The sequence below is a fragment of the Myotis daubentonii genome, chromosome 3 (genome assembly GCF_963259705.1).
Source record: "Myotis daubentonii chromosome 3, mMyoDau2.1, whole genome shotgun sequence".
Lineage (NCBI taxonomy): Eukaryota > Metazoa > Chordata > Mammalia > Chiroptera > Vespertilionidae > Myotis > Myotis daubentonii.
In genome coordinates this window covers 217,286,299-217,560,680 of record NC_081842.1, presented here as the reverse complement: position 1 = coordinate 217,560,680, position 274,382 = coordinate 217,286,299, and the positions used below count along the sequence as shown (strand labels likewise).

At 62.9% G+C, this 274,382-nt stretch overlaps 8 protein-coding genes across 20 annotated transcripts in view; 3 read left to right on the top strand and 5 right to left on the bottom strand.

The window, feature by feature from the left end:
• Nucleotides 1–45,654: 45,654 nt before the first annotated feature.
• Nucleotides 45,655–105,141, bottom strand: NPHP4 (nephrocystin 4). The gene is made up of 31 exons (XM_059691510.1): nt 104,925–105,141; nt 103,875–103,944; nt 99,203–99,384; nt 97,440–97,592; nt 91,803–91,975; nt 90,363–90,427; nt 89,034–89,189; nt 88,824–88,960; nt 86,685–86,866; nt 85,951–86,077; nt 82,789–82,971; nt 76,796–76,922; nt 67,129–67,190; nt 65,482–65,589; nt 64,020–64,168; nt 63,713–63,904; nt 63,280–63,467; nt 60,298–60,458; nt 59,101–59,281; nt 56,126–56,251; nt 55,446–55,654; nt 54,312–54,538; nt 53,954–54,125; nt 53,011–53,094; nt 49,727–49,883; nt 49,254–49,339; nt 48,714–48,799; nt 47,701–47,872; nt 47,160–47,339; nt 46,765–46,908; nt 45,655–46,202 (listed from the first exon to the last, which is right to left on the bottom strand). Exons 3-31 carry the CDS (start codon nt 99,380–99,382, stop codon nt 46,062–46,064), a joined length of 4,308 nt encoding a protein of 1,435 aa, XP_059547493.1. The 5' UTR covers nt 99,383–99,384; nt 103,875–103,944; nt 104,925–105,141; the 3' UTR covers nt 45,655–46,061.
• Nucleotides 105,142–105,285: 144 nt separating this feature from the next.
• On the top strand, nt 105,286–167,348 carry KCNAB2 (potassium voltage-gated channel subfamily A regulatory beta subunit 2). Of its 8 annotated transcripts, XM_059691493.1 has the most exons (17): nt 105,286–105,438; nt 129,158–129,282; nt 130,122–130,163; nt 148,699–148,742; nt 149,326–149,363; nt 151,223–151,302; nt 153,963–154,007; nt 155,941–155,985; nt 156,869–156,912; nt 157,677–157,763; nt 158,438–158,482; nt 161,371–161,456; nt 162,371–162,491; nt 162,856–162,950; nt 163,862–163,982; nt 165,152–165,240; nt 166,306–167,348. In XM_059691493.1, exons 2-17 carry the CDS (start codon nt 129,206–129,208, stop codon nt 166,393–166,395), a joined length of 1,149 nt encoding a protein of 382 aa, XP_059547476.1. In that variant the 5' UTR covers nt 105,286–105,438; nt 129,158–129,205; the 3' UTR covers nt 166,396–167,348. The 8 variants fall into 8 exon arrangements, with proteins under 8 accessions (XP_059547476.1, XP_059547481.1, XP_059547478.1 ...); XM_059691495.1 differs by lacking the exon at nt 130,122–130,163 and having other exon boundaries at nt 105,290–105,438; XM_059691496.1 differs by lacking the exon at nt 158,438–158,482 and having other exon boundaries at nt 105,293–105,438.
• A 5,180-nt stretch (nt 167,349–172,528) lies between these two features.
• On the bottom strand, nt 172,529–224,452 carry CHD5 (chromodomain helicase DNA binding protein 5). Its single transcript, XM_059691509.1, has 41 exons — nt 224,242–224,452; nt 214,504–214,631; nt 205,797–205,976; nt 203,950–204,068; nt 203,220–203,458; nt 201,739–201,863; nt 199,742–199,865; nt 199,002–199,168; nt 198,635–198,847; nt 197,416–197,622; nt 197,068–197,279; nt 196,306–196,437; nt 196,115–196,223; nt 194,955–195,146; nt 194,666–194,866; nt 192,966–193,103; nt 192,768–192,889; nt 191,672–191,845; nt 191,177–191,318; nt 190,084–190,215; nt 189,364–189,481; nt 188,188–188,312; nt 186,680–186,911; nt 186,433–186,543; nt 185,970–186,142; nt 185,244–185,418; nt 184,718–184,810; nt 184,431–184,519; nt 183,059–183,192; nt 182,599–182,743; nt 182,091–182,250; nt 180,292–180,371; nt 179,960–180,092; nt 178,650–178,733; nt 177,938–178,075; nt 177,560–177,683; nt 174,620–174,752; nt 174,070–174,265; nt 173,304–173,467; nt 173,084–173,198; nt 172,529–172,996 (listed from the first exon to the last, which is right to left on the bottom strand). The coding sequence occupies exons 1-41, from the start codon at nt 224,318–224,320 to the stop codon at nt 172,989–172,991; spliced, it is 5,865 nt and encodes a 1,954-aa protein (XP_059547492.1). The 5' UTR covers nt 224,321–224,452; the 3' UTR covers nt 172,529–172,988.
• A 5,670-nt stretch (nt 224,453–230,122) lies between these two features.
• Nucleotides 230,123–237,005, bottom strand: RPL22 (ribosomal protein L22). The gene is made up of 4 exons (XM_059691464.1): nt 236,907–237,005; nt 235,098–235,202; nt 232,354–232,478; nt 230,123–230,323 (listed from the first exon to the last, which is right to left on the bottom strand). Exons 1-4 carry the CDS (start codon nt 236,916–236,918, stop codon nt 230,179–230,181), a joined length of 387 nt encoding a protein of 128 aa, XP_059547447.1. The 5' UTR covers nt 236,919–237,005; the 3' UTR covers nt 230,123–230,178.
• A 3,546-nt stretch (nt 237,006–240,551) lies between these two features.
• On the top strand, nt 240,552–250,327 carry RNF207 (ring finger protein 207). 3 transcript variants are annotated; one of them, XM_059691461.1, is made up of 17 exons: nt 240,552–240,862; nt 241,485–241,617; nt 242,963–243,107; nt 243,199–243,280; nt 243,357–243,432; nt 243,512–243,637; nt 244,044–244,090; nt 244,333–244,405; nt 244,491–244,559; nt 246,059–246,127; nt 246,208–246,308; nt 246,837–247,020; nt 247,181–247,366; nt 247,634–247,685; nt 248,007–248,124; nt 248,647–248,727; nt 249,616–250,327. In XM_059691461.1, the coding sequence occupies exons 1-17, from the start codon at nt 240,690–240,692 to the stop codon at nt 249,782–249,784; spliced, it is 1,884 nt and encodes a 627-aa protein (XP_059547444.1). In that variant the 5' UTR covers nt 240,552–240,689; the 3' UTR covers nt 249,785–250,327. The 3 variants fall into 3 exon arrangements, 2 of the variants coding, with proteins under 2 accessions (XP_059547444.1, XP_059547443.1); XR_009452141.1 differs by lacking the exon at nt 249,616–250,327 and having other exon boundaries at nt 247,634–247,863; nt 248,647–248,658; XM_059691460.1 differs by lacking the exon at nt 249,616–250,327 and having other exon boundaries at nt 248,647–249,182.
• Nucleotides 250,328–252,810: 2,483 nt separating this feature from the next.
• On the bottom strand, nt 252,811–258,546 carry ICMT (isoprenylcysteine carboxyl methyltransferase). Of its 2 annotated transcripts, XM_059691462.1 has the most exons (5): nt 258,211–258,539; nt 257,422–257,510; nt 256,096–256,265; nt 254,894–255,111; nt 254,127–254,453 (listed from the first exon to the last, which is right to left on the bottom strand). In XM_059691462.1, exons 1-5 carry the CDS (start codon nt 258,403–258,405, stop codon nt 254,271–254,273), a joined length of 855 nt encoding a protein of 284 aa, XP_059547445.1. In that variant the 5' UTR covers nt 258,406–258,539; the 3' UTR covers nt 254,127–254,270. The 2 variants fall into 2 exon arrangements, with proteins under 2 accessions (XP_059547446.1, XP_059547445.1); XM_059691463.1 differs by lacking the exon at nt 254,894–255,111 and having other exon boundaries at nt 252,811–254,453; nt 258,211–258,546.
• Nucleotides 258,547–265,687: 7,141 nt separating this feature from the next.
• On the top strand, nt 265,688–267,278 carry HES3 (hes family bHLH transcription factor 3). Its single transcript, XM_059686141.1, has 3 exons — nt 265,688–265,812; nt 265,905–265,986; nt 266,300–267,278. The coding sequence occupies exons 1-3, from the start codon at nt 265,732–265,734 to the stop codon at nt 266,668–266,670; spliced, it is 534 nt and encodes a 177-aa protein (XP_059542124.1). The 5' UTR covers nt 265,688–265,731; the 3' UTR covers nt 266,671–267,278.
• A 2,628-nt stretch (nt 267,279–269,906) lies between these two features.
• GPR153 (G protein-coupled receptor 153) overlaps nt 269,907–274,382 on the bottom strand; it is an 8,865-nt gene continuing 4,389 nt past the window's right edge. For 2 of the 3 annotated variants that reach the window (XM_059691458.1, XM_059691456.1), the window contains 5 exons: nt 274,199–274,382; nt 273,676–274,105; nt 271,853–272,045; nt 271,083–271,264; nt 269,907–270,735 (listed from right to left, as the gene is read on the bottom strand). The exon at nt 274,199–274,382 is cut by the window's right edge and continues 284 nt beyond it. In XM_059691458.1, coding sequence (XP_059547441.1) covers nt 270,046–270,735; nt 271,083–271,264; nt 271,853–272,045; nt 273,676–274,105; nt 274,199–274,382 — 1,679 coding nt within the window. In that variant the 3' untranslated portion in view covers nt 269,907–270,045. The remainder of the gene's footprint in view (nt 270,736–271,082; nt 271,265–271,852; nt 272,046–273,675; nt 274,106–274,198) is intronic. The other variant, XM_059691459.1, reaches the window with a different exon arrangement.

The window sequence follows — 274,382 nt, the reverse complement described above, 5'->3', positions numbered from 1 at the left end:
ACTATTGGACTAAATAGCTACATTAAAGCCTAAGTGGCATTTAATTGTCTAGAAGAATCCGCGTTGGCGATGAGTGGTCAAGCCTCCAGGACCAAGCAGGTGAAGGGTTTTCTACGCTGAGCAGCCGCAGAGACGCTCGCCCCAAGGCTCCCGGGGTCGCCCCGCTCCCGGGCCGGGCTTGGTTAAATGCTGGCTGGTGATTGAATAGATTGAGGACTCCTGTGTGTGATTAAGCAATAAGCTGAGGAGGCTCTGGGAGCTGCCGGGTGCCTGCCCGTGGGGTGTTCAGAGCCTGTGCTTCTGCCCAGGGAGGAAGCTGGCAGCCTGGGCTCCTCACAGGCCCCCCATGGCCAGGCCACCCCCTGCCTCCAGGCTGCTGTGGCTGCCATGACACGGCACAGCGCCCACCCTGCCTTACCTGAGCTCCATCCCGGATGCCCGTGACGCCTTTGCCCCATTTTGCTTCCATTAAAAATGTCTGTGTATTTCCAACCCTCAGCCACCGGCCTGGGCGAGGTCACCCCAAGGAGACCAGGGGCCTGCGGCTGCGACAGAAGTGGCTGTGAGCACAGGGGCGGGGGTTGGGGCCACACGAAGGCTCCAGGGTCCTCACGGCCTGGCAGGCCACCCATGTACCCCGCTCAGAGGAGAGGGATATTGGCCTGGGCGGGGAGGGGCCCGGGTGCTGAGATGGCGCCGCTAGGATCGCCCTGGCTCAGCCTGACTGGCTCACACTGGCACCGGCCAAGCCCCCTGGGCCGCAGCATCAGCCACCAAACAGGAGCAGGAAGCCGGCCTCAGTGGGTCTCCCCGTGCTGTGCGCCTCCTCCTCAGCCAGAGGGAGCCCCTGAGGCCGAGGGGAGGGGTGGGCGGTGCGCGAGGCGGTCTCAGTAGGCGCCCCCCAAAGCCGGTGCTGGGTGTTCCGGTGGATGTTGGACGAGAGGTCCGGCTCGTTCTTCTAAGAACACACAGTCCAGTGGCTCTTCGCGTTCCCAACAACAGGAAGGCAACGGAAACGAACACTCCATTTCTCCCCCCACAGATGGGCACACCGTCCGCAGGCCAGAGGCACTGGGCTGGGCTGGGAGCAGGCGCTGCACCCGAGGTGGGTGTGGAAGCGGCAGCATCAGGAGGGATCTGTCTGGTCCCCACAGGTAGGGAGACACGGGGACCTGGCCCGCAGCCCCAGCTCGGTAACTCAGTCACACCGGCCACCTGCACAGAGACCTACATGTACCATGGCTCCCGGGGCAGAGCCTGCTGGGCAGAGGGTGGGAGGGCCTGGGTTATTGTGCCCGGGCTGCTGGGACACCAGGCAGCTCTGAGCGAGGGCGAGGGCGAGAGCGAGGGCGAGAGCAAGCTGCCTGCTGCTGTGAAGGTCTTCAGAGCATGAGGCCAAGTGAGAAGCAAAATACAGACCTGCAGGGGTGGGGGGAGGAATGGGTCAGCATGTGCTTCTATTTACATAAACAAACAATAAGTGATACAGCTGATGAGGGAACTGGGTGTGGCAGACATCTTTAAGATCATGCTGGGCTTTGAACTTCAAGCTATCACCCGGCCGGCTGGTGTGGCTCAGTGGATTGAGCACCGATCTGTGAACAAAGAGGTCCCGGGTTTGATTCCCACTCAGAGCACAGGCCTGGGTTGTGAGCTCGATCCCCAGCAGGGGGCGTGCAGGCGGCAGCCAATCAATGAGTCTCTCTCATCATTGCTGTTTCTATCTCCCTCTCCCTCTCCCTTCCTCTCTGAAATCATATATATATATAGCTATCATCCGGCTCATCAGAAAGTTAAAGCCTCGGTAACAGCTTGAGATTCAGGTCAGTGTTTCGCTCATCTGTCTCCCCTCCCCCTTCCCCATGGCACCCTCCCCCTCCCCTTCTCCATGGCACCCTCCTCCTCCCCTTCTCCATGGCACCCTCCCCTTCCCCTTCTCCATGGCACCCTCCCCCTCCCCTTCTCCATGGCACCCTCCCCCTCCCCTTCTCCATGGCACCCTCCCCCTCCCCCTTCTCCATGGCACCCTCCCCCTCCCCCTTCTCCATGGCACCCTCCCCCTCCCCTTCTGCATGGCACCCTCCCCCTCCCCTTCTCCATGGCACCCTCCCCCTCCCCCTTCTCCATGGCACCCCCCCTCCCCTTCTCCATGGCACCCTCCCCCTCCCCTTCTCCATGGCACCCTCCCCCTCCCCTTCTCCATGGCACCCTCCCCCTCCCCTTCTGCATGGCACCCTCCCCCTCCCCTTCTCCATGGCACCCTCCCCCTCCCCTTCTCCATGGCACCCTCCCCTTCCCCTTCTCCATGACACCCTCCCCCTCCCCTTCTCCATGGCACCCTCCCCCTCCCCCTTCTCCATGGCACCCTCCCCTTCCCCTTCTGCATGGCACCCTCCCCCTCCCCTTCTCCATGGCACCATCTCCCTCCCCTTCTCCATGGCACCCTCCCCCTCCCCTTCTCCATGGCACCCTCCCCCTCCCCTTCTCCATGGCACCCTCCCCCTCCCCTTCTCCATGGCACCCTCCCCTTCCCCCTTCTCCATGACACCCTCCCCCTTCTCTGTGGCACCCCCTCTCCCCCCTCCTTCGTGGCATCCTTTGAAGCCCCGTTCTGATGCCTGCTCCTCCCGACGCCCCACCAGCTGTCATCACTGTCTCCCTGCGTCCCCATAACGAACGTCTATACGTTTATTAAAGCATTTATTTCGCTCAGCCTTCCACAATAGTCATTAACCTGCCTGTCTCCCCCAAATGACAGATTCCCGAGGGACAGAGTTCATCACAGCGTGGCGGTGGGGCACTGGCTGAGGAGGGAGTAATTAGGGGACCCCTGAGAGTGCTCCGCCCACGAGGTGACTGGGGTTCTCTCGGGACTGAACTGGGAGCGGGACCTGTGGGAACAGGTGCCCGTCTCTGGGTTGACCCTGGGATGCCGTGTGCAGGCCAGGCCCCCTCTTCCTGCTTCAGGCTGTGGGGTGGCATAAGGCGGAGTGGGGCGGCTGGCTATCTGGTGGCCTGTGTTCCGGGTCCAGGTGAGGCCCAGGTGGTCACACAGCCGGGGAGGACACAGGCAGGGCTGCCCCTGACCAGCCCCCAAAGGGACCTGGGAACTCCGCCCCGCCCCCTCCCCCCGCCGGCCCCTCAGGGCATCTGTAACTCCCACTCGAAAGTGCTCCTGGGTTGGAAGAAGGAAGAGAAAACAACCTCAAATATTTTCAATTGAGAGGTTATTTTAAAGCAAATAGATGAACCTGGTAAAAGGGAGAAAGAGAGTGAGGAGAGAGTGTGGGAGAGAGAGGCTTTGTAATGACTTCCATGTGCGGACAGCCTGGGACCCCTTTCTCCAACCTCATCTCCTTCCATCCTTTCTTTCACTTTATGGTTGGAACACATCACAATTCCCCAACTTGTACACTATTTCAAGCCTCTGGGGTCTTACTTGGACTGCTCTGTGTCCATGTAGAGTTCTTTTTCCCTCCTTTTGGTATGGATTCCAAACCCTCTGCCTTCCTCCTTTCCTTCTTCTAGGGAAGAAGAAGAGAGGAGAGCCCTGAGTGCTTTGGCTCAGTGGACAGAGCGACGGCCTGTGGACTCAAGGGTCCCAGGTTCCACTCTGGTCAAGGGTATGTAATCTAGGAGAGTCTTTCTAATTCCCTTTTCCTGTCTGTGCCAGGTACTCTCCCCTGGGGCCCAGTGCTAGCCTGTGCTTCTCTCTGTCATGGTTCTAGTCATATTGGATGGAAATAATCACTCTGATCCTCTTTTCTGATTACAGTGCTTCTCAACCTTCCTAATGCCGCACCCTTGAATACGGTTCCTCATGTTGTGCTGAGCCCCAACCATAACATGATTTTCCTTGCTACTTCATAACTATATTTTTGCTACTGTTAGGAATCGTAATGTAAATATCTGATATGCAGAATGTATTTTCATTCTTTGCGACCCACAGCTTGAGAACCGCTGGTCAATAGAGGATCCAGAAATTGACCCAAGCTATTATACTCAATTAATATTTGACAAAGGAGGCAAAAGCATACAATGGAGTCAAAACAGCCTCTTTAATAAATGGTGCTTGGAAATTTGGTTAGATACATGCAAAAAAATGAAACTAGATCACCGACTTACACCATACACAAAAACAAACTCAAAATGGCTAAAGGACTTGAATGTAAGACGGGAAACCATAAAAACCCTACAAGACTCCATAGGAAGCAAAATTGCAGACATATGTCATAGCAATATCTTTACAGACACAGACCATAGGGCAAGAGAGAATAAGGAGAAAATGAACAAATGGGACTACATCAAAATAAAAAGCTTCTGCACAGCAAAAGAAACCATCAACAAAACAACAAGAAAGCCCACTGCATGGGAGAACAAATTTGCCAATGTTATCACCAATAAGGGTTTAATCTCCAACATTTACAGGGAACTCATGCAACTTAACAAAAGGAAGATAAACAACCCAATCAAAAAATGGGCAAAAGACCTAAATAGACCCTTTTCGAAAGAGGACTTCAGAAAGCCAAGAGACACATGAAAACATGTTCAAAGTCATTAATCATCCGAGAGATGCAAATCAAAACAACAATGAGGTACCACCTCACACTGTCAGAATGGCTGTCATCAACAAATCAACAAATGACAAGTGCTGGGGAGGATGCGGAGAAAAAGGAACCCTCATGCACTGCTGGTGGGAATGCAGACTGGTGCAGCCACTGTGGAAGACACTATGGTGTCTCCTCAAAACTTTAAAAATGGAACTCCCATTGGACCCTGTGATCCCACTTCTAGGAATAGATCCCAAAAAACCAGAAATACCAATCAGAAAGGATATATGCACCCCTATGTTCATAGCAGCACAATTTGCCATAGCGAAGATCTGGAAACAGCCTAAGTGCCCATCAGTAGATGAATGGATTAGAAAACTGTGGTACATCTACACAATGGAATACTATGCTGCTGTAAAAAAGAAGATATTCTTACCATTTGCAGCAGCATGGATGGAACTGGACAGCATTATGCTAAGTGAAATAAGCCAGGCAGTGAAAGAAAAATACTACATGATCTCACTCATCCTATCTAATAAAAGATAAAAAGGGTAATTAACCATACCTCCGCTACGCTTCCCATTGGCTAATCAGGGCAATATGCAAATTAACTGCCAAAAAAGATGGTGGTTAATCTGCATACGCGCGATGATGGGAGGCGAAAGGGGAAAGATGGAAGAACGGTGATCGGAAACTCAGGCAACAGGCAAGAGCTGGGGGGCGGGCAAAGGCTGCAGCCCCCTCTCCTGGTCCCCTAAGGGGCCCTCACGTTCCCTCTGTCCTCCGTGCAGATCCTACACGGTCCTTGGTCTTCCCGGGAGCAGAGCCCCACCTTCAACCGTCCCTCCTGGCCGTGGGGATGGGCGTGCAGAGGTCCAAAGAAGGAGGACGGGAGGGGGCGGGGCAGGGCTCAGGATCCTGGCTACGCAAAGGGCATGGCTGCCAATGTCCAATGCCCTGGAGATCCTGTCAGGGCCTCCCTCCTCCTGGGAACCCCAGGTGGGCAGGCCCATGGGGGTGTGGCTGTTTGGGGCGGGGCCTTTGGGGGCAGGGCCTCTGGTGGGCAAGGTAGTGTGTGTGGCGGGGCTGCTGGTGGGCATGGTCTGGAGTGGGCGTGGCCTTGGGTGGGTTAGGGTCGCTGGTGGGCGTGTCCATGGGCGAGGCCGCGGGTGGGCAGAGCAGCTGACCCTGTCCATTTGCACTCGCATTCACTCGGTGGCAGCAGCTTCGGGGAGTGACTCACAGGCAGCGCTAAGCCAGGCCTCACTCGCCTGAACCCTCGCGGCGTCTCACCCTGAGCTTGAAGTGGTTCCGCTCCCTTTAGCAGGAAAAGTATTTTAAAATAACAGAACTTCCGGGCGAGTGGACGGCGTTCCAAGTCCTTCTGCCAGGTCAGCTTCCAGCCGGCGTTCCCTCCGGCCCTTGGTTCCGCTGAGGATGCGTGTAATTGTCAGCTGCTGCTGCCGTGACAAACAGCCCCACGCCCCAGGGGCTCCCCACCCGCGGTGGTTTCTCCCGCCATCTCCCTGGGAATGCTCCCTCCCCCCACCCCCACCCCCCGCAGCCCTGCCCCCTCCCAGGCAGCCCTGCCCCCCTCAGCTTCCCTCAGAGCAGGCGGGGCTCAGCAGAGACCTGGGACCAAGCTCCCGGCCCAGCACTGGGGGTGAAGGGGGGAGGGGGAGAGGGGAGGGCACAGCGTCTTCTTGGAGCTCCCAGCAGAAAGGGCGCTGCCCTCCCTCCTGCCCTGGTGCTGCCGTGGGCCTGGCCGTGCCCTGGCCCCATGGACAGCGGAGGGTTTGGGTCAGGGTTCGAGCCTGGCATAGCCTCGGGCACAGCGCTCTGCCTCTCGGAGCCTCGGTTTCCTCCTCTGCCTGACCCTGAGGCACAGCTCCCAGGACAGGGGCCTCCAGGCCGGGGCTGGTGACACTGAGAGAGGCCGGGGGACAGGAGGAGCCTTCGCTGGGCAAGAGAACAGGTGCTGGGGGTGGGGCCAGCTGGTAGGATTGGAGAGGACAGTCCCCCCTCAGGCTCCCACGACTTAAATCCTGGCTGCACACAGGAGCTCCCAGCATCAGCACCTCGTCTCACCCCCTCTCCCCACAGCCCCGTGGGAGCCTGGATAACCCACTTCAGGCCAAACCCGTGGCTCTGCCCGCCCTGCCAGCCGCCCGCCCCGCTACACACACACCAGCCCCTCACGGCAGGCGGGCCGCGCCCCAGCCCTGGCCCAGTGATGCTGCTGGCTCTGCCCCCCCCCCCCCATCCACTCCCCGAGGGTCACGGGAGAAAAGTCAGGTGGAAGCCGCGGGAGGGACGTGTGCATTTTGAGGAAGCTGTGGCCGGCTTTTCCAAAGGGCATTTTCAGGGGGAGAGCCCGGAGGGAACGGAGACGTTTATGACACCCCTTAACCTCCCCCAAGTAGAAAGAAAAGCCCCCGGCGCGGTGCCTGCGGCACAGGGGACCCGGCCCCGTGTCGTCCTGGAGGGACGCCTGCACTCCCAGGGGGCGAGCCGCCGAGGCCTGGCCTCAGTGCACGTGGCTGTGTGTGGATCCGTGGCCGCCCCGCTCTGCGGCTTTAAACACATCCATCCTGAGTCCCTCCCAGACCATGGGCTGGGCCGGCGTGGGCACGAGGGACGTCGGGCGTGTCCTGTACGGACAGCTCCATGGGGGGCCCTGCTGCCCGGGTGGCCTCCCTCCGCTCCCCCCCCCCCACGGTCCCCGAGCAGGAAGAGGTTCGCGTCTGAGCAGCAGCTCCGCGAGCTGGCGGGAAAGAACGCGTCCTCTGACCCCGCAGGCCCGCCAGCGAGAGAGCACAGTCATTCCAGGCCGTGTGTTTCCTGTCACGGGCTCCCTCCTGCCTCTGGCCTTGGGCACCCCCAAACTGCAATCCGGTCTTGGGAAGCAGCTTCTCTGGACATGAAAAGCCCAGAGAGGCTGACGGGAGTTCAGGGCTCTCTAGGTACAGGAAAGCCCCCCCCCTACAGCCTCTTGGTTTTTGTGGGGGCACCGGGGACACCCCATTCTACAGCTGCCGAGAGGCGGGCAGAGTCCGGGGTTAGGACTCAGCAACAGGAAAACTCGGGCGACTGGTAAAGGTTGTTGGGGTCACTAGGGGGTGAATGGGGCAGGTGTAAAAGATGACACCAGCCCCCACACTCTGAGAAACCATCAGCTGGGGAGGGGGATACACGAGGGCTTGGCTGAGCAAGAACACTGGCCACGCACGGGGGAGGGAAGATGTGCCCTGTGCCTGCAAGCGAGCGGCCCCTTTGCTCCCACCAAGACGGAGGGTCAGACGTCAGAGGCCCCGACTGAGGAAAGTGAACAAATAGATGAGACAATGGTTCTCAGGACCTCGGCTCAGAGCGGGAAGGACAGCGGCCCCTGGATGATGCTAAACAAAGGGGTGAGCCCCTCCAGGGCCGCAGCTCACAGCCCGACAGGCCCGGCAGCACTGTGGACAGGGGCCTGGGCGGAGCCTGTGGCCTCTGAATTGAGCAGACTTGGCTGCCAGTCCAGAGGCCAGACAGCTCCTGGCCACCCGGGTCCCTTTCTTCTGCAGGGGACCCAGCCCCGGGCCGGCCTTGTCGAGTCTGTTCCGTCCTTGCATTTGCTCCAGCTTCTCCTGATTCCAGAGAGGGGGAGAGAGAGGGACAAGGGAGGGAAGGAGGGAGGGAGAGGGAGGGGAAGGGAGGGAGGGAGAGAGGGAGAGAGGAAGGGAGGGGGGAAGGAGGAGGGAGAGGGGGTGGCGGTAGACTTGCTGTGTCCTCCTTCCAGGATGGAGACAGCAGCAAATCTGGGGCAGAGCCCGCCTCCTTGGTGTCAGCGTTTCCAGGCCCGTCCACAGGCGGAAGGGGGCAGCGAGGCGCTGGAGGCGCCCAGGTGTCAATTAGTGCAAATTATAGCCGAGCCGCCTGCACCCAGGCCTGAGGCTCTGACACAATGTGTCCAGGGCTGGCTCCCTGCACCACAGGAGTCCACCGTTCCTGCTTCTTGGGAAGATGTATGGCTGTTTCCAATGCGGAGAGAAGTCTTCGAGTTCCTCTTCTGCTAAGAATGCTGAGGAGGCGCTGGGAAGAGGGAGAGGCCAGCCTGCCTCCGGGCCGCCTGGGAAGACGCTGCCCACAGCGTTCAGACGGCGCCGGCCGCACGGCCGGGGACAGGTGCACAGCCAGCAGCCTCGGCCCCTCCCACCCGGTGAATGACCTCACCTGGCGGCCTGTGCGGGCCTGGGCCGGTGGACACTGTCCCGCGTTAGGAGAACAGCTTCTGTTTCCCACCCGACAGTCCACCCCCACCCGCCCCTCCCAGGGCCACACAGGGCTGCCTCGTGCCCATTCCACAGATGACTGACTGAGGCTCAGAGAGACAGGAGGGAGCTGACCACGGACTCCAAGCCTGTGGCAGGACAGCCTGGGTGCATCCCACCGCCTCGCCACCTCTGGGCACAGGGCACCAGGACTCGGTCCTCCTGTTCCGCGAGTGGGTGACAGCGCACACCTGTGCTTGCAAGGCCGTCAGGAGACGGGGAGAGAGGACGGAGCCGCCCACGGCAGGTGCCAGGGCAGGTGGAAGAGAGACACTGTAACAGGAGCCCTCAGTCACAGCCCAGCGGTGTCCTGGTCAGCGGACCACTCCATTCCGCACAGCCGCTCAGGAGCCAGGCAGAGAGTCTTTCCCCAGCCCTTGCTGTGGGGTTACAGTGCTGGCCCCGCCCATCACGCTGATCCTGCCCACCGGGCTGGCCCCGCCCATCGTGCTAGCCCCACCCATCATGCTGATTCTGCCCACTGTGCTGGCCCCACCCACTGTGCTGGCCCCGCCCATCACGCTGATCCGGCCCCACCCATCATGCTGGCCCCGCCCACCGTGCAGACTGGTGGCTGCTGCCTGGGCTGCTGACAGAGGGGCACAGCCTTGCACACGGGTGTGTAAACGCCACTGTCCCAAGGCCCTGTGACTCCCTGCTGGCTCCCCATCTCTCCTCCAGGACCTGAGTCTCCCCCACACCCAGCAAATAAGGGAGGGTGACAGGCACACAGGGCCCAGCCCCCGGGGTGCCCCTGGCTGTCCCCCCTGAGTTGCTTGGCTCAGTGAGTCCTGCTGCCCTCACGGGCGAACACATGGTTTACCTTCCACTTTACGAAAGGGAAGCTGAGGCTCTGAGTGCTTGTGACACTCGCCAAGGCCATGGGCAATGGGGTGGGACAGGAGGGCAGCCCAGGCTCCCCTGAGCTGGCCATTCTCTGGTGTCCTCTCAGCAGCCGGACTGAAGCTGGGGGACAGCCCGGCTCGGGGAGCTGACGGGGACCTGGAGTCCCAGCCGAGCTCACCCCTGGCCCACTTCTCCTTCACCTTCAGGCACCTCTGGGTCTGTGATGGGCCCCAAGGAGGAAGATGGGGTGGGCTGAGGCGGCCATGGTGCTGGTGATGCTGCAGGGGTACCCATCTCTTGCCCACCTGCTCCGGGGGTCCCCCAAGTTCTGCCCATGCTGCTCTCTGCAAAGCCCCACCCCACGCAAGGGGGGCAGGCACAGGGGGCTTCCCCCAATGGGTGTGGGTGCAGGGGCCCTCAGGGGGTGGGGGGTGGGGGAGGGCAGGGGCCTTTAGGAACTGCCAGATGCCCAAGGCAGACAGACAGACGGACGCCCACTGCCTCCGCTGCCTCCCGCTTCCACAGCTGCTGCTTTTATGTTGTCTTTTTCGCATTTAAAAATATATATTTTTGCATTTCCCCTTCCCATCTGGTCCCTGCGCCCAGGGCCGAAGCCAGGCTCAGCTGTGGCTAATCGAAAATGCCATTAATATAAATTGGGGCTAATTACTCAGCCCCCTCGGCCATCCTGCCCCGGCTTCGGGAGGCGGGCCTGCTGGAACATTCTGAGAGCTTCCCGGGAAGGCTGAGCCCCCTGCGCATACTCCCTGGCTCCCAGCTTTCTTGGGAACAGGCAGCCTCGGGGGTCTCTCTCCCTCCGGCTGCGCGGGGCACATGCTCAGATCAGGAGCCCATGAAAGATGGATGTCCTGCTTCGCGTGCCAGGCGGGAGCCGCCCTCCGAACCGGCTTTCCTCCTCAGAGCTTCCTCTCGGCAAAGCTCTGTGATCACATATTCATCAGCTCAGGTTTGCAGTGAGCTGTCGGGTGGGGGTGGGTGCTCCGGACACAGCCGCTCTTTCCTGCTCCTTCAAGTGAACGTCCAAGCAGAGGCAGCACCCTCCGGGGTGCAGGAGCCCCGGGCTGATGTTGGGGGAGGGAGGGGAGAGCAGTGGTTCTCAACTGTGGCTGCACATTAGAATCACCTGGGAATCTTTCTAAAATCCTGATTTCTGGGCCTCATCCTCCAGAACTTCTGTTTCTTTGTGACTAATGTTGTGGCCCCACCCCATCACAAAGAAACAGAATTTCCGGAGGATGAGGCCCAGAAATCAGGATTTTAACAAGATTCCCAGGTGGTTCTAATGTGCAGCCAAGGTTGAGAACCGCTGGTGTAGAGGGTCAGGCCAGTGAAGACCCGCCTTGGGGAGCTTCTGCCCGAGACCAGCCTGGGAGCTCCGTGTGACAGCAGGTGGTCCAGAGCTGGGAGCTGAGACGCCTCAACATGGGGGAGAGATGGAGGGGCTGTGTCATTGCATTGCATTCTGGGAATATCCCTTTGTCATCTAAGGCAACGTGGGATGGAGTCTTTAAATATCTCCAATGCATGGCATCAATCCCCTGCCGCAGCCAGCGAAGAAAGCCGTAGCGTGTGGGCAGGGTGGGGTGGGGCGGCCTTCCATGCCTTCATCACACTCACAGGGGATCCACGGCCCCACAGGCACTCCTGTCACCTGGCCCGGGACCCAGGAGCCCCAAGCCCCACACCAGGGCCTGTTCACATCCACGCACCTGGCGGCTCTATCCACCGCGCTGTGAGGGTGCTGGCGTGCACAGTGCTGACTCGCGTTAAGGGTCTGAGAGTGCGGGGGCCAGACGCCTGTCAGCCCTCACCTGTCCCCTCCGAGCTCCGCGAGCCTGGACTCTGCCTCACGTCCGACCTTCCCGGCCAGCAGCGCTCGCCCTAGCGGCCGCAGGTGTGCGGTTCTGAGTGACGCCTCTTCGTTTTCTCTCCTCTCTGTCCGCGGTGACAGAGGTGTCACTTACCAGTTCTGTGCCGGGAGTTGTAATTTCGCGTTTGTCAAGATTAGCTCACTCGGGTGACGGGGGCAGTCACTTCGCTTTTCTGAAAATGAACTAAAAGCTTCCACGGTGGCCTGTCAGCACTGGAAAGCCTCGCAGGCCATCACCCCTGGGGACCCTGGCAATCCGATCGGCTCCAGCGAGCTCAGCGCTCAGACCATCGCCGCTGCGCTTTCTCAGCCTCCTCTTCTGCTGCGCGGACAGGGTCCGCAGCCCCGCCGGCCCGGCTCACGGGCTCACGGGCTCATGGGCTCATGACACCTGGACTCATGGGCACATGGACTCACGGGCTCATGGTACACAGGCTCACAGGCTCATGGGCTCACGGACACCTGGACTCATGGACACATGGGCTCACGGACACATGGGTTCACAGGCACATGGACTCACGGACACATGGGCTCACAGACACATGGGCTCACGGGCACATGGGCTCACACGCACATGGACTCATAGACACATGGGCTCACAGACACATGGGCTCACGGGCACATGGACTCACGGGCACATGGACTCACGGACACATGGGCTCACGGGCACATGGACTCACGGGCACATGGACTCACGGACACATGGACTCACGGGCATATGGACTCACGGACACATGGGCTCACGGGCACATGGGTTCACAGGCACATGGACTCACGGACACATGGGCTCACAGACACATGGGCTCACACGCACATGGACTCATAGACACATGGTCTCACGGACACCTGGACTCATAGACACATGGGCTCACAGACACATGGGCTCACGGGCACATGGACTCACGGGCACATGGGCTCACGGGCACATAGGCTCACGGGCTCACGGACACATGGGCTCACGGGCTCACGGGCACATGGGCTCACGGGCACATGGACTCATAGACACATGGGCTCACAGACACATGGGCTCACGGGCACATGGACTCGCGGGCACATGGGCTCACGGGCACACAGGCTCACGGGCTCACGGACACATGGGCTCACGGGCACACAGGCTCACGGGCTCACGGACACATGGGCTCACGGGCACATGGGCTCACGGACTCACAGGCACATGGACTCATAGGCACATGGGCTCACGGGCTCACGGGCTCACAGGCTCAATGGCTCATGGTACACGGGCTCACGGGCTCACAAGCTCACGGGCACATGGACTCACAGGCACATGGGCTCACGGGCACACAGGCTCACAGGCTCACGGGCTCATGGTATACAGGCTCACGGGCTTACGGGCACAGGGCTCACTCGGGCTTGTGCTCTGTGTGTTCGGGAGTGGGAGTCCATGCGCTGCGTACATTGTCCCCTTCTCCGTGCTGTGCTGGCTGGTTCCTTCTGTATCACTACCCTGTCCTTTCATCCTGCTTTTCAACCGTTGGTCCTTGGGAAGTTGGGAAGATTCCAGGGGAAGCACAGGTGTTTACACAGCGAACAGTAACATGCCCGTGTCTGAAAGTGCCACAGACCCAGTCCACGGACCCCGAGCAGAGGCACCGGGGAATTTCTGCTCCGGGAAGTGGCCCAGACTGTGGCCCAGCTCGGTGTTCACGAGCTGGGAGGTTAAAAGCGTGCTGCTGCTGCTGCTTCTGCAAGTGTGTGCAAACCACACTGTTTGCTGCTTCTTCCCCTGCAACAACAAGCACCTGTGGACTCAGCGTGGTCACCAGGGTCAGCTGGGGTCAGCTGGGGTCAGCCAGGGTCAGCTGGGGTCAGCCAATGTCAGCTGGGGTCAGCCAGTGTCGGCCGGAGTCAGCCAGGGTCGGCCGGGGTCGGCTGGGGTCAGCTAGGTTCAGCAGACCAGCATGGAGAAACGGGCGCCCATCTCCCCACTGCTGTGGGGGCGTTGGAGCCAGGGCCATGCGGAGGTCACCAGGAGCGCCCAGGTGACCCTCTGCAAGGGAACTGGAGAGTTGAGATCTGGATTCACGTCCTCGAACCCTGAGAGCGAGCCAGGGGGCAGCCCCTCTGGGCTTCCGCCTCCGGGTGAAATACAGGAATGAAACCTGCTTTAATCTTTTTATAGTAAGATTCAAAGGGTACCATTTTTTATTGATTTGAGAGAGAGGAAGAGAGAAACATTGATCAGTTGCCTCCCATATGCACGGGGTCTGGGGATGGAACCCGAAACCCGGATACGGGCCCGGACCGGATGGAGCCGGCCACCTTTCGGTGCACGGGGCCGACGCCTGCTTTAGATTTCCAAGGCGTCATGAGCTCGATCGCTGTACACATCTCCCCGCCCAGAGCAGGCACTCACTCCCGGCTGCTGTTACCACCGATTAGAAAACGATCAGTTGATGACAATATTAACCTCAGAACCTTGCTGAAAACTGGAAGCTCCCAGACTGAGAAGCGCTCATCATTCTTCTCTCATGAGCCCGCTGTTCCCTCCCCCTAAAACGCAGGCAGGGGAGTGAGGGTGGAGCAGGATCGCACCCACCGGAGGGACCAGCGGGCTCTCACCAACCCCCCCTCGGCCCCCGGGGAATCTGGGCGGAAGGGCAGTTTGCTGTGTGCATTCGTGACAGTTTACTTTTGGCTCAGAAGGTGCTTCTTCCTCGTTAAATATTTACAAGGTGTTTTTATTTATTATTTACGAGGCTCTGGGGAAAGTCTGATTTCGGCTTTGTGGATGGGATCGGCAGCATGGATTTTCTCTTTCACTCCAGGAGGTTGGCTCCCGGCCCAGCCAGGGAGGAGCGGGCCTGGGACCCGGGGCTGCGCCCTCCTGCCCCTCTCCTGCTGCTGCTGCCACCTCCCTCTCTCTGCATCCTGCTGTGGCTGCCACCTTCCCAGGGGGCGAAGGAGCTGGGCCTCCCTGTCCTCAGTGCCGCTCACTCTGACGCAGCTGACCCCCTTTATCTTCCCCAAGTCAAAGAGAGACGCCCGCCTCTCTCCCGGACGTGTCCATGATGTCACTTGGTCTCGGGAGGACTCAGCTCCCCATCCTTCACCCTCCATTCTAATTGATTTATTAACCTTTAAACATGTACCCAGAAAATAAATGGCTTAATAAAATAAATTATGTCGTCCTCGGTGACGCCTGAAATCCACTGAAACTTGAGAAGGGACTAATGAAGCGGCAAAGGAATGATTAATGAAGGAAACACACTTAATAAAGAATAATTTATTAGTGATTGCAGGCGCCTCACACTGCCCTGGGGGTTCCTGGGAGATGACGCTGCAATTTCTCGAACTCCTGGGACGGAGGAGGCAGACCCACGGGCACGTGGGCACTGTGGACCGGCAGGGAGAACAGGAGGCAGGAGACCCCTCAGCTGAGAGCGCGGCTGTGCCGGATGCTGTGCAGCACTGATCCTCATGCAAACCTTGGCCAGTGGAGCCATTCCCAGGCCTCAGGGCCCTGGGCTCCTTACCCATGTGTTTGCATCCCACTCATCATACCTCTCCCACACCCACAGCAGTCATCCATCCATCCATCCATCCTTCCATCCATCCATCCTTCCATCCATCCATCCTTCCATCCATCCATCCATCCATTCATCCATCCTTCCATCCATCCATCCATCCATCCATCCATCCATCCTTCCATCCATCCATCCATTCATCCATCCATCCATCCTTCTATCCATCCATCCATCCATCCATCCTTCCATCCATCCACCCTTCCTTCCATCCATCCATCCATCCATCCATTCTTCCATCCTTCCATTCTTCCATCTATCCATCCTTCCATCCATCCATCCATCCTTCCATCCATCCATCTATCCATCCACCCACCATTTATACATCCATTCATCCATCCACCCATCATTATCCATTCATCCACCCTTCCATCCATCCATCCATCCTTCCATCCATTCATCCACCCTACCATCCATCCATCCATCCATCCGTCTATCCATCCACCCACCCACCCATCCACCATTTATACATCCATTTATCCATCCATCCATTCATCCATCCATCCATTCACCCACCCATCCACCCTTCTATACATCCATCCTTTATCCATCCATCCATTCTTCTATACGTTTATTTGTCTATCTCTTCACCCGTTTGTTCTTTCATCCATCCATTCATTTATCCATCCATCCACTCTTCCACTCATCCATCCATCTATTCAGCCACCACCATTGCTCACTCACTGACCAATATTCACCGGTTATCTATCAACAGGACTCCCCCCCATCCTTGTCTCCCCAGCAAGTGATCCTCACCTCACATTACGTCACAAACAGTTTTGCTAAACCAGCACCATCATCAGTTTCCACTCAGGGGTCCATCACCCCAAGAGTGATGGTGCCAACCCTTGGGGAACCTCAAGCCTTTCCTGTGGTTCCTTTAACCTAGAGGTAGACCTGTCTGCACCGCCACCCAGACTCTAGCCCGTTCACTCACACTAGGCCTTTGCTGGGAGAGGTCAGCCCTGGCCGGTGGCTTGTGACTGAGGTGGAGAAAGGCCGCATGCCGGGGGACGGGCAGGGAATCCCTTGAGGCTCCGGGCGGCTCTGGAGCGTGCTGTCAGGTGGGAACTGGCTCACCCCCGTCCTGCAAACGCATGTCTCTATGAAAATGGAAGGAGCCCCGTTGAGCGTGTCTAGGCCTCATCCCTCTTGGCCAAGGGGCAGAGCCGTGTACGTGGAGAATTTAGCCTCACCAGCGAGAGGTCTGGTGCTTGCCTCGCCTCTGGGAGGCATCTCTGAGTGTCCTGTGTACCTGGGGGCCTGGGGCCACGCCAGACCCTCTAGCAATGTGACTCAGGGTGGGGCCCTCCGGACACGTGGTATCTGCTCCCCCTTGAGGGGCCTGGCGCCTGAGGTCAGCCATAGGAGTGGCCAGCCAGGTCCCACGGGACCCCCGGGCTGGGGAGCGTTTCCGGCGGGGGTACTCCTGGGCATCGTCACATGTCGTTTCTACAGGAGCTGGCGCTGTGCGTGGCTTCATGGGGGGGACAGCTGGAAGCTCCGCCGGGGACCCTTTCTTCCTGCGTCCCAGGCGTCTCGCTGGCGTATTTGAACCTGTCTTTTCACTTCCCAAAACCACAGCTGCGAGGGTCGCCGGTTCCAGGGAGTCCCCGGGCCCTCCTAGGGAGTCACTAAACCTGAGGGCCTGGGAGCTCCGTGTGACGACGCCCGTGGAGCGCCGTCCACCAGGAGAGACGGTGGGCTCTGCAGGTGGTCGGAAGCAAGGATGCTCGTGTGGACACTTCCTTACGCTACAGGCAGCTTCCCACCCGGTTCCTGCCAGGACTTGGTGATGGAGGTGCCGGGGCTGCGTCCACGGGCAGCTGGAGGCGGGCCAGCCTCTGCGTGGAGCTGCGATGATCCCCGGGGTGTGCGCAGGTGCCTCTCACGGCCTCGGTCCCCTGCAGTCCCCCTCCCTCCCCATTGTTACTGTCATGTTTTATAGGCAGAGCTCGGACGGAGTGAGTGGAAAGCACTTTCGCTTGAGTTTCATCAAAGGAAGTCATAAGAAATCCATAATCTTATAAATAGGTGATAAGACAAGTCTTTAAAATAAATGAGGTAACCACTTAATCACATGTAGGGCAGAGGCGTGGGGACAGCGCTGGCTCCAGCTGCTCTTCCCTTTAATGGGCCCTCGCCAAGAAAGAAAGTGGGGCGCCCTTTATCACCCCCAGCCTGGGAACCCGACGCACCCCCTGGCTCCGCCCTCACAGCCACCAGGGAGAGAGGTGGCCTTCCCCAGGAGCTCAAGGGGCACAGCTGGGTCCCCTGACCCCACGGCCACAGGCCTCCTCCATCGGCCATCAGCTCCCGAAGAACATGCCCGCGTCTGGGCACGACGTTCCAGGAGGTCCATGGAGAGGCCGTGGGGATGGAGGTCTGGCTATACCCCTGCCGGCCCCACAGCTCTGGGGTCCAGATGCCCCCGCTCCACCTCCTGAGATAGAACACCCCCCAGCACCTCACCCACTCCCCCCACAATCCCGGCTACCCCTCCTAACCCCACCCACCGTGTCTCCATCCCCACGGGGACAGGTCCAGGTCGGATGGTTTCCTCAGATGATCACAGCACTCCCCTTTTCCCTGCCCCACTACAGACTGAATATTTGTGTCCCCAAAATTCATATGTTGAACCCCAAACCCCCAGTGGGATGGCGTTTGGAGAAGGTGGCTTTGGGTAACCATAAGAAATACCACAGACCAGAGTCTTTTTTTTTTTTTACAAGATGTATTTTTTTCATTTTTAAATATATTTTTACTAGTGTCCCAGTGCACGACTTCGTGCACGGCTGAGGTCCCTCAGCCTGGCTGGTGATTGGGGCCCATCGGGGTCATTTTGCCCAGTCCTGATCGGGTTCAATCGGGATCGGCCAGCCAGGGGGAGGGACCGCGGGAGGTTGGCTGTGGGAGCACACTGACCACCAGAGGGCAGCTCCTGTGTTGAGAGTCTGCCCCCTGGTGGTCAGTACAAATCATAGCGACCAGTCAACCGGTCATTCAGTCATTCAGTTGTTTAGGCTTTCATATATATAGATTGTTGATAGTATTACAGATACGTCCCATTCCCCCCCCCTTTCCTCCCCTCCCCCCAGCCCCTACCCACCCCCTAGGTCTTCACCACCCTATGGCCCCTGTCCATGGGCTGTGCATGTAAGTATATAAGTTCTCTGGTTTATCGCTTCTCGTGTCCCCATCCCACATCGAGGCATGTCAGTCCGTTCCCTGCCTCCCAGATCAGAGTCTTAAACCAGGGAAATGTGCTCTCTCCCAGCCCTGGAGGCGGGAAGCCCCAGAGCCAGGGGTGGGCAGGCCAGTCCTCCCCAGGCCTCTTTCCTGGGCGTGCAGGCGGGCGCTGGCTCCCTGTGTCCTCACCTGGTCCCCTCTGTGTGTCTGTGTCCTGCTCTCCTCCTCTTAGAAGGACACAGTCCTGCTGGATTCGGCCAACCCGGTGACCTCATTTTACCTTCATCTCCTCTTTAAAGACCCCAACTCCACATACAGTCACATTCTGAGGTCCTGGGGGTTGGGACTTCATAAATGAACTTGGGGGACACAACTCAGCCCATAACACACCCTCACTGGGGGAATGAGCAAAAGACATAAATAGAAGAGTCACAGATTCAGAAAGACAAAAAAGGGCAGACACTTGTAAGCACATACGTGTCACCGTCAATGAAACACCAGGTTTCCCCTTGGGTTTCCACAGGCTGCTCACAGGGGTGGTGACCGTCTGCCCTGGGTGCCAGGTCCTGGGACCGCAAAGATGACCGGGACCAACTCCTTTTAATGCCAGGAGCCCGCCTTTGGAAGCACCTGCCAACCCATCCACGATGCCACGGGGAAATGGAGAGAGACATTCACTGGTGCCGCACCCGACGGACAGCTCAGAGGTGGCCCCGGTGGCCCTCCTCCTGGCCTTGCTCTCCTGTGGCCTCCCCTAGAGCATGGGCTGCTGGTGACTTGCTCCTGAGGAATAGACCGTGGCAACGCGATGACCAACACTCCCGGGATCGGCTCACCCTCTCATTCCGTCTGCTGGTTCTCCGTCTCTCGCCTTTGTGCTTTGCTCTGACGAACAAGCTGCCGGGCTGGGAGCTGCAGGGAGGCCGCAGTGCCCAGGCCCTGAGGGAGCCTCTGGCCGATAGTCAGAACGATACGCAGGCCGTCGGTCAACAGTCTGGAGCGCCTGACTGCTGCCGTCACCCACTGAGTGAGCCTCGACGTGAGCCCTTCCCCGGTCCAGCCTTCCGATCAGACCTCAGCCCTGGCCGCCTTCTGGAGCGCAGCCTGTAGGAGACCCTGAAGCAGAGGAGTCGCTGAACTCCTGGCCTCGCAAACTGTGCCATAATCCACGTGTGTTGAGTTCAGGGCTACTCGTTACGCAGCAATAGAGAACTGATACATGGCCCCGCGCACGCTCCCAGCAGCCTGGCTCCACAGCTGTGTCCACAGTCCCTTCACTCCCCGACACTGGGCTGCCTCCTCCTCACTCTCAGGAACCACCAGATCAGTCCACAAAAGTGGGTTCCTGAGAGAAAGGCCACGTGCCCGTGGCTGTGAGCTCAGAGAGAGCCCCGTCTGACTTCTTCCCCCAGCCCCGTGCCTGGCACCAGGTGAGTGCTCAGCAGATGGTCTGCGTGGGCAGCCGCGCTCATGGGGACCTCAGCCCTGAGAATTCACTCGTGTGGGGTGCAATGTGTTCAGGGGAACCCCGCCCTCACAAACGCCCGCTGCAGGTGGGCACTGCAGGGTGAGCTCCTTCCTTCATTTTAAAACCACCCCCTGGGCCTCCGGACCTGCGTGCTAGGGCTGCTGGCCGTGAATGACCTCAGACTTGTAGGGAAGGGACAGGAAACAGTCCTAGACTTGACCAGCAGGAGGTCAGGGGCTCACACAGCCCCTGCTCCCTCCAGGCCTGGGCACTACCGGCCCGCAGGAGGCGTCTCACTCTGGCCTCCCCCTTGAGGCTGGTTTCAGAACAGTGACCCCCACAGGGACACCCGGCGTATGCTCCCGCCGCCCCCTTCACTCAGCCCCCAGCCGCCTCGCCCCGAAACCGGCCTGGAGATTGGGGTGGGAAGATGCCAGCTCCCGGCCCATAACTCATGTTCAGTAACCAAATTATTTTTCTTTGGCGGCATGAAGGGCAGATCGGGCTTAATGAATCCAGCCCCCTGGATGGCGGCTGTTCCTTCCATTAGGCGTTTACAAGGTTCTTGCAAATTAAAAATGGGAAAAGGAATCCCTCCCCGCCCGCCTGCGCCTCCTCCGGGCAGGAACCGCCTGATGGCTGTGATTTCCGTGTCCCCGCCGCCCTGATCTCGCGGAAAAATCATTCCGTAATTTTTATGAGGCTCCCGGTAATCCAGGCGACGCTGAGCGATGGCCCTGGACCCTGTCCCCGCTCCTCCGCAGCTCCCAGGGGGTGTGGGGGGGAAATGCTCCCTTTAATTTACTGTTTGCAATAAGCAAGGCCTCATCCACACCCTCCGGCACATCATTCTCGCCGCCCGGCCTGCTGTGGCCAGGAGGGCGGCCAGGAGCCCCAGGTAGGGTGACAATGCCATCTTGTCGCCCTCCGCCCCAAGCCAGCTGGGACCCGCCAGGTGGCTGCGGGAGGGGCTGGGTCCCGGGCTGGGGGCCAGGGGAGTGAGGAAGGCCTAGGTCCTCCAGGGCCTGGACAGCGAGGGGAAGGGGCAGCCGACCGGAGCTTCGCCAAGGAGATGAGACGTCCGGTCAACCGGCCGCCTTCCTTCCGCTCCCCTGGACCCAGTGGGACGCCTGTGCCTGGCTCCGCGAACCAGGCTGCTCCGAGCCCCGGGGAGGTGATGGCTCTGGGTGACGCTCCCTCGTGGGCTGTACGTGACCGGAGGGGGAGCGGAGCCTGTCACCTTGGCCTGGGCCTGGTCTTGCTCTGCGGGGGGTGGGACCAGCAGGGATGGGGGCTTTGCGGTCTGTCCGTCGAGGCCGCCCCCGGCTCGGACCTTGGTCCTGGGAGCTGCATGTCACCCGGCGCCCGCAGCGAGCGTCCCGGTCAAACCTCCATCCTCAGGCAGCAGCGCGGCCAGAAGGGGCAGCTCGCACAGCTGACCTGCCCGTGTGGCCTTGAAAGAAAAAATGAAGACAATCCTGCTTCTGGGGAGTCTCAGGGGAAGAAAAAATCCTCCCGGAAGTGGGAGTCCGCAACCCAAGCCCGCAGATTCCAACACAAAACCAAGGAACAGGAACCCCTCTGAGCTTGGCCACAGGCAGGCGGGGGGGCGGGGGGGGCGGGGGGTGCGGGGGGGACCCTCCTTCAGGAAGTGCCTTCAAGGACGCCCCCCTCTCTCTCCTAAAACGTCCTCATGGCCGCAGAGGAGAGCCACGGGGTCACTGGCGCTGACGCATGGCACCTCCATGGAGCTCGGCACGGTCCCCGCTGCAGCACGAAGTGGGGCGCCCACCAGCGCTCGGGGAGCGGCTCTCATTAACCCGGGACGGCCCAGCGGCCTGAGCACCCGACACCCGGCCTCAACGGGGCCAGCCCTGGGTGCCCTGACCACGGAGGGACAGCGCTTCACAAAATTAAGTGACTGCTCCAGCCTGCGGCACAGCACGGGAACAGGGTTCATGGGTTGTCCGAAGCGGGTCTGAGCCCGCGGGTGTGGGGGAGGGAGGCCGCCTAGCCGTCCACGGCTGTCCACGGCCCGCGCGCTGTACTTAGCTCATCCATGACTGCACACGCCCATGCCGCTGCCCTGGTGCTCGTTAGTCACAACCACAGCCTTCACACCCCACAGGCGGCGAAACAAACGGGGTTTTGCCGAGAGCCTGGCTCCCGTGCGACAGTGGGCCCTCGCGCCACGTGTCCCGATCAGGGACACTTTCATCAGGTGACAGGGGCCGGGTCGCGTTGCCTGCGTGACTCTGTAACGTTCCCAGCCCCGTGGCATTCTGGAGGGGCATGAGCTGGGATAGCATGGCAAGGTGTCAGCAGCAGCCTCCCTCCTCGACAGAGGGAAGATCAGGGGTCCTCCCGGCCCCCGGCTTCCAGCCCCTGTGGCCCAGCCAGGCCCCCAGCCCTGGCGCTGGCTGATGCTAGAGGTTCCAGGGAGGGGCGAGGTCACCTGTTTCAGACACACGGTTTCTTTAAAGGTTCAGAAAGGACATTTTCAGCCTGTCTTAGTCAGTTCAGGCTGCGTAACAAAAATACCATAGACTGGGCCTGGCTGGCGTGGCTCAGTGGTTAGCGTGGACCTGTGAGCCAGGAGGTCACGGTTCAATTCCCAGTCAGGGCACACGCCTGGGTTGTGGGCTGGATCCCCAGTAGGGGGCATGCAGGACCCCAGGGGCAGGGCCACCAGGAAACGCAGCGCCCTCGGTAGTAAGCACCGAGAGTTCCATTCATTTCAGATGGAGATGCCCGTGTCCCGCGTCTCGTGTCCGTGTCCCCGGGGGTGGGAGGGCAGCCTGGCAGAGAAGAAAGATGTGGTCCAGGCGGGAGGGCAAAGGTCAGGACCCCTGTCCAGCCTCCGACCCAGAGCCCCTGCTTCCAGAATGTTCTCCACTGAACGCACTCCCTCACCCCACCAGCTCCCCAGGTCCTGCCGTTCCAGCCGCCTGCTGTGAGCTCATGATGGCATGGTGAGGAGGGAGCCTGGACCGGGGAGGTGCAGCTCGTGGCGCGGGCCGAGCTCGCTCCCTCCCCCCTCCCTCTAGGGGTGTCCCCTGAGCCTGGACCGGAGCTAAAGACCGCCACGCCGCCACGTAGGAATGGAGGCCGATTTCCTTTTTTTCTTTTTTTCTTTTTTTTTTTTAATATATTTTATTGATTTTTTACAGAGCGGAAGGGAGAGAGATAGAGAGTTAGAAACATCGATGAGAGAGAAACATCGATCAGCTGCCTCCTGCACATCTCCCACTGGGGATGTGCCCGCAACCCAGGTACATGCCCTTGACCAGAATCGAACCTGGGACCCTTCAGTCCGCAAGCCGACGCCCTATCCACTGAGCCAAACCGGTTTCGGCCCTTTTTTTCTTTTTTTTTAAAAATATATTTGTATCGATGTCAGAGCGGATGGGAGAGGGAGAGAGAGAAACATCAATGATGAGAGAGAATCACGGATCGGCTGCCTCCTGCACGCCCCACACTAGGGATCGAGCCCACAACCCAGGCAGGTGCCCCGACCGGGATCAAGCCATGGCCTCCTGGTTCCTAGGTCAACGCTCAACCACTGAGCCACGCCGGCGGGTCAAGGTTGATTTCCTAAGGAAACCTCGTTTCCAGACTCCATTTTTCTTCCTTTGTGGCTCCTTTGGGGAAAGAACACGGACGTCCTGTCCCGGGAGGAGAATAGACCCCTCGGAGGACAGGCTGCGTACGTGCGGCCCGACCGCGGTCCCATCCAGACCATTAACATTTTTAATCAAGGGTTTCGGTGACTGCGCTGCCCGGGGCTGGCTGTTGTCTGGCACCGAAATCCATCTCGGTCCAAACAAAACGAATTAGTGCGAGCTGCCAGAGGACGCGTGGTCCCGGGCGCTGATGTTCCACGCTGCGCATGGCGGCGCCAGGGGCTCCGGGGTGCGGCACAGTGACAGGTGGGGGACCCGGGCCAGGAGCTGGGAGGGAGCCAGGCTCTCAGAGGCCCGGCACCGCTGGCCTGGCCGGTGCCAGCCAAGCCCCTCTCCTCCCGCTTCCACAGGGTCCATGTGCAGGTGCCAGGGCGCCCGCCCCAGCGTGATGCTCCTGCTCCTCCGTCAGCTCCTGTGGGGGCCTTTCCCTCCGGCCCAGCCCGCTCTCCCGTCCTCGGGGCCACATTCTCCTGCCTCCTTCCCTCCTGCGGGCTCCCCAGGGCCCGCCTCAGCCTGAGGGAGCCCCCCTTGGGCCTTAAAGGGAGCCGCTGAGGCTCACGGAGCCACGTGACCTGTCCCAGGCGCGAGGAGAGTCAGCCATGTTTCCCCGGCACGCAGACCAGGCCTGAGGGGCCACCACGGACAGCAGCATCTGTCTCAGGTGGACAGGCATCCGTCTTCTCCACCGAGCAAAGCATGCAAGCCTCCCAGAGAGGGGGGGCCAGCGGGGAGGGGGGAGCGGGGTGCAGGGCCCTCCGGGCGCCCACTTGCTGGAGGCACAGCTTTCTGTGGCCCTGAGCAGCCCTGGGCGGGCAGGACCCTGACGGGCATTTCTCCTCCTGCCTCTGGCCCTGCCCTGGGTTCCACACTCCCCGCTGCTTGGAGATACTGCCTGAGGGGGAAAGTGGGCTGCAAGGAGGACCCCAACATTGCAGAGCAGCCCCCCAGCCCTCTGAAGCTGAAGGGTGGCCAAGGCGGGGCAGAGGGTGACCGGCATCCTGGGGCGCTGCTCACAGGCCCCGGTGGAACCTCCACCCCGTCTCCTGGCCCCCTCGGCCCCATAGAGGTACTGAGTGCAACCGGAAGCCAAGACGGAGTCCAGCCACTGCCCTCCGGGGGCTCAGCCGGGAGGGGGGACCCTCTGTGCAAGGACAGAGCAGTGAGCAGGGGCCTGAGCCCAGGAGTCACCCGGCCCTGGCTAGTGGCCTCCGGGGCAAGGGCACAGCTTGTCCTGGGCTCCACCCCCAACCCCCACCCCCACCCCCACCCCCACCGTGCCTCTCCCACGTGCTTCTCCCACGTGCCTCTCCCACGTGCCTCTCCCACGTTTCTCCCACATGCTTCTGGAGAACAGAGACCTGCTCCCTCGGCCAGGCCTGCTCCCACCCGGTGTCCTCAGCCCATGTCTGCAACCTGCAGGGCGAGGCCCTGCCTGGAAGGGCCCAGCAGCTGTGGAGACAGCAGTTCACAGGTGACATTAGCCCCCGAAGGAGGCCTGCAGCAGCCACAATCAGAGTGACAGCAGGGACCAGGCGGGGCCTCCAGAGAAGATGACTGCGCCCGGGGGGAAGGAGCCAGCCACGCAGCGCCACGCAGAGCCACGCAGGGCCACGGCATGGGAAAGGCCCCACACAGCTCCCAGGTCGGGCTCACTGGGCATGCAGGGGACCAGGGCTGCATTGCGGGGGCGGGACACCCCACGCCACGCCCACGCCCATGCCACACACTTCCCGGCCACACCCAGGGCCACGCCCGCATCCAGGCCAGCAGGGCGGTGACTGGCTTTGCTCATGTTCCCCGGCCACGCACATGGCAAGCGCTAGCTTGTCCCGTCTGCCTCAGTGTGGCCACTGGTGACTGAGCTTTTCCAGGCTCATTCGCTCTATGATCCCCTCCACCCACCTGGCAGCCCGGACATTCACGGCGCAGACAGGACGCAGCCCCGCCTTCTCCCGCCACTGCGGCCGCCCTCGAACGCTTCGCTCCAGTGGCGCCGGCGTCCTGTTGGTCTGCCCGGTGCTTTCTGAGGCTGTGCGCCAGGTTCACAGGAGGCATGAGGAGTCGCCGCTTCGCTGACTACGATCACATCCGCTCCTCCCAGCCCGGGCGGCTCCTGTCCTTCCGCTCCGTCTCCAACCTCAGAACGGGGAGCCAGACCGGCCACGGACTCTGGGAGGGCTGGGTGCCTCCTCACCTCGTGCCCTCCGATCGGGTCTAGAAGAGGAAAGCCCTGTGTTCCGACTCCTTGGGTTTATTTCCCGATCGCAGCCGGTTAGCCTGACTGCATAGCAGGGGCTTAGGCGTCTGTGCCTTCGAAGAGGCCCCTGATGCCCGAGACCCACCGGGCACCGCCCGCAGGGACCGCAGCGCTGCTGCCCGCGCTCCGCGTGCTGTGCCTCAGGCCGATGGCCAGTGAGCACGAGTGTCCACCGTCCTCGGAGGCCGGCCCCCTGCGGAGTCAGCGAGGCTCTGCCCCACCCCCTCCCTCCCTTCCCTGCCCCTGCCCCGTGGGCGGAAGGTGTGGGAGGGGCTCCTGGGGGGGAAGCGCAGGGCGGGCCCTGGGACCGAGTGCCCCACCTGGTGGCAGTTAGAGGACAGTGTCCCCCGAAGCTGTGTGGCTGAGCATGGGCCGCGCACAGAGGGTGGTCCAGGCAGGAGGAGACTTTTGTCTAAAATCTAAATCGACGCCCAGCGAGGCACCGGGTGCACCACTTGCCCTGAGGCTGGTCCGCGCGACAGACCTTTACAGCCATGAGCTCTGGGGTAGAAGGGATGGGGGGGGGGGGCAGCTCTCCCAGGGAGAGAAGGTTCTGGAAGGCTCCCCGGCCTTGTTGGTTCGACAGCAGAGGGGAGGAGGCAGAGCACCCACCAGCTCGGCGCTGAGTGAGGCCTGCACGTGAGAGCCGAGGGGCCCAGAGCCACCCCAGGTGCCCGGAACACACATTAATCACCCCCACCCTCCCTACCCCCTGTGGGGATGAGGGCGGGCGGGACTCCGTGCTGGAGAGTAACTCATTCCCGCCTGGGTGCCGGCCTCTTAAATGCTGTTATCCATCTGAATTAAACTGAGGGTTTTAATAACAGCCCGTCCAGGGGCGGCCCTCCCCGCTCTGTCGTCTCCTGGACCGGCTGCCAGAGGAGAGAAATGAAGCCGCGGGAGCACTGAGTAACCATCCTGCAGACACGCCTGGTCCTGGGGGTTACGTGGGAAAGAGCAGCGGCACCTGGCGAACCGCGGGGCCGGCAAGGAGTCGGGGTTCCCAGCAGGGGCCTAGGCTGCTGGCCGGAGCCCCACGCCCGCGGCCACTGGGTCACACCGGGAGCCTGGAGGACACGCCACTGCAGGGCCTGGGACTCTGCATTCTGCAGCCCGACTGGTCGCTCTGACGTCCTGCCTGCCCCCTGCAGGCCCCCCAGGCGCCCTCATGCAGGGGCCCTGGGACATGAGGCCGCTCCCTCACGCCTCACCCCCACCCCTCACCCTCACCCTCACCCTTCATCCTTACCCTCACCCCTCACCCTTCACCTCTCAGTGAAAGCCCGGCCCCAGGGGCTTCCCAAGGTGCCCCTCCCAGAGGCTGTGAGCTGTGATTTATACGAAACAGACACTTGGTCTTCGTCCCAGTTCCTGGCACTGAGCTCCTAACCCGAGATTTCCCAAGTGAGCAGAGCAACGAAGGCGTCTTTGTGAGGCAAACAGGTGACCTCGAAAGCACCTGAGCTGGGCTGGGTGCCAGGGTGTGAAAGGTGCGGTGGTGAGCAGGGGCAGGTGCTGGGGCTGTAGCTCCCTGAGAGCAGGGAGGTCTGCACCCACCCCAGGCCTTGTCCTGTCCCCACCCCACACCTCACCCCATGACCTCTCCCATCCAGCCGTTCCCCAGTCGTGTCCTTTAACAATAACCCGGTGACCTGCTGGTAACATGAGCTGCTCAACGGGGTCCTGGGCCTGCTTTGAGCTCCAGAGGGAGAATGAACGGGAGCACCCAGGGGTGCGGGCCGGTGCACACCCTGCGAATGACTATTTCCAAAAGCAATTGTTGGGCTTTTGTTAGGGGACGGCAAGGGTGGGGAAGGTCGGCCCGCGGGCCATATAACGCCCAAGAAATCATTTGGTCTGGCCCTGCCAAGGCATTAGGGGTGAGTTAATTAAATGTGGGACCAAATACAACCGGCTAAGTTGGTAATTTTGTGTGGCCCGAGAATGATGGTATAAGTGTCCAAACGGCCCCTGGCAGAGAACAGTGCCCCACCCTGCTCTGGTGGCTGACGATGGATGGGTGTTTAGTTAGGTCAGTGGTCGGCAAACTCATTAGTCAACAGAGCCAAATATCAACAGTACAACGATTGAAATTTCTTTTGAGAGCCAAATTGTTTAAACTGAAACTATCTAGGTAGGCACATTGTAATTAACTTAATTAGGGTGCTCCTAAGCTGGCCTTTGCTAAAAACGTCCTCCATCTGATGGAGGTACGTTCGCTGAGGTCCGCCCCTTCCAACTCTCCCATCCACACTCGTCTTGGATCCTTGTTTCGTCTGTCTCCTTTCGTTCATCCTCTCTCTATGTCCAAACCATCTCCACACACCTTTCTCCATCCTCGACACTACTTCTTCTTTCACTCCACAACGTTCCCTAAAATTAACTTGATAAACTTTAAAGTTTTAAGTCAACTTCGCACTGTACGTGCGCGCCCGCACGTGGTATTTTGTGGTAGAGCCACACGCAAGGGGCCAAAGAGCCGCATGTGGCTCGCGAGCCGCGGTTTGCCGGCCACTGGGTTAGGTCGACCAGATGTCCAGAGGAGGAGCTGAACCAAAACTCCTGCCAGTATCCAGGGTCCCCACCCGCAGGGAGAGGTCGCAGGCAGCTGAGTGTTTGCTCACAGCGTGGCCTTGGCTTCATTTCAAAAGATAAAGCCTTTGTGACCACATCTCCCAAGTTCCGGGTGCCAGTGCCTGGCCGCAGACGCGGACAGGGGCCGTGGACTGCCACCCGCCACCCGCCATGCCCGCTGAGGAAACCCCTCAGGTGCTGCCCGGAGCTTCCGGCTTTCGTGCCAGGAGTCCCCAGGCGCCTCCGGATGAAACAGCTCGGAAATGAGCTCCGACAATGGAATAAATCAATCTTCTTTATAGAGTTGTTGTTCATGTGAATGTAATTAGATTCTCGCACGCCTCGCTTCAATTTTTTAAAACCCAATAGGATCGAGGGGGAGGCCTTTTCCCTTGTTTTTTATTTCTTCGTTCTTGTGGGAGACGTGCAACGTGCTAATGGTTTTCTTCTGGTTTAATAAAGAAACAGTAACAAACATGTACCCCTTCGAGAGAACAAGGCGGCACACTTGAGTATTGTCGCCAGGGCAGCACGCAACTAACTCGTTCGGACGCCTTGCTGGGAAGACAAAGGTCACCTCTCAAGGCACAGGGACCCTGGAGCCCCCTCACCTCCTTGGGTCTTTGTTCAAGTCTCTCACACCCTCCCTCCCTCCCCGACCTGGAGTTTCCCAGGTGAACGTCCCTCCTCCACCCCAGCACCATGTAAGGCTCACGCAAGAATTAAATGAGTGCCCTGGCCAGTGTGGCTCAGTAGTTGGGGCATCGTCCCATGCACCAAGAGGTTGCCGGTTCGATTGCCAGCCGGGCACATGCCCAGATTGCAGGCTTGACCCCCAGTAGGGGGTGTGCAGGAGGCAGCCAATAGATGTTTCTATCTCTCTCTCCTCACTTCCCCTCTCTCTCTCTAAAATCAATAAAAAACCATTTTTTTTAAAAAAGAATTAAATGCGCCCAGCTGGTGTGGCTCAGTGGTTGAGCGTCGACCTCTGAACCAGGAGATCACGGTACACGCCCGGGTTGTGGGCTCAATTCCCAGTAGGGGGCGTGCAGGAGGCAGCTGATTCATCATTTTCTCTCATCATTGATGTTTCTATCTCTCCCTTCGTCTCTGAAATCAATAAAAAATATTTTTCTAAAGAATGAATTAAGTGAGTTAAAATACTTATCATGCTTCTAATTGTGCCTGGCTCATAGCAACTCGTTACTTATATTTCATTGGATTTAAGACCCGTCGATGGCGAAATGCTCCCATACTTTTTATCTACCACTAAGAAAGAAAAAACGCCGCCAATTAAACTGGCACGATGCTTTCTTATCTCTTCTGACTTGTTTTATACTTATCGAAGGAGCGCTCTGGACTTAATTGGACGGGGGTTTTACAGGCTATCACTTCTGCGTGCACATAAAAAGATACACGCCAAACAAATCAGTCCAGGGATTCGTGAAACTTTCGCGTGCGAAGTCCACATCCTCTGATTTGATTTTCTGCCACGAGCCATCGAGGCCCGAGCTTGTCCCCACATCAGCGTCCTGGGAGCCGTGGGGAACATGGGGTGCAGCTCTGGCCAGGAGACGTGCAGAAGACGGAGACGCCGTGGCCGCTGTTGGGCCCCGCTGGCCTGGGGGGTAGACCTGTGCCAAACAGCTCACTGGCCTGGTCCTCCACTTCCCTGGCCACACCTTCCGTGTCCTGGGGCCAACGTGCTGTCTCCGGAATTGTCTCCCAGGCCCACGCCCGTCCGCAAGCCTTGAGGCGGAGCAGGTGAATGAGTGGGTGGGTGGGTGGGCAGACGACCCTCCACCTGCACCAACACCGGGCCTGCGGGCCTGGTTCTGGCCCTGCAGGGCCCCCGCCCAGCTTCCCCGCCAGGATCTGACCTGGGGTGCGGCGAGGCGCCCGTGCTGGGGAAGAGTAAACGTGTCACGCAGACGCCTTTGCGAGAGTGTAAATCTCTTCCCAGCGAGGGATTGACTCTCCTCGTGCGACACGGTGTTTGCAAACTTCCCTGCCGTCCTGATCATCGCTGTTAGGTAGCAGTTGGCACAGCGTGGGCCGAGGAAGGGGATCTATTTTCCCAGCTAATAAGGTTTATTTTTACTCCGGCTGAATAATACATGATCAGTGTCAAAGGAAATTACAGTCCTTCCGTTACACGCGCGCTGCCCCGCGCCGCACCTGTGCCGCCGCCTCCCGCTCTCCCGCTCTTCCCTCCGGGAGGCGCCTCCCTCCCCACCCCCTCCTGCCAGTCACCCCTGGAGGCAGGAGAGAAGATGCATGGGCGCCTGGGGACCTGCGCTTCTGAGAGCGCGCTGCATTCGGAATGGTTCTGGAACGATATAAAATGGAACAGCTCCGATCCCAGCCCACGCCGGTGTGTGCATGCCTGCGGTAAATAAAAACAGTAAGCGATTTGTCTAAGTGCTTGATTTTTCCCCATCAGCGGTTTATTCTACTACATTTCTGTAAAGGCCCATTTTTCCAGCTTTGGGGGAAATATATATATAGCCGCTATCCGCTGAGCTGAGACGGAGGGAGAAGCCGTGTGTGGGGCGGACCTGCCCGCCTCCCTACCAATCCCTGAGCCTCGGTTCCCCGCTCCACCTCCCACAGCGGGGGAAACATTGCCATTTCCCGAAAGGCCACTTTCCAAGCCGAAAAGGAGGGAAGGGGCGCGAGCGAGGCCATGGCTGCCGGGCTTGACGACGCCTCTGGACCACAGCGGCAGGAGGCACACCAGCGCCGTCACCAGCCCAGGAGGCAAGCGCTGGGCCGTGAGGGCAGCAGAGCCCTTCTGGGTGTAAAGACCAGAGGGCGAGCCTGGCCTGGAAGCCCTGTGTCCCGCGCCCGAGGCCATCGAGGGTCTCCCGGGCCATGGAGCACCCCAGGGCCTGGCGGCTCCCGGCAGGTGCGGCTGGGCTGCCCTCGTGGGTCGTGTACCTCTCCAGGTGACCCTCGCCTGCTGGAATGACACACTGATAACAAAGGCAAGGAGTTAGGTGGCTCTACTTAAAAAAACAAAAAAAGCAAAACACGGCTTCATTTCTCTCCTCTGGCAGCCGGTCCGGGAGACGACAGAGCGGGAGGGCCGCCCCTGGACGGGCTGTTATTAAAACCCTCAGTTTAATTCAGATGGATAACAGCCCACACCTCCGCGGCGGCCGACCACGGGGCGGGGGACTCCGCCCAAGTACTGAAAGGGGGTTGGGAAGGCTGCAGAGCTGAGACGCGGCAAGTGAGGCCGCTGCAGGGACAGAACTGTGAGGCGGACAGATCGGAGCCCCTCCTGGCGCTCCACCTGCAGCCCTCCCTTTGGTTGATGTTGATGTTGTTGATCTGCACCTGAAGATATCTTTCCATTGATTTTTAGAGAGTGGAAGGGAGGGGGAGAGACAGAGAGAGACACATGGGTGTGAGAGAGACACATCGATTGGTTGCCTCCCACACACGCCCTGACCAGGGCCGGGGATGGAGCCTGCAACCCAGGTATATGCCCTTGACCAGAATTAAACCAGGGACCCTTGGGTCTGCGGGCCGATGTTCTATCCACTGAGCCACACCAGCTAGGACTGAAGCCCCCTTCAATCCCTCTCCGGGAGGCGGGGTCAGCATTCGCTCCATCGTTCCCGGAGCCGCCGGTTCCCACGCTGCAGAACCAGAGCTCGACTCCCTGCCTGGGACCCGGGAAAGGGAGAGGAGCCTGGGCTGTGTGCCCGACACGGGGCCAGGAGGTCGCCTGCCCCTCATTCATCCCCGCGACAGCCCTGGAGGTGCAGCCTGCCGCGCCCTTGGCTCGGAGAAACTCCACCACATGCTCAAGGTCGCCCGCTTGACAGATGGGCCGCCGAGCTTCGAGGCACACACTCTCTTCCCAGGGCCACGGGGGACGTGGCCTGGGCTCCTGGGCTCCCCGCAAAGCCAGAGACAATGTGGGAGCACGTACAGCCTCAAGCCCCCTGCCCCGCGCTTTTCCTCCCGGTGTCCTGGGGGCTCCGGAGCAGAGAAGCCACGACCCAGCGGCCGCATCTGGAGAGGCGCTCGGTTCCCGCCAGGGCCCCCGCTCACTAGCTCCCCTCCCTCCGCCTGAGGGTCTTTCCACCTCCGGATGCTCAGGCCCCGCTGTGGCTGTGACGGGGCCTCTGCAACCAGCAAGGTCAGGTCCTCCGCGCATCTCACAGCCACAGGCGCCTCCCGGGGCCACGGCCGCACTCGGGACGGGGAACGCGTGTCTCTTATGGCCGGGGAGACCGATAACTCACGGCTGCAGGCGGAGCGCGGGCCAGGGCAGGCCCCGGAGTGAGAGTAAAAGCACTCTCCGTCCAGCGGGGCCGCGCGGCTCGAGCCGGCCACAGGGGAGCACTTTGCTGCTGATGGAACAGCGGACGCTTGTCTGCGGGAGCCCAAACTGAGGAAAACGGGGCAGGCGCCACTCATCCCAGCCGGAGATTACCGCGTCCCGACCCGAGCCCCGGGGTGCCAGCGGACGACCCGCCCGGAATACAGAAGCGGGAATCGGCGTGCTGCTTCCTCCCCCCACAGCCGGCTGCCTGGTTTCTTCCTGCACAAACCAGAGCTGACAAACAAGTGACAATGTGGCCCCCAGCTGGTGGGCCGCCCTCTGGTCTCCGCGTGCAGGTGCTGTGAGGCCCCGTTAGTGCAAGTCCATACGGATTGGGGGGGGGGGGGGGGCTGAAGTGCCAGCACCGTCGGGAAAGGAGATTGGCTTTTGGGGGCCAATCCATAGTGTGGGCAGGCAGGGTTCAGGCATCTTGGAGACATTCTGGGTCCACATCCGCCTACTGGGTGCAGGAGACGCTGGGGCCGTGCCCCACCCTGTCTCCCCGGCCCACCTGGATTCAGCACCACGGAGGCGGACAGTTCCCCATTCACAGGCCTCCCTCTTCCTTGCATCTGAGCTTTCTGGGAAATGAAGGAGGCCAGCCCTTGCCTACACACAGCCCAGAGCTGCGGGGGAGACAGCCACCCCAGATGCAACCCTGAAAAAACAGGGGGTGGGAGGGATGGACGAATGGCCCAGCCTCACCTCCTCCCGAGGTGACACCTTCTTCGGGGCCCCGCAGGACGAAAGCTCGGTGGAACGGAGCGGCAACCATCTCCATGGCAAGTCCTGTCATTTCATCTCCTGTCGCCCGGCCCCCTCCCGCCTTCCCTGCTCCTCCTCCCTGAGACCACATCCCCGTGAAAGCGCCTGCCCCACGCCCATCTCGGCCCTGCTTCTGGGGTTTCCACACCACACGCAGAGAGCTGCCCCCCCGGGGGGATCCTGGACGGCGTGGCTCCCTTGCGAGGCCGCAGCAAGGACCCAGGACTGGGCGATGAGTAGAGCGATGATGATCCCTGGTGGACAGTAGCCTCACGACGATCAGGCCTCTCCGCCGCCGTGAGCTGGGGAGGCACGGGGGAGGGAAGCGTTGGCCCTTGGAGCGTGTGGGACCCGCGGGCGCTGTCAGGGTGGGAGGCTTTGCTGGCTTTGTTAACCGCCCTCGACTTGGTGCCAGAGAATGCCAAGTGCGGGTCAGCCAATTATCCGCTCGGGACACGCTGTCAACACCAGGAGGCCCCCACGGCGGCATTGAAAGTGGCTCCGCGTCTCCTGCGGCCTGAGGGGAGACGGTGGAGGAAGTGAGGGCTGTAATTACATGTAAGGCCGGGAAACTACAAAGGAGCCTGGGTGCGGCGCCCCGACAGGTCTCCCAGGCCGGTGTCAAGAACCGACAGGGAGCACGTGGGACCCTGATCAAGGGATGGGGCCCTGGGAGGACGCACCTAAGAGTCCTCCGAGCCCTCCGGCCGGACCGCGAATGGTCCTCCCCTTTCCCAGCGGAAACCGCCTCTAAACCGGTGACCATCAACAGACACGTCTTCGAGTAACGATGCCCATAGATGATGTTTTCCTCCTCGGGAGCCACGCTTTTCCTCCCAACCAGTAGCTAGTGCCAGCTGTCATCCCAGCCCACGCAGGCTGAGACTCCCAGCATGACGGACGGAGAAAAGAGATGATGGATTTTAGGACAAGACGCGACACTGAGCTGGCCGTTTCACAAATCCCTCGGGCTTGAGCCGCCCGGGAGAGAGTCCGGCCAGCCCCACCGTGAACATTCTGTGACCGAGTGGGCGTAGTGGGGGGCACACGCAGACCTGAAGGGTCAGGGGGCGGGGTGCCGCCGCCAACACGCCCTTGACTACCAGCTTTCAGCACTGCCTCGTGGACAGTTCCATGTGCCTACTCATCCCTCAGGCGCCCCAATATCCCTTGGCCAGGATGCGCTGGGTACCACTGTCACCCCGGACGAGGACCGCCCTAATGACCCATCTTAACTGGATTGACACCTGCAATGACCCCATTTCCAGATGAGGCTGTAGCCGCGGGGACTTGCAGACAGGACTTGAACGGACCATTTTGAAGGACATAATTCAACCCACAACAATGTCCACCTAAAGCTATTGAGTTCTGAGACATTGCCGAATAATGAGACAGGATGACATGCACGCGGGTGAAGACGCTAATGCTGCCCTCGCTGCCACGGTGGCCAGTGAGACAAAAGTCCTGGCCAGTTGTCAGTGTCCAGTACTTCCTGTGGACTCTCCGCCCACGCGGGGGGGAAGGCCAGACCGGGGGGCTGGGTGTCTTCCGCTCCAGCCTCGGGTGTCATCCATAGCAGCTAGCTCTTGCATTTGCCTGGCCACGCCACTGTGCCTTGCCAACAGAACGTGTGTGGGGGTGACCTGTACCCCTTGCTGGCAAACGCTGTCAAGAGTGGCCCTAGCCCAGCCAGTGTGGCTCAGTGGATTGAGCACCCACCCACGCACCAAGCAGTCACCTGCTCGATTCCTGGTTGGGGCACATGCCCAGGTTGCAGGCTCAATCCCCAACAGGGGATGTGCAGGAAGCAGCCAATCGATGTCAATGTTTCTCTCTCTTCCTCTCCCTTTCTCTCTCCCTAAAATCAATAAAAACATTTTTTTTTAAAAGAGAGTGGGCTTAATTTTCCACACTCGTCCCCCTTCTGCCGAAAGGTGCCGACAATGGAGAGGGCCTGGGGGGGTGCTTAACCCAGGCGTCAGACATTCAGGCGGGAAATGAACTCTAAGCTTACTTTACGTTCACCCTCCTCTAGCTGACACTCAGCACCTCCCTCAGTTACGGACACAGACATGCGCAGTACCCGTGGCTCCAAGACACACTGACATCCGGCACCTTCCTGTCAAATGCAGCGACTGCAGACACGGGAACCTCCTCGCTCCCACCGGCCGCTACCCGGCGATGCGTGAATGAAGCAGCCATTACCACACGGCAATCAACTACATTTCCACGTAAGCGATTTCCTTCCTAACGTTACACTTGTTACTTTGTTTTAAAAACGTATTTGAAGAGGCCGAGGGGCCTCACCAGCCCTCCTTCCTCAGGTGTCTGTGGGCGCAAGAAGCAGGAAGGCAGAAGGAACGGGCCCTGCGCCTGCCCCGCCGGCACCCCCGCTGGACCGTCACCTGCGGGAGATCGGAGCAAACCTGCGCTGTGTGGCGTCGCCGGTGACGTCGGGTCCACTTGTTACAGCAGCCAGCTCCTCGCCTAGTGGATATGCCACCAGACACGGGGCCCACGCTCAGCTCCCGTCCACGGCCACGGGGGAGGAGCCACCAGCACCCCTCAGGGGAAGCTCTGTGCACCAGCTCCGCACACGCCCCACCCCACCCCCAGCCCCCAGGGTCCCAGGACCCAGCCCAGGGGCTGCCCCAGAGGCCATGCCAGGCCTGGTCTCCCTAATATTTCTGGCTTCTGGGGCGCCCCTGGGTTGGGTCCTGGGACCCCGGGGGGGGGGGGTGGTCCCGTGAGCCTGAGATGAGACCAGCAGCCTGAAGTGACCACCGTGGCTGGTGGGGGACTACACTCGTGGAATAAGAGAGGCAGGAAGTGAGGGCAGGAGCTGGGACCCCTGTTTCCATTCCCAGGGATGAACCCCTGGAATCTCACCAAGGCCCAGGTCCTGCCCTCCCCCGCACCCCCCACCACAGGCCCCACGACCTGCCAGGGCTGTGACCACAGCCAGTGCCCCTCACCCCACCCCATCTGTGCAAGGGAATAGCGGTCCACTGTGTCCGTCAGATCAGCTAAAGGCGCGGGTATGCGTAACCACCTGTTCCCTTAGGGGAGAGTTTACAATTACAGTTAGAAATGCAAGGTGCCCTCTGTAGCTGAGGAGTTCCCACGATCCCCCTTGGAATTAGGGTGTCAATACCTTTCTCAGAGACTCAGCTAGCGCTCGAGTTGCTGTGGCCATTCCTCCTAAAGTGCCCATTCAATGAGGAGGGTTTTAATGTTTGACTGGGGGGGGGGGGGGCGGGGAGGGCAGTCACACACCAGCAAGGAGCCAGGCTTTCCCCCCAAGTCTGGGAGACCAGGTCCCACCTCACCCCCACACCCCACACCCCACCCGCCCCTGCCTGGCGTGGCTCCGGCTGGGACCAGGCCCCTGGGGGCAGGGATGGGCGTTGGGTGTAAGTAAGCAATGCGGCAGGGGAAGCAGGTCAGTGGGAGCCAGGGAGGTTCAGAGACACAGCCCAGCCCAGCACCCACCCACCCCGCACTCCACCTACGGTCTGTCCCCGCGGGCTCACGGGAAGTGCCCACCATGCATGCCGCCAGCCCCGGCTCCTGGTGAAGGACACGGAGCCCAGGACCAGCGGGCAGGTGAAGGGGGTGGTGCCTGGGAGGAGAGAGGGCCTGCCTGCGCCGCCAGCTCCCGGCGGGGGCCCCGGGGTGGGGAGCAGACGCTGGACCTTTGGGGGCCAGCCGCCGTCTCTGCGTGACCGCCCGGGGCCCATGGCGGCTCAGCGTGTGGAACGAAGACACACAAACAGGGCTGTGTCTTCCCGTGCGGCCGCCTAGCATCAGCCGTGCGTTATCCATCGCGCCAAGGAGGCACGGCGGGGCCTGGGAGGCCATGCGGGCCCTGCCACGCGGCTGAGCGCCGAGAGCCTGTCTTCTGAGCAGACTCACCATCGCAGCGCTGTGGGCGTTCCCATGGGTGGGGAGGGGGGTGTGACTTTTCTTCACCGAGCACCCCAAGTTTCATGAACCAGACAGGGGTCCCCCTGCGATGGCATCTCAAGCCAGGGGGCTCCCCGTTGATGTCGTTTCTCTCTGTGTGCCCCGCCTCTGTCTTTTCCACATGCCACTCAACCGCATCTACAGACAAGACCAGGTCCCAGCTCCATGAGAAATCGCGTCGGAAGACGCACAAAACGTCACAGGCTTCTCCATCCAGGTGGCCTCCCCTGCCTCCCGGGGGCCCAGGCCTCGGGATTCTCTCCTCCTTCATGAAAGAGGCCTCACTGGGGGAGGCCAGCGGGGAGGGGGGGAGCTCGGGGCTGAGGCCACCGCCTGATGACAGCACAGAGGGAGGGTGGCCGAGGAGCCAAGTCTTGGCCGCACACTGTCCATCACGCTGCGTGTCCTGGCTGGGTGGGCGGGCGTGGGGGGCAGCTCTCCATCCAGGCGGAAAGAGGAATGGCCGTTTGCAGCATTCCAGAGCTCACCCAGACAGCTCAGGAGGAGAGAGCCGGGAGGGAGGGCAGAGGAGACAGGGGGACTGAGGCCCTGGGGAAGGGGAGAGGGGGAGGGGAACAGTCATCTCCGGCCCCGCATCAGCCGAGGCCCCTGGATGGGGTTCAGGGTCGGGCCCCGCATCAGCCCCAGGTGCCAGGCACCTCCCTGCCTCCCAACCTCCTCCCATCTGGCTTCCTCCACCACCCCTCCCCCTGGGGGTGCCCCAGTCCCGGGAGGACGCAGGGGGAGGGTGTCCGTGCCGTGGAAACCTGGCCGTGCTCGCTGCAAAGCAGGCGGCCCCTGGACGCGTGGGAGCAGCTGCGGCTGGGCTGCCTGGGGTGAGGAGGAAGAGAAGACAATTTGCAATTTCAAACCCGAGCTCCTCTCCAGCCGCCCGGTGGTCTCGCTCCCAAGACAGCTGGCGAGGAAGCGGCCAGGAGCGCGTGACAGCTCTTCCCTGAGCGGCCAAGGCTGCCTCTCACCGCACCTGGAGGGCTCCTGGGGGGACAAGGGGTCAGGGGCTGGGGCAGGGGGGACCCCAAAGTCGGCGTGACCCAAAGCCAGGTGGGACATCTGGCCGCGCTCAGCACGGCCAGGGGTGAACCTGAGGCGGGGCGGGCGGTGAAGGATGAAGAAGACAGACGAGGATAAAGCTGGGTCTGGGTGGGACGCTGCTCTCGGACGGAGAGACAGGCCACGGCCTGCGAGCCGAGTCTTTATTTTATAGCAGATTCCACGGGGCAAAGTCAGGGCGGGTCAAGATGTTTACAACGTTCCCGCAGGTTTCGAATCCACTCAGTCACATGCACCTGATCAAGCTTTGTTTACTCACTGCACCTCCCGCAGCCCACATCACTCAGCCACGTGGGGCCACAGGTTCGGACCATCCGGTCAAGCTCACAGCCACAGCCTTTGGCTGTAATGGTGCTGGGAGGCTTTGCCACGAGAGGACCGTGTCCTCTCATCAGTCCAAGCCTTGAACCCGTCCAAACACTGCAGCCGCTCTCCACAGACATCAAAGCCAGGCGGGACCCCAAAGCCAGGCGGGACCAGAAGCCTAGGTGAGGGGCTCTGGAGAGTGGGGTGTCAGGGAAAGGAGTTTCCTGGGAGACGGAACTACCTGAGCGGAAACACAGCTGGGGGACAGCTCAGGGTTTGGTCAAAAAATTCCATGGGCCCTGGCTGGTGTGGCCCAGTGGATAGAGCGTTGGCCTACGGACGGAAGGGTCCCGGGTTCCATTCTGGTCAGGGCACATGCCTGGGTTGCGGGCTCGATCCCCAGTAGGGGGCGTGCCAATCAATAATTCTCTTTCATCACTGATGTTTCTCTCTCTCCCTCTCCCTTCCTCTCTGAAGTCAATAAAAAAAATTTTTTTTTTTAATTCCATGGCCGAGTTCTCAATGTAAATTGGAAATTTTTAAGGAGACACAAACAAAAATGATCAATGAGAGAGAAAAGTTAAAGTGCACACACACATGTAAGTGCAACAGTGGGGGTGAGCCGGCTGGGAGTGAAGGAGAGGACCGCTGGGCCCCGCACCTGTCTTGCCGAGAGCCGCCACCAGAGCGGCTGTCCCAGCAGAAACCTGTGAGCTAGAGCAGCGAATCCGGAAGGTTCCATGCATGCGACACTCCTCTGTGATATGGCCAGTGTGTTCAGTCGTCCTGAGCACCAAAGGGTCACAGGTTTGATTCCTGGTCAAGGGCATGTCCCTGGGTTGCAGGTTTGATCCCCAGCCTTGGTCAAGACGTGTGGGAGGCAACCAATTGACATGTCTCTCTCTCACATCAGTTTCTTTCTCTCTCTCTCTCTCTCTCTCTCTCTCTCTCTCTCTCTCCCCTCCCCCCCTTCCTCCCTTCCACTCTCTCTAAAAATCAAAAATCAATGGGAAAATATCCTCGGGTGAGACTAACCAAAAAAAAAAAAGACCAGCTCTTCAGAGGTAACAGAAAACAAAGCGGTGGCCCCTTGGTGAGCGGGTCTGGCATTTCATCCGAACTCCATGCTGAATAATTTACAGAAAGGCTTTATGGGAGCCCAGCGCCCACAATAAATGTTCCATGAGAACACAGGCAACTCTTCCAACATCGATTTCTCTCCGGCGGGTTCGGCTGGCAGCCGGGCCAGGTTGGAGTTGCCACGCTGCTTATGTGGAAACAATCGTAATCTCACTTTCATTTGCATTTTTGCAGGCCTCGCGGGCGTCGCAGCCACTCCTGCTGGAACTGGGAGAGGACAGAGGCCTGGGTTTGGGAACAGAAAGGAGGAGAGGGCACAGCTGTCGCACCTTTCCGCCTGCAGGCAGCGTTCCGGGGGCACAGAAGCAGGAGGGGCCGGAGTCCTGGGCCGCCCTGAGGGAGGAGGGGGCAGGGGGACAAGGATGCTTCACACCTGTGTCGTTAGGCAAGCACAGGTTAAAACAACAGCGAGACGGCATTACACACCCACCGGGGCGGCCACAGTCTGCACGCTGACCGGGGCGAGTGCTGGCGAGGACACGGCACAGCGGGGACCTCGCTCGGCGCCGGCGGGACCTGCAGCGGGTGCAGCCCCTTTGGAAGACAGTTGGGCAGATTCTTACAAAACGAACGATGCCCCCGCCACACGGCCCAGCAGCCCTGCTCCCTGGCATTTACCAAAAGGAGTTAAACACCCTGTCCAGGCAGGAGCCTGCACAGACGTTCATGCAGCTTCATTGAGAAGCGCCAGGACTCGGGAGCGACCGGCACGCCCTTCAGCCGGTGAGCGGATGCAGAAGCCGGGTCCATCCAGACAGCCGTTACTTAACACTAAAAAGAAAGAGGCGATCGCGCCAGGAAAAGCCAGAGAGGAAACGCCGAACGACCCACCCGAAAAGCCTGCATGTGGGTGGTCCCAGCCACCGACACCAGGGAGGGCAGCAGGGGGGACGGACAGCAGGAAGGCCGCGGCTGGGGGGCTACGGGGTGGGGGGGAGGCAAGTGCAGGGGACATCAGGGCAGTGAGACTGCTCTGCGGGTTGCTATAATGATGGACACACGTCATCACACACTGCACCACCCACAGGATGCGCGCCACCCGCGTGAGCCCTCCGGGCGCCCAGGGACTGGGGGTGACGGCGACGCGTCCCATCCTGGTGAGTGAAGCGACAATGCAGGAGGCTGTGCGGGGCCGGGGAACATAGAACTCTCCGACCTTCCTCTCGATGGTGCTGTGAGCCTTAACCCGTCCTAAAAAGAAAGTCTTTACAAAAAGAAGACAAAAGTGCCTGGTGGGCGTGGCTCAGTGGCTGAGGGCCGACCTATGAACCAGGAGGTCACGGTTCCATTCCCGGTCAGGGCACAGGCCAGGGTTGCGGGCTCCATCCCCAGAGGGGGGCGTGCGGGAGGCAGCCGATCCACGGTTCTCTCTCATCACGGGTGTTTCTCCCTCTCCCTCTCCCTCTCCCTTCGTCTCTGAAATCAATAAAAACATATTTTTTAAAAAGACGAGCGCTATCACCACTGTAGCCAGATTGCCGGTTGTGCCCGCGGGGGTGGGGGGCGCCAAGCAGAGGGGCCTGGAGAGCTGGCCTGCGACTGGCACGTGACCAACGCGCCCGGGTGGGCCCCGTGGCCCGCGGCCTCCGCACCTGCCGGGAAAGTGCAGACTGAGTTCCCAAACTGTCGGCCCTAACTTCTCTCGCCAAGAGAAACAAAACCACTGGCAGCAGCTGCCAGCCATTCTCTCCGCTGTCCCCGCAGCTCCTGGGTCCCCCACCGCGCTGGCTGCGACCGGAGAGCAGCCTGGGACGTGCAGACGGGCAGCGGGGGCCCTCGGGCTCCTCCTCACAGCTGCCCTGGGCGCAGCCTCCCACACTGGCCTCCCCGGAGGGCGACCCCACCCGGAGTCCGTCCTGCGCAGCAGCAGCAGCAAGTCTGTGATGACTCCCCGCTGCCTTAACCCTTCCAGCTCTGCCGGTGTCTTACGTAACCGTCGTCAGTCACCAGGGAGACCAGCTCCGTGGGCACGCTTCCCCGCGTGACCCGGCTGGTCTGGACCACAGGCCTTGCCCTTCGCCCAGCCAAGGGCTCCCAACCCCCCTCCCCACAGACTCTGCCCAGGCCGAGGGCTGCAAGGCCAGGCCCAGGGCTCCAGGGGCCGGGCCCCTGGCATTTCCAGACCCGCCTGCTGCCTATGGTCTCCGTGCCCTTTAAGAAGCTGGGTGTCCAGGGAGGCGCGGTCCCTCCCCGGGGACCCAGCCCAGCCTGGTGCCCCTTCGCATGATGGGCTCTAGACCCGGCCTGTCCCTCACTCCTCTAGCCAACCTTGCCCTTTGACCCACACTGCGTGATGTCCAGGGATTGGGCCCAAACCCTGCCTGTTGCCGGGGAGAAGGAGGGTCCAGGTGGGCCAGGTGCCCCCTCCCCGGGGAGCAGGGCCAGCCAGCGGTGGCCGTGGAGACCACTGCCGGGCCCTGGCTGCCACTCCCGGTCTCCTCCTGGCCCTGCTGTCGGGGACCCGGGCACAGACCCTGTGGGGTGTGGGCTCCCCAGCTGTCACCCACATGCAGCCTTGCTCAGCACCCCCCGGGGAACAGGGGCTGCTCCCCTAAGGAGACCACGTAGCGGTGAGAGAGGGACGTCAAGGCCAAGCCCCTGATGCTCCCAGGTCCCGGCTGTGTGACCTGGGCAGGGCACGTGGCTCCAGGCCTCGTGTAAAGGGGGCCCCAGAGAACCCGTCTGGGAGGGGGTGTGATCACCAGAAGAGATGATTCACAGAAGAGGCTTCGGTCAGAGGGGGTGTGGGGGGGACTGGGGTGTGATGGGCCTCGGGGCCTGGACCACAGACCTCAGCAGCCGCCCCGCCCTTCCCGAGAGTCGGGGCTCCTGGCGCTGAGCATCCTGGCAGCGAAGTTGGCAAAGCAATCGCCGAGAAAGCCCCACCGAGCACCTCGCCCGACAAGGTCCCGGGGGAAGGAGGGCTCTGCCCCTTGGGCGGCCGCGCCGGAACCGTCAGGACTCACTGACCTGGAAACACCTCCGGGCTCCAGGGAGTAAATGACACCAGGACCCACCTCTCACTGACAGGCAAGGCGGCCTCGGGGCTGGACGGACGAGTGGCCGGGTCCCTCTGGGTGCGGCCTCGCTGGGTCCCCGCGGTCCCGGGGAGGGACCAGGCTGAGCCCCGCAGCCTGGGGACCCGCTCCCGTGGTCATGGTGAGACAGCGGGAGCTGTTTTAAAGCCACCGTCCCACGGCGGCCCCTGGGCCATCGCGGCCTCGCTACGGAGCCGCGCAAATATTAAAGCCTCGTTACCGCCCGCCACTCCGCCGGAGGAGGGCATCCCACAGCCACGGGATCGAGAGCATTGAGTAAATTAATCAGTTAAAATCATCGTTCGCAGGAGTCCCCTCTCACCAAGACAAGGCGGGGCCTCTGCCTGCCCCCGAGGGAAAAGGCTCCGTGACCTTCGCTGGCACTCAGGTGCGTAGCAGGGACCTCAGTTCCCGGGATTCAGCAGAAATCGGGAGCAACAAGACCGCCCCACCAGCCGAGCGTCCCCTCCCCCGCGTGCGTGGGTGAATGTCCTCTGCCTCTGTCCCCTCTAGGACGTCCTGCGCCCCAGGTCAGGCTAGTCCGGTCATGTGGGGTGTGGGGGGGGGGGCGGCCATGCCTGTGACCTGAGGGAGGGGCTGACCTGCCACAAAGCCCAGCCCCCTGAGTCTGCGTGGGGCACCTCCCTCCCCTCTGCTCCGTCATCACGTGAACCCTGCGTGTCCCCTTCCATCTCCTGTACGGACTCTCTCTGAACTGAGGGACCACCCACCCAGTATGCAGTCATCTCGGTCTTTACCTTGATGCCACCAGCAAAGACTCTATTCCCAATTGAGGGCACATTCTGAGGTTCTGGGGGACACGTTCAGCCCGCAGCTGGTGTGGCCACAGTCCCTCAGTCCATTCTGCAACCTGCATTTGGCTGCCCGCTGCCCATGGCCTCGGGTGGGGGGGGGGGGCAGGAGCAGTGTGGAGAGACAGGCCGGCGCCCACGGGGGCCTCCCGGGCACGGCGAGGAGCCTCCCTCACTCTGCACGGTCTCCCACCCACCAGCTCAGACCCGGCTTTGCTTTGGGGTCAGAAGGGCCCACGTGGCATGGCCAGCAGATGCGCCCTAACTGGTGGGCTTTAGCTGTACGCTGAGCCCCGCCCGCCTTCACCAGCGGGAAGGGCTTCCGAATCCATTGCCCCTCTGGCCACCACCCTGGAGGGCAGCTACCCCACGTGCCGAGCCACACCAGACACTGACCGCCTGAACTCCCTCTCCAGGCAGGCCAATGCCCTCCTGGTCTCCTCTCCCCTCCCCTCCTCTCCCTCCTCCCCTCCCCTCCCTGCCTCCCCTCCCCTCCCCTCCCTGCCTCCTCTCTCCCCCCCTCCCCTCCCCCCTCCTCTCCCCTCCCCTCCCCGCCTCCTCTCCCCCCTCCTCTCTTCCCCCCTCCCCACCTCCTCTCCCCTCCCCTCTCTTCCCCCCCTCCCCACCTCCTCTCCCCTCCCCTCCTCTCCCCTCCCCGCCTCCCCCCTCCCCTCCTCTCTCTGCCCCCCTCCCCCCTCCCCTCCCCTCCCCTCCTCTCTCTTCCCCCCCTCCCCCCTCCTCTCCCCTCCCCTCCCCTCCCCTTCTTTCCCCTCCCCTCCCCGACTCCATTTCTCCAGGCAGGCCCTCAGCTTGCGTCCCTAGAGGTGAGAGTGAAAAGGCTGCGCCCACTTTGAGGGCCAGGGTTGCACACACCTGGACGCCCATCGGGAGGCGAAAGAGGCCGTGAAGCAAACGTAATGGCTGTTTTCCCAGCTTCTCGGAACTTGGGGCAACAGTTTTCAGAGGCGCCTTCGTTTACTTCTAAATAGAGTCAAACATAGCATTAAGTCATCAGCAGACGCGAAGCACCGCCCGTAATCTGCCTTTCATTTGACTCCATTTAGTGAAAAGGAGCTTTCAACAGGCGGGCGGGGGAGCAGGCGCACTGAAAGCGCCCTTGATGGAAACGACCAGGTTCCCGGAGACGGTGGGCGGTCTGTGCGCGAGGCCGGGCCGGCCCAGTCCTGCAAACCGCAGGCCACGCGGGTGCCAGCTGGACGCGGGCCGCGGAGCCAGGGGGAACGGAAAAGCGGGTCCGGGGCAGGCCGAGCGCACTGTTTTGAAGGGAGAAGGGACCCTGGCTGTGAACTGAAAATTCATCGTAACCAAGAGATGCCGTTCTCTGTGAGGAGGAGGAGGGAGGCCGCATAGGGGGCAGGCAGCTTTGAAAGGCGCCCGATTCTCACTCCCGGGAGGGCTCGGGCCTCACCTGTGACCTGTGGCCTGTGCCCTGTGCCCAGGAGCGGGCTCAGTGCGAGCTCGCAGACACGGGGAGGGGCTCCCGGACGGTGGGGGAGGGGCTCCCGGAGGGTGGGGGAGGGGCCGAGGGAGCACTTCTGTGGGGTCTGACTGCGCCTGGGGGGGTGGGGACAGCTCAGGCAGAGTCTGGGCCGCGTGACCGGGTTCCGGCCTTTGTCCATGTGACCTGAGCCAGAGGGGACCTTGCAGGTGGGATTAAGTTGAGGCCTGGGATGAGCGGTTACCCTGCTTTTCCGGGGGGACCAGAAGCAGAAGCAGGTCCAAGTCATGCCCCCTCCACCCACCAACTCTGAGCAGACGCCCAGGAGGCCACCGGCCACCGCCTGTCCCTCCACCACGCTGTCCCCAAGGGAAAACCAGGTTTACGCTGCAGAGAGAAAACCTGATGAGGCTGCAAACAGCAGAAAACACCCAAGAAAACTGTCCAAAGAGAAAAATGTGTAAAAGTTTACTATTTCCACACGTAACTTTAGAAAAGACATATCCCCATATAAAATACTGCATAGTAAATGACATGTTTGTACAAAACCCAGTAAGAAAACATCCTTTTATCATTTAAGATGATTCTGAAAAAACCGTCGCTGAAAACAAATGGAAACGTCCTAGCCGGTGGCTCTTGTGTGCCAGAGCCCTGGCCGTGCAGCCGCGGCCCACGCTCTCGCCCCACCCGAGAGCAGCAGCTCCACCGGAGCAGCCTTCTGAGCGCCAGGGCCTGCGACACCCACTCCTCGGCCCGCTGCCGCCCGCCGCTGGGAGGCCGCCACCCGTGGGGGTCCGTGGCAGCCATGGAGGCGGGGGAGGCTGAGAGGCCACGGGGGCCGTGGAGGCTCCTTCACTGGTAGACGACCTTCACACAGAACGTCTCCTCGTTCTTGTCCTCGTGGTCGTTGATGTGGATGAGCACCTCCCGCTCCCCGGGCCTCTGACTGGGCGCGAACCGCAGGCCGATGGTGTAGGTCTCTCCGCCCGCGACCTGGAAGAGGCGGCCGTCAGCGCCCAGCCCAGCGCCCTCTCCTCCAGCAACCTCCTCCACCACCTGTTCCCTCCAGCCCTGGCCTGCGTGACCCACAGAGCACCCTGGCCTGGCTCCTGCCTCGGCCGTGGGCTGGGGGTCCTCCAGGCACCAGCTCTGAGCTGCGGTGCCCCTGCTCCTGTGAGGCCCACATGACCGCCTTTCACGACCCGGCGACACTCCCAGCCACAGAGGCACCCCCACTGCTTCCTGCCACCTTCCCTCCAATGCTCAAGACAGACAAGGGTCAACGTGGGGCAGTTCTGGTAAAACTTTGGAGAAACCACAGGTTGGGTCGGTCATCAGGCCCGATCCCTGAAATGTGGCCTGGACGCGGGTCTCTCTGAGACGAAGCAGTGGCGCTCACAGAGGTGCCCTCCCCCCGCACCCTCCCCAGCACCGCACCAGAGCGCAGCCGCCCAGCTCGCTGCCCAGGGCTCGGTGGACACGCCACTACCCGATGGCCTGGCTCCTACCTCCGTCCCCAACCCAGGGCTCAGGCCCCAACCCGCACGGGGCCCACCTGGAAGGTGTCCTCCGTGAACTGCAGCAGATCGGGGTGGTCGCTGTGCAGGCGGTAGGCCCGGCGGAAGGGGTAGGGGTTGGTGTAGGTGATCTGCTTGTGGGCGCCCTTCCCCTCCCCCGCGGCCATGGTGATCTCGAAGGCCTGTGGGAGGGTGGCATGGGCTGGGCTCCTGCAGGGACTCCTGAGTCTGCTCTGCAGGGGCCCAGCAGCTGGGACGCAGGACAGACAGCCCCCCCTCAGGGCTCCCAGGGGAGGGGCCCCCAGCACAGGAGCAGCCCCCCGGCCCCCCAGGGGCAGAAGGGGAGGAAGCTCCTGCCTGGAGCCGGGCCTGGTGGAGGACCAGGTGACCACCGTGTGCCTACGCCTGTGCCCACGCACGCCCCCTCCCAGACCTTGGAGATGAGAGGCGGCCGGCAGGAGAGGCACACGAGCCAGGAGGCCACCAGCTGGTGGAAGTCCACGTCGACCACGTTCAGGTGCACGAAGCGGCTGCCCGCCCGGCGGGGCCTCACGCCCACGTGCAGGTCCTGCACCCCGTGGGGCGGCAGCGCGAAGACGCCTTTGGGGTCCATCTTCAGAAACAGAGTGGCGAGTGGGACGAGGGGTTCCGGCACCCGCCCCCCAGGGACCCGCTGCTGGGGACCACCTGCTCGGGGCCCACGTGGCCGGCGTGCGGCAGAAAGGGCGGATCTCCGTCAGGGCCAGGCCACCCCAGTCACAGCCTGTTCACCACCGTGTCCCGCCCCCCGATGGCCTGATAAAAGAATCAGACGGAGACTCCACAGACCGTCAGTCCAAGGGGCAGTGAGCCCATCCTCGGGACCACCCACTGAGTGCAGCCCACGCCCGCCGCCCACCGCCCGCCCAGTCGCCCCAGGTGGGCGAGAATGGCAGCGCAGAGAACCGAAGGGGTCGGGCAGCCCAGGGCCGCACCGTCAGCTCCCGGGGGTGCGAGGTGAAGGCCCGCACGTTCCTGAGCGCCGGCGTCCCCCGGAGGACCAGGGACAGGCGGGTCCGCTGGCCCACGACACAGGACACGTCCACGCGCTGCAGGGAGTGCAGGTGCACCTGCCAGATCTGGACGGGCGCCGCCAGCCAGCGGTCCCTGTGGGGACAGAGCCAGGAGGAAGCCGAGAAGGCTGCCCGGAGGAGGGGGCAGGAGGGCGCGCGGACAGCTGCTGTCACCCTCCTGCGTGGGCGGCTTGGGGACTGCAGCCCAGGCGTCACTTGGACTCAGGGGGGACGAGAGGGATGTCAGTGTGGGCTTCGCAGCCAGGCCCCCTGGGCAGCTGGAACCGCGAACCAGGCCCGAGGCAGGGCCGTGGCTGTGCTCCGTGGAAGGCCGCAGCCTGGTGGTCAGCAGGCCTGAGTTCAGGAACTCGGCGTCCGCTGCCGGGACTGTAGGACGCGGCTCTTTCCTGGAAAATGGGCTCAGCAACGCATCCCCTCAGCGTCTGGTGGGGACTCCACGCTGCGGGTCCCTCCGCCCGTGACAGGCGCTGCACACAGGCTGCTCACTGCCCTGTTCTCAGAGGTGCCGACACCTCACCCACGCCAGCTTTGACGTTCTCGGGGCTGGGAGACGCCACTTCCAGGGACGGGAGAGCCCAGGTCCCCAGCAGGGTCCCCGAACAGGGTCACTGCAGTGGGGGGAGCACAGGGCGGGCCGACATCTCCGTCGCCCGGAGGAAGCACTGGACGGGCAGCGGGTCCGGGACTGGATGTGCCGCACGGCTGCCTCCACTTCCTCTCCTTGGGCTCTGGACCCACCGTCCCTCAGGCCGCGGGAGCCGCCCTGAGCGGAGGGCGCCCTTCGCCAGGCCCCTGCCAGCCCATGACAAGCTGCGGAGCAGGCAGGCCTGGCCACGTTCAACGCCCAGCACCCGCTGCTTCCTCCCCACCCCTCCCCCCACCCCCTGCCGCCAACGCCAGGCTCGCATACTCACATGTAAATGACAACAAAGAAGTCTTTGACATCCGGGCTGGGGCCACTGGCCACCTTCAGGAACACGTCCCTCGGCTCCCCCGGACCCTGCGGACAGTGGGGCATCACAGGGACGCCGCCCCTGGACCTGACCCCGCCCCTGGCCCCCGCAAGGCCACAGCAGGTGAGAACCAGGCCCCGACGCCTCTAGTTTTCTGTGCTACTCAGAATCCACTAGTGTTTTCACAGGGAAGAGAAAACGCCTTGCTTGCACACTGAGCTCAGTAACTCTCCTGCAGGAGCTGTACCCAGCCTCTCGCACCACAGCCGCTCCCTGTACACAGTGGCGATTAACAGATGCCCTCACACACTCGCTCCTCACTCACTCCCCTCGGGTAGTCAAGGACCTGTGTGCTGGCAGGAAGGTGAGGACTCGCCCAGGAAGCTCTCACAGGCCCGGCAAACAGCCCCTCACCCGGGAAGAGGCCGCGCACAGGCGCGCGAGGAGCGGCAGGGGGTGCAGGGACGGTGGGCGTGCGGGGAGGACGGAGCGGCCACTCACCGTATTCTGGGTCTCACAGATGACGTGCGGGTCGCTGCAGCGGACCTGGACCGGGGGCGCCTCGCCAGGTTTCCCCACGGGAACACCTGGAGCGGAAAACACCAAGACAAAGGTGTCTCCCGACAGGCGCGGCCGGTGCCGAGGGGACGGGCCTCCACGCCGCCCCTGCGTGGACACTGGGTTCCTGCTCGGCCGCCCCTGCGTGGGGCCCGTCCGCAGGCAGAGGCCATAGCGGAAGCGCGAGTGCCCGCGCCAGCACCAGCGCGGCTCCCTCAGCGCCACAGGCACCAGCGCAGGGGGGGAGCGGGGGGCGCCGCGGGCGCCCTGTCTTCGGTTTGAAATGACACAGGCAGGAGGGAGAGCCGACCGCTGTGTCGGGTGAGAGCATCGCAGGGTAACGGCGATGCCACCGCCCCTTGGGGAGGACCGTCCCGGCTGCTGAGCCACAGCACACCCGGCCCGACGGGACCTGCCTGGGAGCATGTGCCAGGGGGGCAGGCGGACTGCCTTCTTCAGGAAGGTGAGCTCCGGGTGGTAGAAGCGGAAGACCTGGTCCACCGCGGGCGGCTGCGGCTGCACTGTCAGCAGGAGCACGGCCAGGGGCTTGCCGCCGCCTGCCCGGAACAGCACCTGCGAGCGGGGGGCGTCAGGGCGCACACGGCCGGTCTCCGCGGTCCTCACCGCCCCCCGGGGGACACGATCAGAGACAGGGCCGTCGGCACAGGCTGCCCACGCAGAGTGCGGCGCCCCGCACGGCGCCCGCCTGTGGATGTGTCCCCCCGTGTGCACCACGATGGCCGCCACTGCTCTTCCTCCTGAAGAGGGCACCGGATGCGCCTTCAACTACCACCGACCCCACCTCTTCCCGGCGCACACGCAAAGGACAGGCATGGAGGGAAGGTTCCAGTGGCAAACTAGAACAGACAGCCGCCCGCGATCCCACGTCCCGCTGGGAACGGCACACCCTCCACTGCAGAGCTCTGTGCCCAGCCCCGCCCGATCCGAGTCTGTGCCCCCTCCCGCCTGTGCCCAGCCCCACCCGACACCCTGAGTCTGTGCCCCCTCCCGCCTGTACCCAGCCCCGCCCGACCCGAGTCTGTGCCCCCTCCAGCCTGTGCCCAGCCCCGCCCGACACCCCGAGTCTGTGCCCGCGCCGCCCGTGGGCCCCTCTGCTCCTCCGGCAGCTCTGCGTCTGGCTTTGCCTTTTGAAGCTGCATCTGAAGGCGTCGCCCTGCAGGTCGGTCCCCGCACGCGGTGTGCTCCTGGGCCTGTGCCCTGGCTCGGAGAGAAGCCCCAGGCCCACGCTCATACCCGTCGGGGTGCCCTGACGCCCCACCAGCGTTCTATCGCCTCACTGAGGCAGCGACTGGAAGATGACTTCATCTCCTGTGCTGCTCGAGCAGAACGTGCACCTATAACTGAGCGCTCAGACCGAACCTTCACACTCTCCGCAGTGTTCGCGACACTAAGCAGCTGAGAGCACTGGCCGTTGGTGCAGGTCAGTGGACGCTCTGGAAAGGGCCCATCGGTGCAGGACGGGCCAGCCCTGCGGAGAGCGGGCAGCGGACCTGCCGTGTGCAGCACCTCGTGCCACGGCCAAGGGCTAGAGGGGCTCAGAGTCCACGGACAGGGAGTGGCGGACACGCGATGAGCACCCATCCCCACAGAGGCTTTGAGAGAGGGAACAGGAGGGCTCTGTGCACCCACTGCCAAGGTCTCAGGGCCACGTTCATGCGCTGCATGCACAACATGCGCACATATGTTCACATGCATGTACACACATGTGTGTACACATGTACGTGCCACAGGGAAAGGGGGGGAAAGGTAGCCAGGTCTTCCTACATGTATCTCAGTTTATAGCTTGATTTTGGACTCATGTAAATGCTTTCAACTTGAAAACTATGTTAATGTTTAAAGGACCTGTATGTGTGAGAAACAAGAGAAACAAACAGGTCACACACACTGAGGTGGGGACATGACTGCCTGGAGGAGTCCCTCAGAGAGCGTGAGCACAGGCCTGCGGGATCCCGTCGGGGCTGCACCACATGTTCAGTGCACACGCACAAGCGCACACACACACACACACACCACCAGCCACTGTGGCCAGCAGCACCGGGCCACGGGGACAGCACCGGGCCACGGGGGCAGCACCGGGCCACGGGGGCAGCACCGGGCCAAGGGGACAGCACCGGGCCACAGGGACAGCACTGAGCCACGGGGACAGCACCGGGCCACAGGGACAGCACCGGGCCACGGGGACAGCACCGGGCCAAGGGGACAGCACCGGCCCACGGGGACAGCACCGGCCCACGGGGACAGCACCGGGCCACAGGGGCAGCACCGGGCCACGGGGACAGCACCGGGCCACGGGGACAGCACCGGGCCAAGGGGACAGCACCGGGCCACGGGGACAGCACCGGGCCACGGGGACAGCACCGGGCCACGGGGACAGCACTGGCCCACGGGGGCAGCACTGGGCCAAGGGGACAGCACCGGGCCATGGGGACAGCCCCGGGCCAAGGGGACAGCCCCGGGCCACGGGGGCAGCCACGGGGGCAGCACTGGGCCACGGGGGCAGCACTGGGCCACGGGGGCAGCACCGGGCCACGGGGGCAGCACTGGGCCACGGGGGCAGCACCGGGCCACGGGGACAGCACCGGGCCACGGGGACAGCACCGGGCCAAGGGGACAGCACCGGCCCACGGGGACAGCACCGGCCCACGGGGGCAGCACTGGGCCACGGGGACAGCACCGGGCCACGGGGGCAGCACCGGGCCACGGGGACAGCACCGGGCCACGGGGGCAGCACCGGGCCACGGGGACAGCACCGGGCCAAGGGGACAGCACCGGCCCACGGGGACAGCACCGGGCCACGGGGACAGCACCGGGCCACGGGGGCAGCACTGGGCCACGGGGACAGCACCGGGCCAAGGGGACAGCACCGGGCCAAGGGGACAGCACCGGCCCACGGGGACAGCACCGGCCCACGGGGGCAGCACTGGGCCACGGGGACAGCACCGGTCCATGGGGGCAGCACGTCACAGGCTGGCTGTCCTCAAACTGAGCAGACAGGTAGATACATGGAGGATGATGAAGCCAGTTTCTCACGGCAGAAACGGGATCACAAACCCAGGGGAAGGGCTGCTGACAAGCCCGCGATACCCGTGACGCCTGCCAAACCACACCGTCCTGGGCGCTGGTGCGATCCCCCCTCCAGCCCCACAGTCAGCGGCTGTGTCTGACGGGCACCCGTGCCCAGCACCCAGGTTTAGTTTCTCAATACCCTTCTCCACCCAGGAGCTGGTACGGGGCCACTCAGGGAGGGAGCAGGCACACAGCCAGCACCAGAGGGAGGAGGGTGCGGGCATGTCCCACCACTACACCCGATGAGATGCTGGGCACGGGCACAGCCAGCCCCCGGGGCCTGCGCAAGCAGCCGCAGAGATGGAGCACGAGGACAGCGGGCACGGGGCAGCGGCTCACGCCAGCACCAAGGGCTGCACGTGGTGAGTGGCTGGGAGACGCCTCCACGTGAGACACCCAGCCAGCAGCCATGCCAGCACCTGGACGGGGAAGTCCCCCTCTGAGTGCCCTGCCCGCACCCCTTCCCTCCAGGAGGCCGGCCAGGGCGGAGGGGCCGAGCCCAGGCGGCCCGAGAGCCAGCAGAACCCATGACACTGCCCGGTCCCCGTGGAGGACACCGGCTCGCCCCCCACGGCCTCGTGCACCTCAGATCAGGCCTGTCCTGTGCCCGCACCTTGGCGTGTCTGGTGGGCATCACGCTGTCCTTCGCAGGGGATCCGGGGTCCATGCCCTTCTCAGGTCTCAGGTCCGCAGAGGCCTGTGGGAAAGCAACCGGCACCCGCGGGTCCCGGACGGATCCTGGGGGGCAGGCACTGCTGTCCACCTGCAGGACGGTCCACTGCGGAACAGCTGCCCTGGCCTCACGGCGACCCTCACGGCTACGTTCACAGAGACCTCACAGCGACCCTCACAGCGACCCTCACAGCGACGCTCAGCGGCTGCTATAACCGGCCTCACTGCCCAGAGGCTGGGAGGCCGCGTGGCTGTGGAGAAGGGGCCGCTAACACAGCTCTGCCTGGAGCCAGAGGCCTGACGACTCGCCTCCGCCCTTAACCTCTTGCCCACAGTGCGTGCAGAGCCCCCGAGAAGTCTGCGAGCCCTGGGATCCCTCAGGCCATTTAAGGGGTGACCATCATCCCAGAGCTGACCTCAAGGTCACTGTCCCAACAAGGAGACACGTGCCCAAACCCTCCCCTTCACGCACACGCACGCATGCACACACGCACATGCACACACACACATGCACACGTACGCATGCTCCTCACGGCTGTACAGGAAGCCTCGGGCCTGGCCTCTTCTGGGGAGCACACAGGGCGGTAACAAGGGCACAGCCCTCACTGCAGGGGCCGGGCTGGGAGGCAGCCCCCAGCTCTGACGTCTGGGGAAGCTCTTGACCAGTTTAGTAGAGACTCAGACGGCCTCGCCTTTCCTGCCACCCCCCCGGCCCACCCCCGGGCACGCAGGGAACACGAGGCGTCAGGCCACCGCGCACGGCGTGGGTGCCGGGGTGCGAGGCCGCGGAGGCGACGCCCGAAGGCTCAACCATGTGGCGGCTCAGGGCCCCTGGTCCCCATGTTGTGTGCCTGGCGACCAGCCCTCGGCTCTGGGAGGCCCACCTGCGCCACAGAGAAGGTCTGGTACTTGAAGGGGATGTGGGCGGTCTCCCGGGGGCGCAGGAAGAGCTGGGGGGCGAGGCCGCCGCGCAGGCGGAACATGTCCTCCTCCACAGGCGTGTGCAGGCCGGCCGCGGCCTTCAAGTGCCTCCACTCCTGGCTGTCCACGATGAGGCTGGGCGGGAGGCAGAGCTGAGCTAGAACGTTCCCCTGGGGCCCCACAGGGAGGGCCCAACCCCACCCCCCAGCTGCCCCTCCCAGCTGGCCCCACCCCTCTGAGCTGCCCCCCCCAAAACTGGCCCCCCCCAGCTGCCCCCTCCCCCCCACCCCGAGCTGGCCCCTCCCCTCCGAGCTGCCCCACCTGAGCTCAGGGTTGTCCACCTCGATGGTCACAGTGTGCGGCGTGTTGTGTGGGTTCCTGAGGGCGAACTCGAAGAACTCCGCGGTGCCCAGCGAGGCGTAGAGCGTGTGCTCCACGGTGATGGCCAGGCTCAGCGCGCTGGCGATGTTCTGGGCCTTGGTGCGCTCCCGGTAGGCGGCGATGACCTGCAGGTCCCGCGCATGCTGAGCCCGGACGTTCTGCTGAGCCTGCGAGACACCAGCCGAGCCAGGGCCACGTCCTGGGCCGCGCTCCTCGAAGCTGTTTCCCACCTCCCCACCCGCCCCCAAGTCCGGCTTCTCCTGGACTCCCCCTCCCCCCTCACGGGGGCTGCGGAGGACCGGCGGGCCCCAGCTCCAGGGACGGAGCAGGGCACGCCTGTCCCTCCAGGGACGCCTGCGGCACCCCTGGCTGCTCTCTACCCATGGGAGGTGGGGTCTGCCCTGCAAGCTCCGGACTGACTACGCCGCCACCACCACCACCCCACACCCAGGAGGCCGGCTCCGGGCACCGCGGGGAATGGGAGTCAGAGGTTTCCAAGAGAAAAGAACCCCCTCAACACTGCCAGGTGGCCGGCTCCCAGCCAGGTCCCCATGTGGCAGCAGGCGCCCTGTCTGCAGCGGAGTCCCTGGAGGGGAGTGTCCTGCCCGACAGCCTCCAGCGGGGTCCGGACCTCGGGCAGCTGCCTTGGGGCGGCACCGCGGGTCCCCGCCAACCCTCCCTCCTCGCCCGTGACTCCGCGGGCTTGGACGCTCAGGGGTGCTCCAAGGCTGGAGGTCGGCTGCTTTTCTGGAGAGCCTCCCACTAAAAAGTGGGGCCCAGGGCTGGTCTGCGAGACCGAGAGCAGCGGAGCCACCCCAGGCCGGGCCTCCAGACACAGGCGGCCAGACGCCGGGGAAAGACCACCGGACCGCCTCTGGGCTGGAACTCAAGGGCGGGGCCCGGTTCCATTTCTGACTTAAATGACTGCATCACCCACAACGCCGGCCCTCCCACGCCGGGGCGAAGCTGCGCCTTGCATTCTGCTGGGGTTTGAAAATGGGGGTGGCCCTGCTCCACGGGGGCCTCCCTGGGGGACCAGGCTGGTTCCACGCTGGACGAACAGGGAGTGCTCACCAGCACGCTCCTCCGGCAGCCCTGCTCGCCGCCGGCCTCCTGCGCACGCACAGCCCTCATCCGCTCCAGCTTGCGCCTGCGAACCTCGTCCCCCTCCCGCACGGCGCCCCGGGGCCCCTTGCTCCCCGGCGGCAGGGGCGTGAACAGCATGGCGGCCAGCTCGCTGTCCACATCTGCCAGCTTCTGTGCCTGGACCACGTTTTTCACCCCTAGAAGGTTCAGAGGAGCCAGAGGTCAAAGTTCACTTTTGGAGCAGATGCGGCCACGTGGCCGCTCCTTCCTGTGACTGCAGAGCTGTCCCCTCACGCCCTCCCGTTCACAAGTCGGAGGAGCTCTGACCTCAGTCCACGTTCCTCCTGACTCTCCTCCACTTCCTGTTCCCACAGAGGAGCAGCCGCCCACAAACAGGCCGCTCGTAGGGTTAAGCTTCTCTACGCGATACCAGGCCGCCAGCCGGGCCAGAGCGCTGGGCCTGCCCAGGGTGGTGAACCGAGTGGCCGCAGGCCCAGGAGGCGGGCACTCAGGGCACTGGCGGCCATCACTCTGCGCCCAGGTCCAGAGGGGCGTGCACACGACACGCTCACACACCTGCACGCGTGCAGCCTTCTCTGCCTCTGTGTGCTCCACCCCACCCCACCCCACGCCAATCACACCCACGCACCACCCACCCACCCACTCACGTCTCGGGGCCCCGCGCATGAGGAGGCTGCCTCCGTCGAAGCGGCCGGCTCCCTCATTCGAGATGACCCGCAGCCTGGAAGGTGGCAGCGCGCTGGCCTCTCTCCCTCTCTGCTCACACAGGTGACCTAGGCGGAAAGCGCCTCCGTGAGACATCTCCACAAGTAAGAGCCTGAGGGCACATGCCCACGAGGAAGCCCGCTGTCCACCAGCCACCCTCCCCTCCGGCCGAGCATGGAGGAGACAGCAGCCTGCTCCAGGGCCCCAGCGTCGGCACTGCCCTGGTCACCTCGCCCCTCCCTGCTGTCCAGAGCCACGTGACCCAGAGGGAGCTCAGCCCCAAGCCCAGCTCAGAGGTGGCCCAGGCTCCTGGCTCCACACCGTTTCTTCTGCACCAGGGGGTGTGGCTCCACAGGCCTTGGCAAGCTCTGTGCCCCGTCCCAAGAGCCCACTGCCCAACTGCCCAGCAGGTGGCACATGCCACCTGCACTCACTGCGGGCACAGTGGACTCAGCCACACGGAGGGAGGCGGGCTCTCCCGCAGCTTCCTCCACCCACTCCTGCGGCGAGGGGTCCCCTGCAGGCCGGCCGGCCAGGCCACCTCTGGTCCCCACACCGACTGCGATGAGCACGGCCTAGGCTAAGCCAGAGAGACACGCAGAGACCAAGGAAACTGCAGGTCAGGACCCGGGCCGACGGCGCAGGGACAGGTCCAGCGTCCTGGGGGCTCGGGCTCCGGCTGACTGCCCCTGCGGTCTGTGGGGCAGCAGGGCCACGCGTCCCCTCCTGGACAGACGAGGTCCCCAGCTTCCTGCGCTTGTACTTGGACGCTGGTTTGTTCACTATCAACTGGAAAAGCTGAGCCTACGTGTGCACAACGCGGAGGGCCGCAGGGCCAGGACCTGAACTCCCCAGGGCTGTTTTCCGTCGGAAACTGCTGCCGGTTTCCTTCCCCGCAACAGACAGGCGGCGTGTGTGACCGACAGCAGCCGCCGGAGCCGAACCCTCCCATACGCAGGCCCCCTCGCAGCCCTGAGCTCCCACAATGCGCGGACCCCAAACTCCGGTCACTTGTCACGGTGCACACCCCTACCCCTTGTCCTTTCACCGTGAGAACACGGGATGTGACCGCAGAGCCGGGCTCAGGGCAGCCCTTCCCCCAGGAGGCAGCCGGGACCAGCGGCCACCCCGCACCCAGGACACTGGGGTCCAGGAAAGGACGGGCTCCTGGACGCCGACATGACCAAGGATGTGGAAAGGCCGCTGCAGAGCAGGCTGCTGGGCGGCAAAGCCTGTCCGAATCAGGAAGCCACTGGCCGAGGACAAGGTCCCACGGAAGGATCCACGGAGACCGCGCGCCGCAGCGACGCTCCCTCCAGGCCCCGCAAGATCTGAGCGCAGGAGGCTTAGCGCTGCCCGGGCGAGGCTGAGCCGGGCAGGGGACCCTGCGGTCACCCGGGAGGCTCCCCGGCCATCACCCCGTCTGCGGGCCTGTGCCTGCTGCCTGGTGCAGAACAGCCATTTATACGGAAATAAAAGCTACAACAAATACACAGGAAACCGCCACGTAGCCACGCAGGTACGGCGTGCGGCACGCGCACTCGTCCTTTGTTAACCGCTCCGTGCACGTCTGCGTGGCGCCTCGCGAGCAGGTCTCTCCGACTCTCTCCCATGAGCTTATCTCTCCCTCGCAGGCAAAGCATGAAAATGACAATTGAAGATAACACGTAATGGAGCTAATCTTTCTTCTGGAGATAAGATTGTAGCACCCGGAGTCGTGCACATTGTGGGCTCGTGATTAAATGGAGAAATAACCCGCACAATCCTGGCAGCGGACTGCAGCTCCCCGGCCTGCGCGCTTCTGAGCCCGTCTGCTGCTCACATGTGGCTCGTTTACTTCTCCAGAACCTAATTGAGTTTTGCTGCTTCCACATTGTCTATTTCCCAGCTGCCCTGGATGCTGCATTTGTAAACAAGCGGCAGCAACCGGGCGCCTTAATGAGCGCGCACCTGCCGCTGCCCGGCTCGCGGCTGTGCTGACGCCGGTGCTGACACTGCGGATGGCCCCGCGCGGAGCCTCACGCTCAGGCCGGCTTCTGAGTGGAAAATTCCCGATGCAGCAACAGAGGCTTGAGTCCTCCGGGCAGACACCGCTCCACATCCTCTACCGGCTTGGTGTCGTCCAGCTTTCACTTCTGCCCAGAACCCCGGTCCTGCTACCGGCCCTCCCGGGCGGCCGAGTGGGCTGGCCACTGGCCCTCTGCCCAGGCCACCTCTTCCCCGGTCAGGGGCCTCAGTCACACCCAGAAGACCACCCCCAGGCCAGACTCCCTGCAGGTGGAGGGGGGATCGGGGCTCAGGCTCCCTGCCCAACCACTCTCGGGGCGCAGGGCACCACGGGGCGAAGGTCAAGGCTGGGCCCTAAAGGCGTGCTTCTCGGGCCCTGCCCCCAAGTTACACACGTCCAGGCACATTTCTCTCCCTCCTCTGAGACGGGAAAGCTCTCCTGGTCGCTGTAGTTGAGGACTGTCAGAGGCCCCGGGAAAGCACCACGAACAAATGAGGGCCAGGCCGGGGACTAACCACCCGAATCCTGATCAGAAATCAGGAGCACAAACAACTGGCCCAGGGCAGACCTGGTGGTCAAAGGCAGGCTCCATGGACAAGGGCAGGCCAGGGGACAAGGGCAGGCCAGGGGACAAGGGCAGGCCAGGGGACAAGGGCAGGGCAGGCCTGGGGTACAAGGGCAGGGCAGGCAGGCAAGGGCAGGCCCAGGGGACAAGGGCAGGCCCAGGGGACAAGGGCAGGGCAGGCAGGCAAGGGCAGGCTCAGTGGTCAAACTAATAACAGCTTTGCTAACTCCTACTATACGATGCCCACAATTTGTGCCACCACCTGCGGAGCTCATGCTCCAGCTGGGAAGGCGAGTGGCTGCCAGGAAAGGACGAGAGGCCACACGAAGCGTCGGGACTCTTACCCACGTTGGCCAAGGTCAGGTGCAGCAGGCCCTTCACCACCGTGTGGACACCGATCGGCCTGACGCTGCCAGATGCAGTCACGTCTCCACTCAGCACCATTGCGTCCTGTTCGTATTCGGTGGCCAGGACCTCGAGCTCGTGGGAGACCTGCACGGCCGGGCGGCCCTGGCGGAGGAGGTGCTGCCGGGGAGAAGGCACGTCACCGCCCAGCAGATCCGACCTGGAACCCGAGCCCAGTGCCGGCCGGGCTTCTCCACAAATTCACCCACCACGTCAACACCCGGGAGCCGCCCTCGGGAGCCCCCTCTGTGGGGAGAGAGGGGACGGAGCAGCGGGACAAGGCGGGACACTGAGCAAACCCCATCTCTACATCAAAGCTGCGAGGTCGGACCTTTCAGAACCAAGACGGGGCTACAGGCAGGACGGGCCAAGGGACACTCCAGGCCGGGTGCCAAGCACAGAGCCCCTAGGCCGGGGCCGCAGGACGGGACGCGGGGTTGGAGGAGGCCTGGCAGCTGGAGCCGATGGCAGGACCTCCAGAGGCCATGGTCCGAGCGGGCGAGGGAGGTCCACACGGTCAGGACCTTCCCGACTCGGCTCCTCTGCCTGAGCCGACGGCCAGTGAGGCCCCAGGGACGATGGGGTCACAGCTCACCTCTGGCCCAGCGGGCCTCTCCCTGTGAGGCCTCGGGAAGACCGCCTCACCTCTAGCTAGCGCGTCTCACACACAAATGGAAGCGTGGGGGTTCTGCGCCCCAGCCTTGGGACTCCTGCGCCTCCCTCCCCGCCCCCGGGAGGGATGAACACAGACTTAGGTCTCAGTGTATGGGGGATGGAGAGTCCCCAGAGAAAGGATTCCACTGTAAGTCCAGCTGAAACTCTAAAAGCAGGATCCTGAACCCGGCGCAGGCCCCTCCCTGCCCACTGAAGGCAGCCCCCGGGCCGGGCCCGGAACCAGGCCGCCTGGGCTGTCTGGGGACTGACGTCTCCCATCGAAGGAGCAGGTGACACCACCTGGCTGGTCAGCCCGTGGGAGGCACGAAGAACTGAGCCAGGGGACCCAGCCTCAGGGACCCGGCCCCGTGAAAACGTCTCCCGGGAAGGAGAGAGCTCGGGGGCGTGTTTAACTTGTGACCAAGGAACCGACGGCCTGTCAGGACCCGCCCCTCAACAGCGCCCGGCCCGGGGAGCCCTACCTTCAGGTGCACGGCGGCCGAGCCGATGAGCAGCAAGGAGTCTCCGTCCCAGACGTCCACCTGCAGGCTCTGCACGGCCAGGTAGCGGGTGAACCAGCGCCGCTCGCCCGGCCTCAGGAACCCGGGGTCCACCAGGTACCTCAGCTGGAAGCCCGGAGGCCCTGTTCCGAGAGGCCCCAAGTGAGTCCAAACGCAAGGGGTCATTTCTCATCCTCACACTGTGAAGAGGTTCCCGCTCTGGTCATGCTAGTTCCTGCTTCCATCACAGCTACAGTTTAATAAACACGTTAATCAAAGATGTCATCAAAGTCCAAATTAACACACGAAGGCTACACTGCTTTCCAACATGTTCAACAAACTCCTCCCAAACGAAGACTGATGCTTCCCTGAGTCCTGGGGATCGGGCCACGCGGGGCGACAGGGCCCCACGGCTGCAGGAGTCACGCTCAGGCTCAGGAATCAGGGAGGAGTCAGTCAGCATCTCCTGTCAAAGCTGCACGTCACTCACACACGCAGAGCTCAGCACACGCCAGCGGAGACCAGACCACCGCCACCAGCCCCACCCCAACTTCTCCCCCCCCCCCCCCCCCGCCGCACACCCCGGATCTAAGGCAGGGCCACGCTGGACTGTCAGGCTTCGTACTAAGAGGTGGGCGCCGCCTTCATGGCCCCACATGGCGTCGTCATTCATCCTAAATCGACAAAAATGCCACTGAAATCGCCATTAGTCGAGGTACTGGGAACAGCCATGCTGGGACCACATTCAAAACATTCCCCCTTCCCATCAATAATGTAACCATCTTTACAAAGCCCCCCGATGAGCAGAATATTAACTCCGGGAGGAGGGGGCGAATGTTTACCCAGCAACCCATGCGGCCTGGGCCAGGCTGTGGTCCTACCCCACCCCCAGCCACCTCAGCCCTGTGGGTGCCCCCCAGTAAAGTCCCCTCTGCTCCCCTCAAAACCAGGACAGTGCTCTCGGTGGGAGGACAAAATGGGTCCGGACAGGGACACAGCACTGGGGGGAGGACACAAAACAGAACCGGGGGGGGGGGGGGGGAGGAGGCGGTATTGGGCCCGAGGGAAATGGAGTGAGGACCAGAGGGGGACAGCTTATAGGGGCACTTCTCAGGGCGGTGACATTATTCCCTGTGGTACTGTCATAGTAGATATATGATGTTAAACATCTGTCAAAATGTAGAATGTACAACACCAAGAGCAAATCTTAGTGTAAACCAGCGGTTCTCAACCTGTGGGTCGAGACCCCTTTGGCGGTCGAACGACCCTTTCACAGGGGTCGCCTAAGACCACCCTGCAGATCAGATATTTACATGACGATTCATAACAGTAGCAACATGACAGTTATGAAGTAGCAACGAAAATAATTTTATGGTTGGGGGTCACCACAACATGAGGAACTGTATTTAAAGGGCCAGAAGGTTGAGAACCACTGCATTAAGGAATGGCCTGCCCATCGGGGGTGGGGAGGACGGGACGCCCCGCTGCAGGGACCCCAGGCAGGGGGACGCCCCGCTGCAGGGACCCCAGGCAGGGGGAGGCCCCGCTGCAGGGACACCCGGAAGGGGGAGGCCCAGCTGCAGGGACCCCAGGCAGGGGGAGGCCCGGCTGCAGGGACCCCAGGCAGGGGGAGGCCCCGCTGCAGGGACACCCGGAAGGGGGAGGCCCAGCTGCAGGGACACCCGGAAGGGGGAGGCCCGGCTGCAGGGACCCCAGGCAGGGGGAGGCCCGGCTGCAGGGACCCCAGACAGGGGGAGGCCCGGCTGCAGGGACACCCAGAAGGGGGACACTCAGGCAGGGACACTTTTGATGGAGACTCCGCTGTATAAGAAACTGCAAGAAACTTTTTTTAGACTCTAACTTGAGAATTTTGGACTTCGAGTTTTAATTCACATTGACAAGAAAACTTGATTTTGGAGTTTAATTTCTCTGGACTTCAACTTGCAAGGAAATTTAATTTCTGGACAAATTTCTCTCTGGGAATTCACAATGCAAAGGGGTTTATATTCAAAGTGGGAGCACCTCTGGGGTGCAAATCCCAAGTGCAGGCTGTGGGGAACTCCGGGAAAGCACGTGGCCACGTCAACAAAACCACCAAAACCGGTGGGACGGTGGCAGCAACTAGACAAAGGAGACGTGAGTCCCCGCTGCCACGCAAGGAGCTGATTTAAACACACTATTAAAAAACGGTATGAAATTGGGGAAAGTTTTACATTGGCTAGATGTTCGATGATATTAGTGATTAATTTTTAGGTGGGATAACATTGAGTTTGCTTTTTCAAAAAGACTCTAGTTGCCGAAACTGGTTTGGCTCAGTGGATAGAGCATCGGCCTGCGGACTGAAGGGTCCCGGGTTCGATTCCGGTCAAGGGCATGTACCTGGGTTGCGGGCATATCCCCAGTGGGAGATGTGCAGGAGGCAGCTGATCGATGTTTCTCTCTCATCGATGTTTCTAACTCTCTCTCTCTCTCTCCCTTTCTCTCTGTAAAAAATCAATAAAATATATTTAAAAAAAAAAAAAAGACTCTAGTTTTTCAGATATACATCAGGAAACCACGGGTGAAATGATACAAGGAAATGGTAACGCAGGTTGGAGATCTGGTGGGGATACAGCTGATACTGTTAGAGGTGACACATACTAGTTTCTCAGATTCTGCATGTGTTTGGAATTCTTCATTGTACAGCATTTTTTAATAATGAAACTTTCAGCCCTGGCCGGTTGCTCGGTGGTTAGAGTGTTGAGCTGGTCTTGGGTTCGATTTCCAGTCAAGGACACGTACCTGGGTTGCAGGTTCCCCAGCCCCACTGCACGCATTTGGAAGGCAGCCAATCGATGTGGCTCTCACATCGATGTTTCTCTCTCTCTCCCTCCCACCCACTCTCTCTCTACAAATAATGGAAAACATATCCTCAGGTGATAATTTTAAAAAAATAGAAAGACTCTGAGACAAAGTGTGGCTCACCAGCATCGGAGGAGCCGTGGTGACTGGTGGGAACAAGGATGTGTGACAGGGGGCCCGAGCGGCTCTTCCCCGCCCCCTCCAGCGGGAGCAGCTGCAGCCGCGGGGTCGTGGCAGGCGGGAAGCGGTAGAACTGGAAGGTGAAATACACGGTGCGCGGCCACGGCGTTCCCGGGTCGTCCTGGGGCACCCTGAGTCCGACAGAGCCGCGGATTAGTCAAGTGTCCTCGGTGGAGAGCGGGCTGCAGTCACCCCCTCGCAAGGTGGCTGACAGCACAGGAACGCTGTGCGAGGCCGTGCCCAACGGAACGTCAGGCGCACCCCGCCGTCTACTGAGACCTGAGCACAGGGCTGCCAGCTCGGACCACACAGGTTTCTACTCGGTGCACGAAGTGCACAAGCCAGGGCCAGAGCAGCAGACAGTCCGAGAGCGCACCTGCTGAAGGCGAGGAACTGCAGCACCACCTCGCTGCCCTGGAGACGGTCGGCTTCCTCCCTCTGCAGGCTGAACTTCACGGGGTCCGCAGGGCTGACGGCCTCCACCGGCTGCTGGCTGGCGTCCAGGATCTCGGGGAAGCCAGCGGCCTGCAGGAGCGCCATGCAGGCCCGCGAGAGCCTGCCTCCGGAGCTGGAACACACAGACACTCAGCGGCCTCGGGGAAGGGCGCCTGACGGCCTGGGTTCAGAGGGCCACGCGGTCTCCATGCACTTGTCTGCTGAGTCCCTCCCGAGCCACCCCTCACCTCCGGCCCTGGGCCCCCACGACGATGGGGGCGTGCACGGGGGCGAAGGGCAGCTCCTGCAACTGCTCGGCGACACAGGTCCCCGGGATCACGGGCGTGGGGCTCAGGTCAGCTTCCAGGTGCGCGATCCCGCCCTCCAGGGGGAGCTTCTGCCGACGGGACGAGGCCCAGGTAAGGCCCAGGGGGCTCCGTTTAGGGGCCCATCCCTGAGCGGCTGCCCCGCGGAGCATCAGCAGATAGAAACACAGGAGGCTCGGCGGCCTTTAACCTCGGGCGGACAATGAGGAATTGTAGTGCGTGTCCCGTGGAACATCCGGGACAGGCTTAGACCACAAAGCTATGTTTTCTGGAGTTCGAATTTATCGGGGCGCCCTGTATTCTGTGTGAGGGGAAAGGCAGCGAGGCAAGGATCGCTGATTTTATGAACTCAGTGTCCTGGGAGAGACGTGCTGCCCGAGAAGGCTCATTCACACCAAACGGCGTTTACGGGCAAGACACGCAACCTCCTTCAACACGTTCCTATCCCCACGCCACTCGCACCGCCGGCCACTTCCCTCCAGAGCACGACGCCTGTCCAAGGGAAAGGCCTGCGGGACCCAGGACGCCCCCCGCCAAGCCTGCTCCCAGGCGGTCAGTCGGTCTCAGTTCAGAGGGACACCATGTGCCCAGGGAGCCCAACAATACAAGAGGCGCGAGCTCTAAAATCAACAGACCTACCTCGGGTTTGGATTAAACAGCAATAAAAATAACAGAGAGGCAAGCTCCTCACGAACACAGGAGCCGGTGTGCACGGGGCGAGGCAGGGTTCACCTGTGAGTGCGGACGCTGTGGGACAACCGCGGCCCCGCCCCACCCCGCCCTGTGCTTAGAACAGGGCACCACGCCTTCAAACAGGTAATTACACAGACTGTTTTCCTCCAGACTTGCAGGCAAGACTGGGACACAGTTTGCAGGTGAACCGGCCACTTTGAGAGCCAACTCCGTGTGGGTCCCCAGGTGACACGGGGATGAAAGGACGGGGCTCTTCCAGGCCATGGCTGCCGCGGGTGGGTGGGCGGGCGGGCGGGGCCTCGCTGGCCCTCCCTCTGCTGCGCTGGGAGCCTCTCTCTTCATCCCTCTCCCTCCTGCGCCCAGAGACCCAGGCAGCTTCCCGCTGCTTCTCCACAGAGCAAGGCCTCAACCGAGCGCTGGCAGGTCCAGGCCCAACGCTCATGGTGCGAATCCTGAGGCACGGACGGCCCCATGCCGTGTCCCAGGGAACCCACCACGGCCCGGTCACCCCGTGTCCCAGGGAACCCACCACGGCCCAGTCACCCCGTGTACCAGGGAACACAATGGCCCGGTCACCCCGTGTCCCAGAGAACCCAGGATAGCCCGGTCACCCAGCCAGGGGCCCTGCGTGCTGGCAAATCGCCTTCCCCGCGTCAGGAGCCACCACCCGGGAGGGATGGGGCGCACTTACCGCCTGGGCCCCCGAGGGCTCGGAGCTGGCGGGCTGCTGGAAAGAGGGCTTGGCCGCGCGGCAACGAGTGGGGGACGGTGGGGAGGCTGCGAGCTGGGACAGGGACAGCTGGAGGGAAGAAAGCTGGTGAGATCAGCCACTCAGTGACCTCGTGGAGGCCCCCACCCACGTGGGCGCTGGGAAGGAGGCTCCAGGCGACCACGGAAGGCGGCGAGGCCCATGGCCTCCGCTCAGCAGCTGCTCTGGACCCCCAGCTGTTCCCATGTCCTTAGAATTATCGAGAGAGAGGGTTCTGTGACCTCCCCTGGCCCCTAGCCTCTGAATAAACGCAGCAACAAGGACAAGCAGGTGGAGGGGAGGAAGGGCCGGGGATGCCAGGTTCTCTCGCGTGGGCGGCAGGGTCCTCTCTGGGCTCCCCTCCGCCCCTGGGCTGACCGTCGCCAAGGCCCTTCCGGTTCTGACCCCCATGCTCCTCTGACGTGAACGGGCCGGCGGGCTCTGGAGACAGACCACTGGGGACAGGCGGACTCCCCTTCTGCCACTTCGTCACCGTGTGACCGTGGGCAGGTCACCTACTATCTCCCTCAGTCTCCTCATCTGTAAGATGGGGTGATCGTGGGACCTGCATCGCAGGACTGTCAGGGGCCTTACATGGAAGTCCGCGGAAAGGGCTCAGCACCCGGCACCTGGCACCCGGCACCCGGCCGCCTCCTGCCCTGGAACAGGGCGTTTCCCATCAGCAGGGACAGCTGGCCACGGGCGTGCTGGCGCAGGCGGACAAGGGCATGACGAGGTGCCCAGGCATGGGTGAGGGTGCATGTGGCTGGGGGGACCCGGCAGCATCTTCAGGGAACAGAGAGCAGCCCTGGGAGTGAGAAGGCTGCCCCGTGGTCCCGGAGTGGACGTGCTGGAGGGACAGTGCTGGGATGGCCACAGGGAAAACACAACATCACTCCCATCCAGGTTCCAAGCTGCATGCGACACAGCCAGCCCGCTCCCGGGGACGGCCTTTGATCCCAAATTATTCGACTTTTCTAGAAAGTCACTTCCAGGTGATGCTGCCAGAGGGAGCCACCGGGAGGACAAGCCAACTCTGACCTCGTTCACAATCACACGATGACCAAGCAAGCCAGAGCCCTGCTGCCACGCAGGCACCTGCCACGGACAGGCCCGCCCACAGCCAGGTCTGCCCTCCGACAGGCAGCCGCCGACATGCTAGGCTGTGCCCATCTCCCCAGCACTGTGCGCGGCAGGGCCCCCTGGGCAGCGGGCATGCGGGCCCTCTCCCGGCAGGGCGGGGGGCAGAGGAGGGGTGAAGACCACACCTCGGCGTCCCGGGGAGAAAGTAAAGGCTGTTCAGTCCTGACCATTCTCAACCCTCAGACACTGCCAGGCAGACACTTGTTTCAAAGGGAGAGAGTCCTTTGATGCCAACGGAGGGTCCCTGACAGGGCCCAGAAGCCACCCTGGCAGCCGCTGCACAGACGGGCAGGAGGGAGACGGGACCCGGCCACCCCACGCAGCAGGCGGCCCCTCCCCTCCGCGCCCAGCCCCTTCCCAGACCAGAAAGCACAGGGGCATCGACTGTCCCTAAAGACGCAGAGACGCTTCGGCACCCGAGGCTGTGGCGGCAGGTTCTGGACTTACCCCTGGTCCCACAGGCGAGTTCTGGGAGGCGGCGAGCCCCTGGGGCGGCGGCACTGGCGGGCCTGGGAGGAAGCACAGGACCGGAGGGAGCCGTCAGCCTCAGCGGGGCCCAGGGCACCCGGAGCCCCAACCCCTCAGGGCCTGAATGTCTCCGTCAGGGGTGCCCAGTGCCACTGGGGTTGGGCAGCAGTGACCAGGCCGTCCCCACGCTCAGCAGTTTAGAGACGTGGGCGTGCAGAGCGCACACAGGGGGCTCCTCCCATCACTGCCTCGGAGAACGAACCCTGAGCTCGGGCTGCTGCGGCCCTCAGCGCTGGCGCTGCAGGCCCCGCCTCCCGACTGCCCGCTAAGCACAGCCTGGCCGCAGAGCCCCACTCGCGGGTGGGTGGGCCTGTGAGCACCAGGAAGAGTCCAGGCCAGCCCTCACGCACTCCCCCTAGGAGGGGCTGAGAGTGTCCTTTGACCTTGAGGACCCCAGGCTGAGCGCCTGCGGAGCACTGTCCCGTGGGGGAATTGAGGCCGAGCAGCCCCGGGCCCTGGCCCTGCACGCTGGGCACCTGTTGCCTCTCAGTCATTTCACACGTGCTGCACGCCTTCGCCTGCCAGAGAGACGCGCGTGGATTCCCCGAGGGCCACGGCCCTTCTCCAGCCCTTAGGGCCACACCCTGCCTCGCTCACCACAGTTCCCTTCAGATACCAGGCTCTGTCCACTTCACGTGACCACCACCCGCACTGGACTCAGGACAGCCTGGACCCTGAAGTCACAGCCCACCCGTGGCGGCCTAGCCCTGCCTCCTGTGGCTCTGACCACTGCCCTGGCCTCGCCCTGCCTCTTCTGTGGCCTCTGCTGCCAAAGTCCCCACACAGCCACGCCTGAGCCGGGGAACAGGCAGCGCCATGAACGTGCGTGAGCCAATGGGCCCCCCTTCCCTGCAGCCCCGAGTCCCCAGGACCCACGGTGCAGGGCAGGCCTCGGGACCTGCTGACCAGCCAGCCTCACCGCCGGGCCGTGACGGGAGGTGCTGCGCACTCCACAGAGCATGCCCGCGCCTCCCTGGACGCTCTCAGTCGCCGAACAAAACCAACAGCGACGCAGCCTCTGTCCCCAAGGAGGAACTGAGCACACGAAGCGCCACCCAGACCGTCCTGCTGTGCACCCAGGCCGCCCGCCACAGCCCCTCCCAGCTGCTCCAGAACCCACCCAGAGAGGGCAGGCGGTGCACCCAGGCTGAGGGCCGGGCTGGGGGGGAGTGGGGGGCAGGGACAGCCAGGGGCGCAGAGAGAGCTCCCTCAGCGCCACTCTTTTTATGTTTATTGGTTTCAGAGAGAGGGAGGGAGAGGGAGGGGGAGCAAGAAACATCAGTGAGAGAGAATCATGGATCGGCTGCCTCCTGCACGCCTCACACTGGGGATCAAGCCCACAACCTGGGCATGTGCCCTGACCAGGAGTCGACCCGTGACCTCCCGGTTCCTAGGTCGACGCTCAGCCCCTGGGCCCCGCCGGCGGGCTGCCCACTCCCTCTAACAAGCCCCGTTCAGAGGCCCACGCCCCGACACACTGCAGCCAAGGAGCCTGAGGTTCCGAGATGCGCTCACTGGGGAGGGAGTCAGAGCGTCGCTGAGCGAGTCGAGTCGGCTTCCCAGGAAAATGCGCTTCAGCAGAAGCAAAACACAGATGGGGTTCGGCCTGGGCCACTGTCCTGGAAGCAGCGGCCTCTCCCTCCCAGACCATCTGGAGCTCTGCCGGCAGCCCCGCCCCACCTCGCCCCGCGCAGCAGAGGGAGCGGAGCAGCCAGCACACGGAGCCTTTGTTCTGCCCTAAATGGAGACAGTTCCGCAGGCGGGTCTCGTAATGAGGAAAACGGCAGGAGGCTCCATTCTCCCTGGTAAGAGGGCTCGGCCCCCAGGAGCCCGCCCTCCACAGAGTCCGCTCAGCCCTCGGAGTGAAGTCTGAGCCTGCGGGGCGTTGGGCATTAAAGCCTCCGGTTCTCCCAGCGGGGTACCCGCCCTGGGTTCTTTAAGGCAATTCTTTACCCAAAAACGTACGCAACCTCATCTTCCCAGCGAGTAAACAGCACCCAGAACAGCCTCTGCTGGCCTAGCCCACTGGTGACCCAAGGGCACGAAGCCCCAATCCGTGCCCAGGGAGGCGCGGGCGGAGGAAAACGCACCAAAACCACAACATCCCTCGCTCCACACCTGCTTTACGTCCCGTGTCGTGGGCAGTGAGGTCACTTCTCAAACCACACGGCCGCGCCCAGAGAACACGTGTCCCCCGAGAGCCCTCGCTTCAACCCCCCGCGCCCCCCACAGCCAGGATGACTGTCCGACTGGGAAGCCCCACTTCCGCCAGAGACGACGGGCAACACGTGCAGTGACAGCTGGGCGCACACAGGTCTGCGGCTGCACCACTGGACACAGGGTCCATCAGGCCGCACAAGCGCCCAGAAAGGGCAGCCCGGGAGTCAAGGTCGGGGGGGCGGGGAGGGCGTGCACATGCAAAGGGGAGACGGCACTGGGTCGGCAGGAGTGGCTGCCGAGCACGTCAGAGCCGAGAGAGCGAGCCCCACGCGCCCTGTGCAGTGTCCGTCTGTCCCGCGAGCCCTGAACACGCCCCTGGCTGCACCCACACTGCGCCCGGCTCACACCGAGGGAGGGGGCCCCAGGCCGCAGCGCTGCCTCCGGTGCCTCTGCCGCGCCACCGCGGGCTCCTCCTGCGCCACCGCAGGCCCGGCTTCAGGTGAACACAGAGCAGGGACTCGGAGATGGAGGCGACCCTCTGCCGGCGGCATGGCGGGCGGCTCAAGGGCCGAGGGCGGGGGAGCTGCGGTACCCAGACAGGAGGGACGAAACCAGGTCTCAGGCCATGCTGAGCTGTGGGGACGGAGCCACCGCGGCCTGAGACGAAGGAGAAGCTCCCTTCCAGCTCGGCGAGTGCAGCCACGTCTGAGGACTGCATTTCCCTGACGCTGTCACTCCATCACTCTCCCGCCTGAAACCGCTGTCCACAGAGCCGAGGCCTCCAGCCTGAGTGCGGCTGCTGGAGGCACGGCCTCCTCTCGGCAAAGGCGAGCAGGGGTGCTGCCAGCCCTGCTGTCCTGCCCGGCGCCCCGCCCCCACCCTGCGTCTGCCTGGAGGGCACTGCAGTCATGGGCGCATCCACCGGGCAAGAGCCAACACTCACCGGATGGCGCTTTGAAAGGTACAGAAACAGTGCAGGTGAGTGACATGGGGCAGGGCCTGCTCGGAGACCCCCTCCAGCTGCGGAGGGCAGAGGCGGCAGCACCCTCTCTGCAAACGCTGGGGGACCCCGCAGCGCGGCCCTTCCTGCGATGGCGGGCGGCTGGCGGGCGTGGGCTCTGTGCTCCAGGCAGGTGAAGCCCTTCATCCCGATGCCAGCTGTTCCTGCGACCCTGCTTGGTGCTTGGACACAGCTGTGCATTTGCAGGAGCGGGGGCAGCCGGGGGGGGGGGGGGGGGGGGGCAGGGCCTGCTGGGGGCGCTCGGGAGGGAGTGCTGCCCAGGGGCCAGATCCTGTCTGTGTGACTGAAGGCTCAGTTAATGGGGGGAGGGGGGGGCGGGAGGGGGTCACCGTGGCTTAGTTCTTGCAGCAGCTCAGACCAGTGGTTCTCAACCTTCTGGCCCTTTAAATACAGTTCCTCATGTTGTGGCCCAACCATAAAATTATTTTCGTTGCTACTTCATAATTGTCATGTTGCTACTGTTATGAACCGTCATGTAAATATCTGATATGCAGGATGGTCTTAGGTGACCCCTGTGAAAGGGTCATTCAACCGCCAAAGGGGTCGCGACCCACAGGTTGAGAACCGCTGAGCTCAGACCAAGGCAGGGTGGGGGCTCTGGCGATGTCACAGGGCAGAGGACAGCAGCTGCCCCCAAAGGCCGGGAAGGGAGGGGCATCACTGCTAGAGACAATCGCTACAACCCAAAGGAAGGTTGTGAAAACAGCTTCCCTCGGCAGGCCCTGGAAGTCGGGAGCTAATCAGCGGTTACCGTGCTCCGGACACTCAGCGTTCACCAGGCAAACCCATCCGAGAGGCCTCGTTCCTAATGGTTCGGGGTCAAAGTCACCCCCCCAGACTCTGAGCACAGGACGGGGTGAGCAACATCCGGGAAGAGACCAAGGGAGTGGGCTGGGGCCCCCACACTGGGGGAGCTCGGAGCGTGGGCGGGGCTGAGGATCTGGGGCGCCCCAGGCTGGGGTCACTTGCAGGGCCGTGCAGAATGCCATCCCCGGAGGCTCACTGCCACTGGCCAGCAAACGGCCCTCAGGCCCCTTTAAAGCTTCGCTGGCTCCCTCCCCCCTCCCACCGGCTCGCTTTCCTGGACGGAGAAGGACGCTGCCTGCTGGAGGGGCGTATTTTCAATGACCCCCTCCACATGGCTGTTCTACATCCACGAAGGGGACACAACGGAGTCCGACACCAGCAGAACATTCGAAAGCAAAATGTGGGTCAGGAAAGTTCCGAGCCAGGAAAAGTGGGGACGGAGCGCCCTCCAGTGGCTGCCTGCAGGCTCTCCCGGGGCTGATGAGAGGGCCCCTGCTCCCTTGTCATTTATGGATGAAATAAAAAGGATAATTCACAACAGGAAGCCCAAGCACCTCACTTACAGTGACAGCCGCACGTCATTAAGGCTTCCACGGGGCCCACAGACGCTGGTGAAATACTGGAGTCAGAAAAGTTTCCATCAGACGCAACCGCAATGGATGTTTAAGTCGGTTCCACTGGGTCTCGGGAGGCCGTGTCTTCAAACGCTCGGAGCCGGGTGAGGGCGGCGTGTGCAGCGGTGGGAAGGCAGCGATAAATCCTAATTAGATGAACCAGAGACCGGGTTCTCTCCACTCCGGTCTGCTGTCCCCAGTGGTCACTGGAAAGCAGGTGACGCTGCCACATGTCTGCCGAGTCCGACTCCCATCCTCCCAGCCCCCCGAGCCGGCTCTTGGTGCAGAACCACAGCATGGACCCCACAGCGTGGACCCCACAGCATGGGCCCGGCAGCTCTGCACCCAGAACGGCAGCCTGCAGCTCGGTGCACCCACACCCAGCAGAGCAACGCCTTGGCCAGGAGAAGTGTGGCGCTCCCGGGCCACCGCGTGGAGAAGCCCTTCCTGGGAGAAGCCAGCACTGGCAGCTCGAGGGCCAGGGGACAGGCTGTGGGAGGGACAGCCGGGGACGATCACACGGAATGCCCACGACGCAGCCATGCCTCACTTCAGCTCCACCTCCGGGTTTTTCTATCACACGAGCCCATAAAGTCCCTCCCTCGTTCGAGCTACTTTGAGCCGAGTCTGCATCCCTTGTACCCGATAAAGACGCTACCAAAAGGACACTGCCCATCAGGGATCTGCATGTTGTGACTGCGCTCAAGTCCAGCCACAACTTGTGCTTGTAACGCAAGGTGGCCTGGAACACAGGCACAGTCGCTTCCATGTCCCCGCGGCTCTCCTGACAGAGCGAAGATGAGTAGCCAAAGCAGGTCATCGGCCCACAAGCCCCACTGCCCCCTCCCTGGCCTGGCCTGGCCCGCTGACCTCGGCCCAGACGCACCCCTCCCCATGGATGGAGCTGGACACAGAGCTCCTGACACCGGCCAATCACATCAAGGTCCCCGCAAGTCAGACTCCCCTTTTTCACGAGACGGGTGTGTGGAGCCACGTCACGCTCGCAGCAGTACCGCAGGGAGGAGAGCGCACCCTGGTCGCCAGCCCCACACACACAGCGTCCCGCCTTCACCATCCGCCCGAGGAAACCTGATTCCTTCCGCTACCTACACCTGTGTAACTTGTTCATTCATTGTCACTCTAAAGCCTGGCCCGTCACAGACTCCCAGGAAGATCTGTGGGATGGATGGGGGAGGGGCAGGGGGGTTCCCTGAGAAAATGCCCTCAGGCTCCTCGGAATGGTGCGTGTAACAGGCAGAAGCCACACCCACACGGAGCTGTCGCAGGTGGAAGCCACTTCCCTGGGCAGCTCCGTGCCCAGGTGTGCACCGCGGGGGCTGGGGTCAGAAGCATCCCCACGGAGACACACTGTGCTCGCTGCTGCCCACTGGGCGCCTGGTCTCCAGGCCTGTGGGTGTGGGGTTCACGGACTGTGGTTGGAAGGGTCTGACCGTGGCCGCTGCCCACGGGTGCTGCCAGCCAGGGGATAACAGCAGCGGCAGGATGAGGAGGACAATGCCGGGCGGCCCTGAGCCGGGGCGGGTCTTTGCTCACTGAATCCTCTGCGACCTCGCGTCCTTGGCCCACTTTTCTCTTCGGTTGTTTGTCTCCCTCGTATTGATCGGCGGCAGCTCTTTGTATCCTCTTCCGGCTTCCTCATCGCCTCAGTCCGCCAACTCACGTCCGTGGCCGTGTCACCCTCAGTCCCAGGGCTGCGTGTTCACTGTGTGGATGCGTCTCCTCACGCAGAACGTTCACATTTAACAATCACAGCCCTCACACCACGCAAACACGCTCCGACCTGCCCTGCGGCTCCACAAGTTCTGATTCTCGTGTTTGGGTCCGTGACCCACCCCATGTGGCAGCGGAGGAACCCGAGGGGCAGGGACGCCGCCCGGCGAGCAGGCCCACGCCCTTCGGAGCCTGCTGCCTCTCAACACCCTGCCCTGCACGCTGTCCGCAGTGACGTCCAAGGTCACTCTCACGCTGACCGTTACTGCGTCCCGCTGACCAACAGGCCATCTCGCGGAGGGCCCCCGCGGGCAGGCAGCTCGTTTCCAGGACCTCTCTTCCTCCTCGCCTTCTAATTCTGGAGCTTCTAAAGGTTTGCTTGTTAACCCATCCAGAATGTATTGTGTCCACAACATGAAATTAGACTTCACATTTCCCACATGGCGGCCCTGTGCACTGTTCACAGACTGGTGCCCCCAAATCGTCCACATCCAGGGAACTGAGGTGCGAACCGCTGGCCGGGATGCGGGATGGGGAGACGCTGGGTGCCCTGGGCCGCCCACGGCGATCACACAGTCCCCGAAATGAGAGGGAGTCAGGAGGGCAGAGTCGGGAGAGATTTGGGAATGCACCTGCTGCCTTGGAGACGGAGGGAGGGGCCAAGGCATGCAGGCGGCCCCAGAGCTGGAGAAGGCAGGGGAGCCCCCTGTGCCACCACCCGGCACCACACCCAGGGCTGGGGAGGAGCCCCCTGACCAGTGCCCGGTGCCCACATGGGGCCAGAAACCAGCCAGACTGGTGACCCCACAGTTCAGGGCCACCGGGCAGAGCACACAAAGGGCCTCGTCACAGCGTGGCACTCACCAGCCTGCACTCAATGCCAGTCTAACCGTCTCAGGGAGGACCTGAGCGGGCCAAACGCTTCCATAGCCGGGCGTGTCTGCCACGTGCAGAGCTGCTCGCGCCAGGACAGGAAACTCCCATGTGGCCCCGTCAGCAACCCCCCGTGTCCATCAACCAGTCTCCGCTCCTAAAAGCCCACGCCCGGCGGGGACCCAGCACCGGGACCCACGGCCGATAGAGACGGGCTGCCCTGTCGCAGCACAGTCTTTGGAAAACGACTGCTGAGCTCCCCTCTCCTCGCGCCCATTCCCTTTCTAACTTTCCAACCACCGCAGTCTGAAACATTCTTGCAGCTGGCGAGACCTGTAGAAGCCGAGAGCCTCAGGTTCCATGCTCATCAGTGGAGAGCGGCTATAGCAGTGGTTCTCAACCTTGGCTGCACATTAGAATCACCTGGGAATCTTGTTAAAATCCTAATTTCCGGGCCTCATCCTCCAGAAATTCTGTCTCTTTGTTACTCATGTTGTGGCCCCACCCCATAACAAAGAAACAGAATTTCCGGAGGATGAGGCCCAGAAATCAGGATTTTAGAAAGATCCCCAGGTGGTTCTAATGTGCAGCCAAGGTTAAGAACCACTGGGCATAGCGTTTGGACAGGTTCAAGCCTCGGACTAATGAGAGGGCACTGTCCTCTCGTGGCAAAGTCACGTGCAAGTCCTAGTTTGGAAGGCAAAGCCTCCCAGCACCATGACAGCCAAAGGCTGTGGCTGTGAGCTTGACCGGATGGTCCGAACCTGTGGTGCCACGTGGCTGAGTGGTGTGGGCTGCGGGAGGCGCAGCAAGGAAACAAAGCTTGATCAGGTGCATGTAATTGAGTAGATCAGCGGTTCTCAACCTGTGGGTCGCGACCCCTTTGGGGGTCGAACAACCCTTTCACAGGGGTCGCCTAAGACCATCGGGAAACACATATATGATTACATATTGTTTTTGTGATTAATCACTATGCTTTATGTTCAATTTGTGACAATGAAAATACATCCTGCATATCAGATATTTACATGACGATTCCTAACAGTAGCAACATTACAGTTATGAAGTAGCAATGAAAATAATTCTATGGTTGGGGGTCACCACAACATGAGGAACTGTATTGAAGTGTCGCGGCGTTAGGAAGGTTGAGAACCACTGGAGTAGATTCAAAATCCACGAGAACGTTGTAAACATCCTGACCCGCCCTGGCTTTGCCTCCTGGAATGTGGCTATAAAATGGACTCGGCTCGCAGGCCGTGGCGCTGTCGCTCTGATCAGAGGGCAGTGTCCCAGCCAGCCCCAGCTTTGTTCTCTTGTCTGTCCTCTTCATCCTTCACCGCCCCCCTCAGGCTCACCCCTGGCTGTGCCGGCGCGGCACACTCATCCGCGTGCGCCTCCCCACACTCCCTCCTGACCTCCGCGCCTCTCGCCATAGGACGCCGGCTGGGTGTCCAGGGGCGCAGAGCAGGAGGCCTGCACCAGACACTGACACCACAGAAGGTGCCGAGCACAAAGCCGAGGCCACAGCTGCTCCTCAGACTCCTGCTCGCACGTGGACCCATCACCCCCCCACCCGCGGAGGGACAGGACGCCACTCTGGGTAACCTGCACTCCCTCCCTTAAAGCCACAGACAGGCCACAGCCTCCCTCTTGCACAGGCTCCAAGGAAGCAGAAAGCATTTTTAAAAACAACGAACTGACCTGGCTGGTGTGGCCCAGAGCTTGAGCATCGACCTATGAACCAGGAGGTCACAGTTTGATTCCCAGTCAGGGCACAGGCCTGGGTTGTGGGCTCCATCCCCGGTGGGGGTGTGCAGGAGGCAGCTGACCAATGATTCTCCCATCATTGATGCTTCTCTCTCCCTCTCCTGTCCTCTCTGAAATCAGTAAAAATGTATCTAAAAACAACAACAAACTCACAGGTGTGTTAACAACGCAGGACAGGGCTGGTGGTCCGTGGCTTTGGCCCAGCTCTGGTTCTCATGCCCGTGTTCGCAGGGCAGCCATAGGAGGCAGCCGGGAGCTGTCACCAACGGGACCTTCCCCGGGCCTTTAGCTGGGAGCTGTGAGTAGCTGAGCTCACTGGCAGCTGACGTGTAGGGATAACAGCTGGCCACACTGCCACATTCCACAAGATAGCACCCCATAATGCAGCACCCCGCCATGCCACATCCCCCCATGCAGCACCCACAATGCAGCACCCCATAATGCAGCCCCCTGCAATGCCGCACCCTGCAATGCCGCACTTGCTGTAACAGTCAACCACGATTGAGACCACAGCCCCCCGCGAACCTCCCAATACCCGCCCTGCGCTGCCAGGCGCTTTCCCGGAGCAGCGGGAGGGCTGTGGGCCTGAAGTCAGCTTCCCGCCAACACTTACTTGCGGGGCACGTGGGCGTCCTCCTCGAGGGCCGCCGCTCCGGCCGGGGATGCCCTGGGGTGTCCGGGGGTCCGTCGGGGCTCAGCGAGAACTGGAACTGGATGGTCCCCGACTCCACCTGCCTCACCTGCAGGAGAGCAGAGAGCAGAGATGGCCAGGCCGCCGGCGTCCTTTGTCACCCGCCCCACACGCCCAGGAGGCCGCGGGTCCCTAGCCTATAGCTACGTCAGCGTCTCAGAAGACCACGTGGTCGCAGAGCAGCCCTCACACCAGCAGTCCTCGCAGCCCGTCTCCGTCTCAGCCCTGAACACGCATGTAAACTGAGCGTGTAAACCTGAGGGCCCGGGGCCCAGCACAGCAGGCACAGAGCAGCCCGCCACCCACCTCCCTCCTGCTGCCCCCTCGTGGCCAGTTTTCAAGAACATCATGTGACTGGAATTGATGGTGCCCGACCTCTAAGACCGGCTTCCTCCACTCACCACACCCAGGTGCTAGGGCAGTGATGGCGAACCTATGACACGCGAACTCATTTTTTTGGTTGATTTTTCTTTGTTAAATGGCATTTAAATATATAAAATAAATATCAAAAATATAAGTCTTTGTTTTACTATGGTTGCAAATAACAAATTTCTACATGTGACACGGCACCGGAGTTAAGGTTTTTCAAAATGCTGACACGCCGAGCTCAAAAGGTTCGCCATCACTGTGCTAGGGTCTCGCCACCTCCGCTCCTTTGCACACCAAGGGGCACGCCACACGTGATGTACCAGCCACCCGCTCACGGACACCGGCTGTCGCAGCGTGGGGGACGGAGAGAGCTGCTGCGAACACTGGGGAGCACACTCCTGTGCGAGCACTCCTCACCTCCTAAGCCGAGCACTGCCAAGGCGGCTGCATGTCTGGTTCTGCAGGAGACGCCCGCTGCGACTGCTCCGCGCTGTCCGTCTCGCTGACTGCACGCCATCCCTCCCAGCACCACTCACCCTGCCGTCGCCTCCCGACTCTCCTCACTGCGGCGGAAGCCCCCCTCCCCCCCCCCCCCCCCCCCACTGCACTGCTCTTTCCACCACTGGCTTCCCTCTTCTAGCCCCTCCGCCTCCCGTACGCATTTCAGAACCTGCTCTCTGCACCACGAGAAACCTGCTGGGACCGACTGTAGTTCTCTGGGCGTTTAGAACTCATCGCTGCCCGCTGATCAGCTTGGAGAGAGCGTCCATCTTCCCTATGCTGAGGCCTCCAACCCCCAGAGATGGCCCTTCTCTCCGCTGACCGGTCCCCTGACCCCACAGAGTAACCGCGGTGACACAGGACGGCGGCGACGGGGGTTCAGTGTTCCATGCCCTGAGCCGTATGCGTCTGTTAGGTTTCACTGAGGGAGGCCCGTATAAATAAGCATTTTTAAATGCTGCCTCCCTCCTTTCACTGCCGGCATAGACACGTGGGGGGGGGGTTTCAGGCGACCTCTTGCTTATCCTGCGACCTCCACAGCTGACTCATTCACGTCAGGGGGTGCTGTGGCCCCTGGGGGTCACCCCCGTAGACGAGCGTGTGGCTGCAAACCAGAGCGGCGCTGGCCCTTCCTGCCCAGCCTGCGCGCCTTTACTTCCGTCTCCTCGCTGGCTGCACCAGAGCTCCCAGGGCAGGGCTGCTGCACCCGTCCCCACCTGGGGGCGCTGGCCATCCTGCCGTGACGTGTCGCCCACTAGAGGGCTCTGCGGACGGCGGGGGCAGGTGGCAGGTTCCCCCGCGCCTGGTGTGCTCAGTGTCCACATAAATGGGGGTGAATCTCGCCCAGGCTTTTCTGCACCCGTCGCTGTGGCACCCTCGCTCTCCGCCTTCAGGCTGTTATCACTGTGGCCCCTCGCTCTCCGCCTTCAGGCTGTTATCACTGTGGCCCCTCGCTCTCCGCCTTCAGGCTGTTATCACTGTGGCCCCTCGCTCTCCGCCTTCAGGCTGTTATCACTGTGGCCCCTCGCTCTCCGCCTTCAGGCTGTTATCACTGTGGCCCCTCGCTCTCCGCCTTCAGGCTGTTATCACTGTGGCCCCTCGCTCTCCGCCTTCAGGCTGTTATCACTGTGGCCCCTCGCTCTCCGCCTTCAGGCTGTTCCTGGTGAGTCGGTCGCAGCTCGTGGTTTCCAGGAAGAAACAGCCCTGCGTTCCCGGGACCGCCCCACTTGCTTGTGGTGTCGTTCTTCCTGTTGCCGGTCCCAGTTTGCTGACATCTTGTTCAGCGTTTGCATCTGTGCTCCTGAGGGATAAGGGCCCAGAGTTTCCTGTTGTTTCTGATCTTGGTGGAACGCGAGCCCCGTTACATGACTTGGGACGTGCTCCCATCCCTGCTATGGTCTGGGAGAGGACCCGGAATTGGTGTGGGCAGCTCCCTGAATGGTTAGGCTTCCCAGTGAATAGGCCTGGATATTTGTTTTTCCATTTTGTTAACGAGGAATTCAATTTCTATACGAGTCACGGGTCTTCTCGGGTTGCCTGCGCCAGCTTGGGGCGCTCAGTCTGGTTTAGATGAACTGGCCCGTTTCATCGAAGTTGTCAAAGTTGTGGCCACGGAGCTGTTCAGCCTGTGTTCCCCTAACATCCTCCTGACACTGTGGTCCTGAGACAGCCCTCCTTTCGTTCCTGATGTTAGTCACCGGTGTCGCCCTGCTTTCCTTATTCAGCCTTGCTAGAGGCTTATCATGTTATTGGTCTTTTCATGTGATCAATTTCTACTCTCATCGATTTTCTCCATTCTATTATTTTTCTGTTTTCCATTTCATTGGTTTCTGCTCTTCTCTTTATTACTGATTTCTGCTTGCTCTCGGTTGAGTTTGTTCTTCTCCTAGCTCCTAAAGGTGGAAGACTGGATTGTTGACTTGAGCCCTTTTCCTCTCAGCACCAGCACATGATGCTATCCATTCCCACGTAGGCGCCCTTTAGCTGCATCCTACACATGTCGCTGTGTTGCATTTTCATTTTTGTTCAGTTTCAGTTCAGAATGTCATCTACTTCTTTCTTGAAGTTTCCTCTTGGACTATGATTATTTAGAAATGTGTTGTTTTAATTTCCAAGTGTTTGTGACTTTTTCATCTGTTACTGATTTCTAACTGGTCTCGTTGTGATCACAGCACGCACCTCGTACCATTTCCTTCCTTCCCGTTTCTGCAGGTGGCTGTGTGCCCCAGGGCAGGTCTGGTTTGGTGAAGAGAATGTGCCCCCGCTGCGGGGGGGGGGGGGGGGCCTGGAAAACGCCCTCAGGTCCACGCGGCTGCGGGCTCTGCTCGCTCCCAGGCCCGGGACTTCCCATCTGCGTGTCTGGGGGTCACTCAGAGGGCGGAGGCTCAGTGTCCCTGTGAGCGCCGTCCGCCTGTCAGTCCCGCGCGCTTCACTTTGTGAATTCTGAAGCTCGGCCTTAGACACACACTCTCGGGGCCCATGTCTTCTTGGTGAATTGGCTCTTTTATCCCATGTAATGTCTAATTCCTGGGAATTTCCTTTGTTCCTACATGATTGATTGATTGATCTACTGAAAGCATTGGTCTATTTCTGTCTCCACTCCAGCTGTCTCTGGGCTGCGGTCGGCCTGCAGTCTTTCAACACCGACACCATCACATCTGAAGTGAGCCCTGGGAGACGGCGTGGTTTGGGCTCGCTGTTTTCATACAACCTGACGACTGGCCGGCTGGATTGGTGTGTAGACTCCTGCATCGTATGGAACGGCTGGGATGTGTGGGTTCAGGACGGCATTTCACTGGCAGTTCCTTCTGTGTGCGCTGCTGCCTTCCCTCTCCTGACTTTTGAATTCTCCCATTTCTCTGTCTGTTGGTTCCACTCGCTCTGTGTGGTGCCTCCAGTGACTGCCCTGCAGTTACAATGCAAACACCTAACTTCTCACAGACCTCTCAGCACCGATGTTTATTCCCTCACGTGGGGTGCAGCCGCCCTACACTGCACCGGTCCCTGACCTCCCCTTCACTTATAGTCCCACCGAGTGTCTCCATGTTCCTGCCAAAGCCTGTCACTGCTGTCACCTCTGCTTCAGCCTCACATTCAGAAACTCGGGGGAGGAGACCTGTGCCATCGTTTCGGCTGCTCTCTCCTCACTCCTGATGCGCCGAGTGGCCGTCTGGTAGGTTTCTCTCCTGTAGTAACTCTTTTAGCGCGTGTCCACCACACCAAGTCTCGCGCTTCATTCATCTGAGAGCGTGGCTATTGCACCTCATTCCCACAGGACTTTTGCTGGAAACAGAGCCCTGAGTTCTGGAGCCTTTCTGCTCCGCCTCGTCCTGGCCCATGTCCGTGCTCAGGAGGCCAGTCACACGTGCTGCTATCTATAAGGGGTGCACCAACTCCCCCACACACACACCCCCCATGCTCTGCAAGGCCCTGTCTTTACTTCTCAGCAGCCTGATGTGCTGTGTCTGGGTGTGAGTTACTTTGGTTGATCGCTGGGGTGCACGGAACTTCTTCGATCTGTAGGCTTATGTCTTCCACCAAAGTTGGGAAGTTCAGCCATTATTTCTTCAAGCCTTTCTGTGCACTGCACTGTCTCCTCTACTGGAGACGCAAGGCCTAGCCCGGGCCCAGCCACGTTTCTCTCTGGGGTTCGGGTTAGAAACGACATTGACTTATCTTCAAGGGCACTGACTCTTCTGTCGGCTCTACTGAGCCCAGCTGGTGGCTTTTGCTTTGGCGATGTCTGTAGGCACTCAGACAGTCACAGCCGGGTGAGGGGGAGGGGGTGCTGCTGGCGTCAGTGAGTCAGGCCAGGCTGCCGCTGTCCCCCAATGGGCAGGGTAATCTGGCCCAAATGTCACGGAGCTGGTGTGGAGAAACCCGTTGGAAGTGACATTCCTGGTCACACATGGCAGCATCTGACCTACCTGTGCCCTAAGACAGTCAAACTCCCAAAGGGGACGTCCCAATAAAATTTACAGACCAAGAAGTGAAGGAAACGTGGTGGCAGGAGAAGGCTAACACTACATACAATAAATATTCACACACACACACACACACACACACACAGGCTGAGGGAGGGGCCGGCCCTGGCGAGGGGCATGCCAGGTGGCAATGTTATAACAAGGCCTCAACCAGACCACGTGGGCCTGCAGCAAGCTGTGTCCGTGATGAGCGGCATCCCTCACAGAGCAAACTGCACGCTCAGCGGTTCCCTGCTCAGCCCCAAAGCCGCACCCGAGTCATAAATAACAGCACTGACGTCGTGTTTGCCGCTGGATCAGCACACAGGTGACACTGAACTAGCAGGACAGTCCCTGCACCTGGGAAAGATGAGACGCCGAGTCGTGCCGAGACCGGCAGGCGTATTTCAGGAGCATCTATTGCCCAGCAGCATGTGCCCGCACGAGAGCCAGGGCGGCGGATGCCGCACGACTGTGTCTCCCTGGTGGCTGCTACCCCCCTGCAAGGCCACTGCTGGGCCAGGGGGTGAGGCCCCCCACCCTTCACCTGGCCCGGCCCCACTTTTCTGTGCTTTCTACACCGGGGTTCAGAGAAACCTTCATTTCAAAGGTGGGTTTTCCAGCCTCTTGCTGTGGCCCCAGCTTGTACGTGGCTGGAGAGAGCCAGAGGCCAGCGAGTGAGTGACAGGTCACAGGGCAAGCGGGCTGGACGCCGACCGCCTGGCGCCCTCCCCAGCACCCGCGCCACAGAGGCCATCCCCCTGGCACCACCCGTGACGAAGTCCTTTTCTAGGAGACACACAGTAGAGTGGACCTCAGTGCCAAGTGTGTGCGAACACGAGTCGCAGCCCCGCAGGTCGCCCCGGAGACTGACCCGCGAGCCGCGACGTAAGGACCCACGGGAACTGGCCTCCGCGCTCACAGCGGATACGACGCAGCAACCACACACTCTTACGGGCACATCCATGACACGGACCACCTCTGCTCATGAAGCATCAGCAAACATAACTGTCAACTTCTGAAAACATACGAACTGGCCGGAAGCTCGCGGGACAGGTCATGCTTACGAAGCCTCACAGTTACCTCCTCGGAGCTCATGCTGGCGGGGGGCACCTTATAGACCAGACAGTGCGAGGGGTTGGGCCGGATCCCGCCCTGGAGAGGCAGCGTCGCGCTCCCGGAGCCGGCGTCGGGCGGCGGCTTCCAGACGGCCCAGCGCACCGTGTGCATGCGCGCCAGGCTGGCCGAGGCGGAGGCAGGAGCCGCCTGGAACGGAAACAGAGCACAGGCCGTGAGCTGTCCCCCGGCCCACATGGGGACCAAGGGGCTCTCACCGTGGAGGTAACTGGAGAGCAGGTGGCGAGGCCTGGGGGGGGGGGGGGGGGTAGGGAGTGGTCCCTGTCATTCAGGGCGGGAAAGCCCACATCCCGGAAGAACAAGCAAAGAATCAGCAAAGTGAGAACCCTCAGGGACTCAACCCTCAGCATTGGGCTCTGCGCCCGCCTTGAGTGTCAGAGACAAGAGCTGAGTCCGATCTGTGTGACCCCGGCCCAACCCTGACCCTCAGAATCAGCCTTCCCCCCCCTCAGTGGCCGGCGACAGAGTAAATGGTCCTGATCGGCCACTGGACACCAGGGAGCGGCCACAGTACACGAATGAAGAGCGATGGACACTAGTGACGAGATGATTATAAATCCATTGCCTTTTTTGTTGCTGTTAATCCTCACCCAAGGTTATTTTTCCATTGATTTTGAGAGAGAGTCGGATGCCGGGAGCCGGTCTATCCTTGCTGTTTCAAGGGACCTGGCATATATGGCATACTGTTCTTAATATGTTTGCTCACCTTCTTGGCACTATGTGTTTTAACCAAGGTCACCTCTCTGAGAAAGGTTGTTTCCCCAGGTAGGGATTTTCCCCTGAAGTTAGGGAGGGAATGAAACCCCTCAACTAAGTGCCAGGCGGGTAATTAATCACTTTAACTACGAACAATCATGCTTAAGCTACATAATCTTTACTCCCTGGAATGGAGATAAGAAACGCCCTAACCTTTGGAATAGAGATTGATAGGATTGAATCAACTGGTATAAATACAGATGTAACAAGACAACAGGACACAGAACTTAGAAGACAGAAACCTAGACACAGAACCTAGACACAGAACCTAGACACAGAACCTAGAGACAGAACCTACACAGAACCTAGAGACAGAACCTGGCAAAAGATCCTGGACAGAAACTGGCCACAGAACCTGGAGACAGAACCTAGCGAGAGAACCTGGCTGAAGAACCTAGAGACAGAACCTGGCTACAGAACCTGGATAGAACATGGCAAGAGAACCTGACTAGAACCTGGTGACTGAACCTGACTGGAGAACCTAGCGAGGGAACATGGCTACAGAACCTGGCTGGAGAACCTGAAGAACCTGGCTGGAGAACCTAGTGAAAGAACCGGCACAGAACTTCGCTGGAGATCTAGACCAGAACTTGGCTGGAGATCCTGGCTAGAGATCCTGGCTAGGCTGCTGATCAACTGAACGCTGTCTCCGTGTTATTCCTTCTTCGCCGACTCCGTCCACACCTTTGGGGACCCCTGGACCTGCTGGGGTTGGACCCCAGCAGTTGGAGAGGGAGAGAAACATCAGTGTGAGAGACACATCCATTGGTTGCCTCCCGCACACACCGGTTTGGGCTGGTGATCAAACCTGCAACCCGGGTACATGCCCTTGACTGGGAATCAAACCCACGACCCATCCGTGGTGTTCTAACCACTGGCCCACACCAGCCAGGGCCTAAATCCATTGCCTTCAAAAAATGAAAGTATTATAACTGTATTCAGAAAACTGGCCACTGAAACACTGCAAGGGTTCAATCACATCTAGGTGACTTTTGTAAACAGTCACCTATAAACCCAGTGTATTACAGAATCAAAAATAAAACCCAAGCTTCCAGGCTCCTTGTGTAACCCTCCTGGTCTAAGGTTTCACACCGGGGGATCCTGATGCCCAGTTTTCCAGCGCCGCAGTCCTTGGTGCTTTAGTTGCGATCAATACAGCTCTCTCCTGGGTGAAATCTCGCTCAGTTACACGTGTATCCATTTTCCCTCTTTTGTTTCTAGCCTCTAACGAGAGAGGATGCTTAGTGAGCTATCGATCACTGCTTCACAAAGACTTCGGCCAGACAATTAGGCCCGTGGCAGTTCAATGGCCCTTTATCAGCCTGCATGCTTTCCAAGCAGGCCAGGTGGCACCTGCAGGGACCCTCCCTCTCCAGCCCCTCCCCCACACTGAGAGGGTCAGGTGCCTGCCCACCAGGGGACTCCAGAGGCGGAGGTCAGATCTGTTACTCTACAGCATCTTATCCTGCCAAACTCGCAAACTGAAAAGGAAAACCGTGCACGGACTGTTCCCTTTAGGCTTTAATCGTAATAGCAAACAATACCGAACGGCCAAGGAACAGCCTGGACTGTGAGCAGGTGTGTCGTGGAACAGGCGTGTCACAGCATTCACCGGCAAAGCGCACAGAAAACCGACCCCTGACCCCGGGGACTGCCCCACCGGGCTCCCCGGAGTGCGCGGAGCCGTGGCCCAGCAGACGCGTCCACACCCTGACCCCTGGACTCAGCGGCTGGGCCTGACTTGGAAAAGGGGTCCGTGCAGATGGAATGGATGAAGTACTGCGAGATGAGGCCCCCAGGCCAATGCCAAGTGTCCATGGAAGAGCAGGATAGAGAGGCAGGGACACACAGGGGCAGAGGAGGGAGCCATGGAGGGCCCCCAGCCAGTGTGCTCAGTGGTTAGAGCATCATCCTGCGGCCCAAAGGGTCTCGGTTCAATTCCCAGACAAGGGCACGTTTCTTGGTTGTGGGTTCGATCCCCAGCCCCAGGTGGGCATGTGTGGGAGGCACCCAACCATGTGTGTGTCTCATACCAGCAGCTGTTTCTCTCTCCTCACTCCTTCCCTCCCTCCCACCCTCTCTACGATCAATGGAAAAAATATCCTCAGGTGAGGGATACAAAAAAATGCAGGAAGTGGCCTCATTCTTCAGAATCACTACGGCTGGATAACGCGCGTTACTGCGATCCTGACCGAGCCGTGAACATGTGCTCCCCCAGCAGGTGCGTCAGCACAGAGCGGATACGTTACCGTTACCGCCAAGAAGGAGTTTCCGAGCCACACCCACTGCTCCCCGCTGCTAACGTCACCCACTGCTCTGACGGGAAAAGTCAGGGAACCGACGGGGCCTTACATTGCCGTCCACTCCCGAGGGGCTGCTTAGCACGTACTCCAGCTGGAAGACGACGGCGAAGGCGGGGTGATGGACCATCTCGGGGAGTCGGAGGTGGCTCCTCAGGACCAGAGCCTGGTTTCCAGAGCTGGTCAAGGGCACAGGGCGGGGGCGCGTCAGGCATGGCTCCTGCAGCACGCCCCCCTCCCCGCCCCCTGGGCACTGCACTGAGCTCCTCTGTGTTGGCTCCCAGGGTGACTCCCTAAACCAGGGCCTTTTACTGGGGCCACAGCGAGCAGGTTTTAAACTGCCAGAGGTGTGGGAGGGCGGAGGGATGTGGCCAGGCTCTGGGAGGCTCCACCTCCAGGGCCGGCCCTGCCCACCTGGGGGGCAGCCCTTAGAGACGCCTGGTCCTGGGCTGGGAGGCACAGCTGGAGCCCAGCAGCAGGATGACTGCCTCCTATTCTCCTCGTCCGAGACACTGAGCTCAGGGCGCACAGGGGAGCAGCAGCGTCTGCACAGACCGCAGGCGGCCATCGTGGGGAGCGGCCCCCCTACTAACTCCAAAACTCACAGCACAAAACAGGACTTACCCAACCTCCCAACACCGAGGGCGGCCCCAAACGGATGGGGCTTAGCGAGAGGAAACCAGGCCCCAGGGAAGGCCCGGTGGGTGAGGGCACACCTCACCGAGGGAACTTCACGTGGGTGCCCACTTCCTCCTCCCCGGGCGGGACTCGGGACCGGGAGGGTACCTGGACTTGGAGGAGGAGCCGACTTTCCTGCTGAAACTGGCCGAGCGCGTCAAGGCCACGTCCATCTCGGGCACCAGCACCATGACCTGCGGCCTCTGCACGAAGCCCAGACCATTGTGCGCGCCGACACACAGACGCCGCTCGGCGATCTCCAGGGCGCTGCTGTCCAGCGGGCTGTCCCCCTGGGAAGAGCACAGGTCAGGCAGCAAGAGCCTGGGCGGGAGGGGAGAGGGGCGGAGGGGAGAGGGGGCTCATGGGAAGGCTCCTGGGGGAGGCATGAACAGAGAGGAGAGCCGGGACAACTTCAGGACTTTGCAGGTCACCCGGTGCTTAGTGGCAGAGCCCCAGCAGAGGGCAGACACGTCAGCCAGTGGGAACTGGCTGGCCGAGGGCACTTCCTAGGCAGCGTGGAGTTCTCTCACAGTGTGACCTTCTCAAGCAATGCACCCCCATGCCCCGTCACCAAACTCTTGCCGTTCCCAAGGCTGAGCCGCCATTCTCAAGATGCACCAAACTGGCAGCCGGGACTCGGCGCCCCTCACAGGACCGGGTGCTCTGAGGCAGGGGAGCCCCACCTCCCACCCCCGAGGAGGAGGCGGCGGCGCCTGGAGGCAGGCCGAGGTGTCCCAGCCTCCGCCTGGGCAGGACGTGGCACAGGAGACGGGCAGCAGGAAGAGGGAGCCTACTCGGCAGTGAGTCATAAACCAATAACAACGGAATCGGAATCTGCCCCGGGGCGAGGGCTGGATATTGAAGTGTTTCATCTTAACAAAACCGTGCAGCCGCCGGAGCAAACAAGCAGGACAGCCCCGGGCTATTCCTGGCATTAAACTGGTGACCGCTGCCAGCGATCCCCGAATTTCACTGTCCCTTTCCCAAGCGGAACAGCCCTAAACGCAGCCGTTAATCCTCGAGTAATGAAAACATACGGCAGGACCAGGACAGCGAGTGTGTGCGGGAGCCGGAGTGGCGGCGAGGACGGGAAAGCACTCAGTGAGGTGGTTTGGGGGAGGCCCTGCGAGCTCTCCGCCTCGCACAGGCCCCCTGAGCGCCAGGCAGTGGCGGAGCCGCACCCGGGACCCGACTCCACCTCTGGCGCCGGTGGCATTTCTCTCTCAGGTGGGACCCCGTTCTCTGGAGCTACGTTTTCAGGGACGGCCACCTGTTTCACGTGCGTGTGTGTGAGCATGTGTACACACGTGTGCAATTAGTAACTGCTGATGGCTGAGACAACAGCACAGCATGGGCACCAGCGGACGAGGCACTCTCGCTCTCAACAATAAATATTAACCCTTTTCGGTCCAACCTCGAGGCTGACTCGACAGGCCAGGCGCTAGGAGCAGGTCCAACGTTGAGCAGTAAGAACATTAAAAAGTTCAACCTTCAATCCCGTCAATTAACTTGGACCAGACTGTTTGAATTCCAAAAAGAACATTGGGCCGCAAAGGGTTAAGGCCTACTGTGTGCAGACACGGCCACTCCCATCAGGTGCAGTGCTGAACCACGGCGCCAGCCCTCCTGGGCAAGCACTGCAAGGGGACCCCAGCCAACCAGTGAACAGGCTGAAGTGGGGCTCTCAGAGGAGCCGCGGAGGGGAGGCGGGGCAGGCAGCTCTGCACTGAGATCCAAAGCCTGAGGGCTCCACAGGGATCTGGACGAGGCACGTCCCCGACAGGGAGCTGCGTGTCAGAGGCCCTGCTGGGCACGAGGCGTCGCCCATGACCACGGGGCGGGAGTCGCCCACAACTACATGGTGCGGGGGGAGGCACCGTCACGTCCAGGCTGCCCCACACAGGCTCCAGGTGGAGTGGGCGGGAGGGGCTCACGGGCAGGAGAACCAGCAGGCATGGGAAGGAGGAAGACGCTGGGAGGAGCCGAGCACCTCATGTCCGTGCTGAGCGCACGGTTATCTCCGGAGCGTCCCCTGCTCGTCTGGGGACTAACTCACTTATCAGCCGGGGGCTGGTTCCAGAGGCCTCGGAATGAACGTTCATTAGCGTCACCATCAAAGTTACCACAACAGGCTTCGTCGCCCTCCAGCCACAAAGAGGGAAAGGACAGGCGCGGGCCCGTGGCAGGGTGCCCACCCCCGGGCGTTGTCAGGGGCCCTGCCCACCCCAGCGCGGCCGGAGACAGTACCTCCCGGAAGTGGTCGCTGATCAGGAGTTCCAGAAGCTCCTCCTCGAATTTCTCCAGGGAGGGGTACAGCGTGAAGAACACCTCGTCCAGGTACCAGGTGACCGGCTTCTGCAGGCGCGGCCTCCGGAGGGCGTCACCTGGAACAACCAGACCCCGTTCCTGGCGGCCAGACCAACCCGCAGGGCAGGCGGAGGGACAGCGCGCCCTTACCCGCGTCCCGGGGCGCCGGGAGGAGGCCGGGCGGCGGCTGCAGGCCGGACACCAGGAGGTTCTCGGGCAGCAGGTGGAAGGCGGGCTCCAGGGCCGGGTGCGGCTGCAGCGTGTACTGCAGGCTGCAGCTCTCGATGGCCGTCAGGTGCTTGCTCTCTGGGAAGAAAACACCCGTGAGAGCTGAAACCACAGGCTTCCCGTCAAGTCAGCCGATGCGCTGAGCGCCTCACACATCAGCTCCACCAACGGGAAGCGCCGTTTCCCAGGGAGACAGGAAGCACTGTTAGGGACGCTAGTTTCTAATGCGATGTAACAAACGCTCTCTGGCTCACACCGTCCCCAGAGCGGGCAGCCGGGCCACCCCTCAGTCTCAGCACCGTCCCCAGAGTGGGCAGCCGGGCCACCCCTCAGTCTCAGCACCGTCCCCAGAGCGGGCAGCCGGGCATGGCTCAGCCGGGCCACCCCTCAGTCTCAGCACCGTCCCCAGAGCGGGCAGCCGGGCATGGCTCAGCCGGGCCACCCCTCAGTCTCAGCACCGTCCCCAGAGCGGGCAGCCGGGCATGGCTCAGCCGGGCCACCCCTCAGTCTCAGCACCGTCCCCAGAGCGGGCAGCCGGGCATGGCTCAGCCGGGCCACCCCTCAGTCTCAGCACCGTCCCCAGAGTGGGCAGCCGGGCCACCCCTCAGTCTCAGCACCGCGCCCATGGAGCCCACGGAGCAGCCGGGCAGGCACTGAGGCAGGGCCTCCAAGACAGAGCCTGCCCTCAAAACCAGGCCGTCCTGAACTGAGGCTGAGACCCAGCCACCGATCTCCACAGAACCCCGAGAACGGGACCCAACCCCAGAGTTCAGGTGAGGCCGGGAGAGGGGAGGGACGGCCTGCAGGCGGCGAGTGAAGAGCACAGACCAGCGGGAGCGGAGGACAGTCCCACCAGCAGGGCAGGTGCGGGAGGCCCGCCAGCCTCACAGGCCCCGGCCAGGAGGGAGCGCAGACATCCCACCCAACATGGGCCTCGCTCGGGCCTGTCACCCGCGGACAGGCCCCCGCCCTCCTGGGACGCGCCATGTGACGCGTAAGAGCTACAGGGACTGCTGCTCCCCTCAGAGGAGGGATGAGATGGCAATGCCAGTGTGCACATGTGTGAGGCCGCGTGGAGGCTGTTTAAGAGGTCCTCGTCCTACGGGTACTCCGGGAGACAAAACGCAGCTGGGGGGGGGGGGGGGGGAGAGAAGGTGCAAGGTGCAGGGAAGCTCACAGGAGGGAACTGGGGCGGGACGGGGGGGGGGGGGGGTGCGGAGGAGCTGCCAGCACACCGGCAAAGGATCTTACGTTCGATGGGGTCCTGCAGCTGGGGGTGCAGCAGGGCTCTGGGGGTGCCGTGATACAGTCTCAACCTGCAAATCAAGAGCCCAAAACACATCTACATGGGCCTGCAGCTCTAGCCCCCAAACATCAGCTACTCTTTGAAAGGAGAGTGTGTGGGCCCAACACCGTCCACCTCCTGGGCCTTCCGAGTGCCATGCGCCCGCGCCCCTGGGGGAACAGACCCTGGAGAGCACTGCTCCCTGCACCCAGCTCCCAGCCCGTGGGCCCAGCTCCCAGCCCGTGGGCCCAGCTCCCAGCCCGTGTGCCCAGCTCCCAGCCCCCAGCCCGTGGGCCCAGCTCCCAGCCCATGTGCCCAGCTCCCAGCCCATGTGCCCAGCTCCCAGCCCGTGGGCCCAGCTCCCAGCCCCCAGCCCGTGGGCCCAGCTCCCAGCCCCCAGCCCGTGGGCCCAGCTCCCAGCCCGTGTGCCCAGCTCCCAGCCCGTGGGCCCAGCTCCCAGCCCCCAGCCCGTGGGCCCAGCTCCCAGCCCCCAGCCCGTGGGTCCAGCTCCCAGCTTGTGGGCCCAGCCCCCAGCTCCCAGCCCGTGGGCCCAGCTCCCAGCCCCCAGCCCGTGGGCCCAGCTCCCAGCCCCCAGCCCGTGGGCCCAACTCCCAGCTCCCAGCCCGTGGGTCCAGCTCCCAGCTCCCAGCCCCCAGCCCGTGGGCCCAGCTCCCAGCCCCCAGCCCGTGGGTCCAGCTCCCAGCTCGTGGGCCCAGCTCCCAGCCCCCAGCCCGTGGGCCCAGCTCCCAGCTCCCAGCCCGTGGGCCCAGCTCCCAGCCCGTGGGCCCAGCTCCCAGCCCCCAGCTCCCAGCCCGTGGGCCCAGCTCCCAGCTCCCAGCTCCCAGCCCGTGGGCCCAGCTCCCAGCCCCCAGCTCCCAGCCCGTGGGCCCAGCACCTGCAGTGCAGCCGGAGCCCCTGGGCCCAGGAAGCCACTCAGGGAAACCCATAGTGACTGAAACACCCCCGGAAAGACAGCAGCTGAGCCCCTCCCATGGTTGTCCATGTAGCATGGCAGCTCTCAGCCAGGAACGATTCTGTCCCCCAAGGCACAGTCGGGAATGCCTGCAGACATTTTTGTCATTACCACAGGGGAGGTGCTCCTGGCACCCGGTGGGTGGAGGCCGGGGACGTGCTGGGCATCCTACACTCACAGGACAACCCACGGCAAAGGCCTCTCTGGCCCAAAAGGTCAGCGGCCGCGGCTGAGCGAGGGACCCAGGGGGCAATGCAGCTTCGGCTGGGCTGGAATGGTTACAAGCAGAACCACCGGTGCCCATGTGCACACACACAGCCAACACACGTAGCCCATCTGTGTGGCCAAGCGGGCGGCGGTTTCACCAGCACGGGGACGAGGAAAAGCCAAGGACAGGGACCCAAGGACCGGACACGAGGACGCGAGGAGGTACCGTCTGTCCTGGGAGGCCGTGCGGGGAGACTCCGTTTTGCTGCTGAAGATACGAAGAATCCCAAACCCACACGACAGGCTCTGGAGGGTCCCGTCCCGTCTCCTGCCGTGGGCGACCACTTCCACCACGGCCACGATGCTCGGGTGGCTCAAGGACGTGTGGAAGTACACGGGCTGCAAACAGAAGTCAGAAGCCGGGTGAGGGCCGGACGCCGCCACCTGCAAAGCAGAACCCAGAGGGCGCAGCTGGGCTCCCTGCCACCTTGGCAGCGCCACGTAAACCCACACACGGCCCTGCAGCGCCGTGTCCCTTCCCAGGCGCCCGAGACAATCGGCACAGTCACACGGCCCCTGCGAGTCCCGGCTCCTCGCCCCCAGCGCCCACCACCAGGACACCCGCCCTTTGTTTTTGCTCCAGGAATTTTCCATCCAAAAAAATGCCAACAGACACCAGGCCCTGCAGGGAAGAAAGGGGCTGGGGGCCACACACCCCCCGGGGCAGGACCCTAGGGGCACTAAAGACAGGACAGGCCCTGCAGGGAAGAAAGGGGCTGGGGGCCACGCACCCCCCGGGGCAGGACCCCAGGGGCACTAAGGACAAGACAGGCCCTGCCGCACGTACGCACCATGGCATGTAACTCGCTGCACAGACTCCAGTCAGCCTGCCCGTGTGCCGAGCCCCACCGTGAGGGAAGGACGCTGAAGCTGCCCTGAGCCAATTCTGTCACTAGCACGTTTCGAGGTGCTGGTGGCTATCCCAGCACAGGGCCCACTAACACCTTTTATCACAAAATATCGCGTGGAGAGCATTTTCTTACACGATCGTTTGGGGCCTGAGCCAAGCAGACGATACTCAAATGGCTCTTGGGAGGTTTCCACACGTAACTTCCCTCCTTCCAGCTCTGACCTCCGGGGTCAGCCCCGTCTCTCCCTCGGGGAATGAGAGCGCTCTCACTGCTGCTGCTCCTTCTGTCTCGTGAAGCCAATGCAGTTGCTTTTATTTAAAACTAACCGAGTCACAGGCACAGAAGTCGGAGGCGGAGGGGTGTGACCAACAGGGACATGCATCTCAGGGCCGGGCTGTGGCTCTGGCCTCCGTGTCCCTGAAGCCCAGCGTCCGTGCTGGGGTCCCGGCCGAGCACAGAGGTCAGGCCAGGCCAGGCGGGCAGGGCCCGGCAGGGGATTTAAACCCGGACTAATCCTGTAACGAGCCGTCACCGCGTGTCACCCAGGAAGCATTTACTGCAACCATAGACTGTCAGCCGGGATAACAGAGAGACACATTAACCATCAGCCAGAGGTATAAATCGTTATTCTATTTTCTTTTACTGCACAATGATGAAATAATAGCCACTTACCACGGACAGGTGGCTGGACCGGGGAGAGCTATGTTTCTGTTTCCAAGATGCGGGATCTGGTCTAAAGCCCCAGCGCCAGCCGTGCTGGTCACCGCCCCGCCTGTGACGTGTGCCCTGTGCGCACGGCGTCACGGACACCACCGCCCACTCTCCTGTCAGCAGCGCGACCCCCGCGCCGGAGGTCACCGTGGCCTGCCCACCACAGCGCTGTGCCCGCCTCCCGGGCCCTCCCCAAGCACAGGCTCAGGGCTGCGGCCTCTCCCTGTCACTTACACCGAACCATGATTCTGAGACAAAACCAGCAGAGCAGCCACACCGGCCCTCGAACCCAGGGACTCCGCTCTGAGCGGGAGGTGGCGCTGGAGCGCGGCACGTGGGACAACACGAGGTCCTGGGTTGACCCCGCTGCCCATCGGTCAGGACAGACGCGCTTTCCAAACACCATTCACCAACCCTGTGGGCTGGGCAACGCGCCGTGCGCAAGGCTTCGTAAGGGCCCGGGAAAGCCGGTGCCGCCTGGAGAGGCCCAAGGTCTCAGGGCGAGGCCAGGCGGGGCAAGCTGCTCAGGACTGACCCGGGGCTAGAGGGGTAAAAGCCGCCTGGGATGCACACGGCGCGGCTCCGCAGCTGCCCTCCCGTCGCCCGCCAAGGGTCCAGAGCAGGGGTGGGCAAACTTTCTGACTCGAGGGCCACAATGGGTTCTTAAACTGGACCGGAGGCCGGAACAAAAGCATGGACGGAGTGTTTGTGTGAACTAATACATGTTAACACTGCTGCTGGTGAAGGAGCGGAGGGGAGAGCAAGAGAGCCCTCTACTCTTTCGGCTCCGCGGGCCGATAGAACAGCCGAACGGGCCGGATCCGGCCGGCGGCCGTAGTCTGCCCACGGCTGGTCCAGAGGCTCACGCGGTGCTTAGGCCCGGGCCGCCTGGGACGGTGCACGAACGCCACGCGCGCACCGAGAGGCAAATCTGCCCGTCGACGGACATGACAGGAAGGAGGCTCGCGTCAAGCCCATCGGACCTCCTGCCAGAGGAGGCCGCAGTGCGGGTGCCCACGCCCCACCTCGCACCGCCCTCTTCCACAGGCGACAGGTCCTGCCCAATAAGCAGAATAAACCACAGACGTGCTCCTATCGCTGCCTCACCTTCAGACACACTGACCCACGTGCCTCAGGCCACCATCCACGTCTCACCCCGTGGCAGTGACGGGGCCTCTGAGAACGAGCTTCCGGAGAGGCCACCAGCAGAGGCGCGGCGGCGGCAAGGCCAGGGCGAGGAGCGGTGCCGGCCGGAGCCAGAGCATCACCAGGAAGGCAGGTCGCTCACGGCGCTTCCTGCCCTCACCTGCCGCTCGGCCTCCCACTGGGCTCGGACCCTGGACCTCCAGGCACAGGCGCTGCTCAGTCCTCTCCTCCAGGGAACGCACTCGCCGATGACAAAGCCGAGGCGTCCCCCACCTGGTGGGCTCACCCTGACCCCAGCGAGCAGCACGGCCGGGAGACGGCCCCTCCCAAGGAGCCGCCAGGCCCTGCGTGTCGCCGTCCAGGGTGACAGTGCCTGCAGCCAGGCAAAGTGACCCCGCGCCACCTCGTCCACCTTGTCCAACCAGCTCCTGTCCTCACAGCAACCCCTGCAGAGCAGTCAGGACAGCCCGCTCCGGCCAAAGGACACCTCCCGGCGGACACAGGAAAGTAAGCAACCCCCCAGGACACGGTGAACACGCCCCAGCTCACAGGCTGGCCTCTGCACTGCCCCCCACGCCAGGCAGCTGGACCACCACACAACGAAGTCCCAACAGTGTCCCCCTTCCTGGCTCAGGGCCCCGGCCTGGAGGAGAGCAGCTGACCCGAGGGACATGACAGCCAGTCACACGGCCGCTCTCCTGGACACACGCTGGCTCCCCGCCGCCTCCATGCTGCACGGGGGGGGGGGGGGGGGGCGGGGGGGCACGGTGCAGGGTCCACAACAGGCGGCGAGGCCGCGGGGAGAAGGCAGCCCTGGAGTTTCACGGGGTCCCCGGCCTCCCTACAGCCGCTGCTAACGCGGACATGGCCGGCTCTCACTGGCGAGGAACACAGCGTCGGCGTCCCCTGGGGCGTGGGAAGTGGAAGCAGCCCATCACTGTGACCGGAGAGAGCAGGTGATGTCCTGTGACCTCAGCACCCAGGGCTGAGGTGGGCTGGGGTGGGAGGACCCCCGGCAGGGTCTCCCGTGTGTGGAGATCCCCTAGCTTCCTGCCCAGTCGCCCCCAGAAGCTGAAGCAGGAAAACCAGCCTGTCCCCGAGGATAGGCGTGGTCGTCAGAGAAGGATTTAAGGGGAACCGAGTCTATCGGAGAGAAAATGGAGGGGCTGTGCGGTACTCTGACCCCCCGTTATTTTTTTAATATGTTTTTATTGATTTCAGAGAGGAAGAGAGGGGAAGAGAGAGACAGAAACATTAATGATGAGCGAGAACCATGGATCGGCTGCCTCCTCCCCACTGGGGATCGAGCCCGCAACCCGGGCATGTGCCCTTGGCTAGAATCAAACCTGTACCCTTCAGTCCGCAGGCCGACGGTCTATCCACTGAGCCACACCAGCCAGGGCAGCCCTCGGCAATTTTTTAAAGACACCTGCTGAGAGGCGGCTGAGTGACGGGCGTCTCTCAGGAGTGAAGGGCAGTGCTCCTCAAAGGCGTCTCAGAGCAGAGCCCACAGCCGCTCGGAGCTGGGGGCCGGGCGCCAGGCGTCATCACTCACAGACTAGCTCCCGGCTCAGGGTCAAGGCCGAGGAATGAGCAGCGGCCTCTCCAGAGCCGCCTCTCACACGGACACCTCAGCAAAGCCGAGCACACGAGGACGACGCCCACACCCACGTCCGGGGCCAGCGAAGCCCAGCTGGACGGGCCGCGGGCAGCCGCACCCTCACACCAGACCCCCAGCCGCCGGGTAAGCAGACACACAGGCAGCCAGTGGAGTCAGAGCGCGCCACCCGATTCCCGAACCCCTGAAAGGGCAGCTTGGACTCATCTGTGTCCACGGGGGGCAGGCAGGGCACCCCCAGAGTGAGCAGCGCCTGCCCCCCTGCATGCCAGCGCCCTCAGGGACAGCTCACTGTGCAGATGTCACATGCACACGGGTGCACACGGGGAGGGGCCTTCTCTGGAGCTAAAGAACTTGAACAAAACCCCGTTTTCTGTATTCTGACCGTCAAGGCAACAAAAGCAAGCGCTGGACGTGAAGACTTCCCTGGGCACCAGCGGCCTCTGCTGCTCGCCGAGGGCACAGCACTGGAGAGCCGCCTCCCCGGGGCCATCGCCGTCCCGTGGCTGGGCACCGCCTCCGGCCCACGCTTCCCCGGCGCGTTCTCCTCCTCGGCAACTCCGAGGCCACGGAGCGATTCCCCAGAGGCGCCAGGACTAAGTCCGCGCCAGCCCCTGCCCGTCCCCACACCCAGCTCAGTAAACAGGCTGCAAACGGCGCCAGCGGGGCTGGAGCCCACGCTGCTCCCGGACTCGGAACTGGTGCCGGATCTCAGTTTTCCTACCTGGGACTGGAGCCACGAGCTGATGCAGTGACATCTGAAGCGTCACTCAACGGGAGTGACAACAGAAGCCACCCCCCGCTCCCCCCGCACGATGCTGAGCCCTGGGCAGCGCGGAGGGCGGGGCGTCACTCAGAAGGCTCCTCCTGCCTGCGCCCTGATGCTGCAGGGTCCCCGCAGCGCCTCAGGGTGGGCGGCCTGGCAGCCGAGTGCCACCCACGGGGACAGTCCCAGCCTCTCCAAGCGGAGGACAGCAGAGGGACTCATCCCTGTGCTCGCCCCAGAGCAGGGTCCCACCCCCTGGCAACCTCCTCCACGTGGACGCACGGGGTAGAGACCACAGGACAGCCACCGCGGTCAGCGCGGCCGCACAGCCAGCTCACCAGGTCCACCTGCTCGCACACAGGCAGGCACGCGGGCACACACAAACGCGGGCACGCACAAACGCGGGCACGCATGACCTCGTGGCCTGCTGGGTTACTCTTTGGGGGAACAAAATACCCCGCATGCTGGGGGACGAGACCCCACGCGCCTGCCCCCCCACTGCTCTAGCTAGCACAGCGCTCTCACCCGTTTAGGGCGCTTGGCCTCCACACAAGACTTTGTTTGGAAACGGTGCCACCCTCAGACCAGTGCTGCGAGCCGGAGCTGTGGCCCATAGGCCCTCCCGGGCCGGAGAGGCGCTGTTCGTGTCCCGGGTCGGGGGTCCCCTGCCCGCCCCAGGGCCCCAACACCTGCTGCCCGCGTCACGCCCACCTCATTCAGGACGATCCTGGACGGCTGCCTGGGGAGCGGCTCCACCGGCCTCGCTGCGCTCCTCCACGTCCTCCCGAAGAAGTGGCGGTAGGCGACATCGAAGAGAGACACGCGGAGATGGCACCCCAGCTCCGACAGCACCTCCAGCGCGCCCTGTGAGACGGGTAAGCCGGCCGTCAGCGTCCTCCGGGGTTTAGGCACCGATTTCCCTCCCAGGAACCACCTCTCAGAACACGAAGCCCCGGGCCCAGCCCCGCCTGGAGACCCAGGAGCCCAGGAGACGCAGGCGGGGGCTGCGGGGACCGGTGCCTCTGGCACCAGGTGGAGCCGAAGGAGCCCCGGGACATCACGGAGCCTGGTCGGCTGCTGGGGTCCAACCCCAGCATGTCCAGGGGTCCCCAAAGGCGTGGACGGAGTCGGCGAAGAAGGAAGGACACGGAGACAGCGTTCAGTTGATCAGCAGCCTAGCCAGGTTCTCTAGCTAGGCTCTCCTGCCAATCTCCGCAGTCAGGTTCAGTCCAGGATCCCTGCCATGCTCTCTCGCCAGGCTCCGCCTCCAGGCTCCGAGGCCAGTCCCTGTCCAGGATCCTCTGGCATGCTCTCGCCAGCGAAGTTCTTCTGTCTCTAGAGAACGTTCTGTGTAGGTTCTGTGCCTAGGCTCTGTCTCTCTTGGTCCTGTCTTCCAAGCCCTGTGTCCTTAGTTCTGTGTTCTGAGTTCTGAGTCATGCGTTCTGTGTTCTAAGTTCTGTCTCTTTCTGTCTTGTTACAACTGTATTTATACCAGTTGATTCAATCCTATCAATCTCTATTACAAAGGTTAGGGCGTTTCTTATCTCCATTCCAGGGAGAAAAGATTATGTAGTTTAAGCATGATTGTTCGTAGTTAAAGGGATTAATTACCCGCCTGGCACTTAGTTGAGGGGTTTTATTCCCTCCCTAACTTCAGGGGAAAATCCCTACCTGGGGATTCAACCTTTCTCAGAGAGGTGACTTTGGTTAAAACACAGCGCCAAGAAGGTGAGCAAACATATTAAGAACCGTATGCCATATATGCCAGGTCCCTTGAAACAGCAAGGATGGACCGGCTCCCGGCAGTCGGCCACGCCTGGAGCTTGGAGTAACCAAGGGTCTGCCTGCTGTGTGAGGGTGGTCGCCCCCAGCTTAGGCTATTGCGGTGGGTTTTATCGTGCACAGCCCAGTGAACCCTTCCTGATGTAAGCACAGGGTGGTGTCAGCAAAGGAGAGGCAAATCCGTGAGGACTGCGACGTCATAGCCAGAGACTGTAAACACAGGCCTTTTGCAGCGGGGCTCAGTGGTGAGCACTGACCTATGAACCAGGAGGTCAGGGTTCCATTCCTGGTCAGGGCACAGGCCTGGGTTTCGGGCTCGATCCCCAGCAGGGGGCGTGCAGGAGGCAGCCGATCCACGATTCTCTCTCATCACTGATGTTTCTCTCCCCCTCTCCCTTCCTCTCTGAAGTCAATAAGAAGATATTTTAAAAAGGAAGGAAGAGCCCAGGGAGCCAGATCGCCCGTTTTAACGCCGCTGCACTGCGGGCAGAAGCGGGCTTTCCCAGGGTCCAAAGTGCTGACCGAGCCGCTGAGTCGTGGATTCTCTTTGCTGATGGGCCACTTTGCCTCCCAATATTGCCAAGGCCCAAGGTAATGGGCACAGTGGTGAGACACAGATAAATAAGTGGAAATCAATAGCCTCCCAGCTGAGCAGGAACCTGTGTTTGACAATAAATAGCAAATTTCTTTACCTGCTTAATTAGCGGCCCATCGAGCCACTTCAGGACGCACTGAAACGCCGTCGAGTCCTTTAAGGGCTGGCGTGCTCTGTGTGGGTGGGGAGGCACCAGCACGTTCTGGTCAAAAATCTGGTGCCAGTCACGCATCCTGCCGGTCTGCGGGTCGCTGGCCTCGGGGGTCACCTGCACCATCCCTGTTCAAAGAAATAAAGGAGTTGTAAGGACCACAGTGCTCAGAGCAGTTCTAAAAGTTCCCTACCTCCCACTGTATCCGAGGACCCAGCATCCCCTAACCCCCCTCTGCAGCCCCACCCTCCACACCCAGGGTGAGGCTGGCACCCGCGCTGCCTTCCCCTGGCAAGCATGCCTGTCTCGCTCCAAAGAACCGCTCTGCCACTCCACTCGGGAGCCCATCAGAGCAGGACTCTCCGGGCCTCGGAGACTGGCCCAGGGACGGACACGCAGGGCCGCTCCATGCAGCTGCAGAGGCTGAGCGCGCACAGGGCCCAGGCCTCGGGACCAGGCTGTCTCCGCCGGGACTGGGGAGCGTGGCCCACTCAGGGCCCCAAGATGCAAATCTCAGAGCGTCTGCCGGGTCTGCTGAGTGAGACCTTCCTGCAGCCCCTGGAGCGGAGGCGCTCCCCAGAAGCTGCTGGGCCAGTGCCGGAGCCCCACCTTCACACACACAAGAAGCAGGCAGAGCAGAAACCAGGCAAGGCCAGTGGGTCCGAGCACCAGCGGGACCCAGCCCCCCAAGGCGGCCCCGCACGGGCGTAGTCTCTCGCTGCTGAAGCCAGCTGGGGGCAGTTTGAGCGTCGCCTGGCTCACCAAGGGTGTCTGTGCCTCCCAGCCGGACGGGTCCACCCTTCCTGAGGGTCTTTTCAGCCGACAGAGGCCGGACTCTGTACACTGAATGGTGGGGAGAAGAGGCAGCAGGCTGGTCCCCAAGCCAGCAGCTCTGTACATGTGGTCCCCAAACCCTGGGGTTCCCCAGGCCAGTCAAGGGCTCCGCGAGGTCAAAGCCATTCTCACATATCCAGGTGAGGCCTGCCTTTTTCACTGTATGGACATTTTCGCGGACGGAGCGAGGCCATGGCGGGCGCTGCGGGGCTCAGCCCGCCCCGCGGCCAGGGGAGCAAGCCCTCCCCACTCACAGCAAGGTGATGGCTTCACTTACGGACGTCCTTGGTGACACTGTGAAAAGGACACATTTTCTCTCACCTCGGCCTGGAGGACATGCATTTCTAGCATTCTGTGATGGAAGGGGAAATATAAACTGGGCCGCACTCAGCACGCCAGGGGTGAGCCTGAGGGGTGCGGTGAAGGACGGAGCAGACAGACGAGGATAAAGCTGGGGCTGGGTGGGACGCTGCTCTCGGATGGAGAGACAGCGCCACGGCCTGCAAGCCGAGTCTTTATTTTATAGCAGATTCCACGAGGCAAAGTCAGGGCGGGTCAAGATGTTTACAATGTTCTCACGGGTTTCGAATTTACTCAGTTACCTACACCTGAACTCTATCAAGCTTTGTTTTGGCAGCACTGGCTGCACCTCCCGCAGCCCACATCACTCAGCCACGTGGGGCCACAGGTGCAGACCATAAGGTCAAGCTCACAGCCACAGCCTTTGGCCATAATTGTGCTGGGAGGGCTGGGACTTGCACGTGGCTTTGCCACGAGAGGACCATGTCCTCTCATTAGTCCGAGGCTTGAACCTGTCCAAACGCTGTGGCCGCTCTCCACAATCAACCAAAACTGCCAAAATGAAGGCAGAGGTCACCCGGCCGGTGAGCCCTGCTCTGATGATTCGGGCTGCGAGCCGAACCGGCGCTTTGTTCCCAGGGCAACACTTACACTGAAAAGAACTGCTGAGAAACGAAACACGCTTATTCAGACTTGTACTTGGCAGGTACCTCTCCAACGTGAACAAAATGAGCCTGTCACTGCAAGGAAGACTCGTAATCGAAATCAAGTTCCAGGCAAAGAGCAGAACTGGGAAGGTCAGTTTCCTCTCCGTGAGCCTGGCAGCTCATGCCCTCAGACTTCTCGGAGGTGCGTAGTGCCGCAGCGAAAGCCATCTTTTGAAATTGCATGATTAGATGTGTCAGTATTTGGAAGAACCGCTTAACTCAGAGCCTGTTCTTTCCGGGGAACATGCAGAACGACAGAAACTCCTGCAGGAGGAGCAGGGCCACCCAACCTGTGGGACGGACCGAGGGACTTCAGTGTAGCAGGATGAGCAGCTCACTGGCAGCTGCAGACTAGACGCTGCATCTCTCCGTCACTTGCAGATGTGACGCCTGTTAAGGACCTGGGCGGGGAGGTCATCCTGGGTTAACCAGGTGGGCCCCTCATGGTCAGAAGGGTCCTAACAAGAGAGGCCAGAGGGCTCCAAGCAAAGGCCGGGGGACAAGGACGCAGGGAGAGATGAGGAGGGGCCTCTAGCAGCTGGAAAAGGCGAGGAAACGGATTCCCCCGGAGCCTCCAGGAGGAACCAGCCCGGCCACCCCGGCTGTAGCCCAGGAGACAGGCCTTGGACTCCTGGCCTCCAGAACTGGGAGAGAATGAATCTGTGGCTTGAAGCCACCATCCGTGGTAACGTTACAGAAGCCACGGGACCCAGGCGTCCACACCCTGTGAGCAGAAGGGGCCTGACCAGTAGCTGGTGGGAGAGCCAGCTGCCCAGGAGGCCTCCTGGCGGCCCCAGGGTCCAGCCCTGAGCCCACGTGGTCCCTGTGCTTCCCTGGGTCACGGTACTTGCCACTTGCCCTCGTCTCACCAGCTCACTGGCCAGCTGCTTACAGAGGGGGCCTGCATTCCTGTGTCCTTGAGACCCGGCCACCATCAGAACTCAAACATTCCCAAGAGCAAATGGAAGTTTCCATAAAGTTGACTCCAAGCATTTTTTTTTTTTTCAGAGAAATGTTGTTTCCCGTTGACTTTTCTTATGAAATCGGGAGGCTTATTCATGCGAAGCGAGTGCCCTAACGCACCGATGGGGCCTTGGACAGAGGCATGGCCCCCGCTGTACCAGCAGGACACACACTGGGAAGGAGGCGCCTGTCTGAAAGGATCGGCCACCCAAACTCCAGCCCTGCGTTGGCAGGTGGAGGCGGGCAGCAAGGTCTGCGCGGGCGATGGAGGGAGAGGTGACCCGAGACCCAGGCTCCTGGGGGTGGAGCCCAGGCAGCTGCAGGGGCTGTGACACCCAGACTCTTCCCTTCCTTCCGGCCCCACAGAACATCTGCCACCTGGCCCTCTCTCTCCGCCTCCACTCGGCCCTTCCCCTCGGACATCACGCCCTCTCACCCTCTCGACACGCACGCGCACACACACCTGGGTAATCCGCCTTGTCCTCCCGGAGTCAGACCAAATGCCACCTCCCCAGGATGAGCACCCGTCCCCCCAGGGCTCCCCGCATGGCATCCCCACTGGAGTCACCACACTGCGCAGTCCCCATCGTCCTGCCAGACTGAGCTCCGTGAGGTCAGGACTAGGGACTCGGTGGGAATCCTGTTGATGATGAAGTAAACCCTCACATGCCGGAGGAGTGGGGGTGCTGCAGAGGGAGGGCAGCGGGTCTTGGGGGCTAGATGAAGAATGATGAGAAAAAGGAGGGTCCCATGCTTTCCCAAGAAAGGGGCCCAATGGGCTGGGGAGACACAGAAAAAATACAGCAGCTTTTGTGAGCCCTGCCATGAGCCAGCGCTCACACTCCACATTTACGATTCCAACAGGGCTGAGATGAGCGCCACCATTCCCCCCCGCCCCCCCCCCCCCCCCCCGCAGTGAGGCTGCATGGCCATTCCGTCAGACAGCGGCCGGGACTGACTGCAAAGCCCCTTAACCATGCCTGCCCCGCGGTCCCGCCGAGGCCAGGAGAGGCAGAGGGACAGGAGGCCCCAGGGGTGGAGGTCAAGAGCACCGGCCAGGGGGCCAGGCTGGTCCTCTCCCTCTCAGACTCCTTGGAAGTCCTTTGCCCACCCTGCGTCTGCCTCCCACCTCCACGGTGAGGGGCGGTGAAACTGCCCTGGTCTTACACCTGTCTGACCCGGCACACACGCGTGAAGACCAACGCCCTGACTCCAAGAATCTAAAGATCCAGAGAGGCCCGGCCGGCGGGGCTCAGTGGCTGAGTGTCGACCTGTGAACCAGGAGGTCACGGTTCCATTCCCGGTCATGGCACAGGCCCGGGTTTCGGGCTCGATCCCCAGTAGGGGCGTGCAGGAGGCAGCCAATCAATGATTCTCTCTCATCACTGATGTTTCTCTCCCTCTCCCTTCCACTCTGAAATCAATAAAAAAAAAAAATTTTAAAAAATAAAGAATAAAGATCCAGAGAAAATGACAAGGGTTGAGGGAGCAGCACAGATGACAGCTAATCCAGCCTCCTTTCGGGGGGGTGGGGGGGCTGAAAGCAGGGCAGGGGTAAGAGGAGGGGGCCCAGGAGCTGGAGTTCAGCTGGGCCAAAGTCTAGGGAACGGTACGGGAGGGTGGGAGCCCTGAGCAGCTGTCCAGGCCCAGGGAAGCTGCCTTCCCAGAAAAGAACAAGATCTTGAATAACAGACCCAAAAGCTTTGGAGGACTTTGGGGGAGGGGGGGGGGTGGGGGAGGGGGGGAGTAAGTAGAGATCTAATTACGCACTGCCTGGAATTCCCTGGTTCAAAATAGATCCTTTGAGTACCTACCACCTGCCAGGCCCTGGAGAAACAGCGCTGACCACAGCAGACAGGCTCCCGACCCTCATGGCATGTGTACCTGGAGGGAGGAAGACAAGGACACAAGTTAACGGGACCAGAGACACGGATGGGACCTATGGAGACGACAGGAAGGGGTGGAGGGTGCCGTGAGCTGTGACAGACACCTGTAGCTACGACCACCTCCTTTCTAACTAGGCAAGCGGAGCCTGGACTTCCTGCACATACTTCAACCAAGACGACACACTGCAACACAGGAGGGAGTGGGTCTGGGAACCCCGCGTCTATGGAGACAGGCGCTAAAGGGATGTGCCTGGGTGGGGCCTCGGAGTCTGAAGGAGGAGCGAGCAGCAGGGCAAGCATGCCGGCCACCGAAAGAGGCCAGGTGGTGAGCTCGGAGCCGGCCAGGAGGTCAGCTGGCTGGACAGCAGAGGGTGAAGGCAAGTGCCATGCCAGGGGCGCTGGACACAGGCAGCGCGGTGGCCTTCTGCGAGGACTAGGGAGTCTGTAGATCTCCCTGGCAGATGGTACCCACAGGGGACGGGCACCCACTGGGAATGGGCACCCACAGGAGACGGGCACCCCGCCCAGGGGAACGCACCCAGGAGTAGTCCCCCACGGACCTCCGGTACCGGAAGGCCGCTGGGGACGCCAAATCCGGGAAAACCAACGCCCACCAAGATCTCAGCAAAAGACCAGACCGCGCTCCCCTAAAGCTGGGGACTGCAGAGGGACTCGGGGTCAAGGGGCAGAGGGCGGAGGGTGAGCCCCCAGGAGCCTAGGATACCCAGGCAACCAGCAGCCCGGGCCGAACCAAGTGTCACGGCGGAGGGGTGACATGCAACTGACGCGGGCACAGCCCTGCGCCCCGCCCGGCCGCCGCGCCCCGCAGGCACCGGGCCCCCGCGGAGAGACATGCCGAGCATCCCCAAGCCCAAGCCCTAGACCCCCGGCCCGCTCAGCGGCCCAGCGGGTCGAGACCGTGTCCAGCCTCCCCCGCAGCGCCAACCAACATGGTTCCGACTGTCGCTGCCGCGTTACCTAGGAGACCGGTCCGCCGCGCCCACGCCCACCCTGGAGTGACGAGGCCCAGGCTCTCGAGGAAGAGATCCACTACGGACGCAGAGGCCCCGCCGCCAGCCGGTGCCGGCGGATCCGCGGGCCTCGCGGGCCAAGAACCGGCCGAAGGACGCCCGGGCCGCTGCCACCGCGGGAGGAGCCTCGCTCCCTGGCCGAGAACCCGCCCCGTGTCACCGTCATTGGCCAATCAGAGCGCAAGTCGAGAGGCTCCGCTCCGCCAGCCCCAGCCAATCGGTGCAGTGGCGGGTCCGTCCTGATTTGCATGCTTGGCTCTCCCTCAGCCAATGGGAATGTGACTGGCGTGAATTCCAGCCAATGATGAGCTGTCAGAGGCGTGGCCCCGGGTGTCCCACGAGGTGAAGATGCTGCGGGCGGAACCTGGCCGGGAGAGCGGGATTCGGGGGCGCTAAAGTCGCCGGGCGGGGCGGGAAGGAAGATCCGGAGCGGGCACAGGATCCGGAGTTGGAGCCCCCAGGTGAGTGCAGGGGGCGACCCCGGCGGGACGCGCTGTCCACGGCCGCGCACCGGGAGAGCAGCGGCGGCCCCCGCGAGGCCTGCGGTGATTCTCCATCTCCTCTTCCCTCGCGCGTCCCCGCGCCCGCCTCCACCCTCACCTCCTCTCCAGCCGGCTGGCTCTCTCTCTCCATCTTCCCTCTGCCCCATCATCTCCCTTCCCCCATCCAGTCCTCCCTGGCCCGCCCTGTCTGCCGTCCCGCCCGACCTTTCAGCTCCCGTGCCGACCCCGGCCCCAAACTTCATCCTCTCCCTGATCCTGGCGCCCCTCTGCCCTATCTCGGTCCCCTTCACTCTTCACAGCCTCACCCCCACCCAGCCCCCCTTCCCATCCCCTCCCCAGGCCTCTGCGCGGCCCCGTCGGAGCGCCCCCGGTGCCAGTCCCCCCATCCCTCCAACCCTTCTGCTCCTGAAGGCTCACCCTGCCGCTCCCTCCTGGTCCCATATCCCCATCCTCCCACCCGTTCTGCTCCCAGGCTCTCCCGCGGGCGCTCTCTCCTCCTTGCCCCACTCCCCAGGACCTTGGCACTTTCCTCCTGCACCCCCCACCCCCTCCCTGTGCCCCTGGGGCATCTTCAGGTTCGTTTCTCTTCCCACCTCCCTACCTGCTGCCGCTCCGGAAGGACGCGCGGACCCAGGGACTGCACCGCTGCTGCGTACTGCGGTAGCGGCCGTGTGCCTGCCCACCTCTCCGCCTCCCACCCAGGCGCACCCAGCGCCGCTCCTGACTTTTGTACTCCGGGCTGCTGTGGGGGCTCCACTTTGCCTCGAGCATCCTGGGAGGGGGGCTCTAGTCCCTTAGCACCCTTTCCTGCCGTCCTCCCTGGCCACCCTCTCCCTCCCCACCCCCACTTTGCTGCTCAGCCTCACTTTGTGATTCAGCATTTTCGGGTTGGTAACTTTCTTTGCTTCCTGGCATGATGGGGACCGGGCTGTGGGGCTGAGGGCAGGGGGTCTGGTCCTGCGGGGTCGTGGGGCCACCTTAGGGAACAGACCTGCGCTGCCGGGTGCAGAGCAGGGACCGGCTCCTGGGGCTGGCTCTTCCGCCCCGTTCATCTGTTGCCCTGTGTTGAACCACATCCTGGGGGAGATGACATAAGTAATAGTTCTTGGGGGAAACGGGCTATTCGGCTTTATGGAAATTAATACATCACATCCCAGGATCAGGAACACCGAGTTCTGGCCACAGCTGTCCCGCTATCTGTCATGTCAGGACTTCTTTCCCTGCAACTTCTCCTCCCCCTCACAAACCGCCAACCCCCTTCCAATGCCAGGAGCCAGCGCCCCCTCTGCTAGGGAAGTCGGGCTGAGGCCCCATGTTGCAGGGTTTGGGGACCTGGGTGGGGAGAGTCCCATCTGCCTTCCTGATTGTCCCCCGGAAAATGCATCCACCTGCAGAGCCCAGGCTGGTGGCAGTTCCTGGGCTCCTGCCCCTGTGCCCTCGAAGTGGGGGGCCCAGAGGGCATTGGCTCCCCAGGTCATGTCCATAGAGACTACGGATGCTCTCCAGGTCCACCCCCGCCCCCCGCCTCGATGGCACTGAGGGTGTCTGGGCTAGAGCACATTCCCGCCTCAGCAGCAGCTGCTGGGGGCTTCCTATAGGACACCCAGGTCCAGGCCTGTGTCTCTCTCTGCTCTGCCAGTCCACAGACCTGTGGGCACTGCCCGGCACCTGGGGACTGAGCCAGGCCTGGAGGGGTTGGGCATGAAAAGTGTGGAACCTGGTCTCACGCTCAACGCCCTTCTGAGTTGGGGTGTGGAGCTGGGTGGGGAGAAGCTGGCACGCATGGGATTGAACACTGGAGGGGACACGGTGGGACACAGGTCTTGCCTGGTGAGGGTCAGAGGGCAGTGAGCTCTGGGCAGGGCAGCCGGAGAGGCCTCAGACCCTGCGGCTTTCTGTCTCTCCTTTCAAGGACCTTCTAGCCCCAAACGACTGAGGAGGAAGTGAGAGGCACGAGTCTTGATTTGCAGTTTCCGGGAGGGGCCGGGAGGGGGGCCTCCTCTAGCTGGAGCAGGAAGGCCTCCCCTGCTGTCAGAGCCCAGGCAACGGGCTCGTGTGCGGGACTGACAGCAGGCAGCGTGTCCTTATCCTGGACTAAATTCGCAGTGACCTTCACGGAGCCAGAGCAGTTTTCTGGGGTCCCTGAATAATGGGTCAGAGCGGGGTCAACTTCAGGTACATTCGGGGAGGACCGTCTCTGAGGGTGTCCAGGGCCCGGGACCCCACACCGCTCTCCACCCCCCTTCCTGCCCAGCAGCTGGGGCTAGTCACAGAGCTGCCAGCTTCCCAGCCACCTGCCCCCTCAGAGGAGTCGGCAGAAGCCCAGAGGCAGTGACTCCCTCCAGTTCAGCGGTGGCCTGAACTGGGTGTTCCCCATCCTCCTCAGATGTGATGTGTTAATTTGCATAAATGCTAATGGCCATTCCCCCCAAGAGCTATCCTTATGTCATCTCCCCCCCCCTTCATTCAGCGGCAGGGGCGGGGCCAGGTTAGGCCCCTCCCCTCCTGCCAGTTGGAGCCAGGTCACTTCTTTGGCTCTGCCCCTTGGAGGTGCAGACCTCAGCCACCCTCTGGGAAGGCCACTTTGGAGGTGTTGACGGCAGGTGTGGAGGAAGCCAGCGCCCTGGGGTGTGTCCGAGTCGCTGGGGGGGCTGCTGGGAGCAGAGAATCCTTGTGACGCCATCCTGCTGGCCTGGCAGGTCCCCAGAATGAGGACACTGTGGTGCTCAGATGTCAGAGAGATGGCAGGGCCCGGCCACTGGGCGGGATGACGGGGAGGAGAGATTGCGCTTGCCACTGACTCCACAGCGGGTCTTGTAAATAACCCTGCGGGGTAGGCTGGTTAGCCAGGAGGGGGAAACTGAGGCACGGGGCGGTGGTGAGACTGAGCCGGCCTCCTGGCTCCGGAGGAAGCCTAGGTTCTGTTCCTGCCGCGCCCCTCCTCATCAATCCTTAGCCCCCCCCCCGGACGTCAGGGTTCGATCCCAGCTCCCGGGGATGTGGAAACTGCCTTTCTCACCAGTGGGAACCCCAGCGCGCTCAGCCCCCACTCACTGTGTGCCCCCCTTTCTTGGGGTGACTCTGAGGAGGCGTGGTCCTTGGCTCAGCCAGTTCAGGGGAGAAGAATGGAGCAGGGGCTCCCTGAGAGCACACCTGGGCCAGGGGGGATGTCACCCACGTTCATCCATTCACCGCGTCACTGTGAGGGTAGCCCGCAGCTCTCCATGAGGCCCGGCCTTGGCAGGTGCCATCTCCCCGCCAGGTGGGCACGCGCAGGGCTGCGTCTTCTCAGCCCTTTGCCACATCCGATGGGGCTCAGCGGGCCTGCCTCCTCTCCGCGTGCCCTGGGAGGCTCTGGCCCCGCACCCCAGCCTGAGAGTGCCCTGCACCGCACACCCCACTTCCCAACTCATAGCCCTGAGGGACGGGGTCTCCGGAGGCCACGCCCTGCTCTGCCCAATGGCCATGTGGTTAACCCCAGAGACATCAGAGCTAACGCCTTGTGCCATGCCAGCGCAGCCAGGTTCGGCGAGCCTGAGGGCGGGCGGTGAAGGATAAAGCTGGGGCTGGGTGGGACGCTGCCCTCTCTGATGGAGAGACAGCGCCACGGCCTGCGAGCCGAGTCTTCATTTTATAGCAGATTCCACGAGGCACAGCAAGGGCGTGGTCACAACGTTCTCACGGGTTTCGAATCCACTCAGTTGCATGCACCTGATCAAGCTTTGTTTCCTTGCTGCACCTCCCGCAGCCCACACCACTCAGCCACGTGGGGCCACAGGTTCGGACCATAACCTGTCCAAACACTGTAGCCGCTCTCTACAACCCCTCCCCGTACCTGGCACCTGCCTCCCTCATACCTGGCACCGGCCTCGTGAGCTCCCTCCTTGCAGGCAGCCCATCTTCTCTCTGGCTCCTGCGCTCAGCACTCGCAGAACTGAGCCCCAGTGCCGTGTGGGACGCAGATGAAACAGGGCTGGAGAAAGGGAAAGGCAGGCGCAGGGGGCCCTCGCTCGGCCTCCTGTCTGCGCTGCAGATGCGGTAGGCGCTCTCCCCACCGCGATCTGGAGCCCTGGCTGCTGCACATTGAGATCCGTCACCCGACGCGAGGCAGAAGCCAGGCGCACGTCTCTCAGAACCCGCCCCAGCTTCCAGGACGAAGCAGCAAACCGTTCACGCCCAGGTCTGTTTCCCCAGTAAGCACGCGACATCCCCACATCCCGGGTCCCACCGAAGCGGGATCCTGCTCACAGGGCCCTCTGTCACCGTCTTGACCCCTGGTCCCCGGGGGGAACCTGAGGGCCTGGCCCTCTCCCTCTCAACCACTTGGCCCCCGTCTGCGTCTCCCCTTTTCCCGGCTCAGCGAAATGGGATGCGTTGGGTGGAAGCATCGGGACAGTCCCTGGCACAGACACTCAGTAACGTCACTTCTGGTCACAGGCTGAGCCCAACCACTGCCCTCCCTGGTGGCTCCTGGGACAGCTGGACAGAGGGTCGCTGTGCGCGCACAGGTTGGTGGGAAGAAAAGTCGCTTTTCGGGTTAACCGGTCCCTTCGGGCATCCGCTCGTCTGTCCTGTCGGCAGTTTCCACGGTGCGTGATTCTGTTTCCTGCCCTAAGAGGCCTTTCTGGGGACACTGTGACGTGTGGGGTCAGGGCTCAGCCTTCCAGCATCTAGTGTGACGGCAGAGAACGGGGCACACGTCGGGGCCACAGGGAGTGGGGCCCGAAACAGTCCCCAGGGTCCTGGCGCAGCTCCGCCAGCTCCTCCCTTCACCAGCCACTGGGCGAGGGGTGCCGAGGCCGCACTTTGAGAAACACTTCCCAGCTCTGTTTATGGGTGAGCTTTCCCGCTCCCTCCTTAACATAGTGCAGGAGGAAACGCTGATGGTGACAGCCCTGGCGAGGGCTTCGCCGGCATCTTCGGTTCTCTGACCCGGAAGCCTGCGTGTGTCCTGGGGAATGACCCCTGCGCTATTGTCAGCTTGAATCTCAAGTCACACTGTCTCCGGTGTGCGGTGCGGGGTGTGCATGGTGAGGTGCTCTTGTTAGCAGCGTCTCTTCTCTTGGAATGAGGTTTGGTTGGGGTGCCGGCTGTCCCAGCCTGTCCCCTGTGGTGTGGAGGAAGCAGAGCTGGGCCTGTGGCATCTCCCCTTCCCCCGAAGCCTCTCCCTGCTCAGCGGCCTCCCCCACCTCCCGGGATTGCCTGTCCCTGTCAGTGAGGAGGAGGTATTTTTAGTCGCTCAGGCCAGGAGGTGTTCAGGTGTCAGGGACAGGAGGCCTGGAGCCATCTCCATCCGTTTGCTCCTCAAAGGACACAGATGCCCAAAATAGGAACTGCGGGGCCTAAGGAGCAATTGCCACCTCCCGCGGGGAGAGCAGTCACCCCGCGCACGCTCCTGGAGAAGGAGGGCCGTCACCCCGCGCACACACTCCTGGAGAAGGAGGGCCGTCACCCCGCGCACACGCTCCTGGGGAAGGAGGGCGGTCACCCCGCGCACGCTCCTGGAGAAGGAGGGCCGTCACCCCGCGCACACGCTCCTGGAGAAGGAGGGCAGTCACCCCGCGCACGCTCCTGGAGAAGGAGGGCCGTCACCCCGCGCACACGCTCCTGGAGAAGGAGGGCCGTCACCCCGCGCACACACTCCTGGAGAAGGAGGGCGGTCACCCCGCGCACACGCTCCTGGGGAAGGAGGGCGGTCACCCCGCGCACACGCTCCTGGGGAAGGAGGGCGGTCACCCCATGCACACGCTCCTGGAGAAGGAGGGCCTCACCCCGCGCACACGCTCCTGGAGAAGGAGGGCCTCACCCCGCGCACACGCTCCTGGGGAAGGAGGGCGGTCACCCCGCGCACACGCTCCTGGGGAAGGAGGGCGGTCACCCCATGCACACGCTCCTGGAGAAGGAGGGCCTCACCCCGCACACACGCTCCTGGGGAAGGAGGGCGGTCACCCCGCACACACGCGCCTGGAGAAGGAGGGCGGTCACCCCGCACACACGCGCCTGGAGAAGGAGGGCGGTCACCCCGCACACACGCTCCTGGAGAAGGAGGGCGGTCACCCCGCACACACGCTCCTGGAGAAGGAGGGCGGTCACCCCGCACACACGCGCCTGGAGAAGGAGGGCGGTCACCCCGCACACACGCTCCTGGAGAAGGAGGGCGGTCACCCCGCACACACGCGCCTGGAGAAGGAGGGCGGCGGGGTCAGGGCTGGCCGGGCCGCCGAGGCACCGGCACCGGAGCTGCCTCCGGGACTTTCCCTTCATCCTGAAACACAGGTTTGGGAAAGGCGGCCCGGGCAGCTCCCATGGCATGTGGACCCACTGTCCTAACGAAAGGACCCGTTTAGGGGGACTGTCAGCCATCCTGGGCCCGATGTCGCCCGGAGGAGCCACATGCTCCCCACCCTGCTTTGCGCAGGCGTGGATTCGCTCCTCCCCTCGCTGCCCGCAGGGCCCCCAGTCGGCGGGAGGAGACGCGGGGTCCAGTGCACGGGGTGCGGGGGGACTGCGTCACGTCACGGGCAGGAAGGACAGGGTGGCCTCCTGGGTGGGGAGGGCTGCGTGCAAAGGTGCAGACACAGCGGAGGGTGCTGGGGGAGAGACATCGGGCTGCGTGAGGATCTGGGCGCTGTGCATCCTTAGGAGACCCCTCCTGCTCCACAGGGAGCTGAGCTGGTCCTCCGTGCGCCTGGGAGGAGGGTCACTAGCCAGGGCCCTACAGCGAGCCGTGATTCCCTCAGGGTCCCCTGAGCTGCTCCAGCTGCCGTGGTCACCACCACCCTACACACACACACACACAACACACAGAGACACACACACACTGACACACAGAGACACACACACACTGACACACAGAGACACACACACTCACACACAGATAGACACAGATAGACACACACAGAGAGACACACAGATAGATACACACACACACATACTCACACACAGACACACACAGAGAGACACACACACACAGACACACAACGGCCTGTGTGCCCACTGGCCCTCGCTCCTGCCTCACCCAGGGCTGGAAGGTTCTAGCAAAGCCCACTGGGGTGTCGCTGGGAGGGATGCAGAAGAGAGGGTCATTCCCCACTGCCGTGCAGCATGGCAACCATGGTAACTATGGACAACTGCTGAAGGTGCCCAGTCACCTGCTGGGCTGTATGGGTGCTATGGGCCTGGCTGGGCCCCAGGTCTTCCCAGAGGGTCCCTGGGCAGCAGCCTGTGTGGGCAACAGGTGCAGCCCCGAGCACCCTCCCGGCCTGGGGACCTTCCCCCAGGCCCTCCAGGGAGAGAGGCCCCTGTCCCAGGCTCAGGCGGAATCCCCACCCCTAAAGCAGCGGGGAGCGGGCGTTGAGCCCATTGGCTAACCCCACCCTCATGGGCTGGATTCCATCCGGCATTTCGGGGCAGGGGTCCCGGCTCCTCCAGGCCTGAGGCCTCAGGGAAGTCTCCTCACCCTTTGAGGCCATGTAGGGCCTGAGTCCAGCCTCCTTGTTTTAGGGAGAGGGAACTGAGGCTGCGGAGGAACCGTACTTGCTGGCAGAGTGGGGTCACCGTGTGGGGCCCCACCAGTGTCCCATAGGTCATCTGGGCACGGTCCGTGTGGTTATTGTAGCTGATGTCCAGTCCCTCCTTGACCGTGTGGCCCGTGAGCAGGGGGCGTGTCTGTCCCAGCACTTCTGCACCCCGGCTCAGCCCTCAGCAGGCACACAGCAGGAGTGGGCTCCCCCAGAAGGTGGAGCCACGTGGAACTGGCACAGGGAGAGTGGCCCACCCGGCAGGAGCCGCCCTCTGCAGAGCTAGGGAGGGGTGTGGTACCCCAACCCCGGACCGGGCGGCTGCCGCCTAACTCGGACCATCAGATAGCAGAACCCCCGGCAGAAAGCAAACCTGTACTCAACGCTCCCTAGGGCCCTGCCCCATGCATCAGACCCTCCTATGGAGGGTCCACCACACATCGGGGGCTCCAGTGCCCCCCAACCCAGGCCCCTTCCTAAGCCAGGTAGTCCTTCGGGGACCTGCTCATTTCCTGGTACATGTTGGAAAACTTCGTGGGTGTCAGGGGCAGGACCCCCATGAAATGTGGAAAACACCCCCCCCTCTGGGCTGGAGGTGCAGGCGCCCGACCCAGGCTGCCCACAGCCTCCACAGTGCCCACGGTCCTCCGAGCCCCCCCCCCTGCAAGCCTGGACGGCTGGTCACCCCAGCTCCCTCCCAGTGCTGCTGTCCAGGGCTCAGGGCTGTGGAGGAGGAAAAGGCCACAGTCCTGACTCTGAGGTGTGATCTGGGGAATGAGGTCCTACCAGTGGCCCTGGCGCCGCCCTCGGCCAGGACTGCTCCCCAGCCTCCCTTCTGTCCGCTCACCGGGCCCAGGCGCTGACCTGAAGTGCACCCGCCACCTCGCGAGCTGTGGGTCCTGAGGAAGGCGAGGGACCAGCCAGGGACTCCTGGGGATGGGCAGCAGCCGTCCCCATCACGGGCTCCCTGATGTCATCTTCCGCAGGCGGGGCACTCCAGTAGCGCTTTCCCCCAGGGCACGCTCCTGCCACACCCTGCGCAACAGGCAATGCCCCAGGGAGGGCAGAGCAGCCACGGCCTCTGGGGCCTGGCACCCAGCCAGGCATAGCAGCAGGCGGGACACTCCCCGAGGCTGGGACCGCGCCAGGTGCTGAGGCAGCTGTGGTCCTGAGGCTGGCATCCTGGGCGGAGGGCCAGGGGCGCCCAGCCGCCTGGCATCTGGATGCATGCGCTCTGCCTGCTGCCCCGAAGAGACCGCACACTCAGGGTTTTACAAGGAGCCACTTAATTATGCAGACAGTTCCTCCTAACTGCAGACTGTCCCAGGGCGCCGGGATTGAGTGGTCCCAGGGGCAGCCAGAGAAGGGCGGGGTTTCATGAGCAAGTCTCCAGGGGAGAGGGCCTCCCAGGGGAAGACTCTACAGACTCTACAGCTCAGAGCCTTCACCCCTACAGGAAGGAGCAGGCACTTCATCTGAAGCTGGAAGACGGTGGTGGTGGTGGTGGCGGTGATGGTGGTGACAATGGTGGTGATGGTGATGATGACAGGTGTGGTGGTGATGATGACGGTAGTGGTGATAGTAATGGTGGTGGGGATGGTGGTGTTGATGATGAGGATCAGGTGGAGGTGCTGATGGAGATGGTGGTGATGGTGATAGTAATGGGGATGGTGGTGGTGATGATGGTGGGGATGGTAGTAATGGTGATGGGGATGATAGGGATGGGGATGATGGTGGTAATGATGGGGATGGGGATATGGGTATGGTGGTGGTGATGATAGTAATGGAGATGGAGGTGGTGATGATGGTGATAGTAATGAGGATGGGGATGGTGGTGATGATGGGGATGATAGTAATGGTGATGGAGATGGTGATGATGGTGGTAATGATGGGGATGGGGATATGGGTGTGGTGGTGGTGATGATAGTAATGGGGATGGAGGTGGTGATGATAGTGATAGTAATGGGGATGGAGGTGATGATGGTAATGGTGGTGGTGATAGTTATAGTGGTGATGATAGTAATGGGGATGATGGTGATGATGATGGTGGAGGTGATGATGGTGATAGTAATGGGGATGGGGATGGTTGTAGTGGTGATGATAGTAATGGGGATGGTGGTGGTGATGGTTATAGTGGTGATGATAGTAATGGGGATGGTTATGGTGGTGGTGGTGATAGTAATGGGGATGGTGGTGATGATGGTGGTGGTAATGGTTATAGTGGTGATGATGGGGATGTGGGTGATGGTGGTGGTGATGATGGGGATGGGGATGTGGGTGATGGTGGTGGGGATATGGGTGATGGTGGTGGTGATGATGGGGATGGTAATGAGGATGGGGATGTGGGTGATGGAGATGGTGATGATGGGGATGGGGATGTGGGTGATGGTGGTGGTGATGATGGGGATGAGGATGGGGATGTGGGTGATGGAGATGGTGATGATGGGGATGAGGATGGGGATGTGGGTGATGGTGGTGGTGATGATGGGGATGAGGATGGGGATGTGGGTGATGGCGATTGTAGTGATGACAACAGCAACAACTGTCATTTGTATCAGTAGCTGCCACTTGTCCCAGATCTGCTCTTTGTCGGGCCTCTGCTTAAGCCTTGCAAGCATTTACTCTTTTTTTAACATTTTTAAATATTTTTTAAAATTTTTTAGAGAGAGTGGAAGGGAGAGGGATAGAGAGATAGAAACATCATCAATCTGCTGCCTCCGGCACACGCCCACCCACCCCCACCTCCCACAGGGGATTGAGCCTGCAACCCGGGCCTGTGCCCTGGCCAGGATTTGATCCGGCCGCCTCTTGGTCCCTGGGTTGATGCCCACCGCTAAGCCGCCCGGCCAGGCCAAGCATTTACTCTTCATCCCCAGCCGCACAGAAGCAGGCCTGTGATGAGCTGTGCTCGTGGGAGAAGCAGCTGCTGTGCCTCCCCTCGGGTCACACAGCCACCAGAGGACAGCCTCCCGGCCGATGCCTCGCCCACCTCAGCAGCAGGGCGGATGCTGGCCCTTGGCCTCCGTCCTGGGCTAGGGCCCCGGATGCCAGTAAGGGGGACCCCCGCTGGCCCCCAGCTCCAGCTCCAAGCTGCAGAGCCTCCCAGGGGATCCCCCTGCTACCAGGGGTCTTCCTTTCCCTGCCCACGCACACAGCCCCCCCTGAGTCTGAGGCAGGAATCGTGGGGTTCAGGGGAGGGCCCCCTCTCCACTCGCCTCACGCCTTCCCTCCTGCCGGCAGAGACACGGGTGCTGTCCGCCGCCTCCGTCCGACGGGCGGCAGAAGCGCTTTCCTAAGAGGGAGACGCGCACCATGACCTGCGCGTGACAGCCTCTTGCTTTCCCTTAAGTCGCTACACGGTGTCTCCTTGGGGTCACGTTGCCTCACGTACAGGGCCTGACCTCACCTCTGCTTCTAAGACCCCCGGCAGTGGATTGGGGCCCACCCTGGCCCAGGAGGGCGTGTCTGGGAAGCCCCACCATGCTGGCCACCCCCCTCCCGCTCTGGGTGTAAGCGGTTAACACTCCCTCCTGCCCCAGAAACGAAGGGAGCAGCTTGGAGCCTGTGCATCTGTCCATCCGTCCATCCTGGAGCCGGGCCACCGCTGCTCCCTCTGTGTCAGCTGCTCCCAACTGCTGAGTCAGGCTCCAAAAGCGGTCATGTCGGCATCACGGGCATCATGGGCATCATCACGGGCATCATGGGCATCACGGGCATCTCGGGCAAGGCTGTTTGCTCTCTCCCTCCCTGAGCCCCGTTCTTTCTACCTTGGCTCCGTGAAAAGGCTTTCCGTCTGGCTATGGGGCGACACAGCACTTCCTCTCCCCTCCTGTGGAGACCTCCACAGGAGCGGGGTACGCCGCCCTCCCCACAGACACGCATCGCTGTCGCTCCTGTCCTCGCAGGAAGGGGGGTTGGCATGAACCTGGACTCCTCTTTCCTCTGTCCCTGGCGGGTTATCCCACTCAGAGGTGGATCAGAGGTTCCATATCTGCTGCTCTGGCAGGTATTCGGGTCATTGCAGCCGCAGCCTCGGCCTGGGAGGTGCCAGGAATGTAGCAGCCGTGGTGGCAGTGGTGGTGGATGTGGAGTTGGTGGTGGCAGCGGTGGAGGTGGAGGTGGCCGTGGAGGTGGTGGCGGTGGAGGTGGTGGAGGTGGAGGTGGAGGTGGAGGTGGAGGTGGTGGAGGTGGAGGTGGAGGTGGAGGTGGAGGTGATGGAGGTGGAGGTGGCGGTGGAGGTGGCGGTGGAGGTGGAGGCAGTGGTGGCTGCAGGTGCCCTGGGCTCACTGTGGCTCCAGGGTGGTGGATGCGTTGCCACAGCCCCGAGGTATGAAATGGCTCCTGTGACTCACAGAAGCCTGGAGGGAGAGCTCAGACAACATCACAGGGAAAGGGAGCCCCAGGAGGGAGGCCCCTCTCAGCCCTGCCCCGGGGCCCTTCCCCCCCTCAGCTGTCTGGGAGCAGAGCTGGGAGGGGCCAGCAGGTGGGCCTGGGGGTCAGTGGGAGGCCCCTCCCGCCTGAGGCTGCCGTGTCCGCAGGTGGCGGCCGTCCCAGGGCTTGTCTCCTATTTAGGGCGGCTGCTGGTGACTCAGCCGTCCCTGTCCTAACACCGTCCCTGGAGAACGGAAACCTAACGATTGTGGCTTTTTAACAACATCTCCAGAGCCCCAAATCAGCACCAGCCATGAAAACACCACAAACAAGAGACCCGCCCGTAGCTGTCTGTGGGTGGACGGGGTCCCGCCCGGGGGCCTGAGCACGTGAGGAAACAGGGCAGGGGCAGCAGAGGCCATCTCCAGGCCTCACGGGCCAGTGGTCCCTGTCACAACTCATCAACTCCGCTGCGCGAAAGCAGCAGAAACAATATGTGAAGGAAAGGGTGTGGCTGTGTATCAATAAAACTTTATTTATAAAAACAGGTGGGGGGCCGGATTTGGCCATTAGGCAGACCTCTGATCTATGACGTGGAAAAAAAGGGACGGAAATGAAATGAAGACAAGTGATGCCCACAGCACTGCCCTTGAGGGGTCATTATGTGTCAGGAAGGGGACCCCTCAGGTCCAAGGTGACCCCATGCTGCCTGCTGGCCAAGCCCCTGGCCTCACTGCCCCGTGGGGGTGCCGGGAGGAGGGGGGAAGGCGCAGAGGCCCTGTGTGCTCCGATCCCCGTTAACGCGCTTTCCTTTGCCCGTCAATCTGAGTTACCATCGCCCGCAAAGGGGCGGCCTGATTCACCTGTTCCCGTAAGCCCTGAGCCCTCCTCCTGCCACTCTCTCCGCGGTGCCTCCCCGGGACAGCCGGCCGCGACGAGGCCGCTACCTCGGGTGCAGGACATTCTGGGTGTCTGTTGTGTGATTGGCGTTGCTCACACAGACTGTATGTTCTCATCCTCACGCCTGCGATGCAATAAGCGTAGCATTTTAAAAGCCTGCGTGTGCCGCCTCATGAGTGGGGCAGACGAGCGCCTGCCCTCGGCCTCTGCTGGGAACACGGCTCAGAGACGCTGCGCCCGCGCCCCCTGCACCCAGTGACCGTCCCGTCCCGCGGAAAAGGCGGGTTTGGTGGTTGGAGGCCCGGGGACATGGAGAGTCCTCCTGGTGCCGCGGGCAGAGGAGGTGCCAGGGGCCCACCTGAGCAGCAGCCGGGGGCCGTCACTGGGCAGGCTGAGCGCGTCCCTCGTGAGGCACTGGGATGAGGGTTTCGGGCGCTCATTCACAAAGTCCTCGCCCAGCCCCGGGGGTGGCACTGCCTGTCGGCAGCCACTGCAGACAGCGGAGGAGCTGGAGGCCCAGAGTGGTTCAGTGGCTGCCAGCAACATGAAATCAAGACAGAAGTGATGGTCCTGGGAGTCCCGTCTCTGAGCCACAGCAGAGAGGGAGCCACAGAGCCACCCCGCCCCAAGGGTGAGCTCATCGCCGCTTTCCTAGATCGGGGGGGGGTGGGGGGGGGGTAAAGGCAGGAGCCGGAGCTGGGGTGTCTCGGCAGGAGCCCACTTGAGGGTCCAGGTGGGATCCTTTCAGGGCCCACAGAGCCAAGCCCTGGGATAGATGAGGTGTCTCTCCGTGGCCTTTCTTCAAGTTTGGGAAATTTGCATAATGTGTCCCTGGGGAAGTGTCTCCCAGGAAAAAACAGAGTTTCAACCTCGAAGGCTTGCATTTGCGCGAAGGCTCTGGGAGGCCTCCCACACGTGACGCGATGCCACTCAGGTGCGGATCGTCGGTGGGGCAGTGCTGAGCGCGCACCAGTAAATCCCGTGGACCGGGCCGTGGCCCTGCCTCCTTCATCGCGCCCCCTCCGCAGTGAGGTGTGGACGGGGATGGGCAAAAGGCAGCAGATCCCGCAGCCACCCAGACGTCTGCCTTCTGGTGTCAGTGATTAGGGGGGATGAGCGTGTCCAATCCCGGAGAGCAAGCTCTGATCCCCTGAGATGAAAACGCAGACCCCAGGGCTGGCTGGGAAGCCGTTAAACCACCCCACATCCTCCCAGCGGAAGACAAACTAAATCCCAGGGACCGGGGGTGCCGTGGAGCTGCGCGGGGCGCTTTGCGGGGACACGAGAGGTAAAGTCCCCGGGCGCGCCCAGGAGCCGGGGGGGGGGGGCAGCGGGGGCAGGGAGGCGCGTGGCCCAGAAGGCGGTGTGCGAGCGGATGGGGCCGTGGGCGCCCGGGAATCTGCCTCGGCAGGAGTGAGGGGGCCTCCTACTGGGCACAGGGACGATGGAGGGGGGTCGTCCCGGGCAGGGCTCGGCCAGCCTCTCCCACGGAGGACCAGAGCGAACATGTGTGGGCTTGGGGCACAGCAGTGTGGCCGGCCGCTCCGCCTGCCGTGTCGCAGGAACGCGGGGTGGACTGAACGCGGGATCCTGGGACTGAACATGTGTGTCCCAGGATCCCGACGGGACAGCATTAGGAAGTGTGGCCTCTGGTGGTGCTTAGCTTTAGGGGCGTCCTGAGCGGGGGGTGGGGGGTCCCACGGGGGGTGGTAGCTTATAAGACAGGGAGAAACCAGGAAACCAGGGCTCACCGCCCGCCTGTGAGGACAGCAAGGCTGTGGCCGTGTGCAGGCCAGGAAGCGCGTCCCCAGAACCCGAGTCCGCCGGCACCTTGATCTTGGACTCCGGCCTCCAGGACTGGGAGGGACACGTCTGCTGCTGGCACCCCCACACCGGGCATTTCTTAATGGCAGCGCGAGCTGACCAGGTGACAGTGAGCGTGGCTGTGTGCTCCAGCGACGACTGAGATATTTATGGACACTGAGATCTGAAGTCTCGTTTTCTCCGTGTGCCGTGCAACATCATTGTTTTCTCTTTCCTCTGGCCACTGAACATGCAAGCACAGGTGTGGAGAGCGGCCACAGCGTTTGGATGGGTTCAAGCCTCGGACTAATGAGAGGGCAGGTCCTCTCGTGGCAAAGCCACGTGCAAGTCCCAGCTTGGAGGGCAAAGCCTCCCAGCACCATGACAGCCAACGGCTGTGGCTGTGAGCTTGACCGGATGGTCCGAACCTGTGGGCCCACGTGGCTGAGTGGTGTGGGCTGCGGGAGGCGCAGCAAGGAAACAAAGCTCGACCAGGTGCATGTGATTGAGTGGATTCGAAACCCGAGAGAACATTGTAAACATCTTGACCCGCCCTGGCTTTGCCCCGTGGAATCTGCTATAAAATAAAGACTCGGCTCGCAGGCCGTGGCCTGTCTCTCCGTCCGAGAGCAGCGTCCCACCCAGCCCCAGCTTTATCCTCTTGTCTATCTTCTCCATCCTTCACCGCCGCTGCCCCCCTCAGGTTCACCCCTGGCCGTGCTGCGCGCGGCACACACAGGGCCCACGGCCGCAGCAGAGCCCGGCTCGTCCCAGGGCACCAGGGAGGCCGCCCGCCGACCACAGTGGAGGAACTGCTCTTGGTCTGGGCGCCTCCCTTGTTCTCCGAACAATTTCAGCAAACCGAGGCCCCTGTGGAGGCGGCCGGGGTGTGGCCCCGGACAGGCCATGCCGAGGGTGGCTGCTGAACGCGCCCAGCGCCGGAGTCGGGCCCTCGAGCCTCAAACTCCCCCGACACGTACTAGCTGGCTGGCCTCGGCCTCAGCGTCCGCGTCTGCAGGATGGACACGGTCATGGCCGCCTGCGGGGTTTTGTAAGGATCCGTGTGACAGCCACGTGAAGCGTGACGCATGACATGGGCCCAGATGCTATCGCTAATTCAGTCAGAACGCTTGTGAGGAAGCTTCGAAAGAAGCGATGTTATTTACTCCCCATGGGGTGGGCGAGCCCTGCGCAGCTCAGAGCGCAGCTTTGGGGTCAGCCAGGCCCGGTCCGGACCCCAGCCTGACCTCTCTGAGCCTCATGTCGCCCTCTGTCGGGTGGGGAGCAGCAGTGCCCCCTCCAGGCTGTGGGGCCCCAGGGATCAGGAGCTTTAATCACCAGGTCTGTCCCAGCTCCCGGGAGCAGGGGCCCCAGCCTGCCGGGGGCGGCCGGCCTCCTGCCCCTCCAGGCTGCTGTGCTGCGGAAGGCTGGCTGTGGGCCACACCCCGCTCCCTGGGGCCCGGGCATGCCAGGCGTCCTCAGCTCTGTGGCACCTCCTGCCACCCACTTCCTGGTTGACCCCGTGGCCGCCGCCTTCCACCGAAATGGGCTTGTGTCTGGCCGTTCTGACCCAGGAGCTGGCACCGGGGGTGTTTTGGGGCCCTGTTTCCCAAGATGGGTTTGGGTTCGTGCTGGGGGGGGGGCTTGCGTGCTCCCCGCCCCCATCCAGGCCAACAGCCCTGTAGACTCCACCCCTCCTCCCCCCTCCGGCCCCCCACAGGCCGGGCTGCAGCCGGGCGGCAGCTGCCCCTGTGACTGCCCTGTAGGACAGACAGAGCCTGCGTGGCCCTGTCAGCAGAGCCGCTGCAGCTCTCCCACCAGTGACTGCTGGCAGAGGGTGGGGTGCAGCCCAGCAGCCAGCCGGGGTGTCCGCCTGGGACATAGTCCTGCCCCCGGAGCCGCTGGCTTCTGCTTTCATCCCTGGGCAGCGAGGTGCCTGGAGATCAAGAGCGCTGCAGGGTCACCTCTGTCGCCACCACGGGGCGTGAGGCGGTGCCAGCTGCCCGCAGCCCCTGCCAGCTCCCAGAGGCTCCTGCGCGGCTGCTGTCGCCTGGGAACCCCTGGCCTGGGATTCGGAGGCCAGGAAGTGAGGGTCCCTCCTTAAAAACAAGACAAATGGGTCTCCCCTCTTCTGCAAGGGACAGGGCAGCTAGGGGACCCCAGCCTTCCCCACCCTGCAGTTCTGTGTAGAAGCCTGGCCACAGCACAGCCACCCCATCATCCCCATTCGGGGGAGGAGGGCAGTGCTGGGCAGGCAGCTCCCTGGTGCCCAAGGGGCTTCCTCCTGCTCAGAGAAGCCGGGTGCTTCTGGCGAGGGCCCCTCCCTCCCCCACCCGCTCTCCCCCCACCCCCACCCCCAGCCCGGCAGGATGTGGGAGCAGGGTGTGGCCGAGGTGGAGGTGGAGGTGGAGGCCGGGAGCTGTGACTGCCTCCTGAATGAGTGGCTGCAGTGGGGCCTGGGCCTGGGCACTGGGATGGGTCATGGGGATGCAGGCTGTTTCCCGAGTCTTCCCCTGCCTCGCTGCCGCTCACACGGTCTGTAAAACAGAGGTTCCCTCTGCTGGCACCAGATGGGGCCCCGTGCGGCACCCTTCCGCCTGGGGCCGCCCCATCAGGAGGCACGGCTGCCGATGAGGCCCCACCCGTGGTCAGAGCCTCTGTTCCCTCCCAGGGCCTCAGCGGTGCTGACCGGCAGCCCAGCCATTGCCGTGCAGGGTCCTGGTGCAGCCAGAGCCCAGCCAGGCTTCTGTCCAGAGGCGGCAGGTGCCTGATTTGGTGGTGATGGGGGGCTGTGCAAGGGGATTTCCCGTCGATTTGGGACAGTTGGGATTTCTTGGCCGTGACCTTTACCGTAACTCTGACATTGGTTAGATGTGAACGGGGCCTCTCTTCGCACCCGCCTGGACGGGGCTCTGTGCTGGGTCGACGTGTGTGATCAGGGACAGGCCTTTGAATGTCGCTCTGAGAAGAGTGACATGTTTCGCCTGTGACCTTTGTTAAGAAACTCCTAATGGGTCTCCGTGGTCCGGACGCTCCTGCTCTTGTCTGGCCACGTGAGGTCCACGCTGTTCAGTGGCAGGTGGGTGGGTCAGTGCGCCACTCGGCTCCCCCGGCTCAGGCCCGGGGACTTGGAGGAGAAACAGGCCCCCCGTGGCAAAGAGCAGGCACCGGGCTGTGACCCTGCCCCAGGACATGTGCCCCGCTGGCCCCCACCACCCGAATCTCAGCAGACCTCATGGTGCTACTTAGGAACGGGGTTGTTGGTCTCCACACCCCTCCCTGCACCTGCTCACACTTGCTCCCTGATGGCCCCACAGGCCGGCCCAGGGCCCTGTGCACCTTGGCCAGACTCTCAGTCCTTGCCCCAGACTTGCTGAGAGCAGAGGGGAGGGCCCCAGAGGCGGGTGTCTGGCTCCTGGGTGGGAGGTGGGCGGGGGGGCGGCTAGGGGTGTTATGCAAGCGCCCTTCCGGATCTGTGCGGTTTCGAGCAGTTACACCTCTTCCTGTCTCTCCGAGGCCCACAGTCACCGCGGTGGCTGCTGCTGGCTGTGGCCGGCAAGGCGGCGGCCTTGTGCTGGGAACAGCCCCAGCCAAGCTTCAGGGCTGTGGCAGGAAGGCTCTCTAGGGCTCGAGAAGCAGGAGCTGGAGTCCCAGCCCAGAGGCTGCCAGGAAGATCAGCGATGTCCATCTGTCTGTCTGTCACACCTGGCCAGCAGGAGCCTTGCTCTCCGCCCCCCCTCGGTCACATCCACTGAGCCTCTGCCGTGTGGCGGGCGCCCTGGGGCCCTGGGATTCATCTGTGAGCAAGAGAGACAAAGCCCTGGCCCAGGAGGAGCCGACACCCAGTGATTGCGGGCCTGTGGGGAGGGAGGGACTGTGGGGGGCGCCCCTCATGGTGTCACGGCGGCACCCTCCAAGGTAGCCGGGTCCTCACACCCTCCCTCATCAGAGGAGGGTTGGTCTTTGCAACCAGAGGACAAACTTCTCCATGAAAGACCCACAGCTTCTCGCTTCTTTACTCTGGGGAGGTTCCAGGCACCTGGTGTGAGAGGCCCAGGCCTCGGGCCTCGCTGCCCACAGCCACGCGAGCAAGACGTGTAAGAAGAGGAGCCCCTGGCCCCAGGCCCCAGGCCAGCCTTCGGATCAGACTGCAGCCCCAGCCGCCAGCAGCCTGACTCAAACTCGGGATAGATCCCAAGCCAGAACCGCCAGCCCCGTCCATCCCGATTCCTGACCCTCCAAAACCGGTGAGAAAGGCTTGTTTTAAGCTGCTAACCCTCGTCCAGTGCAACAGATAACTCCCACGTTATCACTCTTCCGACCTCAGCTATCGAGGGACCAGCCTTCTGGAACCTGTGAGGATCCTGCCTTTGAGTGCGGCCACAGAGGCCCTAAGAAGCCCAGACTTCCTGCATGACATCAAGTCCTCCCTGTGTGTGCCGGTCACATCCATGGGACTAGCCTTCTTCTGGAAAAGACAAGTAGCCTTCCGCCAGCAGAGGCAGAGAAGGAAATGCAGGTGGCGTCGCAAGTCTGAGGACCTGGACAGTGGTTTCCTAAAGGGACGCCAGCTGCCCCGGAGCAGGGACACGTCTATGTGTGAGCGGCTTCATGACGCCAATACCCAGGAGGAAGCCGTGAGCGGCGACTGGGCAAGAAGCACTCCCAGGCCGTGGCCCTCACCTTCCCTGCACCGCGGCCGGGCACAGGCCGGACCCAGCACCCTGGCCCTCCTTACGCCCCACACGCCCATGCACCTGCAGCACGTGCGATCCTCAAACCCCGTTATCACTTCTCAGAGGAAGAAACTGACACCTGGGAAGCCTGGGAGGATTGCCCAAGGCCACCCCAACAACGTCCGTCAGAACGCGGACCCGGGACCCGATCTGAGCCCCGACCGGGCCTCACACCCTCCCGACAGCTGAACAGGTCTCCTTGCATCACCCAGAGGATGGAGCTGGGGTGAGCTCGGGCACTCGGTGTGCTAACTCCCTTTCCCATCAGGTCCGGCCCAGGGAGGCCCCGGCCACCCCGGTTTCTCGTGCCCAGGATCTACGGTGCAGAGAACGTGGCCTGCTTTCCCGTCGTTGGAAGTAGCTCCTGCCACTCTCCGGAGCTGATGATCCTGGGTGTTAAGCCCCAGATGCACTCCGGGGAGTGCTCAGGCTAAAGCTCCGCCCACCTGCAGGAGAGTGGCGGGCGGCCACAGCGAGCATCCCTTTCTCATGGTCCACGGGTCCAGTGGCTCCACATCCCAGTCTAGACTGAGTGGCACACACAGTCTTTGGACCAATGGGTTTGTCGCGGTGATGGCAGAGGCTCCAGGGCGAACATCCAATGGCTGAGGCTGGAGCTGGTGCAGTGTGAGTGTGAGTGACTGTGTGAGTGTGTGTGTGTGTGTGTGTGTGTGTGAGTGAGTGTGTGTGAGTGAGTGTATGTGTGTGAGAGTGTGTGAGTGTGTGTGTGAGTGTGTGTGTGTGTGTGAGTGAATGTGTGTGTGTGAGTGTGTGTGAGTGAATGTGTGTGTGTGTGAGTGAGTGTAAGAAGTGTGTGTGTGAATGTGGGTGTGTAAGAAGTGTGTGTGTGGGCGTGTGTGTGTAAGAAGTGTGTGTGTGAGGGTGAGCGGTGTGTGAGTGTGTATGTGTGAATGTGAGCATGTGTGAGTGTATGTGTATGAGTGTGAAGTATGTGTGTGAGTGAGAGTGTGTGTATGTGTGTGTTGGGGGGCAGCTAGCAAAGTCACACAGCAAAGGACATGGCTACCAGGAGAAGTGAGGCACGTGGTGGCCAATCAACCTCCTGTACCTCCCTCCTCCATCCTGAGCCAATCCGATGGCAGCTTGGCCAACCAGAACATCTGGGTGACCCAGGCGTCCCAGCCAGGCCCCTCAGAAAGTGTCTCCTGTCATTTTGTGTCCATCCTGGACTCGCAGGCTCGGGGCTGACCTTGCTTTGCAGTTTCTTGGTTTAAGCTGCGTGTTCCTTTTCTTCTGTCTCCTGGACGCGCTAAATTCTTTCCATCTTGTGCAAGTGTCTCTGGGAGAGGGAGGAAAGGGAGGGAGGGAGGGAGGGAGGGAGGAAAGGGAGAGGGACGAAATACAAGCAAATGAGGCGCAATGGTGAATAGGATGAAGAATATAGGGGTTTGTTGCTGTTGTGATTTTTTTACAACTTTTTTGATTGTGAACATTTTGCGAATGGTCAGAAGGACGGAGCCTCCTGACCTCTTGGCCCCTGTCGTCGCCGTCAGCTCACCCTGAGGTTTACTCGGCGGCTCTTCTCTTGGGCTCGGTGTTTCACGTCTGGCTTCTCTTTGCCCGTGAGGGAGGGTGGGCGGCCTGGTGAGCGCCCCTGCTTCAGTGTCTCCCTGTACAAGTCGGGTGTTTGCTCAAGGTCCACACAGGCCAGGGCCTAGGGCAGGAGACAGGGACCAGACTTTGGACCCCGAGCCAGCTGTCCCTCCTGGGCCTGGTGTGCTCTCAAATGGCTTATAGCTTCCCCTCTCCCCGCCACTGGGAGGTGGGGAAGGGGGTCCCCCCTCCTCTCTGCCTGCCTCCCTCCAAGGTGCCTGCCTTTGGCAGTATCCCTCTAGGACGTCCGCTCCTCCAGGATTGGCTGCTGGGAGGATGCAGTTGCTCCTGATTGGATGGTGGCAGCTGCAGGGCCAGGAGGTGGGCTCTGGGCCGCAGCTGCCCCTGGCTCAGGAAGTCCAGGCTGGGTAGGGGGAGGAGTGGGAGAGCTGGCCTCCCCAGGATGCCCTCCTAGTTGCCACAGGTGGTGCTGGTTGTCCCTGCACCTGTAGCTGCCTGAGCACCACCACCGCCCCCCCCATAGGGTGAGCATTGCACCCTCCAGAGAACACTGCCCTTGTTCATCGAACGGACAGCAACCCAGGTCCTCCACCACCGAGGGCAGCACCCCCATCCTCCACCACCGAGGGCGTTCAAGGTTAACACACCGCCCATCCAGCCACCCCCCTGGGCTTTCCCTGGGGGAGCCTTCAGCAGGCTGAGCTGTCGAGTCATTTAGTCATTCAGTAGTTCATTCATTCAACAGATATTTGAGTGTCTACTTGTGCCAGGCACAGCTGTGGACACAAGATAAAGCTGGCAACTTCGTGGGAGGGAGACAGGTCATAAATGAGATGGTGGGTGCCGTACGAGACGTGCTGGGTGGGGTGATGCCGGGAAGGGACTCGGGGTGTGAGGGAGACGGGTTTGCTGTTCAAGGTAAGGTGTTCAGGAAAGACTCCATGAGAAGGCGGCCTTTGTAAAAGAGGCAGAGGTTGGGGGGCGGGGGGCCTTCAGAGGGATCTTGCGGGTCAGAGGGCTCAGGTGGAGGATGACCAGGTGCAAAAGCCCTGAGGCTGGAGTGTCTGCGCGTTTGTGGGTCCTCAGGAGCCAGTGTGCGGGGGTGAGGTGAGCGCGGGAACACGGGGGGGAGGGGCAGATGGGGGTCCCAGGCTGGTGCTGAGATTTGGGCTTTCATTCTAAATAAAGTGAGGAGCCACTGGAAGGTTTTGGGCTAAGTAATGGCATCCTCTGATTGATGTCTAGGAGGCTCTTCCGGCTCCTGTGAAGTAGACCATGGCGGGAAGGTGGGAGCCAGGAGCCCCTTAGAAAGCTGTTGTGGGGACGAGAGAGAAGGTGGTGGCCGGGACCGGGGAGAGCTGGTGGGGATCCCTGCGAGAGGCGAGGGGTCCTGGATGCTCCTGGGGGGGGGGGGCGGTGATGAGTCCTTGCTGAGCCGGGGTGACGGTGGAAGGGCAGGGCTGGGCGCCATTGGGAGCTCAGCATGATCTGTTGCTGCCCCAGACGTTACCACAGTCTTTACTCTCGGTGTCCGTGGGCCAGGAGGTGGGGCGTGGTCTCCCTGGGTCCCCCGCTTCAGCGCCTCCCAGGCTGCATCAAGGTGTTGGTGGGGCTGGGCTCATATTCACAGGCTCGACTGGGGAGGGGCCCCCCCAACTCGCACGGTGGTTTGAAGGGTTCCGTCTTGTGGGCGGCTGGCCAGAGGTCCCCTCAGTTCCTCGCCATGTGGGCCCCTCCAACATGGCAACTTGCTTCATCAGAGCCAGCAAGTCAGAAAAGAGATGCCACCAGCAAGACAGAAGGCACCATCTACGTGCCTCATCGCAGAAGTGACGCCCCATCACTCGTGCCACCTTCTGTGGTTAGAAGCAAGTTATTAGGTCCAGCGCTCACCCAGGGGAGGCGGGGGGTTACACAGGGCATGAGCGCAGGGGCTGGGGGAGGCATTGGACAAACTGCTTCCTTTTTAAAAAAATATATTTTCGCCCGGGCCGAGAATCAATGATTCTCTCTCATCATTGATGTTTCTGTCTCCTTCTCCCTTCCTCTCTGAAATCAATAAAGAAATATATTTTTTAAAAAAAAATATTTGTTTTTCATTGACTTCAGAGAGGAAGGGAGAGAGAGGGAGGGGAGAGAGAAACATCAATGATGAGAGAATCATAGATCGACTGCCTCCTGCACGCCGCCCACTGGGGATCGAGCCTGCAACCTGGGCATGTGCCCTGACCAGGAATCAAACCGTGACCTCCTGGTTCATAAGTTGATGCTCAACCACTGAGCCACACTGGCCAGGCACAAGCTGCTTCCTTCACACTGAGCGGCCCCACCTGTGGCCTGCAGTGGGCAGGAGTCGGGGTCAGGGGAGGGGAGGCAGCAAGGATGGCCCTGGGATGGGGAAGACAGAGTTCTGAGTCCAGAGAGGCCCCGGGGGCCACTGTTTCTGCAGTTTGGGCAACAGAAATGCGCTCCCAGGGCCTCAGCAAAGCCGCCAGGGCGGGCGAAGGACCCCCCAGGAGCGCTTGTGGGGAAAGTGGGGAGATGGGGCGGAAATCCTTCCCGTCCTTGGGCCCGGTCATCAGCCTTGTCCGAGCCCCCGAGGGTCTGTCTGTCTGTCTGCCTGTCTGCCTGTCTGTCTGTCTGTCTGTCTGTCTGCCTGCCTGTCTGTCTGTCTGTCTGATGAAGGACGGGCGATGACCTTCACCCTCGCAGAGCCTCCAGGCCAAACCCAGCTGGCCTTTCTGAACCTGCTCCCCCTCTGCTTCCCCCCAGAGCCTTCCGGCGTGAAGAGCCCCCGGCGGGACCAGTGAGGCCGGCTCCATGTACCCAGAATCTACCACAGGCTCCCCAGCTCGGCTCTCCCTGCGGCAGACGGGCTCCCCCGGCATGATCTACAGGTGACTCCTGCCCCCGCCCCCCCCCCCGTCAATCCTGCCTCCAGGAGGAGCCCCCGAGGCCACTGTCTTCCTCTTGACCTTGACCGGGGAAGGACCAAGTGAGGCCCATGGGCTGTGAGGTGCAGGGGCAGGCGTGGTCCCTCCAGCTCCCCCATGCCCTGGGCGAGGCTCAGATGCCGGGAGGGTGGGGTGGGGTCCGCCTCTTCCAAGCACAGCTCGGGTCCCTCTGGGTAAATCCCAGGCTGATGACAGGGAGGGGGCAGGAGGCATTGGGCCAAGCTCGGAACCCAGGCGGCATCACTGCACGAAACCGGGGCCCAGGTGGGGTCCTGGGGCCCCTCAGTCCTGGAGCGCTGGGACCTGCCTAAATGGTTATCAGCCTGAGCCCCAGCGAGTGTCCCGGGAAGCCACAGGGGAAAGGACTGTCCCTCCATCAAGACCCTGAGAACCCACGGTCGCATGCAGACTGGCCAGCGCGTGGGGTGACAGCCGGTCTCGGTTGGAGGCCTTTCCACCCAGACAGACCTTCCCCGGGTGGTGGGGGGGATGGGGCGGTGGGGTACCTCCTCTCTTGTTTCCTCTTCTCTCTGTGTGAGTGAGGCAGGCTCAGGACCCGGGTCCCAACAGAACGGGCCTCTGACCCTACGCGCCACTGGGTGGCGCTGCCGCCGAGCGCTTGGGCCCAGCGCGCACCCTCCCGACATCGCGGAGCCAGCGGCGCAGGGTGGGGCCGGGGCTGCGCGCGTTGCGACGGCTCCGGGCTGGCAGCTCCCTGTGGTTAATGCCGATTGTAGACTCTCTCTTCTCTCCCTCCTTCTCTCCCCCATTGCTGCCCGCAGTACTCGGTATGGGAGCCCCAAAAGACAGCTCCAGTTTTACAGGTAACGCGCGCCGCTTCCCTAAGCCGGCGCCCAGGGCAGGGGTGCGGGTGGGAGGGCCGAGCGCTCCGGTGGGTCGGTCGGTGCGCAGGGTGCGCTGGTGGTTTCTCGGAGATAGAATTCCCCGACTAGGTCCGGCCTGTCCCCGCGCCCTCTCTCCTGTCCTGGCCGAGACCGTGAGGTCGGGGTCGCGGGCTGATCTGGAATCGGCTTTATTTTGGCAAAGGGGCTGGTGACACCTGCTCAGCTCGCGGGCGCCCCCTAAAGCCTCCTTCGGGTGCGGAGGAGGCGCTTTCCTTGCCGTCTTGGGTCATGGTTTCGGGGTTCCCAGAGTAAAAGACGCTGTGGCCAGCCCATCCGTCCGCTGTCCTTGGATGTGAGCTGATGGCAGCCTCCGGTGATCACAGGCCAGCTCCCGCTCAGGTGTGCGGCTCTGGCTCCGGGTCCGAGTGGCCTGGATGGGGGAGGCGGACTCGCTGGCGACGTTCTGATGCGTTTCCTTGTCCCTTGTCGGTGAATCAGCGCCCCGTGTCGCAGGGCGAGAGGCTCTGTCCCCAGGGATGTGATGCCGAGGGCACAGGCAGGTCGGTCAGCAGGGCCGGCTCGGGCTGTCCCGCCGCCTTCTGGGCAGCCGCTGCCCAACCCGCACAGCAGGGAGGCGCCCCAGGAGGGCGGTGCCCCAGGAGGGAGGCGCCCCAGGAGGGCGGTGCCCCAGCAGGGAGGCGCCCCAGGAGGGCGGTGCTTCCCCAAAGCCTGTAACTCTAGGTACTGACTCTGCCACTTTTCTCCTTTCGGGAAAATGTCAGGATGGGGGTCCGCGGGGCACCCGGCCGCCCTGGGACGGTGTGGGGACTCCGTGCGGCTCTCGGGGGCAGGGCCTGGTGTCTGGCATTCGGGCCTGGGAAGCCGCTGGGTCCAGAACCACCTCCCCAGCGTCAAGCACATCCACCTGTGACAGGACGTGGGGTTCCTGCGACGCACCAGGCATCTCGGGCAGTGGGTGCAGGGCCACGCTGGGCCCCCGCATGGCTCTTTCCCTCCCAAAGCCCTGGCAGCCCTGATTGTGACCCTGGCCTGGGTCCTTGGGCTAATTTTGCCGCTGCTTCAGGGCCTCCCATGAGCCCCCCCCCTTACAGAGCGCGCTAAGGAGATGCGCCCGCCTTGGTTGCACCCACAGTTTTGCTAGGCATGATTTTGCCTGGACCAGTTGAGTGTGAACCTGGGCTTGCACATGCGCTTGGGTGAAATGTGCATCGTGGTGTCTGTATGCAACGGCCCAGCCTGTCAGAGCGAACGGGGGTGCGGGGGGGGGGGGGGAGACCCGTCCCAGCAGGACCTGACCAGTGAATCCCAAGGTGCGTGGGCCTTGCACCCTCCAACACCCGGCCTCCTCACTCCCGGGAGGAAAGGAGCACGAGACAGGCAGGCGGGAAAGGCCCCGTGGGTGTCCTCGTCACCCGGGCACTGACGTGGCTCCCGGTGGCTTTAAGTCAGTCAGCCGTGCATGCAGTGGAGCCTCCCCGGGAACAGGGCAAAGGTGTTCAAGGCATGCCCTGCCCTCATCCCTGTATCCATCAGCTGTCAACAGAATGCTGCATAACAAACAGCCCCCAAACTCATTGTTGTACGAGAGCTGTTCATTTCTGCTTGTGTGTTGTGGGTTGAATAGAGCTGGTCCATCCAGGCTGGACTCGGCACTGAGCTGTAGGTTGGGTCCAAGTGCTCATCCTCCCGTCCTTGCTAGCCAGGGCCTGTCCCAGGCCCGTTCTTCTCATGGCAGAAGCGTCGGGGGGAGAGCAGAAACCTGTAAGGCAGTGGTTCTCAACCTTCCTAGTGCTGAGACCATTTAATACAGTTCCTCATGTTGTGGTGACCCCCAATTTCATGGTTACAAATTGAACATAATTAAAGCATAGTGATTCATCACAAAAGCAATATGTAATTATATATGTGTTTTCCAATGGTCTTTAGGCGACCCCTATGAAAGGGTCGTTCGACCCCCCCAAAGGGGTCGCGACCCACAGGTTGAGAACCACTGCATCTGAAGGCCAAGGTTAGAACCCACGCACTGTCACTTCTGCACATTCTTTTGGCCAAAGTGAGTCCCATGACCCAGCCCGATGTCAGAGGGCAGGAAAGATACTCCCCACCATCACCCCCGTGGGAGGAACCAGTGACACAGAGAGGGACCGAGGGTCGGCAACAGAAACGCCACCTGCCCAGGGCCCAAATGCCCCAAGTGTCCAAGGTGGACCGCGTCTGGGAGAAGGCTCGGGCGCTGCCGGGGACCCGAGGAGGACGGGGCCACAGCCCCCCAAGCGTCAGGGAGGCTCCTCGGAAAAGGCCGCACGGGGCTCTGAGCTGGACCTTGAGGTCTAGATAGGATTCAGCACAGAACCAGGAAGAACGTTCCAGTCGAGGCGACAGCCTGAGCGACTCGGAGCGGTGCACAGAGAACAGGAAATGGTGGCTTCACAGACGGCCTTCAGGCCTGGGACATGTGACCGGACTGTAGAGGTGGGCGGGGCCTGAGGAGGGAGGAGCTTGGGCTGCATCATGGGGCCCTGGGGAGCCATGGGCGGTGTTTGAGCAGGGCAGGGCCTGGCTGGATGTGGGCGACCAGGAGAGAGGGAGAAGGCGGGAAGAGGGGGGGGGGGGCCCAGGAACCGGGTGTCTGGAGCTGGTCCATGGGCTTGTCCGCCAGGACGGAGCAGCCGTGGCCCGGGGGAAGGAGACAGCCCTCGTTCGAAGCATGTCAGGCCGATGACCGCCAATCAGTGAGGCCCAGGACCACCTTCTGCCCAGGGGGACACGTGAGGGATGTAGTGGACTCGGGCCTTTGAGAAAAACCATCTCACTTCCGTAACAGGCCTTTCCAGAGGATAACACCGCCAGTCACACCCGTGGCCTCTAGGGCCATGCAGGCACATTCCACTGCTTTCTCCTTGGGCCTGGGGCTGTGACTCCCTCCCACCGCCCCCCGCCCCCCCACCCCCCCACCTGGAGGCTGGTGGTCGCCATGCTGTCTGCAGGTTTGTCACGGGTGAGCAGCTCAGCCTCTGTCTGGAATCCCACATGCACTGGCCGCCCTGTTCGCTGCAAAGTGATGTCACGCTGAGACTTTTTGGCATCCTGGGGTCATGACCCTGGAACAGGGGCTCCGCAGAGCTTCCCCCCAGAGCTCAGCCTCGAAGCATTTCCCAAACCCCAGGGCAGGACGCGTGCTGTGGGGAAGGGTCCCCGTGCCCCTACCTGCGGGCGCGGCCGGGTGGTGTCCAATAGCAGGCTTCCCGAACCTTCCGGCCATTTATGGGCACTGGGTACCCATCTGGGCACATCCCAGTGGAAGGGGGGAGGGGCGTCCGTCCCCGTGTGCTGGGGGGAGGTCTCCCCAGACCTCAGCCCCTTGCATACGGGTGGTGGTCACATGCCACGGGGACCCCGGCGCCCCTACTGCGGACACAGCTAGGGCTGTGATGGGGACGGGGCTGTACACCTGGGTCCTCCCCACCGGGGTTCTGTGGGGGGCAGTGGAGGCAGGGGTGGCCCGAGGCAATGGCAGGACCCCCAGCTGGTGCCCCCGCCAGCCCCAGCGCCGAGGCAGCCTGGCCGGCAGCACCGCTGAGCAGCACTTCCTGGGCGGGCGGGCGGGCGTTCAGGGGCTGCGGCCTCCTGAATAATTCAGCCTGTTTCCCGAGACAAGACGCCCTAATAGGACTAATGGACTTGCTGCCTCCCAGCCGACCCCTGGGGGCCGCGCCTGTTCACCAGCTGCCTCAGGCGCTCCGCAGCGACACTCCCTAACGAGCAGCTGCGCAGACCCTGAGAGCGGCCGCTCATCAGCGGGGTGTCCTTTCCAACCAGCAGGCGCCAGAGCAGGTGAGCGGCCCTTCCCTCGGGGTCAGGGCAGCGCCTGCTTCGGGGTGCTGCCTGCGGACAGACGAGCATCCGGGGACAGAATAACGGAGGGTGGTGTTCAGGGTGCATTGGGCTTTTTGGAAATTAGACCCGCTATGTTTTTCCAAAGCCTAAAACCTCCCTAAAGCCAGCCTTGGGTGACCATGGGGGGTAGCTGGGGGGAGTTGGGGGCTCAGTGCTGGCGCCTGCTTGCTCCCAGACCTGCCCTCCAGGGAGGCCGGGTGTCGGCTCTCACCGGGGAGGGTCAGCATTTTCCGTTTCCCGGGAAGGGCAGAGGACGGCTGGTGGCTGTTGGGGCCCGCGCCTGAGCAGGCCGCTGCCTGGCTGTGCCTTGGCTTGCTGACGGGTTCGCGAGCAAAAGGGGTTTTGTTTCTGCTCCCACGCCTCGCTGACACCGCCGCGCATTACAGAGCCCGCTCCCCGACGCCGCTCCCTCGCACCCCGCTTTCAGGAACTGTGGCTGGTTCCTCCGATGGGGAGAGGAGTGTCACGTTCAAAGAGACCTTCGGGCTCCTTCCAGACCCCCTGCTTTGGTGGCTTTCGGTAAACAGACCGGAGTTCAGAAACCCCGTGGGATGGCCTGTGGAGGCCGAGGCCGCATGATCCCGCCGGCTTAGCGAGGCCAATGTCGCCCTCTCCCTCTTCCCATGTCCCGGGCTCCCTGACAGGTTTCTCAGGGCCCTGGCCCTCCACAAGGAAGAGCCTGTGGAGGGCTATTAGCAATGGCTATTGAGGGGGGACTGATTTTCCCTGGGATGGGGTGCAGGAGGGGATGGGGGGAGGAAGTCAGTGCTTTTGAGTTCTGAGAAGCGAGAGGGCTGGCCGGAGCCCCAGTGATTCTTCCTGGGCCCCCTTTACCCGAGGACCCAACCTGCTCGGAAGCCCTACGTGAGGAGGGCAGGAGCCACCCTGTCCGCCCAAACCAGCGGCAGCGGGGCCAGAAGAGCCTTCACGGGCCACACCTCCCTCCAGGGCCTTCAAAACGGGGGCGTCTCTCAGCTCCCCCCACGTTCTCCGCTGTGCTTGGCCCTCTGGCCACAGACCCCCTCCTGGGTGCCAGCTCCTCACCCCTGCACCTTTGCCCGGGGGCTGCCATGCTCACCCGCACTCACCGCTCCCAGCACCCCCGGCCCTTGCTGGCCACACCCGCCCTGCACGCATCTCACGAGGAAGGGGTGCTCCCTGCCAGGTGGGTGATAGTTGGCGTCCACGTTTGGTCCTGGTCACGTTTGGTACCTGCACGGCGCCCTCGGATCACTCAAGCCCGTGTTCAGGTGTGCCTTCTAGCGAGGCCTGCCCTGCCTGCCAGCCCCGCGCCCTCCACCCTTTGTGTGTATTTTTGTCCCCATGCCACTTAGAACTGGTGTCATATCCCAGGTACAAGGCGGGTTCCCACGGCAACACCAGCCGCTGCCCAGCTGTCCGGGCAGGCCCTGTGCAGCCCGGGGCAGCCTGTGCAAGAGGCCCTGATGGTCCCACTTCACAGATGTGGAGACTGTGGCCTGGAGCGGTCAGGTGCGGCCTGGATCGCACGGAGCGGGTGACAGGGCTGCCCCGTCCAGAACCTGGGCACATAGCCATCTGCCAGCCCAGCTTCGGCATCTTGGCGAGATTTCTGGAGCCACACCAGCTCGGGGTGCTGTTTGTGGGAAATGTCTTGAAAGCTAATGGCTATTGATCTCGGCCTGGCCGGGCCTGTTTTGGGGAAGTGCCCCGGCAGCTGCAGCCTGCCCACTGGGGACACGGACCCCAGGGAAGCCAGGACTGGCCTGCTCTTGCCCCACACGGGGCTGGTTGTGGGCCACACGGCCGCCTCTGAGGCAGCTGCCTGACACGGTCCTGAGTGCACTCAGAGGCCGGCAGGAAGGAGTGGGAGCTGGTGCTGCTGCCTTTCCTGAGACGAGCCCGACCCGGAACCCCAGGCCCCTCTCCTGCCCAGGGTGATTCTCCTGGAAGGTGGGCCTTTCGCTCCAGGGGCATCGTTGCCTTAGCATCCAGCAGTGACCTCAGTCCAAGCCCTGCAGGTATCAGAGGCCATGGGCCCTGCAGGCCCCCCTCTCCATGGATCTGAGCCACGGTGAATGCAAGACCTGCCCCGCCCCTCCCCCCGGCCTGGGTCTGCGTCAGGAAGCCGCCCAGCGCTGCCCGGTGCTGTGGGCACTGCCAGGGAAACGCCCAGGCCCTGCCGGGGCACCGAGCAGGCAGCGGTGAACGCGGACAGGAGAGTCCCGCCTTCCTGACCTTCAGGTCAGCAGATGCAGCAAGCAAGCTGCTCGGAGAAGCCTCGCATGTCGGAGGGCGGCGCGTGCTGCGGAGAAAATCCCGGCGGGAAGGGTGGGCTCACCCCAGGACCCGGCTGGCTCCGATGGCACCTCCGCCCGAGCAGCAGCCTGCGCAGCCCTCCCCAGGGATGACAGGGGTGGGGCAGTGCCAGCACCTCCAACTCCCAGGGCTGCGCTCCAGGGTCTCACTCTGCAGCCGACCCATCTCTCGTTGGTGATGGTGACGCTGCGGGGCCGCTGGGCTGGCAGAGGGCCGGGCAGAGGGCTGGGCAGGTGCAGGGGGCACTCCGATTGCAGATCACCCCTGCCCCTGTGACCGTGTCCTCGTTCCCGGTCAGAGATGCTGCTGGGGGGGAGGGGCAGAGCGGTGAGGGGCCCTGGGCTGCCTCCCTCACTGCGTCCGTGAATCTCCCTGGAGGTCGCACTCGGCACACGTCCTCGTTGCCATTGCCCGCGCTCTCCAGCGTCACTGTCCATCGTGCGGGACGCCTCGCCCTCGAAGGCCCACGAGTTCCCATGTGATGTGGGGACTCACTCCCACTTCCCTGCTGGTGGACACTCATGTTGTTTTCCTTTCCGAGGGAGCATCATCATCATCATTTAGGGTTTTTAACACTTAAGCTTTGAAATGTCCCTAATAAACCTCCCCCGTCACCCTCCCTCTGACGCACCCGCTCAGTCTCTCTATTGCAAGAATTCGCGGATGGTGACATCCTAGTGACCACAGAGCGTGGAGCCCAGAGGGCGCTGCTGGTGCGTGCAGGGCGTGTGCGCGGACGGCTCTCCCTTCCCCCGCGCGTGATGGGCAGGCGCGCCCGGCATGGTCACACAGGCGTTTGCCGCCGCGACAGGTGCGCTGATGCTGCTGCCCAGGCACGGCCCTTCCCCTGGCCTTCCCCGGCAGGGCCTGCAGGGGGCGCTGTGCCGTCGTGTCTGGCTCTGGGGCTCTGCTAGCTGCATGCTGTGCCCCATTTCCCTTGGAGCACCTGAGTGCGAGTGCGCCCCCTGGAATGCAGCTTCCCTGGGCTTGGCTCACAGTGCGGGGGCGGGTGATGCTTAGCCAGAGTCCTCCGCCACGCAGCCTTGAGGACAGAGACGCACCCCAAGGGGTGTTCACCGCGGGGCCAGGCCCGTCCCCACACCCTGGTGGCCGTTCTCGTTGGAGGACGTGTCTCTGCCGCCGCCCTGCCCCGGCGCCAGCGTCCGGCCAGGGCAGTGGGGACAGCGGCCCTCGCTGACCCGTCGCCGCTCGGCCTTTCCCGTCCGGACAGTGGCGGCCCCCAGGCGGGACCATGCTGTCCATGACGTACAGCGAGAGCCTGCGGAGCGTGAGCAGCAGGTGTCACTCAGACTGGGCCCTGCACCCCGTGCGCCAGACCGACACCCTGGAGCTGCAGCGGCTGCGGGAGGTGCGGGCGGCCGCCCAGGCCCGGAACATGGAGAGCTTCCTCCGCATGCACGGCCTCTCGCTGGACGGCTGCACCGCCCGGCGCACCGGCATGAAGTACCGGTAAGGGCCGGCGCGGCGGGAGGCACCGGGACACGGCAGGGGGCAGCGACGGCCGCGGCCCAGGCAACCCGGGTAACGGCTTTATTGTGCGTTGCAGTAAATATCTTGTGTTTAAAAATTCCAACCATGCCCTGGCCAGTTTGCTCTGTGGTTAGAGCATCGACCCCCGGACCAAAGGGTTGCGGGTTCGATACCTGATCAAGGGCACATACCTCGGTTGCAGGTTCGATCCCCAGCCCAGGGGCGTGAGCAGAAGGCAACCTGTCGATGTGTCTCTCTCACATCAATGTTTCTCTCCCCCTCCCCCTCCTCCCTCCCTTCCACTCTCTCTAAAAATCAGTGGAGAAAATATCCTCAGTGAGGATTTTTTTTAAAACTTCCAACCACGTGGAAACATGCCAGAGGAAAGTGGAGGACTGTGCAGCCCTGTCCTCCAGAGACAAGCACTAAGTTTGGGACATTGTGGGTGAAAAGAGGATGTGGTTTCTACAGCGGTTCTCAACCTGTGGGTCGCGGCCCCTTTGGTGGTCGAACGACCCTTTCACAGGGGTCGCCTAAGACCATCCTGCCTATCAGATATTTACATGACGATTCATCACAGTGGCAACATGACAGTTATGAAGTAGCAACGAAAATAATGTTATGGTTGGGGTCACAACATGAGGAACTGTATTTAAAGGGCCAGAAGGTTGAGAACCGCTGGGTTTCTAGAAAAAAGAGGTAGACGCGCTCGCTCTTCCATTTGTCTGCAGCGTCGCTGGGCAGAGAGTCACCGGGGGTGACAGCACAGGTCAGTGGAAAGGCTTAATCGTCCTCTCCAGCGACAAACCATCCCGGCGCCGAAACCCAGGGGGTCCCGGGGGCAAGGCTGCGCCCCTCCTTTGCGTCCTCGTGGGCAGCGGTCCCCCGCAGGCGGCCTCTGGGTGGGTGGCTGCAGCTACACCTGTAACTCTCGTAGCAAAGGCTGGGGCTTCGCGGTCCCTGTGGTCTCCGGGTGACGGGCGTGTAGGGCTCTCGGGACCTCGGGAGGACGTCCTGGTTAGCTGGCCGCTCTTTGAAATCAGCACCTTGGACAGCACTCGGGCCGGCCCACTGTGTCCTCCGGCCTCAGCCAGGGGCCAGACCGGCGCTTATGTGTTCATTTCTAAATTGCATCCGTGCGGCTTTATTCCCGTGCTTCCCGGGGATAAGCCCTCGCCAGAGCCAGTCGGCCAGAAGGGACCCCCCGCCCCCCCGCCGCCCAGTCTAGGTACCGTTGCCAGATTTAGCAAATTAAAGGGCAAGATGCCCATTTACACTTGAATTTCAAAATTTCAAATAAAACAAATCAATTGGGGGGGGGGTGCAGGGAGTACGTCCCACGAGTTATTTGGGACACACTTATTCTAAAAAGAGAGTCGTTGCTTGTGGGCGCTCGGATTCCACCGGGTGTCCTGTATTTGACCTCTGCTCCCGCCTCACTCGGGCCCCGGGGTTACCCGGCTGGTCTCCCGAGGACAGCCCTGGCGCGTTAGCGTTTTCTCCTGCGGCCGAGGGGTTTGGGCCTCCGGCTCTTTGTTTGAACATGTGCTTGTGGTTTAAAGAAACAGCACTCCATCAGATGGCAGCCTGTGGGACCCGATACCTGGCCAGAGCACAGGAAAACAGCACCTCTCCCAGCTCTTGGTGAAAATGCAGCTTCCCAGGCCCAGCCCCGGAACCACCGATTCAGTAGGCCTGGGGGGCGCCCAGGGGTCTGCATGTGGGACAAGCTCCCCTGGTGTCTGCTCAGGTGCTGAGCAGCCCTGCCAGAGCCGAGGAGCACCCCGAAGCTGGGGCAGGGCCTTTGCCATCTGCAGCTCTCCAGGCCTGTGGGCTCCCGGCAAACAGGGCGTGTGGTCCTGCGTGCAGAGTCCAGCCCGTGGAGGGCTGAGCTGGTGAAGGGTCAGCACCGCAGGCTGCCATCCACCTCCCCCCCACCCCTGGGGCCACGTGGACAGGTGGGTCCTGGGGTGCCCCTCCCTGGCCTCGGTAGGTGGCATCTGAGACCTGCCAGGGCCTTCTTGGCGAAGACACCAGCTCTACCCTCCCAGCCCCTCTGTCCCCCAGGTGGGTCGGGGTCCCACCCTCAGGGAGCGGCTCCTGCTGCCACGTCAGGCCCATGTCCAGGGGGAGGATAAAGGGGTACACTCACCCGTGGGGAGTGATGGGAGAATCTCCCATCTGGGCCTACACTGACTCCCAGAAAGCCCCTCTATGCTGGAGGCACACGGGGGTGCCAGGCCCCGTGTGAGCGCTTTACAGGCGCGATCTGACCACACCTTTGTGATCCACGCTGGCCCCGAGACCACTGAGGCTGGGAGGGAAGTCACCGCCCCAAGCCGCCCAGCTCACACGCAGGGAGCCCAGGACCCAACACAGCCTTAGTCTTCACTCCTGTGTCAAAAGGCAGGGCCGGGGCTGGGAGCAAGCTCAGCCACTGTCGTGCAGACACCCCTGGTGGGTCTTCTCTGGGCCCTGTCAGAGCCGAGGGTGCAGCCGGCAGGGGCAGAGGTGTCTGGGGGCCGAGCTGGGAGGGACACAGGGCTCCTCGGCCACGCCCCTCACTTTGTCATTGGAAGTCAAGCCCCAGAGAGGGCAGGACGCCCACCTGGGGTCCCCGGAGAGTTAGCAGCGGAGCCTGGGCTGCCCCTGCCCGCCTGCCTCCTGTCGGTGCCCTTTCTCAGCCCCTCCCAAGGGCAGAAAGCACACAGACATCGGCTTTGGCAAGGCCCATCCTGCCGGGGCAGCGTCATGCAGGGGGTCAGAGGGCAAAGCCTTCCCGCCAACAGGGACAGCCCCCTGGGTTTCAGGACCCCGTGAGGGTGAGTGTGGGAAGGAGGGTGGCATGGGTGTGTGTGGGCACCTGCTGAGACCTGAGGCCATGGCAGTGCTGGCACTTCTCGGGTCTCCGTCCCTGAGCCCATGGCATCATCACCAGGCAGAGCGGCTTTCTCCTTCACGTCTGGGGATCTGGCTTCTCCTTGCGCCAAGCCCGGGGGAGGTCCCACTGGCCTGGGCAAGGTCCGTGAGCAGATGGTGCCGCCGGAGCCACACGAGCTCGGCCGCCCACTGGCTGTGCTGCCTGCCTCTCCCCATCCTGGCCGGGCGGCCGTCAGCCTGGAGCAGCCGGTGCTGCTGCTGCCTCCGCCGGGATGGCCAGAGCAGAGGCTTATGCAGTCGCCTCGTTAATAATGAATCGCCGGGTGCCTCCTGAGCCCCCTGCCGGTCACCTGATGGACCTGGTGGGCGTCCAACCCCTCGGTGTGCAGCCCGGGAGCTGAGCGCCAGGCGCCCTCCCGGAGACTCGGGGAAGCCTGCATGGCAGCTGCTCCTGGAGCCCCAGGCCTCCGCCCGCTACCCACGAGGGGCCCTCCCTCCTCCCGTCAGAGGCTACAATGTCGCTCATTGGTCAGGAGTAACTGGCAGCCCAGCCCCGCTGGACACTGGGGGGGCCGGCCAGCCAGAGCCAGAGGGAGAGGGCGGAGGAGGGACCCGGGGAAGAGGTGAGAGGTCTCCCCAGCCCCGCTGGGAATCCGATCCCCTGGCCGGAAGGTGCACGGGCGTCCGTTCTCTCCATCCTTGTCTTGGGAAACCCTCGCTCCTGAAGGAAGGCCTCGCCGCTCCTCCGCCTTCGGGGATAAAGTCTTATCGTCGAGGGAGAAGGGGCAGATGACTTCAGAGCCCGGAAGGAGGGGGGAGGCGCCCCAGAGCTGAGGGCCAGCACCCCTCAGCATGCAGGTGTCCTTCGTGTGCTCCGAGCATGGCCTCAAGGGCCGGGGCCCCGAGGAGCGGCTGGGCCGGCCGGCCGCCAGCAGCCCCAGCCTGGGGACCCGCGGCCGCTTCCGCGCTGTGGCCATGGTGGCCCGGAGCCTGGGACAGCTGTCGGTGCAGAGCCACCCGAGCGTCAGTGACTCCGCTGGCGGGAAGCAGCCGGGGATGAAGTGCAGGTAGGAGGCGGAGATGGCTTTGCGGGCGGGGTGCCCACCCCCACCCCCACCCCACTGGGAGCGCCGGTAAATCTGCAGATCCCGTCGGACTGGGCCGGTTTGCGAGCTCAGAGGCCAGGAGGGGCTCTGGTAGCCGTGGCGGGCGGGTGAGAAGTAGCATGGAGGCTCGGTCAGCCCCACGTTTCTTCACGGCGCAGGGAGAGGGGGTGCATGGCGGCCGGTCTGTTTCTGTTTGGGGTGGGGGTTTGCCATAGCCAAGCCCTCAATGTCAGACTCTGTGATTCTGTGATGCTTCCTCTTCCCGGGAACCCTGGGCCCCGGCCACAGGCCCCTGCCCTCTCCCTGGGCACAGGGCCCACGGGTGGTCCGAGGTCTTTGCAGCCGGGCCACGGTGACAAGCGTTCGTGTGATGGTCCGGGACCACCCGGTGACCCTGGGATGGAATTAATGTTCCCTCCCCGGCCTGAGCCAGGCCCCCGGCAGGACTGTCGCTCCGGTGCTCAGAGCCGCCGCTGGGGTCTCCTGCGGATGCTCAGCCCCACGGTGAGGACACCGGCTGTCACGTGTCCCTCTGCTGGGGCGCCGGCCCCCAGGGCTGCGGCTCGCACTGTGTCCTGTTCCTGGAGACAGTTGGGGGGCAGGGACCCTCCTGCCGCCCCTTGCATCGCACCCCACTGCTCCACCCAGGCTCTTGCCCAGACGCTCGGTGGGCTCGCCCCGGTGGGAAGGGGGGCCCAGCTTTGTGCAAAGGGCCCCAGGGAGGGTCGTGGGCACCCTGCTGCCGGCCTGGCCTTCCTAACTCCCCGTGCGCCTCTCTGCTGGAGCCCCTATTAGTCGAGAACAGCATTCTGGGAGAGGGGAGCCCACACAACCCACCTGCAGTTCCGGGAAGGCTGGCAGGTCGCTGGCTCCGGTTCCGCGGGGAAGTGCTGCCAGCCCTCTCTGATCAGACGCTCCCGCGGCCCAGAAAGACCAGAGGCTCCTGCTGCGTTTCGGGGGCGTCTGGGCTGCTGGCTGGTGCTGGTGGCAGCTCAAAAGTGAGGGGTCGGTCCTGACAACCGAGGTGTAGAATTAACCCTCCCCACAACCAGGGCCCCCAAGCGGGACCTGGTGTGAAGGCACCAGGTCCTGCGCCCCCTGGAGGTGAGTGCTGGAATCACCGAGTCCTTCTGCTTCTGAGCCCGTGTCCCTCCTTGGCCCCCCCCACCCCCCCCACCCCCCCCACCCCGGGGTCCTGGGGGAGGCCTGACGCTCTGTGATGAGCCTCCAGGAAGCAGGCGTTGGCTCCACCCTCTGAGCTCAGGGAGGACCACCCAGGATGGAATCTCCATTCTGGAAGCTCTGGGGGCTCCGATCTCCGGCTAAGTGGGGATCAAAAGCTAAGAGTAAACAGGAGACACCTTTCACTTTGATGCCTGTTACCCCTGCGATCTTTGAGTCCATCTGGTATCCTCGAAGGGCCAGCTCTAAAAATACAAAGCGCTGTGTAAGTGGAAGGAGTGGCCATCAACGGGACTTCCCTCCTGAGAGCCTCAATCACTGAGGACCAGATCTCAGAGCCTAAGTCAGTGATGGCGAACCTATGACACACGTGTCAGAGGTGACACGCGAACTCATTTTTTTGGTTGATTTTTCTTTGTTCAATAGCATTTAAATATATAAAATAAATATCAAAAATATAAGTCTTTGTTTTACTATGGTTGCAAATATCAAAAAAATTCTATATGTGACACGGCACCAGAGTTAAGTTAGGGTTTTTCAAAATGCTGACACGCTGAGCTCAAAAGATTTGCCATCACTGGCCTAAGTGCTCAAGATGACTGTGTGCACCTGTGTGCTCCTGTGTGTGCACCTTTGTGCTCCTGTGTGTGCACGTGTGCTCCTGTGTATGCATGTGTATTCCTGTGTGTGCACCTGTATGCTATGTCCTCCCTTGTGTGCACTTGTGTGTGTACCTTTGTGCTCCTGTGTGTGCACGTGTGTGCTCCTTTGTATGCATGTGCGTTCCTGTGTGTGTACCTGTGTGCGCACCTATGTGCTCCTGTCTGTGCACCTTTGGGCTCCTGTGTGTGCACGTGTGCACCTGGGTGCACCTGTGTGTGCATCCATGGGCACGTGTGCATGTGCAACACCTGCGGGGACAAGACGGCGAGGCAGTGAAGGGGGAGAGATGCTCGTTGGGCTGGGCCGTTGCAGTCTGAGGACCTGGGCTCAGATCCCAGCTCCACTACTTCCTAACCCAGGACCCCATCTGTCCTTATGTGTGGCCGGCGGGAGAGCTGCCCTTGGGGTGCAGGAGGGGGAGGTGGGTTCCTCCTCTGTGGGGTGTTTCATCGCCGCTGAAATGGAAGTCAGAGCTCAAACCACTGGCGCCCTTGCTGAGCGTAGGGTTCCTGCCTCACGACCACCTGCCCCCTGGGGTTGCTCCATAATGACTGTCCGAGGGCCACAGCCAGGGGATGGGGCTGCAGGATGCTGGATCCCACTCTGCCCCCACCCTGACCATCCTCAGGAAGCTGGCCCTCGCCAGGGGCGTGATCCAGGGCCAGGCCTCCAGCCACCCCTGTCGCTGTGAGGGAACGAAAGGGTGGCCAGCATAAGGGCCAGGGGCCAGGGGCCTGCCAGAAGGCCCAGCGCTCAGTACAAAGCAGCAGTCAAGCCTGGGCATAAGGGGAGCAGCCACTAGGTCCTGAGTCTGCCAGGGCCTTCGATCTCGCCCCGAGTTACGCGCTGGGGGCCCCGCCCCTGCCAGGCCCACCTTAGGGAGCCGGGAGTCTGCGAGCAGGCAGTCACCCGCACTGACCGGAAAACGTCCTGGTCCCTTCTCCATCAAACCAGCTCATCAAAGCCATGCTGCTTCCACGGACCACGCGTTGGTCCTCCGCCCAGGTGGCCAAAGGGAAGGGCCTGGACTATTTTTAAAGTGTCTGTAATTGCCCAGAACCTGGGCACAGCATTCAGTGGTTCCCGGCATCTGATGGCCACGTGACCTCGGCGCTGGCCTTTCTTGGCGAAGGTTAAATCCGAGAGCCCTCAGCAGCGTTTTTCCCAGACCACAAGAGGGAAGGAGCCAAATTAACGGAGACGGACGTAATTTGGGCTTAGAGATTTAGCCAACTATTTAAAACATGTTTTTATTGATTTCAAAAAGAGAGGAAGGGAGGAGATAGAAACATCGATGAGAGAAACATCAACATCGATTGGCTGTCTCCTGCACACCCCCTGCTGGGAATCAAATCCGCAACCGGAGCACATGCCCTGCCCGGGAATCCAGTCCTGACCTCCTGGTTCACAGGTCGATGCGCAACCACTGAGCTGCACCGGCCGGGCTTAGCCAAGTATTTTATCGTTGGGTCAAGTTACCAGGGGGGGAAAGTCTGTAGGAAATGGCTTTTGCGTCTTGAAAGTTCCAAGTGGCACCGTGTCACCAGCCGTGGCCCAGGTTTGTGGAGAGCCCCACCCCCATGGGGCAGCGGATTTAAGCAGCTTTTAGCCCGGAGACGCCCTGTCCCTTCTCGCTTCTTCTCCGAGGCCTGGCGGCGGATGGCAGAGCTAATACCGTCATTTGAACTGGGAAACGCCGTGAGCGGGGTAACCGTGGCATCACGTGGCGTCCTACTTTTGCTAAATTATTCCTGTGGGCGGGGGGCGGAGAGCAGCCGGAGAGCCGTGCGCCCGGGACGCTGCCCTGGCGCGGGAGGAAACCCAGCCCGTCTGGTGGGCGAGAGGCCGAGCCGTCGCAGCCACAGACACAGGTGGGCGCGGCCCGTGTTCTGCGTCCTCCCCTGAAGACGGAGCACGGTCTGGGTCCCCCTCCAGCACCTGGACTTACCTAGAGCAGGTGCCGGGCTCTGTGAACACCTGGGCATTGCAGACGGGGTTCTGAGGTGCCCATGTACGTGCCCGTGTCCGGGAAGGGCTTTCTCAAAGGATCTGTGCCCCCAAAACTGGTAAGAACCGCTGATCGGAGCCTTCGGTTCTTTTCGTTTCGTTACCAGACGGCGTCTGAGCCAGGGTCTAACTTCTCGCCACGCGTGCTTTCCAGCTCGCGCGGGGAACGTGACCGCAGCTCGGAGCACACCTGGCCGGGCCGAGTGCCGGGGGGAGGGCGAGCCTCTGTGCAGCAGCCACAGGGCAGGTTGCTCTGGGTTGGCACTTACGCGCGGTGCTGAGGCCCCGTTGGGTTACGTCACGATTCACAGGAGACAACAAGGGTGGCTTCCATCCCCTTTGAACACCCGCAATGAGAAGCCCATTTGATTTGTCCGTGTGAGGAAAAGGCCGCCTGCGCGCTCCGTGCTGTCTGTCGTGAAACAGCGCGTGCAGAGTCAGCGTCCTGTGCCAGCTCGGGGCCTCCTCTTGGCCGCCCCATGGGAGGCGCGTGGCGAGCCCAGCCTGTGTCCTGTGTGCAGTGCCCGGGCATATGTGCCAGCTCAGGGCTCCTGGCCGCCCCGTGGGAGGCGCGTGGCGAGCCCAGCCTGTGTCCTGTGCGCTGTGCCCGGCACATGTGCCAGCTCAGGGCCTCCTGGCCACCCCATAGGAGGCGCATGGCGAGCCCAGCCTGTGTCCTGTGCGCTGTGCCCGGCACATGTGCCAGCTCGGGGCCTCCTGGCCGCCCCGTGGGAGGCACGTGGCGAGCCCAGCCTGCAGGTGCGCAGGCAGAGGCGTCGGGCCCAGGCCGCTCGGCTATGAAGGTGGATCCAGGATTTGAGCTCCGGCTGCGGAGCCTCTGCCCGACGTGCCCGCCTCCCCACAGGGAAGCCAGCGCCAGTGCGTTCTCACGCAGGGCACATCCCAGCTCCGTGGGAGCAGCCGCGGCAGCAGAGCTGGCTTAGTGGGGAACCTGACAAGAAAGCTGGCGATTTCGGGGTGCCTTACGTTTGGTGGCACCTTAGACTGTTTGCAAACTGCTTACGAGTTATGGGATCCACACCTCACCACTGACTGCCTGCGAAGGGCGTGGGGCCCAGGCCTTGTAACCAGGGAAACCGAGGCTGCGGAGGGTCGGTGGACCCTGTCAGAGATGGGCAGGGCAGGCTCAGGCCTGGAGAGAGGAACTGAGGACACAGCACCCACTGAAGTTAGAGGTGGGGTAGCCCTCGGGGAAGGAGGCTGGGGCTCGCAGCCGGCGCCTCTGGCATTTCTCCGACTTCCTGCCGCCTGGGGGGGGGTCGCACCAGGGCTGGTTCCAGGACCAGGCTCCTGGCATCGGGATCCCACCAGGAAGTGGAGTCCACACCGGAGGGTCAGGGCCCAGCGGTGGGGTCACCACCCTGCCGCTTCTCAACTCACCATCTGGGCAGCTCACATCCCGTGTCCCCAGTAAGTGTGGGGGCGTATCGAGCCGGCTGCCTAGGGGGTCACACAGAGGCTGGGGCTCAGCCCAGCAGTAACCGGCACCCACCGTGGAGCCCCCACTCCTGCTGCTCAGGGACGTGGCCCAGGACGCGGGCGTGACACTAACGAAGGGGAAGGAGGGCGTTCCGGGGAGGGCCCGCGGCCGGTACCGCAGGCCGAGTCCATCTCGTTTCAGCCGGGAAACGGGTCACGACGGTTCCATTTTCCCTCTGAGGCGGCATGCCTGGTCACCAGCATGGCCTGTCCCAGCCCCGTGCTGAGCCCAGTGGGCACGTGGGGCAGCGACAGTGGCCCGTTACCCCGGGGCAGCCAGCAGCTGGCCTCTCTCTGAAGGTCCCCCTTGGCTTCAGAGCCTCCAACAGCGTTGGCTGGGGGGGAGGGGGGGGAGTCAGGGAGCCGGCTCTTGGAAAAGCAGGAGCTGGGGGAGCTGCAGTGGGAACGGTGGGGGCTGGGGGAGCTGCAGTGGGAACAGTGGGGGCTGGGGGAGCTGCCCTGGGTTAAAGAAGACAGACGAGGATACAGCTGGGGCTGGGTGGGACGCTGCTCTCGGACGGAGGGACAGGCCACGGCCTGCGAGCCGAGTCTTTATTTTATAGCAGATTCCACGGGGCAAAGTCAGGGTGGGTCAAGATGTTTACAATGTTCTCGCGGGTTTCGAATCCACTCAATTACCTGCACCTGAACTCTATCAAGCTTTGTTTTGGCAGCACTGGCTGCGCCTCCCGCAGCCCACATCACTCAGCCACGTGGGCCCACAGGTTCGGACCATCCGGTCAAGCTCACAGCCACAGCCGTTGGCTATCATGGTGCTGGGAGGCTTTGCCCTCCAAGCTGGGACTTGCACGTGGCTTTGCCACGAGAGGACCTGCCCCTCATTAGTCCGAGGCTTGAACCTGTCCAAACGCTGTAGCTGCTCTCCACAGAAAGGTGGGGGTGGGGGAGCTGCAGTGGGAACTGTGGGAACTGGGGGGGCTGGGGGAGCTGCAGTGGGAAAGGTGGGGGCTGGGGAGCTGCAGTGGGAGCAGTGGGGGCTGGGGAGCTGCAGTGGGAAAGGTGGGGGCTGCGGGAGCTGCAGTGGGAGCAGTGGGGGCTGGGGAGCTGCAGTGGGAAAGGTGGGGGCTGGGGAGCTGCAGTGGGAGCAGTGGGGGCTGGGGAGCTGCAGTGGGAAAGGTGGGGGCTGCGGGAGCCCCTGGGAAAGGTGGGTGCTGGGGAGCTGCAGTGGAAACAGTGGGGGCTGGGGAGCTGCAGTGGGAAAGGTGGGTGCTGGGGAGCTGCAGTGGGAACAGTGGGGGCTGGGGAGCTGCAGTGGGAACGGTGGGGGCTGGGGGAGCTGCTCTCCACAGAAAGGTGGGGGCTGGGGCAGCTGCAGTGGGAACGGTGGGGGGTGGGGGAGCTGCAGTGGGAAAGGTGGGGGCTGGGGGAGCCCCTGGGAATGGTGGAGCCAGGCCTGGCTGGCGGGTCCTGCCGGATCTGCTGAGAACTGACAAGCGTTTGTTTTTCAGGAACCTGGGCAAGTCGGGCCTGCGGGTCTCCTGCCTGGGGCTGGGTGAGTGCGGGCCCCTCGGCCCAGAGCCACCAGGGAAGCAGGGGCTGTGGGAGGGCTGAAGGGGACCACCCCCAGGGGTGGGAGCTGCCCCCAGAGCCAGGATCGGTGTGTGCCTGTTACCATGGTAACAGGGGTGCCTAGGAGAGGACAGGGGATGGAGAGAGAGCCTCTTCCTTTCCCAAGCTGTGAGCTCTGTTCCCAGGCCACGCTGTCCCTCCACCTCCATGGTGCACACACTGTGCGCCCCAACACACACACACACACACACACACTCTCCAGGCAGAAGGAGTGAGGACCTGCTCCCTGGCCTGCCCCCGGCACCCCGTCCCTGGAACAGCAGCCACTTCAGCTTGAGCCCAGGAGCGTGTCAGAGCCCCACAGCCGCTGTCTGCTCCGGCACTTACCGTCCTCTCCGTTGAAGCTGAGGTGTCCACACACACCAAGGACACGCTCACCACAGGGCAGGGTGGCCCGGCAGCCTGTGGCCGCCCCCTGGGCCCCGCAGCCTGAGGCCCCAGCACCCGGGAGGGAGAACCGACTTCCCCGGAGGCTCTCTGACCCGACCCTGTGTGTCTCCTTCCAGGAACATGGGTGACCTTCGGAGGCCAGATCACCGACGAGGTGAGACGGGCCCCTCGTCCCGCCAGGCCCCAGCAAGGGCAGCCCCCGAGGCAGGCGGTGACACCTGCTAAACGCCCAGTGAGGCCGCACCCCCAGCAGCCGCCACAGCTTCCCTCGGTTTCTCCTGAGCCCGGCAGGAAGGTGAACCGCAGCCGTGGCACCACACAGCAGCCGGGTGCCCGGGGGCTCAGCCAGTCCCGTAGCGTCCCCGAAATCCCGCGTCCTCCCTGCAGCGCCCTCCCTGCAGCGTCCTCCCTGCAGCGCACCAGGAAAACCAGGGGCAGGCTTTCCCAGCTCGGGCCAGTGCAGCTCCCAGCTGCCCCTGCAGAGCCCGGGAGAGTGCGAAACCTCAGCACAGCCTGCTGAGGCCACTGACCGCAGGTCCCCATAGCTCTGCTGCAAGATGAGGGCTGAGCAGTGTCTCCGGGTCCATGCGGAGGGGACAGTGCGTCCCCAGGCCACCATGCACCCCGCCCCCCCCAACCCAGGCAGTGAGGGGGTGTCTGGGAAGTGAGGACAGTGGCCTTTGCTCGGAGCTCCGGCCGCTGCAGGAGAGTCACTTCCCATTTGCCTTACCCACCGTGGGAAAGGTCGCATTTAAAAATGACTAGTGACTTCGCCTGCGACCTTGTTGCTGTGATCGCGGCTTCGTCTTCACAGGAAAGGCTTTGCTTCCGTCAAAATCCTGATGCGTGTACTTCGTGTGTGATTTTTAAATGTATTTTTATTGATTTAGAGAGGGAGGGAGAGAGAGAGAGAAGCATCAGTGATGAGAGAGAATCCTGGATCGGCTGCCTCCTGCACGCCCCTTGCGGGGGATCGAGCCAGCAGCCCGGCCTGTGCCCTGACCGGGAATCGAACCGTGACCTCCTGGTTCTATGATTGACGCTCAGCCACTGAGCCACGCCGGCCGGGCTCCATTGGTGGTTTTGTTCCTTTTTCTTGTTGCGACAGCAGCAGGTTTGATCATTCTTTGCACTTGCTTATAGGGTCTGGGCGGTCGCGGGGGGTAGGGGGTGGGGGTGAAGGTGGGAGTGTTTAAGGCACAAGGAACTCTTTTCTCCGGCCACCAACCTGGCCTGAGCGCTTAGACTAGAAGCGGGAGCCCCGAGCCCACGTGGTTCACGGGAACAGGTCGCGCCTGCCTCGCCTCTTTCCCTGTCGCTGTGGCACGAAACTCGCAGGCGGGGCGACTTCATTCCCACGGCACTGGCTGCGCTGCCCGCGCTGTCCCCGTGGGACAGAGAGAGACCTGGGGGTGGTGACCAGCCAATAGGTCTCCATTAATGTCCCGGTGGCAGCCCGCTGCCCCGCCACATCTTCATTGGGGACATAGTGACGTTCAACGACACGGGGGGTCGTTTCCAGGTGACGGGAAGCTGGGAGGACAGCGGACACAACAGGTGACAGATTCAGGGCCCCAGGAGGTCCCGGCAGACGACACGACTGCGCGCAGGAGCGAGCAGCGCTTCTAAATCTTCCCGTTTGTGTCCAAAAACCAACATGTCGAGTCCAACGGCCCCCCCTCCCTGCGTTCCGATGAAGATGCCGGGGATTTAGTCTCCAGCCGGCCGTCTGCTGGGTCTGAGCCGGCGGGGCTGGTGCCACCAGGAAGCAGGGACCCGCCTGGGCTGTGGAGGGAGGTGGGCACTGCCGGGGCGGCCAGGCCACTGGGCGTTCCTGCTGAGCGGCCCGCCTGCAACTCCGTGTTCCTTGCTAAGCCCGTGTCTGAAGGCAGGCACGTGCCCAGGGGTGCAGAGTCCTGTCGTTAGGGTTACCCAGTGTGGGGACCTGGGCCTCGGGGCACCCCCGGCTGGCAGGACAGAGCGCCTGCCAGCAGCCCCCGCTTCTCATTTCAGATGGCGGAGCAGCTCATGACCTTGGCCTACGACAACGGCATCAACCTCTTTGACACGGCGGAGGTCTACGCGGCGGGCAAGTACGTGTCTCTCCTCGTGGCAAAGAGGGGTGTGGCCACGGGTCCCCCGGGAGCGCCTTTTCCCGTGACCCCCGTCCCTAGGGGCCCTGCGTGCGCCTCCCCCTCTGCCCGCTTTCTAAGCTCTAAATGGCTCAAGGGCGAGTTGTTCTCCTGGGCCTTGGACACTGGTCCCTTGCTAAACTCCCCATGTGCTCACACACCACGGCCACTCAGCCCTCTGGCGCCAAAGCCGCGATGCCCGGCGAGGGCCGAGATGAAGCTGTCACCGGCTCCCCCGCCGTGCCCGCGGCCCCTCACCCTCTTGACATCTTCACCTCCTAATGGCGCAGCGAGGGCCGCGGAAGCCGGTCTGGGGCTGGCGCAGGAGCTGGCCAGCCCCGCGCTGCAGGAGGCACTCCCGTCCTGGCAATGGACTCGCTACTCAATTATGTAAAAGCGCTGCTCGGCCTGGCCGCTGGCCTGGGCTTAGGACCGGCTGTAATCAAACCATCCGCTCTCCTGCCTCGGGCTCCAAAGGCAGCTTTGCTTGTGAAGTCATCTGCTGGCTCTTTCCCCTCCCTCCGCCCCTCCCGCCTGCACGAGCCGCATGCCCTCAGCCGGGGCCGGGGGCACCTCCGGGCCTGCACCTGCCGCGGGGCTTGGGGTGTCTCCACAGCCTGTCCCAGCGCCAAAGCCGCGGGGCCTCGACTCAAGTCCTGGCCCAGGGTCTGGATCTCACAGCCCTGGAGGCCTCCACTGGGACCCCCCAACCTCCCCCAACCCCCGTCAGCAGCTCACTGCCCCTCCAAACGGGCAGCCGCTGCCCATCACAGTGAAACGCTTTCCAGACCGATGAGCTCCCTGAAGGTCAGAGGCGGGGAGGCCCAATGCGGAAGCCGCCCCACAGCCCCCCCCCCCCCCAGGCTCTGAGCGCCCCGGCCTGCACCCGGCCCTGCACGAGGGCTCCTGGGGGCAGCTCTGTGCCGCCCCCTGCAGACGGCCCAGCCCCGGTGCACACAGTTCACGGCAGCCACACTGCGTCAGTCTCACTTCCCCGGTTAGGGGACACCCAGGCTGGGCAGCTCCGGACGAGCACACTGGGTCCCAGCAGCTCCGGACGAGCACACTGGGTCCCAGCAGCTGCGGGGCCTCCTAGAAGCCCATGTAGAAGCCAAGGACTCGGGGAGCGCTTCCGGGGCTTGTCGCTGCCCCCGGAGCCACCGCCCTGCCCTCCACTCCCCCCGCCTCTGAACCTGCCCACTCCCCCCCATCAGGGCCTCGGTGCCCACAGCCACCCACACGGGGACGGGGCGCTGCGCCAAAGGACAGGCAGGGAGGAGCTGCCCGGGGCCCGGGGCTGCCAGGCGGCTCCAGCGGGCAGGGGCCCGGCGCTGTCCCTCTCGCTAACCAAGTGCCAGTCGCGTAGCTTGCTGAGTCCCCCCCTCTCATGCCGTTGCTAATTTGGGCGCTTCCCAGAGCTGCAGGGCTTCTGGGATGGCGCCAACCTTACCAAGTTCATGGCCACGGGCTACAGGCTTTGGCTAACTGTCTACAGTGCCTGTGAGCCAGGCCCACGGCTGCTTTTCTCTCTCCGTCCTTTCCTGACCTTCGTCCCACCAGTGAGGGACCCGGGCTGAGGAGGAGGCCGGGCTGAGCGCCCTTCTGAGCATCCTGACCGCGAGCGGAGAGCTCTCAGACTCTGCCAAGCAGCTTGCCGGCGAGAGCCATTCCTCCTGAGTGCGTGACTCAGCCTTCTATTGAAGGGAGCGCTGCGCACGGCTCAGCCTCCCCTGGCGGCTTTCACTCAGGAACACTTTGCTGCAAGCAAAACGTCCTTAAAAGTCAAAAACTAAAGTCAGGAGTCCATCACTGCAGCGCCACGCGGGCCGGAACAGTGCCCATGAGGCCGCCGCCTGAGTTTGGTGCAGGGCCCGGGGGGGCGTCCAACAGCGGACAGGGGCCAGCAAGGCCACTGTCTCATCCAAACTCAGGAGACCAGAGGAGCACATGCACACACATGCACACGCACACACGCCTGCAAGCGCTCTGTCAGAACCCCGCCCTGGCCCTGAGTCCCAGTCGGTTGTCTCTGAAAACAAGATGAATAATTTAACTTTTAGAAACATGCTTGTCTGGCCCTGGCCGCTGTGTCTCAGTGGTTAGAGTGTCCACCCACACCCCGAAGGGTCTTGGGTTCGATTCCCAGGCCAGGGCACGTACCTGGGTTGCAGGTCCATCCCCGGCCTGGTTGGGGCAGCTAGTGGGTGTGCCTCTCTTCCTCTCTCCCCTTTCTCTCCCTCCTTCCACTCTCAAAATCAACGGGAAAAATGCCCTCGAATGAGGATTAACAAACACACAAAAACCTTCCTGTCTGGAAGCTCCGCCCACGTCACGTGGCGGGTGTCTTCCCGGTGAATTTCCCGTGGCCCGGCCACCGGGTGCCGCCGGCCTTGCCTATGGGCCAGAGCGCTGCGGCCCGGACCAGGCGTAGGGACACGTGCCACGCCCCTTTGTGGGGGCACAGCAGCCACGCCTGTCCCTGGATGAGCTGCCCGAGCCTCGGGGGCCGGCTGGCTCCTGGCCCCATGACCTTTCCCTCGGGGACCAGGTGGCCAGCTGTCCGTGGGCGGGTGGGCGCTTCTGTGGCTTAATGACATCTCCGTGTCTGACCTTTCTTGCAGGGCGGAGGTGGTTCTCGGGAACATCATTAAGAAGAAGGGATGGAGGTAGTGCCTGCCCTCTCTGTGGTCTGTGTCCAGGGCCAACATGGGGGGCGGGGGGAGAGCCTGGGGGAGCAGGGGCGGGGAGGGGGCTCCGTGAGAGGCAGGCGCGCTCTGGGCTGGGATTGGGTGGGCAGGCCTCCCCGGGCGAGCGTGGCCTGGTCCCCGCGGTCCCGTCCTGTCACCAGGGGCGTGCCCGGGGTGGTCTCCTCGCCATCTTTCTAAGACCTGCAAGCCCCAGAATCTCTCTCATGGGGAAGGGAAGGCTGTCCCGGAATGAGGCAGCCCAGAGCTTTCTCCAGGGAGCCAGGTTCACTGGGGGTGGCCGCCCCCAAGGAGCCAGGGGCTGTGGTGAGGGGGGGTGCAAATTCCGTTCTCCCAGGTGGCGTCTCTGCTGGAGAGGGAGCCAGCGGGGGCCCGCACCCCCATCTGCCCCTCCCCCTGACGCGCGGTTCAGAGGGCCAGGGTCCCGGGGACAAGGCTGACTGGGTGAGGCCAAGCAGAGCTGCCGTGGGAACTTGCAGCCCTGGGTGCCGCAGGGGTGGTGCCGAGAGGAGAGGGGCCAGTCCCCTGGACAGGGACCGCTGTCCCACCTCCTGGTCGGGCTGTCCCGAGGCTCAGACACCACCCAGCCCGGGGCCAGGCCTTCACAGCCCACTCCCCCGGGAAGTGGTGGCTCCTAAGACCGCCTTCACCTCAGGACCCGCACCCCCTCTGAGCCGGGCCCCGGGGGGCAGGTCAGGACCCGCACCCCCTCTGAGCTGGGCCCCGGGGGCAGGGCAGGACCCCCGCCGCAGCCCCTCTGAGCCGGGCCCCGGGGGGCAGGTCAGGACCCGCACCCCCTCTGAGCCGGGCCCGGGGGCAGGGCAGGACCCCCGCCGCAGCCCCAGCCTCACCGGGGCGGACACAGCCGGTGGCCCGAGCGGCTGTTTCCAGGAATCCCAGAAGCTGCGGTAAAGCCAGGCCTCCCTCCTGCCCGACACACACGGCTGACGCCCCTCCCCCCCCCAAAGTGTGTCCTTGTGGCTCTAATTGATCCCCAAGTCCCTTCTGGGTCCCTAGTGAAAGGAGGTCGCTCGCGGTCGCAAGTCCCCGATGATGTCTCGGTGGAGACAGGAGCACCGGGTCACCCCCGCCCGCCGGGGAAGCTGTGCCCGCGCTTGTGGCTTCGAGGACCTGTGTCCCGAGGGCCGTGGGGGAGGGCACAGCCTCAGGTCACTCACCCTCACCTGCCCCTCAGGACAGGCACGGGGCCCCGTTTGGTTCACATAGGCTTAAAGCAGGAAAACAGCGTCCTTCCCACGTCCCACCCCTGGGCTCTCAGCACCCCAGCCGGCATCCCCGAGTCCCCCTCACACCCCAGCCTCCCCTCCCTCAATGCCCCCCCCCCGCCACCGTCCCCACAGCTCTTCTGACAGTGTCAGCGGGAAGCTTGCCCCCCGTCCTTCATCCTCGGCTCCTGCCGCCCTTGGCCCCTGAGCCTCCCGTGGCCCCGGCCCCACACTGGGCCTTGAGACTCCGTCCCCACCCCTCCCTCAACCTGCTCCCATCCCCTGAGCTGTGTCCCCCTGCATTCTCCCGAGACCCCTCTACCAGACGTCCCCCCCCTCTGGGCCGTCTCCCTTGGGCCCCATAGCCGCCCTGTGGGTCCATGTTGGTTAGTTGCACCCATGTGGTTAGTTAGTTACACCCACGGGTTGGGGAGCTGCACCCACGTGGTTAGTTAGTTACACCCACGGGTTGGGGAGCTGCACCCACGTGGTTAATTAGTTGCACCCATGGGTTGTCTCCTGACGCCTCACGGAGCCCAGGGTCCAGGCTCGACGCAGCGATGACTGAATGACGGGCACCCTATTTCACCCAGCGCTCCCCGGTGAGAAGGGTGGGAGGACCCCACGGGACCACGTGCAGTAACACCCTCCTCCTGCTCTGTCCACAGACGGTCCAGCCTGGTCGTCACCACCAAGATCTTCTGGGGAGGAAAGTAGGTGACGCTCGCGCGGCAGGTCCGGGGCCGCAGCCCGAGCCCAGCCCACTCCCCTGGCTGAGGAGGCTCCTGGGGGGCGGGGGGAGGGAAGGGGGGGACACGCAGAAGCCAGGCCCTTGCCGCTCCCTGTCCCCTGGTGCTGACGCGGGGGCCTGGCTTTGGTGCCGCCGTCTGCCCTGGCGCCCTTCCCTACGAAGGGAGGTCAAGTTCCTGAAAAGCGGCTTCGGCCGGGTCTGTCTTTATCCAAACCTTGTTTAGTTCTTATGTTCACACTCGTGGATTGTTCTTTTTTTCTGATCACCAAGGTAGCGTTCTAAAACTCCTGGGAAACAGACAATTGGTGAACTGTCCAAACCCCGACATTCCCTGGGCCTCAGCACCCCTCCCAGCCTCCGGGAGTCTCCCATGTTCTCTCTCGGGGGCTGGGAATTACAAACGTGGTTCATTCTTTAAAATACACGTTTATTGATTTCAGAGAGGAAGGGAGAGGGAGAGAGAGAGAGAAACATCAGTGATGGGAGAGAATCATGGATCGGCTGCCTCCTGCACGCTCCCCGCTGGGGATCGAGCCTGTAACCCGGACATGTGCCCTGACCGGGATATGGTTCATTCTTAATCTTTAAAAAAATCCACGCCAAGCAGAAGAACAGATTGAAAAACAGGAACCCCCCCCCCCGCAAGGCCGCCCCCTCCCCAGGATGGCCAGGAGCAGCCTGGGTCCCCCTCCCCCCACACCCCCGCCACGCCTGGGGGAGCGCCCCGCTGGCCTCCTGGTTTCCACCCTGAAGTGACGCCTGCTGACCTCCCTTTTTGCCCAACGTTTGCATCATCCACACCCCACACCGCCGTCACCCTCACACGCTGTGGGCCTGTTTTTCAGAGCGGAGACCGAGAGGGGCCTCTCCCGGAAGCACATCATAGAAGGTGAGCGGCCCTGAGCCCCGGGGTCCTCCCTGGGTGCACAACGGAGGGTGCACACCCACCCCTCCCGATAAGCACAGCCCCGGGCCTGGGGACACCCGCTCCTCCGTGTCCCCAGGGAGGGCAGGGGTGTGGGCAGGGTGGGGCCTGTGTCGCCCTGGGAGGGACGGTGTGGCCTCCGGGCAGGGCACAGACAGGCCTGGCTTTCCATTCAGTGCTGATCGGGAGTCACTTCCCCAGGCCTCTGAGGCGGCTCAGGGAGAGCACCGCCCCTGGGGGCCCCCCCGGGAATGGGGAGCACCCAGGCGAGGGTGGATGTCAGACCCGCCCGAGGGGCTCAGCGCCCGGAGCACAGGGACGGGTCAGCCAGCGCCACCCTCTTCCACTGTATTTTCCGTGTCTCCTGCCTTTTCTGTCCTCCTCATGTTCATCCACTAACAGATGACTGGGGTGCCTGGCCACCGCTGCCCCAGCCCAGCACCCACTCCAGCTCTGCTCTGACCCCGCCGGGTGCAGGGTCACGACTGGTGCGTCTCAGACGCCCTCGGCCTTGGGTGTGGTGGGCGCCACACGTGCTGCCCCTCCCTCCCTGTCACCCCACGGGCCACAGGAGACCCGGGACGGTCCCCCCACATCCCAGCGCAGGACATTGGCCTCTCCCCTGGCCTCCACGGCCCCCAACTGCCCGCCTCTCCCTCCCACCTCTGGCTCGGGCGGCGGCCCCGGCAATCTGTGACGACAGTGACCCTCCCTCTCACTCCTCCCAGGTCTGAAGGCCTCCCTGGAGCGGCTGCAGCTCGAGTACGTGGACGTGGTGTTTGCCAACCGCCCGGACCCCAACACGCCCATGGAAGGTGGGTTCTCCGTCGGCTGACCCGGAGGTCCTACCCTGAGGCTTGAGGGCCTCGGCACAGGCCCCGCTGGGCACCCAGGCCAGCGGGGAGGGGACGCCAGGCCTTTGGGGTGGAGAGAGCGGGCAGGGAGGCCTGAGCTCGGCCCCAGACGCCCCCCACCCCCCAGCCGGGGGCACCGGGCGCACCTGGGTCCCCGTCCGGGGTTCGGGGCTGTGGCATGCTCTCCCCTCCCGGCTGTTAAGAGTTTGCAGCTCAGTGGGGTCACAAGATGATGGCTCTTTGCAACTGCTCCTCCTTTCCATCACCTTCCCCGAGGCCTCCCTCTTGCGCTCGGCTCCTTCGAGGAGAAAAGACACGCAGGCTGCGCAGAGCGGCTTTAGTTTCTTAGGCGCTTAATTATTCTTTCGCCTCCCGCGGTCTCCCCTCCCATCTCCCTCAGCCTCCTGCTTCGGGGACTTGGAACGTTAGGTCGTGTTCAGTTATTCTTCCCTCATTTGTTGACATATGTGTGTATATATGTACACCGTGTGTGCACGTGTGTACATATATATGTGCGTGGGGTTTTAACGCGAATTCTGCGGAAGTGATTTGTGCCTCCCTCCCGCGCCCCCCCCCCCCCCCCCGTGTTCCCACAGCTGTCGACTCTGGTCTCTAAATCTTTCTTTTATCACCAGGGGACCCATTTAGTTCCTCCAAGTCCAGGACATTCATCATAGAAGGTACCTAGTACCCTCGCCGGCCATTGACCTGTGTCTGAGCTGCATTTTATGAGGCAGTGGTTTTATTTACACGACTCTCTCCCCCAAGACAAACTCCTCCATAAAATGCAGAAGGGAAACTCAGTGCCCGACACCCACCGGCCGCTGTCCTTCATTCTCCCGCCCTCTGTGCATGCCCGCCCCCCGCCTGGCGCTGCGGAGGTCCTGGGGCGGCCGCGGGCCCGCCTGAGCGGGGGATGCTGCGATCAGGGCCTAAACCTTGGCGCTGGGTGGGCCGGGGCAGGCTGGGGGAGGCCAGGGTCCCACCGGAGCAAACACATCGGGGATCCCGGAGTGTGTGGCCTCCACAAGTCTTCTCTTCTCCGTAATTCATGTTTGCTAAGCTCCTGCCCCAACCAGAAGCCATGAACCCCATGCAAGCTGCGCCCACAGCGCCTGGCTCCTCCGTGAGCGTCCTGGCGGGCATGGTGCTCGTATCCCTGGGAGGGCTGGCCACCTGCCACTCACCCCTTCCTGTGTGGCCTGACTCCGCACTGGAATGGAACATTGTCCCCCTGGAAGGACCCCCTCATGAGCCGGGAAACTCGAGACCCGGGCAGCCTCTGGCCCCAGGACCCCACACCACGGCAGGCCACAGCCTCCCGGGGGCCTGGGCTGAGTTCCACGGTGGCAGGGCTCCTGCCTGCCAACTGGCACTGCCACCTGACCCCTCCCATGTATTATTTGTGACACGGCAAGAGATGCCAGGGGTCTTGGCAGCAGCTGCAAGGATTTGTTCGGCAGCATTAAATATTGAGGCGCAGGACAGGCCCCTCGCTGTCCCTGTGTCTGGGGCACTGACATCACACTTGGGCAGAGGGCAGAGCGCCATGGTCCGTGTGAGGGCACCATGGTCCCGGGTGTGGGCTCCATGCCCGCCTGCCACCACCTGGGACCCTCCGGGAACCCAGCAGCCTGGGCCCAGGGCACCCGCCGTCAGGGCCGCCCCGGGCTCTGGGGCTACCGCGTGGCCGTGACCGCAGGCTCAGCGGCCTGCCCTCTGCATGGAAGGGCCCTGCATCGCGCGGCCCCTCGTCAGGGGGGAGCGGCCGGGAGCCAGGCTGGGGACGGGGCGCCTGGGCTTCCTCTGCAGCATGTGGGCCTGCGCCGTGGCTGAGAGGAAGGGGCGCTCGTGCTGCATGGCTGCAGGTCCCCCGAGAGTGTTTCTAAAGAGCCCGACGGGGCGCCCGGCCGGCCGGCACGGGGCTCAGGGCGCGGGTGGGGACCCTCAAGCCCCTCCAACCGACACTGTTGTCTTCCACGTCGACCGGTGTCAGCAAAAGGGTGGCCCAGGGGAGTCTGGGGCGTCCGGGGGTCCGGGCTCCCTGCCAGCCAGCTCCTCTCCCTGGGACGGGAGGGAGGATGGGGCTCGGCCTGCAGGTGTGGACGCCCAGGTGTGAGTTTTGAGGGGGTCTCCGCGCCCACAGAGACGGCCACCCCAGGAGCCCAGCCACCGCCGCCTTCTCCTGAAAGGGGCCCTCGGCCAGGGGCCCGCGTCTCGCTCAGTTTTAGAAACACTGTTTGTCGGCTCCACTTCCCACGCCGCCCGGACTTGCAAGCACTGTATGGGGCCTGGGAGGCATCTGGGGAGCGGCCTCCCCCCGCGACACTGAGACGTTAGAACTGAGAAATGTGAGGCCGGGTTCTGTTTCAAAAACGACAACATCCCCACGAGCTGAGGCAGCCCCGGAAGGAGAGCGGCAGGTTTCACCTCCCAGAACCTCTCCTGAGGAGCCGGGGCGGGGGCGGGGGGGGGGTCTCCCCGTTTAAAAGCAAGGCCGGTCTCCGCGGCTGAGGTCCTAGGACACGGGATTCTCGCTGCCGGGTCTTTGGTGGAGACCTTGACGTCCCGCTGCAGCCTCGGGCCTCCCCAGGAGGGTCCCCCCAGGCCCCCATGGCACCAGGAGCAGAAGCCACCCTGTGCCAGGGACACACTCCAGCCTGGAGGGGGCTGGTGTGCAAAGCAGGGGCCTGGCCCAGACAGGCTGGGCTGCCCCTGTCTCCTCTAGCTCTTCTGGGCCACCCAGGGCCCTGCGCCCTCTGTCCCTGCAGATGCCACCGTCCCTTCACCCTCCAATTCTGCAGCTCCCAGGGGGACTGGGGAGAGCCCGGAGCAGCCGCCCAGAAACAGGCCAACACTGCGTTTACCTCTGCTGCCTCCTGCCAATCTGGCTGTGACCTTAATCCCTACCTGGCTCTGCCTGGGGGGTCAGTCCCTGGTCCCTCCTGGAACTAGAGAGCCTCTCTAGACTGGCATCACACCCTTCGATCTCCCCCCACAACCCTTCTAACCTGACACAGAAGCACCCAGGCCACCCACCACCCGTCTCTCAAAGACCCCATAAGGCCTGTACCTACCGGGGGAAGTCATTTTCAAGACCAATTGCTTGGCCCTGGCCGGTGTGGCTCAGTGGATAGAGTGTCCACCTATGGACAGAAGGGTCCCGGGTTGGATTCTGGTCAAGGGCACGTACCTCGGTGGCAGGCTCCTCCCCGGCCCAGGCCCTGGTCAGGGCGCGTGCAGGAGGCAACCCATCGATGTGTTTCTCTCACATCAATGTTCCTCTGTCTTTCCCTCTCTTCCACTCTCTCTAAAAATCAATGGAAAAATATCCTCGGGTGAGGATTTAAAAAAAAAAAAAAAGACCAATTGCTTGGAGCAGGTCCACTTTTTTCTGTCGCCCCGGATCCCCGCACCCCGACCTGGGAGCCAGGAAGTACAGAGCTTGCAAGACGTCTCTGCGGCACCCTGCCCTGCTCCCGGCGCGCCTGTGTTTGCAGAATGCCCCCCGCTGGGCCCCGGGCCCCCGCCACCCCCCAACCTGCCGCTTCCCCTTCTCTCCTGACAGAGACCGTGCGCGCCATGACCCACGTCATCAACCAGGGGATGGCCATGTACTGGGGCACGTCGCGCTGGAGCTCCATGGAGATCATGGTACGGCGGCCTCCGGGGTGCGTGCACGCGTGGGCTCCTGCCCACTCTGCGGAGGGAGGTCCCAGTCCTGGGCTCCGGCGGGTTCCGGGCTGTGGGTCCAATGGCACAGGTGCTATGACGTGCGGGGGGTCTTGGTCTCAGCTCGGGGTGGGGGTGGGGCTGACCTGGGTTAAGATGGGCTCACTCCCCTGTGGTGAGGAGGACCTCCGGGAGGCTGTTCTGGGGGGGACCCGAGAGCAGGTGCGAAGCTCTTGGCAGAGGCCCGCAGCCCCGCGGACAGCCGCCTCGGGCCCGGGCACCCAGCTCTCGGCACCAAGGAGCCACCAGCATCCTCTGGAGCCACCAGCGCCTTCTCCCCATTTCCCAGACAGGAGAACTGAGTCTCCCAGGCTGGCACGCAGGGCTTCCCCGAGGTCTGTCTGCGGACATCAGCCCTGGCTCACCACAGTCTGGTCTGCGGGGTTGAGGCCTTAAGCTCCAAGTTCCAGAAATGGGCAGATGCGGCCACTCACCCTCCATTTTCTGCCCGAGCCACCCCCCCGGGTCCAGGGCCCTGGAGTGACGACCAAAGCAGTAGCCCCGACAGGCAGCCCTGATGTGCCCCTGGGCCAGGCGCGGTCTGAGGGCGGCCAACACCGCTGCTCATTTGACCCTCAGGACAGATGGGGAAACTGAGGCCCAGGGGGTGAGCCCGGCCCCAGGCCACGTGGCCAGGAATGCCAGAAGCCAAGCCCCTCAGTCCCTTCAGCCACCCCTTTCCCACTGCAGGGCCGGACCTAACAGGGGCCCAGGATCGCTGCGAGGGGGAGGGGCAGGTGGCGGTCCTTCCCTGGGAGGCCCGTGCGTCCTCCCTGCTGCCCGGCGGCCCCGCACCCGCTGCCGGGCGGGGCCCAACGTGCCTTCTGCGCCCTCAGGAAGCCTACTCGGTGGCCCGGCAGTTCAACCTGATCCCGCCCATCTGCGAGCAGGCGGAGTACCACATGTTCCAGCGCGAGAAGGTGGAGGTGCAGCTGCCCGAGCTCTTCCACAAGATCGGTGGGCGCCCCGCCTGCACCCCTCCCCAGTCCCCGCCCTGCACCCCCTCCCCCAGTCCCCGCCCTGCACCCACTCCCCGCCCCTGCCCCGCCCTCCCCCAGTCCCCGCCCTGCACCCCTCCCCAGTCCCCACCCTGCACCCCCTCCCCAGTCCCCACCCTGCACCCCCTCCCCAGTCCCCGCCCTGCACCCCCTCCCCCAGTCCCCACCCTGCACCGCCCTCCCCAGTGCCCGCCCCTGCACCCCCTCCCCCAGTCCCTGCCCCTGCACCGCCCTGCACTTCACACACACACACACTCGCCCCCCGCCGCCCTCACCCCACCTGGGGGCCCAGGGCATGACCTCGCCTGGCTTTCCTCCTGCAGGAGTGGGTGCCATGACCTGGTCCCCTCTGGCCTGCGGCATCGTTTCTGGAAAGTATGACAGCGGCATCCCGCCCTACTCCAGAGCCTCCTTGAAGGTCAGGAGGGGGAGGGGAGGGGAGGGAAGGGCCAGGGATGGGCATTTAGTAAAGGTGAGGCCTGGGACCGACAGCCTCGGTGCTGGGCACCCTTCCCTGGGCCCCTGCCCGCAGGTGGTTCGGGCCGTGGGAACCTGGGGCCCTGGCTGGCCAGAGCCGGGGCCAGAAGAGCTGCCCACCCCATGGGCATGCCCTGGTGAAGAGGTGCCTTCACTCCCCTGCACCCCCTCAACACCCTCCTTGGCTCCACATTCACAACCTGGGCTGGGTCCACAGGTGCCTTTGGGATGCTACCCCCCCATGCACACGCATGCACACGCATGCTCGTACATGCTCACGCGTGCACACGCATGCTCACACATGCACACGCATGCTCACACCTGGTCTGGGCTGGGCTCAGAGCCCGGCTGCACAGCTTCTTCAGTTGTCACTCAGAGGTGAGTCCCGCACGCACACCTCCAGACAGGGGACTCCAGGAGGGTGTCCAGAGTGCAGAGAAAGGCCTGCCCGGGCCAGGGCAGGTCCAGTCCCGGAGCCCCAAGCCCCAGGTTCAAAGGCAGAGGGCCTGCCCTACTCACTCCTCCCCAACCCACTGCAAGGCCAGGGGGCCCTGCAAGGCACTGCGCCCCGGGGAGTGGGGGCAGGGAGACCGCACCCCTCAGTGCCGGACCAAAGACCGCAGCACCTCCCGGATGCCGGCCTCCTGGGAGAAGGGAGGTCAGCGGGCCCCCCCCTGGTCCTGGGTCACGGGCCCCCCTCAGCCCCCCAGAGACAACGGGCTTCCGAGGGCAGTGGTCCCACGCTTCCAAAGGCCAGGAGGGGCCCTGCCCTGGCTTCAGTCCTCAGCCCTCTGCACACACGTCCAGGTGACCTGCCCTCACCTGTGGTCTGTCCTTCCCCTCCCCCACCAGGGCTACCAGTGGCTGAAGGACAAGATCCTGAGTGAGGAGGGCCGGCGCCAGCAGGCCAAGCTGAAGGAGCTCCAGGCCATCGCGGAGCGCCTGGGCTGCACCCTCCCGCAGCTGGCTATCGGTAAGGGGGGGGGGGAGGCGTGGCCATAGGTAACGGGGGGCGTGGCCATAGGTAACAGCGGGGGAGGCGTGGCCATAGGTAAGGGGGGGGGAGGCCAGAGGGGGGGCGTGGCCATAGGTAACAGGGGGGGGAGGTGTGGCCATAGGTAACGGGGGGGGGGAGGCCAGAGGGGGGGGCGTGGCCATAGGTAACGGGGGGCGTGGCCATAGGTAACAGCGGGGGAGGCGTGGCCATAGGTAAGGGGGGGGGAAGGCCAGAGGGGGGGCGTGGCCATAGGTAACAGGGGGGGGAGGTGTGGCCATAGGTAACGGGGGGGGGGGGGAGGCCAGAGGGGGGGGCGTGGCCATAGGTAACGGGGGGCGTGGCCATAGGTAACAGCGGGGGAGGCGTGGCCATAGGTAAGGGGGGGGGAAGGCCAGAGGGGGGGCGTGGCCATAGGTAACAGGGGGGGGAGGTGTGGCCATAGGTAACGGGGGGGGGGGAGGTGTGGCCATAGGTAACGGGGGGGGGGAGGCCAGGGGGGGAGGTGTGGCCATAGGTAACGGGGGGGGGAGGTGTGGCCATAGGTAACAGCGGGGGAGGCGTGGCCATAGGTAAGGGGGGGAGGCGTGGCCATAGGTAACAGCGGGGGGGGGGGGGGAGGCGTGGCCATAGGTAAGGGGGGGAGGCGTGGCCATAGGTAACAGCGGGGGGGGGGAGGCGTGGCCATAGGTAAGGGGGGGAGGCGTGGCCATAGGTAAGGGGGGGGGAGGCCAGGGGGGGAGGTGTGGCCATAGGTAAGGGGGGAAGGAGGCGTGGCCATAGGTGGGGGGGGGAGGCGGGGGGGGGGGAGGTGTGGCCATAGGTAATAGGCTGGGGCTTGGGGGCCAATTGGAAGGTGTCAGGAGTCCCTCACGACTGGGCCAGCCGTTTATGAGCCAGCCATGGATAGTGGGGGCCACACATTCGTGGGGAGAAGGTGGGTCCCTGAGCACTTGGGCCACCTCTCCGCCTGGGGCAGTCTGTGCCAGGTCAGCCCCCACCTGCACTGCTGAGCACTGGACTTGCTAGGTCCCTCCCGGCCCGCAGACTCAGGGGCTGGTGTCTCCTGCCAGGGGAGGGGAGGGGAGGGCAGACCGGAAAGGGCACCCGCAGTGGGTGCCTCCTCACCTCTGTCTCGCCGCCCCCAGCCTGGTGCCTGAGGAATGAGGGTGTCAGCTCTGTGCTCCTGGGCGCGTCCAGTGCAGACCAGCTGATGGAGAACATTGGAGCAATACAGGTGAGCGGGGCCCATCGGTCATCTGCCCAGCAGGTATTCGCGGAGCCTCTACTACGTGCCAGGCACTGTGCTAGACACATGGGCTCCGTCAGCGAACCCCCGAAGAGCCTGCTCTGGAAGAGCCGGTGTTCTAGCTGGAGAGACAGCAGGCACTGAAGTGGAGAAGTAGGGGGTGAGAGTGGGTGTCAGATGAGCGCTGTGAGGGGGAATAAGCCGGTGTGAGGGCGGGTGTCTGGGCGAGGCAGAGCCATGGGCCCAGGGTGAAGGGGCTGTCAGCGTGGGCTCGGGGAGACAGTGGCCTGTGAGCAGAGGCCCGCAGGTGAGGCGTGGCCGTGCACATCCCCAGGAAAGAAGGGGCCAGGCAGCAGGACAGCTGCTGGTGGCCAGGGCTGGCGAGGGGGCCCAGGAGCAGGGCGGGAGTGAGGGGCGGAGGCAGGAGTGGGGGGCGGAGGCAGCAGTGAGGGGGGCAGGAGTGAGGGGCGGAGGCAGCAGTGAGGGGTGATTAAGCTGCCGTGGGAGCCCTGTGGTCCCAGGAGAGTAGGGGCACGGTCTGACTTTGGTCTTAAAAGTGACCCCTCTCTCTCTCTCTGGCTGCTGAGTGCAGGGAAGACTGGGGAGCAAGGAGATGTGCTGGGGGGTGACAACGGGGGTCGGGTGATAATGGTGGAGGAGATGGGGGAGCCGGGTGCACCTGGATGTTTGGAAGGTGGGCCGGCAGAACTGGCCCACAAACTGGATGTGAGGGGGAGCGAGTCAGAGACGCCCCTGGGTTTGGCACAGGGAAGGGTGAGGTGGGGAAGGCTGGGAAGGCGGCTTGGGGTGTGGCGATCAGGGGTCTGGCCCCAGAGGCCGCACTGTATGCCTCCCAGAAGGTTCTGGAGTACGCTGGCCTTTGAGGGGCAATGTATGCCCCAGGGCGGACTTCCTCTCTGCCCCGAACCTTCTGGAACAGACAGCAGTGTGGCCCATCTGCCTCCGCTGGAGCTGGACGCCCTGAGGGCCCCGCGGCCGCCTCCCCCACAGGCGCCTGGCGGGACCCCGACCTGCTCTTGTCCTGGCCCACAGGTCCTCCCCAAGCTGTCGTCCTCCATCGTCCACGAGATCGACAGCATCTTGGGCAACAAGCCCTACAGCAAGAAGGACTACCGGTCCTAGGGCCCGCCGGCCGGACTCTCCCTCCCCGCCCAGTCTGTTCGCTGCCCCTCGCTTCCGCTTTTCTGAAGCCAAGTCACGAATGTGGTTCGCATCACAAAGAAAGCCCTCCAAGGTGTCCCAGGGAACAAAGAAGCCGCTGCGACACACCACCCACTGCTCCGGGGACCCTCGTCCTGCCGGGACGGCCGGTCAGGTGCCCCCCACAGGCTGGGCCTCCCCGGAGCCTCCGCAAGCCCAGGCCAGGCTGGACCGGGGCCGAGAACCTCTGGTGTTGGCGGCGGGGAGGACCCCTGGCCTGGTCCTCCTGGGGCCCCTCCGCAGGGCCCTGGGCGCTGGCCTGGGCCTCCCCAGGGGCTCTCCCTCTGACCAAGGGCCCGACCTCAGCTGCTTCCCCACCCCTGCGCCAGGGCGTCTCTGAGGCGCCTTCTGTGCTGTCCCTTGACCCCACCTCCTCCCTGGCTGGTAGGGGTCGGGACTCAGGGGGGTTGGCTCTGCAGTTTGGGGCCCACAAGAAGTTTGGGGTCTGATTTCAAGTTCATTGCCCTTGGCAGGGGCCCCACCTGCACTCCCTGCCAGGTACCCAGGTCGCTGCCCTCTGTCCTTGCCCCGGAAGGCAGGCCCCGGGGCCGTGTGTGCCAAGCTGGACTGTGGCTGCTGAACCACGTGTGGGAGAGGACGCCCTGCTCTGCTGGGGGTCGGCCTCGGCGTCTGCAGAGAGGACAGGCTTGAGCCCTTCCCGGGGGCCCCGGGCCTTCTGTCTGCGCCCAGGGCGGGGGTCTTGTACCCCGAGCAGCAGCCCCCACCGTGGTGGAACGACCCCCGGAGGCTCTCCCTGAAGAGGTGCCCCGCGAGGCCTCGGATCAGGCGGGGTTGAGGTGCTCCGTCCTGGGGAGCTAAGTGTCTGTGCTCAGAGCTTGCGACCTGGGCAGCAGTGTCACCCCTGCGCCCCCACAGGCTGTGACAAGTGAGGGTGTCACTTCACACCACTCCCCAGCCTGGAGCAGGTTGGGGACAGGGACGAAGGGCCGGACACACAGGCTGTCAGCCCCTTGCAACCCCAGCCTGGGGCCGGAGGGGACGGGGGAGTAGAGGGGGGGGCCTGCAGCCAGGAGCCCCAGCCCCATGGTCCTGAGAAGTGCCCCAGCCTTTGCCGGCTAGGTGGGGGGCAGGAGCCGGGCTCTACAGATGTGCCAGCCGCGCTATGGGGGCCCTGTGTGCCAGCCCCCCAGGCACCCCACACCCTCCCATCACCAGGAGGCCTGCACAGCGGTCCTGTGTGCAGAGCTGCCCCCCCCCAAGGCCTCCTCCCGCCTCCCCCCTGCCATTCTCAGGGGCCTGCACCGTCCTGGCTGAGCTGAGGCTGGGAAAGGGCTATGAGAAAAGCCACAAAGGCAAGGGGGGGTGGGGACAGCTCTCTCCACTCCTGACCTCTGTGCTGAGCCTGGAGTCTAGAACCTTCCCCTCCTCGTAGGACTGGCCCTTGGGGTCTTTTCCAGCTCGTCCCCTACAAGCTTCATGTGTGGGTGTGGGGAGTGGGCAGCGCCGGTCCTGCTGAATGCCCAGCCTGTGCCACTCCCCATCCTACAGGGGGGTGTCCTGCTCTGAGGGCGGGCCTGTGGGGGCATTCTGTCCAGGCCCACCCCTCCCCGGGCGAGGGGCTGGGCCTCCACACGCTGCCCCAGACCATCTGCTGACCACCCACCAACAGGGAGCTGCCCCAGACCACCTGCTGACCACCCACCAACAGGGAGCTGCCCCAGACCACCTGCTGACCACCCACCAACAGGGACCAGACTTGCCGGGGGCCAGAGGCCAGGCTGCTGCCCCACAAGCCACACCTGGGAGGCCGGCCCATTGGCCACGTGTTGGGCAGCGGCGGGCGGGGCCCGGGCTGAGCTCCGCAGAGGCTGGAATGGCCAGCGCAGGACCCAGCAGCCTCAGCCCAGCCTGGTTCTCAGTGGCCTCTGCTTCCTGGGGGACAGGCCCCCGACTCAGGAGGGAGCTGGAGTGGGGAGAGGAGGTCAGAGCCGGGAAAGGGATGAGCTGGGCAAGGTGGCCCCAGAGGGTGGCTCAGCCCCTGCACAGGGAGTGCCCTACATGGGACTGGGCCAGGACAGGCTGGGGTCGGTTTTGCTTGTTGATGCCACACAGAGTCCTGCCTCCTCTTCACCCGCGTCTGGTCAGAGCCGAGGGGCGGGCTCACTGGTCTTGCTTGTCTTGTAAATAACGCGCTTTTTCTCCGGTTTTTTTAATGACTGTGGTTCCCCCGCTAATGCGCTCCCTCCGTAGGCGAGACCACCATCCGCCTCGCTTCCCAATGACACGTATTTATGGAATGACCAATAAAACCCAAGCCCGTGGGTCCGCGGTCCCGCCTGCTGCTCCCCTCATTTCCGGGCCTGGGGGCTCAGGGCTGGGCAGTGGGAGGGGGCAGGCTGCCACCATTCAGCAGACGGGGGCCCCGAAGCCTGCGGCCAAGGGCGGGTTGGGAGAAATGGGCCCTGGAGAAGAGGCAGAGATGGGGGACCAAGACCCCCATCTCTCCCGAGTGATTCAGGAATGGGGGTGCCCCCACCGCCCCCATCACATGCTCTCTGGTTGCTGGGGGGCTCTGTGCCCTCTGGGGACACAGGTTGGGTCCAGGGGCATCTATTTGATGCAGTGGGGGCTGTGTTTAGGGGTGCAGGTGGGAGGGCTAGGCACCACCCATGCACACCCTTCTTGGGGTGCCTGGCTCTCCCAGGGAGCCCCTCAGCCCTGTGGGGCAGGGTCTTCTCAGGCAACACCCCCATCCCCTCACACCCTCTGCTCCCCAGCCCCACCCCCTCCTAGATCATGAGAATCGAGGGAAAACACTGATTCGGTCCTTTGCCAAAGGATTTATTAAAACGCAGAAACCAAGACACACACAGAGTACAAAGTGAAGGGGGCAGGCAGCAACGGTCTCTGTCCAGGGTCCCTCACATCCTCCAAGGGCGGGACAGGTCACCACTTACAGGGGCTCCGCTCCCAAAGACCCAGCCCCCACCGAGCTGGGACCCCCTGCTGGAACCCAGGGCTGGCGGGCAGGGGCCTGGCCCCTCCGCTGGGCCGGGGGCCGCCGGGTGGGAGTGCCCCTCATCTCCGGGCTGGGCTCAGGCTCCCGCCTCGATGCCGGGGGTTCAGGACACACACACACACCTGACGGGCCCTCTCTGGGTTATTGTACTTAAAAAAATACTTTGTTTAAAAAAAATCTGGAAACTAAGAAAAAAATGTAAAACAACGCCAATGACTTTGGGCTGATATACCACAACCTGTAAACTTGCGGGGACTGAACGTGGGGCTGGAGCCGGCTCCCTCGATGGAGACGGTGGTGGGCACAGGACAGCCACAGGGGCAGTGGCCAGGCCAAAACACGCTCCACGGTCCCCAAACCCTCCCTCTACACGAGCCCCCAGACCCTCCAGAGCCCTGGTACCCGGGCCCTGGGAACAAGGGTACAGATGTCACCAGTCTCTGCTCCCAGCCTGGGCAGGGGACCCCTGGTGGGGGTGGCACCCAGGCCAGCTGTGGGCGTCAGCAAGACCTTGGTCACAATTGGCAGAAAACAAAGGAGCTTCTGAAGGCGCTGGCAGGGCGGGGCTCCTGACGGGGCCCCCCAACACAGTCCAACCCTAACCCCCCGCGTCGGCTGGAGCCCGGCGGGAGATGCTTTCGGGGACTGTGGCCCAACAGAAGCCTACTCGGCACGGGTTCAAATAATAACAAAACCGCAGCCTGGCACCTGGGGTTCCGCTGGCCCACGACGACCCCTGTTCTGCCAGCAGCAAAACCAAAGCCGCCCGAAGATGCCAAAGCAGGGGGCCTCCGCCCCACCGCCCTGGCGGGAGATAACTGATAAACCAATAAGAAAACATTCTTACGATCCCTTTTCTCTCCCAAAGCAGTTAGCAGGAAGTGCCCACTGCCCTCGTCCTGGGCCTCCGGGCGCCGGGCGTGGGAGCCACAGCCAGCAGTGCCAGGGGCCGGGCCGATTGTGGGTCCCTGGTGAGAAGGACCCAGGGGGCACTGGCAAGGCCTGGGAAGGGCATGGAGACAGAGGGGGCAGAGGGAGGCTCCCCGGGGAGGAAGGGCGGAAGGGAGGGGCCACAGGCCTGGGGACGATGGATGCAGACCCTCTCCCGTTGCCAGGTGCCTCCTGGCCGGACGCTCAGACTGTCCACGTGGCCGGGGAAGGCTGGCACTGTGCCCCTCGAGGCCGCCCACAGGAAGGGGCACCTCAGGGCCTGGGTGGCAGTCACTTGCCTGTGGCTGAGCCAGGGCCCCTGCAGGGAGCACTGGCCGGGGACACACGTGCAGGTGAGCCGAAGTGAACTGGGATGCCCCCCCCGCCCCCACCCCAGAGCGGGTCGGCTGCAGCTGTGCGCATGTGCTGGAAACCTGCCGGCGCCTCCAGACCCTCCCACCACCCACCCCCATGCCAGGCTGGCCTGCCCTGGAGGGTTTGATGAGGATGGAGAGTGGGGCTGCCAGGATGGAAGGGGCGTGGGGCCCAGCCCTCCAGGCCTCAGAGCCAGCCATTTGCAGGGGAGGACGCCTGGGGCTCTGTGTGGCCGGCCAGTCACCCAGCTGTCCCCAAGGTGAGCCTCCAGATCCTGGCCCCAGTCCTGGTCCCAGGAGTGCAGCCCAAGCCCCTCAGGGCACCCCACCCCAGGCCCAGCCTTCCTGCCACTCAAACGGATTCTTACCCAGAGCGTCTCCCCAGGAAGCCCAAGGCTGGGAAACCCCTCCGGCCGAGCGTCCGACAGACGGGCCTGGGCTTGGCCCACCCCCTGCCCCACACCTGGGCCGTCACAGGCACCACCAGCTGGCGGAGGGGCCAGGACCCTGTTCCTGGCAGGAATGAGGTGGGCCGCCTGGGAAGCTCCGACGGGAGGGGGGGGGGTGCTGGAGAGCATCAGGTTGGGTCCCCCGCCTCCCGCTTCCCAAGCCTCTGGGAGCACATCTCGGGCACGTAGGGCCCTGCCCGGTGACAAGTGCCTGGATCGAGGCCTCTCCATAGACACAACCAGGGCAGGGCCAAGGGCTCCCGGCCACCTTCAGAGCTGCTGTGACCTCCTGTAAATGCCAGCACACCTGTCCACAGCCACACCTGGCAGGTGGCTGAGATGCAGGCTCACAGCCGCATGGCCTCCCCCCGCCCAGGAGCACGCACTGGGCCTGCCCCGCCGGGCAGCGGCCATGGGCTCGGAGGGTGCTCACAGCCCCACCCGCTGGGAGGCGCCCCTCCCTGCTGGTCCCCAGCCCTGCAGGAGGGGAGAATAAAGGCCGGCCCTAACCCGGGCAGCAGCCTGGCACTGGGGGCCGCCCGTGAGGGGGGCAGAGCGGAAGGCAGTGCAGATGAGACGGTGGGTGGGGCACACGAGCACTCCGGCAGACGCTGCAGGGCCGGGGCAGCGGCAGGGTTCCGGGAGCTTCCGTCCGTCCGTCCGTCCGTCCATCTGGAGCCCGTTGACTGACAGACAGACAGACGTATGTGGGTTAGTCTCCTCCCGACGCCACTCAACTTTTATCAAGACAAACCTGTTCAAGTCTTCAATAGGAAAGTGCAAACGATGTACAAATAAATGAAGTCTGCGCTAAGACGTCGCCGGCAGGCGGCTGGGCACGGCCGAGTGGGGGGGGCGCTGTGTGGAACACGCGGGGTGATGAGGTGGCATTCTGGGCCCCGCCCCCACGTGATGGCATCACTCGGGTTCCCTTCTGGCCCCGGCGGCGCCGACAAAGGCAGGAGCTGTCCTCTCCTGTGGGGGTCGGGAGGCGGCCGGCCGGCCCGGCTGCAAGAGGCAGGTCACGGGTTACAAGGTGGGGGGTCGGGTCGGCATTGGGTGCAGCACCCCACACGCTGTCACTGCCCCACCCACTGCCCATCACAAGCAGCTGTAATCAGAGGGGCGTCCCCAGCCAAGACCTCCCCAAGTGCCAGAGAGCGCCCCAGCAATCAGCAGCCCCCGAGGCAGCCAGGCTGGAAACACCCCCCACCCCCACCCCCACCCTAAAGCCAAGTTCTCACAGGACCGACGGGCTTGGGGGGCAGGGTGCACTGGATAAGCTCCCTCTCCAGCCGCACGCCCCCTCCCGCCACCCTCCTAGCCCCTGGCAGGGAGCAGAGCGAGATGAGAGGTGAGTCTGGGGCGCCCACTGCTCAACCGGGCAGTGGGGAGAGGAGGCGGCGGGGTCCGGGCCAGCGGCGGTCCCTGACTCGCGCAGGGACACACATGTGCACATAGGAGCACGCCCCTTTGCGCCCTGCCTTCCCAGCCTCCCGGGAAGTGTCCGGAAGGAAGCCTGGGCAGACGCACTGGCCCCGAGATGGACCCCAGGGCAGAGGGGGCTGGGGCAGGGGGCTCCAGGCACGTGGGCGAGACCCCAGGAGCCCAGAGGCCGTGAGGCCCGCATGGCTCAGGGCTGAGAATCAGCAGGTGGACAGGGCTGATTCTGGCCAGGCCTGAGCTGCCGGCTGAGCTGGGGACAGAGGGGACCCTGGAGCCAGGAGCAGCCTTACCTCAGCTGGGAACGAGCGTTGCGAGAGAGGGAAGCCGCGGGGCCGGCTAGATATCTGTGGGAAGAGAAAACCTCAGCTCGCCCAGGGCGGTCGGCCCCGCGGGCACCCTGCGCATGCTGCCCGGGGCAGACGGGCACCTACCGGTCACATAGGGCCCCAGGGGCATCTGGTTGTAGTTGACGATCCCTCCCGGTCCGGGGCCCCGGAAGTTGGGCCCGAAGCTGCTGTTGTACATCTGGGAGGAGCCGAAAGCGCCCTGGAGGCAAGGACTCGGGTTTAGAGCTCACGGTCCTGCCCGGCAGACCCACACCCACGCCAGGCGCGCTGGGGGCGTGTGTGAGGGGCTCGCCCGGACCCTGACCTGCGGGGTGGTGGGGTCGCCGGCTCGGTTGGTCAGGCGGCTCAGGATGCTGCGCTCCGACATCTGCAGGCGGGCGGCCACCGGGGGGATGCGGGACAGCATGGAGGGCAGGCGGGTCACGTCCGCCTTCATGTCACTCAGCAGCTCCTCCAGCTGGTTCAGGACTGGGAGGAAGGGAGGCGCGGGCTGGGGGCCGCCGGGCGGTGCGCGCTCACAGGCTGTCACTGCGCTCCCAGAGCAGCTCCTGGCCCAGCCCTTCCAGGCCCGCAAAGCAGGGCCGCGCCACCAGGGAGAAGACAGGGGCTCCCCAAAGAGCGTCTCCCAGGGGCCCCCGCTGCAGAGAGGGAGCCAACACGGGTTTCCCCCGAGGCCTGCCTCCTGCTCCCACCACGCTGGGGACAGGGTGGAGGCCACAGGCAGAGGCGCCCCTCCGCCAACCAGTCTGGAGCCTCCGGAAGATTTGGAGAAGGAGGGTCCAAGGTCTGAACGCGGGAACTCGGGCCATGACCTGAGTGTCTGTGTCCCCATCTTTAAGATGGGGTGACAACCCTCACCACCTAGGATGTTACGAGGATCACAGAACGTATTTCAGGCTCATCGTCAGGGCCTGAGGGACTGGGCGATGGACTGTCCCGTCCTGGCCAAGAGGCTCCGCCCTCGGCTGACGTCTGTCCCGGGCCCAGGTCCCCATCAGCGCCCGCATCTCTGGCCAGCAAGGCACCGGGCAGGGCGGCGGCGGGCTCAGCCCACGGGGCGCGGGCCTCACCCTTGTGCAGGACGGCGTTGGCAGGCTTGTTCCCGGCGAGGGACTCCTTGGACAGGTGCTGGTGGCTCTCGGCAAGGCACTCCACCTCGGCCAAGCGGGCGTTGAGGGCCATGGCTGGGTGGTTGGGGTCCTGGGTCATGTTGAGGTACGCGGCTCTCCGGAGCTGCTCCTCGATGACCAGCGCCTGCTCCAGCAGCTGGGGGGGGGGGGGGGGCAATGAGCGTGGGCCTGGCCCCTTCTCCACCAGCACCACCCCTGTCCGGGACCCTGAGCAGAAAGGAGGGAGGAAGGACACCCTCCCACTCAGCAGTCCGTCCTCATCTTATCACGGTCGCCGCGGAGCCCTCACAAGCTGCACCGTCACCCAGGGCGGGGCCACGCGCCCAGCGGGGCCTGGCCCAGGGCAGGGGCCCAGCACCCGTGAGCCGATGACGAAATGACTCTCCTCTGTGGACAGCCTGGGCCGCGTCGGACATATGGGGAAGGGGGTTGCTGCTTGCTAACCCCTTAGCCCGCCCCTCTTGCAGCCCCGCCCCCCATGACCTCTGACCTTGAACCTGCGGGCCAGGAACTTGTTCTTCATCTCCAGGTAGTTGCCCTTGTGGATCTCAGACTTGAAGGGCTCGTTGAGGATCATGTATCTCGGGTCGTTCTGGATGTCCTGCCAGCGGGCGTAGCCGTGCCTGGGTGGCACCGTTAAGGACAAACCTGGCCATGGGGCCGGGGTGGGGCGGGGCGGGGGCGGGGCAGGGTCAGAGTCCTGGCTGCATTCTCGGACAAGTCATGACCTCGGCTGCAGGATGAGCGTGTTGATGACATGACAGTCAGCGGACACTGACAGGGACCCACTGGGCACAGACACGGCGCTGAGGCTCTGCAGGGCGGCACCTCGACAACCCGAGCAGGGCAGGGCAGGGGCGGGGGCAGGGGGCAGGGGGCAGGGGCTGGGGGGGTGTGGGAGCAGGGGCGACACGTTCAAGTTCTAACCCAGCACCTGGGACTGCCCTCATTTGGAAACAGGGTCTTAAGTTAAGGGGTTCATACTGCCTGCCTGGCGGGGCTCAGTGGTTGAATGTCAATCTATGACCCAGGAGGTCGCGGTTTGATTCCGGAACATGTCCGGGTTGCAATTTCGATCCCCAGTAGGGGGCCTGCAGGAGGAAGCCGATCAATGCTTCTCTCTCATCATTGATGTTTCTATCTCTCTCTCCCTCTCCCTTCCTCTCTGAAATCCATGAAAATATTTAAAAAGGAAAAGGTCATACTGAGTTAGGGTGAGCACGTATCCTTATAAAAGGAGATTTGAACACAGACACACAGACACCAGGGAAGATTGGGGGGATGTAGTTTCAAACCAGGGGGTGGGCAGGGATGGGGGCTGCCCCAGAGCTGGGGAGAAGCGAGGAGGCGCCGCCCCCGAGGTGTCCTGCGGGAACCGGGGACAGTTTCATGCCCAAGGTCCAGCTGTGAGGGGCAGAGTCAGGATCTGAACTCAGTCAGCCTGGCTCCGACACCTTAGCCTCCATGGCAGGGATCCGTAGGCCATGGCCTACAGCCTCGTTTTATAAATAAAGTTTTGTCGGAACATGGCCACACTCACTGGTTACGTGATGTCTGTGGCCAGTGTTCACTCTCCACCCCTTGCAGGACCCGTCTGCTGGCTCCTGTCCACAGCACTTGCCTCTCGTCATGGCAACCAGCCCCGCACGAGGCTGTCACAAAGGCCAGCTTTGCTGGGGGCTCCTCTTGCCTCCGGGAGGTCTGTGCTCAAATGTCACCTTCTCTAATCACCCAATGGAAACGCGGCCCCACCCAAAGCCCGCTGTGCCCCCCCTGCCCACGCTGCCAGCTCATGTGTTCACATCTCCCCTCAGTAGGATGCCAGTTCCAGGTGGGCGGGGACTGGGGCGGCATCCTCCATGCCTGGCACATGGTCAGTGAGCGATAGAGATGGGACTAAGAGTGAAGCAACCTTCAGGGGTCATTACTGGGAGGAGGTGACGTCTGTGTACATAGGAATTAGGACCATTTGCTATGGAGTCGGATGGGTGGGCTGTGACTTCTTAGCTGTGTGTCTCTGGGGAAGTCACGTGGCCTCTCTGAGCATCCGTTTCCTCCTCTGTATAAGGGGGACCATGTAGTGCCCTCATGGAAAGCTGCTGTGAGGATGGAGTGAGCATTGAGGGTAAAGGGATGAGCTGCTGCTATTAGGGTCACCATCATCACCATCACCATCATCACCATCATCACCATCACCACCATCATCACCATCACCATCATCACCATCATTACCATCACCATCATCACCATCACCATCATCACCATCACCATCACCATCACCACCATCATCACCATCACCATCACCATCATCACCACCATCACCATCACCACCATCATCACCATCACCATCACTACCATCATCACCATCACCATCACCATCACCATCACCATCACCATCACCAACATCATCACCATCATCATCACCACCATCACCATCACCATCACCACCATCATCACCATCACCATCACTACCATCATCACCATCACCATCACCATCACCACCATCATCATCACCATTATCACCACATCACCACCACCATCATCATCATCACCATCACCATCACCACCATCATCACCATCACCATCACCACCATCACCATCACCACCATCATCACCATCACCATCACCATCATCACCATCACCACCATCATCATCACCATCATCACCATCACTATCACCATCATCACCATCACCATCACCATCACCAACATCATCACCATCACCATCACCATCACCATCACCATCATCACCATCATCACCATCACCACCATCATCATCACCATCATCACCATCACTATCACCATCATCACCATCACCATCACCAACATCATCACCATCACCATCACCATCACCACCATCACCATCACCACCATCATCACCATCACCATCATCACCATCATCATCACCATCACCACCATCATCACCATCACCATCATCACCATCATCACCACCATCACCACCATCATCACCATCACCATCATCACCATCACCAGCATCATCATCACCATCATCACCATCACTATCACCATCATCACCATCACCATCACCACCATCATCACCATCACCATCACCATCACCATCATCATCACCATCACCATCACTACCATCATCACCATCATCATCACCATCACCATCACCATCACCAACATCATCACCATCACCATCACCATCACCACCATCATCACCATCATCATCACCACCATCACCATCACCATCATCACCAACATCATCACCATCACCATCACCACCATCATCAATATCACCATCATCACCACATCACCACCACCACCATCATCATCATCATCATCATCATCATCATCAGGAAAGGGGCCCTTGCTCCTGACTCCTCACCCCACACACCTCGTGTCCCTCCCCGAGGTCCACAGCAGAGCAGGCCCGAGTCCTGCACAGCCTGGCGTGGCAAGGATACGTCACGATGCCTGCCAGCAGCCAGTAGTCATGGCGTCGGTGCCAGATGTCATAGACGTTCCCCGAGGACACAGCGGCCGAGGACACGGCGGCGCGCTCTTCGTTCTGCCACAGTGTGTGGAGCTCTAGGACGCCAGTGAAGGGGGACAGAATGAGGCACCCCCGTCCCTCACAGAGGTGGCCCAGGAAAGCCTCTCCTCACTGCCTACCATCTTCCCACCCCGAGAGGCTCAGTGTCACTAGGAAAGGTTATACAATGCACTCTCATCAGCCATTCACACTTTAGTATAAAATACCCATCTGCCAGATTCCCAGGACCCATGCGTCAGGAAGGCGGGACATCGACCACCCCAGCTCAGCCCACCACCCCACCTAATACCTGTGAAGCCCCCATCTGCAATGTTGAACATGAATTTGAACTTCCCGTTCTTGTCTTCCTTCTTCCCCTCTTCATCCTCCTCTTTGTCACCATTTTGCTGGGTTTCCATGGGCTCTTTCTCCTCAACTTTGGTGTCATCTATGGGAGGACAGACTACGTTCCTTTATCCCCAAAGGCACTGCCCAGGGGCCTCTCTGCCAGGTTCTGGGGACCCAAAGGCTAGCGGGGACACACCTCCCATCCTCCAGGGGCTCAGAGAGGGGTTTTAAACACACAAGCACGCAGGGCTAGCTCCCGCCCAGGCGCCCCTCCCCACCGAGTCAGGACCACCTGGGAACGGGGTAGGGCACCGTGAGAAGTGCAGCTATGTTCAAGGAAGGCAGCGCGGCCTTAGGGGTCTGAGCAGGGAACACCTGTTCTAGAACATCCCAGCACCCAGAGGTACACAGGCCACTGGCTGAGCCCCAAATGCTCCAGGCCAAGCTCATGGCCAGCTCTCCTTCCTCCTGATGGCGGCTGGGGACACAGGAGGGGTCAGGAGAGCGGGGGACCTGTCCCGTGGGGCAGCAGGTCAGTTCCCACCCATCAACTCCCACCAGGGCCTAGCGCCAAGGGGACGGTGCCCAGGAGGCTGCGAAGTCCCCACAGGGTCAGACGGCGCCCTCAAGGGACCACGGGACACGGGGCAGCACGCGTGTGCAGGAGGCCGCACCTGGCCTCAAGTCGCTGCCGTCCCTGCTGTGAGCCAGGCTCAGCTCCAGCTTGTCCAGAACTTTCTCTTTCTCGGGGAGCACGTCTGCAAGACAAAGGGTGCTCATGGGTGGGGGGCCGGGAGGGCAGCTCTGCGTCAGCCGCGCACACAGCCCTGTTCCTCAAGGGAAACTCCTCCAGGGAGGTGGGCGGGGCATGGACACCCCCATCAGCAACTCGCACCCCAGCAGCACCCCCCCAAACTCCTAAAGACACAGCCTGGAAATCCGCCTACCACCACCGTAACCACAGCGCCCAAAGCTCTGATCAAAGCAAACCGACGATGAGTACGGACAGGAACGCGCTGAACAACATGACAGGCCTTAGAGCAGCGGTTCTCAACCTGTGGGTCGCGACCCCTTTGGCGGTCGAACGACCCTTTCACAGGGGTCGCCTAAGACCACCCTGCATATCAGATATTTACATGACGATTCATCACAGTAGCAACATGACAGTTATGAAGTAGCAACGAAAATAATGTTATGGTTGGGGGTCACCACAACATGAGGAACTGTATTAAAGGGCCAGAAGGTTGAGAACCACTGCCTTAGAGCCTCACACCCCGCAATCACACGTCTGTAGGACAGATGTTCCTTCCAAGCACACGTGAGCGCTGACCAAATCTGACCGCATTAGAGCAGAAAGCAGGTTTCGACAATATCACACAGAAGCAACGCCACGCCCACCCGTTTTCACGCCGCAATGCAAACTGAGTTTGAAATCGCTCCTGAAAAGCAAGCCCACGAACCCCCAACTCTGAGGAGGGCAAGCCCAGAGGGGAGACTGAGTCCCGGCTCCCCCTGGGGTCTAGGTGCTGGGACACAGCAAGCACAGCCCACCTCGTGGCCAGGGGGAGGGGGAGGGGGAGGGGAGCCAGCAGCCGCCTCTCTAACCTGGGTGGGTGAGGCAGGAGACGGCGCTGGGAGGGTGCCTGGCTGGGTGGGTGCCTGGCTGGGTGGGTGCCTGGCTGGGAGGGTGCCTGGCTGGGTGGGTGCCTGGCTGGCTGGGTGCCTGGCTGGGTGGGTGCCTGGCTGGGTGGGTGCCTGGCTGGGAGGGTGCCTGGCTGGCTGGGTGCCTGGCTGGGTGGGTGCCTGGCTGGGAGGGTACCTGGCTGGCTGGGTGCCTGGCTGGGTGGGTGCCTGGCTGGGAGGGTACCTGGCTGGCTGGGTGCCTGGCTGGCTGGGTGCCTGGCTGGGAGGGTGCCTGGCTGGCTGGGTGCCTGGCTGGCTGGGTGCCTGGCTGGGTGGGTGCCTGGGGAAGCCCACACCTCACCTTTTGACAGCTGCTCCGGGGAGGGCTGGGCCTTCTCCGCCTCCTCCGGCCGCTCCTCCCGGGCCCTCTCCTTGCCGTCTGAGCTCTCCTGCCTGTCCTCACCGTCCGCCCTGTCCTGGGCCGTCGGCAGGGCCTAGGGAGGCAGGTGAGGCCTCGGCAGGAGGGCAAGGCCAGGAACGGTCTCTGGGCTGGGACCCACGCTCTTGGCTCCCAACCTGCTCCTCCAAACCCAGAGGCCCGAACGGGAGCCCCGAGGAGTTCTGGGCCAGGCCTGAGAGGCCCCTGGACCCCGCCCGCCCCTGCCCGAGCCCAGACACCCACGTCGCCCACACCTGGACTTCCGGAGGCTTCTTCAGCTTCTGCACCCCCAGCTCCTTCTCATCCAGGAAGCCCAGTGGGGCTTCCATTTTGTCTGCAAGGTGAAGGGGAAGGGTGAGGCAGGCGGGCTCGAGCGGGGGGCAGGGAGGCCGAGTCAGTTCCCAACACACTGCCGAGTGGAGGGACTCGTGGCAAGTGGCATGTCCACAGCCCAGGTGAGTAAGTGACTTCCTAAGGTCACCCAGGCCCGGAAGCACACCCAGGAGTGGCCACCTCCAGGGACACACTGTGCCCAGAAGCAGGGTGTCCTCCGAGGCACCCACCCTCTCAGGGCCTCACCTGCCACCTGGGGAGGTAGCTGAGGGCTGCCCAGGCCTGAGGGGTCCACGTGAGAGAAGGCGTTTTGCCCAAATAAATCCCCGATCACCAAAAAGACACGCAGAGAGAAAAGAACCCACGGAGATGGGCAGTGCGCCTGAAAAGACCTTTTCTAAAGAGGCTGCACCAAGCCCACGGCACCAAGATGCTGTCCTCAGGGGAAGGCAGGTCCACCCACTGCCCACCACCAGCTCGGCCTTTGGCAGCAAACACTGCTGAGCCGGTGGAGTGGCGCGGCCACCGCGAGAAGTGGGGCAGTTCCTCCAAAATTACCGCCCAGGACCCCCGCTCCCAGGCCCAGCTGCACCCGCGAGAAATGAAAACCCACCCACATCGCAACTGGAGCACAGAGGCTCATGGTGGCATAGCCACAGCAGCCAGAGAAGCAACAGCCCAGTCCACCCGCGGGCCAAGGGACACACAGCATGGGCAGCCACGCGGGGATGTGATTCGGCCATAAGAAGGGATGAAGGACTGCCCGGCCGGCGGGGCTCAGGGGTTGAGCATCCATCTCTGAACCAGGAGGTCAAGGTTCCATTCCCGGCCAGGGCACACGCCCAGGTTGTGGGCTCGATCCCAAGTAGGGGGCGTGCAGGAGGCAGCCAATCCATGATTCTCTCTCATCACTGATGTTTCTATCTCTCTCTCCCTCTCCCTTCCTCTCTGAAATCAATAAAAAAATATTTTTTTTAAAAAGAGGAATGAAGTACTGCCACGCCCCCACATGGATGGTCCTGGGAAAAATGACAGAAGCCAGGCATGAAGGCCACAGATGCATGATTCACATACAAGCAGCGTCCAGAACAGACAAGCCCATTGGCACAGTAAGTAGATTGGTGGCTGCAGGGGCTGGGGCATTGGGGAGGAATGGGGGTGACTGCTCATGGTACGTGTGTGTTCTGGGGTGAAAAATGTTCAAGAATCGGAGAGAGCCAGCACCGGTTTGGCTCAGTGGATAGAGCGTCGGCCTGCGGACTGAAAGGTCCCAGGTTCGATTCCGGTCAAGGGCATGTAACTGGGTTGTGGGCACATCCCCAGTAGGACATGTGCAGGAGGCAGCTGATCGATGTTTCTAACTCTCTATCCCTCTCCCTTCCTCTCTGTAAAAAATCAATAAAATATATTTAAAAAAATAAAAATAAAAAAAGTAAATTAAAAAAAAAAAAAAAAGAATCGGAGAGAGGTGATGGCAGCACATCCCTGTGAACATACCAGAAACTACCGAATAGCACCCTTTGAAAGGATCAATGTTGTGATGTGAGTCACACCTCCACGCTGTCATTAACAAGAAAACACCGGGGGAGCAATCCTTCCGCAGACAGAAGCTTCAGGGGAGGGAAGCGCCCTTTGTGGGGTGAGCAGAGGACTCGGGGTCTCCTGGGACCTTGCCCCTCCCAGGACCCAGGTGCCCTCCCCCACTCGTCCGGGCTCAGACCTGGCAGGCCCAGCGGGGCGGGCAGGAGGTGAGCGGGGCTGGCGGGCACGGGCGTGTTGGGATCCGAGGAGACGGCCTCGCCCAGCTTCTTGCTCTCGGAGCCCTCGGGGACCAGGTCCGGGGTGCTGTACCTCCCGTTGACGAGCTCGAACTCCTGGACCTGGGCCGGGGAGGGCGGAGGCGGGTGGTGGTCACAGCTCAGACGTCAGGGTCGCAGAGCTGCCAGTGTGACTGGGGGTGCCCCAGGCTCAGGGAAGATGCCACCTCTACCCCAGGTTGGCCAAGCCCCACGCCAACCCCAATCTCCCTGGTCCTCTGCCCTTTGACCTGCCACCCTGGCCTCCAGCACCCCCAAACCACGCCCCAGAGAGGCATTCTGGGCCTGGCTCAGACCCTGGGCAGCTGTGTGAGCCAGGCACCTGCCTCTGCCCACTGACCACCCCCCCCCCCCCGGAGCATGCCAGGGCCCCGGGCAGCCCCGGCAGGGCCCTGAGGCTGACTCACCCACCTTCTTCCTCACCAGCGACATGACGCCGATGCGCGTGAGCACGTGCTGCCTCGACAGGCCCTCGCGGGGCACGCCGTCCGCGAAGGTCTCGGCGCCGTCAGCCCCCGGCTCACACAGGTGCCGCATGAAGAGGGACACATAGGCTCTGGGGTGGGGGGGACTGGGGCTCAGGGAGTGGGGGGCCAGCAAGGACCCTCTGCGAGGGCTGGCGGGACCCCGGGGAGCTCGCCTGGCTGGAATCATCGTCCCTCCCCCACCTCCCAACCCGGCCCCCGTCAGGGCCCGGGAAGGGCGGGGGGCTCCCCTGCAGGGGACCCTCTAGGACAGCCCGGCCCCGCCCAGGCCTGGAGCCAGCCCCCCACAGACCAGAGGGCAGTGAATTCCCCAGGCCCGAGCCCGGCGGGAGCAGAACCCGCCGGTGTGCGGCCGCCCGCTGGAGCCTGGCCCTCAGCCCCTTTACCTGAACTCCTTCTCGCTCTTGCCCCGCAGGTCCCGCACCAGCCAGTGGGAGTTGAAGGCGTCCTGGGGCGGCATCCCCCAGCGCATGATGGCGTTCAGAAAGGCCTTCCGCTGGCGGGCGTTGAAGCCCAGCACCTGAGGGCGGGAGCCGAGAATCGGGAGGGGGGCGGGAGGGGCGGGGGGGGGGCAGGGAGGGGGCAGGGGGAGAAGGAGGGCACCGAGAGGGGAGGCCTAGACCCAGGGTCCATCCCAGCCCCACCTCCACTTGCTGGGACCCTGCACAGACCCCCAGACCCCCCACTTCCTGCCTGGCCTCCACCCCCCGGGGGGCGGGCAGCAGGGGTGAGCTTTTTGTTCCAAGAGGTGACAAGATAAATCGGGCGAAAGAGAGCTGGGCATGGGGGGGAGCTGGACATGGGGCGGAGGACTGGACATGGGGGGAGCTGGACATGGGGCGGAGGACTGGACATGGGGGGGGAGCTGGGCATGGGCGGAGGACTGGACATGGGGGAGCTGGGCATGGGGCGGAGGACTGGACATGGGGGGGAGCTGGGCATGGGCGGAGGACTGGACATGGGGGAGCTGGGCATGGGGCGGAGGACTGGACATGGGGGAGCTGGGCATGGGGCGGAGGACTGGACATGGGGGGAGCTGGACATGGGGCGGAGGACTGGACATGGGGGGAGCTGGACATGGGGCGGAGGACTGGACATGGGGGGAGCTGGACATGGGGCGGAGGACTGGACATGGGGGGGAGCTGGGCATGGGCGGAGGACTGGACATGGGGGAGCTGGGCATGGGGCGGAGCACTGGACATGGGGGGAGCTGGACATGGGGCGGAGGACTGGACATGGGGGGAGCTGGACATGGGGCGGAGGACTGGACATGGGGGGGAGCTGGGCATGGGCGGAGGACTGGACATGGGGGAGCTGGGCATGGGGCGGAGGACTGGACATGGGGGGAGCTGGGCATGGGGCGGAGGACTGGACATGGGGGGAGCTGGACATGGGGCGGAGGACTGGACATGGGGGGAGCTGGACATGGGGCGGAGGACTGGACATGGGGGGGAGCTGGGCATGGGCGGAGGACTGGACATGGGGGAGCTGGGCATGGGGCAGAGGACTGGACATGGGGGAGCTGGGCATGGGGCGGAGGACTGGACATGGGGGGGAGCTGGGCATGGGCGGAGGACTGGACATGGGGGAGCTGGGCATGGGGCGGAGGACTGGACATGGGGGGAGCTGGGCATGGGGCGGAGGACTGGACATGGGGGAGCTGGGCATGGGGCGGAGGACTGGACATGGGGGAGCTGGGCATGGGGCGGAGGACTGGACATAGGGCGGAGGACTGGACATGGGGGAGCGGGGCCCCACCTCAATGTTGCCTCCTACGCGGGCGAGAAGAGGCGGGAGGGGCTTGTCCCGGTCACTCTTCAGCTGCCTCCGGGACTGTCGCCGGCCACCTGGGGAGCAGGCCCCCCCACCTGTCAGCGGGCCCAGAGCCATCGGACACCACCCTCTCCGCCAACTCGCCCAGAACGGGGATCCCTCGGGGTGACCCCGAAGCTGCTCTCGAGCCTGTCCCCACGCCCCAAAGCCCCCAGGCTGGCCGCCAGCTCCCCGCGCAGCCTCGCCCCAGCCCCGGCCGCAGCGAGACTCACTCTGCCCTTCCGGCCTTTCCTCAAAGTCCTCGTCCTCGTCCTCGGAGCCGATGGAGTACTCGGACTGGTTGTCCGAGAGCTCGTCCTGCCACTCTGGGGGCGGCAGGGGGCACAGGATGAGGTGCCAGCAGCCCCCCGGCCCCCACCCTCTGGGCCACGCCGAGGCCCTAAGCCCCAGCCCAGTAAGTGGCCATGAAAACCGCCTCGCGGCCTAATATCAACAGCAACGCTGCTTCCCAAGGGCTAGACCATTCTCCACCCATTTTACAGATGGGGAAGCTGAGGCCTGCCCCGGTCACACCGCTGGCAGAGAAGTCACTGGGTCACCACACATCTTGTCCCCCAAACACCCAGCAGCCCACACTGGCCCCCAATTCCCCACAGCCTCCCACTCAGGCCGGTCCCACACAGCTCCTGCTCCCCGGCCCCAGGGGCTCCTGCCACGGGGTCCCTCTCTGACCTGCCAGAACCCTGCCCGAGGCCCTCTGCCCCGAGGCACTGCGCACCCTCCGAGCCGGACACGCACCCTGGTCCTCCTGGGACGTGTCGTTGTAGTTGACCTGCTTGCGGATGCGCTTGCCCTTGCCCAGGTTGCGGGCCAGGTCCTCCTGCTGCTGCTCGTAGTGGTGCCGGAGCAGCTTCTCCCAGTAGTCCGGGTCCACGTTCTCCTCCTGCTTGATGATCTCCCGCTCCACCTCCTCCTGAGACACAGGCGGGGGGGGGGGGGGGGGGTGAGGCGGGGCCAGCAGACACAGCCACAGGGGGAGGAGGAGCCCAGGGAGGGGCCCTCTCATTTAGGGGTCAAGGATGAATTGAAAAGCCTGCCTCCTCCAGGAAGCCTTCCCTGATCAGCCCAGCTTCCTGCCCCGTCAGTCACCACCATCCCTCCGTTCATCCCTCCATTCACTCCCCAAGGATTCCCTGGCCGAGTGCAGAGTGGAATGAGCCCGCCTGCCCTCAGGGGCTCCCAGGCTCTAAGGGAAACTGGCTGTGGGGGACAAGCACACCACAGGCTGCATGGCGGGTGCCGAGCTGAGGAGGGGAGACCCAGGAGCTGGCCTTTGGGGGTAACAGGGGTTTGCGGAGAGGACAGGTGTGGCCGGCGTGCCCTGAAGGAGTGGTCCAGGGGGACCTGGTGCTGGCCCCGAGGGGGAGAGGGCGGAGGGAGGGGCAGGGGCGGGGCAGTGGGCAGGGCTGGGAAGGCCTTGGACCCCAGGCCCCGGGGCTGGAGGGTGGCCGGGCCGGGACCTACCACGCCGTCCTCCTCGCGCACCACGTACTGCGCCACCTTGAAGGAGCTCAGGTACTCATTCATGTTCTGCAGCTCCGTGTCGTCCGTGGCGTCCTGGTTGCGGTCCAGCAGCTTGGAGATGGCCGCGTCGTCGTAGTGGATCACACTGCTGTCCTCCACGTCCTTGTTGTCACCTGGGAGAGGCAGGGTGCAGAGTCGGAGGACAGATGGGGTGCCCAGGAGCCGCGGGGCCCCCCTCGAGTCCCGACCGTGGTTCTTCCCAGTCCCCGCAGGGGCTGCGGCGGAAAATGGGGACCAGAGAGCGAACCCCCACTGCCACGGCCCCACTGCCCGCCCCTGGCAGTCACGGGCATGCAAGGGGGAGGGGGAGCAGGGGACACGGCAAACTCCACGGGTAGCCTGGTGCCGGGAAGGCCTTCTGCAGGCGCAGGAGGGGCTGGGACGGGGGGGGGGGGGCGGGTACCTGGCGGGGTGCTGCCATGCTTCTTCTTGGCGCTGGCGGCCAGGGCGCCCCCCTTGGAGGACTGGACATCGGGGATGGGTGTGATGGGCCTCTGGCCCTGAGACATCATGCCTGTGGGCAGAGGCGGAGGAGCTGCAGGCCGGGGACAGTGCCCAGAGACCCGCCCTGGCCCTGCCGCTGGCCAGGAGACAGGAGGGGAGGGGAGAGGGGAGAGGCTGGGGCTGGGCACCCCCAGGCCGACACCCACCCTCCACGTCGTCCTTGAAGAGCTCCTCGGTGCCGAACTTGAGGATGTCGTCCAGCTCCTGCTTGGTCATGGAGCCCGACTTGGAGCCCAGGCCGGGCCGCACCACCAGGTGGGTGAGCATCATCTTGCGCTTGGCCACCTGCGTGATGCGCTCCTCCACCGAGGCCCGCGTCACGAAGCGGTAGATCATCACCTTCTTGTTCTGCCCGATGCGGTGGGCGCGGCTGAAGGCCTGGGGGCGACCCGCGGCTCAGCGCCCGGGGCTCGGCTGTGGGTCACGGCCGGCACCACGAGGGGGGCATGCAGGTGTGCTCGTGAGCGTGCCCTGCGTGGGACGGGCGTGGGGCTTTGCGTGGAGACGTGCATGCGCCAGGGTCACTGTGGGCACTGCCCGCATGCAGCCTCGCAGGGGCCTGGGGCCTGGGCAGGTGAACTGGCGCGGGTGTGGGGGTGCGGGGGGGTGCGAGGGGCAGCGTGGCCAGTGTGCTGGCTGCAAAGAAGCCACAAGGGGCTCTGATGGGGCTCAGGGGTGGTGGGGGCTGTGCCTCCCCGGGAGGGAGCCAATGGGGACTGCCGGGGACGCACGGCCACCCCGTGAGGGCAGCGAGGCCGGAAGCTGCCCAGCACGATCGGAGCCAAGGCTCTGTGCACCCGCCCGGCGTCAGGTGGCCCAGAGTGATTGCATCTTCGTGGTGACTGCATAGGTGCACACGCCTGTGTGTGAGACACAAGCCTGTGTGTGCCCCTAGAGCAGTGATGGCGAACCTATGACACGCGTGTCAGAGGTGACATGCAAACTCATTTTTTTGGTTGATTTTTCTTTGTTAAATGGCATTTAAATATATAAAATAAATATCAAAAATATAAATCTTTGCTTTACTATGGTTGCAAATATCAAAAAATTTCTCTATGTGACACGGCACCAGAGTTAAGTTAGGGTTTTTCAAAATGCTGACACGCCGAGCTCAAAAGGTTCGCCATCACTGCCCTAGAGCATAGTGTCCAGTGCGTGTGTGTGCGTGTGCATGTGTGTGTGTGTGTGTCCCTGCCCCACAGGGCGTGGCCAGGGCTCCTCCCTCCAGCCTCCCCATTCTTTCCCACCTGCTTCACTGCCCTTCTCCCTCTTCATCCCCCCGCCTCCAGCAGGCCTTGTCCCCACTCTGTGCTCCTGTCCCATCCCAACCTGGCCCCTTTGGGTCTCAGGACTGACTCCCCATCCTGCCTCCTCGATGGCCTTGGTCCTGGGGTGATGACAGACTGCTGTGTGTCCTTGGACACGTCCCCTGCCCTCTCTGGGCCTGTTTCCTCCTTTGTACAGTGAGGAGCTGGAGGGGTGGCCAGAGCCTCCACTCGCCTCTCCAGGCCCCTCTTGGGGCTGAGATCCCCAGGGCCGGCCCGGGGGGAAGCAGGGGCCTGAGACACTGGGGGCGGGGGAAGGGGGGGAGTGCCACAAAACTAGGGGTGAGGGGGCCCACAGGCTGCGGCGGTTGGGCGTCAGGGCCACAGACCTGGATGTCATTGTGCGGGTTCCAGTCCGAGTCGTAGATGATGACCGTGTCCGCTGTGGCCAGGTTGATGCCCAGGCCGCCCGCCCGGGTGGAGAGGAGAAAGCAGAACTGCTGGGCCCCCGGGGCTGAGGAGAGGTGGGTGCCGGGCAGCTGAGTGCGGGTGGGGACAGGGTGGGGACAGAGCAGCCCACCTGAGCCACCCGAGCTGAGCCCTGACCCGACAGGAGGAGCCAGAAAGAGGAGGGAGTCGGCTTTCTGAGCCCAGACGAGCAAAGCTAAGCTGCAGGCAGCCAGCAAGTGCAGGCAGAGCCCCTGACGAGGCCGGGAGAGCTCGGCTCCTGTGCCCTCAGGGCTCCCCGGCCCATGATGCTGTGAGGGCCCCAGAGCCGCTCAGGGCCACAGCCCGGGGCCTGGGCTGCCCCACAGCAACCCCCAGGCTCTCAGGCCCCCCGGGGCCCTTTGTTAAGTGACCCAGGACTGACCAGAGCACCCACAGAGCTGCAAACAGGTCCCCGACTGCCCGATGCCTCAGCCACCCCCACCACGCGTGGCCACGTCTAGATGTTCTGTGTTCGCCCCCCGTCTGACATGAGTGGGCACAGGCGTGGCTGCTTGGGGTGTTCGGACAGCGGGGCCCCAGCCTGTTCTGAGCGTAGATGCCGGGAAACGGCCACGGGCCCGGGGAAACGGAGTCCACGGCGACCTGCTGCAGACCGGCCACTGGACGCCCTGGTTCAGCTGGCACCTCCCACTCCACGGCCCTTCACTCCCAGCTCACTCCCGCCTCCCGCCCGCACCTCTCCTCCCCAGGCCAGGAGCAGGGCAGGCGGGTGTGGGCACGTGGCCGGGCCCGTCCACGGTCCCCTGGGCAGCAGCCCAGAGCCAGCGCGCTCGGCCTGCCCTGCACGGCTTGTCGCTGGCGGGCGACCTAGTGCGAGGTTAGGGCCCGCAGGCCGGCCAGCCCCTGGGCACCAGCTCCACTCGTCACAAAGGTGCTACTTCCCACCCCTCTGCCTTCCTCCTGTTACCTACCGGGCACCCCAACACCTGGCAGGCCCCCCGGAGGGCCCATGGGATAAATTCCTTTTAGCATAAAACTAAGGGGCAGCTGTGAGGACTCGGGTTAAGGAATGGTCTGCTTCCGGTCCCCATCAGGAGCCCGGGTGGGGTGGGTACCGTTGAATCTGTCGATCGCCTCCTGCCGGAGGCCCCCGGTGATGCCGCCGTCGATCCGCTCGTACTTGTAGCCCTCGTACTCCAGGAAGTCCTCCAGGAGGTCCAGCATCTTGGTCATCTGCGGGGAACAGGTTTGGGGCAGACCTCTACCGCTGACTCCCACAAGGACCCTGACTGTCTGAGGACAGGGACCCCCCCCCCCCCCATGCCTAGCACAGAGCCGGAGGTATGACAGGTGCCAGGAGGGACGAAGGAGCCCTGGGTGCAGAGACGCACAAGCCCGAGGCTGGGCAGCCCTGCCTCACCACCCACAGCGCCTCCACCGGTGTAACTTCAGGATGGAGCTGGAGGGAGGGCCTGGGGCGGCGCCGCCCGAACCCCCCACCCCCCAGGGCCCCGTGTTCCTGAGAGGCCAGGCTGCAGGGATGAGGGGCGGGGCTGTGGCACCAGCCCGGAGAGGAAGGCAGGCCCGCCTGCTTCAGGAGCTCGCCAGGGGGGGCAGGCGGTCCTGACCGCCAGGGTGCCCGGCGCCTTGAGCTGGGCCCCAGCCGGCTCTCCCTGGCCGCGGCATGCAGGGCACAGAGGAGCCACCGGGCACGCAGCCGCACGGGAGCAGCAGCAGCCCTGACCCCGACGGGCTGCCAGCAGGTCGTGCCCTCGGTGTGGGGGTGGGGGGGACGCCAGGGGGCGCGGGGGCCAGGCAGACACCTGGGCGCTCACCTGGGAGAAGATGAGCACGCGGTGCCCTTCGTCCCGCAGCTTCCGGAGCATCTTCTGCAGCAGCATGAGCTTCCCCGAGGACTTGACCAGGGAGCTGCCGTCGTAGGAGCCGTTGGGCAGGACGGGGGCCTCCTGCGGACGCAGCGGAAGGTGGGCCTGGGGCGCCCCCTCCCCTCTGGCTCGGCACCCCGGCCCAGGCAGGGCTCCGACCTGCCGGCCCGCCCTCCGACTCCCTGCTGTTAACACCCCTCCAGGACCTGCAGGAGTGGCCTGGGTACCGGGGTCTGTAGGGCGGATGCCAGCAAGGCCAGCCCTGAGCCCCGGCGGGCGGAACGTCAGTCAGAAGGCCTCTGCCAGGCCGGAGTGGTGAGAGCAGCCTGGGGTCGCCCGCCGCACGGCCTGCCACCCCAGCTCTGCGCTGGCCTCTTCCTCGGGGGCGGGGGAACCAGCAAGGGTTTAAAGTCGAACCGGAACAGCAGCACCAGGCGTGACAAAGGCTAGTGCTCTGAGAACGGACGCGCCAGGCTCTCCGTGAGGGCACTTTATGGCACCGTCTCGTCTGGTTCTCGCCTTCAGGGAGATGCTGCTATTGTCCCATTTTACAGCGGAAAAGCTGAGGCTCCTGAGGACCAGTCAATGCGGAGACCCCAGGGCTGGAGCCAGGGCCCCGTCTGCCCCGCAGGGTTGCACATCAGAGTCAGCGGGGGCCCCTCCCCGGCCTTCCCGACGCCCTTGGTGCCTGAGTGCAGCCAGGTCAGCCCTCAGAACCATGGCCTGGGGAACCTCGGGGGGACCCAATGCTCCCCACGGCTTGATGGGTCACAGGAGGGGCCCAGGGAAGGAGAGGGCCTGCCCGAGCAGCAGACGGAGGCAGGTTTTCAGAAACTTCTGGCACAATGAGGACCCGCATCACCTCCAGGTCCTCAAGGTCAAGAAGCACCACAGCAGCCATGGACACGTACCACAGCAGCCACGGGCTCCTCCCACAGCAGCCATGGGCACCTACCATGCGGCCATGGGCACCTACCACGGCAGCCACTGGCACCTACCACAGCAGCCACGGGCACCTACCACAGCAGCCACGGGCACCTACCACAGCAGCCACAGGGAAGAGGTAGGGATGGTTGCAACACTTCTTCAGGTCCATCATGATGTTGAGCAGCGACACCTGGTTCCCGCCCCCCTTGGAGTTCAGCGCCTCGAAGTTCCGCGTGAGGATGAACTTGTAGTACTTCCTGCAGCAGAGCACGGCATGGAGGAGAGGCGGCTGACACCGGCCACGCCAGCCTCCCAGAGGGCTTTCTGCGGGGGGCTGGGGACTGGGGGCCCAGCACCCACTTACAGAGGCAAGGGGAGCCCCGAGAGGTGAAGCCACAGGCCTAGAGTCCCCCAGCAAGCTCCTGGGGGACACAGAACTCAGGCCGCCCCAGACCCTGGTCGCTGAAATCGGAGAAGCAGCCTCAGATGGAAGAGTGTGGGAGGTGAGTCCAGGCCAGCCATCCGGGAAAGAAGGCCAGTGGGGCCCAGGAAACGGGGGGGGGGGGGGGGGCTCCAGGGCAGGCCCCCCGCAGGCCGAGCCCCCACTCACTTCTGCATCTGACTCAGCTCCACGCGGACGATCAGCTCGGTCTTGGCCGGCATGTTCTTGAACACGTCAGCCTTGAGCCGCCTCAGCATGTGCGGCCCCAGCAGGTCGTGCAGCTTCTTGATCTGGTCTTCTTTGGAGATGTCTGCAAACTCCTCCAGGAAGCCCTCCAGGTTGCTGCAACAAAGAGCTGGGATGAGAGCCAGAAGCAGGACCAGAGCAGGCCAAAGCCCCTCTGCAGAGGGAGTCAGGATTGGGGGAGGGAGTGGGCCAGCCAGGCCCGGCCACCTGCCAGAGGGTCACAGGGAGGCCGGCTGGCTGGTGGGCCAGGGGGGCCGGGCAGCCCTGGCCCTGCCCAAGGGTCCTTTCAGCGTCCGCCTATGCCTGTGTCACCCACACATCACAGCTCTCACCCCACAGGATACCCTCCTCCACCCTGAGCCCCCAGTCTGGGCAAGAAAATGGGGGCCAGGTGAACACAAGGAGGCGGGGAAGGAGGTTCCACTGACCGGCACTCAGCCTTCCTCCTCCTCTCCATCACCACCCCGGCCTCCTCCCTCCCCTCTCTGTCACCCGTGTGGTCACTTCCGGTCTTTGTGGAGGGAAAGCAACGAGCCTGGGGTGTGGGGGCAGGGACAGGACCCCTAGAGGACTTGGGGGCCATCTGGGGAAGATTCGAGGAAAAACAGGATTTTTCCCAAGTGCTCGGCCGGTGGCCCCTCCACGCAAGTCATGAGGTGGGCACGGCTAACGCTCCCATTTAGTGATGAGAGACCCCAGCCCAGTGAGTGGCCTGGAGCAGGACAGGGACACTTCTTCCCGCTGCCCCGCCCCCGCCCCGCCCCCGCCCCGCCCGCTGCCCCGCCCGCCCTGCCCTGCCCTGCTGCCCCGCCCAGCCGCCCACCCGCTGCCCCGCCCACCCTGCCCCGCCCACCCTGCCCCGCCCCACACACACCTGCTGCCCCGCCCACCCACTGCCCCCCGCCCCCACCCCCTCCCCCCGCCCCCTTTCCCCCCCACACACACCCGCTGCCCCGCCCACCCGCTGCCCCGCCCACCCGCTGCCCCGCCCACCCGCTGCCCCGCCCACCCCGCTCACTTGAACCGCTCTGGAGTCAGGAAGTTGAGCAGGTGGAACAGCTCCTCCAGGTTGTTCTGCAGGGGGGTCCCCGTCAGCAGCAGCTTGTAGTCAATCTTGTAGCTGTTCAGGACCCTGAAGAACTGAGGGGCGAGGGGGTCAGGGGCGCGGCGGCCTGGCTAGCGCGGCGGGCGGCGGGGCGGGGGTCGGCGCCGCTACCTTGGACTGGTTGTTCTTGAGCCGGTGGGCCTCGTCCACCACGAGGCAGGCCCACTCGATGGAGCCCAGGATGGCCTGGTCGATGGTGATGAGCTCGTAGGAGGTGAGCAGGACGTGGAACTTGATCTGCACTTCTTTCTGGAGGGAAGAGCAGCATTTGGGCGCAAACGAGACAAGGTCTCCAGAGACAGAGGTGAGGAGGGGGAGCCGGAGCCCCCAGCGGGGCCCGGGACCGAGCGGAAGACCCGGCCACCAGGCCGAGGCCCAGAGCACCACCCGCACCGAGACCTGGTGCTGAGAAAGGAACCAGCTCAGTCACCCTTCAGAACCAGCCACGTGGGGGGCCCGGTCCTCACTGGCCTCCTCTCGCCCCCACACACCATTCAGCCGCGTTGTCACCGTCCCATTTGCAGCTCTGGGGTCCCAGGATGGACAGTGTTCCCCGTGGCCAACAAAAGGCAGAGCCAGGACAGTGAAGGGGACCCAGCACGTGGGGCTCAATGCAGTGCAGCTGCCGATTTAAAAATCTTAATAACTTTATTGCTGAATTTGTTTCCTATGACAAGGCCAGTGGGACGATGGAGCCCAAGCTCACGCGAGGTCCTAGAGCCCCAGACAGGTCTCAGCCCCCTGCTCCCTTCCCTGCCCAGCCCCCTCCCCCCCACCCCCCCCACCCTCCCCACCCCCAGCACTGCAGCTCGTGTGAGCACGAAGGACACGGGACCTGCCGCGCACCAGGCGCTGTCCGGGGCGCTTCTCAAAGTGTGGTCCGGGGACCACGGCGTCTGCATCACCCGGGACCCAGTCAGAAATGCAGCTCAGGCCCCGCCCCAGAGCTGCTGGCCCAGACCTGGTGACCCCTGCCCAGTGCTTGCTCACTCGCCCGCCCTCCACCGCTCTCTACTGTCACCTCCAGTTCACGAGACGACGCCCAGGCAAGGTGACTTGCCAGAGGTCACACGGGTGAGTCATGTCACCGCAAAATTCACTCAGAACCTCAGAATGGGGCCCTTTTTTTGGAGCTAGGGCCTTTGCAGGTGTAATTAGTTAAGGTGAGGTCAAGCCCACAACCCGGCCAGTGTTGGTCAGTGACTGGGCGTCGACCTATGAACCAGGAGGTCACAGTTCAGTTCCCACTCAAGGTACATGCCCGGGTTGCGGGCTCCATCCCCAGTAGGGGGTGTGCAGGAGGCAGCCAATCGACAATGTTTCCCATCAGTTTTTCTACCTCTCTATTCCTCTCCCTTCCTCTCTTTAAAAAGCAATAAAAACATTTTTAAAAAAGAATTAGTCGCCACCTTAAAAAAGTAAAAAAGAGGAGTAGGTTGGGCCCTAAATCCAATGAATGTGCCTTTATGAGACCCAAGACGCAAAGGGGACAGCGTGTGAGAGTCAGGGCGGCGACTGCAGTGAGGTGTCTGCGGGCCAGAGACCGCCTGCAGCCCCGAAGCTGGATGAGGCAGGGAGGGTCCGCTCGAGAGGGTCTCCCAGCGGGGAGGGCGCGTCCAGCCGACACACTGGGGAGACCGAGTTCCTGCTCTGTGACCCGCCCCCCTCCGCCCCCCCAGGACACGGTACAGGGGTAACTCTGCCTGGAGAGAAGCCTCCATGTGCGGAGACCCTGAGTGGAGGGACCCCGATGGACCGCAGAGCCCTGTGGCCTCAAGGCAGACAGGGCCTCCCAGGGACGCGGGGCTCACCTTCATGCGGAACACCTTCTTCCCACTCCGAATAGCGTTGTCCTCAAAGGAGAACTCGTTCTCCCGGATGACGGAGCGGCTCTCCTTGTCCCCCGTGTAGGTGACCACATAGAAGTCAGGGGCCCACATCTCGAATTCGCGTTCCCAGTTGATGATGGTGGACAGGGGCGCACTGACCAGGTACGGGCCCTTGGAGTGGCCCTGCAGAGACAGCGCGGTGAGGCTGCCGGCCCTCAGCGGGCGCCACCTTCCCCCACCCCACCCCCACCCACAGCCCCCGCGGCCCCACCTCCTTGTACAGGGAGTAGAGGAAGACGATGGTCTGCACCGTCTTGCCCAGACCCATCTCATCGGCCAGGATGGTGTCGGTGCCCTGGGCCCAGGAGAAGCGCAGCCAGTTGAGGCCCTCCAGCTGGTATGGGTGCAGCGTGCCCCCCGTGGAGTCAATGTACCACGGCTGCTTGTCGAACTTGACCGTGGGCTGTGGGGAGGCAGAGGGTCAGACACCCTGCATCCTGGGCCACCAGAGCGCCCCCTCCCATTGGCACACATTCCCACTCCTCTCACTGCTGCTAACTCCGTCCTCCCTCAGATCTTAGCCAAAACGCCTCCTCCTCCAGGAGCCCTCTCTCACTCCCACCTGTGTCCCACCGTGGCCGCCCCTACCTCCCCTCGGTTCAGTTTCCCCACTGTTAGGTTATCTGACCCTGAGCACCGGTGTGGCCACTACATTGTCCTGCTCAGTACTGCGTCCGCCCAGCCCCATACGGTGCCTGGGACACGGTGGGTGTTCAGTCCTGCTTGATGCACGCCCAGACTCTTCAGGATCCAGACCCCACCCTCCCGGCTTCCTTTACCCTGCAGTTCAAGGCCTCCAAGGGGTCCTCCTCATGTGCCAGACCCCGTCACCTTCCCTGGCACCCCAGTCCCAGGTGTACACACCAGTAGCCCGTGGGGGGTGGGCAGTTCTTGAAACAGGTCAGGTCCCTGTCCCCCCAGGGCCAGGTGCTGGCAGACACCCCAGAGAGGTTTGCCAAATGAACACAAGACCGCCACCCCCTTCCTGGTGAGCACAATCCCCCAGGGAAGGGGGGTTCTCCCTGTGAACAGGTGAGACTGGTGTGTAATTGGCTGTGACGCCCCTGAAGTTAGACGCGCTTTTTTATTTAAATGCTTGCAATTAGCCCATCTAAAGTAATGGAAGCCCATGAGCTAAGTGGAGCCGCTGGCCCCCAGTTTGTGCACAGAGAACCCACACTGCAACTTGCACAGGAAGCCAAGGCCCCAGTCCCCCACAGCTGCCCCTCTGCGTGAGGTGGGGCCCTAGGACACAGGGTGTGAGCTCTCCCCGGGGGATGCCTGGCATGAGTGGTCTGAACCGCAGGCCGTGGCAATCCCCTACTGCGTGGGCGAGGCCCTGGCGACCCCCCTGCTGCCGTCCCCGCTCACATCCACGATGGGCGTGTCCGGCGGCCTCTCCTGCTTGTCGTCCTTCAGCTTCTTGCCCTTTTTGACCAGCCTCTTGGGCAGCCGGGCGTCCTCCCCCAGCATCAGCTCCCTGGGAAGAGGGCGGGGTGCCGGTGAGCGAAGCTCAGGCTGCAGGAGCGGGAGCCCGGGGCGGGGCCCGGCGGGCGGCCCACCTGTGGCCCCAGTAGGCTTGCTTCAAGCTGTCGTAGCAGGGGATGTCGATGTCATCGATCTCCCAGGTGCACTGGTCGTAGGACAGGTCCTTCCACTTGATCAGGTAGTGCACGTCCCCCTTCTTGTCGAAGCTGCAACACAGTGGACAGACGGTGGAGGGTGGGGCACTGCAGCGGCCGTGGCCCAGGACGCCCCCTTCCCCAGCCACCAGGCCAGTGAGAGGGAGGGAGGGAGGGAGGGAGGGGCAGAGAGGCCGCCATAGCAGCGTCCTCTCCATCGGCTGGTGCAGCGAGAATCGCAGCAGTCACGGGTCTGGACACAGAAACCTGAGGCTCTGAGTGCGACCGTTCTCCCCACTGACCAGAGGCGTTTCTTTTATAACTTAAAGTGAAAGAGCGGTGCCCACAAGGACGGGATTCCTGCAGGTGCAGCGCCCTCTTCTGGAGACCCCGGGGCACAGGAGCCCGCTGGGTGCCCGTGTCACAGGCTGCTCCTTCCGGGTCACGTTGCCCCTTTGTATGTCTGACTTGGGAACTGTTCTCCCACCGCAAGTGTGACGTGTGCCCGTGTGCATGTGACAACCCCTCCGCTGGCCAGATCCCCGACGGCGGGGCCGCAGCCTCTTCCTCCCGCCCCCCCCCCACACACACACACACACACACACATCCGGGCCCTGTGCTCAGTCTTCAGAGCCGAGGGGCGGCATGGCCCGCCGGGGCGCCCACCTCCGCGAGGCTCGGCCGCACCCCGCCCGCACGCACCTGTGGTTCAGGATGCGGTGGATCATCATCCACTCGGGCTTGATGCCGTAGCGGTAGAAGCGCTCCTCCATCTTGGCGTGGAGCGGGTCCTTGCTCTTCCTCTTCTCGCTCTTGCCGTCCTCGTCGCCAGAGCCGTAGTCGAAGGGCGGGGGCTCATCCATGTCGTTCTTTCTTTGGTAGTTGCGGTACATCACCGTGTGGTACAGCTCCAGCTGCTCCCCGAGGGGCAGAGGTTACCAGGGAGACGGGCTGTGGCCCCCTTGTCCCCCTGACCCAGCGCCCCAGCCCTCTGCCTCGCCCTCCCCAGCACAGGAAGCTGAGCCTCACCCACCTGCCCAGGTGGCTCACCTGCAGCTCCTTCACCCAGGAGCAGTGCCAGTAGGAGAGCCCGGCCCACTTGACAAAGAACTCCCTCTCCGGGAGGCCCTCCAGAGGCTTGGGTGGGGGGACGCTGGGCTCCATGTCGGGCCCTGACAGCCCCCCCATGAAGGGGGTGGGGGGCTCCGTCCACCTCCAGTGTAGGATCCTCTGAACTTTGCCCTTCAGTGGCGGACACTGTGGAGAGAGGAAGGTCACCCAGGTCAGGGCTTAGCTGCAGGGCCCCGCCCGGAGGCTCCTGTGACAGCAGGCAGGGGAGCTGCACTGCTCCCCGAGTCAGGAAGTACCCCCGTGACCCCACAGCACAGACCTGTCCTCAGGGGCCCACGTGTGCTGTGCACAGATGGGCCATGTGGGTCTGCATGCATCCCACACATAGACAAACAGGAGCCCAGGTGCACGGAATGTGGGGGCTGCTGGCCACAGCACCGCCCAGGACCCAAGGGTGGCCCGGAGGACAGCTCAGAGCAGGTGGCATTTGGTGACTAGGGGGCACCGGTGGGGAGTGTCCTCAGAAACTGAGGCGCCAGCCCCAGGGGCCTCCTACCCTTTCACACCCCAGCTCTGGGACAGGAGCCAGGCCCCGGGTGGGTCTGAGTGGACAGTTCGGTGGCTGTGTGGCCTTAGGCAAGTCACTTCACCTCCCTGAGCCCCGTTTGCTCATCTAAAAATGGGGATCAGCCCAGCTGGCGTGGCTCACTGGTTGAAACAAAAGGCCCCGCACTGGGAAACGCCGTCAGCCTTAAAGGGATGCCCACTACGTTGGCTGTGGTGGGAGGCTGGGATTATCGCCACCACCTGTCTCTTTTCATAACGGCTGTTTGCAGGCCCCGGTGAGAAAACTGCAGCTGAGTCTGAAGGGCATTGAGCCGCAGACCGGCTCTGGGCGGGGCGGGGGCAGGACTCCGGGTGGTGGGCGGGGCTCGGGCTTAACCTAAAGGCTTGGGGGCGGGGCTAGAAGGGCGGGGCCTTGGTGGGTGAGGCTTGGAACGTCGTGGGTGGGGCCTCAGCGGGTGGAGTGGTGCTGCTAGGGGCGTGGCTTGGCCCGGTGTGGGCGTGGCTTTTATGGGGCGTGGCCTGCGCCGGCCTCTAAGCGCAGGGTCTTGCGGCCGACGGCCAGGCCGGGCGCGGTGGGCGGGGCCTGGCCGGCGGGGCGGGGCGTTCGCGCGGGGCGGGCGTTAACACTCACAGTACAGCGCGGGCAGAGCCATTCACCGTTTGGGATCTCGGGCAGCGGCGGGTTGAGGCAGTGCAGGTGGTAGGAGGAGGGGCAGGCGTCGCAGCAGAGCAGCTCGCCGCCGTCCTTGCACACTCGGCAGAACTCCATGTGGTCGTCCTCCTCCTCGCCGCCCTCCTCGTCATCGTCGTCGTCCTTCGGCTCCCACTGGATCCCCTCCTTCTCCTGGGGGGACAAGTACAGGTGGAGGTGCCCTGGGCCCAGACACCCTCCACCTGCGTGGGACCCCCCCTCCCACTCGGCACCCCCACGTTCTGTCCCCCGATGACCAGCGCAGGGTCTGGGTGCCAGGCACGGACCGACCCGCGGGGCTGCTTACACAGTGCGGACAGCTCCACTTGCCCTCGGGGGCCTTCTCCAGCTCGGGGTCCAGGCAGACCAGGTGGTAGGCCCGCGGGCAGGTGTCGCACAGGATGATCTCGCCGCCCTGCTGGCACACCTCGCAGTAGTCCTGGTGGTCTGTCTCGTAGCCGTCACCATCGTCGACTGGGAAGGGGCAGAGGCGGCCATGCGGGCTGCGTCCCCCTTCCCAAGGCCCCACCAGTCTCCCCCTGAGGCCGCCCCAGCACAGGGGTACTTAATAGATGTTGGAGGAATGGGTGGTGGGTGGACAGACAGGGTGAATGAAAGTTGGGGGTAATGGTTGAGGAAATAAAGGGGTAAAGAGATGGAGAGAAGGTGGATAGAAGGAAAGGTAGGAAGGGTGGGAGGAGGGAGAGAGGGAAGGAGGGATGACAGGTGGGACAGGCAGGGGAAGGGGTGAGGGGATAGGTGGGTAGAGGAGCGGATGACTGAATGGTGGGTGATGGCTGATGGATGGCACTTCTCCAGTGCCCTCTGCTAGTGCAAATGCCCTGGCCCTCCTCCCCCCTGCCCTGCCTCACTGGGACAGGCCCCCTCTCCTGACCGAGGGCCCCAGGGTGGCTGAGGGAGCACAGGGGAACTGCCCAGCTGAGGCCAGAGGAGGCTGGGCATGAGGACACCTCCCCGGCTTCCCCGAGGGACCTCTGCACCCCCACATCCACAGGCGGCCAGGGGCCCGCCGACGGAAAGGCCTACTCCTCCTCTTCTTGCGCCTCCTCTTGCTCCTCTTCCCCAGGGCTGCCGAGCACTCGGAGCGCACGGAGGAGCTGTGGATGCTGGCGCTGTCCAAGTCCGACTCCTCCCGCTCATCCTCCTCGCTCTGCAGGGGCGGAGGACCCTGTGAGCCCAGAACCTGCCGGGGGCTCATCCCGAGGGCCTCCCTGGCCTGGGCAGAGGGGCGTGGGGCAGGGCACCATGGCGGCTCTGGGGGCACAGGGCTCTGTGTGGTTCATCTAGTCTCTGCCTCCAGCTGGAAACCCAGGGGCCCGGCCTAATGCCCTACCCGCTCCCAAAGCCGTGCTCTGAGCCCACAGAGAGCTCAGTGCCTTCCCCAGGCCATGCCCTCCGCCTTGCCAACTCCTACAGGTCCCTCTAGGACACCTCCCCCAGGCCTCCCCTTAACTGAACCTGTTGCACTGCCTGTGTGCCAGGCCTGGCCCATGCCATCTGCCCGTCGCTGGCTGTCTCCCAGTGCGAGGCCCAAACCCCTTCCAGACGGAGCCTCTGGAGCAGGGCCACGCGGCTCAGCAGAGACCAGCACGTCAGCACGTGCTCACCAGTATCTGCTGAGCCGAGCGGCTGCCCAGCTCCACGCGGGGCCACGCCTGCCGCTCACGCTCCCTCCAGAGCAGCTCAACCCAAGCCCTGTCCGCTGCCTCTGCCCATGGAAATGCCTTCCATGTCTGCGCCTCCGCAGGGCTGGGGTGAGGCGAGGGAAAGAAGTGCCCGTGCAGGAGGGGGGTGAAGGGAGGGCAGAGAAGTGACCAAGTGCTCCCGGTGGGTTCCCTCGGGGTCAGTCTGACCTGGTGCAGAGCTGGCCCCAGAAGGACACGGGAGCCAGCCTGGTCCTGCCTCCAGGCCACCTTCCTGGGGCCCAGCCTCGCAGACTTGGGCACCAGGCCCCACCAGGACTCTCAGGGGCCAGCTGACCCTCCCCCCTGCTGCCCAGATGGGGTGGCAGCCGAGGGCAGCGAGAGCCAGGACTGAGCCCCAGTTCAGCGGGTGGGCCCCACGCCCAGTCCCAGCTGCAGGCCTGGGGAAGGATCTAGCCTGAGCCCCTCACCAGCAGGTTGGGGAACTGAGGCCCAGCAGGCCTGTGGGTAGAAGGGGAGGAGAGTGGGAGGGAGGAGGACCTGCCCCCAGGCCACTTCAGGAGCATGAACCCACCGCCCAGCCCTGCTTTCCACAGCACCCCAACCTTGGCACGCACATGCCAACGCACCTCAGGGCTGCGCACATGCACACACCACAGACACCCGAGTGCACGTGGGCTTGCTGTCTCACCCACACGGACACCTTCCCGTCCACCGGGTCTTTCACACACCCTCACACACACACACTCATTCACTCACTCTCACACCCTCACACACACCCTCATACACGCATGCTCGCTCACACACACGCTCTCACACACACACACACACACACACACTCATTCACTCACTCTCACACCCTCACACACACGCTCACACACACGCTCACACACACACGCTCACACACGCTCACACACACGCTCACACACACACGCTCACACACGCTCACACACACACGCTCACACACACGCACACACACGCTCACACACACACTCATTCACTCTCACACCCTCACACACACGCTCACACACACGCTCACACACACACGCTCACACACGCTCACACACACGCTCACACACGCTCACACACACGCTCACACACACGCTCACACACACACGCTCACACACACGCTCACACACACACGCTCACACACACGCTCACACACACACGCTCACACACACGCTCACACACACGCTCACACACACGCTCGCTCACACACACGCTCACACACACACGCTCACACACACACGCTCACACACGCTCACACACACGCTCACACACACACGCTCACACACACACGCTCACACACACGCTCACACACACGCTCACACATACGCTCACACACACGCTCGCTCACACCACACACACGGCCTCGCTCACCGAGGAGCCTTTCTTCCTCTTGCCGCCCAGCCCTCCGAAGCGGAACTTGAGCCCCGCCGCCTTCTTGCCCTTGCCCTTCCTCTTGGCGTCCTTGGAGCCTTTGACCTTCTTCCGCACGCCCGGCCCTGCACAGCGACGCGACAGGAGAGGGTCGTGTGTGTGGTGGGCCTTTCCACGTGAGCAGACAGGGGCTCAGAGAGGTCAGCCCTGCCTGCAGTTGTACAGCATGTGGTGGTGGGGGGGGGGGCCAGAGAATAACCCGGCCCAGGCTCTGCCCCGGGCACCAGGACGCCCCTCTTCTCGGACAGCAGAAACCCCGCCATCTCGGGAAGAGCCCTGTCCTGCCCCAGTGGAGCCACGGCCAGCAGGACCCCCGAGGCCCCCACCTCTGGGCCACCCCTGGGCCCTGGAGGGCTGTTGTGGGGCAGGAAGCTGCCAGCCTCGGTTATCCCCACGCCTGGGCGACGCTGGCACCTCAAGACCACCCTGACCTCTGCCATCCCCCCAAATGCTGGCTCCTGGGGGCCAGCACCATGGAGGGTTTTGTGGGATTGGCCACAGAGCCATCAGCCATCTGGGGAGTGAGGACCCGAGCGCCCCTCCCCCGGGGCTGACCAGGGGAGATGGGCCTGGGCGCAGCGACCTCCAGCCGCATCACGTGCAGGGAGATGGGGCTGGGGGCCCGGCAGCGACCTCAGCGCCGCCAAAGAAAATCTATTTCAATTTCTCAGGCTCTGAATACGCGGCCAGGGAATCAATAGCTCAGCGCGGGAGCCCGAGAGGAAATGAGAAAGCAGGGCCGTGTGCAGGCCAGAGGCCAGCGAGGGGGCAAGCAGGAGCCGGCTGGGACCCATGTCACTGCCCACCGGGCCCTGCAGGGACCTGGCCAAGGGCCACACCGTCCCAGAGGCAAAGCTCCTTGTGGCTGAAACAAGGAGTCCCCGAGCCCCCTGAGTCCCCCCTCAGAGCCCAGTCAGGGCACCCAAAGGCTGAGCTGCCGTGGGAGATCAGCGCGCCCACCTGCCACGGGCCAGGCACCCCCAGCCAGGCAGGCCCCTGGGGAAGTCAAGTCGCAGAGAGCCTCTGCTGTCCCTGGTAACCCACCGGACACCCCACTGAGGCCAACTTGTGTCTGGACCTCCTTCCAGGGCTCCCCGGAAGCCGGCCCTGACCACACCAGTGCTCGGGCAAGAGGGTCACGGGCTCACCTTGGCCCCTTCTCCCTGGGAATGGCACCGCCTCACACGTGAGACCCCCTGACTCTCAGCAGCCTGGGCCTCCCCAGCCCTTCCTGACGCCCGAGTCGGAGGGGCCAGGGCAAAACTCCCCAAGCTCTGAGCACCGCCCCCCGCTTCTCCCCAGCCCCTAAGGGAGCGCCAGTGCCCCTGCGGTACAGCCGAGAAGGGCCATGTGGGTCCAGGTCAGACAGGCCTGGAAGGGCTCCTGCCAGCAGGCTGGGTGCCCACCCCCCGTAGCCTTACCCTTGCCCTCTTTGGTCTTGGCCTTGCGGATGGGCACAGGCTGGGGCGCCTGCTGGGGGCTGACAGCCAGCGGGGGGGCGATGGTGACCGTCTCCACGGCCGCAGCCACGGCCGCCGCGGCCGCCGCCGCCGAGCTGCCCTTGAAAGGGTTGTTGGCACTGAACTCCCGCCACTTGGCGCCCAGGACGGTCATCATTTTGGACATGGGGATCTTTGGGTTCTTCTTGGCAATGAGAGGCCTGTGTGGGGGCGGAGGCAGGAAGGTGAGGGCAGGGCCATGGAGGGGTGGACCCCCACATGACCCCGGCAGGGCCCCCACATCCCACACCTGGGACAGGCAGCCCCAGCCCCAGGCTCCCGGTTGGGAAACGGGGCAGAAAGGGGGGCAGGAAGAAGACAAAGCTTGAGGCAGCAGTGCCCCCCAAAATGCTCGCGTCCCTGTTTATGCGGTTGGCAATCTCCTCGTGAATTGGGTTTCTAGAACCCGCGAGGCCTGAGGCTGGAGAGGGGGCAGGAGGGCACAGGCCCCCGGGACTGACTGGGGCCCCCACCCCAGGTGCAGGGCAAGCAAGGGAGGCAGGGCCACCTGCCAAAATGGAAGGGGCCCCTCCAGCTCTGCCCAGGTTGGTGTCGGCCTGACAGCCACCCCCCAGGAGCCGGACTCTGCCACCATGGCTGCCGCCCCTCCCCCCTCTCAACCCCCACCCCGCGCCACCCCGCCCCACCAGACCTGAGGAACTGGCTGAAGGCCTTGTAGTTGGTCAGCGTGTGGTAGTCGGCCTCCGAGAACAGATAGTCCACGTCGTCCAGGCCCCACTCGGCCATGAGCTGCCCCGAGGACTTGGGCTCCTGCGGACACGGGGCCGGAGATGGAATCAGAGGCCGGTCCTCCTAACCCGCACCCCCATCCCAGGGCCCCACCCAGGAGGCCTCGGGGCAGGCGGGAGGGGAGGGCCCTGCCTGCACCAACAGGAGCAGTTCTCAGTCAGCACTGAACACCCTAAAACTTCCAGCCCCAAGCCCTGGATCGGGTCCGGCTCAGACAGCAGTTCATGAGGGGGTGCAGGGCGAAGCACCTAGGGGTTGACGTGGGGCTTGGGGTGAGACCGTGTGTGTGCCCAGGGCAGGGGTAATGGGGCCCACTCTCTGGAGAAATCTATTCGGGCGTCTGGGCCTGAAGATGGGTGTTGGGATGCAGATGGCCTGGGGAGGCAGCCGGCTTGGGGCTGCCTAAGGCACGTTGGGAGAAATGAGGCCACCCCAGGATGTCCCCCCTAAAGTCATGCATGGACCCCACAAAGGGACAGGCCGCTGCCGGTTCCAGAGCCAGCAAGGTGTGTCCGGGCCAGGGTGGGGGCCAGGACAGCTCCAGAGGGACCCTCCGGTACCTCTCACTTTCCAGGTGGCACTGAGGCCCAGGCAGGGGTGTGGCTTCCCAAGGGCACACAGCAAACTCATGGGACTGCCACCCCAGGCGCCAAGTCAATCGGGCCACCCTTGGCTGCCCCAGCCAGCCAGTGGCCAAGAAGCCCTGAGCTGTCACTGCTCCCATTCTCCTCCGTGCCCAGAGCTTCCCGGCCCCCTGTTCTCTGTGACACTTCACAGTGGATCCCCCTCCCACACCCAACCTGACCCCCCACCCCACACCTCCCACCCACACAGCCCTTCCCGGAGGCACACAGCCCTTGGTTCCCACCGGGACACAGAGCGAGCCGACGACAGTTATGAGATAAGCCGAGTCGCTCCCATGAGCTCCCCGTCCACAGCCGTCAGCCCCTCAGCTATTATGTCACAGACGGCTCACCACCCACCTGCCCACCTGCCCACGCGTGCGGTCCCCTGGGGGCCGGGCTTCCTGACGTCAGGCAATGACAGCCACCATTTCTGCCTCACCCAACAGCCACTGCACTAATATTTACAGAGCACTCCTCTTTCCGCCCAAACGGAGCCCGGGAGCCTGGTCCTGGGGGGTCCCGGGTGACTTGAGGTCCTCTGGCCTCACCCTCAGCCCTTCCCCACCCGAGGAGCCCCAGGGTGTAGCCTCAGAGGCTCCCACACTTCTCAGAGCTTGGCCCGGGGGGCTCTAGGCCCCTCCTCCAGCTCCGGGACTGGCTCAGTCCTGCAGGGCCCAGGGCAGGATCCCAGACCTGGCTCCCTAACAAGTTCCCCTTCTACTCTAAGCGGAGCTGTCCAGACGCTTCTTGCTGGCAAAGACTCTATTTGCTGATTTATTTTCCCAAATGGCTCCAAGCAAGAGGCTCCTGACAGGACACTTGAGCTCAAACCATCCCTCTCCCCAGAGAGAGCTCTGCGCTGCATCGGGCAGGATCACTACAAGACCTCGAGGCTGAACGGCCACCTCCCAGACCCCTAAACCTCACCCGTCGTTACTTCAAATGTGTGTCTGACCTGTGGCTGCGGCATTCCTCACAGGCAGGAATCCATCCTCCACAGGAGTGCACACGCACACAGACCCGTCAGCCAGGTCCCCCCGCCCCCTCCCCCGGGGGCTCCCTGGCGCCCTCCGAGCAGGCCTGCCTGTGGGAGCCGGGTCCGCCCGCCGGCCTCAGGGGTTACCTTTAGGCATCCCTCATCGTTGGCATCCTCATCGTCACCCTTCCTTTTTCGTTTGGCTTTTTTCTCCTTCTTGTCCTTGAGTTTCTTCTTCTTCTTTTTGTTAGGGGAGTAGTCGCTCCCCTCACTCTCCGACTTCTCTTCCAGGTCCTCTTCATTATCCGACAGCTCATCATGGCTCCCCTGCAAGGCCAGGGTTACCGTGAGGCCACGGGGCCCAGAGGAGGCCTGGAGCCTGGGCGGCAGGCCCGCCCCGAGAGCAGCCTCCGGGCACAGTCAGCCCCTCTTTCTGGATCGTTCGGCATCTGCCGCTCACAGCTCAGCCCGGAGCCCAGCCGGAGGGGCTGCCGAGCCGCAGTCAGGCTTACACCCTGGGGCGGAGCCGTGGAGGATGCGCCGGGTCAGGCTTCCCCACCGGGCCGGCTCCACCGGCCGCCTGAGCTGAGGTCGGGCTCAGCTCCAATCAGAACCGGCGTCTAAGGACGTTGGGATTTTAACGAGTCGTGTGTGACGGTGCCAGGACCCAAGAACTCAAAGCAGAGGCGTGATGTGGGAGCCAAAGAGCAAAGTGCACCAGGAAAGCCGCAGGAGCCCGTGGAACTGTGTGTGGTGAGTGCAGCCCGTGGGACTGCGTGTGGCAAGCACAGCCGTGGAACTGCGTGTGGAGGGCGCAGCCCGTGGACCTGTGTGTGGCGGGTGCAGCCCGTGGACCTGCGTGTGGCGGGCACAGCCGTGGGACTGCGTGTGGCGGGTGCAGCCGTGGACCTGCGTGTGGCGGGTGCAGCCCGTGGACCTGCGTGTGGCGGGCACAGCCGTGGACCTGCGTGTGGCGGGTGCAGCCCATGGACCTGCGTGTGGCGGGTGCAGCCCGTGGACCTGCGTGTGGCGGGTGCAGCCCGTGGACCTGCGTGTGACCTGCGTGTGGTGGGTGCAGCCCGTGGACCTGTGTGTGACCTGCGTGTGGCGGGTGCAGCCCGTGGAACTGCGTGTGGCGGGTGCAGCTGTGGAACTGCGTGTGGCGGGTGCAGCCCGTGGACCTGCGTGTGGCGGGTGCAGCCCGTGGACCTGCGTGTGACCTGCGTGTGGCGGGTGCAGCCCGTGGAACTGTGTGTGGCGGGTGCAGCCCGTGGACCTGCGTGTGGCGGGCGCAGCCCGTGGACCTGCGTGTGGCGGACGCAGCCGTGGACCTGCGTGTGGTGGGCGCAGCCGTGGACCTGCGTGTGGCGGGCGCAGCCGTGGACCTGCGTGTGGCGGGTGCAGCCCGTGGACCTGCGTGTGGCGGGTGCAGCCCGTGGGACTGCGTGTGGCAAGTGCAGCCGTGGAACTGCGTGTGGCAGGTGCAGCCGTGGGACTGCGTGTGGCGGGTGCAGCCGTGGGACTGCGTGTGGCAGGTGCAGCCGTGGGACTGCGTGTGGCAGGTGCAGCCCGTGGAACTGCGTGTGGCGGGTGCAGCCCATGGGACTGTGGTGGCGGGTGCAGCCCATGATTGACGTTGAACACACAACTTTGCCTCCTGTGGCCCCAGAAGCCCAGCTTCCCCGCACCCACACCTGCTCCCCGGCCGCTGCGTCCAATATGAGACAAGGTAATTGAGGCAGCTCTCAGCGTGGCTTCTTTGATTTAGTTTCCCCCTCTAAGGCCTAAAATGGCCCATTCCTATGGAGATGCGGTGTTTACAGCCAGAGCACCCCCCCCCCAGGAAGGCACTGCCCTCTGAGCAAGCTGCTCACTCCCAGCCTTCCCAGGCAGATGCAAGTGGACGGCAAAGCCCTCCCAGCCCCTCCCGGCCGGGCCTGCAAGGAGAGAGGCTGGGCTGCTGCTCCGGGACCAGCTCGGACCTGTCACCCTCCTGCTGGCTGTTTACTGTGGTCAAGGTGAGCAAGCGGTGTGGGAGGGACAGAGAAGAACCAGGCGGGAAATGAGCTCCAAAACGCCGATGGGGAGAGAGGCCTAAGAGAAGGTGAGGAAGGGAGGGGGAGGGAAGAGGAGGGAGAGGAGGGAGGGGAGGGAGAAGGGAGGAGAGGAGGGTGCCAAGGAGAGTGGGGTCATCTGGGGAATCCTGGGAGGCCCCCAGCCCGGTCTCTGCCCGTTGGGGCCACACTGTAAGGAGTTGAGAGTCTTTTCCCAGGAGGGAGCTCTCCCTGAGATTCGGCTGGGAAAGGGGCAGCCACAGGCTCCCACACTTCCCGCTCTCCTGGGCGCTCAGCTCAGTCTCCCTGCTCCACGCTCCCGCTCCCAAACCGGTGCCCGCTGAGAACAGAGTCAGTGTGCAGGCTGGCAGCCTCCACACCTCTCCTGTGTCCTGGTGCTTCCGGAATACTGCTGGCCACGCTGGGCCCTGGGACAGTGCAGGTCCACTGCAGGTCCTGCGCTGGAGCCCGCCCAGGCCTGGTGGCCACAATCGCCAGCTGGGCCTCAGTCCTTTGGGGAGGTGGAGGTCAGACAGGAGCACCCATTTCTCCCTAGGGTGCAGCGCTCGGCCAGCTTAGAGAGATCACCCTTGGAGAGACCTGAGGGCAGGCTCTACCCCAGCCCTCGCCCCAGCAAAGGTAAGGGCGGGAGGATGCCACACACTTCAGCACCACGGACAGCAGCTGTGGGCCCGCAGAGGTTGGGGCTCAGGCCTGGCCCTCAGCTGCCCTGGGACAGACCCCACAGTGCAGACCGGGGATGAAACAGGAGGACCCGTGGTGGGTCCCTGGGGAGGCCACACAACAGAGTGGCCTCAGAGCGCTGACCCCTGCTTGCCTGGGAACCGGCACGTAGCTGCACCACCTGACCTCGGCTTCCTCACGGCGGATGGGATGCCACTGGGTAACGAGGGGAGCAAAGAACGCCACGTAAGAGAAGGCCTGGAACATTCTGCAATGGGAGCGTCCCAGCGACAACCCCTACACTGCTTGGAGGCCAAAGATGCAGCCAGGACGGCACACTGGAGAACCACTCATTGTAAGGCAATAATTGGGGGGGGTGGGGGGGCGGCACACTGGAGGACTCACCCGCCTCGGGTACTGGTTTCTGCCAATCAGGATGTCACCTGCAGCGAGACAACTACCGTACATGGGGCGTGGTGCCGACAGGGGCTGCGGTGGACACACCTGAGGGGCGTGGTGCCGACAGGGGCTGCGGTGGACACACCTGAGGGGGCGTGGTGCTGACAGGGGCTGCGGTGGACACACCTGAGGGGCGTGGCCCTGAGCATCGGTGGGAAGCAGGCACTGCCATAGCCCAAGCGCAGGAGAGGCAAGGGGTGGCCAGCACAGCTCCGAATGCAGAGCCCAGAGGGAGAGGAAGAGGGAGGGAGGAAGGGAGGGAGGGAAGGGGGAAGGGAGAGAAAGGGCAAGGGAGGGAGGGAGGGAGGGAGGGCAGAAGGGATGGATGGGAGAGGGAGGGAGGGGGAGGGGCAGCAGGCCTGGCAGAAGGCCCCAAGCGAGGCACTGCCAGGAGGGCTGGCCCAGCGTCCACCCCAGGGCTCCCTGGGAGAGCAGGAGGGCAGACCTCCTGGGGAAGGACCTCATCTCAGGGAGGGGAAGGCAGCCCCCGCTGCGTCGCCCGCACCCCTGCCTGTGCCCTCGCCCTCTCTGTGCCCTGCCTGCTCCCTCGGCTAAGGAAGCTGCACCTCCCGGGCCCACCCCCGGCTGGTGGAGGGTGAGGGGCAGGAGAGGGCCTTGGAGCTGGTTTGCCGCACACATCGCTGCGCCCAGCGGTGTGGACACTCCTAGAGCTGAGCCTCCTTTCTCTTCCCAACCCCTGTCCTGGCAGAGAAGGGGGAGGGGAGGGCAGCGTCCCATCGGCGGGACCTGGGGGGCCTCAGACGGTGGCCAGAGGGGAAGGGAGGATGGAGAACCCGATGGGCTCTGAATCTTGAAACTGACGAAGGCGGAGCTGCAGGTCAAGCAAGGTCAGGGGAGAAGCAGCAGCAGGGAGCACGAAAGCCCTGACAGCCTCAGCCTGAGCCACAGGCTCTCAAAGTCGGCGTCAGCAGGGGCTTTGACCTTGAGGCTACCCTCTGGGCTGTGGCAGCCGTGGGCGTGATGATGGGAGTGCGCTTGGCGTAGAACCTCAGTGGACTTGGAGCCCCCACAGAATCCATCTGCAAAGCTGCCTTAGCCACCGCGCCCAGGGCGTGGGTGCCAGCAGCGGGGGGCAGGCAGGAGGGGTCTCTGCCCTGAGCCCAGGCCCACAGCGGACGGGGCATGCCCCCCAGAGCAGGCCCGGGGACCCTGAGTGAGCAGTCCCTTCCTCCTCCCAGCTCTGCAGATGTTTCTGGATCCAGGCCTCCCATCTCCTCCCTCTCCCTTCCCTCCCTGCCCAGCGCTCAGCACACAGCACACCCCGAAAAACGAGGCGTTTCAACCCAAAAGGAAGGCCCGGAGAGCTGGTCATTCTCAGTCCGGGTCCTTCACGATCGAGAGGGAAAAAGAAAGAATCGGATACGAGCCTTCCCATTCACTGTTATAAACAGTTATAATTTAGCGCTGAATAATTGGTTGCTATGGCGACGCCGCAGTACAGGTGGAAATCATCTCTCCCTCCTGCGCGGGGTCTGACAAGGAGCTTCATCTCCATGTGCTCAGGCCCTGGCCCCAGTCCGGCTCCTTTATGTAAATCCGAGCCCCGGACTTGCTGCCCCCCCCCCGCCCCCCTCACAGGAAAACAAGACTGCCGCCCCACCCACCACCCCTCCTGCCTCCACCACCGCCTGCCCGTCATGGGGCTGCCTGGTTGGAGGTGGAGGGGAGCAAAGGTTGCAATTCCCTTTCCCATGCCCTGAGGACCCAGGTCTGTGGGGGGGGGGGGGGCACACGGCCACGGGATCCTGCCCTCTGAACACAGCATGCTCCAGACCCCCTACGAGGGGCCAGCTGGCCAAGCCAGGCGCTCAGGAATGCGGGGAGGGGGCAGCATCGGCCCAGGGGTCGCTGTGGGGGCCTGTCGGGCACTGCCCGGTCATCTGCAGACCTCCAGCCCCCCTGCTGCACCCCTTCTGAGAACCTGAGCTGCATCTTGGTCGAGAGAGGAAGGAGTGTGAGGAGGAAGAGAGGAGAGGGAGAGTGGAGAGAATGGGAGAGAGGAGGAGAGAGAGAGGGAGGGAGGGAGAGAGGAGGAGAGAGGGAGGGAGGGAGGGAGAGAGGGAGGGAGGGAGGGAGAGAGGAGGAGAGAGGAGAAGAAAGGGACAGGGAGGGGGAGGGGGGAATGGGAGGGGGGGGAATGGGGGAGGGGGGAAATGGGGGAGGGGGCAATGGGGGGAAGAAGAAGCGAGAAGACAGCAAGGGAGACAGGAGACGGCAAGAGATGGACACAGCAGAGGCCCAGCAGAGACTGGCCGAAGACACAGACAGACAAACCGGAGCCAGAGAGACAGACACGTGCTTATGTGGGTCCAGAAGAAGGGAGGGAGCCTGGGTGACGGGGCGCTGGACATGGAGGCCAGCACCAGCCCCCCTCCCCCCGCCGCATCCCTCCACCCCAGCCGCCAGTCCACCGTGTCCAGACACTGCCCACCTCCACCCTCCTCCTGGCCAGGGCAGTGGGGAGGGTCCTGCCGTACCCTGGGCCCTGCCTGGGGCGGGGAGAGGAGGAAGGGGGTGCCCACAGGCCCGTGGCAGCCCTCGTGGCCCCCTTTGCGTTTGGGAATTGGGGGGACGCTGCCTGAAGGCCTGAGCCCGAGGAGCAGCAGGCGCCTCTGTGCGGACCCAGCCTCTGCCCAGGCCCATGAGCAGCTGCCGGGAGGAAACGCTCAGGAGCTGGGCGGGCAGGGACGACAGGACGACAGGACGACAGGATGGCGGACGCTCCCATCCCACCGCCTGCGGCCGCCTCTGGGGCACCCTCCCTGCTCCTCCAGGTGGCCCTGAGGGGAGGTGGCGGTGTGCACCCCATTCTACAGACAAGGAAGCGGAGGGTGGAGGCTCGGAGATGAACATGCCCAGGCCACCCAGTGACACCGCTGAGACCCGGCCCGGGGCAGTCAGCACGGTCCAGCCCCGCCCCGGCCCGGGCTCCCCAGGACGGCCCCTGAACATCCGATCCTGCTCCGGACAGGACACTTCCGGTGCGTCCCGGAAAGGTGTCTGTCCACACAGCTCAGCGCTGTGCTTCTGGCTCAGTCAAGTCTCACAGCCCCCCTGCAGGCCCAGCCCAGCCCAGTCTCCCCTGCAGGCCCAGCCCAGCCCAGTCCCCCCTGCAGGCTCAGCCCAGCCCAGCCTCCCCCTGCAGGCTCAGCCCAGCCCAGTCTCCCCTGCAGGCCCAGCCCAGCCCAGCCTCCCCCTGCAGGCCCAGCCCAGCCCAGTCTCCCCTGCAGGCCCAGCCCAGTCTCCCCTGCAGGCCCGGCCCAGCCCAGTCTCCCCTGCAGGCCCGGCCCAGCCCAGTCTCCCCTGCAGGCCCGGCCCAGCCCAGTCCCCCCTGCAGGCTCGGCCCAGCCCAGTCCCCCCTGCAGGCTCGGCCCAGCCCAGTCCCCCCTGCAGGGCCCAGCCCAGCCCAGTCTCCCCTGCAGGGCCCAGCCCAGCCCAGTCTCCCCTGCAGGCCCAGCCGAGCCCAGTCTCCCCTGCAGGCTCAGCCCAGCCCAGTCTCCCCTGCAGGCTCAGCCCAGCCCAGTCCCCTCTGCAGGGCCCAGCCCAGCCCAGTCTCCCCTGCAGGCCCAGCCCAGCCCAGTCCCCCCTGCAGGCTCAGCCCAGCCCAGCCCCCCCTGCAGGCTCAGCCCAGCCCAGCCCAGTCTCCCCTGCAGGCTCAGCCCAGCCCAGCCCAGTCTCCCCTGCAGGCTCAGCCCAGCCCAGCCCAGTCTCCCCTGCAGGCCCAGCCCAGCCCAGTCTCCCCCTGCAGGCTCAGCCCAGCCCAGCCCAGTCCCCTCTGCAGGCTCAGCCCAGCCCAGCCCAGTCTCCCCTGCAGGCTCAGCCCAGCTCAGCCCAGTCTCCCCTGCAGGCTCAGCCCAGCCCAGCCCAGTCTCCCCTGCAGGCTCAGCCCAGCCCAGTCTCCCCTGCAGGCTCAGCCCAGCCCAGCCCAGTCTCCCCCTGCAGGCTCAGCCCAGCCCAGCCCAGTCTCCCCTGCAGGCCCAGCCCAGCCCAGCCCAGTCCCCCGTGCAGGCTCAGCCCAGCCCAGCCCAGTCTCCCTCTGCAGGCTCAGCCCAGCCCAGCCCAGTCTCCCCCTGCAAGCTCAGCCCAGACCAGCCCAGTCTCCCCTGCAGGCTCAGCCCAGCCCAGTCTCCCCTGCAGGCCCAGCCCAGCCCAGTCTCCCCCTGCAGGCTCAGCCCAGCCCAGCCCAGTCCCCCCTGCAGGCTCAGCCCAGCCCAGCCCTGTCTCCCCCTGCAGGCTCAGCCCAGCCCAGCCCAGTCTCCCCCTGCAGGCTCAGCCCAGCCCAGCCTAGTCTCCCCTGCAGGCCCGGCCCAGCCCAGTCTCCCCTGCAGGCTCAGCCCAGCCCAGCCCAGTCTCCCCCTGCAGGCTCAGCCCAGCCCAGCCCTGTCTCCCCCTGCAGGCTCAGCCCAGCCCAGCCCAGTCTCCCCCTGCAGGCTCAGCCCAGCCCAGCCCAGTCTCCCCTGCAGGCCCAGCCCAGCCCAGTCCCCCCTGCAGGCTCAGCCCAGCCCAGCCCAGTCTCCCCCTGCAGGCTCAGCCCAGCCCAGTCTCCCCCTGCAGGCTCAGCCCAGCCCAGCCCAGTCTCCCCTGCAGGCCCAGCCCAGTCTCCCCTGCAGGCTCAGCCCAGCCCAGCCCAGTCTCCCCTGCAGGCTCAGCCCAGCCCAGTCTCCCCCTGCAGGCTCAGCCCAGCCCAGCCCAGTCTCCCCTGCAGGCCCAGCCCAGTCTCCCCTGCAGGCCCAGCCCAGTCCCCCCTGCAGGCTCAGCCCAGCCCAGCCCAGTCTCCCCTGCAGGCCCAGCCCAGTCCCCCCTGCAGGCTCAGCCCAGCCCAGCCCAGTCTCCCCTGCAGGCTCAGCCCAGCCCAGTCTCCCCCTGCAGGCTCAGCCCAGCCCAGCCCAGTCTCCCCCTGCAGGCTCAGCCCAGCCCAGCCCAGTCTCCCCTGCAGGCCCGGCCCAGCCCAGTCTCCCCCTGCAGGCTCAGCCCAGCCCAGCCCAGTCTCCCCCTGCAGGCTCAGCCCAGCCCAGCCCAGTCTCCCCTGCAGGCCCGGCCCAGCCCAGTCTCCCCCTGCAGGCTCAGCCCAGCCCAGCCCAGTCTCCCCTGCAGGCTCAGCCTAGCCCAGTCTCCCCTGCAGGCTCAGCCCAGCCCAGTCTCCCCTGCAGGCCCAGCCCAGTCCCCCCTGCAGGCTCAGCCCAGCCCAGTCTCCCCTGCAGGCCCAGCCCAGCCCAGTCTCCCCTGCAGGCCCAGCCCAGCCCAGTCTCCCCTGCAGGCTCAGCCCAGCCTAGCCCAGTCTCCCCCTGCAGGCCCAGCCCAGCCCAGTCTCCCCTGCAGGCCCGGCCCAGCCCAGTCTCCCCCTGCAGGCTCAGCCCAGCCCAGCCCAGTCTCCCCCTGCAGGCTCAGCCCAGCCCAGCCCAGTCCCCCCTGCAGGCCCAGCCCAGCCCAGTCTCCCCTGCAGGCCCAGCCCAGCCCAGTCTCCCCTGCAGGCTCAGCCCAGCCCAGCTCAGTCCCCCCTGCAGGCTCAACCCAGCCCAGTCTCCCCCTGCAGGCCCAGCCCAGCCCAGTCTCCCCTGCAGGCCCAGCCCAGCCCAGTCGCCCCTGCAGGCCCAGGGGACCCCAAGGCCGCCCCACACCGGCCCCAGCCCACGCACCTCCTTCTTCTTCCGCTTCCCTTTGGACCTGTTCTCCTTGAGCTTCTTGGATTTCTTCTTCTTGGGGAGGCTCAGGGGCTCCTCAGGGAAGAAGTCGTCGAAGCCTTCCAGGCCACCGTCGTCGTCTTCTGGGGGAACAGGAGGGGGTTAACCCGCACGCCCCTCTGGGAGACCCCCACTGGGACAGCCGCTCCTCCCACAGCTCCGGCCCCCCAGCCGCACCCACACCTCCTGCTCCGACAGTCCGCCCAGACCCAGGGAGGAGCCCAGCTCCGTGGGCCGTCTCACCCCACCTGGGACCCCCCCTCCGCACAGGAACCCGGATGATACTAACATGCTCCCCGCCCGCCCGCCCCTCCCGTAGGACGGCGCTCAGGAAACACCGTGCGGAGCCCGTGAGCAGCCATGAGAGGCCTCGTTGACATGCCTCCCCGGGGAGAACGCAGCCCCACCACCACCAGCTCCGGGGCCAGGCCGTCTCCGCCCTCGAGGCCCGGGTGTGGCTGGGAGAAGGCTGGGGCGAGGGGGGCATCACCAGGACCAGGGAGCTGAACAGCAAGTACCTGGGGTTTGGAGGAGGGTACTGGGACCCCCTTAATGGGGAATCAACCACACTGCCTCTCCCCCGACACACACAGGTACACCCATCCACACAGGTGCACACACCCACACAGGTGCACACACCCACACTGTACACACCCCCACAGAGTACACACCCCCACAGGTACACACACCCACACAGGTGCACACACCCCCACAGGTACACACACCCACACAGGTGCACACACCCACACGGGTGCACACACCTGTCACACCCACAGGTACACACCCGTCACACCCACACGGGTGCACACATCCACACAGGTGCACACCCCTGTCACACCCACACAGGTACACACACCACACAGGTGCACACCCGTCACACCCACAAGTACACACACCCACACAGGTGCACACACCCACATGGGTACACACCCACACAGGTACACACGCCCACACAGTGCACACACCTACACAGTACACACCTGTCACGCCCACACAGGCAGTGAGCCCTGAGCTTCTGGGAACCAAACCTGGGTCACGGAGGGGAGAGCAGGGGAGGGTCCTCTTGGGGGCGAACGCAGCAAGAAGACACTGCAACAGCAAACCACCCAAACCAGAGACACATCTGCCCACCCAGACCAAGGAAGCTTCCAGAAAGAACCCCCCAAGGGTCCAGAAAAGGGGCCCATGATAGAGTGAGAGCTCCATGCCAGCCGGGGCCCCATGTGCCAAGGCCAGCTTGCCCTGTGCTGTCCCACAGGCGCCGGTTGGGGGGGCGAGAGCCAGCCCCGGTGGTCTGTGCCTGAGGACTGCTCCCCAGGGGACCCTGAGGAGGGGGAGTCCCAGGGCCACCAGAGACTTTCGCTGGGAACGGGGCGAGCGTTAGGGGAACAAGTCAAAGGGACAAGAACCCGCCCCCCCCCAGGAACCGCCTATGCTGGTGACTGTGGCCATGTCAGACCCGCACACCACAGACACAGTGCACACCCAGGACACGCCAGCACCCAGCCCCCCTGTCCTCCACATGGGGCACCCCCACGCCCACCTGGGACGCCCCTGCCCGCCCCGCCCGTCCCCAAGGCGGAGGGGAAAGGCCCCCACCCTGGTCTCATGGCTCCCGTGGCCACACTCTGGAGCAGCTAGAGGTGCTGGTGACTCTGGTGGCCCAGTGGGTGGCCGTCCCACACCCACGGCCCATGGCCTGGTTCCCACACATCCCACCCCTACCCGGGAGAGGGGGGACTGCCCCAGCCTGGGCACCCCTCTGCCCTGGGGCCCTCCTCCAGGTGGCCAGGGACCTGGGACCTCCCCACCCAGGGCACAAGGGCCCCCCCACCTGGTACGCCCCCCCCCCCAATCCTGCAGGGCAAACAGAGGAGGCGGCCTGAGCGTGGCCCAAGTGCCAGCCGTCCCCAGGGGCCAGCTCGGTGGGCCTGACCAGCAGTGAGGGGCACTGCTGAGCACAGGACCACGTGGAAGGCACAGCTGCTGTGGCCTAGGCCTGGGCTGTGGGCACAGGGCCGGGCACTGCAGGGACCACCTGGGTTGATGTGGGCAGGCCCTCGGACAGGCTGAGGGTGGACGAGGGATCTGTCCCTGAGCCCTGATGGGGGAGGGGCAGGCACTGTTTGGGCCAGTTGAAAAGGTGCATGGGGCCCCCAGAGTCGCCCCAGGGGGCAGTGACGGGCTGGCTGGGAGCCAGGCTGGGGATCGGATGCCTGTCCACGCCGCAGGGAGCCGCCCGGGCAGAGCTGCCCGCGCCCAGACAATGCCCCGTGCCTTATGCAACAGGCTCAGCTGATGTCATCGAGAGGGGGCCTCTCCCTCCGCCTCCTGCCACCTCCCGCGTCCCTGTCCCCTCCGCAGGGCAGGCCCCCAGACGGGAAAGGCCACTGACTGACCAGCCGAACAGACAAGGAGACGCACAGGTGGCTGCAGGGGGTTCTAGAAGGAAGCCTGGGGCGGAGGGGGCACATCCCAGCCCTCATCCTCGCCCAGAGCACGCCTCCGAGGGTAAGGCCGCACCCTCTGCCCAGGGCAGCCCTTCTCCGCTCCTGAAGCCAGGGCCCAGGACCACCTGCTGGCGGAACCCCTCCTCCGAACGTTCCAGGCTGGCAAGGGATGGGACCCCCCACTCCCCCTCTCCGAAGGACGCTTCCTCTCCCTCACCACCTCTGTGGCCCTGAGGACACCAGGCTGACCTGTGACCCTGCCCCCACCTCACCATTCAGCTCCAGCCCTGCCTCCTCTCCTTCAGGGGCCCCAGCTTTCTCAGACCAGACCTGGGAGTCATCCCAGCAGCGCCTCCCCGCCATCACCTCTCCCCACCCTGGCCCTGGCCCTCCCCCGGAGCACAGCCCTGGGAAGGAGAGACCCGCTCACCCAGGGTGAGGGGTGAGGGTCCGGCAAGAAGAGGCCTCAGGACTCCCTGACCTGCCAGTTCCTGGCCGCTCACAGCCCTCGGGCGCCTGGCAGTGCCCTGGCACCAGCCTGCCCTCCAGCCAAGGCTCCGGATCCAACAGAGACTATATTTAGGGCCCATTAGCCTGTTCTCTCGGGAGGGGCTGGGGCGGGCAGGGGGCCCAGTGGGGACAGAGAGACCAGCGCAAAGGAAGGTCCTGCTTTCTCTTAAGGTCGCCCTAGCCCCTCGCGACGCCCAGTGGGCCGGGCCAGTGAGCTGAGCGGTCCTCCTCAGGGCAACACGTGCGAACAGTGAACGCTCCCACATCCACCGGCGCCAGGCCCACCGGCGGCACACGTGAGCTTATATCCCTCCGACGGCGGCCTGGGCGGGGCACTGTCACCCGTGCGCGGTGGGGAAACCAAGGCTCACAGGGTCTGCGCACTGGCCCGCATCTGTTTCGCAGCTGGCAGGTGATGGAGCCAGCGCGGTCCCGCCCCTGCCCCTCCCTCCAGGCACAGCAGCATTTAAGCTTAACCAGCATGGTCGGTGCCAAGCTTGGGGCCGCGGCCTGGGGCCTCCCAGGTGATGCCGGCGGCCGAGGGGTTCAGAGGGGTCCCTCGGGGCAGCAGGCCCCCGCCCAGCCCCCGGGAGCTTCGCAAACACAGGTCAGAGCAAAAGACAAACATGACTGGAGAGAAGGCAGGGCTGGTCTGAGGCGCTCAAACACTGGGCTTCCCAAGCCGGGAGCCGGGACCAGGGCTCCATCACCGGGAGCCAGAAAGGCCAGCAAACCTGCCGGCGCGGGGGCCCCGGCTCAGCGCCCACTCTCCGGGCCTGGGCAGAGGGCCCCTTCCATTCCCCACCCCAACCTGGCACCAAGCTGGGCGCACGACCACCTGGCGACCAGGAGGGAGGGACAGGGGAGCACAGGCTTCCGCCCCAGCCCTTCCCATGGGGCCGCCCACTGCGCCCATCTTTTCATCCTTAAATGAGCTTGTTACTGCTGACCTCGCAGGTGATGAACATTTGAAACTGGAATGGAAAGTGCCAATGCAATGCCCAGTGGGTGCCCGGCGACAGCAGGCAGAGTCCAGGGAGGCCCCGGCATGGTCAGGACAACAGGAGCAAAGGCGGGGGGTAAAGAGGGGGGCAGGGAGCGCCTCTGGTTCAGGCACTGCTGGGCCAGGGGTTCTCAGGGCTACCCGAGGGCGGGCCTAGACAAGGCTCCCATCAGTCCTTGGGGAGCCCCCTCCGCTTCACAGGCCCTCTGCTGATGATGGGGGGGGGGGCTCCCGCCCAAGAGAGGATTAATAATTTATTGATGACATTTAACAAAACGCAGACATCACCTCACTGGTGTCTCATCAAAGAAAGCATCAGACCTGAGCACGCAGGGCAGGCAGGTGGGGGTGGGGAGGGGGAGTAGGTGAGACTGAGGAGGGGGGACAAGGTGGGAGAGGCTGGCGGCCCACAGCGGGCAGAGAGGCCCCCATGCAAACCCAGAGCACTGGTGGGAGGAGATGGGGTAACATGCCAGCAGGGCCAGGAAAGACGGGGCAAGCGAGAGGGACAGCCATGACTCAGGGAGACAGACAGGGCTAGATGTGGTGGGGAGAAGGGGGAGGAGGGAGGGAGGGAGGGAGGGATGGAGAGAGAGAGAGAGAGAGAGAGAGAGAGAGAGAGAGAGAGAGAGAGAGAGAGAGAAATGAGAACAGAGCCAAAGAGATAAGGTGGAAAGTCTCAAAAGTTTTATCTGCTAAAGCCCCAGAGCATTAGACACTCCACACTGTATCCAGGACCTCGCCAGAGAAGACAGTCGGGAAATGTATGCTGGGTCGATGGATGGATGGAGAGTGGGAGAGTACAGGGGTGGATGGATAGAGAGTGGGGAGGATGCAGGGGTGGATGGATGGAGTGGGGAGGGTGCAGGGGTGGATGGATGGATGGAGAGTGGGGAGGATGCAGGGGTGGATGGATGGATGGAGAGTGGGGAGGATGCAGGGGTGGATGGATGGATGGAAAGAGAGGAGGATGCAGGGGTGGATGGATGGATGGAGTGGGAAGGGTGCAGGGGTAGATGGATGGATGGAAACAGAGGAGGATGCAGGGGTGGAGGGTGGAGAGTGGGAGGGTGCAGGGGTGGATGGATGGAGAGTGGGAGGGTGCAGGGGTGGATGAATGGAGAGTGGGGAGGATGCAGGGGTGGATGGATGGAAACAGAGGAGGATGCAGGGGTGGATGGTGGAGAGTGGGAGGGTGCAGGGGTGGATGGTGGAGAGTGGGAGGGTGCAGGGGTGGATGGATGGAGAGTGGGAGGGTGCAGGGGTGGATGGTGGAGAGTGGGAGGGTGCAGGGGTGGATGGATGGAGAGTGGGAGGGTGCAGGGGTGGATGGATGGAGAGTGGGGAGGGTGCAGGGGTGGATGGATGGAGAGTGGGGAGGTTGCAGGGGTGGATGGATGGAGAGTGGGGAGGATGCAGGGGTGGATGTATAGAGAGTGGGAGGGTGCAGGGGTGGATGGATGGAAAGAGAGGAGGATGCAGGGTGGATGGATGGATGGATGGATGGATGGATGGGGAGGGTGCAGGGGTGGATGGTGGAGAGTGGGAGGGTGCAGGGTGGATGGATGGATGGATGGATGGGGAGGGTGCAGGGGTGGATGGATGGATGGAAAGAGAGGAGGATGCAGGGGTGGATGGATGGATGGAGTGGGGAGGATGCAGGGATGGATGGATGGATGGAAAGAGAGGAGGGTGCAGGGGTGGATGGATGGAGAGTGGGGAGGATGCAGGGGTGGATGGATGGAGAGTGGGAGGGTGCAGGGGTGGGTGGGTGGGTGGATGGATGGATGGGGAGGGTGCAGGGGTGGATGGATGGATGGGGAGGGTGCAGGGGTGGATGGATGGATGGATGGATGGATGGATGAATGGATGGGGAGGGTGCAGGGGTGGATGGATGGATGGATGGATGGATGGATGGATGGATGGATGGATGGGGAGGGTGCAGGGGTGGATGGATGGATGGATGGATGGATGGGGAGGGTGCAGGGGTGGATGGATGGATGGATGGATGGATGGGGAGGGTGCAGGGGTGGATGGATGGATGGATGGATGGATGGGGAGGGTGCAGGGGTGGATGGATGGATGGATGGATGGATGGGGAGGGTGCAGGGGTGGATGGATGGATGGATGGAAAGAGAGGAGGGTGCAGGGGTGGATGGATGGAGAGTGGGGAGGATGCAGGGGTGGATGGATGGATGGGGAGGATGCAGGGGTGGATGGATGGAGAGTGGGAGCGTGCAGGGGTGGATGGATGGAGAGAGGGAGGGTGCAGGGGTGGATGGAGACAGGGGAGGATGCAGGGGTGGATGGAGACAGGGGAGGATGCAGGGGTGGATGGATGGGAATGGCTAGACAGTAGGGGACGTGGGAGATGGCTGGTGAGGGGATGGTTGGTGGGGCCTGTGGTTAGATGGGTAGATGTTGGGTGGGAGGGTGGATACATGGGCGGGTGAGTGAACTGATGAAGGGACAGGTGGCTCTTAGCCTGAGTGATAGAGGGAGGCACAGATCCCACAGGCCTGGCACTCTGTGCAGCCACTCTGCCCCCCCCCCCCCCCGCCAGTAAGGAGTGTTAAATACTATGGGGCTCCCCGGGACCCCCCACCTCCCCAGCAGGGGGCGGGCAAGCTGGGCCGGCAGGGCCCTGGGAGCTGCTGTCATCACTCCCTCCTGCCCCCCTGGCTCAAGGAAGCCTAAGCGCCCAGGTGACTGGGGCCAGTCCTGCGGGCACCGGGCACAGAGGCCATTCAGTGCCTCCCTCCCGCCAGCCCCGCCGTGGGTCCCCCCCGCTCCGCCCCAGCTCACTGGGTGAGGGTGCAAGTCTCGGAAGCATCTCCTGGGGGAGGCAGGTCGGCTGCCCCCTGGATGGTGCTCACTTAGCGGCCAGTTGATTGGGCACCTGTGACGTGCCGGGCACTGTGACCTAAATGTTCCACCGGCTGCGGCTCACCGGTCCTCACAATCACCCTCTGTGAGGTAGCCGGTCCGGATCCCCATTCCACAAGTGGGGACACTGAGGCAGAGGGGCTGGGGAACTCGCCCCAAGTCAGGCAGCTGACAAGCAGAGCCAGGACCCAGCTGCCTCTGGGCGCTGACTTTGCCTGCTTCCATCACCACCACCCACCCCCCACACCACCACCACCACCACCACCACCACCACCACCACCACCATCACAAGAATTTGGCAGCTCTGGTCCGGAGCCGGAGAGGCCGGCACCCACCCGGGCCCCCCCTGAGCAGGCTCGCCCACCTGCCTCTCAGCCAGGGCTGCTCGGGCAAAGCGCTGCGGGGGAAACAAGAGGGGGAGGTGGGAGACGGGCGAGCGAAAAGAAAGTGGATTTGACAAGTAACAAGTCCAACTGTTGCAGATTCAGACTTGGCGTGACAGCTCCAACTCGCCAGCTCCTCCTGCTACAAACACGCTGGAACCCGCGGCTCCAGGGCCACACGGGCACGGCCAGGGGCTCCGGCCAGGGCTGCGGAGCCGCTGTAACGCAGGGCGAGGGGGCAGCTGGTGGCACCTCAGGAAAGACTGGGCCTGGGCTGGGGCTGTCAGTGTCACAGTGTCCAGCGGCCAGGGGTGACCTAGGCACTCTCGGCCCACAGCCATCTCCTGAGCATCCGCGGTGCCAGGTGCCGGACGCAGCTGGTGGCCGAGGGAGTCACCCTCCGGGGGAGCCCGACACAAGCAGTAGTCCAGGGAGGAGGCGGTGCAGCCAAGTCAAGAACGCAGGAGAAAGGGTCAGGGGCAACGGGGTGGGCTGCACTTGAGCTGGAGGTCAAGCCTCCAAGTGGTGACCTTGAGCTGGGCCTGATGACGGGGAGGAGGCCGAGGCGAGCAGGTGGAGGTCACCGGTGCTCAAGGGCAGATGGAATTGGGGGCCAGAAGCAGCCAGGAGGCCATGTGCCTGCAGTGTGCACAGGGCCGGGGGCCTGATTGTAGAAGACAGATGACCCGGCTGCTGGCTGGAGGGTGGTCGGGGAGGACTCGTTAGGAGGCTCCGGAGCAGGCCAGCAGGAGGGGACGGTGGCTGGAACCAGGGACATGGAGAGAAGCGGGGGCTTGGGCGGCTCGGGATGAGCTCTGGGCGGGCACGTGAGGTCCTGCCGGTGGAGGGACTGCAGCCCTCAGGCCACAGGGGTGGAAGCAGGGCCTGGGGGCTCCTAGGGCCTCGGGGCCAGCCGCCCCCACCCTGGGGCCATGGGCACAAGCAGCGGGGAGAGACCAGGTGGTGGGCAGGTGACGCTGACCGAGCCCCAGGGGCTCTGGCCCAGGGACAGTGAGTTGGGTGTCCAGCAGCCTGAGGGCACTTCTGGGCCCCGCCCCTGCCCACAGTGGGCACCATGACATGACCAGGGAGAGGCAGAGTCTTCAGGAGAAGGGGACAGGGGACCCCACCGGGGAGGCCAGTGAAGTCCCTGGAATAAGTCTGTTAATGCATGTTCAGTTGTCCACTGTCCCCCTAAGTGCCACATGGGGCCACGCCCAGAGCGCCACGGAGCACCACGGAGAGGGCTCACCGAGGAGCCAGCCCCCGTAGGAAGCGGCCATGTTGCCCTGCCTGTGCCGGGACTCTGTGTTCCTCCCAGGAAATGCGGCTAATTCCCTGGCTCCAGGCCCCGCCCGTGTGGGCCACCTCACCCCCATTCCTCTCGCCCCAGCAAGCGCTTTGCAAAGTTGGCCAGACTGTCTGAAAGGTGGGGTGAGGCTGGGCTCCAGCAGGAACCCAGTTACGGTGTCAAAGCCAGCACACACGCAGGGAGGGGGAGGCCCTGTGGGCATGGCCCCCCGAGGGACCCCCTCACTGGGTGACAGTGTTGCCTGCTGGGCCGCTCTCCTCACCTCCTGCACAGGAGTTGGGGTGTCAACTTGTGGCCTGTCCTTGCCCCTGGGGGAGGCACACGACTGGGCCACCCACAGGTCTCTCCTGGCACAGGAGGCCAGAGACTTGGGGTGGAGGCCCCGGGAGGGAGGGAGGGAGGCCCTGCCCAGCTGTGCCAGGAGGGAACTGTCCCAAAGAAATGGTGAGCGGTCAACTAAAGACTCCCCACGCCAGGTTACCATGTTTACGCTGATCTGAGAGGGATGGCGAGGGCAGGGCGGAGGCCTGGGCGGCAGGCCCACAGCCAGGCAGGTGGGCTGGGAGGCCGCTGGTCACCGAGGCCGGCGCCCGGCGAAGTGCTTGGGAGCGGCGCTCACAGCACCAGCGGCTGGGCACGGGGAGGAGTTGGAGCCCACAGTCCTGGCCGTGGCCCTCCTGGGCCCTGAAGGAAGCGGTTTCAGCCAGGGCTCTCACAGGGTTCCCATGCGCGGCCCCACCCAGCCCGCCCTGGAGCCGCGATGGCCCAGCCCCCGGGAAGCCAGAGGCCAGAGGAGCGCGAGGGGTGAGCAGCTCCAGGAGCCGAGCGAGATTCCAGATTCCGCCCCTTCAAGGGCACGCGGGCTGACCCCGGGGCGCCGCGCCCCTCCCCACCCGGGCGCCCCGCGCAGCCCCCGCCCCCCGCGCGTCCTCCGCCTGCGCCCGGCCGAGTGGCGGCCCGTGGCCCCGATCGCATCCGCCCTCGGCCGCCCGCGCCGCGCCCCTGCTCGCCCAGCCCCGCGCCCTTGGCCGTGCGGAGCCAGCGGGGCGGGAGCGCAGCCTGGAGCCCGGCACCCCCCACCCGCGCCGCCCGCGCCGCCCGCCGGTCCTCGAGCCCCACGGCCCCCGCCACAGCCGGCGCCCCGCTCACCTGACATCTCGTCCTCGTTCTCCATCTGGTCCGCGAACAGCCGCGGCAGCGCCTCCTCGGTGCCCAGCGGGCCCCGCATGCCCGGCGCGGGGGGGAGGGGAGGTGGGCGCCCCCCCTCCCGCCGGGCGCGGTGCCAGCCTTAACCCGTACGCTGCCGGACTGGTGAGCGCGGCGGGCGAGGCGGCCTCGGCGAGAAGATGGCGGCCGCCAGCCCCCCCACCCCCCCAAACCTCCACCCTCCCGTCTCGACCCCCCTCCTCTGGGCCGCCTTCGCTCTGCGCCCGCAAAGCCCGGCCGCTCCGCCCACCGCGCCCCGCAGCCGAGTCCGCAGCCGGCGAGGGTGGCGGTGGCAGCGCGGGCGGCACGGCGGCACGGCGGGGGGGCGCACACATGCCCGGATTGTGACGTCCAGTCTGGTTGCTGTGGCAACCCCATCCCATCGTTCCGGCAGCACGACTAGTTAACAGCAGAGAACAAGTTGGGGACTAGTCCGGAGCCTCTGGGTGCAGGCGGGGGGCGAGCGCCCCGGAAGCAGGAGCCGTCGAGGTCCCCGCGTGCCAGGGGACCCGACGGCCGGCGAGCGGGCAGCTGGCCTAAGGCGAGCGGCCGGTGGGAGGCTGGGAAACGCCGCGCACCCGCCCACCGCCGCCGCCCGCCGGGGATGCGCTGGGCCTCGGGTTCCGAAGGGGGGGGCAGGGTCCCTGGGGCGGCACGCATTCCGCTCACACGCACAGGGACTGTCGCCTCTCGCGCCCGGCGCGGCCCCGACTCGGTTCTAAGCCCGTTCTAACGCCCTTTCGAGAGAGGGTTAGAAGGGAAATGTGTCCCGCACGTGGGGACGGGGCGCTCGGTTGGCCGGGGGTCGGATTCTCAGAAACGTCCGTGCAGGCCGGCTGCTCCCTCCCCCCATCGCACCCGCTCCCGCCGCCACGTGCCCTCTTCCAAAGGCCTCCAGCTGGACCCAGACCTGGGGCGGGGGAAGGGGGTGCGGACCAGCCTTCTCTGTGCCTGAAACTCCCTCAGAAGCGACGGGGCTCCGAGCGGGAAGGAAGCCCTCAGCCCCGGTTGTTAAAGGTGAAGATGGGGCCGGAGCTTTAACTGAGCGCAGCCAGGCCATCCCGCTGCCTGTCTTCGAGCTGCTCTAAGGGGCCAGTCTCCGTGGCCGCAGGATGGCCAGCTCTCTCACCTAGGAAGGCAGTAAAGGGAGGGCACCCTCACCTCATTCCTGGGGCCAGAAACGTTTGGGGGAACCCACTGGAGCCCATGTGGCTGCCAGGGACCTGCCTGCATTGGGAGTCAAGAGCAGAGGGGAGGGGCTCTTCTCTGGAGCACCAGCCCCTCCGGTCCTGGCTGACACCTGGCCCCACCCCTGCCACACTGGCATCGCCAGGGCCCGCCTTTGCTGGGGCCTTTGGGGAGCCAGGAGAGTGCTTGTCCTGGGCAAGACCTTTCGGAGAGGTGGCCACAACCCAAGCCACAGTGTCTAAGCTGTGTCCAAGCAGTGACCAGGGGCAATGGACGGCCTGGAAAGATGTGCAGCCACCTCTCCCTCCCCTTCCCATCCAAACTGGTAGCCAGCACGAGGGCAAGATGCTGGGCAGCCCTTCCCCGGGACCACTATTAAACCCACCAGAGACGGAGGAGCCCAAGCAGGCAGCGGCAGGGAGGCAGCTGAGCGGAGGGCTGCTGCTGGCCTAAGGCTGTATTTCCCATCACCGGCAGCTCGCAGAGGCCCCAAACCACCCGCCCTCCGGCAGGCCTGCCTTTTCCCTGACAAAGCTACCTTGCTCTTCCCAGGCCTGCTAAGCACCCAGGAAAATACCCTAAGAGCCACCAAACATGCCACCCTCTTTACCAGCCCCCCACCCTCCCAGCTTGCAGGATGAGGTCAGGACACTTCCACAGGTGCCTTGTCCCACTTCAGAGAAACTGACAATAGTTCCCATCACCACAGCCACCCCCTGCACACGCGCGCGCGCGCACACACACACACACACACACTAACCTTGGCTGATTCCCATGACCAGCTAAGAAAGGGAAGACGGGGAGAACCGTTCCAGCTGCTTCACTGGAGTTGATGCTCATCACTCATGGGCCCCTCTCCATCCTGTCCTTGCCCCCAAAAGTGAAAATGCAACCAATTCTGAGAACAAGGAATTAGCCATTAAGGATTAGTTTCAGGAGACAAGACTCTCCTGTTTGCTGCTCAGAGCTTGTAATTACACTTCAGTGAAAATTCGAAATAAATTTTTTAAAAATTAATGTAGCGGTTAGCCCTGGCCAGACCGGCTCAGTGGTTAGTGTTGGCCCTCGGCTGAAGGGTTTCAGGTGCAAACCTGGTCAAGGGCATGCGGCACCTCAGTGGCAAGTGTGGCACCTCAGTGGCAAGTCCGTCCGCTCGGGCAGGGGCGTGGGTGGAAGGCAGCTAATCCACGAGTCTCTCTCACGTCCATGTTTCTCTCTCCCCCCCACTCTCTCTGGAAATCAATGGAGAAAACAGCCTCGTGAGGATTAAACACACACAAGCACCAAGGAAGAGATGGTCCCCGAGGCCGGAGCTGCCAGTTGGTAACTCGGCACACGCCCTCCTGTCTCTGAGCTCCTCCTAAAGGCAGGTACCCCTCATCCTGAGGACAGTTCCCGTACCAGCATGTCCCCTCATGGCCATCTGATGGCCCCACGTGACTAGAGGCAGCTTTAGGGCAGTGAAGTGCCATCTCCCACACCCCCACCAGTCAGCAGGGCCTCGAGAGCAGGTGCGCCGACACTGGCAGGACGGCAGTCTCCCTTGAAATGAGGGGTGAGCACCCCCGTGTACAAGGCCTCTCATTTGCACTTGAAGCTCCTTCTCTGGGGGAGCCTCCTCCCGCCAGAATCCAATCACTTGGGGTGGGGGGAGGGGCTGTGGCCGTGAACCTGAAGTGCTTGTATAAGCCTCAAAGCAGCCCCTGGACACAGCCCGACCTGCTTCCGCTTGGCCTGGATAGCCTAGAAAAGAGAATGTGGATCCGCAAATCCCAATGACAAAGCCTTAGGGCACTTTCCGAGATGAGCACCCCCTCGGGCATCATTTAGGCAGCCCTCCTGCTTCCTCCCCAAGGCCTCCTGCTGGGATGGCAAAGCCCCAGGCCAGGCCTCTTACCTTCCAGAAAGAGGCACCAATGCAGAGGCTGCTCACAACTCAGCCGCACCCCCAGTGGGAACCCAGCCAGGCTGCCCCGAGGGTGGCTTCTGGCCCCAGCCGGCCTTGCTCTGTCCAGGGTCCCTTGGCACTGCCCAGTCTGTAGCTGGCCCATCAGGGACCACAACCTAGGTGTGTCCGCTCCTCCCACTTGATAAGCTTGGGGGGGGGGGGGCGGCGTCACAGGAAGGACCACAGCAGAGAGAGGAAGGAATGGAAGTGGCCCCCAAAGCCAACTTTGGGCTCCAGCTTCGCAGGGGTCCTGCTCACTTTCCAAGAAATCAGTGGCCCCTAAAAAGGCTGAGCTCCAAATACCCCAGCCCATTCTGCGACTTTGACCAACCGTCTTTAAATGTGTTTGATAGGATCGACCCCTCTGCCTGCCCCAGGCTTCTGACACATGGGGAGCTCAGGCCCTGGGTCTCTGGGCCGAGGATACCACTCAGGGAAAAGCAGGGAGGGGGTCAAGGAGGCTCTTGAAAGGAAAACAACAAATATTAAACCTTCAAGCAAGAGCCGTGCCAAGGTAGACGTGCCGGCGGTGACCAGTCAGCTGAGAACAAGGCTGTTCCAACTTCCTGTTTCCCTGCTTTTATGATCTTAAATCTCAGCTTGAAGCTCCCCATGACCCAATCTGCTCCTGCGCCTCGAGTATCAGATCAGGCAGGTGACTCAGGAGGCAAGATACAAAGGAAACAGGGCTGAAGTGTTTCCGGCACAGCTGGTGAATGGTGGGCTGTCACCCAGGTTCACCCTGCACCGGCCCCTCAGAGACGCCCCCCTCAGAGACGCCCCCCTCCGAGACGTAAGAAACGCCCCACTGGAGAGCTCAGCCCTGGTCACTGCAGGCCTCACTGAGGCAGTGGCACAACGAAGGTGAAGAAAACGGGCTAAGGAACATTTTCTTCTCACACTAATGAAGACCAAGATCACTGTCAACAGCAATTAATCAGTGAGGACAAAATTTTTGCTTCTAAATAGATCAACATGACAATCCCTTAAAAGAAAAAAAACCCTTGCACAGTAACAGTAGCCACATTAGCCACTTTAATATAAAATGTGATCAAAACTCAATTACAAGAGTTCCAAAGGCATAGAAAAACCAATGTTTCAATTTAATTACAAGTTTTAAAATCTGGGAGCAGTTTTTTTTTTTTAAGTATATGCTCATTTCAGCCCAGTGGTAATATTTTACAACCAAAGAATTACTACAGGGCAACATCAATGCAACAAACAAGTAAAACGTGCAAACCCAAGTCATAGCCTTACTACACAGATCTCATCCTGACAGGGGAGCGCCAGAGCACGGAAGCCTCAGTTACATGTGGAAGAAACCCCGCCTTCCTTCCGTGCAGGGAACATGCAAACAATTCTGCTTTGGGAAATTTGCATAGAAATAGAAAATGCTAGAGCCCTCACAGCAAATGAAATTGCAAAGCCTCAACATGTCCAAGGCAATCCAAGCAGCAGCAAATGCTAAATTGGAGCCCAGGTAGGATACCAACATTTCATTTCCGGCTGCGCCGCTACAGAGCACAAGAATCTCAGGTGTGGAAATTAGCTGTGGGCAAGCTCTGTAAAACATGAATTTTATACACCAGAATCTTAAGACAATGCAGACATTTCTGCAGAATTGTTTAGGTTTTAGAAGGGCACCGTAAGGCATCCGGGTCTCTTTCCAAAGTCACTTGAAAAATCTGGTTTTGTCAGCAACAATCACATCTGTGCAGCCTGAGGTCGTCCCCTGCGGACCTTGGCCTCTGCAACGGCAAGATGGCGAGATGAGACATGGCGTTCCTTTGCTGCCCCCTGTCATGCAGGAGCGGACTGTGGTCCTGCTTGGTGCCAGTTTGCAGAATGGCTTCTGCATGACACCCAGCCATGGCCTACATGATGCGAGTGACCATCCCTGGCATCTCAACATTTCTTTAGCCTCAACTGTCTGTCTCCCAATCCCTTGTTCCTCGTGCCCATTCGCCCCCACCACCATCCTCCCACCCCCTCCACCTGTGAAGAGACTCGGGTCTGAGCAGCAGGGAATTCCTCCCAGGACCTGCACAGATGCTGACATCTGCAGCTCCCCCTGCTGGAGGCCAAAGTGACAGTGTGTTGCAAAGACTTGGAGAAGCCAGGACTATTCACAAGTTCACTTTGTGCACTTTCAATTTAAAACCTGGGACTTTTCGAGTCGTCCCCAAACCCCTTCCTGGGGGCAGTGGAGCGCGCAGCATCGCCAAAGGACCAGTTTATTTCTAGAGGAAGAAAACAGATTAACATACATAGCAACTGTAGTCAAAAACTAGAAAGACAAATGCCCCAGCCCCCTGCGTCTATCGACACTGCCGTGTTCCCACCAGGAGGAGCTCAGACGGAAGTCACTGGTTTGCTTTCACTGAGTAAGGAGCCCGCGTCTGCTGTTCTCCTGAATCCCAGGAGAGCGCCAGACGAAGCTGTCACTTCTTAAAGCAAAACAGTGACTAAGAGCTCACATCTCCACACCCTTCACCCGATCCATGTCAAATCCTGTCAGTTCCCTTGGGAGCCTTACTCTTCTATGTGGTATGACTACCACGAGAACTGACATTTTCAAGCAGAAAAAAGTCTAATTACAAAGTGAGTGGCGTCCCAAGTGAAGCCCTTTTACTATGATTTCAATTTTCTGTTCAATCCATACTGTAGAGATACAAGGAAAACCACCGATTTGGTTCCCAAGTTTTATTCAAGAACTCATACAAAATATGCCAGATAAATGAGCTTTAATCCTCATCTTCCTCCTCTTCTTCATCCTGGTTTATCTGGAAGTAACGTAATTCGTAACTCTCTTTGCTGTTAGCAACTACGCGCAACCAGTCACGTAGGTTATTCTTCTTCAAATATTTTTTGGTGAGATATTTCAAATACCTGCAGAGAGAGAACATTTGAGAACGACTCTAAACACTCGGCCTTCTTTACTCTCAAACACTGTAACTTTTATGAAACGCTTGCATTCAAAGTCATTACAATTCAAGGTGTTTCCCCACCTTTAAGCAAATGGCCAAGATAAGGCAAACATACCAGGCCAACCGTCTGACAAGAATAAAGAGCCACATTTCACCTGCACTGGCAATAAAAATGAGAACAGGTGAGATGTAAGAGTTGTGCATGAAACAACAGCAAGCGCCTATAAAATGATTTTGCGTGACCACTGGAGAAGATTTCATGGTTAACTGACACATAACTTAGTGCCTGTTTCTGAGAAAGCACGAGGTCCCATGAGCTCATCACACCTCCTGGAGTCAGACCGCCTTGGGAGTGGCTCAGGCTGCGGGGACTGCTTCTCAGGGCTGTGCTAGACGCTCCCTTCTGCTCTCTGACGCTCGCTACCCAATGCCGGGACAGGCTGCCACCCGCCACCCTGGCCCCAGCGCTGCGGGGAGAGCGCCCCCCTCACTCACCTGCCTGCTTAGGAGGCCCGGGGTTCTATCTACTCCAGACCTTCCCAGAACCACAGAGAAGGGGGGCTAGACGCCAAGCAAACCCACCGCTGAGCAAAGTAACCTCTCACCCCAGTTTCTCCCCATAAAACAGGCGCCATATCTGACAGCTCGGACTGTTCAGAGGACTGAACGAGACGCACAGGCAAACTGGCATGTTAACAAGGACCCACATGTGAACGGAAACAGTCACGTCTCCAAGAAATGAATCCGATTCAGCAATGTTACGCCAACAGGCATCTTCACAAGGATGTGAAGGCCTCAGCTGAATTCTACCGTTTCCTACGTAAAAATAAGCCACTCTGGTTGTGCCATCTAACAAGTACTCTTTGTTCCTTTATCATTTCTACCGCATGTACTCAGGTGTTTGAATGTTTCCGACCAGAACGATGCGGGGGAGCCGAGTGCAGTGCGGCAGTTCAGAGACAAGCCAGAGGAAGTTTAGGTTGGGAGCGCCTTGGATGGTCAGAGAAAAGAAACCTTTCACCGGAAGGGAAGCTGCCACAGGAGAGCGGGGCTCCTTTCTCTCACCACCGGAGGAGGAACAGGAAACGTGAGGACGCAGGAAGCTGTGCTGGGAGACCTTCTCACGAGGTGGGTGAATGAAACAGGTCACAGGAAGATCACAGCGTCTTCCTCAGGCTCCGGACAGCCAGCGAGTTGGTTGTGTGCGCCCTGGAGTCCCTCCCTAAGCTGGAGCGATCCCTGCATCCAACCCGTCAGCCAGGCGGAATGAGTCCTTCACTTATGCTTCCAAGTCCTCTCAACTGATCTCGTTAAAAATAAAAGGCTTCACTATAACCAATGTGTCCTAACACACCTTTGAATTTCCCACTAACTGACAGTTTGATAAAACCTAAGAATATGCCCAGCTCTGGGCTAGGAGCTGCGTATAAACATGTTCAATTTTAGCAATTTGTAGTGTTTTAACTTCATCCTCAAAGCAGATAGCCCTGGTCGGATGGCTGTTGGAGCATTGCCGTGCGCACCAAAAAGTCGAGGGTTTGATTCCTGGTCAGGGCACATGCCCAGGTTGGGGGTGCCATGCCCAGCCGGGATGCCTACAGGAGGCAACAGATTGATGTTTCGCACAATGATGTTTGTCTGTCTCTCTCTCACTTCCTGTCTAAAAAAACCCTGAAATTTCAGATTCCTCGTACAATTATAATATTTACAGGTGGAAAAACATGGAATTAAAATGGAAAGCTCTTCACTGAGGCCTAGAGGCAGCAGAGCAATGCCATCTTGGAGAATGCAATCTACCCAAGTCTGCCTCTCTTTAGTGTCTGAAATGCTACCAAAAAGTTGAATACTTTGACCTATCCTAGCAGCATTCATTCATTCACTGCTCCCCGCACTGGCACTGCTCCAGCTCACGGAATGATGAGACCACACCCTCCAGGCCCGGGGCAGGAGTCCTCCTGCTGGGCGCAGGCCGGTAGCACTCAGCCCCCCTACCTTTTGGAAAAAGGCACCTCGGACGTTACAGTGATCTTACTCTTGCTTCTTTCAATGGTCACAACCCCTCCGCCGAGATTCCCAGCTTTTCCGTTCACTTTGATTCTCTCCTGAAGAAACTGCTCCTGTAAAATCATCCCATTGACCGGTTAGCAAAGTGGCACCTTCACCCCTCTCACCAGACTGCTGCACTTACACTGAGCAGTTTCTTAATGCTCACACTTCTGTAAAAAATGGCAGCACAGTCCTAACCGGTGTGGCTCAGTGGATAGAGCGTCGGCCTGCGGACTCAAGGGTCCCAGGTTCGATTCCGGTCAAGGACATGTACCTTGGTTGTGGGCACATCCCCAGTGTGGGGCGTGTAGGAGGCAGCTGATCGATGTTTCTCTCTATCCCTCTCCCTTCCTCTCTGTAAAAAATCAATAAAATATGCTTTTTAAAAAAATGGCAGCACATCTTCAGCTGTTAACACAAGGCCTAAAATCTGACGGCAACGAGAAAACAGCACTGTCGCCCTGGTCAGTGGGGCCCACTTGGCTGAAGCATTGTCCTATAGACTAAACGGTGGTGGATTCCATTACCGGGCAGGGCGTGTGTGGAGGCAACCAATTGATGTTTCTCTCTCTTTCTCTCTCTCTCTTTAAAAATAGCACTACTCAACTTTATTTACAAGTCTAATATGAAATCAAAATCCTAGCATGAACATACTTGACTGGTTCCACACAAGATCAAATGTGTGTCTACATGGAAGACATTGACTCATGGGTCAAAGATCGAGTAGACAGGAAAGCCAGGGCCAAACTGCTGCAAGGCTGGTGCAGGCAACCAAAGCTACACGCAACTTCTGAACCTAAGGAGCACGAAGCACTGTCCTCAGCAACCTAGTACAAGGAGCAAACACAGTGACACCGTGGCCAGTGTGCTCAATGGTTAGAGCATCTGCCCAAAACCAAAGGGTCCAGGTTCAATTCCAGGTCAAGGGCACACTACTTGGTTGTAGGGTCCCCGCCCAGGTGGGACCCACTGGGGAGGCAACCAATTGATGTGGCTCTCTCACATGGACATTTCTCTCTCCTCTCCCCCTTCCACTCTCTCTAAAATCAACGGAAAAAATATCATGAGGATTAACCCAAAAAAAAGTGGCCAAGCCCTGGCCGGTTTTGCTCAGTGGATAGAGCATCGGCCTGCAGACTGATGGGTCCCAGGTTCGATTGGTTACAGGCACATTCCCAGTAGGGGGCGTGCAGGAGGCAGCTGATCAATGTTTCTCTCTCTTCGATTTTTCTAACTCTCCCTTCCTCTCTGTAAAAAATCAATAAAATATATTTTAAAAAAATAGTGACCAAAACAATCCCAGATCTGCTCTGGGGCCCCGTGCCTGGGACAGGAGGGGCAGCAGCCCAGGAGCCCGGAGACGGGCTCTCAGCAAGCCCCGTGGACCTTCAGGGGTCTTTGTCCAAAAAGGAGGATTCTTTCTGGTTCTCTTCCCCCCCCCCCCCCTTGTTTGTTTTTTGGTTTTCTTTCTATTGCAATGACATGAAGTCCCCTTCAGCTGCAATTCCTACAATCTTCTATGTAAACCTCCAATACACAATAAACTGATGATGAGGAAAGCGATTAGGTCAGAACGCTTGACTTCTGCACCTTAGACTCATAGGTGACTCACGTTTTCTATCCTAGGGAGACTTCTAGAAGGAAAGACAACCAGACACAGGTGAGTGTAGGGAAGGGAGGAAGTAAGACGCCTGATCCTCAGGCGCAGGTCCCGGAGGGGAAGTAAAATGCCCGCCCCTCGCTGCGGAGTCGGTGCGGCAGGGCCGATTTATCTTCGCTCTCCTTCTTATGGCCTCCACTCAGCAGAACTCACACACATGGCTTTCCACAGCCTCCTTGTTTTCGAGATGTGCCTTCACTTTGTCTTTACGTTTTGCTATCTGGTTCCTTATAGGAAATCTGAATTAGAACTCATTTCCTATGCACACTTATCTAGTATTAAAGTGATGTGTTTGTTTTTTAAATGTTTTTATTGATTTTGAGAGAAGGGAGAGAGAAACATCGTGAATCTGCTGCCTCCTGCACGCCCCCTCCTGGGGATCAAGTCCCAAACTTGGGCACGTGCCCTGACTGTGAATCATCCAGTGATCTGGATTCATGGGTCAGCACTCAACCACTGAGCAGCACTGGCAGGGCAAGGCTGACTTTTCTCTATTTAAGTGAAATAGAGGACTACCGGGGAAAGGCCAATACAGAGACAGATCTGAAACACCCAGGCTCCTATGACAAGTCCGCACGCAGGACATTTCCCAAGCACGAAGCTGACCCGGGATGACAGGGCAGCCTGCGGAGATGCTGCCCCAGCCCACGCCCCGCAGCCCAGCAGCAGGGCCAGGCCAGGGCCCAGGCAGCCCCTGTCCCTGGGGACCATGTCTGTCACTTTAAGCTCAGTCACACCGAGTGCAAGGGGGATGTGACCTGAGGAAGGCTGCCTGTTTCCTGGTAACTTTTAAGTAAAACCATGTTGGACACTAAAGGAGGAAAACAAGAAAAGGAGGCAGTGCTCTGGCACAGACGTGCTAAGGTCCCACCTGTCTATTCATCACAACTGTTACACACACACGACACCCAGGCTGAGAAACACCCAGACCAGCTCCAGTTCAAGCAGAGCCAGAGCCCGGAGCGGCCCCAGGGGGTCTCCTCAGCACCACCTCAAAAGTCCCTGACTTGGCATCAAGGGCACAACTTACAAAGTTGGCAGCGTCCATGATTCCATCTTCTACGGGGTGGGTGCAGTCGAGCGTAAACTTCAGAACCTGCTTCTTTTTTTTGCCCCCCTTCGCCAGGAGCTTTTTCTAAGAAAAGTACACAAACAGATGATGGCACAAGCCCCCATCCACACACACACAAAAGTAACCAAAACACCGAAGGTGTAAAAGCCCATTCAAATGCAAAACTCAGTCTGTTCCCTTCCAAGGGTGCAGGAGCCACCCTCTGCCCGAGAATGGAGGAGGGACAGCACTCGAACTCAGGATTTTTCCACGGGAAATCCTTCCTCAACCCTGGACCCGTCCACACCTTCCAGCCTCCCCGTCTCCAAGGGCCTGAAGGTCTGTGGGCGCATGAACCACAATGAAGTACTCTCCCCCCATCTCTCTCCGTCATGGAATTTCCATACGGACTTACTTCATTCCGGGACCCAGGCACAGGCGAACCAACGCTCTGCATTCCCAAAACAACGCTCCCCCAAAATCAGTACTTGTCCTGAGGCTCCAGACCAGCGTCCTGGCCCAGTTCAGCCGGTTCCCCCTAAGCCTGCCTCCCCTCGCCCGGCAGAGCAGCAGGGAGCTGTACATCCTAGAATCGCACACACCCAGCGAGCAGAGGACGGGGCGAGCGTGCGTTCTAGCCCCAACTCCACCGTCAGCAACTTCTGGCCCTTTCCAACCACCCGCCGGCATGTATCCGACAGGGTTCCAGCTCCTCTTCCCTCCCATCAACCTCCTCCCTGTACAAACGCCACCGTTAAAAAAGCATTTGTACAATCTACTCCCCTGTAACCGCTCTACCAAGCCCCTGCAGAACCTAACAATACCTTGGCAAGGACACACCCGAAAGCCCCTTTATGCTTCGAAGAACTTCATCTTAAACTTGCAATCACTGGGCCAACTTTTCCAACTTTCAGCTGCTGCAAAAGTCACTGCCTTTTTTTTTTAAGGCCTCTCCTCCTACTTACAATCCAGAGGGCTGCTTTCAGATCTACCTCCGGAAATATACAACCAGCAAGTAAAAAAAAAAAAAAACAACAAACCCTGCCATCACAGTTTTAAACCAAAAACACGCCAATGCAGACGCACCAAAAGAGTAGACGTAAAGAAGAGTAAATGGACCGAAAATGTTGGCAGGGGCGCCCCAGCGTAAGGGGAGGGAGGAAGCCAACTCTCTCCCAGCGACCGGCCTAGCGGGCGACACGCGGTCGCCGCGCCGCGCGGCCCCGGCCCGGCTCCGGGAGCCCAGCCCCGACCGACGGGTCTGGCCGGCTGCGCCCTGAACCAACTTCCTCTGGGAACGCTCCCGGGGCCCTCGAACCCGGGCCTCTACCCGAAACCAGACCACCTTCCGCGGACATTGCCACCCGCCCCTGAGCCATCGGCTTCCCGGATGCGCGGCTCCCAGGGGCGGCGGGTCCCCTTCTCCCTCCCGCCCTCCGCCGGGGGAACGAGGCCCAGACCCCGGCTGCCGCACGCCGGCCGGGCTCCAGGCGCCGCTGGCCGGCCCAGGCCGCAGGCTCGGCACCCCAGCTCCCCGCTGGCCGCCAGCGAGGGCCCGAGCCGCGGCCTCCGGGCGCTGCGGACCTGCCTCCCGGGCCCCAGGCCGCGGCCTCCTCCGCCCACGGTGCGCGGAGCCGGGCGGCGGCCCTGACCCCAACCCGCCTGCCTGCCAGCCCAGCCCCGGGCCGACGCTGCCGAACGCCGTCCCACGCGAGCCGCGTGGGAGCCGGGCCCGCGAGGCCCACGTGCCAGTCCCGGAGCCGAGGCCTCACGCGGAGCCATACTAACCGCGGGCGCCATGGCGGCGGCGGAGGCAGAAAGGGAGCGGAGCGCACTGCGCAGACGCGAAGAGCCGCAGCGCGCAGAGCACGTAGGGCCCAGGCCGTACCAATCGCTCCGCCCCGCCCCCGGGTCATCGCTGCACCCTGTTCTGTACCATCGGGGCGCGATTGCTTTCGCCTGTTTACAAAGCCGGTCCATTCGAAGGCCTGGAGGGCGGGCAGGGGCTGGGTGGGCTATCTCACTGCGAAGGGTTGGCGTGGGGGAGCCCGAGCGGATCGAGTCCACAGAGAAATAAAGGGGTACGCTCTACGTTTCCGAGGCGTGGAACGAAAAAGAAATTCAGACTAGAGCATGAATTACCAGCTAATAGGATGGGAGCGGACCCCATCAACTTGGGGAGGAGAGGCCAGACCCTGTGGCCCTGGGGTCCCAATACCGAGGGCCCTTTGGCTTCTTGCCACCTGGTACTCAGTTGGAAGCTGGGGCTGTGTCCCCCAGCGCTGGCCACGGTCAGGTACACTCTCCTGTGCGACCCCTTCACAATCTCAAATGCAAGCCGCCCGCCCACTGATCTCCTGGTTTCCAGCTCGGCCAGTGCTTCTCAAACTGGCCTGGCGCCAGGAATCTCCCGGGGGGGGGGGGGGGCGGGGGGGGGGCGGCTACAGTGCAGAGTCCTGCCGAACCGGTTTGGCTCAGTGGATAGAGCGTCGGCCTGCGGACTCAAGGGTCCCGGGTTCGATTCCGGCAAGGGCATGTATCCTGGTTGCGGGCACATCCCCAGTGGGGGGCGTGCAGGAGGCAGCTGATCGATCTCTCTCATTGATGTTTCTAACTCTCTATCCCTCTCCCTTCTTCTCTGTAAAAAATCAATAAAATATATTAAAAAAAAAAAGAAAAGAAAGAAAGAAAAAGATAAAGTGCAGAGTCCTAGCCCAGCGGGTATGGTTCAGTGGTTGAGCCTCACCCCATGAACCGGGTTGGGGGTCAGGGCACATGCTGGGGTTGCAGGCTCCATCCCCAGTAGGGGGCGTGCAGGAGGCAGCCAATCAATGATTCTCTCTCGTTATTGATGTTTCTATCTCGCTCCCCTTCTCCCTTCCTCTCTGAAATCAATAAAAATATTTTTTTTTTAAATGAAGTTGCCTTAGAGCAGTTGTCGGCAAACTGCAGCTCGCGAGCCACATGCGGCTCTTTGGCCCCTTGAGTGTGGCTCTTCCTAAGCCTTAGGAGTCCCCTAATTAAGTTCATAACAATGTACCTACCTATATAGTTTAAGTTTTAAAAATTTGGCTCTCACAAGAAATTTCCATCGTTGTGCTGTTGATATTTGACTCTGTTGACGAATGAGCTTGCCGACCACCGCCTTAGAGAGTTCCCACCTTTATGTCTGGGGGAGCACCTTTTCATATAGCCTTAGTTATAGGTGTCTGTATAAAAACCTTTTTAAAATAAATAAAATGCAGAGTCCTAGTCATTGGCCCATGTGCTGAGACCCTGCATTTCTCACTAACTCCCAGGAGCTGCTGCTGCTGCTGCTGGTGGTGGTTCATGGACCACAAGTTGAATAGCAAGGGTCTTCTTCCCCAGGCCTACAGTCCATTGGCTGTGACAGGAAGAAAAACAATTCAGGGTGTTCTAAATTAAAGTCACAGCGGCTGGGAGTGACAGCCAGAGAACAGTTACCCTGCTAACAGCCGTGGGCCAGCGCTGACGGAGAAAGGACTGCTCACATTCCCTTCTCTCTGTTAGCATTTAGGGCTAATTTCCAGGTGGCTATTTCTGGGATTACAGACCCCTAGTGCTCTCTGCTTATTTCCACATGAACTTTCCCATCTGCTGCCCTCAGGAGCCGACACTCCTTCCTTGCGGACTCTGCAGAACTGGCGCCACCTCTTTCCTGTAAATTTATTCCAGCTCCTGGGAACTTGTACTTGCTGCTTGCTCTGCTTTGGACTCTTCCTGGCGTGTCTGGTGTCTGATTTCTCTTCATCCTCCAGGGTCTCGCCTTCTCTGCTCATGGATGTCTAGTGTAGCCTCAGCCCCACCCCCTCCCAGCCGCCCTCCATCATACCATCCTGATTATTTTCTTCGGGGCACGTAACACAGTCTGCCATTGTCGTACTTGTTTATTTGTGTACTGGGGTGACCTTGCTGGTGTGTTCCCTCCTGTGTGTCTGACCCATGACAGATGCTGAGTAAATACTGTCCAACTAGATGAAGACAGGAATGGACAGATTAAATAAGCCCGTGTCAGGGACAAACACCCCTCCTGCTGCCCCTCCAGGGGGAGGCCAACCCACGTTCATTTAGAAAGGACTCGCCTGGTTTTGTACAGCAGCTCTCCCACTCACGGGGTTACATTTTCTACCTCCCTGGGGTTGTTGTCAGGATTAACAAGCAAAAGAACTTTGACTAGTACATTGTCCCATAAGCATTAGCCATTGTTATTATTTTTTAAATATATTTTTATTGATTTCAGAGAGGAAGGGAGAGGGAGAGAGAGATAGGAGCTTCAATGATGAGAGAGAATCATGGATAGGCTGCCCTCTGCACGTCACCACTAGAAAGATTGAGTCCCAAACCTGGGCATGTGCCCCGATCAGGCATCAAACCATGAACTCCTGGTCATAGGTCATGTTCAACCACTGAGCCATGCCGGCTGGGCTAGCAATAATAATAATTATTATTATTATTGTCATCATGACTTGGGGCACAAATGAAAGCAGGGCTAGGGATGACCTTAAAAGAGCAGGTAGTTTCTGCCTAGAATTCACTTCCTTCCCCCCCCCCCTGCAAACTCCTACACATCCTTCAAAACCCAGCTCGAAAATTATCTGATAGTTTTTTCTAACTGATTAGTAAGAGTTTATTGAGCACCTTATGTGGGACAAGCTCTGGGCTTGACTCTGGTTTCAAGAAGGGCGGGGGCTGTTTTCCCAGAGCTCAGGGTGCAGAGAAAGCAGGTGATGACCTAGGGATGGAGGGCATTCTGGAGAAAGGAGAAAATCACACTGGGATGGACACGCGTTCCCCGGGCCTAGACGGGCAGAGGGGACCTGGCAGAAAGGTGGGCCTGCTGACTTGGAAGCCTAGTATTTGAATTTCCCTTCCGGAAAGTCTCACCCCGTCACTGGGAGGCCCGCCCCGTTTGACCCAAACTCGGAGGTTCTGAGAGGTCAGCCCCCTCGCGGGTGCTGGGGTGTCTGTGGAGGGGCGTCGCTGCTCGCTGTCGCCCCCAATTGGCCGCGTTGGAAATGGGGCCACGCGGACGCACTCCTGTCCCGGCTCCAGTCCAGTGGGCACGGGCCCCTGTGCTCGCGCGGCGGCGGCCTCAGGGCCCTGTCTCCCCGGTGGGAGCCTCGGACCCGCGCGCGGTGCGTCCTTCGACGCCGCGGGTCCCCGCCTCTCCTCCTCCGAGACTGGGGAGGCCGTGGCCGCACCCCGCGGGCGGCCCGGGGACGTGGGCGGGGCACCGCCGGGAAGGGGCGTCGCCCGCAGGGCGCGCAGAGGACGGGGAGGGCATTCCTGGGGTGGGAGTGAGGGTGGGAGCGGGGGAGGCCGGGGAGGCTGGCGTCGGGTCGGAAGCGGTGCGGGTCCCGCCGTCTGACCTTCCAGGGCCACCGCGGGGGTGCGGGCGAGGCAGGAGCGCGGGCCCCGGACGGACCCTCCGCTCGCCTCCCTGCCCATCCCCTGCGCCCCGAGACCGAGCCGCGGCCCCGCTCCCCGCTCCCCGCTCCGTGACCACCGCGCCCCGTGACCGCCGCGGCCCGGCACGACCCCGGCCGGCAGATGTCGGGAGCTCTCTTCGCCCCCCTGGAGGGTCCGGGCGGACACCCGCTCGTGTGCCCGCTGTGCCACGCGCAGTACGAGCGCCCGTGCCTGCTGGACTGCTTCCACCACTTCTGCGCCGGCTGCCTGCGCGGCCGCGCCGCCGACGGCCGCCTGGCCTGTCCGCTGTGCCAGTGAGTGCCCGGAGCCCCAAAGACTCCCGGGGGGCGGAGAGGGGGGCTGGCTCCGCCTGGGCGGGACCCAGGTGCCGAGAGGGCCGGGCTCTGACTCCCCGCAGCGACCCTGGGAAAGGCCGCTCCCTGCACAACCTCTTCGCGCAAGGACGCACGGGCTGCCGCCCATTTTGCAATCAGATTCACTGAGGCCTGGGGTTCCTGGCCCAGGCTCCCACAGAAAGTCAGGGACAAGGGGAGCTAGGGCGCACGTCACCCCCGGACTTAGTGCTCCTGGAGCACCCCAACTGAGCACCGTGTCAGGACACTCCCAGAATCACTCAGGGGTCCCTGAAACCTTAGGTCAGTGTCAGCAAGTGATGCCGGCTCAGGTGACGGGGGTGGCCCTGAGAGGGGCCGAGGGCAGGGGCCGCCCAGTCATCCCAGGTCCCAGCCCCTGACCTCCCAGGATTCGCCCAGGACTGGGTCAGAGTGGGCAGTGACCGAGATATTTATAGCAGATGCCAGCCTGCGGGGCACCCCACCTCCCACCCTATTTTTAGTTCCAGACTGGAAGGTGGGGTGGGAGCGGGTAGGGAGCCCTGGGAAGGGGCCTCCGATCTTGGCTGCATCTTCTCTGCAGACACCAGACGGTGGTGAAAGGCCCCAGCGGGCTCCCCCCGGTCGACCGGCTGCTGCAGTTCCTCGTGGACAGTTCCGGGGACGGCCTGGAGGTGGTGCGCTGTGCCAACTGCGACCTGGAGTGCAGCAAGCAGGCAGGGCCTGAGGGGAGGCGGATGCGGGGGGGGGGGGGGGGGGCGCAGGCGCCTGGGGGGGGAGGCAGGGCCTCTGGGAGGGGTGGGGAGGGGGGGGAGCAGGGGGATGGGGAGGCAGGATTCCTGTTGGGGGAGGGAGGCGGGGGAGGCAGGGGAGGCAGAGCGCCTGGGGGAAGGCAGGGCCTCTGGGAGGGGGGGGAGGGGGGGGGAGCAGAGGGATGGGGAGGCAGGACTCCTGTGGGGGGGGGGGGAGGCGGGGGAGGCAGGGGAGGCAGAGCGCCTGGGGGAAGGCAGGGGCCCCTAGGAGGAGCAAGGGCGCCGGGTCGCAGGGTCCTGATGCTGGCTGAGTGTATCCAGAGGATTACCCGTCAGGGGTCCTCCAACCCCTCCTTAAGTCACCCTGGATCCCAAATGTAGGCCCCACTTTACAGGTGGGCAGACTTAAGATGCAGAACGAGTGACTTGAGCTGATGGGCAGGCAGTGGCGGAGGTTAAGGCCATTCACTTTGGGGAGAGCTTACTGGTCGGAGTGGAGTTGAGAACCAGCTGGGGAAGGACTGGGCCAGTCCCCCAGCTCACTGCTACCTGGGCAGCCGTGGGCAGCCCCCCACAGCCCTCAGGGAGGTGAGGACTGTGTGCTGTGCGGAGGGGTGACCCTGCCCTTGAGTCTAAGAAAAAAACACAACAAGGAGCTGAGGGCACTGGGACTCTGGCCTGTGGGGGGACGGGTATTCCCAATTCCGGGAGGACGCCCCTACAGCTGGGAGGGGGTGCAGGGCCAGCGCTAGGACAATATGACGACCAGCTGGGATAAGGAGAGCAGGGGAGGAAACGCCCTTGAATGCTAAAGTAAGAACTTGTGCAGCTACAGCCACTGTTTTGTCAACGCCATGGCTGCTGTCTGTGCCCCAGGCTCTCAGCCCTGGGTCTGTCTGGGAAAGGGAACCAGCAAGCCCTCACTCCCTTTCCCCCCCAGCCACATCCGGCCTCCACTTGGCCAGGGGGCACCGCCATTTGGCTACCATTGAGGGTGACAAGGGGGGCTTGAGAGGTCTCCATGCACACACACACTTGTCATAGGTGAAATGTTTTGCGAATGCAATTTCTGCCCTCTCTCTCTCGAACTCCACGAAAGCGCCCCCCCCCCCGCCCATCCCGGTACCTGTCCCATACGGAGCCTCGGGGTTCCCCTCTGTAAAGTGGGTATATTGGAGCGTCCGGTTACATGTAAGCCCCGAGCTGAGCTGCGCGCCGCCCAGGCTGGGCCCGGCGGCTCCGGGACACGCGGGACTGCGGTCCCCAGGGCCGGGGGCGGGGGCGGGCTGAGCCGGCGCTGGGCCCGCAGGACGCGGAGACCACGTACTTCTGCAACACGTGCGGGCAGCCGCTGTGTGCGCGCTGCCGCGACGAGACGCACCGGGCCCGCATGTTCGCGCGCCACGACATCGTGGCCCTGGGCCAGCGCCGCCGCGACGTGCTCCACAAGTGCCGTGAGTGGGGCTGCCCGGCGGGACGAACGGGGGGGGGGCGCACAGGGGGCACCGCCCCAGCCCTCACCGCCGCCCCCCCTCCCCCCCGCAGCGCTGCACGCCGAGCCCTACCTCATGTTCTCCACCGACCAGAAGTCGCTGCTGTGCATCCGCTGCTTCCGGGACATGCAGGGGTGGGTAGAGGGCGCGGGGGGCGAGGGGACCGGAGGGGCGAGGCTCGGAGCCGGGCTCACCCGGGGGTCCCCGCAGGGAGAGCCGAGCCCACTGCGTGGACCTCGAGTCGGCCTACGTGCAGGGCTGCGAGCGGCTGGAGCAGGCGGTGCTGGTGAGCGCGGGGTGCCCTGCGCGCCCGCGGGGACAGGTGGGGGGCGCGCGCCGCGAGGCTGAGGCCGCCTTGTCCCCAGGCCGTGAAAGCCCTGCAGACGGCCACGCGGGAGGCCATCGCGCTGCTGCAGGCCCTGCTGGAGGAGGTGCGGCGCAGCGCGGCGGAGGAGGAGGCCTCCATTCACTCCCTGTTCGGCAGCTTGCAGGTGAGGGAGGGGACCGGCCAGCCACAGGCTGCGCATCTTCAGCCGTGACCCCGGTGCCATGACAGAGGGCGCCCCCCAGAGCCCCTGCGGAGTTTCCGGCACCAGCAGGGCAGCCGGCCTGGAACTGCCAGGCGTTAGCCACAGTTGCAGAGCGTTCAGAGGGAAGCCAGGGCCTGCCCAGCTGCGGAGGGGGGTTGGGGGTGGGTGGTCGGGGAGACTTTCCCAGGAAGTGACATTTATGGGGAGTGCACTGGGCTCCCCGGCAGGGGACGCTGCGGGAGGGCCCAGGCGGTGGGGCGGGCTGTTGGAGAGAGCACCGGCCTAGCCAGGGTGGCTGGGCCCAGGGAGTGGGCGCCGTGGGAGGGGCAGGGCTGGGTCTGCGGCCAGCAGCAGCCTGTCCCTCCAGGACAAACTGGCGGAGAGGAAGGCGTTGCTGCTGCAGGCTGTGCAGAGGTGAGTGCCCCGGCTCCGTCCCTGCCCCTCGGCTCCACACCCCTGGCTCACAGCCTGGGCCCATGCCAGGGAGCAAAACAGCAGGTGCCCACCCATGAAGAGGGCAGGGGGGGTCGGGGCACAGGGAGGGGAGGGTGGCAGGGAAGGATGCACACAGCTGGTGGGTGATGGAACCACTGGGTCGGCCCCCTGCGGGTGGGAAACCCTCCCCCTAGAAACTGAGGCTGCTGCCCCTCCCCCAGCCAGTATGAGGAGAAGGACAAGGCCTTCAAGGAGCAGCTCTCCCACCTGGCCACTCTGCTGCCCACCCTGCAGGTGAGGGGAGCCGGGGTGCGGGGCTGGGCACTCCGGCACAGAGGGCCCCTCCCAGGCCGGGCACTGAGCAGTGTCCCTCCTGCAGGTTCACCTGGTCATCTGCTCCTCCTTCCTCAGCCTGGCCAGCAAGGCGGAGTTCCTGGACCTGGGCTATGTGAGTCCCCGGCTCCTGCGGGGTCTTCCCCCCCCAACACGGGGTCTCCCAGTCCACCACCGAGGGTTGGCAGCCTGTCACCTGGAGGCGGGACCAGGGGTCTCTGGGCTTACCTTCCCCTCTTCCACACCATCACCTACAGACTGGTTAGGGAACAGCTGAGCCCATTTCTAGGGGGAGGGCTTCCCACCCCCCCAGAGGGCCGGACCTAGTGGTCCCATCACCCCCACCCGCTCTGGTTTGGCTCAATGGATAGAGCATCTGCCTGTGGACTAAAGGGTCCCAGGTTTGATTCCAGTCAGGGGCACATGCCTGTTTTGCAGGCTTGATCCCCAGTAGGGGGCGTGCAGGAAGCAGCCGATCAATGATTCTCTCTCATCATTGATGTTTCTATCTCTCTCTTCTTCTCCCTTCCTCTCTGAAATCAATAAAAATATATATTTAAAATAAGTCCTAGCTGGTTTGGCACAGTAGATAGAGCGTCGGCCTGCTGACCAAAGGGTCCCGGGTTCGATTCTGGTCAAGGGCATGGACCTTGGTTGCAGGCTCCTCCCCAGCCCAGGTCTTGGTAGGAGGTTCATGTGGGAGACAATCAATCGATGTGTTTCTCTCATATGGATGTTTCTCTCTGTCTTTCCCTCTCTTCTACTCTCTCTCTCTCTCTCTCTAAAAAAAAAAAAAAAAAAAAAAAAAAAAAAAAAAAAAAAATCAATGGAAAAATATCCTCAGTGAGGATTAACAAAAAAAATTAAACTAAAAAATATATCCTATATAATAAAATCCTAATATGCAAATCGACAACCAAAGGAACTACCTGTGGAACAACAGGTCGCTATAATGCACACTGACCACCAGGGGGCAGGCGCACAACGCAGGAGCTGCCCCCTGATGGTCAGTGCGCTCCCTCAAGGGGAGCACGCCTCAGCCAGAAGCCAGGCTCACCAGGCAAGTGCAGCAGCGGTGGCAGGAGCCTCTCCCGCCTCCCCTGCAGGCGGGCAGTAAGGAGCAAGGGGTCCCAGACTGTGAGAGCCCCGGACTGTGAGAGGGATGTCTGACTGCAGGGGAAATCGGGCCTAAGCCAGCAGGTGGACATCCCCCAAGGGGTCCCGGACTGTGAGAGGGTGCAGGCCAGGCTGAGGGACTCCCCCCTCCAGTGCACGAATTTTGTGCACCGGGCCTCTAGTATTTAAAATAAAAAATAAATAAAAGAACAGCACAGGCTGGAAGGCGGCATAAGCCTCTACTCCCCCAAAATGCAGCGTCTAGGGCAGTCCAGCCACCCAACCTTTCCTGTGGCTTTAGGGCGGGGTGGTGTGGGGGTTCCCAAACAGTCCCAGGGAAGGGTGGGAGCCTCCTACAGACACCCAGGTAAAGTGCCGTTGGGGCCTTCCCCTCCTTATCATGCCCCTCACCCCGCCGCTCGCGCGCACGCGCGCACACACACACACACACACACACACACACACAGCCTGAGCGCCTCCCCTCCCCCCACCTCGCAGGAGCTGATGGAGAGGCTGCAGGGCATCGCCACGCGGCCGCATCGCCTCCGGCCCGCGCAGAGCAGCAAGGTGCGCGGCGCCGGGTGAGCCGGGTGAGCCGCCCGCCGCCCGTGGGTCCTGGGGCTCACGACCCGGTATCTCCCGCCCAGATCGTCAGCGACCACCGCGCCGAGTTCGCTCGCTGCCTGGAGCCGCTGCTGCTGCCGCCCGGGCCGCGCCGCGCTGCGGGTACCGGGGGCGGCCCCAGCACGTGAGCGACTAGGCCCCCCAGGGCGGGGCAGGGCATCCCAGAGGCCAGGACTGGCTGAGCGCTTTTATCCAACGTGGAGCCGGGTCAGGGCGGACCGGGAGGACGCCGCAGCCCGGCTCCCAGGGCTGGGTGCCCAGGCGCTGAAGGGAGGGGCAGCTTGGGTGGGGCCTGAGCCCCCAGGGCGGGAGACCTGGGAGGAGGTAGGGGAAATGCTTGTGCCCGCCCCGCGGTGGGGGGCAGCGGGTGAGGGCTCACAGCGTTTACTGGGACCAGCCTGACTCCTCTGGACTCTCCTCCACATTGAGTCACCCCGGAGGGTTTAAAACGCCCTGCGGATGCCATTGGTCTCGGGTGCGGACTTGCATCAGGTTTTCTGGAGCTCCCAGGGTGGTTCTGGGGTGCAGTCTGGGGTGAGGGGGCTGGGAGGCTGGGGGAGGGGAGGAGAAGGGAGGGGAGGGCCTGCCTTCCCACCCTCCCACCCTCCCATTCTCCCACCCCCCATCTGCATCCTCACTGGTTCTCTCCCAGGTTGGCAGGGGTCTCAGGCCCCAAGGTGCTGGGGCCCAGCTGCCCCTCCCCGGTGGGGAAGATGTTGGGGTCACCGGTGCAGAAGCCCACGCCGCACAGATCCATCGGCACCAAGGTGCTGCTGGCGGAGGGCGAGGACACGCCCTTCCTGGAGCACTGCCGCCGCTATGAGGACTCCTACCGGGTGAGCGGGCCTGGGGGACCTGTGGGCGGGAGAGGCCCACCCCTTCCTCACGGAGGCACAGGGCCCACATCGAGACCGGCCACCCTGGAAGCCAGCTCTCCTCTGAGACCCCGAGCAGACAAGCCCCAGAGCCCCAGGCGCTCATGGGATCTCCCGGCAGCACCTGCAGGCGGAGATGCAGAGCCTGAAGGACCAGGTCCAGGAGTTGCACCGGGACCTCACCAAGCACCACTCGCTCATCAAGGCCGAGATCATGGCAGACATTCTCCGCAAGGCCCTGCAGGTGGACGCGCAGATCGGCTTGGAGTACGCCTCCGTGGAGGGGATGAGAGCAGCCTTCCAGGAGGTACCCCCTTCCGAGGACCTAGCTCCCCGGCAGCTCACCCCTCAGCATGCACAGGGGCCACCCCCAGACAGGAAGGGGGAGAAAGAGGGCATTGGCTGGTGCCCCGGAGGCCTGGTGTGGCAGGCTCTGGAACCTGGGCCTTTGCTTCTTGGAACCATATGGACTGGCTGGGAGTGCCTGTGGCTCTGAGGAGCTAGAGGACAGAAATGCCACCAATGGACATCCCAACTCACACCACACGCATGTCCGCCCTACTTTCTCTTTCAGATGTGGGAGGAGTCCTACCAGCGGGTGGCTGATGAGCAGGAGATTTATGAAGGTCCCAGGCAGCCCTGCTGGGTGCACCCCTGTCCTGGAGCTAACCCGTGTGCCAGTGAGGCAGAAAGGCAGTCCCCCACTAACCAGATACAAGCAGCCCCATGCTCTTCCCTTAGCCCTTGACTTTGCCTCACAGCCGCTAACTGGCCCCAACACGACGCATCTGGGGCCAGAACTCAGTGAGTAGAAGGCCTCTCCAGTCTCACTCCACTCTTTAGAGAAAGAAGTGACGGGGGAGTAGTTGGGATATTGCGATGGCGTGAAGCTGGGGGGTAAGAATCTAAAGCCAACAAGACCCAACACTCTGGCCTTGGTCCCTCAGCCCAGCTCCGTGACCTCCTCCAGCTGAAGCAGGAGAATGCCTGCCTGACCACCATCACCAAGCAGATCACACCCTACGTCCGCTCCATTGCCAAGGTGAAGGAGCGGCTGGAGCCCAGGTGAGACCGGGGTGGGGGGGGGGTGTCCTCAGGGGAGCCCAGACACTTCAGAATGTGTGGGAAGGAGCCACATAGTGGGAAGAGCCCCTTTCATGAGGGCCTCGCCATGAGGGTTAAGTGGGGCCTCTGACCGCGTCGGCCCCCACCACACGCCAGCTGCAGCGGCCTTTCAGTTTCCCGAAGCAGCGAGACCAGCTCCGCTCCCCCCGCCTCTGCCTGGAATGTCGCTGCTTCAGATGGCGGGAGCCTCCTCCTCAGGTCTCAGTTTGAATGTCAGCGGAGGCCTTCCCAGACCACCCGACTGAAAGCCGTCCCGCTCACTGTCCCGCCCACCGCTGGCTCGGCTGTGCCCTGACCAACCTGGGCCTGTCCCCCTGACCAGAAGGGAGATTCCCTGAGAGCATCCCGCCCTCGGGAACTGCTGAGGACCACGCCCTAGGCAGGCCCTTGAGTGTTTGCTTGAGTTGGTTTTTGTGCAGCCTGAGCGTCAGAACACGCAGTGGGCAGGCTCTTCCTCTGCAGGTTCCAGGCGCCCGTGGACGAGGAGTCAGAGCAGCTCCAAGACCTGGGTGACGACAGCACGAACGACGAGGCCCAGGCCAGGTACAGCTCGTCGTCCCGCCCTGGGCGGCCGAACAGCTCATTCCAGGGACAGTGTGACCGGGGAGACAGACCCCGGATTCCTCTCCCCTCCGGTCCCCTCTACGGCCTTAGTGGGGCCTCAATTTGTAGAATACGGGTCAGAGAGGTTTGTAATCTGACAGGGACTCGGGGATGACAGATGTGACCTTGATAGACGTGACCCACGTTTTCTAACCATGGCGGCTACCAGGCCTGACACCACCGAGAGCCACCAGCACTTTGGGCTGGCTCCTGGGCACTCACGCCACGTGGCTCACGCCCACTCGGCGAGGAGCAGTGAGTGAGGACCACCTGTGGGAGCACTGCTGTCACTGGAGCCACGGTGTTTGTCAAACACGGCCAGAGGGGGAAGAGAGCGCAGCAAGACAGCCACTGTCATAGCGGGCTCTCCGCATTTCCCTCAGGGTGAGGCGAGCTAGTCAGGGGGTCAGGGCTGTGAGATCCCGGAGCTCTGGTAGGTGCGCACACGCACATGCGCGTGCACACACACACGCACACGCACGCGCACACATGCGCACTCGCACACGCGCGCGCGCACACACTCACATGCGCACACACTCACACACTCACACACACCAGGCTCCATGGTTAGCTCAGATGCTTCGGGCGGGCGAGTGAACCGAGCGCCTGCTGAGAGGGCGGAGCTGCTGATGTCTGGGCTACTACCTCTCAGCAGAAATGAAATAGCCCTGAGGAGGCCACCGCTCTGGCTCTGATGACGCAGTCACCGTGCCTTCCGGAAAGGCCTCCTGTTGCAAAAGCCTGGGCCCGGTGGACGCCAGTTCTGGGCCCGGTGACGCGGGGCGGCGGGTGGCGCCACAGGCTAGAGCCACGTTCATGATCCCGTAGGAGCGACCCAGCGTGTGGGGCGGACAAGAGGGAGACCTCGGAGCCGAGAGGAAACGGCCGGACCCCGCACAGCCTCACGGAAGAGCCTCCCCTGCAGAGCAAAGATCCTCATGGACCCAAAGCAAGAAACGGGGGTGACGTCCCCCCACGGAGGGAGCGCCCCACCTAGCAGATGGGGCTGGCCCCGGGCCTGTAAGAAAAGCGCGCTCCCACCATGACGTTGCACAGGGTGAAGGGGGATTGCTTATCAGCGGTAAAACCCAGACACGCTCACGGGTCCTCATTTCAGGCTCTGGCTGGGGCTTAGCTTTGCTTTCCCTGAGTTCACGTGGCACAAAGTCTGGGTTCTCGTCACGGCGACAGGGGACGAGTCCTAGGCCACATGGTTGTTCAGCGAGGGACCATCCAGCCCAGTGGGTGTGGCTCAGTGGTTGAGCGTCAAGCTATGAACCAGGTCACAGTTTGATTCCGGTCAAGGGCACATGCCCAGGTTGTGGGCTCCATCCCCAGTGGGGGGAGTTCAGGATTCTCTCTCATCATTGCTGTTTCTCTCTCTCCCTTCCTCTCTGAATCAATAATAAATATTTTAAATAAATAAAGGAACACCCAGCCTCAAGCCTCTCCCTGGCCCAGCCCCTCCCCAGGGCCTGTGCTACCCTGTGCCAGGATTACCTGCGTGCCGGGAGGGGCGGGCCGCTCTGAACTTAGATAAGGAGACGCCATGCTCAGAGGAAGCCAGTTTCTCCCGAGTCACAGCTCCGCTGTTAACTGGGTGCCACGGGGCGGTTCCACCCGGCAATCTGAGCGCTGCTCAGCAGGGGGAAACCCCGTGCCCAGCTTCCTCCCGCCCAGGCGAGGGCGGAGCTCCAGAGCAGGTGTGAGGTGCAATGGCCCCCACAGCTCCTCGGCTCCCTCCCAGACTGCTGCCTGCACCTGTGCTCGCCTTCTGTTATTAAGGCAGATTCGGCAGCAACTTGTCTCTGGTAGCTTCCCATTCCTACACAGCGCCCTTTCTGCAAGAGGAACTTAATGGTCGTTAAAACGGAAAATTGCCCTGGCTGGTGTGTTCAGTGGTTAGAGCATCAGCTTGTGCGCCAAAGGGTCCAGGGTTCCATTCCCGGTCAAGGGCGCATACCTGAGTGGCAGGTTCGATCCCCAGCCGGGGTCGGGGTGTGTGTGGGAAGCAACCAATCAATGTGTCTCTTTTATATCGATGTTTCTCTTTCTCACCCTCCCTTCCATTCTCTTAAAAAAAAAAAAATCAATGGGAAAAATACCCTCGTGTGAGGATTAACATACATAAAAAAGGAACATTAACCTATATGACCTAAAATTTAAAGTTTTAAGGCAAAATGATGCCCGGAGAGTCACATTTTAAGCAAGCGTCCATCTTGCGTCAGGGGTTCAAACAGCCAATGGCTTTTCTGCACCAGCTGGGCTTGCACAACAATACGCTGGTGTCACACGGAAACTGCCAACCCCCCTGGACCCACCGTTTCAGGGCCTGACGTCCGTGCCAGAGCGGCAAGACCTCGGGAGCCGGGAGGGAGGGAGCGCCTGGCATCACAAACGGCTCAGAGGCGGGAGTTCAGAACGGAGTCACGGATACACCTGCCTGCTGCTGCTGGTCCTCTCGTTCCTCAGCCGGAGCACGTGACCCGGGAGCTGCCGCATCCCACACCATCACACCGCTCTTCGTAGTGAAGCCAGGTACAGTTTTATTTCAGATTTGGAAAGAATATCAGTGTCTGTGAACGAAAGCCCAATTTAAAATATTTAAACAAACATTTCTGCATGTAGAAAGAAGAGTAGAATAATTACTGCATTAAGATATCCTCCTCACTTTGCCGGCTTCCCCAGAGCGGCTGCCGGTGGCCAGGCCGGGGATGGCCAGTGCCCCAGGCCGGCAAGCTCTCAGAGCGGGGCCCGGGGAGCAGGTGCCACCGCGCGGCAATGCTGAGGTTGCCCACCCTCGCAAGTCTCTACAGAGGCAAAAACGTCAGGAGATGGCAGCTGTCTAAGGCAGTAGGAAAGTGCAGAGAAAGGACAGTGGTTAGGTCACTGCACCCGTTATGGAGGGACTGTTACCAAGATGAGCTGTGGCTGAGACCTCACTGAGCCGCATCTATTGATGCAATGTGCTGGCGTAGGAACACTTCCCCTACCGGTCATCACCGAGTGCTGAATGGATGGGAGGGACTGGTAACATTGACTCTGAGGCTCCAGAAGCAGCTCACACCAGGAGGGGTGGTGGGGTCTCGGCCTTTGCTTCCTGCCCAGCTCGCTCCCTCCCTTGGCTGTAAGCTGCCAGGCACAGCCCCGCAGATCCTGTGTAAGGGGTCCGTCCACGGCTTCCAGGCAGTGTGGCTCTGCGCAATGCCCGTGTTCCCCTTAAGAAGCCGCAATGGCACGAGAAATCTCCTGGCGGTTTCATTGGAGGGCACTGGAGACGGCCTTGGCCCAGGAAGCTGGGGGAGCACCCAGAGAGCCCGCACCTCATTAACCCAATTCCCTGCCGGGCAGGCCATCGCTGCTAAATCTGTCCGGTTAAAAATAACCTGCAGAGCCAGGGCCAGATGAAAGCCAGCCCCTTGCCAAACCCTGTCCCTCACGGGTTCATCTTCTATCCCGAGTCATCGTGGGCCTCTGCCCTGGGACTGACTGCAAAGGAGGGTGCCATGTTCTCCCTGCCCCTCCCGACCTGCTCTGGAAAAGCCCAGCAGCATGTCCGCCCGTGGCCCGGGGCTGAGCTCCCGGCAGCAGGAAGGCAGCAGGAAGGCGGGCTCTGAACTCCGGGCAGGGGGAGGAAGGACGGATCTTCACACCCGACACCTCACAAAGCCCGGGGCCCTCAGAGCTGCTCCCCAGCTGCTAGGGAGGCAAATCCATGGCCCGGAAGGGGCCTTAGATCTGGGTCCACACCGGCTCCACCCGGCAAGAAGTTTCCCTCAAAGAGCTGGGGTGGCTGCCCTCCCCTCCCCCCCCGCCCCCATCCTGCAGTCCTACTAAGTGGAGCTGATCTCACGGAGCACGGTCTGGGGAACAAGGTTGGCTCAGGCCAGCAGTGGCCTTGGCCAGTCTGACTGCACAGCCCTCCCCGGGCCCAGGGCGGGTCCCTGGGTCTCACCCCAGCAGTTCGCGAACCCGCACGCCTCTTTGGTATATGATGACGAAAGGATCAATTAGGCCGTGAAATCTAGAAATTAATACTATTTTGAGTTGGTAAAATGCTCTTTTGCACACATTTCCAGCATCTGGTACAGTTAACCGAATGTCCATTTTTGCACAACTCACAGTACAGATTCCACAATGTCCTCTGTCCTCTAAGCATTAAAAACGTTTGACGTTCTTCTGAGTCTTCACAACACCCCTGTGAGGTAGGCGGTATTGGCCCCATTCTAGATGGGGAGGTCTAGGCACGGAAAGGTAGTGGCTCCTCGGAGGCCGCAGGTCTGGCTCCGCCGCGGTCCCAGCGCCGCCGCCGCCCTGCACGGAAGGATCTCACAGACCACGCTCCTGTCTCGTCCGGAACTAAAGGAGGGTCCTTACAGCTCATGTTTGACTCCTACAGCCAACCCCTCTCCCTGAACTGGAAAGACAGAAGCAGGGCTAACTCTCATCGGGACTGTTTGCTCTGGGTAAGACTTTCATGAGTCGCCTTGCATTGTGCAGCTGTGCGAGCGCTCACACCCCTTTGGAAGACAGTTTGAAGTGGCATCAGGGACGATGAAACTTTGAGAACGGAACATAGAAATCAAGTGAATAGATTTGAATCAAAACACAAAACTACACGCTATGGTAAAAAATAGAACCCAAATCGATGGAGGGCAGTACTTCCCAGCGTCTGACAAGGCCTCGCACAGAGCAGGCGTCCAGGAACCGTTTCTTGGACAAAGGACTAAGGACACATCTCGGTCATGCCTGCCACTGATGACAGCCCCACTGGGGGAGGCCAGGAGGCCATGGGGGCGGGGCTCCCGGGTAACACAAAGCCAATTGGCCAGGTGTGGATGCTTCCTTTGTGCCAAGTAAGAGTCGGGGCCGTAAACACCGAGCCCCTCTGCACGCACACTGCCATTCATAAAACAGGTGTGTCAATAGGATAAATACATGGAGAGCCTTATCAGGAAGTGGCTTAAAACTGGATAGATGCTCATGCGCCCAGCCCACGGAGGATGGGAAGGAGGTGGTTAGGGCTGTGCTGCTCTGTTTTCGGGTAAAATGTTATCTTTTCGGTTAAAATGTATCTCTAACGCTAGAAAGCCCTGGTGCCCACGCCCCTTCCTGGGGAAGAAACCTGATTCCGAGTAATGAGTCCACCTGCCCCAGGGGGGCGGGGGCTCGGTTACAGCCCAAGTGCAGGGAGGCCTCCTGCGGCCAGGCCCGCCCAGCGCGCTGCTGATAGTGCTGTTATCCGCTCCTTGTTCATCTTTCATCCCCGTCCCAGCTCTCGATTCAGCCCAAGAACAGATGCTCCAGGAAGTTGGGGGAGGGGGGCCTTTGGTCCTAAGGCCTCGGACCTTTGGTCTTGAGGGATATTCCCAAAGAGGAAATGGTGAGTATAAAGCGATTAAGAGAATCCATCCTGCAGAGTGGCCCACCGGAGGCCGTTTTGTCCCGGGCTGCGCGGAGTGGGAGGCGCCGCGCCCCGGGGGTCATAGCTCCACCTTGACCCCTTTTATGAAGGGCAAGCCCGTGGGCACCCGCTTCTTGTACTCCAGGTACTCCTCCCCGAAGAAGTGGATCAGCGAGATTTCCTCCTCTTCCGTCCGGTCCCGGAAGAAGCGCCACACCGTCAGCGCGTAGCCCACGCCGCAGATGGGGTTGCAGAGCATCACCTGGTCGGGGGGGACATGAGGCTGATCAGGGTCAGAGGGACGGACACTGTGGACACAAGCGGCACCTGCTTCTGTCAGGTCCACAGGACACCCCGCCAAGGGCGCGAGACCCTCCAAATAAATTAGATGAGGTGTCCAGCCGGCATGGCTGTCGGTGAGCATTGACCTATGAACCAGGAGGTCACAATTGGATTCCCGGTCAAGGGCACACATCAGGGTTTCCGGCTCATCCCTAGTAGCGGGGGTGCAGGAGGCAGCTGATCCATGGTTCTTTCTCATTACTGATGTTTCTATCTCTCTCTCCCTTCCTCTCTAAAAATCAATAGAAATATATAGTACACTTTGAACTGGTGGATTTTATGGGTATGGGAATTATATGTCAAATAAAAAAATATTTGGAGGAAACTTAAAGGCGGCCAGGGTTACCTCTGATACTTTACCTGGGTTCCGATACTCCAGTAAAACCACCCCACGTAAGAAGGGTGCCGGAACCAGGCATACACCCCGCTCGTCACCAGAGTGTGGCTTTCTGACTTTTCATTCTGCACCACGTGGTTGAAGTTGGAACCAGCTGTAAACATCGCGGCTTTCCTCAGACACTCTCCGAAGACCACCATCAGCAGGCCCGTGGTGCTGAGCCAGGTCACCTGCTTCAGTTCTGCAGGGGACACGTGACAAGCGCACTGCTGAGTTCTCCCTTTGGATGCTTAAAACGCATCTATTTTTCCAAGACAGGAACCGGGGACCACACCTCGCTGGCTGGGCACCAGCATTTGTCATCAGGTTAAAATGTAAGTATAAGCAAAACACATCCCCCTAAGTTGTGCTGTTCATCCGTTTAAAGTGCCAACAACCAGCCCAGCTGGTGTGGCTCAGTGGTTGAGTGTTGACCCAGGAACTGAGGTAGCTGGTTCGATTCTCAGTCGGGGCACTTGCCTGAGTTGCGGCTTGATCCCCAGTAAGAGGCGTGCAGGAGGCAGCTGATCGATGATGTTCCTCTCTCATCGATGTTTCTATCTCTTGATCCCTCTCCCTCCCTCTCTCTCTCTCTAAAAATCAATAAAAAATATATTTGAAGTGCCAACAGCCCAGTTAGAGAGAGCATCACGGCAAAGAGCTGAGGGGCTCTCCGTCCACGTTCCCTGCCACGTGCTCCTGTCCTTCCCTTGGGGACAAGGACAGCCAAGTGAAACACAGCAGGACCCGGCGCTCCCGCTCTGGCCATTCACTGACTCCTGGGACTACATACATGTGGTTACTCTGCTGCGGGCAGTTCACCTGGGGAGCAGGCTCCTGGCGCAGTGGCTTTTGCTAAGAAAATCTCCCTGTGGAATTTCTCAAGCCACAGAAAAGCCATGGATCCAAGTCTCCTCCGACGGGGAAATTAGGATGACAGCGATCAGAGGGAGGGCCTCGTCTCAGAGGGCGCACTACGCGCTGCAAGGCTTAAAGCAAGAGGTCACCGTGCCCTCGACTTGAACATCCAGAAGCAGGTGCACAGTCCGTCCTCTATAAAGAGCTTAGTGAGGACAGAGGTCTGCGGAAATCACTCCGGGAGATTAGGTCCGAGGGGAGAGCCCCCCCTCCGCATGGACACCCACGTGGAAGCCACCCCCGCCCGGGGCGAGCAGGGCGCACTGACCTGGCCAGAGCAGGTTCTCGAGGGTGAACTCTATCCAGGAGGAAAGGGCGGCCACGGTGTACTCCAGGCTGTGGTTCAGGAGGAAGGAGTCCAGGGACAGGCTTTTGGGGTTGTTGACCGCCGTGACCAAGTATTCCGAGTAGTGGAACAAGGACAGGGAGCACATGTACCTATTGACAGCAAAGGAGAGCGAGGTTACACTTGAACTTTTGGGGGAGGAAATTCTAAAAAAAGAGATAGAGGTCAGCTGGGGCGAAGGAATCGCCATGGGTCCAAGCGCAGATCCGGGCTGTGAAACTATGCCCGAGTCCTGAGGAAGTCCCGCTGTCCCGCCTGAGGGTGGACCTCAGGCACCCACACTACTCCCTCAGGCCTGCAGGCAGTGGTCGGGTTTTATGGTTTTTTACGATTCTTTATTGCTTGTATTTATTTATTTATTTATTTATTTATTTATTTATTTATTAGAGAGGAGAGGGGAAGAGAGAGAAACATCCATGTGGATCGGCTGCCTCCTGCACACCCCCTACGGGCATGTGCCCCGACCGGTATTGCACCCAGCAACCTTTCAGTGACCAGGAGGACGCCCAACCAACTGAGCCACTCCGGTCGGGGCAGAAAGGGCGGTTTTAAAGGGACTACGCTTTTGAATGTCATAGGCCAAACCAACCAACCAACAAACAAGTGAACAGGAAGGCATATGGGTCCTTCAGCCTTTTTGAAATGGCACCACACACAGTAAAGCATAAAGTGGGAACTAGCAAAATAAAGTAGTAATGCATGTCAAACACAAAAATTAAAAAAAAAAAAGAAACAATTCCAGCAACCAAGAATTAGATGGATCCGTGTTGATAACAGGAGACCACGCCTTTTACCTTGCAGCCCTGGCTCATATCTAGGTCAGGGACTAGAAGGCTCAAGGGACTGCAACTAGAGTGTAGGGACGAGTCCCAGACTGGCCGCGGGGGATGCACTAGCTGTGACCTAATAGAAATGAGATGCAACAGGCCTGTGAAGGCCAGCCAGGGCGCCCCCCCTTCCCCTCCCCCAGGATGTCCCAGCAGCTGCCGCTGCAGGTGGGGGCACCTGTGGGGAGGGTGCCAGGGAGACCCGCTTCTGCCTGCAACAGAAGCGACCAGTGGGCACAAGCTCTCAAGGCCCGAGATGCAGGAATCCAGGTGGAAGGTAGACACCTGGTTTCCACAGGACCCCACCAAGCATGTCAAACTCGCGGCCGGCAGCTTTCAGCCAGCCAGAGATGGAATGCCACGACTGTCCTCTGCTCTGCCGCCCGAGCCTCAAACCCACTGCTCCCACAGGCCTTCTTACCAGCCGAAGTGGTCCCAAGAAGACTGGCTGAAACTCAGCAGCACCCCGCAGCCGAACACGAAGCCCAGGAAGCAGGCCCGGACGGCGATCTGAAAGAGACCGGGGGGAGCCCTCACCCGGCTGTCCTGGAGCACACACCCTGCTCCCTGGGGCCCGCAGGCCACGGCTCGCACCCGGTCCGGTTAACATCCCGAGCCCAGCGCTGGCTGCCGGTGTGGCCCTGGGCGAGTTCCTTAACCTCCTGGGCCTCAGTCTCCCCATCTAGGCAATAGGTATGATAATAACACCTTTTAGAATTGCCTTGAGGCTTACCATGAAAAGCACTGAAGAGTAAATGCCACGTAAGTTTTTGCTGCCTTTATCGCTTATTGCTGCTATTATTACTCGGGGCTGTGGGTAAACCGTGACCCTAATTTATTGGGGCAATTCTCCCAGGTCCCCGCGGCGAGTCTGGTCCGAGCAGCCGGGACTGCGCCCGGCCCCGTCCACGGCACCGCGGGGCCCCTGACCTCAGACGTGCCAGCAGGTCGGTCCCCACACCTTCAATTACGTAAAAGGACTCGTGAGCTCGCTCCCTGCTCACCCCACGCGCGTCTGCCGCAGCTGCTGAACCGCACCAACTGCAATTCTGCGCCCGCCCCGCCGGGTGGAGGGCCGGGCCCCACGCCCCCGAGCCCGGCGAGCGCGGCCCCTGCTGCCACCGGGTGACTCCGGCCGCGGAGCGCTCCGCGGAGGGAGCCCCGCTCCCGGCCCACCCGGCCCGCCCGCCGGCCCCCGCCCGGCCCGCACCTGGTAGCGCGGCGGCCGGTAGAGCAGCAGCAGCAGCGCGTTGAGCCCGGCCACGTAGAGCGCCAGCGCCGTGCGGCCCTGCAGGCCGGCGCGCGTGAGCAGCGGCAGCGCCAGCACCGAGGCGCCCAGCAGGAAGGCGGCCAGGCTGAGCCGCGCCTCGGAGCCCGGCGGAGCCCGCGCCGCGCCGCCCGCCATGGCGCAGCCGGCCGACAGCGGGCGCGGCGCCGGCTGTAGCCCCGGGAAACCCGCCCGCCGCGCCTGCGCGCCGCGCCGCGGACGCCGGCCGGGAAGAGCCGCGGGAGCCGCGCGCCGCCCGGGAGCTCTCGCGATACCGCCGCGCCGCCGGGCTGGGGCCGGAATTTAACGGGAGCGCCCCGCCCTCGGCCCCGCCCCTCTCGGCCCCTCCCCTCCCGGGTCCGTCCCGCCCCCTCTCGCGGCCCCGCCCCGCCGGCCTCCCGGAGACTTACTGACCCAGCGCGGCGGCGAAGTCTCCCCCAAACTCCAGAATCCCCTGCAATGCGAAGCGACCCCACGCTCGGCGGCCCCGCGCTCGTCCCCCAAAATTCTCACCTGCCTCCGCTAGCGGGGCGGATCCCATCCTCCACGTCCAGGGGTCCGCACGCGGGGACCGAGCGCGGTGATTCCCCCGGCTGGAGTCCACGCTGCGCCGCCTCGGGGATACTGCCCTTGGGCACCCTAAGCGTGGATGACCGCCCACTTGGCCGATGGCGGAACAACCAGGATTATGTGACTTTTTTAAGAGGCAGAAACCAGAACCTTACAATGTGACCTTGATTTCACTTGGGCAGAACAGAATCATTTCCGTGAGCCTGGGAAAATGAGTGAAATAGAAGCCAAAGTTACCTAAGAGCGGTTATCTTCCGACGGTAAAACTCCGGGCGGCTTCGATTTTCTTCTTTATAGGTTTTTTGTATTTTCCATATCGCCCACAATCAACTTATAGTACTTTTTAAAAATATATATTTTTATTGATTTCAGAGAGGAAGGGAGAGGGAGAAAGACATCAATAATGAGAATCATCCATCCGCTACCTCCTGCGCGCCCCACATTGGGGATCGAGCCCACAACTCTGACATGTGCCCTGACCGGGAATCGAACCCTGTTCTGGTTCATAGGTCGACGCTTAACCACTGAGCCACGTCGGCGGGGCAACTTAAATTACTTTTATAATCAGAAATTGTCCTTTAAAGGGTTAAGAGTCCCCTCTCTCCCCCGGGAGCCAAGAAGCAATGGTGGAGGAGAAAGACACGTCAACAAAGGACTAGAAAAGACTGGTGGGTGGGAGTGGGGCAGCAGCAAGTAAGGATGGAGAGAGAGGGACCCCAGGGAGGGATCATGGGTGGGAGGGCCGCGGGTGAAGAGTCTGGGTGGGAGAGATGCTGCCACTAGGCCTTGGGGCCCTGGGGAACCGGCAGCCTGCCTGCCTGCCGCTGGAAATGAGAGCAAGGGCGTCTAAGGGTAGGAAGGGGGGAGGGCGGCACAGAGGCAGGAGGAAGCGAGCATGTGGCAGGATAGGGGACAGGCCCCAGGGGAGCTGGAACCCTGGGTAGCGGGCCAGACATCCCTGAGGCCGGGCGGGCTGCGAGCTGCCGTCATCCAAGCCCTATCCTCCTCTGTCCCCACAGGACCTGTCAGGACTCCCGGCGTTTGGGCAGCTGGGTTCAGGGAAGGATGGAGCCTGGGCTGGAATCCGGGCCCGGTGCTGCTGCGGTCCCGCTTTGTGACCTCGGGCAAATCATCTCTTACAGTTTCTGTTAAATGTTTCTGTAAAAATCGGGGGATCCTGACTTCACAGTCAGGCATCGCTAACGTTCCGTGAGCCTGACGCCATGTTCAAATGGTGCTCAGAAGGCAGGTGCTCAACTCGGTTGGTCAGAATGAAAAGGAGCGTTAATGTTTTAAAACCCAAAGAAGGCTGGCGCCATGTGGGAAGGAGGCCTGGGCTTTATGTTGAACCCCTCTCCTGCCTCTGCCCCAGTTTATCAAGGTCTCCCCCAGACTCAGGACTTCTCCCTCTGTGCCAGGAAGCCTTGAGGCCACTAGGTGGCGCTCATTTCCTCTTCGGTCCTGGGAGTGAGTCTGCTCCTGGGGCAGCGAGCTGCTCTCAGGAACCTCCATCTCTGGCAATTGACTTCCGCTCTCCACGCTGACGTATGGCCCTGATTTCCCCAGGGACCACCCCCACTCTAGGGGCGCAGAGTCATGTAGTTCAAACTGGAGGGCCACCCCTCTCCTCTGCCCATCACTTCCCCTTACACCAGTGGTTCTCAACTTCTGGCCCTTTAAATACAGTTCCTCATGTTGTGACCCAACCATAAAATTATTTTCGTTGCTACTTCATAACTGTCATGTTGCTACTGTTATGAATCGTCATGTAAATATCTGATATGCAGGATGGTCTTAGGCAACCCCTGTGAAAGGGTCATTCGACCGCCAAAGGAGTCGCGACCCACAGGTTGAGAACCGCTGCCTTACACCCTCCCAGCCCCATCTTGGAGAAGTAGAAGAGAAAGGGGGGAGCAATCCCCTCCTGGATAGGGCCGGTCGAGTGGGACGGATGGGGGATTTTTCAAAGTCACTGGAGTGGCTGAATTTATCAGGGCTCAGGGCTCACAGGCCAGTGACGGAGGAGGAAGGCAAAGCACATATATCCACGCACTGGCATAGGCCCAGGGAAACCCAGGAACACAGACAGATACACACAGACACACAGAGAAACAGGAACACACAGAGAGAATAAAGTGATCTGATCTAACACATCCACTCTGCCCCCAGCTCTCCAGTGCCCCCCCCCAGTCCAGGGGAACAAGCCTACACAAAATATGAGAAAATACAGGAAAACTGCTCCGCCCTGGGATGCCTCGCTGGCCTTTTTTTGTAAATAAGCATTTGAATGTGTTTTGTTCTAAACTGCAAGGCCAGCACAAAGGAGCTTTCTCATGCAGGAAGGTCCTAGGCAGGGCCCTCCCTCCGCCTCCCCTCCGCCCTCCCCTCCAGCCCCCCGCCCACCAGCTGGGGTCCCTCCTGTTTGAAAGAGTCCTAAGAACACCTTGACTTCCCCCAGGTGAACTGCAGGCTGAGATAACCTTAGGCTTCCCTTTCTTCAACGGATGACTTGATTGAGCAAGAGAGAATGGGGCGGAGCAGGGAGCTGCAAGGGCAAGGCTCGGCCTTAACCAAGCACCTCAACCCACATCAGCTTCCCAGGGTGAAAAGTTTGCTCCTCTGCAAGCTTGGCACCAAGTCAGGGAACCCGGCTTCTCCCCCACCTCTGTGTGTGGGTCCCCAGTCAGTGGCTGTTAGAGGGCTCCTTGTCACTCACAGGCCTCCTACTGAAGGTGGGAGTGAGGCTGTCCAGGGTGGCTGCAGGAAGGGGTGGGGTGGGGGTGGACCCTGGTTCTCTGAAAGTGTTCTTTTCCCTCCCTGGGCCATTCTGGGCTCCAGGCATTAAAGCCTCCTCTCTCCTCTCTGGAAATGGGTAAGGGACGCGTAATTTACGAGCACATCAGCCCAAAGTGCATAAGTCAGCCTTGCACAAAGCAGCCGGGTAAATATTTAAAGATTAGAGCCAGCTGGGGAGAGGCACAAAAGGCGGGACAATGGGGGTCTCTCGGAATTCACTCTCCCAGGGCCGGGCCAGCCGGGTGCAGTGCTGATGCACTCGCCGCAGTCCCAGCCTTTGTCCCCTGGAGGACCCTTGGCGGCGAGCTATTGGAGTCCCCGTCCAGCTAAAGAGAGTTAAACAATCGAGGCCGCTCCAACCCCATCCGGAGACAATCGGCTGAGTCATTCCCGGGCTTTCGCTGTGTCCCCACAGTTAATTACACGGAGCAATCACCCCATTCCGCTTTGAAATGCATCTGCGAGGGGGGGGCCGTTCCCCCACCAAGGGGCCTTTGCAACACTCTCCAGTGGGCGCGGCCTAACGGGCCTGGGGCCGCAGGAAGGAAGGGGCTCCCGCCAGGGGGGAGGCTGCCCAGGGCTAAAGGGTTCTTGTCCCCGACGCCTGAAACCCCTCCCCACCTCGTGTCCTGACCCGACTCCGTCTCCAATGTATTTATTTATTTATTTATTTATTTATTTATCTATTTATTTATTTGTTTGTTTGTTTGTTGTTGTTGCCAAAGTCAAGAAACAGAGCCCGGCTGGCATGGATCAGTGGTTGAGTGCTGACTTCTGACCCAAGAGGTCACAGTTCGATTCCTGCTCAGGGCATGTGCCGGGTTTGCAGGCTCCATTCCCGTGGGGGGCATGCAGAAGGCAGCTCTTCCACCATTCTCTGTCGTCGTTGATGTTTCTCTCTCCCCCTCTCTGGAATCAATACAAATATATTTTTTTAAAAAGTCAAGAAAGCCAAAGGGGAGAAGGGAGGGCAACGACGCCGTTACTCTCCGCCTTAACCGCCCAGCGTGAGGCAGCAGGGCCCCGAGAGGTTCTGGGAGCCCCCAGCGCCCTCCCCAGCGACAGAAGGAACTGGTTCCGTGAATGAGCCGGGGCAGCCTCGGCCTCCCTGGCGCTGGGCCTGGACTTGTGCTCCTTTCCAGGCGCCCTGGGGACCCCAGACCCTAAAGATGGAAGAGGTTGGTGGCCTACATCCCAGCCTGCAGAAGCGCGGCCTAAGTTGGTCCATGCCCTTCGCTCTGTCCTGAGTGCAGTCTGAGAGGACTCGGGGTGAACCCTTGCGCACCGCCCCCTCGGAAAACGCCTCCCCGGCCCCTGCGCGCCTTGGGGGCCAGGCCTGCCCGGGTGTGCGTAGGGCGCCCAGAAGCCGCCTGGCCCACAGCAGGGGAGACGGGCGGAATGGCGTCCCCAGCCTGGGTGTGTGTGTGTGTGGGGGGGACCTTGATGGACTCATTTAGGATCCTCTCCACGGACGTCGCCTTTAACCTAGAGGGGGAAGTGGCCGCCCAGGAGGAGCCGAATTGGGGTCAAGTGGGGAAGGGGTGGGGGACGCTGTCCATGAGCGCGGGAAGGGAGCCCTGAGCCTAGGGGAGGGGGAGCTGGGAAAGTAGATGGGGCATCAGCCCAGGCGGGAGGACCCCGGCGAGAGGACGTGCGGAGGGTGGGGGTAGGGGGTGTGGGGCCGCGAAGGCTCGGGAAGGGGCGGGGGCGGGCCGCGAGGCTGAGACCCCCGCCCGCCGGCCTCGCCCCGGCAGCCAGAGCAGAACATGGCGAATTAGAGCGTTTTGCGGTTCATCTTGCGCCGCTTAAGAAACACTGAGCCGCCCACGTGAGCGGCCCCACCCTGCGCGGCCGGGGTCCTCGCGCAGCAGCTGGAGAGGAGAGCGGGCCCGGGGGCCGCGGGGGCCCCTTTACGGGGCCCTAACTCTGGAGAGGGGCGGCCCGCGCTCCCGCTGCGGCCGGAGGACCCGCCGAGCGCCATTGGTTTGCTAATGCGCCGCAGTTGAAAGGCGCCGGCGGCGGTCCCCGGGGAGGGGTCGTAATTAGAGGACAAATTGCCCGCGGCCCGCGCGGCCCGAGGGCGGCGGCAAGTGGGGGGCGGGGGGCGGGGCGCGCGCCCCGTGTCGGTGCAGATGTGCAGCAGCTGGAAGCCTGCGCGCGACGGGGCGCCCCGAGTTCGGCCCCGAGGGGGCGCGGCTTCGTGGGCCGGCACAAAGCCCTGAACACTCCGCTGCTCCCTTTGTGCCCGCGGCGCCCTGGACCGCGCCGCCCCCGCCCCCGCCCCCGCCCCCGCCGGAGCGCGCGGGAGGCGGCTCGGGCCCGGCGAACCCGGCGCTTCAAAGCCGCCCGGCGCGTGCCAGCGCCCTCCGGCCGGCCTGGCCCCGCCGCTCGCCCGGCCCGGCCCGGATCTGGCCCGTGGTCCCTGCGGCCCGGGCGGAGGAGAAGCCTGGAGCCGCTGGAGCCGCAGCTTCCGCCTGAAAGGAAGGCGGGGAACCGTTCTCCTCGCCGCTCGGCGCCTGGGAACGAGGCTGTCCCGGCCGGGCCTTCAATACCTCCGAGCGGGGCGGGGCGGGAGGGGAGAGAGGCCCCGCTGGGGGGAGCTGGGGGCCCACCCAGACCTAGCCATTCCCTACTCCCCGGCGGAGCCCTGCACAGGCCACGCTGCTCATTCCTCTGCCGCGGGCTCCACTGCGGAACCCCAGTGCACAGACACAAACTGAGGCTGAGTCCAGGGAAGGGAGCTGCGTGAGTTCGAACCCAGTGTCTCCCCCGACCTCAGCCTTCTTGTCAGCCACAGCCCCTGCGGTCCTGCTCCTGGGGCCACACCCAGTCCTGCAGCCGAGTCCTCGCGGGGCCAGCGGCCGGAGGCAGGTCCTCCTTCACTGAGCTCCGTGGTGTCCAGCTCCAGCCGGAATGATGAGAAGAGGTTGGGGTCCCAGACCTGCAAAAGCCGCAATGACGCTCCCCCAGGTGGTCGGTGGTCTTCCCACCCCCACCTACCCTCTGGGAGCCAGCGGCGGTGGGAATAAGCCCCCAGGCCTTCCCACGCGGGAGAGGTTCTCAGAGCCTGAGTCCGCCCCACAGCCCTCACACCCAGCCGGCTCGGAGGCTGTTCTGCCTGCCGGCTGAGGCTGCAGCAGGCCCACCTCCCCAGGGAAGAGCGTGGTTCCTCCCGGCCGGAGGGCACTCAGCCCTGGCACGCCCAGGCCCCAGGCCCCAGGCCCGGGGGGAGTGGGAGGCTGTGGCCCTGCGGGCGGGCTGCACGCTTTAATGGGACACATGTCCCTGTGTGGCCCCCGCAGGCCCGGCCTGCGCCCGGCTTTGAGTGGCCACAGGCAGAAAATTGCTGCATTGTCCCTACATTAGGGCCACTAATGTGCGTGGCCAGCACGGCAGGAGCGTGAAGCTGCTGGAGGCCTGGCGGGCGGGTGCTCCCAGCCTCGCATCTTCATCAGATCTTCACCAGGCCCGAGGCCCGGGCTCTGTCATAATCGCTAGCGGGGCTCAGAGCTGGCTGGGCCCGTGCACCCCCAGTGGGACCCCAAGAACACTCAGAGGCAAGAGCAGCAAGGACGAGGCAGGTGGGCCTGGCGGCGGGGCCCAGAACTTCGGGACACTGGGAGGGGACAGTCATGGGGGAATGGGCCTGGAGGGGATCCCAGACTCGGGAAGTGGTGGGGTGAGAGGGATAAGGGAAAGACTGGGGAAGGGGAGGGGGGTTGCTGGGGAGGGAGGAGGGGCCCTGGGGCAGAGCTGAAGCCTGGGCGGCAGGAGGGTCGGGCAGAGGGAGGTGGGGAATTCACTGTGTCCCCCTCTCCTCCCCTCCCCCTCAGGGGTCCTGGAGCCCAGGACCCCTCATTGACATGTAAACGAGGGGCCCTATAAAGGCTTGGCCGCCTCCCGCGGGCACGTACACGACAACATGGGCACTGAGCCCGGGACCCAGGGCAGCTCTGGGGGCCCTGCGGGCAGATTCCGAAAGGTCCGGGGTGCTGAAGAGCTCGTGGGGGGGGGGGGCTGCCCGCCGGCGGGGGCAAAGGGCGAGAGGGCCGTGACGCCGCCCTCACAGCCTCTTGTCCACAGATCTCCAAGCCACTGATGGAGAAGAAGCGACGGGCGCGCATCAACGTGTCGCTGGAGCAGCTCCGGTCGTTGCTGGAGAAGCACTATTCGCACCAGGTGAGCCCGGGCGCAGTGGCGGGTGGTGCGACCCATCCCTCGCCTCTCCCCACCGCGGGCTCCCGGCTGAGAGCCCTTCCCACCAACCGCAGATCCGGAAACGCAAGTTGGAGAAGGCGGACATCCTGGAGCTGAGCGTCAAGTACATGAAAAGCCTCCAGAGCTCGGTGCAAGGTAGCGGGGGCCCTGGGAGGTTTGGAGGGAGGAGCCCTGCATACACACAGATAACTGAGGGATGGATGGAGAAAAAGGCACAGGACTGGGCAGCCGGGCGAGGCGGGGCCCAGGCCACTGGAGGCGGGAGGCAGCAAGGGCGGCGGGCTGTGGAGTGGTAATCCGAGTGGAAGAGGGTCTGGACGTCCAGGTGGCCTCGCCTCCCTCCCCTCCCCTCCCTTCTTCTCTTCCTTCCCCCTCCACGCTTCTTCCCTCCCTTTCTCCCTCTTCTCTACAACTCTCCCTTTCTCTTCTCCTCTTCCCCTCTCCCCAGGGCTCTGGCCCGTCCGCAGCGGCGCCGAGTACCCGTCGGGCTTCCGCGGCTGTCTGCCGGGCGTTGGCCAGCTTCGGCGGCGTGGAGAGGGCGGCGGCGGGCTGCGCTGCCCGCTGGTGCCCGAGCGCACGGTGGGCAGCACCATGGACAGCGCCAGTCCCCGCCCGGAGGCGCCCACGCGCTGCGGCCCCTGCGCCCCCGCCATTTGGGCCCCTAATCCGGGCGCCAGCGGCTCGCGGTGCCCGCCAGCCAGGCTCCTCCTCCCTGGCGGTCTCCCCGGCCCGTCCACCCACGTCCCGGCACCGCAGCCGGCGTCTCGTCACGGCGCCGAGAGCCCGGGGTCAGGGATGCGCCTGTGGCGGCCCTGGTAAGGCCCAGGCGTGGCCTCGGGCTCAAGGGGTCCCCCGTCTGGTCTGCCGGCGCAGAGACAGTTTGCAGCGCGCCCGTGTGACGACCGGGACCTCAAACGTCCGGGGAGGGTGGCCGGGAGGGTGCCGCGTGCCGAGAACGCAATGAAACAGCGTAGCCTCGGTGGGCCCGGGCCTGAGCCTTTAGGCAGAATCCACCCCCAACCCCAGCCTCACCTACTCAGGCAGGACCCGCTCTCTGCTCCTCCCACCCGAGGGGGCTGGGAGGGGTGTCCTGGGCCGCGCCCCTTGCCCAGGGCCCCGGCGGCAGCGCGCCCTCGCCCCCGCCCCCGCCCCGTGGCCGCGCCGCGGTGGGAAGGTCGCAGCCGGCTGCGGCGCAGAGCAGACCCCTCGCAGCGAGGAGAATCGCTGCCCCGCCCCGGCCCATTCAGCCGGCTGGGGACGCCCGGTTCCCACCGGCGCAAAGCACGCCGGGCCCGCCCCGAGGGCGAGGGGCCCCAGCAACCCCCACCCTGAGCCTTCTCTGCTTCCAGGGATCCCCACCCCCTCGGCACGCAACGCGGCACCCCAGCCGCGGGCGCGCGTTCCCAGGGCCGCGCGGGTGAGCAGCACAGCCCGCAGCCGCCCCGCAGCCGCCGCAGCCCACTCCGAGCTCCGCCTCGCGCCGCGAGATGCTCTCCCACCTCCCCGCCCACCCGACGCCCCGCCCGCGCGGCTCCAGGGGGACCAGCCCACTGTCGCGCCTGGGCTGGGGGGGGGCTGGAAGGAAGCCAAGCTCCTCCCGTGGGCGTGTCCCCTTTCCCACTCGGCAAAGACCCCGGCTCCTCGGAGTCCCCGTCTAGAAGCCCACGTCCTTCGACAGCCCTCGGAGGGCTGGGCATCTGTTTCGGGGGCCCCAGCACGCGAGGGGGAGCCTGGGGGTGGGGGACTGGGGTCTCGGGCTGTGCCCAGGAAGAGACTTTGACACCTCCTCTCACCAGTTTGAAATGCAGAATAAAGACAGTGCGAACCTGAGAAACGGGTTCTCATTTATCCCACGCGGCCCACTTAAGCGCGTCTCTTTGAACTACAAATGCCAACTTTGTGTAAAACTCTTCTCGCTCTTGGCTGCCCTGCCTTGCTCGTGTGCTAAAAACCCATACCGATCAGAGCGCGGGGAGAGCGCGGCCGGGTTCCTCCACCCCACCCAGCCGGGTCTCCGGAGCGAAGGTGGGGGCGGGGGTCCGGGCGGTAGCGGTTTGGGGGCGGCCTGTCTGTCGGGTCTCGGGTTCCCACAGTCCTAGATGTGGCTGGTGACCGTAATACCCCTTCCGGACACCAGGTGGCGACCTCGCACCGCAGACCCAGGAAGCGGCTTTCAACCCCCAACCCGGGCGAGGGGCATGGTCACGGGGCACACCCGGTCCCGCCGCCCTGGCTCCAAACTGCCCTGCCCTTGTCGCCCTCCTGAACCAACCTTACGAAGGCTTTCGGCCCCTAAGCCATCACCAGGGCAGGGACTGCTCCTGATATTAGGGCCTTGGTGCCCACCCCGCTGCTCCAGACCCCTGACACTCTGTGCCATCGCACGTGCCAGTCAAAAGGGGAGAGCCCAGCCCCCAAGAATGCCGCACTAGTAGAGGATTGGAGATACACGTCTGGGGGCAGGTGGCCAGGGGTGCTGTTAGATTCTAGAAAGGTGTTTCCATGAAACCAGCATAGAAATGCCAGGTGCAAATCACAGGAGGTTTTATTGGGTCTGTACAGAGAGAAATGCTTAGTTGTCAAAAAAAAGAAACTATGAACGGATCCCTGGCTTTGGGCTGTCCAACAGGGCTTGGACAGAACCCCTTCCTGCTAAGCCCAGGGTCAGGCTGCTATCAACGCCACACAGAGTGTGAGAGGGTCCAGGCCCCAGGGCCCTCCGCTTGGGGTCCTCCCTCTTCTTATTTTGTAAAAACCAGGACTAGAGAGACTCTGGGGTGCCATGTCCCCCTGTAAGTATTGCCGCTGGATAGGAAAGTAAAAACCCCAAAGTGACAAATGGGCCAGCCTGAGGGGGGGGGGAGTGGCTAGCTGATGACCTCATGACGGGTCAGTCCTGGAAGGCACAGCAGTACTGGCCGGGCTGGACAGCAGTCCCCTGCCTTGCTCACCCGTGGCCAGCTCATCCCCCAAGGTGACCCCACAGCCAGGGGCTGCGGGGGCCTCTGAGGCAGAGATGGAGCCAGGCAGTCCCTCCTCCTCCCTCCTCCCAGTGGCCTAGTCTGGGGCTGGGACCAGTCTGGGGTGTGCGGAGGGAGGTCTGGCCACAGGAGGGGCAGGGGCAGAGCCGGAGGGGACGTGAGCAGGCAGGCTCCGCGCTGGCCCCGCGCCTGGTCCAGGCTTCGTGTGTCGGGGCCACTGCATGAAGGCTGGGGCGGGGACCAGACAGCCTCTGCACTTGCCCGTCTGCCACTCAAGGTCACAGGTGCTCCTGGGCCTCTCCTGAGCCTGTGCCTAGGGGCTTCCCCTACAGAAGACCCAGCAGGCCCTTCCCCAGGGCCCATGCCAAAGCCCAGGCCTGCACGGGGTCTGCCAGGAGGGAGAGCAAAGAAGAGCCCTGTCCAGGGGGGGAGAGGGGGGAACCCTGTCAGAACCCGGGAGGCTGTGGGCCACACCTGTAGGGCGGGGATGGGGCAGGGGGGGCAGAGTAAGAAAGCCCACTCCTCCTTCGCTCCAGTCCTTCCCACCGGGGACCCACGGCCTCCGTGGTGGTAGTCACAGAGGTGGCCACCGTGTGGGGACAGGCAGTGAGGACATAACATGGCAAGGTGGGGGTGGTGCCAACCGCGAGGATGTGTGAGTTGTGCTTTAGTAGGGGTGTGTGTGGTGAGTTCCCAAGGGGCCAGGGGCAGAGAGCAGGAGACTACCTCTCCCGCCCTGTCTGCTCGGTGGCCAGAGCACTGGGACCAGCACTTGTTCAGTCCTGAGTAACCTGGTCGCCTGCCTCGCAGATGGGGACGCAGAGGCAGGACGGTCGGCAGGGAGGCTGCTCTGAGCTTGCTTGGGCTCCGAAGACCCCGTCTGTGCTTAGACCTCCGCGCCCCACCGCAGAGGCGGGACGGGTTAGTGCCGGTGGAGAGCGGCGGTCCGTGGCTCCCCTTCCTGCAGAGCGGGGCTCCGTTCCGTCTGGGGGTGGCCTGTCCTGGGGCTCCCCGCCTGGAAGCGCTGGGCGCGTGCAGAGCCTCCTTTACCCACGCCCAGACCAAGTGCCCCGCACAGTCGTCCAGGGCAGCTGTCGCCCTCCGGCAATGCCCGCATCACGGGGACAAGGCTTCGCCCCTTCGCCCCGAGGGCTGGCCCTGCCCCGAGCTGGGGGGCGGCGGGCATCTTTGGCGCTTTGGCCCAGGGGCGGCCCTAGGTCGCGGAGCCCAGCGAGTCCGAGGGCAGCGTGACGTAGCCCGAGGACTCGGACGGCGAGCTCAGGAAGCTGCTGGTGCTGCCGCCGCCGCCCGCCACGGGCAGGCCCGCGGGCTCGCCCCACGACGCGCTCGGGCCCGGCTGCAGGGGCCGGACGTGCGCATGCGCGGCCGGGTGCGGCCCGGGACTCCGCTGCGCGCCGGGGCCGCCAGGGGGCGCCGCGTCCTCGCCGAGCGGGGCGGGGCCCGGGGCGTCGGGGGCCGGCGGGGCGGGCGGGCGGCGCAGCGCCTGCGGCTCCCGCTCGAAGGCGGTCAGCGCAAAGGCGTCGGGCAGCCGCGAGGCCGAGGCCGAGCGGGCGCCGGGCCCGGGGCGGCGGCGCGGGCTGCCGGGGGGCGAGCTGCGAGCGCGGCGCGGGCCGCCGTCCAGCCCCGGGCGGCGCAGCGGCAGCAGGCTCTCGGCGGAGCGGCGGCGCGGGCGGAACGGGGGCGCGTCCTCCGCGGGGGCCCGCGGGCCGTCGCGGCGCCGGTGGGGCCCAGCGGCCTGCACCAGGGCGGCCAGGTTCTCGCCGGAGCCCCAGCGCGGCAGGAAGGCGGGCAGCGGCACCACGGCCCAGAGGTCCGCATCTTCGTGCGAGAAGCGTCGCGTGGGCGGGACCTGTGGGGACCAACGGGTTAGCCGGGGTGCCGCCTAGTCAATAGGGACCCACGCGGGCAGGGCGCCTTGCGGATCAGCAACGACCCACACCTGACCTAAGGGCAGGTGTCAATCCCTCCGTCCGAGGCTCAGCGTCACCTGTGCCTTGGGTAGTGAGGGGACCCCTTGATTGAGGCGCTGAGCCCCAAGGAAATACCAAGCGCCTGGTCTACACTCTCCCGGAGCACAGGGTGACGGGGCAGGGCTGGGACGCCCACCTGCACAGGTCCGCCCCTGGGCTGCCCATCTGGGAGGTGAAGCCCCCCTGAGCTGGCAGGCAGGAGATGCGCTCAGAGGGGAGAGGCCCCTGGACCGGACAGGATGCCCCGCCCCGCCCCTACCTGCAGGTACTGCATCTTGTCCTCCTGCAAGGGCCCCAGCGGGTAGAGATGGGGGAGGGCCCCCTCCAGGGGCAGCTCGTAGTTGGCCATCCTGTCCAGGGCCACAAAGTCGCCCCCACAGCTGTAGTCCAGGGAGCGCTCCAGCACCAGGTCCTGGGGCAGGCCCCCCTCCAGGCTGGTGTCTGCAGGTTGGGGCAGAGGCTTAGGGTCAGGGGTCAGGGAAGACTGGGGGCATCTGAGAGCTAGTCCAGGGTCCCCCACAGGCACGCACAGGGCCGGGGGCTGGTTAGTGGGGAAGAGGAAGGGCCGGGTCCTGGGGACCGATCCTGATTCCCCACCTTCCAGCTTTGGGGCTGGGGAGCCAGTTTCCTTGTGGGTGGGGGTGTGACCTCAGGAGCTAAGTGCACACAGGGGCTGACAGTGCCTGGCACGTAGCAAGCTCTTGGCTGAGGATAACATGGCTATTGCCGGGGAGACAGGCCCTGGGTCTGCGGGAGCCGCTGGGCACCCCTGAGGTTGGCAGCTCAGAGCACATAGTCTGGGGCACAGCCCTGCCTGGGGCAGGCAAGTGGGACAGAGAATGCCCCCTGGGAGGGACACTGAGGTCCCTTAGGGGTTCGAGCGCGTTCGGGAGTAATCCAGGGGGTGTTTGGGGTTGACGGTGGGACCTCAGTGCCATGGGGTGGCCACCTTACAGTTGTTATCACAGTGACTCCAGTGACCTCACCCAGATGCCCCCTCCTCAGGGGTCACCCTCGGGGTAGCCTCACCATCGCCCGAATCCTCGTCGTTGGCCATGAGCGCGGTGCACTTCTCCCAGACGGCCTTGAGGTCGGCGCGGTAGCGGTCGCAGGCCCAGAGGAAGATGGGCAGCAGCAGGGCCTGGGCCACGGAGCACCACAGCACGCACAGCACCATCCAGGGTGCCGAGGCGTCCGCCCGCAGGCTGCTGAAGCTCACCACCTGTGGGCACAGCGCTCGCCTGGCACCGGCAGGACCCTCCACCGCGTCCCCTCCCAGACTGGCCTCCCGTCTGGGTGGCATGGCTGTGCCCATCTGCCCGAGGAAGGGGGTGTCAGAGACAGAGCGCTAGACTCTGGGGCAGGGAAGAGGCACAGAGTGAGGGCGGAAGTCCCTGCCCCTGAGAGCTGCTGGCTGCCAAGGTACCCAGTCACTGCCCAGTGTGCCTGGCCTCTCACTGTGTGCCAGCAGCCCTGGGCGTGCCTGCCCGCACGTTACCCTCGGACTGCCTGAGGACAGTGCGGGGCATGGGTTCCCACCCCCTTTCTGGGAAGAGGAAACAGGCTTGCAGAACCACATTTCCAGCCCCCCAGTGCAGGGACCATTCTGTCCTGCTCACTTCTGTCGTGGCCTCCTCGGCCCTGCCCTGCTTGGGGGCGGGGGGGGGGGGGGGGCGGCTAGGCCTCAGGCCCCAGAGGACGAGAATCAGAGAAGTTTCAGAGGCTCAGAGGGTTGGGATGTAGGGACAAGGATCAGCCAGGTGGCCTTTGGGTCACTGCCCAGGGTGCCTCCTTCCTCCACTCCCACCCCCCACCCAGAGTGACTGTTCCCCACCAGAGGGAGAGGCACAGTGCAGACATCACGCTGGTTCTGCCACGCGAGCTGCGTGCCCCTCAGAAAGGCACTGAACCTCTCCGGGACTCAGTTTCTTCATCTGTGAAATTGGCAAGAACACCCTATTGGGTGAGGCAAAGCTTCCAGGCATTGTACCAGGCCTGCAGCATGGAGTGCGCTCCATAAATGGCACCCCTTCCCTGCCCTGAAGAGAAGCTGGGGGTACAATTTCATACACACTCCTTCCCTCCCTCAGCACAGGGACGGGGACCCCAGGCTCCGCTGAACCCAGGAGGACCCCATCCCTGGGGGGGGGGGGCATGCTGGGCCCACTGAAGGTGGAGCCGCAGGTGGCTGGAGACTGCACCCTGACTGTGAGGCTGCCACCGCACCTGTCACCTTCTTGAGCTGTGTCTACAGGGCACAGCCCCACCCAGCGGCTTGGGCGAGCCCTCTGGCTGGTCCTTGTCCCTGTCCTGCTCCAGACCCTTCAGGGGGCGGGGCTAGAGGCCCACGGTGGGGAGGCCCAGCCCGGCCTCACGGGCGGGACCCCAGTTGGCTTCTATGGAACTTGGACCCTGTTGGCAGAGCCTTCCTCCGGCCAGACCTCACCGTGACCTTCCTTAGCCCCTGGGGTGAAGTCCAACTCCCCAGCAGGCATCCAAAGCCTGCCTGGCCGCCCAGTGCAGGACCAAAGCCTCACTCCGCACATCCTCGGACCTGGAGCTGTGACCCCACTTTCATGCCTGCTGCGCCCACTGGGCCTCACTCAGGTGGGAAAGTCCCCTGTGACGTGGCGGGAAGGCCCTGGGCCCAGGAGGCCCCGAGGTGGCTCAAGTCCCACCACGTCCTGACTTTGGCTCCTCAGTCCTGTCGCTCTCTGAACCTCGTTTTCCAAGCCTTTAAAGTGAGGATGGGGGTGATGCCCGCCCCCTAGAGGATTGGGTGTGAGGATCCAAGCACCTAATGCCCGCAGCGCCCCTGCCCCAGAGCCCCCCACAACCACAGGCTCACCCACCAGCACGGGGAAGCCCATGAGGCAGTCGTAGATGAAGACAATGGTGGCCACCAGGCCCGTGATCTGCAGCGAGGTCTTGGCGGGCTCGGAGCCCTCGATGGAGGAGCGGCGCTTGCCCTGCGCGTCCTCTACCACGATGGTGGGCACCGTGAAGGCCCGGCGGCCCGCCCGGCGCCCCGCCCGTGCGGCCAGCGTCTGGAAGAGGGCGATGGCTGTGCACACGGCGCCCATGGCCACGCTGCCCCCCACCAGCAGCAGGAAGCAGACGCCGAAGCCCAGGCCGATCTCGGCCACGATGAAGCGGCAGCCGTGGGCGTAGAAGCGCTCGCTCGTGTCGTGCCAGCCGACGGCAGGCAGGGCCGACAGGGTGAAGGACACCATCCAGATGCCCATGACCGTGTGCACCGCCTGCTTCTTGGCGTTGCTCAGCCTGACACGGGAGGGGGCGGGACAGAGGGACGCCGCGTCACTCACCGGGCCTCCGGGAACCAGGCACCGGTGCACGCGCCCGCGCGGGGCTCACCTGTAGTTCACGGGCCAGCGGACCATCCACATGCGGTGGTAGGACAGGGAGGTGACGGAGAAGCAGGTGGCCAGGGTGAGGGTGTAGAAGGTGGACACAAAGACCTTGCAGAGGCCCTCGTTCCACTCGTAGCCTGGGCGCTGCCGCCGCAGCTGCACCACGGCGTAGGTGGCGATGGGCACCG

Excerpts from the sequence above, each read along its gene's own strand:
- NPHP4 (XM_059691510.1), bottom strand. The coding sequence starts at position 99,382 with ATGGTGCAGGTGACCCCCGAGGCCAGCGACCCGCAGACCGGCAGGATG. Across the intron at positions 82,972-85,950 it reads CCTCGGGAGTGGACGGCAAT|GCGGCTCCTGCCTCCGCCTC; the intron begins GTAAGGCCCCGT and ends TTTCCGTTCCAG. Across the intron at positions 67,191-76,795 it reads GACGCCCACGTGCCCCGCAA|GCCCGCCAGTGCCGCCGCCC; the intron begins GTAAGTGTTGGC and ends GCTTCCTCCCAG.
- KCNAB2 (XM_059691500.1), top strand. The coding sequence starts at position 137,653 with ATGCTGTCCATGACGTACAGCGAGAGCCTGCGGAGCGTGAGCAGCAGG. Across the intron at positions 154,008-155,940 it reads ATTAAGAAGAAGGGATGGAG|ACGGTCCAGCCTGGTCGTCA; the intron begins GTAGTGCCTGCC and ends CTCTGTCCACAG. Across the intron at positions 157,764-158,437 it reads CCCCAACACGCCCATGGAAG|GGGACCCATTTAGTTCCTCC; the intron begins GTGGGTTCTCCG and ends TTTTATCACCAG.
- CHD5 (XM_059691509.1), bottom strand. The coding sequence starts at position 224,320 with ATGCGGGGCCCGCTGGGCACCGAGGAGGCGCTGCCGCGGCTGTTCGCG. Across the intron at positions 199,866-201,738 it reads AGAGGAAGAAAGGCTCCTCG|AGCGAGGAGGATGAGCGGGA; the intron begins GTGAGCGAGGCC and ends CCGCCCCTGCAG. Across the intron at positions 188,313-189,363 it reads GGCGATCGACAGATTCAACG|CCCCGGGGGCCCAGCAGTTC; the intron begins GTACCCACCCCA and ends ACCTCTCCTCAG.
- RPL22 (XM_059691464.1), bottom strand. Across the intron at positions 232,479-235,097 it reads TCATGGACGCTGCCAACTTT|GAGCAGTTTCTTCAGGAGAG; the intron begins GTAAGTTGTGCC and ends ATGATTTTACAG. Across the intron at positions 230,324-232,353 it reads GAGGTGCCTTTTTCCAAAAG|GTATTTGAAATATCTCACCA; the intron begins GTAGGGGGGCTG and ends CTCTCTCTGCAG.
- RNF207 (XM_059691460.1), top strand. The coding sequence starts at position 240,690 with ATGTCGGGAGCTCTCTTCGCCCCCCTGGAGGGTCCGGGCGGACACCCG. Across the intron at positions 243,433-243,511 it reads GGCTGGAGCAGGCGGTGCTG|GCCGTGAAAGCCCTGCAGAC; the intron begins GTGAGCGCGGGG and ends CCTTGTCCCCAG. Across the intron at positions 244,091-244,332 it reads CTGCTGCAGGCTGTGCAGAG|CCAGTATGAGGAGAAGGACA; the intron begins GTGAGTGCCCCG and ends CCCCTCCCCCAG.
- ICMT (XM_059691462.1), bottom strand. The coding sequence starts at position 258,405 with ATGGCGGGCGGCGCGGCGCGGGCTCCGCCGGGCTCCGAGGCGCGGCTC. Across the intron at positions 256,266-257,421 it reads TCTTGGGACCACTTCGGCTG|GTACATGTGCTCCCTGTCCT; the intron begins GTAAGAAGGCCT and ends TGCTGTCAATAG. Across the intron at positions 254,454-254,893 it reads ACTGGAGTATCGGAACCCAG|GTGATGCTCTGCAACCCCAT; the intron begins GTAAAGTATCAG and ends CCCCCCGACCAG.
- HES3 (XM_059686141.1), top strand. The coding sequence starts at position 265,732 with ATGGAGAAGAAGCGACGGGCGCGCATCAACGTGTCGCTGGAGCAGCTC. Across the intron at positions 265,813-265,904 it reads AGAAGCACTATTCGCACCAG|ATCCGGAAACGCAAGTTGGA; the intron begins GTGAGCCCGGGC and ends CACCAACCGCAG. Across the intron at positions 265,987-266,299 it reads CCTCCAGAGCTCGGTGCAAG|GGCTCTGGCCCGTCCGCAGC; the intron begins GTAGCGGGGGCC and ends CCCTCTCCCCAG.